The sequence below is a fragment of the Delphinapterus leucas genome, chromosome 14 (genome assembly GCF_059928025.1).
Source record: "Delphinapterus leucas isolate spDelLeu-1000000601 "Yukka" chromosome 14, BTC_Dleu_Yukka2, whole genome shotgun sequence".
Taxonomy (NCBI): Eukaryota; Metazoa; Chordata; class Mammalia; order Artiodactyla; family Monodontidae; genus Delphinapterus; species Delphinapterus leucas.
Genome location: NC_143142.1, coordinates 22,218,468 through 22,420,621, shown reverse-complemented (window position 1 = coordinate 22,420,621; position 202,154 = coordinate 22,218,468). Strand labels below are relative to the sequence as shown.

General features: G+C 51.4%; 6 protein-coding genes and 2 non-coding genes across 23 annotated transcripts; 5 read left to right on the top strand and 3 right to left on the bottom strand.

Moving 5' to 3' along the window:
* The first annotated feature begins 41,734 nt into the window (after positions 1–41,734).
* Positions 41,735–94,949, top strand: AP1B1 (adaptor related protein complex 1 subunit beta 1). 7 transcript variants are annotated; one of them, XM_089894645.1, is made up of 23 exons: positions 41,736–41,877; positions 58,338–58,414; positions 58,882–58,959; positions 61,701–61,763; positions 65,558–65,663; positions 68,190–68,325; positions 69,096–69,341; positions 70,562–70,752; positions 71,788–72,009; positions 74,488–74,608; positions 74,965–75,060; positions 76,062–76,177; positions 76,527–76,692; positions 81,909–82,007; positions 82,479–82,738; positions 83,347–83,548; positions 84,979–85,122; positions 89,657–89,802; positions 91,056–91,185; positions 91,487–91,571; positions 92,204–92,290; positions 92,383–92,537; positions 94,024–94,949. In XM_089894645.1, the coding sequence occupies exons 4-23, from the start codon at positions 61,727–61,729 to the stop codon at positions 94,096–94,098; spliced, it is 2,820 nt and encodes a 939-aa protein (XP_089750771.1). In that variant the 5' UTR covers positions 41,736–41,877; positions 58,338–58,414; positions 58,882–58,959; positions 61,701–61,726; the 3' UTR covers positions 94,099–94,949. The 7 variants fall into 7 exon arrangements, with proteins under 7 accessions (XP_089750772.1, XP_089750771.1, XP_022406431.1 ...); XM_089894646.1 differs by lacking the exons at positions 58,338–58,414; positions 58,882–58,959 and having other exon boundaries at positions 41,735–41,877; positions 83,347–83,470; XM_022550723.3 differs by lacking the exons at positions 58,338–58,414; positions 58,882–58,959.
* On the top strand, positions 90,296–90,392 carry LOC115804135 (small nucleolar RNA SNORD125). Its single transcript, XR_004024985.1, has one exon. It is a non-coding gene; the product is annotated as a small nucleolar RNA SNORD125 (small nucleolar RNA).
* Positions 94,950–103,366: 8,417 nt separating the features above from the next.
* Positions 103,367–106,769, top strand: RASL10A (RAS like family 10 member A). Its single transcript, XM_022551037.3, has 3 exons — positions 103,367–104,099; positions 105,172–105,296; positions 105,580–106,769. The coding sequence occupies exons 1-3, from the start codon at positions 103,881–103,883 to the stop codon at positions 105,845–105,847; spliced, it is 612 nt and encodes a 203-aa protein (XP_022406745.1). The 5' UTR covers positions 103,367–103,880; the 3' UTR covers positions 105,848–106,769.
* GAS2L1 (growth arrest specific 2 like 1) lies at positions 106,372–111,832 on the bottom strand. 3 transcript variants are annotated; one of them, XM_022551029.3, is made up of 6 exons: positions 111,675–111,832; positions 110,052–110,751; positions 108,620–108,727; positions 108,439–108,535; positions 108,189–108,360; positions 106,372–107,659 (listed from the first exon to the last, which is right to left on the bottom strand). In XM_022551029.3, the coding sequence occupies exons 2-6, from the start codon at positions 110,730–110,732 to the stop codon at positions 106,669–106,671; spliced, it is 2,049 nt and encodes a 682-aa protein (XP_022406737.3). In that variant the 5' UTR covers positions 110,733–110,751; positions 111,675–111,832; the 3' UTR covers positions 106,372–106,668. The 3 variants fall into 3 exon arrangements, with proteins under 3 accessions (XP_022406737.3, XP_089750778.1, XP_089750779.1); XM_089894652.1 differs by having other exon boundaries at positions 110,052–111,832; XM_089894653.1 differs by having other exon boundaries at positions 110,082–111,831.
* A 6,205-nt stretch (positions 111,833–118,037) lies between these two features.
* On the bottom strand, positions 118,038–145,415 carry EWSR1 (EWS RNA binding protein 1). 3 transcript variants are annotated; one of them, XM_022551027.3, is made up of 17 exons: positions 145,290–145,415; positions 140,944–140,980; positions 140,755–140,806; positions 139,388–139,511; positions 134,275–134,461; positions 131,867–132,034; positions 129,549–129,760; positions 128,451–128,631; positions 125,662–125,699; positions 125,095–125,127; positions 124,688–124,806; positions 121,413–121,542; positions 120,515–120,637; positions 119,955–120,117; positions 119,488–119,585; positions 118,596–118,848; positions 118,038–118,432 (listed from the first exon to the last, which is right to left on the bottom strand). In XM_022551027.3, exons 1-17 carry the CDS (start codon positions 145,300–145,302, stop codon positions 118,393–118,395), a joined length of 1,971 nt encoding a protein of 656 aa, XP_022406735.1. In that variant the 5' UTR covers positions 145,303–145,415; the 3' UTR covers positions 118,038–118,392. The 3 variants fall into 3 exon arrangements, with proteins under 3 accessions (XP_022406735.1, XP_022406736.1, XP_089750780.1); XM_022551028.3 differs by having other exon boundaries at positions 125,662–125,696; XM_089894654.1 differs by lacking the exons at positions 125,662–125,699; positions 128,451–128,631 and having other exon boundaries at positions 145,290–145,414.
* Positions 145,416–145,646: 231 nt separating this feature from the next.
* On the top strand, positions 145,647–151,046 carry RHBDD3 (rhomboid domain containing 3). 3 transcript variants are annotated; one of them, XM_022551033.3, is made up of 6 exons: positions 145,647–145,893; positions 147,921–148,110; positions 148,783–149,166; positions 150,097–150,259; positions 150,346–150,633; positions 150,721–151,046. In XM_022551033.3, the coding sequence occupies exons 2-6, from the start codon at positions 147,963–147,965 to the stop codon at positions 150,896–150,898; spliced, it is 1,161 nt and encodes a 386-aa protein (XP_022406741.1). In that variant the 5' UTR covers positions 145,647–145,893; positions 147,921–147,962; the 3' UTR covers positions 150,899–151,046. The 3 variants fall into 3 exon arrangements, with proteins under 3 accessions (XP_022406741.1, XP_089750788.1, XP_022406743.1); XM_089894662.1 differs by lacking the exon at positions 145,647–145,893 and adding an exon at positions 145,909–146,223; XM_022551035.2 differs by lacking the exon at positions 145,647–145,893 and adding an exon at positions 145,909–146,676.
* A 1,684-nt stretch (positions 151,047–152,730) lies between these two features.
* EMID1 (EMI domain containing 1) lies at positions 152,731–192,606 on the bottom strand. 4 transcript variants are annotated; one of them, XM_022550699.3, is made up of 16 exons: positions 192,438–192,604; positions 184,754–184,867; positions 184,184–184,287; positions 176,180–176,263; positions 175,093–175,154; positions 173,533–173,653; positions 173,243–173,293; positions 173,070–173,159; positions 172,317–172,454; positions 170,947–171,036; positions 170,762–170,814; positions 170,183–170,245; positions 170,036–170,080; positions 162,556–162,600; positions 157,212–157,296; positions 152,731–152,956 (listed from the first exon to the last, which is right to left on the bottom strand). In XM_022550699.3, the coding sequence occupies exons 1-16, from the start codon at positions 192,536–192,538 to the stop codon at positions 152,832–152,834; spliced, it is 1,371 nt and encodes a 456-aa protein (XP_022406407.1). In that variant the 5' UTR covers positions 192,539–192,604; the 3' UTR covers positions 152,731–152,831. The 4 variants fall into 4 exon arrangements, with proteins under 4 accessions (XP_022406407.1, XP_089750782.1, XP_089750781.1 ...); XM_089894656.1 differs by lacking the exon at positions 157,212–157,296 and adding an exon at positions 156,214–156,304; XM_022550702.2 differs by lacking the exon at positions 152,731–152,956 and adding an exon at positions 156,208–156,304.
* LOC115804139 (U6 spliceosomal RNA) lies at positions 187,131–187,237 on the top strand. The gene has a single exon (XR_004024989.1). It is a non-coding gene; the product is annotated as a U6 spliceosomal RNA (small nuclear RNA).
* Positions 192,607–202,154: the final 9,548 nt, after the last annotated feature.

Below are 202,154 nucleotides of genomic sequence, written 5' to 3'. Positions count from 1 at the left end.
CTCCCCCCCAGAGAAGTGGTGGGATGCTTTCAGGGTACCAGAGTCCTTCACCCCCATAAACCCTAATTCACGTAGAAAAGAGGACCCTGGTATTTGGAGGGCCCTGCAACAGCTGGTGGTTATTTGGCTTTTTCTTGGGTTTGGCTCCTGTCAAGTGCCTTGGGAGTGGGGGCGGCGCTGCGGCTGGTGCTTCAGCACCAGGGACAGGGCCTACTGCTCATTGTTGGGGAGGAAGGGGTTAATTAGCCTCTGCCTTTCCCTTGAGGGATGGGACGGAGGAATGCCATCTCCCCCTGGCCGGATCCCTGTGTTATGCAGATAGGGAGCTGAGGAGGGATGGGTGAATGATCCAGTGGAGAAACACCGGCAGCCAGAGACCCAGCCCCTTGACCTTCTGCTAGGGATCCGGTCCCCTGTTTTCTGTGACGTTCTCCCACGTACACATCTGGGCTGTCTTGCCTCTCCATTGGGAGCTGAAGGGACACCCCTAGATGCCAGATGCCAGGAGGGAACCTTGAGACCTCCTGGGGAGTCAGTGTAGACTCCCCTCCCAGACCTGAGCCTCCCTCAGGCAGTTAACCCAAACCCCACTACATTTCCAGTTTAACATGGTTTTCATTCTGTAGGATCCCCAGGATGGAGACAGAAAAATACCCTAGGAAAGACCTATGCCAGTTCTTTTCTCTTTGCCCTCCACCTCACTCCCAGACCCCTGGTTCTAAGCAGACCCTCAGAGATGGGGAAGTGATGGCGCTGTCCCTTTAACCACGTTTTACAGGGAGGAGAGTGCGCTGGGGAGGAGGAGGGAGGGGGAAGGGAGTTTCTGGTTTTGCATGGAGAAGCAGAACATGATGAAGCATTTTTCCCCTGTTTAAAGATCCAGCCATGCTCCAGTTTACAGGGGGCAGAAGGGCACCTTTGCAGTTGGTGGAGGATGGAGGTGAGTGTCTGGTCTGAGGCTTCTGAGAATGGCATTTGGGGGGCTCAAGAGGACTCCCATGCTCTCACATGGCTCCCCATTACTTGTCATTCTGCTTGGAATCTTGCCATTAGAGCCCTGTTCCTTTGGGTCTTTTCAGTCATCTGCGTAATGCAGATGCATCCTCTGGGTGTGGGGAGGCTGACAAGCAGCTGACAGCAAGGGAGAGTGGTAGCAGAGGCTGGGTAAAAGAGGGGAGGGGCCAAGATGGATTCTGTCAAGGCTGGGGGGCCACAAACATGAGATTCTAAGCAAGAAGTCCCAAGCATGATTCATGTGGCTGGGGAAAATGACATGAGGGTGGGAGTCCTGGGGTCAGTGCCCCCCAAAGGGCCCTTCAGGCTCACCTCCAGGAAGCCATCCGTTTTACCCCTACATGTAGTCAGTTATCCCCTCCATGGTCCCCAGTGCTAATCCACCACATCACACTTACCACTCCGAGTTGTCATTGGGTGAATGAATGGATGGATGAATAAATTCCATCAGTTCTCCAGCCAAACTTGTGGTCTAGAGGGGACTAAAAATGATCCTGCCCTGAGTCCTTGAGTCTCAAATCACTTTCATCTTCCTGCCCTCAATTCTTACCATTTGAAAGTGAGTAGAACAACATATTCATTCATTCATCCATTCATCCATTCTTCACATGTTTACTGAGTGCCTACTATGTGATAGGCACACGCAAAACACGGAGGTTCAGAACCCCATAAACCTCTAAAATTGCCTCCCTGGGACAAGGGTTCTCAAGTCCTTCCCAAATCCCAGGGCAGCATTTCCCAGGGCAACTTCTTGAGGATGGTGATAAGTGTTCCTAAAAAAGGAGAGGAAAAGAAGAATTTCACAGTTAAAGGAGTTAAACAGGGCTCTTGGGGCAACCCTTGGAGCCTGGACGTGGTGATGAGCATCGGGAATCTCCCAGAGGTGCCGACTTCCCCAAACTTATTAGACCACAGGCCCTTCTTGTCCCCAAGTGTCGCCCACATCGGCCCTCACTGCGGAACACACTCAGACATGGGCTTCAGCCCCTGTTCCCCCTGGGCTGCCATCTGGGCTCCTGCGTACCCCCAAGGTTAGTGTTCTTCAGGAACAGGGCTGCAGTGTGAAGGGTAAAGCAGTACAGCCCTCGGTGAATATCAGCCAAGCATTGCTGCCACTTACTTCATTCATTCAGTGTCTACAGGATTAGACCCTGTGGTGAGCAGTGGGGACTCTGAAGAATGAGACCCTAGTGAGGGGGAATCCCCCCATGTGTACAGCAGAGAGAACTCGGCCATCACTTTCTCCTTGGTACCTCCTCAAACTTGGCAAGGATCACTAGGCAAGGATCACTGTCCCTATTATAGATGAGTAAATGAAGGCCAGAGTAAGGTAGTGAGTTGCCCGAGTTGACCCAGTGACAGGGTCTCAAATCATCCAAGTTTAAGCTGGTGCTGTACACAGTGGGTGGAAATCCATTTCTCAGGCACAGTCGGGGCCCAGATGGCCTGAGGTTGGAGGAATGAGAGGCCCCCAGAGAGAGAACAGGCAGCTGGCTGGAATTGGGGTCTGGCCCCTGACAGATTGCCCAGCTGAGAGCCTCTGTGACCTGTGACCCAATGTCAGCACATCCTTTACGTGGGGGCTCACTCCCAGCCTGGGCATCCTGCACCACTGTGTCACCTCTCTGTGACCACTGTTTGGGGGTGCATTTGCTAAACTCATTCTCTTCCTCCTTTCCATAGAACTTGACCTTTTCTAACATGGAAAATTCTACTATCTTGTCTCCTCCCATACAATTTAAGCTTCATAAGGACAGGGACTTTTCCCTGTCTTATTCAGTACAGCTTTCCTCAGCCCTTGGAACAATGGCTGGCAAACAGTAGGTGCTTAACAAGTAGTTGAATACCTGAGCAGTCCTGCCTGAGAAGCTGGTGAGCACCTGGTCATTTCAGCACCAGGAATCTGGACAGCTCCCGGCCGGCTCAGCCCTTGGAGGGTGGCCGCCGCAGGCTTGGAGCCTCCCAGCCAGCCTGAGCTGCGCGCGGTCACCTTTGCTGGGGCTCAAGCCCTGCCCACTGCATTGCTTGCAAACTCACCTCAGTAATACCTTTTCCTTTTTGAGTTCCTCAATTGCTTTTATGTATTTGTGAAGTGCCAAGCATTTCTCTTTCTCCTTATCTCTCTTTGGTGCTCATCATGCCTCACATACTCTCTCTCCTTCCCTTCTCTCTGTTCCTTCTTCTTCTATCACGTTCTTCCATCTCTCCCCCACCCCCAGTTTCTCTGTCCTCCTTATCCCTTTCCTCCTCCCCTCTTCCTCCTCCCGCTCCTTAGAGTTGTCCTATTTTTGCAGGCCTTGATTTATAGTAAAGGGGAGGCAGCCTCCCTCCCCCTACTCCCTTTATGAAACAGACAGCAAAAACTGAACTACGTGCAGTTTTGCATAAGCCTCCCCCTCCTAGTATCCGCCCATAGTTGTAACCACAAGGGGACTGGCCCAAAGCTGATGAAAGCCTGCAGCAGGTCTGCCTGCCCACCCATCTGTCTGCCGCCCTGGGATGACACCGTGTGGGAGGCTGAATTCTGCCACAAAGGTCAGGAGCTGGTGGGTGGATTTACAGATCCGCCCCATCTCTCCCGCTCTGGTTCCCTTTGCGAGCAATTATGGATGAATGATTCTCCGGCTGTGGTTCCCGAGTCTGAGGGTGAGGCGATTCATTCGTTTTCCCTAAGGAAAAAGTTCTAGCAACTGGATGAGGCATTCAGAGTTACACACGCTCTAGGGCTGTTTTATTCTTGTTATCTAGTGCAAGAGGCTAAGCAATAATAGGACTCAAGGCTCTCAGCTAAGGAGGGGAAGAGGTACCTCTGCTTTTTTTTTTGGATGCATTTTATTTGCTTCAGTAATGGAAATCAAATAGTTGTGCTTTAACTAACATGATTTTATAAAAAAAGTAGTATTGCATGGTTTGACATTTTTGCAGGGATAATCAAATATTTTCTTTAAAGCTTTGAACCAGTCGTGTTCATCATTATTTCAAAACATGTTCATCATTATTTCAGTTGAGTATGACACATCAACTGAAATTTTACATACGTGCAAAAATGTCCATCTCATCATAATTTCACTATGCAAGTTTTTCTCTTTTTTTTTGGTTTTGTTTATTTCTTTTTTCTTTTTCTTTTTTATTTATTTTTTTTTTTTGCGGTACGCGGGCCTCTCACTGTTGTGGCCTCTCCCATTGCAGAGCACAGGCTCCGGACGCGCAGGCTCAGCGGCCATGGCTCACGGGCCCAGCCGCTCCGTGGCATGTGGGATCTTCCCGGACCGGGGCATGAACCGGTGTCCCCTGCATCGGCAGGCGGACTCTCAACCACCGCGCCACCAGGAAAGCCCTCTTTTTTTTTTTTTTAAACTTAATTTTTATTGGAGTATAGTTGTGAGGTACCTCTGCTTTTACACCTGGCCTCTTTTACATCTGGCCTCTCTCATTCCAGCAACCCTATGAGATAGAGACGGTTACTATCCCCACTTCATGGTTTGGGAAATGGAGGTTGGGAGAGGTTGGGAAACTTGCCCCAGGTCACAGCTAGTAAGTGGTGAAGCTGGGATTCAAACCCAGGTCTGATGGGCTCCACAGCAAGTATGCTCAACGACAAGACTGTGCTATCACCTCTCACGTTCATAGGAAGGCCCAGCTAGGTTCCCACAGGACCACTGCTTTAGAACTGGACCCAGCACTTTCCTGGTCCCATTACACTGGCTGGAGCTTTGCTCTGGGAGTTCCTTCCAGCATCTTGATGGAAGCAAGGGGGCTTGAGAACTGGCATTGTCTTGGGGAAGGAGGCCCCCAAGGCAGTACAGTCAGGAAGTTGAAATGACAGCTGACAGCTTTCTGGATGGCCTACCCTGAGGAGACAGATAACTAGACAGCAGTCATGGAACCATGATTGATGTTCACAGTGTAGATCTTGAGTCATCAAGAAAACAATTTTGGCAGCCTCTGTGTGGTGAGCACTTGCCTGCTGTGTGCTGGCCCCCTATGTATGTGGTGTCTGCAACAACTGCCCTAGGTCTGCAGGGTCATCCCCCAATACAGAGTAGGACGTCTAAGTCAGAGAAAGTGACCTGCCAAGGTCACTGAGCAAGGTGGTGGTGGGGCTGTGGCTCACAGCTGGGCCACCTGCACTTCCTGGGATCCACAATCGCTCTCAGAAAAAAATATTTCAGTGGTGCTTCATCTCTTTATTCTGGAGGAGAAGGCTGTCCATAGTACATTTGAGAAAGATTCTATGCCAATGAGTTTAAGTTGGGGTGTTGAGGCTTAGGGGGAGAACTATCAGTTGGATAAAAGTTCATTTCTGATGGTCGGTGTTGGCAGGTCAATGAGGCATTACTGGGCCTTAAAAGAGGCCCCTACAAATGGGCACCGCCAGGGCTCTGGGGACATGAAGCTTGCTTTGCTGAGGGGCAGCCACATCCTGGCCCATCCCTTTGAAGTCAGTCTGCATGAGGACACCCAGGGCCTGGCAGCAGCCTGGCACCACCCAAAAGCAGCAAACGCCAGCAGCAAGGAGACATGCCAGGTAGGTTTCTAAAACCTCTTCCTCGGCCCTGAGCCAGGCGCCTGCCACGGATGGGTGGACGGAAGACTGCGGGAGCCCATAGCAGACCTGGACCGGGCACTCGGTCACACACGCCGGTAAAAACTCTGCTGGGCACCTGAACCGCCTTCTGGCTTCTGGGGAGGTTAGTGGTGAAGGAAGGAGGAGACAGAGCTGACCTTGAGGTCTTTGCTCTCTCAGGGGGAGTTAGTGGAGAAAATGTGCTTTTTATTTAAAAATTTAAAACATTCTGCCACAATGCTGGTCACCAAAGCAAATCCCCCGGCCCGCCCATAACCTCTGAGTCAGAATCTCTGGTGGAGGGGCCTGGGGATGTACATCCTGAACCAGTGTCCCTACAGCAGTACTGCCTGTGTTGATCTGGCCTTGACCAACCTTCCAAGTTCACTGATTGAGCCCTGCTGTTAAGTCTTTTACATACCTTATCTCATTTAGGGGTCACATCCACTCTGAGAAGGTTTGGTGAGAAAAATTGAGGCCTGGAGAGGTTAAATCACTTGCCAAGCACAAAACTTGGCTCTAGAACACGGCCACCCGGTCCCACCTCCCTGTCTTTGCTCACAACTGGACCTCTCCTGGGAATGCTGCCCCGCCTCATCTCTTCAGTCCGAGACTTCCTCCTCCTCCATGTCCTTCCTGCTGCCTTGAACCCCATTCATCACCTAGGTGCCTGTCCTGGGACCTAGGTGATGGCATGTGCTGGAGTCCCTGGTGCCTGTGCCTTCACATCCTTCCTAGACCATGAGTCCGTGAGTGCAGGGAGTGGTCCTTGTACTGGGGCACTCAGGATGTGTGCAGTGGGTGAACATATGGTGGGGATATAAACACTTGAGGCACAGAGAGGACACAAGAATGTTTCCTGGCGGTGGCTTTGGAGGGGGCAGGGCTGGATGGAAAGGACAGAGAGAGCTGGTATGCCCTCCCCTGCCCACATCCCTCTCTGCCCAAATCTCTTCTGCCTTCCAGGCCCACCTCCGTGAAATTTTTTTTTTTAATTTAATTAATTAATTAATTAATTTGGCTGCATTGGGTCTTCATTGCTGTGTGCGGGCTTTCTCTAGTTGTGGCAAGCGGGGACTACTCTTGGTTGCAGTGTGCGGACTTCTCATTGTCATGGCTTCTCTTGCTGCGGAGCACGGGCTCTACGTGCAGGGGCTTCAGTAGTTGTGTCACGCGTGCTCAGTAGTTGTGGCTCGTGGGCTCTAGAGCACAGGCTCAGTAGTTGTGGCACACGGGCTTAGTTGCTCCGTGGCATGTGGGATCTTCCTGGAGCAGGGCTGGAACCCGTGTCCCCTGCCTTGGCCGGCGGATTCTTAACCACTGTGCCACCAGGGAAGTCCCTCCATGAAATTCTTGATTCTGCCATAATCTCTTGTACCTGGAGCTTCTTCTCTGACATCCTTTCCCCCATCCCAAATTCACTTCCCCCATTTACATAACTTCTCTTTATGCTTTAGCTATTCCATGTTAACTCTGCCTTCAGGGAGCCTTCCCTACCCCCAACGTGTGGGCTCCCATAGCCCCCTGCCTTTCCCTCATTCTAGCCTAACACTGTATTCTAAAGGGCTATTTGTCTCCTAACTGGACTTTGGGCAAGGGTGACAGGCATCTCTTATTCAATGTTGCTTCCCTAGGACCTGGTACCAGAGTATTACCTCAGTGAAGTTTGTTGAATGAATAAATGCCAGTCCACGGTGACTTCCTATAGACTGTCCTCCACCTTATCCATCTATAATTAGAGCCATCTTGGACTGCGTTTCACAACCCAGAGTTCAAGGAAGCCAGGCTAGAGGGCCTTAAAGGCCATCAGTTGTACAGATGAGGAAACTGAGGCCAAGTGGTCCGTGGCAGTTCTGACTCCCAGCCAGTGCTTTCACTGCGGCTCACAGCTACCTTGCTTCTGGTTCTGAGGCTGAAGGTCCTTGGAAGCAGGAATAGACACGTGGACTTTATTTCCTGTCTTGGCAAGGAGGGTGCTTTGCCCATTATCACAATCATTGCCTTTTACCGGGTGCTTACAAGGTGCCAGATCTTTTACATGTATCTTTCCCACAGTTTGCAATTCTCACAATTTACACAGGGAAGGAAGGTACAATTACCCTTAATTACAATGAACAAACTGAGGCAACTTAAATAGCGTGGATATTTACCAATGTGTCTTCTAGTTTCTCTCAAAAACTTATCGGGGTTCCATTGGAGCCTCACAAGACTTGTCATCAGCCCATTTTCCAGAGGAAGTATGGAGGCTCCAGGGTTACAGCCTGTTTCTGTGCCTGCTTATACGTAGGCCGGCTCTCTGGCCTGACAGACTCGCGCCAGCTGGGACTCCACCTTTGAATTAGGAGCTAAAGGCTGAAAGAAGAAAGGATATACAGAATTTGTCAGGCTCTCTGGCCTGACAGACTCTACAGGCGGAGGCGGGTTCGCCTGCGTTCACGGTCAGCCTCGCCCCTCGGCGCCGGAAATGCCCGAGCGCTCCCTCCGGCTTCCGAAGACTGTCGAGCACTCCTCCGAAGCACGGGCTCGGAGAAGCCGGGAGTGCTCCCTACAACTCGGACCTAACGCCCAAGCAGCCTTGGTCAGAAGTCATCAGGTCAAAAGCATCCCTGGAGGGCTTGGCTTCCCTGGTGGCGCAGTGGTTAAGAATCTGCCTGCCAATGCCAGGGACACAGGTTCGAGCCCTGACCTGGGAAGATCCCACGTGCCGCGGAGCAACTAAGACCATGCGCCACAACTATTGAGCCTGCGCTCTGGAGCCCGCAAGCCACAACTACTGAGCCCACGTGCCACAACTACTGAAGCCTACGCGCCTAGAGCCCGTGCTCCGCAGCAAGAGAAGCCACGACAATGAGAAGCCCGCGCACCGCAACAAAGAGTAGACCCCGCTCACCACAACTAGAGAAAGCCCGCACACAGCAACGAAGACCCAACGCAGCCAATAAATAAATAAATAAAATTTATTTTTAAAAAAAATTATCCCTGGAGACCGCAGAAAGGTGGCGACGGCCTTGGTTGCCATCGCTCCCTTTGTCTTAAATAAAGACGGGACAGAGGCCAAGAGGCCACCGGAAGGGCGGGACGAACAGCCTCGAACGCAGGGGGCGGGGCTCTGGGAGGGGCCCGGCCAGCGCTCTTTGGGGGCGGGGGCTCCTGGGGAAGGGCATCGTCCCTGGGGTGCCACAAGCGAGGACACCGGTGCGTCATGCCACGGGCCTGTGTCCGGGCGTCTGTGCATCTGTGGGCAGCAACCTTCCCCTCCCCAGACCTCAGTTTCTGCACCTGTACAATGGGGGGCTCTTCCAGGACACTTCCACAACTGCAAAAATCGGAATATCGTCCAGCATTTCCAGAATTCCCGTCTCCAGGCAGGCACTGAGAAATTAGAGCTGCGTCCCCGTGGAGGCGCAGAGCTCTGAGATCTCCTTCCCTTGCTGCGTTAGCACTCCTGACACTGGAGAGTTCTGGAGATTGGGGACCAGATCCTTCCTGGTGGAGCAGGCGCCCTGCAGCCAGAGATGTGACAGACATGCGACATGGCCATGAAAGTAAAAAGTAATTGTGGTAGCTCAAATATGTTGAGCACTTACTATATGCCTCGCTTTGCATTAAACCTGTCACGTGTATTATTTCCATCACCCAACAGCCCTGCCTGGTAGGTCCTGTATTTGCCATCCCCAGTTTACTGATGAGACATTTGAAGCCCAGAGTCACAAAGTAGTAACCAGTCCAAAGTCACCCAGCTAACAAGTGGCTGAAGCAGTAGTCCACAGTCTTACCCACTGTACTGTACCGAGAAACGTTTGACCTGGAAGGCAGATGGCAGAGGAGGAAAATGACAAGAGCCTACCAGTGTTAATAAAATATACCGTGAATTGAGCACTTAGTATGTGTTGGGTGCTGGCCTAAGGTCCAGCATCATTTATACTCCTGACAGTGAGCCTATACTATAGGTTTTATTATTGCCACTTCACAGATGAGGCTCTAATAGGTCATCTCATATGTCTGGTCACTGCTAGTACAAAACTGGAACTTTTGGGTCCATTGATGGTGCACCCTGCCTGCCTGTATATCACTCTTAGAAGACCCCACTCTTCTCTGAGTCTCGGTTTCCCCTTCTGTAAAATGAGAGGCTTGGACTGGAAGGCCCTGGACGTTGTTTCCTGAGCTCACATTCTTTGATTTTAGGGAGCATTGACATGACATCTGGAGTCCTGGGTTTGTTCCTAATTACCTGTGACTTGGAAACACCTTGTCCAAGTCGTGTGGATCTCTGGGCCTCAGCTTCCCGCTTCATAAAATGTGGAGACTAGACAATCCCAGTCACCAGGGCATCTTCTGGCTTTAATATTTTATGACTGCAAATTAAGAGACAAGCTGAGGTTCAGCAAACTCTGCATCCTCTGAGAAATGGTAATGAATGTGAATCTACCACCCCACACAGAACATTCCTGGTGCCGGGCTTCCAAGGACAGATGCCTACACAGGTGAAGGGGAACAATCAACAGTAACTAATGGTTCAGAATCCACCCTCGAGGTCGGACCAACCCAAGACTGAATGTCTGCACTCCCTCTGGGATACCTCAGACAAGTGACTCTCCTTTCTGTGGCTTGGTTTCTGCATCTGTAAAACGGAGTGTAACAGGACCAGCTTCATTTGAGATTTGGTGAAAAAACATATGCAAAAAGCCTAACACCATTTCTGGCTTAGAAAACCCTCAATAAACACAACTGTTACCAATTGTGTCTCCCGTACCATTCTGGACACTGGGAGAGTTCCTGAGCCTTGGACCCTGCTGATCCTCTGCCCCTTACAACCAAGATGGTGTTAGGGTCGAGGGAAGAGAGGCAGGGTCCTGCTGAGTTATCGGGGGACCCAGATGTGGCATGCAGGCTTCCCTGCCCCGGAAGCTGAGGGCGTAGGCTGCCAGGCCTGATGGAGGCTTAAATAGCATTAACAAGCATTCCAGCACGTCCCTGGCTGGTGGCAGGCCCTGAGGAGGGACAGTGGGCCATGTGAGTGAGGAGGGAGGAGGTGGAGGAATGGTGTCAGAACTGCTGCATTGTATGCCAGGGGCTGCAGCTCCATACAGGCTTGAGGTCGAGACAGTGCGCTGTGCTTCAGGCTCTGGTGAAGTGTGTTCATGTCAATTGTGTCCCCAGGACAGGGCTGTGTAGCCTGTACAAGGTTCTCAACCTGCAGTACAGAGACTCGACTCCTGGAGGCCTGTGGGTGAGCTCTAGTGGGCCAGGAGCCCTCAAAACTGGGCGCAAGGTTGTGTGGGTGACTCCCCAAGAGGCATAAGACCCACAGATGTAAAGAGTTCTAGATTCAGGAGCCAGAAGAATTGGTGTAAGACCCTGTGATTCTAGTAAAAGGCATCCTGCGATTCTGAGCAGGCGGTTTAACGGCCCACACCACCCTCTCCCGCCCCACCCGCACTCCTCCCTTCCTTCCCTTTTTCCATCATCCATTCAACAAACAATTCCTGAACCTGTTCCAGGCTCAGGACTGCGCTGGGAATACAGCCACAAAGAAGACGGGAATCCCAGCTCCCCTCATCACCAAGTAAGAAGCCGATTTTATGAGGGTTGGTAGAGGGGCAAGTCCAGGAGCCATGGGAGCCACACGCTGGGGCTCCTGACTCAGCGCATCTGGTGGGGGAGGTTGGGGAGTCAGCAGGTGAGTCCTGGCTCAGTGCCTGTGGCCTTGAGCAGATCACTAACTCTACTGAGCCTCAGTTTCCCCCTCTTGCCCGTGGGCCTGATGACACAACTTTCAGGATGGGATAAGGGTGGAGGAGATGAGGGCTTCCTGTTTGGAATAGCCAGGAGGAAGAGCATTGGTGTGGGAGTCAGGAGTGTGGCCCTGCTCCCCGCTCTGCCTTGTCTCACTGGGTGACCCCAGACACCTCCCCAGGGCCTCAATTTCCCAACCACAGAGAGGCAGCCAGGCTGCCCGGTCTTCTGTGGGCAAAGGCACATGGGCAGTGGAGTGCCAAGAAAGTAAGCAGTCAGGGAAAGCTTCTCAGAGGGGGTGGCATAGCTGAGGCCTGAAGGATTGAGAGCAAGGGTCATGAGAGAACTGTGTGTGATTTCTGGGCCTGGGGTTTCCCTGGCAGAAGCCCTGAGTGTGATGGAGGAATTTGGGGGTGGGGCCCTGGATTCAGGTAGAAGGGAGGGGATGAGTGGGGTACTCAGTGAGCTCCCAGGCTCCCTAACTGGGGGAGTTGAGGACAAAGAGCAGGGCCTCTGTAGTCAGGTGGGCCTGGGTTCCAATCCTTCCCATTACTGCTTCATTGAGGCCCTTGGTAAGGTTTTCGCCTGTCCAAGCCTCAGCCACTTTCATCTGGGAAACAGGAGCAATAATAACACTCCATTCAAAAGGTTGCTGGATATTACATGACTCCATTTATATGAAATATCCAGAATAGGCATATCTACAGGGAAGAAAGTAGATTCGTGGTTGCCTGGAGCTGTAGGTATGAGGGGCTTGAGGGCTGATAGTTAAAGAGTACAGGGTTTATTTTGGGGGTGATGAAAATGGTCTAAAATTGATTATGGTGTGGTGATGGTTGCACACTCTGAATATACTAGAAACCATCGACTCATACACCTTAAGTGGGTGAATTGTATGCTATGTGAATTATATCTTAATAAACTGTCACCAAAACCCCAAAATGTTATTGGGAGAATTAGATGAGATGCTACATACCAGGCCCATTGTAAGCGCTCCCTAAACGTTAGCTACCACTGGCATCGTTTATTCCTGGCAGCAAGACGGCCCTCCCTCACAGAGGGCTGATAGGCTCTGGGAGGAGGAGGGGAAGGGGCCTGGCCCACCACTGCTGGCTGGGGCCCTAAGCAAGGTACATAACCTCCCTGAGCCTCAGTTTTCTCATCAGTGATTTGGGGGTGATTTTCCAGGCCTTGGCCACCTCTTGAGACACCATAAGGCTCAGATCAGACCGTGGGTTTTGCCAGACACAAATGCAGGGTTGGACGTGTCTCCACTTACATGGAGAAGTGGGGAAGGGTGGTGGGTGTGCCCTCTCTCTGCCCCCCACGGGGCTGGCTTCCTGCATCCACTTATCTTGTGTACTGAGTGCAGGTTGGGTTGAAGGCTCCGGGTGGAGGAAAGAGCAGGGGCCAAAATAGTCAGAGCCCCACCCGCCCGGAGCTCAGAGTCCAGGAGGAGAGGCCTACAAGGGTCTCTGGGGCGAGGATGGAGCAAGCCAGCTGTGCAGGCCTCAGTTACCTCACCTGTAGAAGGGGGAAAAATAATGCCTCCCTCATAGGGCTGTGCTGAGCCCCACAGTGACTGGCCCAGCACCTGTGCTGAATCATTATTGTCACTATTGCTATGATTAATGTCATTATCCTCATCCATCAAGTGCCTTTTTTCATCCCACCTCAGCTATCTTGTCACACAGTGAATTGTGTCAGGGCTACATCTCCCCTGTCCCTGCCCCAGGCCATCAGTCAGCTCCCTCAGGGCAGGGCCTGGATGCCCCCTTTCAGACCCAGCCCCCAGGCCTGAAGAAGCTTCTCCTCTGCGCAGCCTCAGGCCCCCTTTCTGCCCCCTTTCTTCAGGCCCAGCCACTAAAGCCATGTTGCCCTGGGGCCTGCAAGGCCTGACCAGGCAGGGAATGAAAGCCCAACTCCTGCCCTCTTCTTCCGCCCAGCTGCAGGGTAAGGTCACCAGGCCACCCCCCAGCGGGCCTTTCTGAGCATTCTGCTCTCACTGCGGCTGGAGCTGGAGTGGCAGAGCCCGACTCAGCATCTCCTCCCACGTCCCTCCCTCTGCAGAGCTGCAGGCCAGGCTGGGGACTCAGCCAGGGCCGCAGCAGCCTCTGCAGCATCCCCACTGCTGTGGTGGCAGCAAGCACGGGTCGGGGGCAGGGGGCGCGGGGCGGGGAGTGGCGGCTGCTTCCTCTGTTGGGCACAACTCCCTGCTCCGGACCCTTGGCCACAGTGCCAGTTATAGGGCTCCCCCAAGCCTCTCTCCAGCAAACTGCCTGCAAACCACTCCCTCCTTCCCCTTTTTCCTGGTTCCCATTTGCAGACAGCCAGGTTGTTTCAGGCCCCAGCCTGCGGAGCTTCCCTGAGCACTGGGAGGAAGGAGCAGGTCCCATCCCAGCCCTGCCGTAGGTGGGCTGGGCAGCCTGACGACGTGAATTACGGATTCTCTCTGGGCCTCAGGTTCCCCTTTTGTACAGTGTGAATGATCTTGAAGGTGTCCTCACTGCATCCTGCTTCTGATTCACCCTCACCTCCCCCAACCCTGAATTTCTCACCTTGGAACTGAATCTCCTCTGTGTCTGAACAGGGACCTCGGCAGCCAGGCCAGGCAGACAAGGGAGAGGAAGGACAGGGTGGGTGATGGGGATGGTGGAGAAGCCCAGCCTCGGAGCCCCATGGTCTAGGGCAGGGCTCCCCTCCCTCCAGGCCGGTCCTCACCTCCCTGAGAGTCAGACCTGAGTTATTGGAGGTATATCCCTGTGCCAGACATGGTACTAGCAGGTGACAATAAACAAGGGTCTCCTTCCCCTCTGAGGCCCAGAGCAGCCCCCTCAGCCTGCGGTGGTCAAGCCCAGGCCCCTGTGAACTGTGTCAGAGATGGGGGATGGGCTGGCAGTGGGCATGTTGTGACCAAGGTGGTTCCCAGATGTGGGGGGGTGGGGGGGACATCACTGAGCCTCCAGGCGATCTGTGATCCCTGCTCAGTGGTCAGGAAGTGGAGAAGCCAGGGCAGGCCCCAACCCTGGGTGTGGGCAAGGGGCCATGGGACTGTGCAAGGGTTTGGCAGCCTGTTTGCTCATTTGTTCATCCACTCGGCAAATATTTAAGCAGCATCATCTCCTTGAAGGCCGCTGTGTACCTGGGCCAGCAGAAGACAGCTGAACAGGGCTGTGCGCGAGGTCCTGTCCTAAGCACCTTACATGAATTAACTCACTTTTATCCTCACAGAAACAGTATGGAGTAAGCACTGTTCCCCTCATTTGGCACAGAGAAGTTAAGTAACTTGCCCAAGGTCACACAGCTGATAAGAGGTAGAGCTGGGCTCTGAAACCAGGCAATCCTTTAAGGTCGATGACAAAAGACTTTCCTCTGCTTCCCACTGCCCTCAGCACCAAGCCTCCTTCCTGTTTGTTCTGGAACAACCCATTGGGTCTTCTACCTCCAGCCCTTGCTCTTACTGCTTCTCCTGCCTGCATTTCCTTTTCTGACCCCCTTTCTCCTTTTTAAAAATGTTTAAAAATTTCTTTATTTATTGGCTGCGCCGCACGGCATGCGGGATCTTAGTTCCCTGACCAGGGATCAAACCTGTTTCCCCTGCAGTGGAAGTGCGGAGTCTTAACCAGTGGATCACCAGGGAAGTCCCCCCTTTCTCCTTTAACTGACTGACCAACCCCTGATCATCCTTCAGTGCTCAGGTGTGGCAACACCTCCTCCAGGAAGGCTTCCTTGTTGTCCTTCCCTCCCCGGGCTGGGTTAGGCTCCTTTGCTGGCCTCTCTTAGTTCTCTTTCCCTCATCCACCACGTCTCTCTTTTGTAAGCATCGGTTAATGTATCTGCCTCCCTCCCCCACCAGACTGTGAGCCCTTCACCCTTACCCTGGCACCCTGTGCCGGGCACCATATGCGGTACCGAGATCGCTAGGAAATGTTGAATGACCAATCTTGACTGTTAATAGTCTTGTGGATAGTGGGCAAGTTCTAGTGTCTCTCTTTCACAGAGGAGAAAACAGAGGCACAGAGCAGTGACATAATCTACACAAGTCACAGAGCTAGTGGCAACAGAGCTGGCGTTTGCTGGAATGGCCTCCATATTGAGGATGAGATCCTGGAAGGTGACAGAGGACTGTGGCAGTAGCCCTTGCCTGGGGTCTGTCAGGCAAATGGCTAATAATAATAATAATAATAACAATCCCATTCTAGGAGCTCTTATTGTGTGTCAGGTGTCATGCTTAACTCTTCGCATGCATGCTTTTATTTATGCTTTACCCTTACCCTATGGGGTAAGTGCTATAATTAACACTCTTTTACAGTTGGGGAAATAGAGGCTCAGAGAGGCTAAGTGACTTACTCAGAGTCACACAGTGATTTACCAATCCAGGATTTAAATTTTTTAATTATTTATTAATGGTTCAAGAGTCCAAGGGCCCAAAGGGTAGACAGTGAAAAGTCTGCCTCCTCTGCCTTGATCCACAGCCACCCAGCTCCTCCCCTGGAGGCAACCAGGATGATTCTCAAGTGTCTTTCAGAGCAGGATTGTGTGTTCACAGGCAAACCTGAATGTGTGTTATTCAGAGCCAGGTTTAAACCCAGGTCTGTGAGTGGCTCAGGGCTTGACATAGAATGTCTGTCATGCCCTGGTGGAGACGTGGGGTCACTGAAGGCCTCCATCCCCCCACCGGGGCCCCTCTCCCCGCTGCCGTTGTGCCCACCCCCACACCCCAGCAACTGCCTCTCCTCTTCAGGCTGCAGCAGAGCCTGGGCTCTGGTCCAGGGCCCTGCCCGGCGACTGGGAAGGGCTGCGGCAGGCCTGGGGAGATCTCTTCTGCCCAATCTGAGACCCACTTCATTATCCCTCATGGACGCTGCTCAGTGTGTGGGAATAACCCGTGCAAAGGCTGGGAGGCCAGAGTGAACAGAGGGGGAGTGTCAGGGCAGGCGGGGCAGCCTTGGTCTTTGGCAACCAAACTGAGGTGTGGGTCCCAGCTCCAGCCCTTCCTGCTGTGGAACCAGGTGAGTCCACCTCCCTGAGGAGCCTCTGTTTTCTCATGCATGAGAATTAAGAGACAAAGTACCTCAAACTGGGGAATGTAGTTGGCCCTTGATAAGTGATTAGTTGGGTTGTTTCAATTATGGAAGCCTCTGCTCTGAGCTTTTCCACCACCCCCTTCTTATATCTGACCGCTGAAAAGCACAGACACGAGACCCTCAGAACTCTTCCTTCCTTCCCACATGCAGAAGGAATTGAGTGTGAATAAACATTAGGTGGTATTATTATTGTTTTTGTCGTCATTGTTCTTATTTGGTGCCCAGCTCTATGGTGTCCTTGGGCGTGCAGACCCCAAGAACCCCCACCCCCACCCAACTCTCTGGGATGACACTTTGTGGGGAAGCTCAGTGGCAGGAGTTTACCCCTGATGGGGGGCAGGGCAGCAGGGGGTATGTGCACGGGTTTGGAGAGTGGGGAGGGGGGGAGCTAACAGAAAGCTGGGGGAGCTAAGAGGACAGAGCACAGGGCTTGGAATCGGGTGTCTTGGTCAGTAGCCTTGACCTGCCTGAGCCCCAGTTTCCTCCTCTGTGAAATGGAGGTCATCTTCCCTCTCCCATTAACATCAGGGGCTTTGGGATGCTCAGGTGGGAGAATTCATAAGAGGGTATTTGCCACCTGCAAAGTGAAGGTCACGCAGGCTGATGTAGGCTGCAGACCAGCTTGGTTCAGCCCCAAGGATATTAAAAGGCTTTAATTTACAAATGGATAGTCGTCATGGTTGCCCAACATTGTGAATGTAATTAAAGCCACTGAACTGTACACTTAAAAATGATTAAAATGGGCTTCTCTGGTGGTGCAGTGGTTGAGAGTCCGCCTGCCGCCGATGCAGGGGACACGGGTTTGTGCCTCGGTTCGGGAAGATCCCACATGCCTCGGAGTGGCTAGGCCCGTGAGCCATGGTCGCTGAGCCTGCGCTCCGCAACGGGAGAGGCCACGACAGTGAGAGAAAAAAAAAAAAAAAAAAAAAGATTAAAATGGTAAATTTCATGTCATATTTTTTACCACTTTTTTTTTTTTTTAATGTGGGGGGAAAAAGAGGATTTGAATTAGTTACTGTATCAGTCAGAAAACCAGAGCCCACTTTAAGGGGCTCCATAGGGGCAATTTTGAAAAGCCAAACAGGAAATGGAGGAGTGGTTACTGGAACTCCTGGCCTGGGATCATGGAGAATGGGCTGCAGGCGGGTCAGTGGAGCTTCAGAGGATACCCAGCCACTGCGCAGAGAGGGGGAAATACCCTGGCTTCTTCCCACCCTCCAGTCTCCCTTCAGTGCCTCCCATTGGCTGAACCAAACCAGGGCCAGTTGGCAAAGGAACTTGGGAAATGTAGTTCACAAGGGTCAGCCCCCGGGATGCCAAGCAGAGCTGCGGAAGGGCAGTTTTGAGATCACGTACCAAATGACCAGAACTGTTGTCTACATTTAACAACCAGGTGGGGACTTCCCTGGCGGTCCAGTGGTTAGGGCTCCGCACTTCCACTGCAGGGGGCACAGGTTCAGTCCCTGGTCAGGGAATGAAAATCCCACATGCTGCATGGCACTGCCAAAAAACAAAAACAAAAAAAAACAACCAGGTGATGTAGCATAAAAATCTGAATTTATAGCTTCTCCTAAGACACCCTTGGGCCCGTTTTCCCAGTAATCACCCCAAAGAAGGTGGGTGAAGAAAGGAAGATGGGGGTTGGGGAGTGGTGAGGCCCACCTCTGCCTAGTCGTGCTGGTGCACTGGCCTTGGGGGGCCCTGCTGAGGAGTCCTGAGACGCCCAGGGTCCCTAGTATTCTTACTTGCACTCAGTAAGGCATGAGGGGACCCCAGGCCCACTAGAGTGGGGTAGAGGGGGGGAAGCATGAGGACCCTGAGCCAGGTGGAGTGAACAGGCAGCCAGAGGGGCCTGCGGGGCAGGACTGGCCCCTAGAAAGAGTGCATCGGGTATCTGGGACTGTGGGAACCTTCCTATCGTAGCTCTTGGAGACTGTCTGGGCCCGTGGGGGTTCTGTTTGTCTGTCTGGTTGCTGTTTTAGTTCACTTTCTGAGGCTGTCAGGCCCTGTGTTCAGATCAACTCTTCCAGGAAAGCCCAACATGTAAACGCATGGCAGAGCTATCCTGGAGGAAGAGGTTAGGTGGCCCAGAGTTTTCCTCTGAAAATCCAGAGGCTTTGGGGGATATGGAAGCATTCAGGAAGGGTCTCAGACCTGCCCAAGGTTGCACATGTTGTTTGAAGAGAGGTGTGCTTAGGCCACGGGCCTCTGGTCTCCTAGGAAGCAGAGAGCACCGGCTCCGCAGTCAGTCAGACTTGGGGCAAATCCTGGGTGTAGCCCAGTGACCTCAGACAAGCCCCTTCACATCTCCTTAGAAAGGGCCAGTACCTCCTTCACGGGGTGTGGGGTGGGGTAGAGGGGCTTATGCTTGTCAGGTGCCCACACAATACCCAGCATCAGGGTTGTCCTGGTTACCAAGGGGCTAGTCCCAGGGCTGCCCTCTGACATCCACCCCCCAGTGGGGAGAACTCCCCAGATTCCCTCCTCTGCTCTTCCTGCCCCCTCCCAGGCCATGCAGCCAGCAGGGACTTGTCCTCTGCAGGAATGTGCAGGGAGAAAGTCTCCTTTTTTGATGAAACAGCGATGAGGTGATGTCTGGGTTTTTTATATCCCCATTGCTGAACTGGTGCCAGACACAAAAGAGTCCAGGCCAGATTCCATTAGCCACATTCGTCCTCTGGGCTCCTGGTCTTGTGGGAACCTTCTGGGGGTCCAGCTTGAGACCCAACAGCTGGGAAGAATTTGGGGGGGCAATGAAAATGGTAGCAAGACCTAGTGACTCCTCTGGGGACCCAGGCAGGGTCTTTAAGAGCCTGCCTCATTCAAGAGTCTTTTCTTTAAAAAAAAATTATTAAAAATAAGTAAATAAATTAATTATTTTTCCTTCTTAGCAAAGTAAGAAACCCTTTGAGGCATGAACTGAGGATAAACTCCATTTTGGAAGGTAAACTGAGGCCTAGACAGGTTAATTACCTTGCCCGTAGGAACCCAGTATTAAGTGTCAAGTCATGGTCTTAATCCTGTTGATTCCTTGCTTATCACACTTCAGAAGCCTGAGTCCTCAATACCATCTGGGTCCCTGGTTGACTCGATGTGCTCAACAAAAGAAACAATGGCCTGGTGAACTCGGGGTTGTTGGTGATACTATAATAGGATCATATTTTAAATGGGAATAAGAGAAATCCCTAAAAGCATACAATCGTTACAAAAATATTCAGTTCCAAAAATGTCTGAGGTACACAGTAAAAGCTCCTGAAACCCCACACCCTAGAGACAAGCTCTGGAATAATTTCTTATATAGATTCCTTTAGATTTTCCTATGCATTTACAAGTAAATGCTAATATTTATGTTTTTAAAAAGATGATACGATACATTCTGTTTTGCAGCTTGCTTTTTGAAAATAACAGTAGCTCTGGAGACACAGAGGTTCCTAACCAGGCAGAGTCCAGAGTTGTGGCAGATCTGGTGGAGGAGGTAGCTGGTAATGTTTGATGCAAAATTGTGTGTTGTGTGTGAGCACTTTTTAGGGATAGTGATTATGACTCTCATTAGGATCTTTTTTTAAAAAAATTTTTTATTGGAGTATAGTTGATTTACAATGTTGTGTTAGTTTCAGGTGAGGATCTTTAAAAATGATTCAGACCCAAGCCTCTTGTTTTTCAGATGGAGAAAGTGAGGCTGGAAGAGAGGGAAGGGCGTGGTGAGTGGGGAACCCAGCCCTGTGGGATGGCCTGGAAGGATGAGGGCAAGAAAGCTGCAGTCGCCTGCCCTGGGCATCCTGTCTGGGCCACAGACAGGAGCTGTGCCCTACAGAGCCAGGAGGAGGGCAAGGGAGTCAGCCCTGCCTGAGCTGCCGGGCAGTGCCTCTGCAGTCCCTGTGGGGAGAAGATTTACAGCCACTAGGAGCTGGAGAGGGTACAGAGGAAAAGCCTGGTGCAGCACTTTGGAAGTATGCTGCCTGCAGTGCCTGCAGTGGGCCAGCTTTTGGGCAGGCCTGGCTCCTCCAGGCTCAGAAAAGCCCTCCAAGGGGAAGGCATGGGGGTGGGTGAGGGGGAGGGGTTAAAGGATGCTGTCGGGATCAGAAACACCCCCTCTCCCCCAAACATACACAGAGCTTGTGCTGGGACCCAGACCCTGAGGAAGGTGCTGAGCATGGGGCCTGGCCAGCTCTTGTTACTGATCCGTACAGCCAGCAGGCTCTACAGAGCTTGGGCTGCTCAGGACTCTTCCAGCTGCCGCGGTGGGAAGGGGTGGGGTATGATATCACCAGTAACAATGGGCACCGTCCATCGATCTCATCTCCTATGAGGGCCTGTGTACCCCAGCCTTCAACGCCCACAGCAACCCCCTGGGGTGAGTTCCTGTTATTCTCCCCACTTCACAGTGGCTCAGCAAGGCTAAGAGCCCACCCAAGGCCATGGGGTCAGCAGTGGCACCATGCAGATGTGAGCCTCATATGCCCGGTGCCTGAGCCCCTGTCCTCAACCAGAGCTGCTGTCCTCTGCCCTCCCTGGGTGGAGCGGGGGCAGGGAGCTGCACCCTGGTGCAGGAATAAACTGTACAAGGTGAGGGTGGAGGAGTTATTGTTGTTTTTGAACTTTAAAAAATATATATATATATATATTTATTTATTTATTTATTTATTTATTTATTTATTTATCTGTTTATTTGGCTGTGCTGGGTGTTAGTTGCGGCTTGAGGGATCTTCATTACTGCGTGCGGGATCTTCGTTGCAGCATGCGGGCTCTTAGTTGCAGCATGTGGGATCTAGTTCCCTGACCAGGGATGGAATCCCATGTCCCCTGCATTGGGAGCATGGAGTCTTAACCACTGGACCACCAGGGAAGTCCCTGAACTTTTTTTTTTTTTTTAACCACAAGTACACATCACTTTTGTAGTTAAGGGGAAAAAAATTTTTTTTTTAATCTGTATTTCTTTTTTTTTAATTTTTATTTTATATTGAAGTATAGTTCATTAACAATGTTACATTAGTTTCAGGTGTACAACAAAGTGATTCAGTCATATATATACATGTATTTATTCTTTTTCATATTCTTTTCCCATTTAGGTTATTACAGAATATTGAGCAGAGTTCCCTGTGCTATACAGTAGGTCCGTGTTGGTTTAACCTGTATTTCTGAAATGACTAGCAAATAGCTCAGCTTAGTGCTTTACATGCGGGGCCCAATAAAGGCCCACTGAGGCTGGACACCACAGGCCTCCTGCCCATGGGCGCCCTTCTCAGGCGCCACCTTCCTCAGACCCAGCCTTGGGCCAGGAGAAGCTTCTTCCCCTAAGTTCCTGGCCTCAAAGCAGGGTGGGCTTCCTGGCTGAGGAGGCTTACAGGCTGCTGGGGTTGTGGTGGGGTAGGGGTGGGGTGGGGGGCTTGGGAAGGGTGGACAGCCTAGATAAAGGCTCAGAAATGTGGGCGAGTGTGAGCTGATCTTGGAATAAGATCAGCTCAGGAGAGCTTCTGGAACACTGCCAAGAGCAGAAAATTCTAGGCAACAAGGCCTGCTCACTGTTGGTGAAACCGCTGTGGATAGAGGGCCAGGGTGACACGGGAGGCAGGAGCCATGGTGGGGGCCCAGGCATTTCAGCGAATCCAGACCACCCTAAGCTGCTGCTCAATCACGTCATTTCTTCCTTTAGCCCAACAGACTCTATTTAGCCCCGCTTGGTGCCAGACCGTGCTCCTAGCCACTAAGACAGGAGTATGCAGTGACATGGGAGGGGCAGGCACACACAGCTCAGGGTGGTGGTTAAAAGTCAGGCTTTGAAAGGAGCCTGACAGGGAATTCCTTGGCGGTCCAGTGCTTAGGACTCAACGCTTTCACTGCTGGGGCCCCTATTCCATCCCTGGTCAGGGAACTAAGATCCTGCACACCATACAACACAGCCGAAAGTAAGTAAGTGAGTAAATAAATAAATATAAAAGGAGCCTGCACATCCCTGCAGAGGACAATTCCCTGCTGGCTGCGTGGCCTGGGAGGGGGCAGGAGGAGCAGAGGAGGGAATCTGGGGAGTTCTCCCCACTGGGGGGTGGGTGTCAGAGGGCAGCCCTGGGACTAGCCCCTTGGTAACTAGGACGACCCTGATGCTGGGTATTGTGTGGGCACCTGACAAGCATAAGCCCCTCTACCCCACCCCACACCCCGTGAAGGAGGTACTGGCCTCCCCTTCTAAGGAGATGTGAAGGGGCTTGTCTGAGGTCACTGAGCTCAGCTCAGTGCCTGGCATACACTGAGCCTCAGTAGTTGGTGGTTCTGATTTAGAACCACAAATCTAGTCATTGAGGAAGGTGGAAAGGGCCGTGCTAAGTGGACAAAGGCACAGGGTGGTAGGGGAGCCCAGTGGAGGGGCAGCAAAACTTTCCTGGAAGAGATGCAGCTGAGCTGAGTCTAAGGGAACCTTGGAAGTGTTCTCGAGGACAGAGGGACCAGCACAGGTAGAAGGACATGAGGAATTCAACAGGTGGTCCCTATGGCCAGAGCTCAGAGTGGGAGGGCGGGGGAGGAGAGGGAGAGGCTGCAGAGGTCACAGGGCCAGGTGTCAGGTGGAGAGCTGGACCAGGGAAGGTTCTGAGAAGGGCTCAGGCAGCGGCGGTATTTGAAGGCTCCTTCTGACAGAGGCTGGATCTGGGGGAGCTGGGGATGCGACGGTGGCGGGGAGGCACTGCTGGGTGGCTGTGTGCCACCCTGGGCTGTGTGCAGACAGAGAGGGACCACAGAACAGGCTGGGGGGGCTCACTCTTTGGCTCCCTGCCACGGGTCCCGAAGCCTCCTCACCAAGGCTTCATGCCAGTACCCTTGAGAGCAGCTCAGCATCCCCACTTCACCTCCAAACCCACCTCTAGCTCCCAGGTGGTGGTGCCTAGGTGTCTCAGGAAGGTGGGCATTGGCTGGGGTGGGTAATCGTGATAGCCCCAGGCTGTGTTCGCTTCTCTCCAGTGGCTCCGGGAGGTTGGGACTGTTACTCTCCCTGGTTTACAGAAAAGGAACCTGAGGCTTGGGGAGGTCGAGAACCTTGGCCAAGGTCCCAAGGCCTCTGAGTGGGGGCAGACAGAGCCAGGACCCAAATCCAGGGTCCGAGTTCCACTGAGAGCCCCTAAGTCCCCCAGATCCACAGGCCAAATGCAGCCTTGTATTACTATTCATTAGTTCATTCATTCGTTCATCATTCATTCACTCATCACTCTCATGAGCCCCAGCTGCTCTGCTAAGCACTGGCGAGGCCTCAGGGAGGAACGCAGGCAGCAGACCCTGTACTACCAGGGGGCTGCCCTGACTCTGTGTGCAAAGGATAGCAGCTCCAGCGGCAGCCAGGTGGTGGGGACTGGGGAGACCAGGGACACCGCCAGCCCCACCCCTTGATGGCATCCGCCAGATGCTACTGCTAACGGACACAGTGTAGATGCGAGCAACGTCCTCTTTGAGAACAGTATCTCCTCAGTACCCAGGCAGCTAAGCCACGTTGGGGCAAGGGGACCCGCCAGTTTGGGGGTTACTGGGTGAGGAATCGGGCAGGAGTTTGGGGCTGGGGGGACACTAAAGCTATATCTTCTAAAGGGCAGCTCATGAGAAGTTATGAGGGGTTCCATTATTAGTGGGTTTGGGAAACTGGAAACTGAGGCTCCAGCAGACAAATGCCTTCTCACCTTGGACCCTCAACAAAGAAGTGGTGCCGTGTGCATTCCTGCCCTGGCCCGAATTCAAGTCACTCTGCCACCCTGGTGAGGCCTGGGAGGTGCTCTCCTGCCCTGTTGCCCAAGCCTCTGGAGCATCCACGGTGTGTCCCCCGTGCTGCAGCCCCACGTGCTGTCCCCCCACTGGATCCTATCAGGCCAGAGCTCTGCCACCAGAACTAGTGCCTGTGGGTGGCGCACAGGGAGGCTGAGATTAGGCAGCTGAAGGAATAGGTGAGCATATGGGGGAGGGGGTGGACTTGACAAAGAGGGCCAGCCAGCACGGCCGGGAGCACACTTTTCCCATCTCAGAGCTATTTTCAGTGTCGGGGTCTATGCAGCACGTGGCATTTCACACTTGGGTTTTTGTCCACATCTTCTCATGCAGCAGGTGGGGAGGGTGCTATGATCATCTCCACTGTGCAGATGAGGAAACAGAAACTCAGGGAAGGCAAGTGACTTGCCCCAAATCACACAGCCGGGCCAGGTCATCTGGCTTCTGACATCCTGCTGCACAGTGAGTGGCCCAAGAAAGTGTCCTCTTTTTGGCCCTCCTGCCGTGGCTTGGCAGGAGCTGAGGTGGACGTCATCCCGGTGCTTCACCAGCACCACAGTGGCCACGTTTATCACTGGGGACCCACCGCAGGTGAGGCACTGTGCTGAGGCTCCACATTCATTATAAGGTAAATCCTCCCAGCAACTTCCAAAGGGAAACATTTTGTCCCCATTTTATAGGGGATGGAAAGGAGGCACTAGCAGGGTAAGAAACTCACCCAAGGCCACATGGCTAGGGTCAGCACTGTAGCCCAGGTCGTCTTTCTCCTTTTATAAAATTGAGATATAATTCACATATTATAACATTTACCATTTTTTAAAGTATAAAAGAAGCAATTTTATTAGATGAACTCATTTACTTGGCACATTAAATCAGACAAGGAAAAATATATGCGTTGTGTAAAAAGAATCACATACTCATACTCCTTGAACACTCAGCAATGGTCAAAAATAATGAATGTGGAATGGATCCCAGGATTGAATGCCAAAGACACGCTGTACAGAAAAACATCAGGCTTCTAACTTCACTGAATCCAGTACTAAGCGTCCTCCTTATATTCCTCAGCATCTTCCAAGTCTTTTTCACTCTCTAACAACTGCAGAAGATCGGTAGAGGCAGCTCCCATCCTGCACTGGCAGTCTGGGATCAGCAGCTCTGGAGACCCCCAAGGCTGGGGCAGCTGCTGGGCGTCTGGTCATAGGGCTCTTCCAGGACCTGGTGGAGAAGTGGGATGTGAGCTGGGCCTGGCAGGGGGGCTGAGAGTCTGGTGAGATCCTGGGGGCAGAGGCCGGCTCTGAGACTGCCAGGATGGGATGGCAGAGGCTGCTGCCCAGGTGAGGCAAGAATACCTGTGCAGCCTGGGGGCAGCCACACCTGGCTGGGGAGCTGGGCAGGCAGCTTCCTAGGCGCCCAGCAGGCCTGCTGTGCAGCTGTGGCGACCTGGCTCCTCTAGGGGGCAATCTGAGCCTGTCATGAAATGGGAGTTCTCAACCCAGGCAGCATCTCACCTCCTGCTTCTGCAAGGATTTACCCAGAATGTGGAGAGCCAGGTCTGTGGGATCCAGTGAACTGTGGTTCAACCTCAACCACAGACAGTGATGCATTTAGTCTAGAACAATGGTCGATGTCCACGGTGTGCTCCCTGGGCACCAGGCATTGGGCATGACCTCCTTTGGTCCTCATGGCTGCCCTGTGGAATGGTCATCAGAGGACACAGAGGCACAGAGAGGGCTAGTGATTTGCTCAGAGTCACACAGACAGAAATGGCAGAACCTGGGTCCAAGCCCAGGTCCATGTGATCCTGGGCTAGACTCTTCCCAGCTGTGCTGTCTCCCAGCTCAGCTCCTTTCCAGCTGTGTGAGCCTTTATGTCCTCACCTATGAAATGGGGATGACAACTGTGCCCACCCTATGGGGTCATCATGCAGAGTAAAGGACACAGCCCAATTAAATTACGTTTTTCTTTTTTTTTGGCTGCGCCGCGCGGCATGAGGGATCTTAGTTTCCCGACCAGGATCAAACCCACGCCCCCTGCAGTGGAAGCGTGGAGTCCTAACCACTAGACCACCAGGGAAGTTCCAATTAAATGACTTTTGTGCAGAGTCTGGCACATGATGAATTCTTGGCAAGTGGCACCACCATCACCATCGCCACCATCATCTCTATTATTACTGGTAAGCTGGGAGTCACCTGAATGATCTTCCAATCCACCCACTTATTGTACAGATGGGGAAACTGAGGCCTGAACAGGGGTCGGTAGGTCACATGATCGGTAAGCACTGAAGGAGTAACAGAAATCCTCACGCAGCTGAGGCCTGCCACATCCAGCCTCCCACCCTGCATGGTGATGGCCTCAGACCTTCCAACGAGTGTAGCCCTCCTGGGGGTCCCAGGTGGCACCAACCCAGCTCTGTACTCCAGCTGCCCAAGGTGGAGCAGGTGGAGCCAAAGCACCAAGGGTTCCTACAGATACAGTGGGCATTTGCCCTGCTCAACCTTGGAGACCCCCATTCCTCTACCCTGGATTCTTCCTAGCTCCCAGGCACCCTGACACCCCTAGGGACATCACTGCCATCTGGGCATGGCCTCAGCGCCCCCTGGTGGCCACCCCAAGCCTCAGCTGCAGAGTCTGGCCATCACAGATGTCCAGCTCACCTGTGTCTCTTTACCCAACTGAGTTCCGGAGCAGGGTCCCACCCTGGATGCTGAGGCCCAGCCCTGCTCCTGAGGAGCGGATGACCCCATCCTGGTGGTGGTACCCACCCACGGAGTCACAGCACCAACTTTGTCCCCCGGGTGCCCCAGTTCCAGGATGCCCATTTACCAAAATACCCCCTATGACACAGAGCATCTGATTTTTATGTAAGATTCAGTAGGTAACTGCAGCTTTTTGTTGTCAGCATCAGCTTGGGAAACTCTGTCCTCCTCCTCCACTGATAGCTGCAGGACAGATAGGAAAGCTGGACTCTGAGCAGGCCTGGCGGGAGGACCCTGATGCTGGTGACCCTTGGAGACCCTGAACTCTAAGGGCCCACCTGCTCTGAACCACTGTCTCTCCTCTGATGCAGTTAGGGTTCAAGTGGAAACACCCGGCCACAGAGAGTAAAGGATTTGTCACAAGTGTTTGAACTTAGGGTGACTGTAGGGGCATCTTAAGCTGTCTCTGGAAGGCTGTATCCTTGAGTCTGTTGCTGGAGCTTGAAGCCACAGGGTAGGCTGTCGGAAGGGCAGACGGATGTAAGGTAGCGGGGGAGCAAGAACGTGCTGGAATCCACAGGCACAAGCCCGTGCAGACAGGCTGAAATCCAGGTCAGTGCTTACTTCCAGGCTGCTCCTCACAGAGCCAAACACACACCATCGGCCTAGGAGTTGAAGTTGAAAGGCCCAACCCTGGGAAAGGTGGGCCAGTGGCAGGCATGCAAGGACCTCTTCTGTGACCCACCCAGGGAAGGGAGCTGTGGGAAATGTCACTCAGTCTAGCCAGAGTGACACGTTACACGTCCACCACAGCCTCTGAGGCAGCCATCACAATCCTTCTAGATGCTGATGTGGACCTGTCAGTTCCCTCGTGCCCTCCCTAAATTCCAGTCTCCATCAGGGAGAAGAGGCTGGGCTTGGAGGCCCACAGACCTGAGCTCAAACTCTCCACCTGGATGGGCAAACTGAGCTTTGAGCCTCAGTTTCCCCATGTGTGAAACAGCAGTAATAATAGTACATTGCCTGCAGCAGTAATATGAGGATTGAAGGTAATGCACATAACACACCCAGGATGCTGTGTTCAGGTAACCTAGTTCATATTAACCTAAAGAAAGCATAATGAACAAATTTAATCTGTGGTTAATAAAATCATGATCCCAGGGTAATTTGTTTGGAAAAATGGTTGATTCCAGTGCTGGGGCAGAGAAAATACAAGATGGGTCTGGAAACTTCTTTTTTTTTTCTTTTAACAGAAGAAATGTTTAATATTATCAAAATGTGTAACATTACATTTTGAACAGTTTTTCTTTCATATGGTGGCTGGGTATTTGAGGGGTTTGCCAGGGAAAGGTTGTGACTCTATAATCTCAAAGCTTAATTTGTGGTTGATGGGACGGGACATCATTTCAGATCTTTTTTTTTTGGCCGCGCCACACAGCTTGCAAGGTCTTAGTTCCCCAACCAGTGATTGAACCCCGGGCCCTTGGCAGTAAAGCTCGGAGTCCTAACCACTGGACTGCCAGGGAATTCCCCATTTCAGATTTTTAATCCAAAGTTGTATTGATTTTATTGGAGCACTGGATCTTCCATGAACAAGGACTCCTCTTTTTTTTAACCCTATTTTTTAAGTTGAAGTGTAGTTGCTGTACAATATCATATGTTACAATATAGTGATTCACAATTTTTAAAGGTTATACTCCATTTATAGTTATTGGAAAATACTGGGTATATTCCTTGTGTTGTATAATATATTCTTGTAGCTTATTTTATTTATTTACTTATTTATTTGCGGTACGCGGACCTCTCACTGTTGTGGCGTCTCCCGTTGCGGAGCACAGGCTCCGGACGCACGGGCTCAGCGACCATGGCTCACGGGCCTAGCCGCTCCGCGGCATGTGGGATCTTCCCGGACCGGGGCACGAACCCGTGTCCCCTGCATCGGCAGGCCGACTCTCAACCACCGCGCCACCAGGGAAGCTCTCTTGTAGCTTATTTTATACGTAATGGTTTGTACTTCTTAATCTCCTACCCTGTATTGCCCCTTCCCCTTCTATCTCCCCACTGATAACCACTAGTTTGTTCTCTATATCTGTGAGTCTATTTCTTTTTCGTTATATTCACTAGTTCGTTGTAGTTTTTAGATTCCACATATAAGTGATATCATACAGTATTTGCCTTTCTCTGTCTGCTTATTTCACTTAGCATAATACCCTCCAAGTCCATCCATGTTGTTGCAAATGGCAAAATTTCATTCTTTTTTATGGATGGGTAGTATTCCATTGTGTGTGTGTGTGTGTGTGTGTGTATACCACTTCTTCATTCATCTCTTGATGAAGAACCTGGAAATTTCTTGAGGTACCAGAAAGTAAGGAAGTGCTGAAAAAAAAAGATGAGGGCTATTGACAGGAGCCAACCTTAAGGAATTCCCAAAGGCTGAAGCTGGACAAAATGATCCACAAAATAAATAAGTATAGAATTGGATTATAACTCAGAAAAAATGTTCCTGAGTTCCTAAGGCTAATAATTGGATTTAAATTAAAAAATCGAATATGAATAGAAATAAATAATTGAATAAATAAATTAATGGGGAAGAAAGGGCAGCTCTTCCTTACAGTAGAATTCCAATTAATACATACAGAAGAAATGAGGGAAATAGAAAATCATCATTAGGCAAACACCATAGTGATAACTGTTGCAGTCAAGAACCAGTGAGGGATGCTAAAGTTAGTGGGAAAAAGTGCGATATGAAATAGGATTTTGTATAGTCTCACAGTATTTCCCCACAACATATTTATTAATTACAAAGGAAAAATAGTAACTTTACAGTGGAGATACATGACAGATAAAACCTCAACCAGGTGACAATGGTTGACATCACCAGTAATAAGACCTATGGCAATCGTGTACCATGTATCCCCGATACCATGTACCAAGAAGGGCACATCACTTTTGTGGTATTACCAAAAATGCATGATGCTTAGCGTTGATAAATTAAGGGAAAGACTGAGAAACTGTCACGGACCAGAGGAGTTGAAAGAGACATGATGGTGAAGTACAATGTGGCATCCTGGATCCTGATGCAGAAAAGACATTAGTGGGAAAACTGGTGACATTTGAATAAAGCCTAGCGTTTAGGTACTAGCACCGTATGAACAGTTTTGATGTCTTGGTTTTGATCCTTGTACTACAGTTAAGTAAGATATAAACATTAGAGGAAGCCAGGTGAAGGGTAAATGGGAACACTCTGCTATTTTTGTAACTTCTCTGTAAGTCTAAAAGTATTTCAAAATGAAAAGTTTAAAATAATTTTATAGGTTCAAAAGGAAGTTCAGTGGGAAATCTCCTTCCCTCTGGTGTCCTTCAACTATGCAAGTCCCTTCCCCACAGGGATCAATGTTATCAGTTTCTTTTCCTTCCAGAATAATCTATGTGTCTGCAGCAACTAGTCTAGATCATATCTGTGGGGTTTTTTTTAATTTTTGAATTTTATTTTATTTTTTATACAGCAGGCTCTTATTAGTCATCAATTTTTTTTTTTTTTTTTTTTTTTGCGGTACGCAGGCCTCTCACTGCTGTGGCCTCTCCCGTTGCGGAGCACAGGCTCCAGACGCGCAGGCTCAGCGGCCATGGCTCACGGGCCCAGCCGCTCCGCGGCATGTGGGATCTTCCCAGACCGGGGCACGAACCGGTGTCCCCTGCATCGGCAGGCGGACTCTCAACCACTGCGCCACCAGGGAAGCCCTAGTCATCAATTTTATACACATCAGTGTATACATGTCAATCCCAATCTCCCAATTCATACCACCACCACCACCACCACCACCACTTTCCCCCCTTGGTGTCCATACGTTTGTTTGTTCTCTACCTCTGTGTCTCTATTTTTGCCCTGCAAACTGGTTCATCTGTACCATTTTTCTAGGTTCCACATATATGCATTAATGTACGATATTTGTTTTTCTCTTTCTGACTTACTTCGCTCTGTATGACAGTCTCTAGATCCATCAACATCTCTACAAATGACCCAATTTCGTTCCTTTTTATGGCTGAGTAATATTCCATTGTATATGTGTACCACATCTTCTTTATCCATTCATCTGTCGATGGGCATTTAGGTTGCCTCCATGACCTGGTTATTGTAAATAGTGCTGCAATGAACATTGGGGTGCATGTGTCTTTTTGAATTATGGTTTTCTCTGGGCATATGCCCAGTAGTGGGATTGCTGGGTCGTATGGCAGTTCTATTTTTAGTTTTTTAAGGAACCTCCATACTGTTCTCCATAGCGGCTCTATCAATTTACATTCCCACCAACAGTGCAAGAGGGTTCCCTTTTCTCCACACCCTCACCAGCATTTATTGTTTGTAGATTTTCTGATGATGCCCATTCTAACTGGTGTGAGGTGATACCTCATTGTAGTTTTGATTTGCATTTCTCTAATAATTAGTGATGTTGAGCAGCTTTTCATGTGCTTCTTGGCCATCTGTATGTCTTCTTTGGAGAAATTTAGGTCTATTTAGGTCTTCTGCCCATTTTCTGATTGGATTGTTGGTTTTTCTAATATTGAGCTGCATGAGCTGTTTATATATTTTGGAGATTAATACTTTGTTGATTCATTGGCAAATATTTTCTCCCATTCTGAGGGTTGTCTTTTCGTCTTGTTTGTAGTTTCCTTTGCTTTGCAAAAGCTTTTACGTTTCATTAGGCCCCATTTGTTTATTTTTGTTTTTATTTCCATTACTCTAGGAGGTGGATCAAAAAAATCTTGCTGTGATTTATGCCAAAGAGTGTTCTTCCTATGTTTTCCTCTAAGAGTTTTTTATAGTGTGCGGTCTTACATTTAGGCCTCTAATCCATTTTGAGTTTATTTTTATGTATGGTGTTAGGGAGTGTTCTAGTTTCATTCTTGTACATGTAGCTGTCCAGTTTTCCCAGCACCACTTTTTAAAAATAAGTTTATTTATTTATCTTTGGCTGCACTGGGTCGTAGTTGCTGCACACGGGCTTTGCTCTAGTTGCGGTGAGTGGGGGCTACTCTTCATTGTCATGCACGGGCTTCTCACTGCGGTGGCTTCTCTTGTTGTGGAGCATGGGCTCTAGGCACACAGGCTTCAGTAGTTGTGGCTTGCAGGCTCTAGAGTGCAGCCTCAGTAGTTGTGGCGCACGGGCTTAGTTGCTTCGCAGCATGTGGGATCTTCCCAGACCAGGGCTCGAACCTGTGTCCCTTGCACTGGCAGACGGATTCTCAACCACTGTGCCACCAGGGAAGCCCATCCCAGCAGCACTTACTGAAGAGACTGTCTTTTCTCCATTATATATCCTTGCCTCCTTTGTCATAGATTAGTTGACCATAAGTGCGTGAGTTTATCTCTGGGCTTTCTATCCTGTTCCATTGATCTATATTTCTGTTTTTGTGCCAGTACCATGTTGTCTTGATTACTGTACCTTTGTAGTACAGTCTGAAGTCAGGGAGTATGATTCCTCCACCTCTGTTTTGTTCACTCAAGACTGCTTTGGCTATTCGGGGTCTTTTGTGTCTCCATACAAATGTTAAGATTTCTTTGTTCTAGTTCTGTAAAAAATGCCATGGTAATTTGATAGGGATTGCATTGAATCTGTAGATTGCTTTGGGTAGTATAGTCATTTTCACAACATTGATTCTTCCAATCCAAGAACATGGTATATCTCTCCATCTGTTTGTGTCATCTTTGATTTCTTTCACCAGTGTCTTATAGTTTTCTGAGTACAGGTCTTTTACCTCCTTAGGTAGGTTTATTCCTAGGTATTTTATTCTTTTTGTTGCAGTGGTGAATGGGATTGTTTCTTTAATTTCTCTTTATGATCTTTTGTTGTTAGTGTATAGGAATGCAAGAGATTTCTGTGCATTAATTTTGTATCCTGCAACTTTACCAAATTCACTGACTAGTTCTAGTAGTTGTCTGGTGGCATCTTTAGGATTCTCTATGTATAGTATCATGTCATCTGCAAACAGTGATAGTTTTACTTCTTCTTTTCTAATTTGTATTCCTTTTACCTCTTTTTCTTCTCTGATTGCTGTGGCTAAAACTTCCAAAACTATGTTGAATAATGGTGGTGAGAGTGGACATCCTTGTCTTTTTCCCGATCTTAGAGGAAATGCTTTCAGTTTTTCACTATTGAGGATGCTTGCTGTGGGTTTGTCATATATGGCCTTTATTATATTGAGGTAGGTTCCCTCTATGCCCACTTTCTGTAGAGTTTTTATCATAAATTGGTGTTGAATTTTGTCAAAAGCTTTTTCTGCATCTATTGAGATGATCATATGGTTTTTCTCCTTCAATTTGTTAATATGGTGTATCACATTGATAGATTTGCATATATTGAAAAATCCTTGCATCCCTGGGATAAATCCCACTTGATCATGGTGTATGATCCTTTTAATGTGTTGTTGGATTCTGTTTGCTAGTATTTTGTTGAGGATTTTTGCATCTATATTCATCAGTGATATTCGTCTGTAATTTTCTTTTTTTGTAGTATCTTTGTCTGGTTTTGGTATCAGGGTGATGGTGGCCTCATAGAATGAGTTTGGGAGTGTTCCTTCCTGTGCAATTTTTTGGAAGAGTTTGAGAAGGATGGGTGTTAGCTCTTCTCTAAATGTTTGATAGAATTCACCTGGGAAGCCATCCGGTCCTGGACTTTTGTTTGTTGGAAGATTTTTAATCACAGTTCCAATTTCATTACTTGTGATTGGTCTGTTCATATTTTCTATTTCTTCCAGGTTCAGTCTTGGAAGCTTATACCTTTTTAAGAATTTGTCTGTTTCTTCCAGGTTGTCCATTTTATTGGCATAGAGTTGCTTGTAGTAGTCTCTTAGGGTGCTTTGTATTTCTGCGATGTCTGTTGTAACTTCTCCTTTTTCATTTCTAATTTTATTGATTTGAGTCCTCTCCCTCTTTTTCTTGATGAGTCTGGCTAAAGGTTTATCAATTTTGTTTATCTTCTCAAAGAAACAGCTTTTAGTTTTATTGATCTTTGCTATTGTTTTCTTTGGTTCTATTTCATTTATTTCTGCTCTGATCTTTATGATTTCTTTCCTTCTACTAACTTTGGGTTTTGTTTGTTCTTCTTTCTCTAATTGCTTTAGGTGTAAGGTTAGATTGTTTATTTGAGGTAGGTTTGTTTCTTGAGGTAGGCTTGTATTGCTATAAACTTCCCCCTTAGAACTGCTTTTGCTGCGTCGCATAGGTTTTGGATCATCGTGTTATCATTGTAATTTGTCTCTAGGTATTTTTTGATTTCTTCAGTGATCTCTTGGTTATTTAGTAACGTATTGTTTAGCCTCCATGTGTTTGTGTTCTTTATGTTTTTTTCCCTGTAATTGATTTCTAATCTCATAGCGTTGTGGTCGGAAAAGATGCTCGATATGATTTCAATTTTCTTAAATTTACCGAGGCTTGATTTGTGACCCAAGATGTGATCTATCCTGGAGAATGTTCCAAGCGCACTTGAGAAGAAAGTGTAATCTGCTGTTTTTGGATGGAATGTCCTATAAATATCAATTCAATCTATCTGGTCTATTGTGTCATTTAAAGCTTCTGTTTCCTTATTACTTTTCTGTCTGGATGATCTGTCCATAGGTGTAAGTGAGATGTTAAAGTCCCCCACTATTATTTTATTACTGTCGATTTCCTCTTTTATAGCTGTTAGTAGTTGCCTTATGTATTGAGGTGCACCTATGTTGGGTACATATATATTTGTAATTGTTATATCTTCTTCTTGGATTGATCCCTTGATCATTATGTAGTGTCCTTACTTCTCTCTTGTAACATTATTTTAAAGTCTATTTTATCTGATATGAGTATTGCTACTCCAGCTTTCTTTTGATTTCCATTTGTATGGAATATCTTTTTCCATACCCTTCCTTTCAGTCTGTATGTGTCCCTAGGTCTGAAGTGGGTCTCTTGTAGACAGTATATATATGCGTCTTGTTTTTGTATCCATTCAGCGAGCCTGTGTCTTTTGGTTGGAGCATTTAATCCAGTCACGTTTAAGGTAATTATCAATATGTATGTTCCTATTACCATTTTCTTAATTGTTATGGGTTTGTTTTTGTAGGTCCTTTTCTTCTCCTGTGTTTCCCACTTAGAGAAGTTCCTTTAGCATTTGTTGTAGAGCTGGTTTGGTGGTACTGAATTCTCTTAGCTTTTGCTTGTCTGTAAAGCTTTTGATTTCTCCGTTGAATCTGAACAAGATCCTTGCCGGGTAGAGTAATCTTGGTTGTAGGTTCTTCCCTTTCATCATTTTAAATATATCATGTCACTCCCTTCTGGCTTGTAGAGTTTCTGTTGCGAAATCAGCTGTTAACCTTATGGGAGTTCCCTTGTATGTTATTTGTCATTTTTCCCTTGTTGCTTTCAATAATTTTTCTTTGTCTTTAATTTTTGTCCATTTGATTACTATGTGTCTTGGCGTGTTTCTCCTTGGGTTTTTCCTGCTTGGGACTCTCTGCACTTCCTGGACCTGGATGGCTATTTCCTTTACCATGTTAGGGAAGTTTTCGACTATAATCTCTTCAAATATTTTCTCAGGTCCTTTCTCTCTCTCTTTTCCTTCTGCGACCCCTAAAATGCGAATGTTGTTGCATTTAATGTTGCCCCAGAGGTCTCTTAGGCCGTCTTCATTTCTTTTCATTCTTTTTTCTTTATTCTGTTCCACAGCAGTGAATTCCACCATTCTGTCTTCCAGGTCATGTATCCGTTCTTCTGCTTCAGTTATTCTGCTATTGATTCCTTCTAGTGTATTTTTCATTTCAATTATTGTATAGTTCATCTCTGTTTGTTTGTTCTTTAATTCTTCTAGGTCTTTGTTAAACATTTCTTGCATCTTCTCGATCTTTGCTCCATTCTTTTTCCGAGGTCCTGGATCATCTTCACTATCATTATTCTGAATTCTTTCTCTGGAAGTTTGCCTATTTCCACTTCATTTAGTTGTTTTTCTGGGGTTTTATCTTGTTCCTTCATCTGGTACAAAGTCCTCTGCCTTTTCATTTTGTCTACCTTTCTGTGAATGTGGTTTTCCTTCCACAGGCTGCAGAATTGTAGTTCTTCTTGCTTCTGCTGTCTGCCCTCTGGTGGATGAGTCTATCTAAGAGGCTTGTGCAAGCTTCCTGAAGGGAGGGACTGGTGGTGGGTAGAGCTGGGTGTTGCTCTGGTGGGCAGAGCTCAGTAAAACTTTAATCCTCTTGTCTGCTGATGGGTGGGGCTGGGTTCCCTCCCTACTGGTTGTTTGGCATGAGGTGACCCAGCACTGGAGCCTACGTGGCTCTTTGGTGGGGCTAATGGCGGACTCTGGGAGGGCTCACACCAAGGAGTACTTCCCAGAACTTCCGCTGCCATTGTCCTTGACACCACGGTGAGCCACAGCCACCCACTGCCTCTGCAGAAGATCCTCCAACACTAGCAGATAGGTCTGGTTCAGTCTCCTATGGGGTCACTGCTCTTTGCCCTGGGTCCCAATGCGCACCCTACTTTGTGTGTGCCCTCCAAGAGTGGAGTCTGTTTCCCCCATTGTACACCAATATTTCTATAGCATTATTCACAATAGCCAAAAGGTGGAAGCAACACAACTGTCCACTGATGGATGGATAAATATAATAAAATATGGTCTATCCATACAATGGAATGTTATTCAACCATAAAAAGGAATGAAATTCTGACACATGCCACAACATGGATGAACCTTTAGGACATTATGCTAAGTGAATTAAGCCAGACACAAAAGGACAAACACTATGATTCCACTTACATGAGGTACCTAGAACAGTCAAATTTGTAGATACAGAAAGTAGAATCGTGGTTGCCAGGGGCTAAGGGAAGGGGGAACTGGGGAGTTTAGTGTTTAATGGGTTTAGAGTGTCGGTTTGGAAAGATGAAAAAGCTCTGGAGATGGATGGTGGTGATGGTTGTACAACAATGTGAATCTACTTAATCCCATTAAAGTGTACACTTAAAAATGGTTTAAAAGACAAATTTTGTTTTATCTATAGTTTGTCAAAATTTTAAAGTTCCCTTACTGTTGTTTTAGTAGAATTTCAGAAAGGAGCAGAATCACATGCCCATGTTGAATCCACTACCTGACCCAGAAGTCTCAGGAGTTGTTTAAAATAAAGGGTTTTATTTGCCAGGTGTAGGGGTAGTTTTCTGGTTTTATTTTTAATTTCTAGTTTTGTAGATTGTTATCAAAGAAGGATGTATGAACTCCAGTTCTTCTATATTGGAATTTATTGACATTTTCTCTGTGCCGTAATCTATGGCCTTTAATAAACGTAATCACTATGCTTATTTAGTGCCTGCTAGCTGTTGCTCTAGGAATATTACCTACAACATCTACTGTAATTTTCTTGACATCTGTATAGAGTATTAGTACCACTTTCTAGATAGGGAAGCTGAGGCTCAAAGAAGCTACGTCATGCGCTCACAGACACAGTCAGGAAGTGGCTGAGCTGAACTAATATTAACACAAATAACAGCTGCCTTGAAGGAGGGTTTCTAGGTTGCCAAGCACTCTACAGAAGTTGTACAATTTAATCTCTGTAACAGCTTTGCACGAAGGCTCAATCAGTCCCATTTTCCAAATTGGAAAGTGAGGTCCAGCTGGGGATTTGAACCCAGGTACGTTTCAGAGTCTGGGCCTTTTCGATTGCACCAGTGGAGGGTCATCCAGCCCTCTCAGGGGCACCTGAGAGAGGAGAGCAGAGCCCTTTGAGAAGCAGCCTGCGGTGGCGGAGAAACCTGGAGGGTTGAGCAGCATTTTGTTCCTGGGAAGCCCAGGGATGGTGTAATGCGAACATTTGCAGCAGGGGGAGATGGGGGCAGCGGAGGAGGGGTCCTGGGCAGACTCTAGGCCCCTCTGTCCTGGGAGCTGTGCCAGTCATGGCCTGGGCGGGGGGGGGGGAGATGGAGCTGCCCACCTTCAGCAGGTGGGACACTGGCCTAGTCAGTGAGGCTCGTGGACGGTCACCTCCTGCTTCCTTCCAGAAAGGCTCTGCGGCAACTTTTAGAAATGTGTAAGATAAAAACAACAGAAAAAAAAAGCACACACAAACTGAAGTAGAGGAATAGTAATTACAGGAAGAAGAATCTAGAAAGAAGGTCTAGACGTAGAAAGGCTGACGTGGGGCTGCCCATGCAACAATTCCATTGGAAGGGAAGGGTGGCAATTAATGTCACCCGTGCGCCCTCTAGTGGGCACAGACGGAAAGAATATTTAATTTGTTCAACCTTTATTTATTATGCACCAGTGTGGAGAGAGGGTGGGAAGGGCGTGCTCTGAGCTTCTGTGTGTCACAAAGAGGAAGGAACTTGCTGAAGGTCACACAGCACCAGGTCAATTCTCGACACCACCTTCCTCTGATTGGATGAGACCTCATTGGCAGGTGAGGATGGGACAAGGGGGAAAGCCTGGGCCCTGCAGTCACCAGCCCTGGCCTGGACTCCCAGCTCGGCACATTGTTGCCTTGTGAAGTTGGGAAAGTTCCTCAGCCTCTCAGGGCTTCAGTGTGCTCACCTGTAAAGTGAGGGTTATCGTAGCACCCACCTCTTGAGAACAGTGAGGGTTAAATAAAGTGATGGAGGTCAAGGGTATACAAAGTACTTGGCCCGTGATGGGTTCAGAGTTCTCAGAGTGCAGAAATTGAGGCCCAAAGAGGTGCACAGGCCTGTCCAACATCAGTCAGCTCAGTAGGGCAGGGTAGAAAATGAAAAACGTCCTCCTCCAATCAGGAGGTGACGTTGTTAGTAATGGTGTATTTGTTGGGAGAAGCTGGTTCTCTCTCCAGTTGGGCTTGGCCATCATCGGCTCTGCTCCACCCATCCTGGAGTCTCAGAGGGCCAGGGTGAACCACACGTGCCCCAGGAGCGACTGTTCTAGCCACAGCGGTCAGCGTTTGATGGTGAGTGTGACTCGGCCGTGTGGCCAGCTGGGTTTGGTGGTGGCGGTGGGGAGGGAAGCCCCCAAACGCCCCCTTTCCCTGCTTCCGTCTCCCACCTCTGCAAGCTGTAACTATCCGGCCTTTGGCCTCCTCTTATTAGTAGCATCCTTTTAGCTTTCCTGTCAGGCTGAGCTGTGGGAGAGAAGGCCCAGGCCCACAAGGGAGTCGGGGAGAAATCGGCTCTGCCCACTGGCCTAAGTCTTCTCATCTTTCCTTGGAGACAGTCATGGGATTGAATTGTTGGGAGAGTTCAGTGGGTTAATATGTGAAAAAGCCAAGCACAGTGATTCGTTCACAGTAACTGTTAGTAGGAGGAATATCATCCTTCACAGTTCAGGCTGGATGTCACCTCCTCCAGGAAGCCATCCTGAGTGGTGTTATAATTATTCCTTTGTTTGTCTTTCTCCCACACTCCACCATAGCCCCAAGGAGGGATCGTGCTGCCTTTTGCTCATTGTTGTATTCCCAATATGGCTGGTTTAGTGACAAATATATTTTAGGTGAATGAGTGGGACTTGTGAGAACACATATCCAAGGGCTCTGGGGCCAGTCCCTCAGCGCTGCCACTCACACACTGTTTGGCTTAAGCTCTTGGAGTTGCAACAACCCTCCACCTGGATAAAGTGGGGCTGAAGTGAGAAGGAAATGAGACCCTCTGCACACTGCCTGGCTCACCAGAGGTGCTCCATAAACATTCATTGTTGCTCTGCACTTCCTGCTTTGGACTCCCATAGCCCTCAGCCCATCCCCTACCACAGCACCAATCACACTCGTGTCTGCTGCTCTGTCATCCTCCCCAGACAAACAGTAGGGTCAGCAAGAGCAGGGCCTTTGCCTCAGCCATGCAACTATCCAACACCCAGTCCAGGGCATGATTCAGATCAGGGACTTGGGAACTGCTTTCTGAAGGACCCAGATGTCTGGTTCCCTTGCCTTCCTGCCTCTACACTGTTGTCCCTGAATCACCTTTTCCTTCTGTCTCAGCCTATGCAACTGTGTTCTTATTGGGCAAAGCCTAGCACAAATGTCACTTTCCTCAGGATATCCTTCCTGAGCAAACTGACGCTGTGACTTCTGTCTCCTTGGAAATCTTCCATCTCTGACTGCTTCTACCACTAACTTGTCACTTTCACATAAGCTGTCCAGCTTGGTACCTTTAAGTTCCTTGGTTTGTTTTGTTGGATAATTCTTCTCTTTCCATGTCACATTCCCAGTGAAATTTTGTTTTCCAATGAGGCTGATGGCATTTGCCAACATTTTTCATTAGGGGAATGGTGATTCCTCCAGACAGCTGTATATAGCACATGGAACATGGCATGTACATATAGAATTTTATTTGTTTCCTTTCTACTTCATAAGAGGATTTTAAAAGTGGAGTAAGGTCTGTAATGTAGTTAATGGTATTGTTCCAATGACAATATCCTGGTTTCAATATTATACTACCAATATATAAAATGTCACCATGGAGGGAAGCTGGGTGAGGGGTACATGATACCCTTTGTGTACTATTTTTGCAATTTCCTGTAAGTCTATAATTATTTTAAAAATAACATTTTATAAAAAGTAGTTGAGGAACTTCCCTGGTGGCACAGTGGTTAAGAATTCACCTGCATCGGCAGGGTACACGTGTTCGAGCCCTGGTCTGGGAAGATCCCACATGCCGTGGAGCAACTAAGCCCGTGTGCCACAACTACTGAGCCTGCACTCTAGAGCCTGTGAGCCACACCTACTGAGCCCGTGTGCCACAACTACTGAAGCCCACACACCTAGAGCCCGTGCTCCGCGACAAGAGAAACCACTGCAATGAGAAGCCCGCACACTGCAACGAAGAGTAGTCCCCACTTGCCGCAACTAGAGAACGCCAGCGCGCAGCAGTGAAGACCCAATGCAGCCAAAAATAAATAAATAAAATAAATAAATGTTAAAAAAAGTAGTTGAGGCTGATTAAACATAGAAAACTATATTAAATATTAAAACAGTAATATCTGGATTAGATGGGACATACAGACTTGGCTGTGCATGCTTATTTATCAATATATTTTATAATATTAAAAGTTTGGTGACAACCTAAGTGTTCAGCTGTAGGGGATTGTTTTTTAGAGCAGTGATGCCACCCATACTGTAGAATTCCATGCAGGCATTGGAAAGCACCAAATAGAAATGTATTTATTGTTTTGGGAAAGCTTTACCAATATCTTGGTGAGTTAAAGATACCGCATGATATGTCGAGTCTGGAAGGGTATTCACCAAAATGTTAAAAATGATTGTCTCAGGTCGGTGGGATTGCAGATGATTTTTTATCTCCTTTTTCTTACTAGTATATTTCCATTTCTCTACAATGCAAATATTATTTTAAATATTTTAAAGAGAATGATCAGAAATTATCTAGGAGGAGGAGAAAGTTAATAGTACCAGAGTTGGGAGCGAGATAGCTATAGCAATTGAGGTCCTGGCCGACCCAGCAAAAGGGGAAATGGGACATTATGAAGTTCTCCTTGGAGGGTCTGAGGTTTTCCCGTAAAACGCGGAATTCCCCTAAGGGCTGCACTGAAGGGCTGCAAGCGCTAGACTAGACTTACAGCTCTAGTTTAACTCTTCCCTTCACAAGGTAAGTGCTCTTGAGCAACACCTGCCCCTTTCAGAACCTCAGTTTTCCCGTCTGTAACACAGAAGGGAAACGGACCTCAAAGTCTCTACGAACTTTTCCATCTCCATCACGTTAAATTGCTTAACGGTTAGCTTGCCTAGTTTTTCTCCGCGCTCTACCGAAGACAGCGGCAGAGAAGGACGTGTCGGGGGCGGAGTTAATTCCGGTAGGCCCCGCCCCTTCTGGCCCCACCCCGCGGGCACCAGCCCCCGCCCCAGCCAGTGCACCCTTGACCCCGCCCCCAGCCCGTGCGTCCACCGGAAGTGCCCGCGCGCGGGCAGCTCACTTCCGCCCGGCAGGTGACAGCCGTGGGGCTCGGAGCTGCCGGCGGCACGGACGCACGGGGAGAGCACGGGGACAAGGCCGCAGACTTTTTACTGCCGCGTCGAGCAGCGCCGTGGCTCCGGGAGCCGTTCGGACCTGTGGGTGAGGAAACGGGAAGCCCGACGAGGCCGGAGAAGTGGTGGGGCGGGGAGTCAGGGGTCTGAGGTGAGGGGGTTCTGGGGTCAAAGGTCACGGAGAGGACAGGGAGCTGGAGGGACTAGAGTGGCTTCCCAAGCCAGGACGAGGCAGAAGGGCTGCGGGTTCATTCATTCGCGCCCCCTTGGCCGCCGGCCTGCACCCCAGCCACCCCAAGTCCGCATTCCCTCCCAGGGCGCCCTCCCGGAGAGACTCCTAGATTTAGGCCTGAGGGACCCTGCGCCTAGCCAGACAGGAAACTTCTCTTTGGGTACTGGTTCCCATTGCACAGTCACCCCCGTGGCTATCCTGAGGCCTCCTCGTCGTTCAGGGCCTTATCTCTTTGCCAAGGTTCAAAAAGGAAAAAAAGAAAAACTAAGAAATGGCCCGGCACCGCCTCCTCTGGGGTGGGGTTGGGCTTGGTCTGTCCGTAGGCGCCTCACAGACAAGTTAACTGGGGACACCTGTAATAATACCAAAAGTACTGATGGAAATGCTAGCTACTGGTTACTGAGCTCCTACTGTATACCAAGCCCTGTGCTAGGCACTTATAATGCCGCATTTAAGCTTCCCAGCAACCTTTGTGAGGTAGCTACTGTTGTTATCCCCATTTTATCCACGAGGAAACTGAGGTACAGAGAGGTTAAGTCACACCTGTAAGGTGAATCGGGTAGTATACACAAGAGCCAGGGTTCCCACCCAGGCTCTCACGGACTTGTAAGTGCAGAGACAAAGGAGAGGCTGGAGCAATGTTGGGGTGTAGGGGCTATTTAATATTTTTAGCTACTTTTAAATTTGCACCTATATAAAGATGTAGCCTTCTTGCTTCTCGGCTGATCTTCATAAGGAGTATTTGATTCACTTTCTTCAGGATGAAACAGTCCTGTAGGCTATTGCTATAACTGATTACCTTTCAGGGCAAGAGAGGAAGTTTTTCCTGACTATTGAGAACTGTGAGACATAAAACAGGCTGGCCATGAAATGAATTTAAGAATATCCAGGACTTCCCTGGTGGCGCAGTGGTTGGGAATCCGCCTGCCAATGCAGGGGACACGGGTTTGAGCCCTGGTCCGGGAAGATCCCACATGCCGCAGAGTAACTAAGCCCATGTGCCACAACTACTGAGCCTGCACTCTAGAGCCTGTGAGCCACAGCTACTGAGCCCACACACCACAACTACTGAAGCCTACGCACCTAGAGTTCGTGTTCCACAACAAGAGAAGCCATGATAATGAGAAGCCCGCTCACCTCAACGAAGAGTAGCCCCCACTTGCTGCAACTAGAGAAAGCCTGCGTGCAGCCATGAAGACCCAACACAGCCAAAAAACTAACTAAAGAAATTAATTTTTTTAAACAAAGAAAAAAACAATATCCAGAACCTCTCTTGAGAGTGGTTGAGCTGCATTCTTTTTGGAGTGAAGAGAGGAACCACGTGACCGCTAGGGGATCTTTTGGCCTTGGGTTCTTGAAGAACATTCCCAAGGGAAGAGTCTGTGTCTCTGAGAAAAGTACAGGTCCCATGGCTTCTTGACTGGGGAGCCACATCTTGTCCAGGAGCTGGTAAGGTGGTTTCATGGCCAGAGGATGAGGCTTTGTGAGTCTGAGCCTTATTCCTTTGCAGAGACATTCACTTGCTCCAGTTCTGCCTCAGTTTCCCTGATAGCAGCACAGACCTGCTGATTTCCTACCCACTCCTAGGTATTATAAGGCTTAACGAACCCTTGAGGGTTTCCACATGCTTCTGAAGAAAGCTGTGATATAAATATTACTGTAGTGCCTGTTTTTAAACTCTACGATCTGTTCTCCTAGTTCCATTGAATTCACGGAAACTTAATATTGTCACCTTATCCCCATCCTTCCAAGAGAGGATTTGAGATGAAGTGACTTGTCACAGATGGTAGGAACATGAGCAGAGCTCAGAGCATCTGGCTCCCTGTCCTGAGTTGAGCCTACCAGGCTCCTTCGACCTCTTAGAGCAGCTTCATGAAGAGTGACTTCACTAGTTTACAAAGACTCAGATCCCTTAGAGGTTGTGTAGAGATTATCTGTTGAGTGTGGTTTGAGCAGAGGCTTCACCTGAGCGACGTGAATAGCTTAGAGGTGTGATGGAAAAAGCACTCCTCGACTCCCCATCAGTTAACCCTGGGTTCCAGTCCCAGCTCAGCAGCTTCTTGGTAGTGTGACCTGGAGCCTTCTTTACCTCAGCTCTCAAATAATACCTTCCCCTCCCCACCCCCCCACCACCGAACATTGGCATATGTCGGGGCTGGACAAGGACATTTGTCAGAGCCTGTTGTGGTGGTGGGTGCCTTGACCCTAGGCAGTTGATGCCCACTGGGGGCCTGGTTTTGGGGGTGTTACTTCCATCTGCAGACAGAGACCTTTATGTACACAGGACTTCTCCCATCCTTCTTGTTTCACTTCCTAAAAGTGTTTCAGAAGAAATTCAGTCTGTTGGTCCTGCTGGCTCTGGGCTTGGACTTTCATCTTTTTCTAGTCACCCTTTGAAGCTGTTGCATGTCTTGACTGCTCACTTCCTGAAAACCCCCACGCCTGGCACCAAAGCCTGATGTGCTGATGGTGAGCAAACATTGCTTGGTTATGAGTTTTGCGCTTTGGTGTATTTCTGAAAACTAAAGGGGCATCTGTTGCTTGTAGGTATTTCTTTTTCTGAACAGGTCTTTTTTTTTTTTTTTTTTTTTTTGGTACGTGGGCCTCTCACTGCTGTGGCCTCTCCCATTGCAGAGCACAGGCTCCGGATGCGCAGGCTCAGTGGCCATGGCTCATGGGCCCAGCCGCTCCGCATCATATGGGATCTTCCCGGACCGGGGCACGAACCCGCGTCCCCTGCATCGGCAGGCGGACTCTCAACCACTGTGCCACCAGGGAAGCCCTGAACAGGTCTTTTTGCCTAAGATAGGTCACTGATAAATTATTAGAGCACAGGAATGGTTTTTGTGTTCTTCACTTCACACAGAGAGGAACAAATAACTCCAGAGAGAGAATATTACTTGGGCAAGTGGGGAATCCTTTAAAAAAAAAAATTCTGCTTGAATATCCATCAGTGGATCCTCATTGCTCTCAGGCTGAAACTCACATTCCTTAGCGTGGCGGTCAAAGCCTTTTGAGCTCTGACCTCTGCGGGGTTCTCCTGCCTCATCTCTCCTACTACTCACTTCCAGCATCTCCCCAAGTTCCAGTCAAACTCAACTGCTTGCCACTTCTGCCAGCCCCAGTTGTTTACCTCTGTGTCTTTGCTTTGTGCTGTTCCCACCTCCTGAGCACCAGTTCCTGTCACACACACCCGCTTCTTTGCTAGACCACTACTTGGTGCTTCCCATCTGATCATCTCCCCCACCTTGCAGGCCTGAACTGGTTGTCCTGTGGCATTGATCACAGTGGGTTGTCATTGTCTGTGTACTTGGCTGTCTTCTAAGTAAACAGCTCTTAATCCCTGGAGAGGACTTGTTTTCTGTGTCTCCAGCAGCTAGTGAAATATCTGGCACATAGTAGGTGCTCAGTAAATGTCTGGTGAATGAATGAATGAATATCACATTGAATTTTTAGGATTCTTTGACTCCTAAGGAATTCAGAGCACTTTCCAGATGATGTCCTGTCCATCATCATGTCACCCCAGGGGAGTAGGGAGAAATCTGCCCAATAGTGGGAATAACTACTCTCGAACTACTGCTACCACCCAGCCAGCCATCAGAGTGCTTCAGGGCCTCCAGAGACCTGGGGATTGGGGAGCAGCAGGAGGTGCTGGTGGTAATGGCTCTCCCTGTGTAGTAGTAAAAGTGGCTAACATTTATCAAGCACTTGGTGGGCTGGGTACTGCTGAGGGCTTTGCATGTATTCACTTGTTTTAGCCTCACAAACCCCTCAAGTATGTGACATTGTAATTCTCGTTTTGCAGTTGTGGTATGGTTGTGCCTGTTAGGTTGTGTAGACCCCCTGAGAGCCCATGTTGTACCCTCTGTGGCCACCTTTCCTTTCCCAATCCCTTGTTCTTGAATTGTCTCCTGTTATTTAATGGAGCTGAGGAAGGGCTTGGCTATGGTTCTAGCCTCCCAAGCCTCATGCTTTTTGGGTCTTTGGCCTTGGGCTTGACCTCTGACCTCCATTAAGAGGGTCTCCCTGAAGCTGGGAGGCCTTCTCTAGTTAAGGTAACAGTATGGTTGGTTGACTACAGAATGCCCAGAGGTCATCATCAGCCAGGATGCCTTAGTCATTGATCCATTGTCTCCTCTGTGGACTTGAGCTGCAAGATTTGTAGGTTTGGAAGTCAGGTCTCAAAAGCTTTAAAACTGGGACTTCAATGGCAGTCCAGTGGTTAAGACTCCACGCTTCCACTGCAGGGGGTGCGGGTTCAATCCCTAGTATGGGAAAGAAGATCCCACAAGCTGTGTGGCGTGGCCAGAAAGTTTAAAAAAAAAAAAAAGTTTTAAAACCAGCCCTTCAGTGTTGGTTTTCAGCACTGAAGACATTCGTTACAGCTGAGCTCTATAGAGGACTAGCCTTGGGTGACATACTTTTTTTTTTTTTTTTGCGGTACGCGGGCCTCTCACTGTTGCGGCCTCTCCCGTTGCGGAGCACAGGCTCCGGACGCGCAGCCTCAGTGGCCATGGCTCGCAGGCCCAGCCGCTCCGCGGCATGTGGGACCTTCCCAGACCGGGGCACGAACCCGTGTCCCCTGCATCAGCAGGCGGACTCTCAACCACTGCGCCACCAGGGAAGCCTGGGTGACGTACTTTTTATCACACCCTAATTGCTTTTAGGGTCCTAAACATATTTAGAGTAGAATGACAAAATTTCATTGTAGCAAGCTATTGAGTCTCTTCTGTGGTTTTCACTCTCTGATCTCTAAGGGCTGGGTGGCTGGATGTTGAGACACTGAGGACAGAGCCTTCATATGCCCAACATTCATTTATTCGTTCGTTCCTTCATTCATTCAGTATTTATTGAGCCCTGCTGTGCACCTGGCACTGAGCTAAATGTGGTGACAGGTAAACAGGCCAGACAGTTTCTGCCCTTGGATTGCTTACCACATTCTAGTGGGGGAGAGAGACAAAGAAGAAATAGAAAACAAATGTTATAATTAGAAAAACAGATAAATCATGAGGGAAATGAGGCAGAGCAGCTCACCCCTGTTAAAATGTAAGCCAGATCTCAGGACTCTTGCTTAAAACCCTCCAGTGGCACTCAGCTTATTCAGAGTAAAAGCCAGAGTCCTTACCTTGACCTGTAAGGCCCCCTCCATTCTCTGACCTCATAACCCACTGCCCCCCTCACAGCTCACTCTGTTCAAGCCACATCGCTTCCCTGCTGTTCCTCAAACAGGCCAGGCATACTCCCACCTTTGCACTATTTTTTATGCCTGGAAGGCTCTTCCCCAGGCAGTGTCACCTCTCAAGGAGGCCTTTCGTGGCCACCCTGGTTAAATTTCAACCTCCCACTCGTCCTCCCCCACACTCCCTATCCTCCTTCCCTGCTTTCTTTTTCTCCATAGCATTTATCACTGTCTGAGATACTATATATGTTACTTATTTATCTTGCTTGTAGTTCCTGTCTGCCATTAGGATGTAAGCTCTATGAAGGGAAAGATTTTTGTCTGTTTAATTCACTGCTTCATCCCCAGCATATAAACCTATTTATGGCTCAGTAAATATGTGAATAGGAGTACTGGGCTATGAGGACAGAAAAATACCTACTTAGTGCGTGCAAGGATGGTATCTTTGAAGTGATGTCACCTAAGCTGAGATTTGAAGGATAAATCTAGAAGCTGGAGAGATAATCCAGGCAGAAGGATCAGCAAGTATGAAGGCAGTGAAGAGCTTGTCAACTAGAGGAACACAGAAGGCTGTGGGCCTGGAGGGTTATAGGCGGAAGGAAGGGCTTAGCTGAGCTCACATCATAGCCTGTGTCAGAGCCCCCTCTGCACACCTCCCCCAGTAATTTGTTTCCCCACTTCCTGCAGCTCTGGTCACTCTGAGCTGATGCCCAGGGCTGGGGATAGTGATCTGATGGTGATCTGAAGGAAGTGGCCTGAACATTTCTCCCATTGGAGATGTTGCCACCTGACCTTCTACCCTTTGCCCTTTCTTCTCTCTCTTATCATTTATTTACTTACCTTCCATTTACTGTCTGTAAAATGGGCTAGGGTGTTTGGCATTCTCAATTTCAAAATAGCTTGACAACCAGAACAGATGTAGCTCTGACCCTGGCAAACACCATGAAATCAACATTGGGAAGCTGCTCTCTAGCTGAGGTTGGTTTACAAAACATGAAATTTCCCCAAGAGGAGGATTGAGCACCAGTCATTTGAATATTTACTGAGCCCCTACTACTTGCCAGGTACCAGTCTAGGAGCTAGGAATATGGTAGGGAACAAAATGAACAAAATCCTTGTCCTTATGGAATTTCATTATGGAGGGGAAAAAAATAGATAAGTGTTTTATCCTATGTTGGTGATAAGTACTTAGAGGAAAAAACAAAAAGAGGAAAGAAGGATAGGAAGTGTGGGGGATTTGTTGGGGGCGTGTTCAGTTTTAAATAAAGTGGTCGGAGAAGACCTCAGTGAGAAGGTGACATTTGAGCCAAGACATGAAAGAGGTGAGGGATACATACACTACCAAATGTAAAACAGATAGCTAGTGGGAAGCAACTGTATAGCACAAGGAGATCAGCTCAGTGCTTTGTGACCACCTAGAGGGGTGGGATAGGGAGGGTGGGATAAGGAGGGTGGGAGAGAGATGCAAGAGGGAGGAGATATGGGGATATATGCATATGTGTAGCTGATTCACTTTGTTATAAAGCAGAAACTAACACACCATTGTAAAGCAATTATACTCCAATTAAGATGTTAAAAAAAAAGAGGTGAGGGACTGGGGTTGGGCGGGGAGGAAAGAAATAGGTGCGGGAGATTAAGAGGTACAAACTTCCAGTTACAACATAAATGAGTCACAGGTATGAAATGTACAGCATGGAGAATATAGTCCATAACTATGTAATATCTGTATGGTGACATATCATAACTAGACTTACAGTGGTGATAACTTGGAAATATGTATAAATATCGAACCACTATGTTGTGTAAAAGGAACTAACATAGTGTTGTAGGTCAATTATACTTTAAAAAACAAACTTATAGAGAAAGAGATAAGATTTGTGGTTACCAGAGGTGGGGGTTGGGGGGAGGGGAATTGAATGAAGGCAGTCAAAAGGTACAAGCTCCCAGTTAAAAGATACATAAGTATTAGAAATGTAATGTACAACATGATAAATATAATTAACACTGCTGTATGTTGTGTATGAAAGTTGTTGAGAGTAAACTGTTAGATTTCTCATCACAAGGAAAACATTTTTTTCTGTTTTATTTTGTATTTATATGAGATGATGGATGTTCACTAAACTTATTGTGACAATCATTTCATGATGTATGAAGGTCAAATCATTATGCTGTACACCTTAAACTTTTACAGTGCTGTATGTCAATTATATCTCAATAAAACTGGAGGGGGGAAAAAAGATGAGGAGCTGAGCCATGAGACTTTCTAGAGAAAGAGCCTCCTTGGCAAAGTGAACAGCATGTGCAAAGGCCCTGGGGTTGAAACATGCCTGTTGTGTTCCAGGATCAGCAAAGAGGCCCATATGGCTGGAACTGAGGGAGTGATGGGGAGAACAGTGGAAGAAGAGTTTGAAAGAGATAATGACAGGGAGGGTGTGTGTGTGAGAGACAGAAGTGGGTATGCATCTCATCCAGGGCTTTGTGGGCCATGAGGCCATTGTAGGGACTTTGGCTTTTACTCTGAGTGAGACGGAACCATTGGGGGATTTTGAGCAAAGGGTTGCCATTGTCTGATTTAGACTGTCATAGGACCATTCTGGCTGTTGCTGGGATGGGCTGTCAGGTGCAGTGTGGAAGCAGCTTTGGTAGCAATCTCAGTGGGAGGGGATGATGGCCTGGGGCCAGGTGGTAGTGATAGAGCTGGTGAGAAGCCCCTTCATGGACTTGGAATTCATTTTGAGGTTAGGCCCGACAGGAATTGCTGATGGATTAGATGTGTGATATGAGAGAGAGTGTGTTATCAAGGGTAACTGAGGTTTTGGGCCTGAGAACCTGTCAAAGATGGTTTTGGTAATAACTGGATAATGAAGACTGCAGGATGAGTCAGTTGGGGGATAGGAGGAAGCAAGTGGCAGTTTTTATCATTTTAAGTTTGAGCTGCCTGTTAGCCATATAGACATTCCAGTGATATCAGGCAATTTGAATATATGAGCTGGGAGTTCAGAGGAGAGGTTGGGCCTGGGGATGTAAAGTTGTGAGTTGTCAGCACATAGATGGTACTTAAAGGCATGACACTGGATGAAGCAAGCAGCTGGAGGAGGGAAGAGGGCCTCTGGGAAAGGGCAGAGGAACCAGGCCTGAGCCCTGGGGCACTCCAGGTGTTGAAGGAGAGGGAGAGGAGGAGGAACAAAGAAGACTAGACAGTGGGGTAGAAGGGAAAGTAGAGAGCATGACACCCTGGAATCCAAGGGAAGAAAATGTTTCAAGGAGGATGGAATGATCAGTAGCATCAAATGCTTGTTAGCATGAGACTTGTCATAAGATCACTGCGTCTTCTGCTGGCAGGGTCCAACTCACCCTGGCATCCAAGGCTGTCTTTGAATCTCATCCTTCCCTGACTAACCTCATCTACTCCTTTCCCTGCCACGATCTTGCCTTCAGCCAAGCAGGGGTCTCACAGACTCCTAAATATGTGTGCTTGTTTTGGCCTTGGATATGTCACTCCTCTCTCAGCATCTCTAACTCCTCATTTTTAAATAGGTTACTGGAGAATTAAATGACACAGGGGCTCTAAATTACTTAGCACAGAACCTGTGCCCCAGCCAGTGTTTGTGTTGGTTTAGTTGTTCTCAATTCACTCCCTGTTATGCTGTCATCTTGTGGGTCTTCTCCATGTCACCTTCGCCCCACCCTTTCCAAATCCAACACATATTTTCATGTCCAGCCAAGCCCCTTTTAATCCAAGAGGGCTTCCTTTGATGCTCCACCCATCTCAAAGTCTCCTCCTCAGAGCTTTGGTGGCAGTTATCTGGAGGGCATGATTACTCTGCTGTTCCCCTGAAGTCCTTCACCTGCCCTCTGAATCTGTAGGAGCCATCAGGAAAAGATTGTTCTCTGTCTACTGTGTGTGAGCTCCTGTGTGGGGCACAGTTGCAGGCTTGGAGCTGATGGTGCTCCACACTGTTAAACATGCTATATCCAAAATGTGACAGATTTTCAGAAAGTGTTCCCAATGTATAGGCGGGAAAACTGAGGTCTCAGGAGCCTAGTTCTTTAGTCTTTGGCCTCTGTTTCCTCATCTTCATTGATTTAAGGATTGTTCAGAAGAAGCCCCTATTATTTCGTTTATTTATTTATTTTTGGCTATGTTGGGTCTTCATTGCTGTGCCCAGGCTTTCTCTAGTTGCGGTGAGCGGGGGCTACTCTTCATTGCAGTACGCAGGCTTCTCAATGCAGTGGCTTCTCTTGTTGCAGAGCAGGGCTCTAGGAGTGTGGGCTTCAGTAGTTATGGCTCACGGGCTCCAGAGCGCAGGCTCAGTAGTTGTGGCGCACAGGCATAGTTGCTCTGTGGCATGTGGGATCTTCCCAGACCAGGGTGCGAACCTGTGTCCCTTGCATTGGCAGGCAGATTCTTAACCAATGCACCACCAGGGAAGTCCCTATTATTTCGTTTTTAAGGAACTTTTCCTTGGCAGCAGATCTTTCCATGCATTACTGCTTGTAGATTAGTCGAGAACTGGCCCTTGATGCTAGAATTCAGCCCTAGAGACTCAGTGCTGATAGAAGAACATTTGCATGTACCATTTGCCTGCCTTTAGTTCCTTTTCATTTTGAGACTTTAATTGCTAGTGGGTCTCAGAAGATTGACTTTGACTAATCAGTTTTCCTCCAAATCCCAGGAGATCCATAACTGGGTGATCTCATCCAGACAGGCTTTCACTAGGCACATTACCAAGCTTGACATCCCTGCTGTCCAAACTGGATGGGCTGGCCCTAAAATAACCTGTAATTCAACCTTCGAGGGACTCGGCAGGGATGTGTGGCAACATACTTCACATACCATTTAGCCTAGAGTGTGTGTGTTTCTGCCAGGGTTTCATCAGAGAGGAGGAGCTGCCTCACTGGACACAGTGGGATGTGTGTGACCTCATTATGGGGCAAGAGTAGAGTGTGTCGGCGCTACCATTTTCTAGCTGTGTGACTCCAGACAAATGCCTTGACCTCTCTGGGCTTCGGTTTCCTTATATGGAAACTTGGGATATTATCAATACCTTCTTCACAGATTACTGTAAAGCTGTTTACGTAGTTTCTGGCCCATAGCACATATCCATCTGTCATTGCCACTTCCACCGCCACCTTTGTTTCAATTCTTGTGCCAAGCCCAAAGAAGAATACAGTATTTTCTCATAGTAATTGAACTGGCTTTAAAGAGCCTATCTGAGTTTGGTGACCACATTGTCTCAGAGAGAAAGTCTGAAATCTGGTTTCTCTACTGCTGACTCACCTTTTTTTTTTTTTTTTTCTCACTCTTGTGGCCTCTCCTGTTGCGGAGCACAGGCTCTGGATGCGCAGGCTCAGTGGCCATGGCTCACGGGCCCAGCTGCTCTGTGGCATGTGGGATCTTCCCGGACCGGGGCACGAACCCGTGCCCCCTGCATCAGCAGGCGGACTCTCAACCACTGCGCCACCAGGGAAGCCCCTGACTCACCTTTTAATCTTCAAGGTGGCCTTACCTGTTTACCTGTCTGTAATGTGAACTTTAGTACTGACTTGCGAGGACCTTTTCCTTTTTTTTTTTTTTTTTTCAATTTATTTATTTTATTTTTCTCTGTGTTGGGTCTTCATTGCTGTGCACGGGCTTTCTCTAGTTGTGGCGAGTGGGGGCTACTCTTCATTGTGGTGTGCAGGCTTCTCATTGAGGTCTTCTTGTTGTGGAGCACAGGCTCTAGGCACATGGGCTTCAGTAGTTGCAGCACGCGGTCTCAGTTGTTGTGGCTCGTGGGCTCTAGAGCGCAGGCTCAGTAGTTGTGGCACATGGGCTTAGTTGCTCCACAGCATGTGGGATCTTCCTGGACCAGGGCTCGAACCCATGTCCCCTGCATTGGCAGGTGGATTCTTAACCACTGCGCCACCAGGGAAGTCCCTCTAGCTTAGTCTTGACTGTCCTTGAGCAGGTTTCTGAAAGCTATTCATCAGGCAAGGGTTTAACAGTGAAATTCAGCATTGAAGTTGGAAGCCACCAACACAGACTTTTAAGGATCAGTTTTCCCTGCCCGGATATCCTTGAATTCAGAGATGGGTCTTGGGAGCTGGATCAGACCTTGTCAGATGTCTTTCTCCCCGTTTCGTTTCCTCAACTTCTCTGGCTGGTTTCACTACACCGATAGTCTCCCTGGTTCCATCACTGGATGCCGATGGCGTGCAGTCCACTGTGCTGGTGCTGCCAACTTCATGCTTCTTGTCCGACTGCAGAGTATGGGCTGCTCTGACATGAACCACTGCCCTGAGACTAGAAAAGTCCTCCCCTGGCCATTGGCTGGCCATTTGGGGAATTGCTTGGCTTGTTACTGTTTTCCCTTCTACTGAAGACCTAATGAGGTTTGCTGGCCCTGGCTGCATTCTGAATTTGTTTTCTTTTTTGTCCCCTTGGAAACGTTTTCTGTCATGCTCTGTGAATGATCATGCTCCATTTTCTCTTGTTTGATACCCAGGAAGAACACTCTGGTGAGGAAGTGGATTCCACCTCTAGCAAGGAATCATAGAACATGAGATGCAGGAGGGATCTTGTCCTTTAAACTTTGTCTTCAAACTTTGTTCTGTGGAACTGTGGGGTGTCTGAAGGGCCCCCGGTGAGGAGGGGGAAAAGTGGACATAGTGAAATGAGTCAGGCTCTGGGCCCTCACCGTTACTTCAATCAGAGCAGTTCCACTTTTATTTTAAACAATTTAGAAATGGGGTGATGGGGGGTGGGGCTTGAAAAGCCATTGATCTGGTTGAATTCTCTTGTTTGACAGTTGGAGAAAGGAAGGCCCAGAGATGGGGGGGTATTTGCCCAGGGTCACACAGCTGTTGGTAGCAAAGCTAGAATTCCTGGCAGCCATCTTGGCATTGGATCAGCCGTGCCATGTTTGTGGAAAGTTAGCTGCAAAGCCTCATGTTCCCGGTTTGCCCAGTTTTCGCTGTCTGGCACTCATCAGCGAGTCCTATTATTTTGATCTATTATGGGCCCTTGGTTTTCTAGCTTCTCTGGGAACCTGTCCTTTCATTTTGTCAGCAAACATTTGGTGAACTCCTGGAATATGTCAGACATTGTGCCAGTCACTGGGTTGACAGCATTAAACAGGAAAAATCCTAAATTAGAGTTGTGAGGAGGGCTATGGAGAAGTCCACAGTATGATTGACTCAAATGTCGAGGAGGCTTCTGCCCCTCTGGGTCTGGAGAGGGGTCCTCTGGGGCAATGGTGTTTGAGCAGAGACTGAAGGAGGAGCCCGGGGGTGGGGATAGTGTTTTGAATTAGATGCACCATTGTTTTCTAAACTGCATTATGTTTAAAAGAGATGATACATGCATAGGATATAAAATTCCCAAGATAGACAAAGGTAAACGATGAAGGGTCAGTCTCTTACCCCAACCATTGGTAATCCAGCTTCCTTTCTTGAGGCAACCACTGTCCACTTTTCTTATTTACCCTTTCAAGGATAGTCCATGCATTTGCAAACACTTGGTATTTATGTTTTATTAATATTTTAATTTTTAATAGAAATGGTAGTATACTACATATAGTTTTTCATCTTGCTTTTTTTCACTTAACATCTTAGAGAGTGTTACATACAAGTACATGTAGAACTGCCTCATTCTTTTTCATGATTGCACAGTATTCCCCATGTCTGTATGTAGTGCCGTAATTTTTTGTTTTTTTAACATCTTTATTGGGGTATAATTGCTTTACAATGGTGTGTTAGTTTCTGCTTTATAACAAAGTGAATCAGTTATACATATGTTCCCATATCTCTTCCCTCTTGCATCTCCCTCCCTCCCACCCTCCCTATCCCACCCCTCCAGGCGGTCACAAAGCACTGAGCTGATCTCCCTGTGCTATGCGGCTGCTTCCCACTAGCTATCTACCTTACGTTTGTTAGTGTATATATGTCCATGCCTCTCTCTCGCCTTGTCAGAGCTCACCCTTCCCCCTCCCCATATCCTCAAGTCCGTTCTCCAGTAGGTCTGTGTCTTTATTCCTGTCTTACCCCTAGGTTCTTCATGACATTTTTTTTTTCTTAAATTCCATATATATGTGTTAGCATACGGTATTTGTCTTTCTCTTTCTGACTTACTTCACTCTGTATGACAGACTCTAGGTCTATCCCACCTCATTACAAATAGCTCAATTTCGTTTCTGTTTTAAACCAGTCAGTCCTCTGTGGGAGGACATTTAAGGTGTTTACAGTGTTTTGCTATTATAAAGGATGCTACATGAGTAACTGTATCTACATAGTTTTATACATATAGAAGAAACTCCTGGAAGGAGAATTGGTAGGTCAGTGGGTAAGTACCTTTGCAATTTTGGTAGCTGCTGTTGCCAAATTACTATAGAGGTTGTAGCAATTTAGACTCTCACTAGCATCGTATGAGGGTATCTATTTCCCCACATCAACACCAACAAGGAGTGTTAGCAGACTTCTGGGCCTTTACCAATCCAATAGCTGATGGATGGTATTTCATTGTAATTTTAATTTCCATTTCTCTTACAAGTAAGCCTAAATCGTTGTATTTCATTTTCTATGAATGGGTCACATCCTTCGCCATTCTTCTCTTCGTAGTCACTTTTTATGTATTAAGGAAAATAAGCTTTTGTGATGTGATGCAACTTTTTTTTGGTGTGTGTTTCTTTTGTTTTGTATGCCATTTGGTTTTTATTGGTTTTGGCCATGCAGGAAAACTTGATTTTTATATAATTGAATTCATAGATCTTTTAAGACTTCTTGATTTTATGTCATACTCAGAAAGGCTTTATTTCCGTTGGATTATACAGTGCTCTATTTTTCTTCTCCAGCATTGGGTTCTACTTTGTTATTTTTTTTTTAAAAATTAATGTTTGTTTAATTTACACCAAGTGAAATGCTCAGCTCTTACGTGTACAGTTTGGCCAGTATCTGCATCAAAATACAGATCATTTCCGTCACCCCTAGAGTTCTTTCACCCACGCATAAATCAGTCCTTCCCACCTAGAAGCATCCACTGATCAGACTTCTGTCACTATAGGTTAATTTTGCCTCTTCTGCTTATTCTAGAATTTCATATTTACGATGTTTATGTTTGCAGTTGTCAGTGTCTTTCATTCTCACATTATCCCGTCAGTGGTAAATTCCCCATTTTTTTTTAATTTATTTTTTTATTTATCTTTGGCTGCTTTGGGTCTTCGTTGCTGTGCACGGGCTTTCTCTAGTTGTGGCGGGCGGGGGCTACTCTTCATTGCGGTGCGCGGGTTTCTCATTGCAGTGACTTCTCTTGTGGAGCACGGACTCTAGGCGCACGGGCTTCAGTATTTGCGGCTCGCGGGCTCTAGAGTGCAGGCTCAGTAGTTGTGGCGCACGGGCTTAGTTGCTCCGCGGCATGTGGGATCTTCCTGGACCAGGGCTCAAACCCGTGCCCCCTGCGTTGGCAGGTGGATTCTTAACCACTGCGCCACCAGGGAAGTCCCTGAGTTCCCCATTTTTAAGAGATGAAGTTGAATTGTAGAGACGAAGTAAACTGTAACCTCAGCTCAGTATTCTTCAGTTAATTATTATTAGCAAGTTTGAGACCTTGGAGAAAAGTTGAAATATATTCAATATTTTCTTTTTTAAAAAATTTATTTATTTATTTATTGATCTTGGTTGCGTTGGGTCTTCGTTGCTGCGTGCGGGCTTTCTCCAGTTGCGGCAAGCAAGGGCCACTCCTCGTTGCTGTGCACAGGCTTCTCACTGCGGTGGCCTCTCCCACTGCAGAGCACGGGCTCCAGGCACACGGGCCTCAGTAGTTGTGGCATGTGGGCTCAGTAGTTGTGGTGCACGGGCTCTAGAGCGCCAGCTCAGTTTCTGGCGCACAGGCTCAGTTTCTCTGCGGCATGTGGGATCCTCCTGGACCAGGGATCGAACCCATGTCCCCTTCATTGGCAGGCATATTCCTAACCACTGCGCCACCAGGGAAGCCCCTCAATATTTTCTCAAAAAAAAATTTTTTTTTTTTTTTTGTGGCGCTATGCGGCATGTGGGATCCTAGTTCCCCAGCCAGGGATCTAACCCATGCCTCCTGCACTGGGAGCATGGAGTCTTAACCACTGGACCACCAGGGAAGTCCCATAATGTGTTTTTTAATAGATTTAAATTCATTTTGTTAGCTTAAAACACAGAAAGATACTTTTAATCTCCTGGTCATAAAATTACATTTAGATTTGTGATGACTCAAAAATTTTTAAAGTGTTGAGGACTTTTTTTCTTAAACCCAACCCTAACTCCAGTTGCTAAAGTTCAGTCTTTAGCTGACAATATTTTTTGTGAGTTTTTTTCCTTTCCTTTTCTTCCTAGGGCCTCATTTTTCCACTCTTAAATTACATCTTTGTCCCTGGCCAGTACGTCAGTGATTCTCACCAAGGACTTCTTTATAATTCTAGAAAACGTAGGAGAAAACTACCCTGTTTCAGGCCTTATTACTCAGTTCATTTCTTTACACCTAGTGACAAGGGAAGCAGCCCTTGTCAATAGGATTTAAAACCAAGAAAAAAGTGAGATTAACAGGAACTGGCCCTGGGATTGTGGCATCAGAGTCATCTACTGAGAATGGATGTGGGGAGGGAGGACAGAGGTGGGGACAGCAGCAGTGTCTCCTCCAAAGACAAACTGGTCCCAGGTGTGACCCAGGTGTGCCCCACTTTGAATTTGGACAGTGCCATCCCCTTCAGGCATTCCTTGGCCTGTAAATACTGAAACTGAGGGGTATCCCAGCATAGAATGCTGTATCCTTAGCAGAAGTGACTCATCACATTGGCCAGAGCAGCTTCTGAAACAAAAATTCCCTCCAATTATTGCTTTTTTTAATGCGCTCTTCCACTTCCAAAGATGGAATCCAAACCCTAAGCTTTTTCTTGCCTAAATTGGCTGCTTGCTTTCAATTGTGGCTCATGTACATGGTCAGAGTCTTGGCCCCTGTGGCCTCCATTAGCAGGGATACAATGCATAGCAACGGCTGAGAGCAGGGCCAAGAAAAGCACCAGTCTTTCCTGTGGCATCTGCAAGTCTGAGCTCAAAGTCTGACTGAACTGTAGGGTTTTTTCCATTCCTGCAGAGAGAATGAAAAATCTCTCTTGCGCTGATACCCTAGGCAACTGCGGTGAAAGAACATGCGGAGATAGCCACCCTCAGTAGATCCACATGGTGCTGGTGATCTTTCATGGTGAGGTGAGGTTTTTTAATCGGTGCTCTGGGGTGGCTTTGCAAAAGCATTTTCATTTCTCTCCATCTTCTCCTTCCTCCTCTACCTTAATTTCCTGTATGTGAAACAACTTCAGAGGGATACAATTTCTGCATCAGCAGTCCCACTGGGCCCTCTGCAGAGGGATATGCGAAATAGATACTGTGGAGGAAAGAGGCCGCCAGCGCCAGCCGTCGCATGGGGTGGCGGTTTAAGTTTGTGAGTAGTTGCTTAGCACCTGTAAAAGGAAGAGTGTCATCAAAAGCTCCAGCTGTAGGGGCATCAGCAGCTGTGGTGGCTTCACTAGCTGACCTTGCAGCTCTCTTGCTTTTTTTAATCCCCCAAAGAGAAATTTTCCCACCCTTTCCTCCATCTGGGTGGTTGCATCCAACACAGATCTGCCAGGCTGTGTTCTGGGAATTCAGGGCCCTTGGATGTTGTGTTGTGCCTGCAGATGAGGGGAACGCCTGTGACACCCTCCTCTACCAGAGAAGGAAGAATTTCTGGGCAGCGCTGAAGTTGGACATCTAAGGTAGTTTTTGCTTTGTTCACTTTGATTTCCTTCTAGATTTAACGTTGGAGGGGTTTGTACGTTACTTTCTGTGATTTTTGGCCTGTGATTTTTAGCCCCTCTTGCCTTCATTGATCCCTCTTCTTCAACTAAATTTAACCTTGGGAAACCCAAGGTACTCTCCTATTCTGGATACCTCTGGTTATGCTCTCAGGCCTGTGACTTCTGAAGCCATACAGCCTTTTATTGTGTGACAGACGTGCCATTGCCTTCTTTACCTGCTCATTCTCAGAGCTCCACAAAGAACCTCTAGGTTGGTGAGGTTTCTCTGAGAAAATGGCTTTCTCTGTGCTCAAAATGAAATTATTTTTAATGTATGTAAACTCCGGTAGGAAACAAATGCTTAGTTACCTCACAGCTGTCGGAGAGCAGGCTGAGGGTTCCTGGGCTTTTCAGTGGCTACTTTTCATTTCTTTCAACAACTATTGACTGAACCCTGGCCACGCTTGTGTGGAGGATGGATGCAGCTGTGGACCAGGCCGACTTGGGTCCTTGCCTTTGTGGATCTGTTTGCAGCCCTGACTCCCGCTGCCGAGACTGGCAGTTAGTGGCCCCGCAGTGGCACTGGCATCAGCAGACACAGGGGTCTCTTCTGCTCTTTCCCATAGGTCCCACAGAAAAGTGCCATCATCCCTTTTCAACCTGACAAAGCAAAAGGAATGTGGAATTGTGTCTTTTTCTTTATACTTTTGTCAGTGAAGCCTTTATTCCTTTATCCTAATGGGATCCACAAAGGCTTTAAGGCAGCCCTGAGGCAGTACTTATTGGTTCCCTGTTGGTTACTGAAACAAAACCTATGGGCAGGTGTCTCAGTTGGGAAACAGCCCTGTTGCCATCCTGCCATAAATACAGGCTTAAACTGGAGAAATACAGTTGGACTGCAGGGGAGCTGTGTTGCCATTGTTTCCAGAGATTTTTTATAAAATAAATTTATTTATTTTATTTATTTATTTTTGGCTGTGTTGGGTCTTCGTTGCTGCGTATGGGCTTTCTCTAGTTGCAGAGAGCAGGGGCAACTCTTTGTTGCAGTGCATGGGCTTCTCATTGCGGTGGCTTTTCTTGTTGTGGAGCATGGGCTCTACGCGCACGGGCTTCATTAGTTGTGGCTCATGGGCTCTATAGCTCAGGCTCAGTAGTAGTGGTGCACTGGCTTAGTTGCTCCGCGGCATGTGGGATCTTCCCGGATCAGGGTTTGAACCCATGTCCCCTGTGTTGGCAGGTGGATTCTTAACCACTGTGCCACCAGGGAAGTCCCTCCAGAGACTTTTGAGATGTTCCTTGACTCCTCACATCCATCCCAAGAGTAACCTTAATCTCCCCCCACCGATAGCAATGAATTGGAAGAAGATATTAATGGTTTACATGTTTGAGTCTCTTCTATAGAGGCAACAGAAGGGACCAAGTGAGTGAGTTTTCTCCATGCAAATGTCTGTTCTTTGGGTTGTGTGGTTTTATGTACCATGTGAAACTATAGGTAGGACTGGAAGTTGAAAGTCTCATGGCTTTTTGGACTGAGTCCTTAAGCCACTCTCAGGGTTCTGTCTTTTCTCTCAGATGGGGAAGCAGAATTCCCTCCTCTCTAGAGCACAGGTCCTGAGCTCAGATGGACTTGAAATTGTCTCCCAGTCCAGCCACTTACAGGCCATGTGACCTTGGGCAAGTTACTTAACATCCCTGAGCCTCAGTTTCCTCATCTAAAAAGGGGGTAAAAGCAATTACTTTATTGGTAGAATTAAATGAGATAATGTTTGTAAAGCTTTAATAGGGGTTCAGTAAATGATAGCTTCTTAATAAATGTTAGAACAACCCCTGAAGCCTCTACCATGCATCCAGGGTACTTGGCTCCTGTGTAGCTTCTTATATCTCTCATCTGTTGACCAAGAAAAACTATTGAAGTTACATAGTAAATGCTCAGCAAATTGTTGAATGAATGAGAGGGCCTTGGTACATTCTTTGCCCTGTTGCCTTAGACCAGTACTTCACAGTGTGAGTTTTACCCTAGGAGGTGTCCTGAGAGATGCTTTGAGAAAACTGACCAGTCAGATTTGGGGAGTGCTGTAGAGTCTGCAGTGTGTAGTTTCTAGCCCTCTCTAGAGATGAATAGTGCCTATCACTGTTTAGAGAAGCTTGGGAAAGTTGGGTAGAGAAGAAATCTCTCTAGCTTTTTAACCTTGGCGTTTTCCAAGCTCCTTTGACTATATAGGCAATGATAGCGATAGTACTTCCATGAGGCTGTGATGAGGCTTCAGTGAGCTCACATGTGAGAAGCACTTAGTACTGGGCAGAGTGAGCACCACAGAGGGTCTGCTGTAACCATGATTGTTCAGTGCTTTTTAATCTGTGGACTCTTCCAAAGTATTGAGCCATTCCCTACCGATGGACATTTAAGTTATTTCCAGTGGCATATTGTTATGGACAGTGCTGCAGGATATAAAACCCTTTTATCCTGTGCAGATATTTCTGTGGGAGAGATTCCTAGAAGTAAAATCGCTGGGTCAAAGAATATGCACATTTTAAAATTTGATAGATCCTTCGGAATTACCCTCCAAAATCTAATCAGCCATTATCTAACAGTTCATTTGCCCAGTAAAGAGATGAGAAGCTATCTCCCCTCATCAGGCATGCACTGGATCCCTCTCCCCTCCTGTGAAATGAAAATGGAATGGAACACAAGGGCAAGTTACCTCTTTTCTGTCTTGCAGAGTCTGGCCACAGATAAGGGACCAAAATGACGGACTCAAAATATTTCACCACAACCAAGAAAGGTACTGTTTGTTTCATTGTGGGGTCTTTTCTTTTCTTTTTTTTTTTTTGGCTGCCTTTGGTCTTCGTTGCTGCACACGGGCTTTCTCTAGTTGCAGCAGATGGGGGCTACTTTTCATTGCAGTGCACGGGCTTCTCATTGCAGTGGCTTCTCTTGTTGCAGAGCACGGGCTCTAGGCGTGTGGGCTCAGTAGTTGTGGCTCACCGGCTCTAGAACGCAGGCTCAGTAGTTGTGGTGCACAGGCTTAGCTGCTCTGTGGCATGTGGGATCTTCCCGGACCAGGGCTCAAACCCGTGTCCCCTGCATTGGCAGGCGGATTCTTAACCACTGCGCCAGCAGGGACATCCCCATTGTGGGGTCTTATCCTCTTCTTTCCTTGCCCGACCCTTCTGCTTGCTCCCTGTGGTAGTGGGGGGTGAGGGCGTGTGGAGGCCTGGAAGCAAGTGGCAAGAATCCCTGAGAGCATTTTGAACCTTGTGGATCCAGAAATTTGAACTGTGGATGGTGTAAGAAGTATGACTACTTCTTTCAGAATTCCAGAAGGAAAAAGCATTAGCTCCACATATAGAAAAAAGTCCTCTTTTGTTCCCCATGGCTTTAAATTGTTAAAAATGATGCCCCACTGCCCAGAGGAAAGAAAGCACACAATCCTGTCAGCAACTGCACAGTGGTATCTGTGCATGTTTGGTCCTTATCGTTGGGCACATGTTTTACGTGGTTGAAGTCAGAGTTTATATCCTGTTTTTCATCTGGCATTATCATAAACGTTTCCCCACAGTTCTGAAGACTCAGTCTGTTGAGTTGCTGCATCAAAATTTGCTAAGCTAGTCTTGTATTGTTTGGGTATTACACTTGATTTTGCTTTTCGGGAAATGGAGTTGGTTGTAGTGGCTGACAAATGTGCTTTAACCCTGTAAGCAATCTTTCTGGCTGGCCCTTCCTTCCTCCTTCCTTCCCTCCAAGTGAGATTAACACTCGCCTGCTGACCAGATGAGGAGAGTTTGTTGTTGGGTCAGCTGAGCCAGGACCTGCAGTCCCCTCATCAGGTGGTTCATTTCTCAGTCCAGCCAGTTTTCCTGTGTCTCTTCCATGTGCAGTGGAGGAGACAAACGGAGTCTCTGACCTGGCTTTGCTTGCCCTTGGGCAGAGACGACAGTTTATTTATTTATTTATTTTAATTTTTAAAAATTTTTATTTTATTTATTTATTTTTGGCTGTGTTGGGTCTTCGTTGCTGCACGCGGGCTTTCTCTAGTTGTGGCGAGCAGGGACTCCTCTTCGTTGTGTTGTGCGGGCTTCTCATTGTGGTGGTTTCTCTTGTTGTGGAGCACGGGCTCTAGGCGCATGGGCTTCAGTAGTTGTGACGAGCGGGCTCTAGAGCGCAGGCTCAGTAGTTGTGGCGCACGGGCTTAGTTGTTCCGCGGCCTGTGGGATCTTCCTGGACCAGGGATCAACCTGTGTCCCCTGCATTGGCAGGCAGATTCTTATCCAGTGCGCCACCAGGGAAGCCTGAGAGGACAGTTTATTAAGTAGTGATCACTCTAAAGGGCAGTGGGTGCTGTGATAAGGGAGGGGTGGGGCCCGTGGGAGGGTTGGGGTGGAGCTAGACAGATAAAGTGGGGTGGAGTGAGTGCTGTCCCAGGTCCATCAGGGAAAGGAAAGCCTAGGCACAAGTTACTGAAGAGTGTGATGGAAGAAAGGTTGGAGAGGTTTGTGGTGCCTGGTGAGCCAGGTCAGAGTGGGTGAACAGTGCCGAGTAAACTGAGGTGTCAGTAGTGGGTTTTTTTTTATGGGTTTTCTTTTGAGGAGAATATCTAGAGAAATATCTGGGACCAAATTTGACATCATTGATGGTTTTAGGCAGGTGGAGGTCAGAGGCAGATTCTAATCAAGGATCGAAGTGGGTGAGGCTGTGGGGAGGCAGGGAGATCAGAACCACAGTTCTCATGAGAGATGATGCTGCCTGAGCTGGGGAGGAAGGCGGGGGTGTTGGGGATAGAATTGGATGCCTCGTATGTGATTGAGGAGGTAGGCTTGGTAACTGGTTGGATTTGGGGCACATTATAGGAAGGAGGCATTGCTGAAGCAGGCAGATCCCCGGATCACCTCACTAGCCTTCTTGCGGCCAAGGTGACTCGGGCCTAGATCCATCAATTGACTGCCAGTTGTACTGAATCTGGCCAAACACCTCAAACAAAGCAGGGGCAGCCCAGCAGCAAGGGCCAGGGTCAGTCACATGGTCTGTTGGATCCCATAGCAGGGACACAGCCCCCTTAGTCCCTTGGAGGAGAAGGGCGTGTGTTCCTTCAGCTCTCCAGAGCCTTGGATTTGAACTGCAAGGTCTGCAGATTCCTTCTGGCTCTGTTGAGCAATATCCTCAATGTGGCCTTGCCCGGGCTGTGCTGCACGATTGTTCTTAATTAACCTGCTTACTGTCTCTCATCTCAAGTCTTTGCTGAACACCACATTGTTCAGTCATTAAAAAAATTTTTTAAAAAAGAACAAAACAAAAAACAACAACAACAAAAAAGAACAAAACAAAAAAACCCTGTTAGTTTTCTTTTTTTCACTGTAAATCCATCTAGAACTTCTTCTAGCACTTCCCCCCACATGATAGTTTCTGCTTCACCCCCAACCCAAGTAACTTGAGAGGGAAGCCCGGGACTCTCCTACAAAAGAGGGAGCCAAGACAGAGGTTCACGTGGTAAATTAGTAATAATAGTGACCACCTTTAATGCAGGCCACTGAGTGCCAGGCACTGAGCTGAGCGTTTTGCATCTGTTACATGAGAAGAGTCAAGGCCCCAGGCAAGGCAGAGAGTACAGACAAGGAAATGGTTTCAGAGAAGCAGGGTGAATGTCCTGGGTCGGCCAGAGCACATGGGCTTTGGAGCTGGCAGACCTGGTTTTGAATCTTAGCCTTCCTCCTCATGGCTGTGTCCTTGGGCAAGTTCCTGAACCTCTTCTGGCCTCCATTTGCTCATCTGCAAAATGTGGGCCAGTGTGGAGTTGTTGTGAGGATGCAATGAGAAAAGGTGTGGGAAGAAGTTAGGGAGGTGCCTGGCTTAGAGAAAGGCTCAGGAAAGGCTGGCTGCAGCTGGTTTAAGGGCAGGAGGTCTGTCTCACTCCAGCATCTGCCCTCTTAACCTGTTATTGGGGTTATCAGGCCCCTGACTACCTCTCCATGGCAGGGCCCTGAACAGTCCTACTTCCTCGTTTGCTTTTTCCAGATCATCAATTTCTTAAGAACAGTTTATTAAATGCTAGAGCCCTCGTGGGACAGCTGAATTCCCATTTTCAGAGCCGAGCAACCACTTGTGGATCAGGAAGTGAAACCCTGAGTGAGCTCTTTTAACTCTAAGCTCTAGGAAAACAGGAAAAGCCTATGTGTTGAAACTGAGCAAATCCTGCCCTTTTCCCTCAAACCTTAAGTCCCCAGGTTCCATCCCACGCTGCTTTGAGGGCTTTGGGTACGGGTGGCTGAGGAGAGCTTTGCTTCCCTCGGCATGTTTTTAGCCATCTGGCTGAGCAGGACCTGGCAGCAAATTTTTTGTCTCCCTCAGAACCTCTGTAGCTTCCATGGCTCCTCTCCCCTAGATCCGACGTGATCTCCAACCTTCCTTCCTGATAATTCAGAGTTGTTTCTGCCTGCCCCCCAGGGCCAGGGCCTGAAGCTGCCTTCAGCGGGCAGCACAGCATGTCTTCCCTGCCTCCCTCCCATTCTTTTGGAAGCTGGGGACTGGGAATCGCCCCTTGGCAGAGTGGAAATGGATCACTCATGCTGCCTCCTTTTTTAGGGGAGATCTTCGAGCTGAAGGCAGAGCTGAACAGTGACAAGAAGGAGAAGAAGAAGGAGGCAGTGAAGAAAGTGATTGCGTCCATGACCGTGGGCAAAGATGTCAGGTGTGCAGGGGTAGGCTGGCTGGCAGCTGGAGGCAGCTGACAGAGGGAAGCTTTTGAGCTTGGGTCCAGTTCGATCCCTCCTTTAAGATATCCCTAGGGACCCATGTCTCCCCTGGTGTAGCTCCCTTCGCAGATCTTTCCAAATAGAAGGTTTTGTTTGCAGAGGGGTCATGTGCTCAGATGTTGATGGGGCCGGGCAGTAATGGAGCAAGTGAAGTGGGCTGGGTCGAAAAGGCAACAGGCAATGCAGTGGATGTGCTGTGAGCCCTGTCAGGAACTCCAGAGGATGCTGCCTGCTGGGGAAAATGACCCCAGTGGGACCAGGTCTTTTGGTTTTTAAAAAGAACAGGGAATCTGGATTTTTCATTTTAAATCTCCTTGTTTTAGATTGCCAGATGAGGGAATTCCCTGGCAGTCCAATGGCTAAGACTTGGCGCTTTCACTGCTGTGGCCCCAGGTTCAATCCCTGGTCAGGGAACTAAGATCCCACAAGCCATGTGGTGCGGCAAAAAAAAAAAAAAAAAAAAAATTGCCAGATAATACTAAACAAACAAATAAACACTATGCAAGTAAAACACACCTGCATGTTGGGCTTGTTAAATTTGTTGTCAGTTTGCATCCCCTGGTGTGCATCTGTTGCCAGAGCACATCACATGTAGAATTGTGGCCACTCCTTTGCTCATGCATCTCCCCAGCCTGGAACGTCCCTTCCCCTTGTCCATTTACACTGCTGCCTCCCTCATCATGCCAGCTGACTACCCTGAACACACAGCATTTGCTGTGTTCCTGTCGCCTGGCACTAATTGTAGACTGTCCTCTTCTTATGTATACTTGTGCTTACCTGCCCACCACATTGTTGAGTCCCCAAGGACAGGAGCTGGGTTCTGTGACAACTTAGCACTTGCACAGTGTTTGAGAGTCAGCAAAACACGTTTAAATGTTTTCCTAGCAATTCCCATACTGTAGGTAAGGATATTTTTCCTGCCAAAGAAACCAGAAACAATGACTGCCCCATGGTCACGTGGTTAATGGAGGACCTGGACTCATGCTCAGCCCTTCTGAAATCCAGACCCAGGGTGCTTTCCCCCATTCCCTCTCCTTTGGGCCCCTTTGGTGCCCAGTCCTGTGCCTTATAGGCCTGGGTGCTGACGTGGAGCAGCTCCCCATCTGGATCCCTCAGCAGGAACCCACAGCTCCGGACTTCTCCATGGATTTCCCTGTCCCATTGCCATGGTCATCGAGGGGCCTCCTGACAGCGCACAGTAGAAACAGTTCTGCATAGAACCCTGCTGAGGACACAGTGGCAAAGGAATCAGGCGTCTGCTGGAAAACTGGGCCTCCTTCCAAGACAGATTCTTCCCAGGACAAAGCTGCTTTCCTTCAACTAGAACACCCATGTCACAGAGGAGGCACCCCTGTCATCTCAAATGAGCTTGTTTTGCTGATGGGACGGGCCCAAAAGAGCAAGTCAGGCCTCTCAGCTCCCCCCTTTCCTGGTTCGTCATCTTCCAAGGTGATGCATCAGCTTCAGCACTGACTGGACTCTCCTGCCTGTCGGGGCTCAGGAAATTCACTTTGACCTCTTAAGTCTGTGTTACTGGGTCCTCGCCCATAAAATCACGAAAATTGAGAAGGGGGGTGATAGATAATTCCAGAGACAGAAAATTGACCACTAACCATATTTCACATGTCAAGGGGCCTGTGACTCTGGGACTGTGGGGTACCATGTTGGGAAGGGTTCTGCCCAGTATAACAGTGGTCCTGAGCATGGGCTGTGACTCAGACCTGGTGCCTTAGGCAGTTGTTTGATATTTGTGAACCTCAGTATTGTCTTCTGTAAAGTGGGGATAATCCACTGACTTCTCAGGGCTCTTAAACGAGATCATCATGTAAAGCCCCTAGCACCAAGCCTGGTGTGTAGCGCGTGCTCTGTACACATGGGCTGATTCTTAGTGGGTGCCTTGTAGTGACTGCAGCCCAGCCTACCCCTGCTCTCCTAAGCCCTCTGCAACCAGCAGCCCAATATAAGTGGCCATGTCAAGTATCAGAGAAGGAAAAACAATCGTTTTCATTTCTGTAGCAACTCCTAGATGTCAAGGACTAGATACCTTAAGTATGTTGTCTCTTTCAGTTATCACAAGGGCCCTGTGAAATGGGGTTTTGTTACATCTTTCTTGCAAATGAGGAAACTGAAACTGGGGATAAAAGAATTTTCCCAACTTGATTCAGCCAGCAAGAGGCAGAGCTGGGTTTGAGCCAGGTCAGATGGGCTCTAGAGCTCATGTTTGAACCCTGTGTAAAGAACAGAGGACTTCTTTGCTTTTAAAATCACCCTTTGGAATTCCATTTCAACCAACAGATGTTCACGTTAATGGAGCTGTTGCCCTGCCTTTTACTAAGAAGTCCTGTTATGTTTTCCTTCCCTCCTTCCCACTCACCCTCCTCCCCAGCTCCCATTAGCTGCCTGAAAAGTCTTCCTCTTCTTTTTTTCACCTTTCCCACATTGACGCTACTTTGACCTGCCAGTGCCCTCTTCCCCGACGTGGTGAACTGTATGCAGACGGACAACCTGGAGCTGAAAAAGCTGGTGTACCTGTACTTGATGAACTATGCCAAGAGTCAGCCCGACATGGCCATCATGGCCGTCAACACCTTTGTGAAGGTAAGTAGAAGCTTGGTGTGGGGCTGGGTGCTCACTGCTCCATCTCCCCTCAGTCTCCCGGGGTGGGGCGCTACAGCCCTGGGTAGAAACACGGAGGATCCTTTCCAGGCCGTCTGACTTCCAGCCTGGGGGCCTCTTCCTCCAGCAGAGGGCTCCCGTTGTCTCCAGAAAATCTGATGCTACAGACCCTGCTAACTCATTCCATGTGAGGTCGCCCCAGGCCTTTCGATCCCCGTGTGCCCTGGGGTGAGCCATGGCCCTGTGTCATTTGCCAGCTGAGGATGCAGCATGTGTCTGAGGGCTTCCGTATTGCCCTTCTAGACTTCGCTCCTTTCTGCATGTTCTGTCCTCCAGATTGAGGAGAAACAGGGACTTGCGTTGTCAGCTCTGTGCACCTTTAAAACCTTAGCTCCCCAGCCCTGTCGATGCTTAGATGTGGCCGAATGAGGGTTCTGTGGCCCAGTGGGAACATTGAGGGTTGTGGTGCTGGGTGGACGCGGCTTGAAATGTGGCTCTGCTCTGTGACCGGGTGAGCTCCTGACCTTCCTGAGGGCCTTAGCTCCCTCACCTGTGAAATGGGAACAGTATTGTGTGTCTGCTGTGAGGATCAGAGGGAACAGTACAAAGCCTGGTATCTGACAGATGCTACGTGCTAAACACACGGCACTTACTTTTGGTGCTGTTGGCCGCAGTCGGTGGGAGATCCCACAGCAGCTGTCTAATGTTGCTCAGCTCGCCCCTGTCCTCGGCCAATGGCTGGTTTCCCTCAGGACTGTGAGGACCCCAACCCCCTGATCCGGGCCCTGGCTGTGCGGACCATGGGCTGCATCCGCGTTGACAAGATCACAGAGTACCTATGCGAGCCACTCCGGAAGTGCCTGAAGGACGAGGACCCATATGTGCGCAAGACGGCGGCCGTGTGCGTGGCCAAGCTCCACGACATCAATGCCCAGCTGGTAGAGGACCAGGGCTTCCTGGATACCCTTAAAGACCTCATCTCTGACTCTAACCCCATGGTAAGTCTCTGCCACCCACCCTGCCACCTCCACCACCTCCAGGGTTGCTTGGGAAGACCTCTGCTTGACCCTCCACCAGGCAGCCCCAGTTCTTGGAAGTCAGAGCCCTGCGGAGTGGGCTAGCTGTTTTCCTACCCGCAGTGGTTTGGGCGCCATCTTTGGAGTGAGCTAGACCTGGATTCCCTTCTCTGCACAGCCCTCTCTAAGGAGCTGTGTGACCTCAGGCATCCTACCTAACCTTCCAGAGTCCTCTTTTCTTCATTAGTAAGATGGATCTAATTCTGCATGACTGCCGGGGGTGTTGGGAGGCTTAAGCCGTTAAGGTAATGTGCCTGGCATAGCCTGACACAGCCTGGCACACAGTGGGTGTGCACCCAAGACTAGTACCCTCCTTCCCCTTCCAGTCACTGTCATTGTCACCGTCCTCTCACCAAGACTGTCAGAGAGCTCTGAATGTGAGGTACTTCTCCCTTTCCTCACTTCTTTGCAGGGTTGTAGAGAATCACCCTTGAAGTAGTGTAGCCTGGAGGACAGGGCACCAGAAAGCAGCTGGGAGGGGAGCTGGTCTCCTCACGGCTGGTGATGGCAGCAGTTTGGAGAACAGTTCGGTAGGGCCATGTTTAAAATGAAGTATACAACCCACCCGGCCCAGACGTCTCATTCTGTGTCCCTCTGAAACACTGATCACATGCGGGTGCCGAGTGACCAGTACGACGATGGCCGTGGGAGCATTGCTTGATTACGGGAAAGTTGAAAACCACACAGAAAACACATAAAAACAGCTGCTCTGGTGGAAATGGGTTGCAGCCCCAGAGCTTCACCTGGCAACCCCTCTGTGCTCCAGCCCCTGAGGGGCTCTGCAGGAGGAACCTTCTAGCTCTGAGAAGCACAGTTGTCAGCGCCCACAGTGAGCTGCTGTAGCTGGTAGAGCGGGACTGCGTGTTAGGTAGCAGGGAGCACTATCTGTTGCAGGAACCTGGATCTAGATCTTTCTTGTTTTGTGTTTTTCTTTATTGTCAGGTGCACTGACTTTAGTATCAGCTTACAGAGGAGTCAGTAGGGTGCATGCTTGGAGTGGGTCTCGGTGCTCCAGACCCTGCCCTTCAGGTCATATTCCTTTCAGGATGTTTGAGCTCTGACTGGCCAACATCATTAGCCTCACTACCTCCCTGGCCTGAGAGCAGCATCCCAGCCTCTGTCCCTTCTACCCTCTCAACCAGGTGGTGGCAAACGCAGTGGCTGCCCTCTCGGAGATCGCCGAATCTCACCCCAGCAGCAACCTGCTCGATCTGAACCCGCAGTCCATTAACAAGCTGCTGACAGCCCTGAACGAGTGCACCGAGTGGGGCCAGATCTTCATCCTGGACTGCCTGGCCAACTACACACCCAAGGACGACCGGGAGGCCCAGAGGTAGGAGGCTACCCTTGCTTGCCAGCCTCTCCAGGCCCTGGGGTGGGAGGCTCCAACCATGAGCTGGCCCCAGGCCTCCGGGGGGCTTCTTTCCAGGCCTTGCCCCACAGACCATCCTCAGACACAGAGCCAGCAGGTTGACAGTGGTGTTGCTTCAGGCAGTCAGCTCACTGCTCACTGAGGGCACAGAACAGAAGCCAGGGCCTGACCTGGGAGCTGACAGAGAGATCTTGGTCACTGCGGGCTGAGGAAAGAGGTGGACAGCATGAGAGCCACCACTCGTTGAATTCTTACTGGGTGCCTGGGGCTCTGCTGGGTGCTTCCTACGCGTTAGATAATCTTTAAAGAAACTCTGTGAAGGCAGCCCCATCACTGTCCCCGTTTTACAGGTAGGGAAACTCTGACTTAGGGAGGTGGAAGAAATCACCTAGGTCACCCAGCTGGGTCTCCCCTGACTCTTGGTCCTAACCAACATGGTATCCTGCCCCTTTTTTTTTGTTTTTGTTTCTTGCGGTACGCGGGCCTCTCACTGTTGTGGCCTACTCCCGTTGCGGAGCACAGGCTCCGGACGCGCAGGCTCAGCGGCCGTGGCTCACGGGCCCTGCCGCTCCGCGGCACACGGGATCCTCCCAGACCGGGACACGAACCCATGTCCCCTGCATCGGCAGGCGGACTCTCAACCGCTGCGCCACCAGGGAAGCCCTCCTGCCCCTTTTGAATGCCCTCACAACAGAAGGGCGTGAGTTGACATTCATCCAGTGTTTACTGACTGCCAGGCACTGTGCTCAGTGCTGTACATGCATTGTCTCATTTAAGCCACCAGCGACCGTGTGAAGTTGGCATCATCATCTCCATTTTTTTAGATGAGGAAACTTGAGGCTCAGAGTGGTTTTAAGCTGCTTGGGGTCAGTTAGCAGGAAACAGAACCAGGAGCTAGGTCTTCCTCCTACAGAAGACAAGCTATCTTGATAACTAAAAACAGGGTGTTTCCCCTTGCTTGTCTCTCCTATTTGTCCCCCTCGGAATGGACTGCAGCATCTGTGAGCGGGTCACCCCCAGGCTCTCCCACGCCAACTCCGCTGTAGTGTTGTCTGCTGTGAAGGTGCTGATGAAGTTCATGGAGATGTTGTCCAAGGACCTGGACTACTATGGCACGCTGCTCAAGAAGCTGGCCCCGCCCCTGGTCACACTGCTGTCGGCCGAACCGGAGCTGCAGTACGTGGCCCTGCGAAACATCAACCTCATCGTGCAGAAAAGGTACTGGGACCACCACATATGGGTAGTGTGTGCCCTGGCGCGGGTGGGGGGGGGATCTCCTGCTGGGAACAGGGGCTCTGAAGGGAAAGTGACCTGTCACCGTGCAGGATGTCTCAACAGCTTAACCCAGGGGTTCTGAGCCATCGGCATCTTTGTCCCACAGGGGACATTTGACAATGTCTGGAGACATTTTTGGTTGTCACACTGGGGGCTGCTACTGTCGTCTAGTGGGTGGAAGCCAGGGATGCTGCTCAACATCCTACAGTACACAGGACAGCTCTGCCCCCCCATAGAACTATCCACACCAAAAAGTCTGTAGTGCTGAGTTTGGGAAACCTCGGCTTAGCCTAACCAGGTAGCATGCCGGATAAAAGCTAGCGTGCGCTTCTTAACCTTGGAGAGTGGATGGTCCACAGTCCACACAGCCTTCCTGAAACAGGCTGTAAGATCGTGTATGTGTGCGCACACTCATTTTTCCTGGGAAAGAGTCCATAGCTCTAGAGGCTGGAGGACTCCAAGATGAGGCACCATGGATTTTGCATGCGCCTCAGGGCCACTCAGAATGCTGAGCAGCCAGTTTCAGTCCACCGAGTAGGAATGACCACAGTAGTGAGCCACTGCTTAAGGGAAGGTACCTGACACCGGGGTGGGTTGGGCTAAGAAACAAGGACCAATCCAGTAAGGGTGCCAGGCAGCTCCGTGGAGTGGGGCCAGACTCTGCAGTTCTACTTCCAGCCTCTTTGGTCAAATGGCTGGATCAGCAACTAACTCAAAAGCAGAACAAGGGCCTCTTGTGGACAGGGAGCATGTGTGGAAGACCACACATGCTCCCTGTCTTTATAGCTTCAGTCTGGTTCTTAGTACACACATGGGGGCCCAGAAAAATCAGTGGAATTCAGACATTTGCGAAGGTTTGGGAGGTAAATTGTGGCAAGCTTCCTGAGTGCCTGAACAAAGGGATGAGACTAGGGATTCACAGTTGCAGTGTGGGGTTTAGTGAGGTGTCGTGACCTATGGATCCCAATCAGCAGGAGGGGCTCCCTGTGCTATATTTAACAAGGCAAACCTCCTAAGAAGTTGACCCTGTTGCTGAGGCACTACCAGGCCCAGACCCAACATGCTGTTGGGTAGCTTGTGCCGAGTCCTGATGGCAGAAATCACAACTTCTGCCGCCCAGCTCAGGATCCTGCCTCGCTTTGCCAGGACCTCCCCGCAGCCTGCTCAGCAGCACTGAGGACCACCCTGGGCAGGGTCCCTCCTTTCTCTTTGCTGGGTCTTCTCGCCTCTTCACCATCTGTCCTCATTCCTTTTTGTTCCTGCTCTCTTTTCTGGGAAGGGTGCGGGAGTAGGAGTCAGGTAGGGGAGGTGACTCTCATCTTGCTCCCACCCTTATTAGCACTAGATGTGTGACCTAGGGCAGGCCCCTCCCCCCTCAGGTTTCCTCAGCTAAGAAAAATGAGGTGGGTGGTGCCGGTGAGGGAGGAGCAATGACACTGGTGACAGTTCCTGCCTAGCAAGTGCCTTCTCTGAGGCAGATACGGATCATGCTAGATGCTTTGCATCTACCTCTCACAACAGCCCTGTTATGTAGGTCTCTGTGCCGGGATCCCCAGGACCACCCCCACACACACACACACACTTAGAGATTCACTAGAAGGACTCACAGGAGACAGCATATCATTGTTTTCATAGCTGAGGTTTATCATCGACCTCGTAGGGCTGCACAGCTGGATCATGAGGGAGAAAGACAGGTGAGTCTGGAGGAATCCTCGTGCAGGCTTCCCATGGGGGGTCACACAGAGCATGTTCCTCCCCCAGCGACAGTGCAGCAGCATGTGTGTAATGTTTCTGCCCAGGGATGCCTGTTTGAGACTTAGCACCCTGGGGTTTTTTTTGGGGGGACGAGTCATAAAGGCACCCTCTGCCTGACACCTTCCAAAATTCCAGGCTCCTAGAAGGAAAGCAGGTGTTCAGCAAAAACCATGTTGTTTATACAAACAGTCAAGGCACAGTTAACCACCTTTATCATTTAGGGAATGGTGAGAGCACTCCCAAAAGCTGAATTCCCAGATGCCAGGCCTTTCTAAGACTGGCAACTCGGGCCTGCAAAGGTAATGCTTCTGACACAGAACGCTTCCTATTTCGTGAGTGAGGAAATGGGCCTGAGGTCACCAGCTAGGATTGGAACTGAGGCCTGACTCCCAAGCCTGTTGCCTGATGCCTGTGGCCTCTTGAATGTGAACTGTTTCTTGCTCATATTCCCTCTCCCCTTCCTGGAATGTGGTTGGACACACAGGGGCCAGTCAGAACCTTGGTTGGCAGGTCCTGTGCCCAGGAGCGTGCAGCCATGGGGGCGACTACTTTCATGGATGTCAGCTTCCATGTCCGACCCCAGAAATGTCCCAGCAAACGTGGAAGGGTTTTCTCACAGGGCCTGTGACTTGCTCTTTGCTCTTCGGGCAACTTGCCCACCACCAGGCCTGAGATCCTGAAGCACGAGATGAAGGTGTTCTTTGTGAAGTACAATGACCCCATCTACGTGAAGCTGGAGAAGCTGGACATCATGATCCGCCTGGCCTCCCAGGCCAACATCGCCCAGGTCAGCAGGGGTGGTGCCCAGTGCACCAGGCTCTGTGAGCAAGCTCTCCACAAATGTTAACTGATATTTTTGTGATTAAAGAGTTTGTTCTCTCTGTTATTACTTCACATCCATTGAAGTGGTAGTTAGGTGGATATGTTAGCTAGATCAACCAAACTAAGGATTGTCCATCCCTGCCAACTAGTCCTTCCTGTTTTCCTCTTGGGGCACCTGACAGTTATCTCCCTCCCTTGGAACTTCCACTTCGAACAGGAGGCAGAATCCCACCCTTCTAGGGGTGTGTACATACCCACAGCCCAGGGGTGTTCCAGGAGGTTGCCCTGCCAGATCCCCCCAACTGCATCTTTGGGCCACAGGTGTTGGCGGAGTTAAAAGAGTACGCGACAGAGGTGGATGTGGACTTTGTACGGAAGGCTGTGCGAGCCATTGGCCGTTGCGCCATCAAGGTGGAGGTGAGGCTCTGAGACTCTGTCCTTGGCGGGGGGAAGGAGGAAAGGAAAGGAAGCTGAAACCAGTCTGATTCCAGCAGAATCTGCCAGCTGCTCATGGTCCAGGAAGGCCTGAGGGTCACAACTGGAGCCCCCAAGGTACCCACGGTACAGATTTGGTTGGGCTCCTTCTCATCTGTAATCTCCCTTGGGCCTCTGAGTTGCTGCAGGTGAAATTAGCCCGTCATCGTCAGGGGTCTCCAGCAGCATTAGCTAAGACAGTGTGGCAGCCCAAGCTGGTGGTGGCCCTGGTAGACTTAGCTCTCACTTTGTGGATCTTTGGGGCAGGGGCTCTGCCTATTGGACGTTTTGGCAGATATCATGATTCAGCTGTCCATGTGCCCTTATCTTCAAATTCCCAAGGGTCATTCAGACCCCTGTGTCCTGGCACTTCGTCCCTCCCATTCTTTGCCTCTGGAGAGGTTCCTTGATCACTGATCTGACTCTCCTTAAATGGGTCTCCTGGAGACTAGGGGATCTGGGACAGCTGGTCACTTCAGCCCAGCCCCTTGAGACGTTTTCCATTTGGCACCCGTGATGGCAGTCTGAGAAATCTCTCCCATAGAGCCTAGTGCAGCGTGTTGGAGTAGAGGGGTGTGGGGAGGGCTGGTCCAAGCAGAGACCTCCTAAATGCTTCTGGTCACGGGAGCCCATTTTGTGGAACAAGTAGAAGTGAAACCCTGCTCTCAGGGCTTGGCCTAGAAGAGCTCCAAAGACCCTCCCTGCTCTCAAAAGCTCTACTGGCCTTCTCCTCAGTCTAATTCTATCTCCCTGTGTCCCTGCCATCCCAGGACCATCATTTTGTACTCATTCTCCCGTTACCTGCAGAGAGGGTTCTCCTGTTTTCCTGCTGTGAAAAGGAAGGTGGGCAAGGTGTGACTGAGCCCTTGACCAAGGCATGTTGGTCAGAGGTTCTGCTGGAAGTGGGTGCAAGGCCTTGCCCACACTCTCCTCTTGCCACACAGCAATCTGCCGAGCGCTGCGTGAGCACGCTGCTCGATCTCATCCAGACCAAGGTCAACTACGTGGTCCAGGAAGCCATCGTGGTCATCAAGGACATCTTCCGCAAGTACCCCAACAAGTATGTGGCTGCCCCCCCGCCCCATGAGGGTGTTGTGGCTCTGCCGGGGACGGACTGGTGGGGAGGAAAAGCAAGGAGGAGCCTCTCCCTCTTCCTTATTTTTCTGCCGTAAACAGCATTCTCAAGAGAAACCGTTTATTTTTTTCTTATTTCTCCTGAGCCGCCCCTGCTCTGCTCCCCAGGCCCAAATAAGAACTGAAATGTAAAGGATAAAACTCAAATCCTGTTACTTGCCAGCCTCTCGGGCTCTTGTGGGACAGCTGCCCATCTCTGTCGGCCCCTCCCGGGCCTCCCCTGGGTGGCCCGGGCTCCCTCAGTGCTCACGTGCCGGCCGTGCCCTGGTCTCCAGGTATGAGAGCGTGATCGCCACGCTGTGCGAGAACCTGGATTCCCTGGACGAGCCTGAGGCCCGGGCCGCCATGATCTGGATAGTGGGCGAGTACGCCGAGCGGATAGACAACGCAGATGAGCTGCTTGAGAGCTTCCTAGAGGGCTTCCATGACGAGAGCACCCAGGTGAGATGTTGGGTGGCCGACTTGGGCATGGCCGGCAGCTCAGCACCTGCGGTCCCTGCTGCCCTGAAACCCTCCTCTCAGCCAGGAGGCCTCAGGGCCCTGCCCCTCCTAAAACTGCACTGACGGTGTGGACAGACACAGGAGTGCCGTATGGGTGACAGGTGTGGCCCCTTGCCTCCCACACTGCGGTACCTAAGGGGGACATGTGAGGACACTCTGTGGTGGTGGATATTAAAGACTGCAAAAGTTTCTGGTTTTGTTTTAATTTTGTATTTATGTTTGGATAGGTAGTACATTGACTTAGTTCAAAATAGAAAAGACACAAAAGGATATATAGTGAAAATTCTGTTTCCTACCACTTTCCTGGTCACAAGTTCTCCTGGAGAACACCATGTTATTTATTGGTTTCTGGCGGGTACTTCCAGAGAGAGAGTTTAGGAACACACCAGCCAGTTCCTCTACAGAGACATGAATAGTCAATTTTCATCGTTTGTGGTACTTATATTACATAAAGTCAAACACTGATTTAGTAAGTGCTAAACCATTGCTTCCAGGAGAAGTATAGAGTTGGGTTCCTACAAACCCGTCACAGCATTTTTATCAGCTGGTCAAGGTAAACCTTGTTTTATGTGTGTCTCTGTTTCGAGACACCTTATTTATTAATATATTACTGTTGATTCATTAGCATTGAACTCATAGCCAGCAGCACTGTAACTCACGCCTGAACAAAGCTCATCTAACACATGTATGTTCTCTAAAAGGCACATCACAGCCTTCTTGCGCTTAGGAACACCAGATAGCGCTTTAGCACTACACTGGGGGTGGGGTGAGGGCATTTTAAACAGCAAAATCACCAACAAAAAGCGGCAAAATGTGAAAGACATGGCACTAAGTAGACTGTGAAGAAGTCACTTGTTTACAATATGAGAGTTGAGACAGACGGCAGGGCACCGCCTCACTCGACCTCAGCTGGGAATGTGTACTTCAGGCAACTCGAATTTTTCACTGCTGTGCATGTTTGTGAATGACCGTGAAAACGCCACAAGCACTGATTTCAGGGTCACCAGTAAATTTTAGCAAGCAGACAAATTTGCAGATGTGTCCTCTGTGAATAATGAGGATCAACTATATATATATATATCCTTCTCACTTTTTTAAAAAATTTCTTTATCTTTGGCTGTGTTGGGTCTTCACTGCTGTGCATGGGCTTTCTCTAGTTGTGGCGAGCAGGGGCTACTATTCGTTGCAGCGCGCAGGCTTCTCATTGCAGTGGCTTCTCTTGTTGCAGAGCACGGGCTCTAGGCACACGGGCTTCAGTAGTTGTGCTACACAGGCTCAGTAGTTGTGGCTTGCGGGCTCTAGAGCGCAGGCTCAGTAGTTGTGGCACACGGGCTTAGTTGCTCTGTGGCATGTGGGATCTTCCCAGACCAGGGCTCAAACCCGTGTCCCCTGCATTGGCAGGCGGATTCTTAACCACTGCGCCACCAGGCAAGTCCCCTCACTTATTTTTAAATACTGATAGTAAACTATACAAATTGAAACTGATCAGTACCTTTCATTTTTCCCTTAAAAATACATTGGAAGGCCATGCCATTATTAATTTTTGCCATTATTAATTTACAGTTTCAGAGGAGTCCTTCATGCAGAAGGACGATGTTTGTTTAACCAGCCTCCCCTGACAGATATTTAGGTGTCCAACCTTCTGCTCTTTTAAACAGTACTGCTGTGAATAACCTGTGGAAAGCACACCTGCATGTGCAGCTGGAGGGTGAATTCTTAGAAGCATGATGCTAGGTAGAAGGACCCGTGCATCGCAGGTTCAGGTTGCTGTAGCAGATTTCCCTTGGTGTGGAGATTGTTCTGGTTTACACTCCTGTCTCAGAGGTGGGAGAGTCCTCTCCTTACCTCCTTTGCCAGCCTAGTGCATGCTCAGACTTTATTTTTGCCTATCTGATTGATAACAAATGGTACCTTGGTATAGTTTTGTTTGCATTTCTGTTTTGAGTGGGGTTGAACATCTGTACATTTGTATTCCCTCTTACGTGAACTGTGCTCATGCATGTGGGGCCTTTAAAATGTCTGTGAGCACAGAAATCTTAGCTGCCCAGCTGGCGCAGTGGAACCCAGTGGATCAGACTTTGGACCTTGAATCGGAGATACCAGAGTCCAAACCCCTCTTCTGCCCCTTCCTGGCTTGCTGCCTTTATGCTAACCCTTTACCTGTCTGAGCCTCAGTTTCCTCATTTACAAAATGAGAATCATAAGACTTTCCCTCATCCTGTGCTGTGAAAGTTAAATGGGATGCTTTGTGTAATGTCCCTAACACGTGCACAGCCCCTAAATTAGAAGCACTCATTAATGGTGATGTCAGTGTTGGTCGGAATTGGTTTAAAAGCACACTTGTCCAGGCAGAAAAGGGGACCTATAGGTTCCTGTAGCTGAGTCCAAGGAGCGTTCTCTCTTCTGCACCCCTGGGTGAAGGTGCGTGGGTGGTGGCAGTGGGGCTGTCTCTGCCTTCCTTGGGTGGCATTGCCCTTGGGCAGGCTCCCCACCAGTGAAGCTTGCGAGGTGTCAGTGCTTCCAGGCTATGTCCTTCTCACTTAGCAACCCCGTAACTGCCTTCCCCTCAGTGGTTCCAGCAACAGTTCAGGCCTGTTTGCATTACCCTGAGCCAGTCCCTGTCTCTGTGGATTGAGAGGGCCAGAGAGAAGGACAGTCCTCTGAGGGAAAGCCAGCGTTTCAAAGCCAGAAGATCGAATGGATGCTGGGTGGGAAAAACAACAGGTGTCTGTCACAAAATAATAATAGTAATTCTCACCGACTCCCACTGCCACCTGCCACATCCAGCTGGCAGCCTGCCCCAGGGCTGCCTCCACTTCCACCGCACTAGCCTCCCTCCCTTGTCAGAGAAGCAAAGCCCGGTCTGGGCTGGTTTCTGCTCCTGTAGTCAGGTCCTGCTGGGATGACTGCAGAGGATGCCCTGTGGGGGTGTTTCTGCCTGTGGCTCCTCCCCCATTGTAGGGTCTGGAGCGTTCAACCCGCCAAGCCCATTTCCTCATCTCTAGCACAGGGTTCCTGCAAAGCTTATTGGATGTTGTGTGTAAACTGTCCGCTCCAGTGCTCAGCAAACAGTAGTTGGGTGGTGGTGGTGTTTTAATTAGGTGGCCTGTTTCCTTTGCTCCTGGGTTCACAGCACAGTTCAGAGCTTTTATAAGAATACTTAATGCTTTGCAGTTTGGGAACTTATTTATTTAGTTTTGGCTGCATTGGGTCTTCATTGCTGCGCGGGCTTTCTCTAAGTTGCAGCGAGCAGGGGCTTCTTATTACGGTGGCTTCTCTTGTTGCAGACCGCGGGCTCAGTAGTTGTGGCGCACGGGCTTAGTTGCTCTGCGGCATGTAGGATCTTCCCAGACCAGGGCTCAAACCTGTGTCCCCTGCATTGGCAGGCAGATTCTTAACCACTGCGTCACCAGGGAAGTCCTAGGAACTTACTTTAGATTGTCTCTTTGAGCCCCCTCATCCTGGCTCCTAAGCCTCTCCAGCCGTGGACAGGGAGTGCTGCGTCTGGCCTGTCTGAGGGCAGGGGCAGCGGCATCTTGGCAGGGGGACTGCCCGGACCTGCAGGCTAACGGGAGCCTCAGTGTGTGTGGGGGGAGACAAGGTAGGGAGCTGAGGCGGCCCTGTTCCCAGGCAGCACTGCAGACCCGACAGTGATGAATGAGCGCTGGCAGCCAGCTGCCTGGGATTGGGGAGAACTTGGTAAAGAGTCCCTGTGTGGCAGTTGTGGTGACGTTGACGATGATGACAGCTGTTGTGCATTGAGCAGAGGACACAGTTCTTTCCGTTTGTTGTCTCATTGACTCTTCCCATCAACTCTGTGAGGTGTTGCCTCCATTTTATAGATGAGGAAACAGACTCAGAAGTTAAATGGCTCGTCCAGGGTCACCAGCTGGGAAGTGGTAGAATCAGAGTTCAAATGAGGTGTGATCTAACTCTGGCTCCAAGTGAGCTGCCATAGATTGGTCTTCAGAGCTCACAAGAACCCCCTGAGGTAGGCCACACATCTCCCTCAACGACTGAGGGTAAGTGGCTTTCTCTAGGCTACCCAGCCAGCGACTCGAGCCAGGTCTGGAAGCCAGTCCCCGAGCCGCCTCCTGCCTTGGACACAGCTAGCCTGCTCCTCTGCCATTGGCCCATGTGTCACCAAATTGCAGGGACTCTGGATGCTTAGTCCCAGAAACAGACTGCATCCCCTCAATCCTGCATACCAGGGCAGCTAAGCCATTTGTTTTTGTAAGTGCCCTCCTACCGGACAGGCCCAGGAGGTGCAGCCAGCCCCGTTGCCACCCTTCTGCCGCAGGCCTGTCCCTAGCACAGTCTGGGGAGCCTCAGGCTGTCCTCTTGTCCCAGGACTGACAAAATGCGATGGGGCTAAGGAAGGTCTATGCACAGAATTGTTCTTTCAGAGGTATGTTTTTAGTCAGCAGGTTTTTCTTAAGTGCCCGTTGCACACCAGGCACTAGAATGAACAATAGCCAGGGATGCAGCAGTGACAGACACGATCCCTGACCTCAAGGGGATCTCTCTATAGGGCGGCCCAGTGGCTTGAAAGCATCTCCAGTACTGTGGGGTGGTGCCAGTGAGGGGGACAGGAGGCTACAGAAGTGGGGAGGGGGCACAGGAGGTACGTTCAGGTGAAGACAGTGGCAGGTGAGAGGTGGGGCTGGTGGGGGCGGGGCAGGAATGGTTCCCGCCCTCTGGTGGAAGCACAGTTCCTTACAGCAGGCTGACTGTGTGGGCCCTGCTGCCCCAGTCTGCTGGGCATCCCTGGCACCTGTTCCACTTGTTGGCAGATGGTCTTTAATAAGCATACCAGGCACATGTGTTGCCTCTGTAAGCTGCGAGCTCCTGAAGGCTGTGAGGCCTGGAGCCCTGATGGGTTTCTGGGACCCTAGCACTGGGCAGCAGCCCCCACCTGCCTGGGGTTGCCAGATAGCACCGTGGCCAGCTCCTTCCTGAGCGGTCGGGCGGAGGTCCAGGCTTCTCAGCACTACCTCTCCCCTGCTGGGCTTGGCCTGTTTGTGTGGCCAACCCCAAACCCCAGAAAGCTGTTCTCAGCCTTTGAACATCGTTTTACCTCTCTGAGGTCCTCACCTGGTTTTCTACCGTCCCCACAAGAAGCTTACACTCCTTCCTCGCCTCCTGTCTTCCTGCAGGTCCAGCTGCAGCTGCTGACAGCCATCGTGAAACTCTTTCTGAAGAAGCCGACAGAGACTCAGGAGCTGGTGCAGCAGGTCCTCAGCTTGGCCACTCAGGTGGGTGCGCAGCCTCCCTGCTGTGCCCAGCACAGCCCTTGTTCCACGGAGGGAGCTTCAGTCCAAGGAGCCAGACCTGGGTGGTCCTGCCCCTAAAACTGGCACCACTGGGATTTGGTCCCAGAGCATTCCAGGATCCCTGCTCAGGGAGCTCAGTCACAATCAAATAGAGGTGGGGCAGGGGCAGGTGGTGACTTTGAGCCAGACCATACATGAGAGAGGAGAGGGAAGTCCCTGAGAACTGGGAGGGCAGACGGTGGAGGAGGCAGGGAACGGAGGCAGGAGTGGGCTGGGGGGAAACCGGGGGGCTGGGCCACATCTATTCAGGCAGTTTACGGGTGTGCTCCCGCCAGCGCTCAGGTTGCCATCAGTCGCCCTGTGATCCCACCCATGTCATGGGACTACGGATGGGGCTCCGCCTTCCCCTCACCTGGTTGCTCCGAGTTTCACTGGCTTCTCATCACCTCCCAGGACTCAGACAACCCGGACCTGCGAGACCGCGGCTACATCTACTGGCGCCTGCTCTCCACGGACCCCGTGGCTGCCAAGGAGGTGGTGCTGGCGGAGAAGCCGCTCATCTCGGAGGAGACAGACCTCATCGAGCCCACGCTGCTGGACGAGCTCATCTGCTACATCGGCACCCTGGCCTCCGTATACCACAAGCCGCCCAGTGCCTTTGTGGAGGGGGGCCGGGGCGTCGTGCACAAGAGCCTGCCGCCCCGCACCACCTCGTGAGTACCAGGGGCCACTCGCTGGCCTGAGCCTCCCCATCTGCTTCCTCGGTTCAGTAGCACAAGCACTTGGGCCTGAGTCTGAGCAAAATTACGATTCTAGCAACTTTTTAGTGAATGCTTACTACATACCAGGTATTGACTCGGTGACAACAGCTCTGAGAGATGTCCCCTCTTAAGAGATGGGGACAAGAGGCATAGAGAGCTTGAGTGCCTGGTGCAGCATCCCAGGCAGCAGAGCTGGGCTCAGACTCGATTCTGCCTGACTCCAGAGCCCCGTTCCTCTCGCCTTCCTGCTCTGCGGCTCCCAGGGTTGTTGGCCTGGTTGTCCAGTCCTCTGGGGACCAGCACCCGCTCTTCTCTTTAGAGTGGGCTGAGTGAGGGGAATACAGATGGCCCTCCCTTCCCTCAGCCCATGAAGCTGGATGTCTCGGAGAGCCAACATGATGGATCAGGCGTCGGAGGGGGGAGGAAGAGGGGATATAGACAGGCTTCTGGGATAGTGAGGAGACCCAGGTGCCTCTCCTGAGGGTGGAGACTGGGGGCTCTGACCTCCCTGAGATAGCCTGACCCCCCACCCTGCTGAGTCTCTTTCCCTGTCCTGACAGGAGTGAGAGCACAGAGAGCCCGGAGACGGCCCCTGCCGGAGCGCCGCCTGGCGAGCAGCTGGATGTCATCCCCACCCAGGGCGACCTGCTGGGCGACCTCCTCAACCTGGACCTCGGCCCTCCGGTGAGTGGCCCACCCCTGGCCACCTCCTCGGTGCAGATGGGAGCTGTGGACCTTCTTGGCAGCGGCCTCGACAGCCTGGTATGTCCTAGGGCCCCCTCTGGATAAGGTTGATAGTGATCTTTGGAGGACCGATCGTTGAACGCCCTCTCTGCCAGACGCCAACCAAGGGCTTCAGGCACATTTGCCTGCAAAGGTGATCATGTAGCTCCTTACACATCGGTGAGAGACTGAGGCTTAAAGAGGTCAGGTGACCTTCCTTCCAAAGAGAACACAGCTGCTAAGTGGCAGACACAGGATTTAGCCCCTTGCCGGGCTGCTGAACCCCAAGAGACCTGGAGCAGTGTAGGGCCTGTCCTAACCCCTTCCCCTGAGTCTGGCACCTCGGCCCTGTAAGGCTGGAGGAGCCATACCTGCATGCACTTACCCCACATGCTGCACTGGTTGGGGGTAGCAGCCCAGCAGGCCTGAGAGAGGTCAGGGACATGAGAGGTCAGGGACAGTCCCTCTTCCCCTGTGAAAGGGGGTGGTAAGACTGGCCTGGGTGTTTCCCTTGGATTTCTTCAGGCAGCTGGTAGAGCCGGGTGAAGGGGGCAGTGGCGCCCTTGTCACTTGGCTATGCCTGGCTCAGGTCCCCAAGGCCACAGCATTGGAAAGGGTAGGAAGGACGAGGGTGGTCAAGTGAGGCCAGTGGGTCATGCCCTTCATAGAGACAATGTGGGCCCCTCATAGGCCCGGCACAGCTTCACACCAGGCCCCTTTTGGGTGGAGCAGCAATGACTAATTTTCTCCCTCTTTCCCTCTCTTTCTTATCTCTCTGTGTCTTCTTTCCTGGCTTTTCTCTCTGCATGTGGCTGCCTGTTCTCTTCACCCTGCCTGCTTCTGCTTGGAGATGGGGGATGAGCCTGAAGGGGTATGGTTCAACCCTTGTGCCACCAACCCTGCTGCTCCTAGATCGCCCCCCCAGCATCCCAAGGGTCGGATGATGTCAAAGCAGTCCCTCCCTGCTAGCACTGGCCTCTGTCCAGTGTCCTGGCAGCCTCCGCATTGACTGCCCAGCATCCAGCTGCCCTTGGGCCCCCATGTCCATTAATTCCTCAGCCCATCCTCACTGCCCTACAATGAAGTTGCCTTGTCATCCTGAGGCCCGCCGGCCCTCTCAGTCCCCACAACCCCTCTCTGACATCCTGGGGTGCGTGCTTTCATCTGCTGAGCACAGCCCCCTCACAGTATTGTGTCTCAAGTACCCCTTTATCCATGGGCTGTTAGTTTGTGAGTGTCCCCAGCCCTTTCCCTCAGGGCCTGCGGAGCACGGGAGGGCTCGGCCTCTCCTCTCCACCCACCTCGCTCTGTCTTGTTTCTGCAACTTAGAGTTGATGTGATGGCAGCCCTGCAATACCCCCTCCTGGCCTGCCCCCGTTTTCTAAAGGGCCAGGTGGCCACACTCATCCTGGGGCCCTGATGTCCCTGCCTTTGATGCCCGCCTTTGACCCGTTTCCCTTCCTTTCTAGATCGGGGCCTCCAACTTCGTGTCACCCCCAGCAGCAGCAGTACCAGCCAACCTAGGAGCACCCATGGGCAGTGGCCTGAGTGACCTCTTTGACCTGACCAGTGGTGTGGGCACCTTATCAGGATCATATGTGGCTCCCAAAGCAGTAAGTGCCATGGCTTCTCTTGTGGCAGGACGTGTGGCTCCTTAAGTGGCCCACTGTGTGGGATTGGCCCTGGCCGGCCAGGATGGGCTCCTGGAGCAGCAGTTGGCCAGCACGATGCTGAGGGCAGCAGGGAGCACAGGGAAGGGATGCTAAGTCAGGCGTGGAGGCCTGGGGAAGGGTTCGCAGAGGGTGGTGTTGCTGGAGCTCAGGCCTTCGGATCAAGTCAGAATTAGCAAGGCAAAAATGGGGAGCGGGCTCCAGGCCCAGAGTTGAGGGAAAGCCCACACCTTCCAGAAAACTGGCAAAAGTCCCATCTAGTTGTGTCAGTGGTTCTCAGTGCTGTCCTACCCAATGCTCCTAATTGATAACAGGGGTTTTATAATGCCCTCTCCTTTCATAATAAATGAGATCTGTGGACTGTACATCCTACCTATACATATAATTTCAAAAATGGTAAGATGTTGTCATCGCATAAAAGAGACTTAAGGGCTTCCCTGGTGGCGCAGTGGTTGAGAGTCCGCCTGCCGATGCAGGGGACACAGGTTCGTGCCCCGGTCCGGGAAGATCCCACATACCGCGGAGCGGCTGGGCCCATGAGCCATGGCCGCTGAGCCTGCGCATCCGGAGCCTGTGCTCTGCAACGGGAGAGGCCACAACAGTGAGAGGCCCGTGTACAGCAAAAGAAAAAAAAAAGAGAGACTTAAAAGGAAGAGAGTAAAATGATGTATTTCAGTGTTGTGGAGGCTTGGGCATGCCCGCCCCAGATCTGATCGCATTGTTGGGTGCTGGCAGCAGTGCAGAGTCACAGTGACACCACAGCTATAGAGAGTGTTTGTAGCTCACGTGCCATGAGTGATGTGGCCAGAGGTGCCATTAGTTTCTGAAATGGTGACTGACTTCCAGTTAAGTTCCAAACAAAACAAGAAACAGGCTTCCCTTGATTTTCACCATCATTAGTTTCCTGGAAATTGCAGGGCATGTTGAAACCATGCAGAAAATAGTCAAGGGCTGCAGGACAGTAGCTCATTGTGAAGACCGTTGTCCTCAAGGTAGCATCCCTGACCCCAGCCCACTAAACACAGTGTGTCCCCCCCCCACACCATTGCCTGCCTGGCGGTGCCTCACAATGCCCACTGGGCCACCCAGGGCAGTACCCCTGCCCCCAGACTCCCGCCTAGACCAGAGTTGAGGAGGGAGGAAGCTGGCAAGGTCGGCTGCACCAGCTTTGAGCCTTTGTTCTTGATCCTGGTGCAGCAGGAGACATTGGAAGGTTTTAAGCAGGGATGAAGCAGATTTGCACTTGATAGCGATCCTCTGGCCACCATGTGGAGGCCGGACTGGAAAGGCTAGAGCAGAAGCAAGGAGCCGGTGGGGAGACTGGCAGGAGTTGGCTGATGGCTGCCGGACAGCAAGGCACTTGTAGGGGTGGAAAGGAGGCTGGACTGGAGGCAGGCATGGCAGGACGTGGCAGGACATGGGGCTGGTGGGGAGGGGGATTCCAGCTGGAACAGTGGGCAAGGGGCAGGGTGAGGGAAGGAGAGCTGAGTTCGGGGTGTGAGAACATGTGGGCCTGGCACTAAGGAGAGCACAGTGTGGGCCAGGCTTTTAGCCTCAAGGAAGCTGCCAGAGGGGACAGACGTGGCCTGATCCCTCACAACACTCAGGTCACACATCATGTCTGCCGCTTCATTCCCAGCCAGAGCCGCTCTCTATTCCAAGGTCCCCTCGCCAAAGCAGGACACAGCAGGGCTTCAGGGGCACAGGGACATCTCCCTCATGACTGGGGAGCTATGAGCCAGCACCTGCCCTGCCCTGCCCACTATACCACAGTGGTGGTGGCCAGAGTCCCCAGCCAGGATTCCTGGCAGGATCTGGGCCTGAGGGGCCCCCAGCAGACGGCAAGTCTAGTGCTAGCAACCACACACTTCCGTGCTGGGTACTGCATGAACATGGCATGGCCGCCATCCCACTAAGTCCTCCCAGCAGCCTTATGATGCTGTTATTCCCATTTTTGCAATTGAGAAATCTGAGTGCTTTTTCCTAAGGTCACATAGCTGGTAAGTGACAGAGTCTGGAACTAAATGTAGGGCTGTGGCACCAAAGCCTCTGCCCCCAACCCTTATGCGATCTTTTTGTTTTTCTTTAAAGATTTAATTTCATTTATTTTTGGCTGCATTGGGTCTTCATTGCTGTGCACAGGCTTTCTCTAGTTGTGGTGAGCGGGGGCTACTCTTCGTTGTGGTGTGAGGGCTTCTTTTTGCAGTGGCTTCTCTTGTTGCACAGCACGGGCTCTAGGTGCGCGGGCTTCAGTAGTTGTGGTTTGCGGGCTCTAGAGCCAGGCTCAGTAGTTGTGGTTCACGGGCTTAGTTGCTCCGCAGCATGTGGGATCTTCTCGGACCAGGGCTCGAACCCGTGTCCCCTGCATTGGCAGGCGGATTCTTAACCACTGCGCCACCAGGGAGGTCCCCCTTATGTGATCTTAAAGTGTTTAAGAACCTCAGTGTGCCTATCTTAATGTCAGGGGTTGTCAGAATCAGCTGGCCCTCGAGGAGCTTGCCCTCTACATTGGGTTCATTTTAACAGGTATTATCACTGCTTTGTCTTAGTGGAGGGCCAGATGAGTGTACCAACTGGAAGGAGAGGTGAGGGGATCCCAGGTTAGGAGTAATCAGGGCAGGCTGCCTGGAGGAGGAGTCCTTGCAACATGGGCAGGACTTTCTCCCTCCCGCTACCGTAGTCACAGGCGGGTTCTGGGATGTGGGTGTGCTCTCCCTCCAGAAGCAGTGGCTGTGCGGGCTACATTTTCCTGACAGCGCTGTGACTACCTCGAATAGTTTGTCCTGTGTGCATTCCCCGCTCCTCCTGGTCAAGGGGAATGAGGCTCTCTGTACAAGAACTTGGAGTTCCTCAAGCACTTGGGCCAGTGGATGCTGACAGTTCTAGACTCCATGAACCTACAATGACCAAGAGAGATGAGGTCCCCACCCTCGGCAGTCAGGATGGTGACAGTGCCAGAAAGAGCCAGTTCTGCAAGAACCTGGGAAAGGAAGCCAGGTTCCTTGGAGGGGCAGGGAGCAGGGAAGTCACCGTGGGAGCCCTCTGAATGCTGTGTGCCAAATCACAGCTCATGGCTAAAGCCATGAGATTCTGCCCTCATAGATTTGTCTGGGGGAAGCAAAGCATGATCAGAGTTAGCAATTAGGACGGGGTTAGCGTGGGGCATGCTTTCCAAGCAGAGGGAACAGTGTGTGTGTGAGGACCAGAGCCCAGGGAGAGCAGGGCACCAGGCCTCGGAGGCCGTGGGCAGTGGAAGCATTGCAGGATTGAGGGGGTTCAAGGGTGCTGTGATCTGATTTGCATTTTAAAAGATGGCTTTGGCTGCTGTGGAAATTGGGGATAGAAGAATTGGGCAGCTATGCGGGTGGCTGCCATCTTACCTGGGGAACTCTGATGGTGGCTCAGACGCAAGCAGTGCCTGTGGAGAGGGGAGAGCAGAGAACGTGGTGGCAGATGGGAGGAGGTGGTGTTGACAGGACCTGAGCTGCATGACCATGGGGGTCATGGGTGGGCTGAGGGCTGGTGCCCAGATGCTCTGGTTCCTGGCATTGGCGACTTGAGAGACAGTGGGGCGTTCACTGACACAGGGCACCTGGAGAAGCTGGCCTGGGGCGGGGCTGTGAGCTGTCCTGGTGAGAATGGCAACTTGAGAGGCATTTGCGCGTCCACAGGATGGCCCCCACTGGTGTCCCTCATGGGCAGAGCTTTTAATTCATGCTGTTCGCTTAGCAAACGTTCCTTGCATACCAATCTCACACCAGGCTCCGAGCCAAGGATGCAAAGACAGAAAAGCAGAGCCCTCCCCTCGAAGAGCTGTCTGGGGACCGAGAAGACAGTTTATTTGCTAAAACGTCACTGCAGCGGGAGCCTGGAGAAGGAACCTGGGGGCAGGCTTCCAGGAGGAGGTGGGCTTGAGCTGAGACTCGGATGACAAGGGCAGCCAAGCAAGCAGCAGAAGACCTGCCAGGCGAGGGGTGCTCTTAGTACTGTCCTTGGTCAGGCCAGTTTGTACAATTAAAGGCCAGCCCTGCCTTCTGTGAGATAGGGCAGGCTGTGACAGCCAGGGAGGCCTCAGGCTCTGGCTGAGGCCCAGAGTGCCCTTGGCTCTCGACTCTCCTTGGCTCGTCAGGAGGCTGGCAGGGCCCTCTTGTCTCATCGCTTTCCTCAGCCCTGCTTCTGAGTCATCCTTCTCTGACCTCCGGAGACTCAGCTCAGCTTTGGGCACACCAGGTTCCTCCCTGCCCTGCGCTGCTCCAGCACGTGGCCACACGGCTCGGGGGTCCTGGGCAGGCTGTGCAGGAGCCTTCCTCCCATCCCATGGTTCACATGGTCGTCCCCTGATGGTAAAGGCAGGTGTGATCAATCTGAGAGGCCCCTTTAGGTGTGAGGGAAGGGGGGTGGGGGAAGGACCCTCACGTGGGCTATGGAGTTGGGGACATGGTGAACACCAGCCCCCTTCCCATCGTCTTCCCTGCAGGTCTGGCTCCCAGCTATGAAGGCCAAAGGATTGGAGATCTCAGGCACCTTCACCCGCCAGGTGGGGTCCATCTCCATGGACCTGCAGCTGACCAACAAGGCCTTGCAGGTCATGACCGACTTCGCCATCCAGTTCAACCGCAACAGGTGAGCTCCCTGAGGCCAGCCTGCTGAGAGCCCATGCTGGTGACTGCAGGCAGGCGCTGAGGGCTGTGGGCCTGGAGCCTCTTTCTGGTGAAGGAGGATATTCCTCACAACCACAGCTCAGGCCAAAACTCTCTAAAGCGGTGATTTTTCCCCACAGTAACCTCTTTATGTGGACACCAAAGTATGAGGTGGAGGGGCAGCGCACCTCCCTTTATTTTTGCCTTCCCCCACTGCCCCGGGGGCATTTTACTGACATAATCTCCAGATCTGAGCAGCTCCCGTCTCAGGAGTCTCTAAGAAGGTGGATGGGGAGTGGGCCTGCCCGCCAGCCTCCCCCGTGTGGCAGGATTAAACCACCAGACAGGGCCTCTGTGAATGGTGGCTGCTCCAGGCTCCTAACCCCTACCAGGTCCCCTGTCAGCAGGGAAGTTCTCCTGTCTGGCACCATCAGGGTCTTCATGGACCAGGCCAGGTAGGCCAGGGCTCTCTGGGGGACCCCAGCAGCCTCTCCTGATGATCCTTCTTCCTGAGCGGCTCTAGTGATGAGCAAACTGAGCCTCTAAGAAGTTGACTGAAGGGGCTGTTTCCTCAGGGAGAGCCTGTGGGCCAGTGGTTTCCGACCCTCTGTCAGACCAGGGAGACCCTAGAGGCCACAGAAACACTCCAGTGTCTCTTACGCTCTTGGGCATCCTCCTGATTTGCTCACATGCTGCTATACCAAGAAGCAGGGCTTTTCTGAATCTCTGTGGCCATCTTATGATCTAGCCAGTTCTGGCCCAGACAGTAAAACCCAGTGTCTCGTTTGGGATGGTCACATCCCTCCTGGGAGATGGAGGTTGGTCACTGAGAGTTGGGCAGTCACAGAGTTTTCAAATTAAAAGAAGCTTAAAGGCTCCCTGGTTTGTTTTGTTTTGTTTTTTCCCCTGGTTTTAAATGGAGCTCCTTGAGGGCAGGGCAGGGGCACTCTTACCTGGGCCTGCCCAGCGCCTCACCCAGAGGAGAAAGAGGAACAGAGATGGGCTTCAGGCCTTCAGCTGTCCCAGATTTCTCTTCCTGTTCCTGTGGCCATTGAGGGGTGGGGAGTGGGGGTCAGGAGCTTGTCCTTCAGGCCTGGGTCTGGGCCTGGGATGAGGCCGGCTCACTGGAGAGGCTTCTCGCCAGCTGCTGCCCAGGCTCCGGAGCCCCAGGAGCCTACCTGTCCTGTGTCAGCACCTGTTCCCCCGCCACCCCCACGGGGGCTTGTCTCTCCCCAGCTTTGGCCTGGCCCCCGCCGCCCCCCTCCAGGTCCATGCGCCACTCAGCCCCAACCAGACTGTGGAGATCTCCCTGCCTCTCAACACGGTGGGCTCAGTCATGAAGATGGAGCCTCTGAACAACCTCCAGGTGTGTTCCAGGCAGGGCTTGGCACCCCAGTCCTTACCCACCTGCCCCGGGGAGGAGCCTGGGGGAACCATCTGGGGCCTGGCTGGTGCTGGCAAAGGGCTGTCTGTGGAATCTTGCTCTTGGACACAGACTGGGGGCAGGGATGGGGAGTGGGGGAGGCCGGTGGGAGGGGGTGTTGGGCATGGCTACCGGGGAAGTCATGAGAGGGAACCTGCTCAGGTGGGCTCACAGGGAGCAGGCACTTCCTGGGGCCTTAGGGTGTCGAGCATCAGGGACTAATCGGGGACCCCCTTGTTCCTAGGTGGCCGTAAAGAACAACATTGACGTCTTCTACTTCAGCACCTTGTACCCGCTGCACATCCTCTTTGTGGAGGATGGGAAGATGGGTGAGTCATGAGGGTGCCCCTGGGATCCCTAGAACAGATGGATTGGCTTTGCCCCACGATAGAGTCCATGAGTCACCGGCTCCCCTGCAGAGTCTGGAGTGAGGGTCACAACTTCACCGGGGCCCCCAGGGTCTTATCTGGCCAGCTCTGCCCCTCAGTCTTGCCTGCAGCCTCTAGACAGTCGTCGCATGGGCCCCCCAAGGCAGGGAGCCTCGGCCATGTGTCACACCTGATGCCCATCCCCTGTGCCCCAGCTGGAACCCCTGGGAAGACTCATCCCAGCACCCAGAGGGCATGGAGCACTTTGCCCACGACACCTCTGTCACATCAGAAGCTCTGTAACACCGCTGTGACTAATGAGCAGGGTGCTCGGCTCCAGAGCAGCAGGAGGTCGGATGTGGGTGGTAGTGGGGAGAGCTTCGAGGCCCAGAGGCAGGAACCCTGGGTCTTTTGGGAACAGCACAAGTGGCCACCCTCACAGAGCTCAGGGTTTGCTCAGGGAAGCAGGAGGGGCTGTGGCAGAGCCAGTCCTGTCCTCAGCTGCAAGGTGGCACTGCCCCCCGACCCACTTCCTGCTGAGGGTTACTGAGCGGGACCAAAGGTGTATCAGGATCCCACCTCTACCCCTTCAGACCGGCAGATGTTCCTGGCCACGTGGAAGGACATTCCCAATGAGAACGAAGCCCAGTTCCAGATCAGAGACTGCCCCCTGAATGCGGGTAGGACTCCTGAGCCCCGCCCCCACTCCATGCTGCCCCTCGCCTGTGCCCCAGGCCTCCCCATCTCTGACTGGGGGCCTTCTGACCCCCAGAGGCCGTGAGCAGTAGGCTGCAGAGCAGCAACATCTTCACCATCGCCAAGAGGAACGTGGAGGGCCAGGACATGCTTTACCAGTCCCTCAAGCTGACCAATGGCATCTGGGTGCTGGCGGAGCTGCGCATCCAGCCCGGCAACCCCAGCTTCATGGTGAGGGCCCCCGCTCCTGCCTGCTTGCCATGGGGCCTCTGCCTTCCTATCTGGGCAGGCTCTCCCGTTCCCCTCCTTCCCGGGCCAGGGGTCGGCCCTGATCGGGGGGCACTCTAGCCCAGCTGAGCTGGGATCCCTTTGAGCCTGGCATTGGAGGATCATCAGAATTCTGACCTTAGAAAGCTTTCAACTCAGTCCCATCTAGTTTCTCAGATAAGACACCAAATTGGGTCTCAGAACAGTGAGTTGAACCAGAAGATTCTGTAAAATTGGGCCCTGTGAGGTGGCCCAGTTGGCCCAAGTCCCGTCTGACTGAGAAGTGGCTCCGCTGGGCGCCGGCCCTGGCCCTCCGGCTCTTCCCCACCTGAGGGTCCTCCTGGGAGGACGTAGATTCTGAGCAACTCATCCTTCCTGACCTTTGAGTCAGACCTCAGTCAGGACGTGCCTTCCCAGAGGCCAAGCCGCTGTTCCAGGCCCCAGAGAGTCCAGACTTTGCTTCTCCCTGCACCCAAGTCTCGGGCAGGCATGACCCTCCAGAGACTGCTCCCTGGGCTCCGCTGGTGGTGTGGGCGCAGAGGTCGGGTGGGGCCTCGGCGGTGGCTTCGGTGGTGGTAATTTCCGTCTCCCTGTGTTCGGTTGCTGCATGTCCACCTTCCCTGCTGGTGCCCGTGGTGCAGGACTTGGAGGTTAGCGGATTGCTTTTCTCTTCCTCTTCCCCTCCATCCTCCCAGCTGTACCTCGCACACCCCATCTCTTGGCCCGGCTCTCCCGAGTTGGCCTCACCCCGCTGCTCCCCAAAGCCGGGCAGACACGCATGCAGGCTGCAGGCAGGAGGATTGGCTGCCCTGTGCTCCCCAGCCTGGTGCCTTCACTTCCCACAGTCAGTGTGCACAGAGCCCTTCAGAGGAGACTGGGACCCTGACTGCTAGAGCGCCACGTGCCCCTCCCCCTTCCCAACGGCCCCCTTCAGAGCAGTGATGTTGGCAGGAGGGGTGGCTGCACTTGTCTCCGCTGCCAGGGCTCTCCAGGCTCTTCCCACAGTTAGAGCCGAGCCAAGTCTGATGTGCCTGCTTCCTGTGCAAGAAACCAGAAAGACCACCCAGCGTCCCCATGGCCTCCCTCCTGGCCCCAAACCTCCTCTGCCCTCCATGGGCTGTGGGGGGCCTGGCAGCTCTGCAGGGTGCGGCCAGCACTGCCTGGCAGCCTCGGGCTCGTGATTCACGCTGCAGAGGGCCATGGTGGTGGGCGGACAGCAGGCATGTGGGCTGCGAGTAAATTTGGTCCCCACCCGGCTGGCTGCAGTGGCCGCCCCCTCACCTAAACCACACAGCTGCCCCAGCCGCTGCTGCCACCAGGCCACGTGTGCGCACCACCCTCTCCCATCTGGTTCCCTCCTTCTCTGCCTTCCCCGCCTGTTCCTTCCCAGCCCTGGAGAGGAGCTCCGGGAATGAGCGCTCCCTGTCCCCCGACCCCTCTCTCCCTGCAGCTATCCCTGAAGTGCCGAGCACCGGAGGTGTCCCAGCACGTGTACCAGGCCTATGAGACCATCCTCAAGAACTGAGGCCCCGTCCAGCATCCGCTCCAGCCTTCCACCCTTCCACCAGCCGTGTCAAGGAGCCCCCTGGGAGGTGGCAGCACCTCCTTCTCCCGGGAGGGGCCGGGCGAGGCTACTGGCACCCACGGGCTTCCCTGGTTCTGACAGTAGGGCCTGCCTGGGTCCTCGGGATACTCACGTGCTTGAGACCCCCCTCTTTCCATTGCTGCTGACGTTTAGCATCAGGTGAGGAGGGGACCAAAGGAGCCAGTGCGGCACAAGAGCTGGACGGGGAGATCCAGGGTTCTTCTCTTGCTTTTCCCAGCACCTGAGGGCGAGCACGCAGTTCCCTCCTCGGCTCCCAGCCCAGGAAGCCCCCTACCCCAGTCTCTCTTGGGGTGGTGTTAGTCTCTCTTGGTGGTGCCCTCCTCACCGCCCCTCTCTTGGGATGGACCCTGGCAGGCATCCTGGCGTGTGTGGAGGGTCCACTGGGTACCAGGAGAGCTGCTCTGTCAGGGCCTGGGGGCTTCCAGGGCCTACAACCCCACCCTCCCAAGCACTGAGCCGCTCGGGGAAGACCATGCAGAAGCTCCCAGAGCCCCTCCTGGGCTCCTGCTCCCCCGGCAGACACACCCGCCCGCTCCCCCTCTTGCCCGCGAGGAGCTCTGCCTCTGATACATTCCTCGATGTGTCCAGGGTTCCTGGAGCGGAGACACGGCTGAGAGGTGGGGCATGTGGGCGAGCGTGGTGCATCCTGTCTGGGGTTTCTCCTTAGCATCTGCTGCCCCCCTCCTGGCCTCCTTCAGTTGTGTCTGACAGAGCATTAGGTTTTCCTGTTACTGCTGTTTAATAATAAAGAAAGATTCTGCTTTTGGCAATCACGGACACTTTTTTCCTCTTCCACCAAATGTCAGAATTAAAAACTGCTTCCAAGTGGTTGAGGATGGTTTTCTTGAGCCCTGCAGTAACGATGTCTAATATATATAAATAGAGACTATATATTGTATGTTTACTCTTATTTTCAGAAAGAGAAAGTGAATAAAAATGATGACATCAAGTGTGTCCCTGGCCAGTGTGTCAGGTCCTGAGGCTCTTCTGGGCAGGGTCCTGGATCTCCTGGGGTCCAGGGTCAAGGGCTTGAGCTGTGTCAGCCCCTGCCTAGCCCTGCTGACAGTACCTTTCCCTCTCTTGTCCTTGGAAACTGCCTGCTGAGGCCTGCTGGTCTCCCAGCACCTCTCCCACCCTTGATCCCAGCTCCACCTGAGCCCACGCCGTCTTGCCTTTAGATGCTGGGAGGGCCGAGCCCATCTTGGTTTTCCTCAGCTCCTGGGAGCGGCAGGGAGGCCCAGCACCAGGCCTGTCTGGGCGGGCTGTTCCCCGCCCTGCATCTGCAGCGGCCTCCCCAGCCACCACCAGGGACACCTCATGTGGCCCCAGTTCTGGCACTGGCCTGGCTCCCGGGGTGGGGAAGGAGGTGGGGGGACTCTGGGCAGGGCTCTGTGGGCAGAGCTGCCAGTGGGTTCTCAGTGCCTCGTGGCTGGTGGGCCCTCAGCCCCTTCTTGCCATGGCCACTCCCTGCACCCTGCCCATGCTGGACACACTGCTGTAGGCATTGTTAGGGGCGCCTGGCCTTCCACTGCCCCACCTCTGACCCCTGGGGTGTCACCATACTGCCCTGGGACCCCAGAGTCTAGAACCAACCAAGGCCCCTGACCGCACAACCCCAGTTCTCGCCTCACCTGAAAGTCCCCAGCTCAGAAGGCCACACACAAACGCAGCTGGAGCCCCCTCCGTCTGTGGACTCACTGCAGCCTGCCCTGTCGCCTGCCATCCTGACCTGCTGAGGCCCAACGCCCACCCAGCCTTGTGAGTGCACTGCTGTCCCCAGTGGGGCGATGATGAGGCCCAGGACCAAGCCCCTGAGGTGAGGGGGAAGTGCCAGTGAGGAACGCTGTCCTGGCCAGACAGAGGCCCTTGGACCGTCATCGGACACCTTGGGTTCGTGTGCTCAGGCCTCAGGCGGTCGTGGGAGGAAACTTCCCATGATTTTGTCCCTCGCCAGCTTTCCTGTCCCTCCCTCACCCCAGTGACACCCGTCACAGTGCTCTCCACAGTCCCGGTGTGCTCAGGTGTCCTTATTCTCAGCTCTCTATGCTTCTCAGGGGCCTTGGCATCTTGCAGAAGATTCTCCAGGGTCCTGACCCTCCCAGCCAGTCGGGGAATTCAACACAGCAACCAGTTATTTGAGAGGGTCCAACAAACACCCAGGGGCCTGATGGGTTCCCTGTGTGCCAGACACCCTGCCAAGGCCTGCGGCGTGACCTCATTGTACGTTTTTTTTATCTTCAACTAGTGGTTTGTTTTATGGAGCGAGTGATTCTGGACCACGGTGAGATCAGTCACACAAAGGATAAAGTTTTCCCTTCCACACTTCCTCAGTTCTTATTTTCCTCCCTAGAGGCAAAGTTCGTTGCTACATTTTGGTTCTCCAGGAATAATTCTGTGCCTGTATAAAGCAAATCCAGGGACGTGTTTACTAAATAAATAGCACACCCTAGACGCTACCAGCACTTTGCTTTATTTACCTATCAGTACAAATAGAGCCACCTTGGAATTTCTTGTGCAGTTGGGCTGGTGTCTGCAGACGGACATTCTGGCTGTTTCCATCTTCTGGAGTCCAAGCAAAGGTGCAGTGAATATCTTTCTAGACATCCTTGCTCGTAGACACAAATGCAGCTATAGGATCTAGCCCCAGAATTGCTGGACCAGAGGGTATAAGCATTTCACATTTTAAATTTTAGTTCTTGTTTTGAAAAGGTAATGCATTCACATGGTTCAAAATCCAAAAGGCAAAACAAACGTAGAAGTGAAATAATCCTTCTCATTCCTCTCCCTAAAGGAACCAGTGTTACCTTCCAAAGAGACTCAATGACGTCTAATACGATTTTTTCCCTTTTTATACACAAAGAGTAGCATGGAATACACCCCGATCTGCATCGTACTTGTATCTTGGAGACTTTTCCATTATTAGCCCATTATAGAGAGCGGCCTCATGCCTTTATATAACAGCCGTGTGGTTTTCCATTGAATGGAGGCACCATGATGAACCAGTCCTCGCCGTGATGTCCTCTTAATTGTGTCTTTGGTGGTGTTGGTGCAACTGATACTGCAAAGAACATTCATTTTCATGTCAGTAAATTCCTCAGAGTGAAATTGCTGGTTCGAAGGTAGGTGCGTTCATCATTTTGATAGCTACTGCTAAAACTTCTCTAGTTTACAGCCCCACCAACCAGAAATGCGAAGCCTGTTTCCCCACACCCTCACACACTCAGCATATCGCGGTGTGTTTAAGTGACGGGCAAAAAACTGTACCTTACTGTGTTTTAAACATGCCTCCATTCGTGTGTTTTTGAGCCATTTGTGTGTCCTTTTCTGTGAGCCGTTTTCATATTTGTTGCCCTTTTTTGACATGGTTATTGGTCCTTTTCTTCCCGATTTGTCGTTATTTCTCCCCATTTTGTTAGTTTTTACTTTTCCATGCTGAAATTGTGTTGGGCATTGTCTTCTTTTAATCTCTTCTTCCTTTTTTTTTTTTAAATTTATTTATTTATTTTTGGCTGTGTTGGGTCTTCGTTGCTGTGCGCGGGCTTTCTCTAGTTGCGGCAGGCGGGGGCTACTCTTCGTTGCGGTGCGCGGGCTTCTCGTGGCAGTGGCTTCTCTTGTTGTGGAGCACGGGCTCTAGGCGTGTGGGCTTCAGTAGTTGTGGCACGTGGGCTCAGTAGTTGTGGCTCGCGGGCTCTAGAGCTCAGGCTCAGTAGTTGTGGCGCACGGGCTTAGTTGCTCTGCAGTATGTGGCATCTTCCTGGACCAGGGCTTGAACCCGTGTACCCTGCTTTGGCAGGTGGACTCTTAACCACTGCACCACCAGGGAAGTCCTAATCTCTTCTTTCTTTCCAGTGCTTGTCTCATCTCAGTTTTTGCATTTTGAGCCTGTTCCATGTGGGCTTTATGTTAGGAACGAGAGGGATTCAACTTTCTTTTCCCAGATGGTTATGTAGTTGTTTCCACACCATTTACTGTATAATTCATCTTTTCCCCACAGATCTGAAATATCATTTGTATCATATACTAAATTTCCACATATATATCAGTGCTTTTCTGGATTCTGTTCAGTACCAGAGAATTTGTCTATTCATCGGTCATTGCATTTGTTTCTGTTTGGTTTTGTTTTTGTTTGGCTGTATCGTGTGGCTTGTGGGATCTTCCCCAACCAGATATTGAACCCAGGCCATGGCAGTGAAAGTCCAGAATCCTAACCACTAGGCCACCAGAGAACTCCCCACCACTGAGTTTTTTAAAAAGTATTGTACCTTTATATTTTCATAATTTATAGTACCCTCTTATTCACCCTTTTGGTCCCATTTGAACTTTAGAACTAAGTTTCTTTTTTTTTAATGATGGTATTATTTTTGTTTGGATCACATCAAGTGTTTATATTAATTTATGGAGAATTGACATCCTCAAAACGATGTGAGGATAATAATATTAATCTGGACTTCCCTAGTGGCACAGTGGTTAAGAATCTGCCTGCCAACGCAAGGGACACGGGTTCGAGCCCTGGTCTGGGAAGATCCCACATGCCGTGGAACAACAAACAAATAAACAAAATAAATTTTTTAAAAATCCCAAAACAAATAATAATAATAATATTAATCTGTACATCCAAATATAGGAGTAGATGCCTTTCCATTGGTTCATGCTTTCTTTTACGTCTCTATAACCTTTTTTTTATATATATAAATTTATTTATTTATTTTTGGCTGCGTTGGGTCTTTGTTGCTGCGCGTGGGTTTTCTCTAGTTGTGGCGAGCAGGGGCTGCTCTTCATTGTGTGCATGGGCTTCTCATTGCGGTGGCTTCTTTTGTTGTGGAGCACAGGCTCTAGAGCACAGGCTCAGTAGTTGTGGCTCGCGAGCTCTAGAGCGCAGGCTCAGTAGTTGTGGTGCACGGGCTTAGTTGCTCCGTGGCATGTGGGGTCTTCCTGGACCAGGGATTGAACCCGTGTCTCCTGCATTGGCAGGTGGATTCTTAACCACTGCTCCACCAGGGAAGTCCTCTATAACCTTTTAAGTTTTCTTCATTTAAAAGTTCTTGCATGCGGAATTCCCTGGCAGTCCAGTGGTTAGGACTCGGCGCTTTCACTGCCAGGGCCCGGGTTTGATCCCTGCAAGCTGTGGTGTGCCAGAAAAAAAAAAATTCTTGCATGCACATTTATTCTTCATAGATACATGAGTTTTTTCTATTTTTTTGTTCCTTTTGTAAATGGGATCTTTTCTGTTCTTTTCTATATATATATAATGTTTATGATGTAAATGTTTATTAATATATAATACAAAAGAATAAGAATAATATATATTTATAATATAAAATAAATAACAAATTATATAACATATAATTTTAAAACTAAACTCCAGACTTTATTCAGTTTTCACTAGTTTTCCCACTCATGTCCTCGTTCTGTTCCCGGATCCCACGTTCCATGTGGTTGTCATGTTTCCTGAGTCTCCTTAGGTCTGTGATAGTTTCTGAGACTTTGTTTGTCATGACCTTAACCATTCCAAGGAGTGCTGGTCAGGTATTTTGTAGACTGTCCCTCAACTTGGGTCTGTCTGATGTTTTTCTCACAGTTAGACTGGGGTTACAGGTTTTTAGGAAGGAGACAAGGGAGGCGCCCTTCTCGTCCCATCGTATCAGGGGTCCACGCTATCGACGTGAGTTATCGCCGTCACATCAGCCTGGATCACTTGGCCGAGGTAGTGTTTCCAGTGGTCTCCACTGTGAAGTTACTTTCTCCCCTTTCCACACACTGTTCTTCAGAAGCAAGTCACGAAGTGCAGCCTACACTCGGGAAAGAGCGTGGGGGCAGGGAGCAGCTACATAAAATGTTTGGAATTCTTCTGTAAGGAAAATTTGTTTCTTCTCCTGCATTTATGTATTAATTCAATCATTTTATATCAGTTTGGACTCATGGATATTTATTTTATAATTTGGGTTTAATCCAAAAGTGCATTATTTATTTTGTTGCTTAAATTTTTTAAGCTTTGGCTATTGGGAGCTCTTTCAAGTAGGCTCTGTGTCTCTTTGACATGCCCCCATCCTTTGGCTTCTTTTGAGCACTTCCTTACTTTCCAGTACTATAAGATGCTCCAGGCTCATCTTTTATTCATCCTGCTCCAACCCTAGCATCAGCCATTTTCCAGGAAGCCGGAGAACAGAATTAGAAACCAAGATCTGGGTGCTGGGTGTGTGTGTTGCTCTTGGGGTGGCACTTCTAGGCCCTTTCAGCAGACAGAACTAGGAAATATCTGTCTACGTACTTACCTCTGTGTACACACATATGCCTCCGTTATAGTTGGTAAACTAGCATATAAAATGAAATTATTTTATATGTACAAACTTAGTCCCCCCACCAGCCTTACTAAATTGTCTTGTTTTCCTCTTTGTATCATCTCATTTCATCCCACAACAACTATATGAAGTCAAGACCATTATTATCCCCTTTAGAGAAGGAAACTGAGGTTCAGAGAGTTTAAATAACTTGTGCAGATGACACCCCTCCAGGAAGGAGGTTTCAAACCCTAGAGGTCTCACTCCAGAGGCCTGGAAGCCCTGCCCTGTGCTGCCTCCTTGTGTCCTGACGGTTACAAAAACCCATGGCATTCAAGGGGCTGACCGGGTACAATCAATGGGCAGTCTTACGATGGCCACCAAGGACCCACCGTGCATGAGGCATCCAAATGGTAAGGGTTTCCCCCATCAGGACTCTGGGGGAGTGAGTTAAGCTGGGACAAGTGATTAACAGGCAGGACAGACTATGATTAATGGTCAGTGGACTGACGCAGATGGCTGGGTGAGAGGAGTCCAGAGCAAATACCCCTGGGAGCTGGACGTGGTCCACGGTGCTCAACCCCAGAGAAGGTCTGGAATCAGGCCGGATGGGAAGAAACCTTTTGGGCAAATGTCAGGCAGCGGCCAACAGGCAGCCCAAGTTCTCTGGCTAGCTAGTCTTTGGGAAGCCTGGCCCTGGGTGGCCCACTTCTGTCTCAGCTCAGCTCCCACAGTGACAGGGGCTTCCTCAGAGTCCCTCCCTACAGGGCCCTAGGCTCCAGCTGACCTCCTCCTGAAGCCCTTCTGGTCTCTGAGCCCCAATGAAGTTGGGCTTCTCAGAAAGTCAGCTTCAGTGGCCTAAGGTCCTGGGTTCTGGTCCCTGTGCTGCCACTTTCCTGCTCATCCCTTTGGGCCTCAATGAGCATAGCTACAGTCAAGGCTTGGCACATCACAGGTACTTTTTTTTTTTTGGCTGCACCTTGTGGCTTGTGGGATCTTACTTCCCCGACCAGGGATCGAACCCATGCTCCCTGCAGTGGAAGTTTGGAGTCCTAACCACTGGACCACCAGGGAATTCCCCACAGGTCCTTGATACATGGGAATGGCTGCTAGCGATACTGATGGGAGACTTCCCTTGGGAATGTGTCACCCCTGTGGAGTGTGGACGACTTTGTGGGAGCTTTTGGACGTACTCTGTCCAGAGTGTCTTCCGTCACTCCAAAAACCACACGCAGGGGCCCTGAGATGCCTCACACACAGCCCTGTCTGTGGTTCCCAAAGAAGCCCTACCCAAGAAAAGGGCTCTCTGTCAGAAAGTGAAGCAAGGAAGGTTTCCAGGACACCCAGAGCTGGCTCCCACGTGTGGGAGGGAGGGTGCTCCAGGCAGGGGTTGGTGGTCCCGAGTGCCCCAAGGAAGACCATAATGATGTCAGCCCCACACCCTGCTGAGTGTCAACAGGGAAAGTGGTGCCTAGTTTATTTACTCCCTGCCTTGTTCCCCATAGGAACTGAGGCGGCTCACAAAACCCAGATGCCTGAAAAGTTAAAAAGTCAGAGGCGAAATCGGGTGAAGGGAAAAATCACAGCAGAAAGTAAAATAAAGCCAAGGGTCCCCACTCACTGGGCCTGAAGACCTGGAACACCTGTCAGATGTAGCCACAACTCTGGCTCTGCTCTCCCTAGTGGCTGAGAAGAAGAGTGAAAGCAGACCCATATCCCTGATCCAGGTACCATCACCTGCTCCCAGGAGGATGAACCCCACTCTCCACTTCAAGACTCAGCTCCTTCTCCCTCTCCCACTTCTCCCAGGCTAGGGTGGGCACGTTGTCTGTGCTCTTACAATTCCTGCATCCCATCCCTAGAACGTTCTCTCTTAAGGCAGGACTTTTTAAAAAACCTATCTCAGCATCCTGGCAAGCAGTAAGATTGGAGATGTTTGTTGAAGAGACAGATAAGAAAAACCCTTGTTCAGTGCAGAAACAGACATGCCTGTGCATTTCCCCCAGTACCTGGGCATCAGAGATGTGGGAGCCCCCCACTGTAGGGGGTAGGCAAGCAGAGGCAGAGGATGGGGCTGGTAAACCCAGACTTCCCAAGCCCTGATGGGGAAGGAGCTTCCAGCCAGCTCCAGGGAGGGATTTGGGCTCTGAGAATCTGGCGTGGAGGCTGCAGGGTTTGAGGGAAGCTACAGTGGAGACTTAGGCAGAAAATTTGGCCTTAGCTATGACGAAGGTGGTGGTGTCGACCAATTTCTGGATCTTTCAGCATTGTTGGGACAGGGATTTGGGGCTGAGCTGCTGGGACCTGGTGCATGCCGGGTTCAGCACCCTCTGTCCCACGCCCCCCTCCATGATGCCATTTGACATGTTACTTAGTGCTGGCCATTTACCCCTGTGGGCAGGAGGGAGGTGGGAGAGCTCCTCAGAAGAGACCGCAGGGCGGCGGGTCAGGGGCCACCCACTGCCCCCCAACCTCGGAGAGTCCCCTCTCCAGCCTTAGTTTTCTTTTCCTCTCTCAGAGACACCAGGTTGAGGCTTTGATTCAAGGATCACATATCTTAGTATAGGGCTTGGCACGTAGTAGGTTCTCAAGAAACGGTGTCTGCATTTGATGGATGTGGAGCAGAGCCGGCGCAGTGCGGCAACTCGTCCAAGGTCACACAGCTGGGCTGGATCCGACCCGGGCGCCCTGACTCCAGCGGGCCGGATTTGTGAGGAGCCAGCTTGGGGGAGCGGTGTTTGGAGGAGGGGACAAGGATGTGGGCGGGAAGGGACTTCTATTTTGGAGCGGGTGACAGGAGTGCGGAACGCAGAGGGGGCTGGGTCCCTCCCCGGGCTCCCCGAGTCCCAGTCACCTTCCCGCGACCCTTCCCGGGAGGGGCGTCCCGGGCGGGTAGGGGGGAGGTGGGAGGGGCGGGCGGGCAGGCGGTTACCTCATCGCCGCCTCCGGGAGGCTCCACTCGCTCGCTTTCTCGCGCCGCCGGCTGGGGCGGCGACTCCGGGCGCCGGAGCTAGAGAAGGACAGAGGGACGGAGGCGCCGAGAGGCAGTGCCGCCCCCAGCGCCCCTCTCCGCCGCGGGACCCAAGCAGGAGGTCCGACCTCGGTGCCCCGCGCTGCGGGCGGCGCCTCCAGTCGCGCTGCGAGAGGAGGCCGTGTCTGTGCGCGGCGCGCTCGGTCTGTTCTCTTCCGAGCTTGGCACCCGCCGGAGCTGCTCTCACGTCTTCCGTCGGCCTGCTCGGCTGTCTGTCTGCCCGCCCACCGCCAGTTGCGTCCTCCGGCCTGGCCTCCCTGGGCCCCGGGTCCTCCGAGGGGCGATGAGGAGCGCGGCGGGGCCGGGGCGTACCGGGCAGGGCGCGCGGCGCGCGCCGAGCGGCGTCGGCCCATGAGGCTTCTCAGCGCGGGGCGCGGCAGCACGCGCGGGCCATGGGGGGCAGCCTGCGGGTGGCGGTGCTGGGCGCCCCGGGCGTGGGCAAGACAGCCATCATCCGCCAGTTCCTGTTCGGTGACTACCCCGAGCGCCACCGGCCCACGGACGGGCCGCGCCTCTACCGGCCCGCGGTGCTGCTCGACGGCGCCGTCTATGACCTGAGCATCCGCGACGGCGACGGTGCTGGCCCCGGTCAGAGCCCCGGGGGGCTAGAGGTAGCAGCTCGAGGAGTGGGCAGGGGCGTGTGACAGCATGTGTGTGGGTGCTCGGTACACACGTGCGAGTCCGCGTGGACGGCCCAGGGGTGCCCGACTGTGTTCATGGGCCGAAGAATGAATGTGTGTCCTGGCGTTTGTGTGTCTCATCCCTTCTGCTGGCCTGAAGTTGCCCAAAATCAGGCCCGAGACCCGGCGAGTTTGCAAGGTGGCTTTTTCTAGCTCGCTTAAGTGCCTTTCTATTTGCCTGCCTCCGCTGGTGGGTGGGGATCCGTGCGTGGGGGAGCATGGTCCTGCCTCCCTGAGGGTGAGCGTTGTGGGTCTGGGGCCTTGAGCAGAGCCGCACTGGGAGAGGTTGAAGCCAGACATAGTGGTGTACTTTCTAGGGGGATCATTCTCTGCTCCCTCATTCCTGTGACCTGCAGCAAAGACTCGTCTAGTAATTTTGCAAAGTCCAGGACAGCCTTTTGAATCCTTGGAGCTGATGCCTTCGAGAGGTGAAGAGGAAAGAGCAGGCAGGATTAAGCAGGGCTTCCTGGAGGGGGTGGCATTTGGGCTAAACCTGGAAGGATGAGTGAACTTTTGATGAAAAGAAGTAGTGGCAGCATTCCAGGTGGAAAGAGCAGCATGTGCTTAGGCCAAAGGCCTAAACGTGTACAGCTGCCGCTAATTAGTGGTCTCTGCGGGCTGGGGGAACACCGGCCAAGGGCTTTGGAATTAGGCTGAGGCATAACTACCAAGGAGGGGGTCTGGGGAGGGGCGGGGTTTGTCCCGAGTTGAACTGTGGGAAACTGGAGGAGGAGGAAGAAGATAGGAGTGAGGGGAGAGGAGACCCAGAGTGAAGGAGGGCTGAGGGCTGACCGGCTTCAGGCACGGTTTTAAAATTCATACCCCAGCGTCCGTAAGGACAGTAGGGCCCAGGGAGCTTGGGAGAGAGGGCGCACCGACGAGGATGAAGTTGGCCAAGGCCTGAGCATGAACTGTGGGTTTAGCGTCAAGGCCCCTGCTGGAGGCCTGGGCATGGGAGAGTGGGAAGGGGGGGCTCCGGCAAATTCTGGCCTCCCGCCCCCAGGAGTGGCCGGACCCTAAAGACTGGAGCTTGCAGGACACGGACGCCTTCGTGCTCGTCTATGATATCTGCAGCCCAGACAGCTTTGACTATGTGAAGGCGCTGCGGCAGCGCATCGCGGAGACCAGGTAGGTGAGCGGCGGGGCGGAGGGGAGTGTTTGCGGGTCTGGCCAGGCCTTTGCCTGAGGTGAGTGAGGGGGTTCTTCCGCCATCTTGGGCCTGGTCTCAGGCCTTCCGGGCCTGGCCTCTAGCCCTATGCGGTCTTTAGGCCTGGGTCTTTGTGTCTTTGTGGTTCTGGTAATTTGCTGGAGGGTCTCTGGCCGCAAGAGGGGAATGTATATACCCACTTGGGGGGATTCTCCGGCCATGGGGTCCGTGGCACCGCGACCCTCTTCCCCATTTGGCCCCCAGGCCGGCGGGCGCACCCGAGGCGCCCATCCTTGTGGTGGGCAACAAGCGGGACCGGCAGCGGCTGCGGTTCGGGCCTCGGCGCGCACTGGCTGCGCTAGTGCGCAGGGGCTGGCGCTGTGGATACCTCGAGTGCTCGGCCAAGTACAATTGGCACGTGTTGCGTCTCTTCCGCGAGCTGCTGCGCTGCGCTTTGGTGCGCGCACGCCCTGCGCATCCGGCTCTGCGCCTGCAGGGGGCGCTGCATCCGGCGCGCTGCAGCCTCATGTGATTGAATTGGACGACACGACCGATGGCGGGGAGGGGTCCTCCATTTGACTGGAACAACTGGGGACCCGGATTGGACGAGATTGCCCAACTTCTCTCGGATTGGACAGGACAGCCTCCTCTCTGATTGGCTGAGGAACACTCCCACCCAGTCTCCTGGGCGACAGGCTTCTCTTTGAATCTCATTGGACCCGGCTAGGCCCCATTGGACAGTCCTTTCTGGGACCTCATTGGGTCACGATCCCATTGGATGGAAGGGACGTGGTTATGCATCTGATTGGAAGCTCTCAGACTGCTCTTGGAGTTTCATTGGACAAACAGTTAAATCCCGCCTCTCAGGAGAAAATAAAGGGGGAAACAACTCAAGTGCACCTGGCACTTCTGGGATGGCAGGATAACCTTAAGCCTGAAGGTCAGAGCTGCCAGGCGTTGCCCCCTGGCAATTAACTCCAGAATCCCAACGTGTAATGAGGGCCCCCAAATGGGTGTGCTGGCCCCAAGGCAGAGTCCCCAAGAAGCAGACACAAGTATCTGGAACAAAACTTTACTGTCAGGCTCTGCAGGGCCACAGGACCGCAGGAAGGGTCCTTATTGGGCTGGCCCAACCCCCTCTAAGGCATTCAATAATATTAGTAATTAAATAGCAATGCTCATCCCCCAACCGAAATGTACAACAGAGGTCCCATTGTGCCATGTGGTCCCAAGGGGTCTGGTCCCATGAGGTCTGGTCCCCAAGAGGCAGGGGGGACTCCCTGATGCAGAGGGGTTAAGGCCACAAAGGAAAAGGAGAAGGAATGGGGGACTGGGGGCAGCTGGGCTGGTCCATCACATCCAGGAATCTGGCTCAGCCCTTGGGCTGACTGACTGCAGGGCATGCCAGGCCCTGGACTCCGTGGGTCCAGATGGGCGGCGGGGGCCCCTCGGGGTGGGGATGCGTGAGGGTTTTCGGTCTGGCTGTGTGTCCATCCGGCCTCGTGCCCAGGTCCTCAGGGGCTCTGGGCCGGCCATGGGGCTCCCAGGTGCATCTGGTGGGCCCCCTACACCGGGGCAGGGGTTGCCTTCATCGGAAGAGCTAGACAGAGCTGGGCCTCGGGGCCCGGGCAGCCCATTGGCCATCCTGCCAGAGTCTGCGGTTTGGCCACACTTGCCACCCGGGACGCTGAGGGACGAAGAGGAGGAGCTGGAGGAACAGTAGGCTGAGTCAGGAGCTGGAGGGTCTGGGGCCGTCGGGGTCCCGCCAGCAGCAGCCTTAAGCGCTCGGGCATTGGCCAGGAACTCCTCTTCCAGGCGCTGGAATAGTTGCTGCTCCTCCTTTGGGTCAAGCTGCAAGGGTGTGCGGAAGACACTGGCCGGGGTGGTGCTCAACTCTGGACTGGGGCTGGGGACCCGGGGAGGCCGGGGGGCTGTGGGGCTGTGGGCACGGGGAGTCTGGGGGCTGCTCCTGCCCCGTGGTATCCACGAGTGCTGCCCATCTCGGTCCCGACGCACCAGCAGCACAGCCTGCTCTTCACGGCTCTGGCTCCGGGCCCGCCGGGCAGGGCTGGGGCCCAACAGCTGGCCTCCTCTGCCTCCTGGGGCCCCACGCGGCCGCCCCCGATCCAGCCGGTCTCGGGACTGGCTGCGCGGGGCGGGGGGTCGTCTCGGGGAGGCCGGAGTGCCTGTGGTCACCCGACGGCTGGGCCGTTCCCGTCGGGGGCCAGTGCCTGAGTCTTCACTGCGGGCACCAAGGGGGCCGCTCTGGGCTGAAGAGGCTGAGGAATCGCTGTCCCCGGAGTAGCGGCGGGAGCGGGGATGGGGGGGCAGCTGGTCCCGGGCCCTGGGGCAGGGGAGCAAGAGAGAGAGCTGGGGCAACGCGGAGGGGACTGGCGTGCAGAAAGGGCAGGAAGAGTAAGGAACCAGCAGCCGCGTGGTTGCGGGGGGTGGGGGGGTGGGAGAGGCACCTGTGGTGTGGTGATGGGAGTGCCAAGGGTGTCTGTTGCCCTGGGGACTTCCAGGGAGAAGTGAGAGGCTCTGCCACAGCTTCCTGCAGCCACGGCCACCCCCGCCGCCCCAAGGCAGCAGAAGAAGTAAGGCCCTAAGCTCCCCCTCCCCGGGCCTCCAGTTTCCTGGGCAGGCCTTCGGGAAGCAGGGTTGGACTGGCCGCCACCCAGCCCCCAAGGCCCGCCCAGCTGTGTTGTTCGTTTGGTTGGGTTGCCATGGAGACGGGAAGCCGGGCCTGCCGCCACCTCCCCACCCCCGGGAACTTTTCCCAGGGTGTGAGTCACGGAGCACAGTCATCCAGGCCAGGGCGGGCGCCCCCACCCCCACCCCCTGGACCCCTCACCCCGCGTCCTCCTGCTTCTCACCTGAGCGGGGTCTCGGGCCCCTCCTTCGAGCTGCGTAAGCTAATGGGTGTCACCTCCGGGCGGGAGCCCCTGCGCTCACCCCCGGAGGCTGGGCTACCAGCTCGGGGGCTTCGGGTGGGCGACACCCGCTGTGGGGAGAAGGTGCGGGCCCTCGTCTGGGGTGGGCGGTGGGCTGCAGGGAGAGAGGACGGGTGGCGCATGAGAGGTGGGGCCACAGAGGTGCCCCCCCGCCCCCGCCGTGGGCACTGACCCGTGGAGGAGCAGCGGCAGGGGTCGTGCTTGTCCAGGTAGTGCTCCAGCGTGTCCCAGCCGCCGCCCACGCGCACCATCACGTGGCTTCTCAGCACCTGTGGCAGCCCAGCGTGGGCAGGTCACGGCCTGCCCCCCCACCTCCCAGGCTGCCACCTGCTCAGGTAGCCCCTGGCTCTCACCCGCACAAAGATGAGCAGACTGGAGTCTCCCACGCGGTACTTCCCCTCTGAGACTTTGATCATGGGAAACTGGTCTGGGCAGGTGCAGCGCCCCAAGATCTCTCTCACCTGAAGCCAGAGAGAGGCTGGAGGTCAGGGGTCAGGTCACTCCTCCCCTGGCCCAATGTCAGCAACTCCAGGGTCAGAAGGAAGTAAGTCCTTCTGGAAGCTCTCCTTCCCCTTTGGCTACCAGGGGTCAGGGAGCTGACTAGGAAAAGATGGAGGGACTGTGGTTGGGCCAGGGCCTGGGACCGCAACAAGGCACATTCTTGAAGTCCCTGAGCCCTGGGGGAGTCCTCACTCCCCCTCGCCCACTTCACAGACATGAATGTTGAGACCCACAGAGAGGCCAGGTTTGGGGTGGAGGCAGGACCCACACCCCATGGAGGCAGGAGTGCCACAGACATATGGGGCACACGCATACACCAACGTGCACACCAGGCCACCCGCCCAGCTAGCACACATCTGCCCACATGCTCCCCCAGGCTGGGAGCTGCCAGGCTGGCTGTGTGGGCGGCCCGCCTGCCTCCTTGCCCACAGCGGAGCTGCTGAGAAAATGAGCAGGTGGAGGCTCTGGTGACCCTGGTGCAGGATGGGGTGGGGTGGCAACCTCTGCCCACAGCAATCCGGCTACCCGCCTCCAGGAAGGGGACATCATGTTCTAACCTCCTGATAAGAAGGAAACTCTTGGCCCGGCTGTGGGGGTGTTAGGGACACCTAGGTCCCGGGAAGAGGAGGAGGGAGCTGGGGTCATGGTCTGGCACCTCCTATGCTCAGGGTAGAACTAATCCTGCAGCTCCTGAAAGGACTTTAGCCCCCAGTAGCAGCAGCTACTCCAGGCTTGGGTTCCCAGATAAGTGATGTGTGCAGGGCCCTGGAGAGAAGGAGGGACCTGCAGAGCCCCTGGGAGCTTCCCTAGGCACTCACTGAGCACCTACTGTGTGCCAAGCGCCTTGCCCAGGACCAAACAACACAGGCACCCATTCAACCTCGAGCTCAGTGATGGTGTGAATGCAAATGTCTAGCAGCTGAGCGCAGGGAGGGCATACAGGAGGGGCTCAAATCACACGGCCCCCAGAATGAAGGAACACCTAGCACTTATCTGGTGCATGGTTACAACAGAAAGGAAGCAGGGAGATCGTGCAATGGAACCCGAGTTTTCTCCCAGGCCGTGCTGGGCCCTGTGACCTCACCCAGCACCTCTCCCTCTCTGGGCCTGCTCAACTCCTTGGGGCCAGGTATCCACTTGGTGCTCAACATAAGCACTCTTTCCATGGGGCAGGCTGTCCTGCAGATACGAGGATAGGCCCCTGGAGGTTGCAGGCACCACCCTGCTGTCTGGTCCCTGGGGAGAGTAAGCCAGGCCACCGGGCATACGCACTCGGGGACTCACCAGCTCGTCAAGGTTGCACTGGGGACTCACCAGCTCGTCAAGGTTGCGCAGGTCGCTGGGTGTCATGCGGGGCCCGCGGGAGGGAGCCCCCGGGGTGGTGGCGATCTCAGCAGCAGCAGCAGCGGTGGCAGCGTCCTCCCCGGCACTGGGGGCGTTGGGGGCCGGGGGCGCGGCGCGCAACTCCTGCTCAATTTCCTGTTCGAACTGCACGAGGCGAGGGGCCAGCAGGCCGAGGCGGGCCCCGCGCCGCGCCACCTCCAGCAGGCACAGCACCACGCTTTTCTCGTTCTTTCGCAGCACCAAATCCTCGGTCTCGAACATGAGCACTTCGGGCACACCTAGCTCTGCGCGGCACCAGCCGATGAAGGTGGCCACATTGTCTCGGGCCACGAAGGAGCCGGGTGCCACGCTGTGTGCCTGGAAGGCCACCCCACGGGCTGGGCGGGCGGCGGCCATCGCGTGGGCGGCCTCGGTGACGGCATTGGCATGCTGGCACAGGGTGGTGCCCGTGGCCAGCCCCGTCAGGAAGCCATCGCCACCGCTGGGCAGACCCAGGCCGTACAAGGCGTTGAGCCACTCGGCCAGGTCCTCCTTCATGGCCTCCACGTAGGCCTCACTTGAGCGGAACGGCCGCACGCTCTTGGCTGCCGAGCCCGCGATGCCCACCACGGGGTCTGCCATGCCCAGGCCAGCCGAGTCACTGTGGGCAGGGACACGGGTCAGGATGGCTGTGAGGACCCAGCAGGCGCTCAGTACAGGCTATGCCGCTGACCACCTGCACCCGCCTGTCGTTTCAGACCAAATGCCTGGGTTTGAGCCCTGGCTGTGAGAAACTCTTCGCCTTAATTTTCCCATCTGCAAAATGGATGCAATAATAGTACCTTTCTCATAGGAACTAATGGGATGATTTTTATAAATGACTTAGTGTCCATAAGTGTTTGCTGCTTGGTTCTTTGGGGGAGGGGGGATTGAAAGACTTGGCAGAGTCCTCCTGACCAGGCAGGGAGGCACCCATCCTTACTGCCCCTGTGATAGGTAAAGAGATGAGCCCTAGAGAGATGTAGCCCACGGCCCTGGACTCACAGTAGGAACCCCGGTCCCGACCTCAGAGAGGGGTTAGGTCGACTGCTTAGAACTGGTGGCGATACCACTTCCTCCGGAAAGATCCCAGGTCCTCCCTCAGCCTCCCTTCCGTAAGGACTGTGTCATTCTAACGACAGAACAGCAGCAGTAGTAAAGTAATCGCAGTGACCTTGGCCAGGTCTGAGCGTGCAGTGATATTATCTCCATTTTACAGATGAGGAAACTGAGGCGCAGAGCTCGCTCAAGGTCACAGAGCAGTGGGTGGCGGAGCCGGGGCCGACCTGCCCGCGTTGCTGATCCGGCAGCCGGCTGGCCCGCCCGCCTCCTCCAAGGAGCCTCGCTAGCGCCCCAGGCTGGTGCCTGTGAGCCGGGACTCAGAAGGGCCTTCGCCAGTCCTGGCTGTCCTCTGGGCTTCGGCCCAGAGAGGGTGCGGGGCTGCCCAAGGTCACACAGCCCTGGGGAACAGAGGCCCGCGGCTGCCGCCGCCAGGTCCCCTTCAGTGTGCGCCGGGTAGTGGGTGCTGGGGGTCCCCGCGCTCACCTGGCTCATCCCGCGGCCTCGGGGAGCATCGCCCCGGCGGGGCCGGAGCCGGGCCGGGCCGCCGCAGGGAGGCGCCGCCCGAGCTACAGCGGATCCCTGTCCCACCACCGCGTCCTCATCAGCGCCTGCAGTCTCCGCCCCGCCTCTCTGGAATTCGGATCCGGCCGGAGGGGGTGGGCGGGGCCGCGCTCTCTTAAAGGGGACGCGCTGTTCCCCGGCCTGGGGAGGGGCTGGAGTCTCCAGATGCGGGGCGGGCCAGGGACTCGGCCCAGCCCTGAGCGGAGGCGGGACCACGGCCCCCAGGCGACCCTTCCAGCCCAGAAGTCCCATCCCCAGCCAGGCTAGTCCCCACGGTCCCTTCCACCCTCCTTGGTCTCCTGGGGAGGGGTTTGGGTGTTTCTAGTTGCTCTGCCTCCCCAGATAGTGGCCTCCCCGGGTGAGCACAAACGGGCAGTTCCCAAGACGAACTCAGGAAGCGATAGGGGCCCGGGGATGCAAGTCATCTCCGGCCGGAGTGGACCTCCTTAGCTCAGATAAATGAGGCCGTCCAGCCTTGGGTGGCGGGCTTCCTATCAGCAACACCGGCCTGGGGGAGGGGGAGGATGGCTCCGTTTTACCCCCACTTAACCACTGGCTCCTTATCGAATGCTCTTTGTTAACCCTCAGGTTAGGGGAATCCGTTTCTCAGATGAGGACACTGAGGCTGGGGGTGGGTAGGTGGGTGGCTGAGGCCCACGTTTCTGACGCTGCGGCCCATACACTGCAGTGGGGACAGGCCAGTCCTGGACCACCTCTGGCTATCGGGGTGGGCCATGGAATAAACGGCAGAGGCTAGGCGGCAGCCTGGCTCTGGAGAGTTAAGACCCGCTTGTTTCTTTTCAAACTGCACAGGAGAGACCTGGCTGGGACCAGCGGGAAATCCTGCCCCTGCAGCCGCTGGGCGGGGACACCAGGCCTGGCTGGGCAGCAGCCTCACTGGCCAGGCGGGGCTGCTGCGGGGAAGCACCACCACCAACCGCCCGATGCTCAGAGCTTTAATAAAGCTCCTACTGTGTGCCAGGCCAGCTGTGTGCCCTTGACCTGAAGGAAACGATGAGTCACCTCTATGAGGGACACTCATGCCCAAACTTGGGCTGAGTCAGGAGAGTAGCTGGTGGCGCAGGGATTTGAACAATGACTATTATGGGAATACCTTCATTCAAGGATCGGGGCATTTGTTACCCACTGTGTGCCTGACCTCCTGGTGGCAGACTGCTCACATCATCTCACTGAGTCCTCGTGACCTTTCAAAAGGTGGACTCTTACCCCAATACCCAGGTCGTGCAGGTCCCACTCTACCCTCTCCACAGCCCACTCCATCCACTGTAGAGTGAGGAAGGCCCGTGTCTAGAAGTAGTAACTAGCGGCTGACATTGACATGGAGCCTACTGGGTGCTGTGGCTTTTGGCACTGCAAACCAAGAGCAAAAAGCAGGGAACAAAACAGAGCCAGCTCCCAGGCTCACAGTCTAGAGGTGGCTCCTGGGCTGCAACAGGGACAAGGCACTGGGGAGAAGGGAGTGGGGAGCAGGAGTGGGGGTGGGATGGGCCTGCAATTTTTTTTCTTAATTTATTTATTTCGTATTTATTTTTGGCTGCGTTGGGTCTTCGTTGCTGTGCGAGGGCTTTCTCTAGTTGCTGCGCACGGGGGCTACTCTTCATTGTGGTGCGAGGGCTTCTCATTGCAGTGGCTTCTCTTATTGCAGAGCATGGGCTCTAGGTGCGCGGGCTTCAGTAGTTGTGGCTCACAGGCTCTAGAGCACAGACTAGGTAGTTGTGGTGCATGGGCTTAGTTGCTCCACGGCATGTCGGACCTTCCGAGATTAGGGATTGAACCCCTGTCCCCTGCATTGGCAGGCGGATTCTTAACCACTGTGCTACCAGGGAAGTCCCTGTTTGTTTTTTTAAAAATATTTATTTATTTGTCTGCGCTGGGTCTTAGTTGTGGCAGGAGGGATCTTTGTTGCAGCATGCGGAATCTTTAGTTGCGGCATGTGGGATCTAGTTCCCTGACCAGGGATTGAACCCGGGCCACCTGTATTGGGAGAATGGAGTCTTAGCCACTGGACCACCAGGGAAGTCCCAGGCCTGTAATTTTTGATCAGTGAACAGTAAAGGTGAGGGAGGGAGCTGTGTGGATATCTGGAAGGAGAGTGTTTCAGGCTCAGGGAATAGCCAGGGCAAAGGTCAAGGTAGGCGGGTGCCTGGTGTGTTCAAGAAAGAGGGAGGGGGCCTGTGAGGCTGGGTGGAGGCAGATGGAGGTGGGGCTGAGGGGGCCACACCTCTTTTGAGGGACCTTGGAGCCAGGGAGGGAATTAGAGCAGGGGAGGGGTGACCTGACTTAGGTCATAACAGGTTCCCTGTGGTACTGTGGTGGGCAGGGCAGGGGCCCTGGAGGAAACCAGGTGGTGCCAGTGTTGAGAGGAGTTGGATTCTGGCTGTATTTTGAGGGGAAAGCGGATAGAATATGCTGGTGAATCGGGTGTGAAGGTGAGGACAGAGTTACAGGTTTGGGGCCGCTGATACCTGGGGAGGACAGGATTGCTGCAGATGGGGCAGGGGAAGATCAGGGTATGGAAACTAAGTAATTAAATTCTCAATGCTTTTTTGTGTTCTCCTTTTACAATTTTGGGAAACTGAGGCCCAGAGAGGGCAAGGGATGTGTGTGGTCAGCAGCTGTGCAGGAATTTGACCCCTGCTCATATCTACCTCGTGTCTGTGCAGGGCCCTGGACACAGGAGAGGTCAGACTGAACCTAGGCCCTTCTGTTGGTCATTGGGTGAGATGGTTAAGCTCCCTGAGTCAGTTGCACTGTTTGTAAAATGGGACAACAGCAGTCACACCACAGAGTTGTGAAAATGTTATTACTCAGCCGAGTGCAGCCAGGGCATACATCCACTGCTCCTCTGAGGAGGAGGAGCCGAGGGGGGATTGTTCCTATCTCCAGTCCCCTGAGCTGTGGCCTGCCATCACAGAGGCCCACTGCAGACCAGAGGCTCCAATATTCTGACTCTAGGACACATGGCAGGTGTGGCCCCCACTGGTGTGGCCAGACCCACGGCCCAGGCCATGGAGGGCCTTGGCTTTGATCCCCTGTATCGTAAGGCGTCCTCTCCTCTTCCTGGCAGGACCAAGGGAAGCATGGACACCGCTGGTGGGACGAGAGGTTTGGGCTGTGGTTGTCCTGAGCCCATCCCCACAGACCCCACAGGCCACCTTTGAGTACAGAATGCTGTGGCTCCAGTGCAGGCTCGGGCTGGCCCTTGGGCAATGGGCACATGGCTGGATTTCCAGCCTCAGCTGCTGGGTGCTAGGGTGCAGCCTGCTGGCCTTGGTTGCAGCCGGAGGTTGGACGATGGGCTTGCCGGCAGGCCCCAGCCCTGGCACTGGGCAGCTCAGGTCCTGGCTGGTTCCATCCGATGCCCTCTGGGCTAGACTGACCTGTGAGCATGGCCCAGGATGAGTTGGTGACCCGCCGGGGGCTTCAGGATGCTTTGTCCAGATGTGGGTCCAACCATGACGACTGCTCCTGCCCCGGCTGGGGGGTGAGTGACCCCAAGCTCCCCTGAGCTGCCTCCTGTGCCCCGGAGAAGCAGGACCAGAAAGCCTGGAAGGCCCGCTTTCCCACCAGCCTCCGTCTCTGTGCTCATGCTCACTCTGCGCCCGGCAGCTCTCTGTCAGGAGCGGAGCAGGATGGGGCGTTCCAGGGCCCGTGGTTGGGCCTAGGGGAGGCCCTGTCACTGCACTGTCCTCGGCTCCAATTTCCTCCCTTGGAGGCGAGCCACTCCCTGTGAGCCTTTGTCCACGTGTAGGGGCAGAGATCGGTCTCCCACTGACCCCTGAACCTTGGCCTGGGTCTGCGGGGTGTGGCCTTGTGGGACCACGAGGGTGTGTGGAAAATTTTTATTCTAAGTGTGACTGACCAGGAGCTCTTGAGAATTGGGAGCGGCGTGAGGAGCCCGGTTTCCACTCCCCACCCCATCCCCAGGCTTCAGCCAGCTCTGCGCAGCCCTTTGAGACAGGGCTTGGAACCCACGCCTCCTGAGGGCATCTGAGGTCAGTGCAGTCCAGACGTTTCTTTTGGCTGAGAGGACCTGGCCTGCCTGACATAAGCACCTCCACCCTGGGCCTAGGCGCCAGGGATGCGAGGCTGCCCCCGCAGGGGGCCTCAAGCTCTGGGCCGGAGTTAGGCAACGCCTGTCACACCCCGTGGCTGTCTCTGCAGCAGCCGCTGGGAGGGCTGCTCGTGATCCCCTAGCTTGGGCTGCAGGCCGGGCACCCAGCCCTTTAGAAATAGGATGCCTGTGGGCGGCAGGTCAGGAGGGGGAGAGCGCAGGCTCTGAGGAGCCCCCTCGGGCCTGAAGGCAAGTCCCATCTCCTCACCTGAGCCACGGGGTGCTCACACTGCCTCAGGGGCTGATGTGCACTTGGCACGATGCAGCCCGGTGATGTCGTGGGTGCGTTTGGGCCTCAGGAGTGTGAACTCTGGCTCTGACACCTGCCAAGACTGAGGTGGGAGCGTCCTTGGCTCCTTGCGAGAATAGCACTGGCCTGTGTGGCGGGGCTGCGGAGAGGAAGGCAGAGAGGGCAGCTCGGGTCATGGGGGCCTGAAGGAGGCCAGATCTCATGGGTCATGGCCAGCGTGGCAGGAGCCTCCGGAGGGTTTTGAGAATGGTGAGGTCGGTCAGCCTCCATGGGGTAAGGGCTAGAGGGGTGGAGGGAAGCTGGGAGCCCTGCGAGAGGGCCATGGGAGGCATGGGTGTTTTTGGTGCTGCGTCTTGGAGAGCCTGATGGTTTGCTTTGGGGTCTGAGAGAACAGGAGTCAATGAGGAACTCCAAGGTTCAAGATGAGGGAACAAACTCTTCCACTTGCTGAGAATGGGGTGGAGGGAGGTGCGGGGCAGGATCCAGCCCTTTCAGCCCATCAGATCCCGGGAAGAGCTGGCACTTGGGAGAAGGGTGGGCGGTCAGCCAAGCAGTGAGGGGTCAGAGGAGCCCTATCACAGCCTGGGAGCCCCTGTGAGGTCAGGCAGTGAAGGAGGGCAGCAGAGGCTGGGAAGGCACCACCAGTGATTTGGTGACATGGAGGTTGCTACTGTCTCCGCAGAGGCAAGACCGGTTGGAAGTGGTTTCTAGAAAGGGAGAGGAGGTGGATGCCAAGGAAACAGTAAAATGGCTTGGTGGCTGGAGGGGGATTAACGAGGGGTAAGGGAGCGTTTTCCAAAGGTGCAAGCGCAATGCGTATTCATTTGGGAAATGGGCTGGTAATGCAGAAAAAGAGGAAACGGGAAACCACAGAGTTGTATGTAAAGTACGTCCAGGTGGGCTGGGGAGAGAGAAGACCCGGGGTGAATGGTCAGACCGTGGGGCCAGTAGGGTGCTGTGAGCAGTGTACCCACTTCCCCAGGCCCTGCTCTCACTGGGCAGGGGATGGTAGGGAAAATTCACTCCAAACCCTTGCCCCTTCCCCTGGTTGAAGGTGACAATCTCTCCTTGAGCCTTAGGACACTAGCTGTCTTTGACTGGGTGGGTGTGTTAAGGCCAAAGTTTGTTTCTTGAGCATCTGCCCGGGGACATATTTATGGACTAAGTTACAATTGCTTACCTGGAAAATGGCTTTTCCCAGATGGACGTGTTAAGAGCCTTGGATCTTTGAATGACTGAAACCTACTGGCCTGCTTTGGATACTTATCTTCATGCGGCTCCAAGAAGAGACCAGACTGACCACAAGGCCAACAGGTGATGGGTCTGGGGCTCTTCACATCTCCTCCCCGACAACAGAAATGTGCTGACCCCACACAAGGCAACCAAGGTAGTCTTAACCAAGGCCTCCATTTTAGTTTTAGGCTGTTTAACTTTAAAACTCTAACCCCATAACATCAAGGAAGCACAATAACCACTACCACTTAAGTAGGAAATATAAAAACGGTTCCCCTCCTTAGCTGTCACTAAGGCAGACCTGCGTCCTGAAGTGTGTGGAGGCTCAGAGGCCCACCAACTCCGCCACTGCTGGGAGGGGCGTTCAGAGGGCCCTGTGACCCAAAGCTCCCTCAGAGGGCTCCCAGCCATGGATCCCCAACACAGTGCCCCCCCCCACTGCAAATCGACAGACCTGGGCTATGACGTTCCCTTGAGACACGGCTCAGGGTCAAAGTGACACTCGAACCCCCTTTCCTTGCCAGCAGCACCGTGACCAACACTGCACTGTCACATCTTGACCATTCAGATTTCCTCACACATGACGCTTGAATGAGCTGTGATCTGGGGGGCTGGGGACATGCTCCAAGTAGATGTGCAGTGGCTGCAGAACAGAGGCCGAGAAGGATGACGGTTTATAAACATTTGGAATTTTATTTAAAAAAAAATCACAACCATGAACATTGTTACAGTTAGAGAGGCCCTCTTGGTTCTCCACAATGATACTGAGCATGCTCACAAGGGATTCCCATTGTTTAGTCTTAGTTAAACAACCATCTTTAAAAGAAGGAAAAAAAAACTCGGCACACTACCATTTAACTTGTTTTAATGTTTCTTCACAAATGGTGAAAAATACTAAAGTACAGACAGGAATAATCATAATGTTGTGGCCAACATTATAAATATGGAATTATAAATTTAAAACATTTTCTGGTTTAAAAAATAAATCTGGTAGTCAATGCAGCTCTGCGGGGTCTCTGCGTCTAGTAGGGCCGGTCTCTGCGTTCCTGACGGTGCTCGCCTCTGCAGGGCAAAAAGGAAAAAGGGGCAATGTGTTAAAAATGGGGAGAGGAAAGGAAGCCCTTCCACAGCCCTGAGCTGAGCTGCTTGCCTCATTCCCACAGAACAGGTGAGACCTGCCGCCCAATGGGCCCTGTGCTCCACAGCTGTTTCTACCACCACATACTTATCCATTTTTCCAGGTCCTCCACGCCCGCCTCTTCTTCCTCCCATCTGTTCCATCAAAGGTCCAGGGGGTCCCCCAGGGCCACCTCGTCTTCCTCCACCAAAGCCACCACGGTCCATGCCCCGGGTGCCACGGAAGCCACCTCTGTCTCCACCACGGCCACCTCTGAACATTCCACCAGGACCACCTCGATCCATGAGGCCACCTCTTCCTCCCCGCATGCCACCAGGGCCACCTCTGCCACGGTCACCACCTAAGGTAAGGGAAAGTACAGGAGAGGACAGAGAGAATGGGTGAACGCAGAGGTCCCCTCAGGATCTGCTGTCTTCCCCCCGCAGAAACGGATACTTTACCCCAAACACCTGGGTCACAGTTTAGAACTGATGGAACTACAGGTGACCCTTGAACAACGGCAACAGGTTTGAGGTGCATGGGTCCACTTATACATCGATTTTTTCCCACTAAATATAAAAACTACAGTTCTAATCTGAGGTTGGTAGAATCTGAGGATGTGGAGGGCGGGCCGAAAGTGGATTTTTTGGGTTTTTTTTGCTGTACGCGGGCCTGTCACTGCTGTGGCCTCTCCCGCTGCAGAGCACAGGCTCCGGACGCGCAGGCTCAGCGGCCAGGGCTCACGGGCCCAGCTGCTCCGCGGCATGTGGGATCTTCCTGACTGGGGCACGAACCCGTGTCCCCTGCATTGGCAGGCGGACTCCCAACCACTGCACCAGCAGGGAAGCCCCTAAGTGGATTTTCTTTGACTGCACAGAGGCCCAGCGCCCCAACCCCCGCATTGTTCAAGGGTCAACCGTGTAACTTAAAGAGCCCGTGTCCAGGGCTGCCAACCTGGTCTGGGCAACACAAGAGGTTAGTGCCAATTGAGGGTACCTACCGGGGGGTGGGAAAGGTGGTGGGAGGAAGCCTTCAGGCTTTGGGGCCTTACACTGGTTGCACTCTGTTCTCCACGCAAAGTTCTGGTTTCCACACCCCCTGCATGAAGTTACATCACAACAGTATCACTTAAGTGAACAAGTAAAGGCACCACCTGAGCAGAAACCACCATAATTACTGAGTCCACAGAAAATGGCTTTTGAGCCTCAGGCAGCAACACACATAGCACCAGAGTTTGATCCAGCAAAGTCAACCATGTGGGCCTGAGTCCAGTGGACTGTGACCGTCTCCCGAAGGCTCCAAAACAGCCAGTAAAGGACCGACTACCACCACCACCCCCAGCAGAGCCATCATGATCATCATTACGCTCCTGCGGATGAAAAGAATCCAGCAGGCCTCCCCAGAATGGAAATGGGGCAAGATGTAGGGAGACTGCACTAGTAGGCTATCAGTGTGCCCCGTACATACGGATTGGGGCACTGCCAGTCTCCAGCTCGGTGCTGGACGTTTCCTCCTCCAGACGGGTTCCCTCGGGAACCGCGGGGCCCTCTTGGTGGGAAGCCTCCTCTGTCTCCTCCACGGCCTCCCATGCGACCCATGGGTCCTCCAGGACCTCCTGGGCCTCCTGGACCTGCAATAAGCATAAACCGCCTCTTTGCAGCCCCAGATTTGCTACAGGCATACGTCTCATGAAGGGAAACAGAAACAGAGATCACAGCTGTCGCTGCCCCATCACCTGGCCCATACTTTCCCACAGGCCCAAGGGCTAGTCACTATCATCACTGCAGTTAGCTCCACAACAACTTGAGGAGGGGAGGGCAGATGAAGAGAACAGCCCAGGGCTAAACCCCAGGCAGTGCGGTTCCCAATAGTCTAATATCGATCTACCTTTTCAGTATTGCTAATGGGCTTGCCTTCACTCTAGAAACCAAGTTCCTCAAAGACAAGTGTACTAAAAACTTCCAAAGCAACACAGAAAGAGCCCAAAGCAACACAGAAAGAGCCCAGAGACAGCATCCAGTAAATACCTCCTCGGAGCGGCGGCGGCATCCCTCTGCCCTCACGGGGGGGCATTCCTCCCCGCATGCTGTTCATTGGAGGCTTCTTCCGAGCAAGAGAAACTTTAAGTTTGCTCCCTTGAAAATCTTTCCCTGAAACAAGATAACAGAACACCAATTACTCCCAACCTTCCAACTCTTAGTCCCCTTGAGGGACCAGGCAAGGTTAGATGACTCCTTTCACCAACCCCGCCCCCTATATCAAACCAACCATTCCTGCTTCATCAAGGGTGCCCACCCATGATGTTCCCTAAGATTTTTACAGGCAAGGCCAGAAAAGCCTTTAAAAGAAACAAACAGAAAACAAAAAAATAGGAGAGGCAGAACTTTCTGACACTTTTGTGCGAAGTGAATTTCCAGGATCAATGTCAAAGCCACATATATATGTAAACGCAAATGTAAACGGCTGAGGTGTCTGTGGGACTTTCTGCACCTCTGACATCCTTAGAGAAGAATTACAACTTTAGCATGAGGCTTTGAACAACAATGACTGAAAGTAAGGGATCTCTTAACCCATGGTCAGCGCCCAGGCCCTCACGTGGCTGAGGGGAGCGTGACAAGCACTTCCCAGCAGCCATCCAGTGCTCCTCCAGGAGCAGACAGAGGATCTTCTTGCTCCTCTGGCTCTTGAGGTCCTCCTTCCTGCCATGTCCTATAGCCACACAGAGGGAGAACCTATCTGTCCCCGGTCCCTAGAACCACTTTAAGAGAACAACATTTAACAGCCAGAATTAATACATTAGAGCAAGACCCTTTCTTTACCCACAAGTTGACACAGGCAACACTTGCTACCAGACCTTCTGTGTGCCCCAGAGGAGGCAGAGCTAAGAAGGCTAGGAGCACACCCTTGTTGACCTAGGGTTCCTACCATCAAACCACTCGACGGCAGTTTTGGCAGTTGGCGGGTCTTCATAGGATACAGTAGCATCGCCTTTGGGCTTTCCTGTTTCCTTGTCCAAATAGATATGGATCATGGGTTGTCCAGTCCTCTTGTTTATCTAGGCATAAAATAGCATAATGAAGCTGTGACCAGAATATAGTTTTCAGGGGAAAATCCATGTGAAATTCTTCTTTTTCTTTTCCATCCAAGTTCTTTACCGTCAAAAACCAGTAAATTTTCCAGACACACATTCAGAAGGATGTTGTTATAGTTTATCTGAGTGGTGGAATTATGGGACTTATTTCCTAAATAGCTACCACAAATCTGTACTTAGAAGACTTTCCCTCTTAGATGTTTTATCATAAAACCAAAATAGGTTTTATCATAAAACCAAAGTTCCAAATTGTGTAAATGAACTTTACAGGTCCCGTTCCTTCCCCAGCCACCTTTTCCTGTGTCCCTGCACCTGCCCCAACACCCTGTAGGTCACACTAACAGGCACCCAGTGAGCAGCCACCTCTTAGGACTCAGGCAGGCTTTGATGCCATCATATAAGACACACCTCACATAAAGTAAAAATTATAATCATTAAGTATGACATACAGGGCTGTGAGTGTTCTAAAAGGATCTTGGTTATCTCAAGTTGAGTGTTCTAAAAGGATCTTGGTTATCTCAAGTTCAACACAGCCAGTTTTTCGAGACAGAACAGATGACTAGTTTTTCAGCTCAACACCAGATGCAAGTGGCTTGAATTCAAGAGCCACACTGCACAAGAATATGGCTTTATGTGTTTTTTGCATATGATCAAACTCTTATCTGCATTTATAGATAAATTACGATACATATGTTATATATAATATATATATATGCTGATACGTATGTTTTTATAAAGGACATACATATAAACACTGAAAGGAAATGTGGCGAAATGGTACGAATGATGGGGTATGTCAGTTTAAAATCTGTAATTTTACAAAACTTTGATAGTAAACACTTAACTACGCATAAACCCCACATACCCAAATAAACATATTCACAAGTAGAGAGAAATCTCCTTATATGATTTAAGATTTACCAAAATCGCTGGATCAGAAAATGCCATTCAAAATAGACCATTAACTAAAAAATAAATCTAAAAAGATCTGCAAAACTTTTAAGGAGATTGGCTTTACCAAAGACCTAATAAATGGAGAAATACAATGTTAATGGGTCAAATTCTTATAGATTCAGTGACTTCCCTGCAGTGGTTAAGAATCCGCCTGCCAATGCAGGGGACACAGGTTCGATCCCTGCTCTGGGAAGACATGCCATGGAGCAACTAACCCCGTGTGCCACAACTGCTGAGCCCTCACATGCAGCAACGAAGACCCGATGCAGCCAAAATAAATAAAATTCTTACAGGTTCAGTAAACATCCAATAGGTTTTTGTGGGTTTTTTTGCCGCTCTGCACAGCATATGGGATCTCAGTTCCCTGACTAGGGATCAAACGAGTGCCCCCTGCAGTGGAAGTGTGGAGTCCTAACCACTGGACCGCCAGGGAATTCCTCCAATTGGGGTTTTTAAAGGAACTTCATAAACTGGTTCTAAAATGTATATATATATAAAATGTATAGAGCAAGGAGTAAACAACAAAACATTTCTGAAGAAAAAGAATAAAACAGAAGAATTTGCCTTACTAGGTATCAATATCAAGCATAGAGTAATTAGCAGTGCTACTAGCATAGGATCATGCAAATTAACCAAGTATACAAAACAGCCAAGAAACAGCTCCAGGTAGAGGTGTACTTTCTATGTGAAAGCATTATACACCACCAGGGAGAAGATGGCTCTTTCAAAAGATGTTGCGGAATAAAAGGTCTTGCAAATGGAAGAAAATAAAGACACAAACCAGTAAGGTAATGACCTCTAAGTTCAACCACAGTAAAATTAAGAACTTCTACTCATCAAAAAAAAAATGAATAAGTGGGCCACAGGGAATTCCCTGGCGGTCCAACGCTTAGGACTCTGCCCTTTCACTGCTGAGGGCACAGGTTCAATCCCTGGTCGGGGAACTAGGATCCCGCAAGCTGTGTGGCACGGCCAAAAAAAGAAAAAAGTGAGCCACAAACTGGGAGACCTGTATTTGCAACAAAGGACAAACAACCCAATGAAAAATGCGTACAAAACACAAACAGGTATTTCAAAGAAGATAGCGTGCCGTTATAACATTATTAATGATCAGGGAAAAAGCAAATTAAATTACATTTCTTCTACCAGATTAGTGAAAGTTAAAAAAAAAGGCGATTCCCGGTGAGGCTGTGGCAGGTGTGCAGTCAGAGTGCCAGTGGGAGTCTAAGCTGGTCAGCCAGACAGTTATTTTGAGGTTAAACACTGTACACATCTTAAGAACCAGCAGTTCTACACCTGGACATAGTGGGTTCTCATTATCCATGGATTCAAATTTGCAAATCTGCCTACTCATCAGTATTTTGCCTACCAAAATCAACACTTGTGGCACTTTTTGTGGTTACTTGCAGACCCCACCACCATTACAGCAGCTCAGACCAAACCATTCTAGCCACACTAGCTTCTTTGAGCTTACCAGGCAAGCTCCTGCCTCACTATTCCCTCCACTATTCTGAAATTATTTCCCTGCTCCTAGTGGCTCTGTTCCTCATTTTATCCCTGTTCTATCTTGCTGTATTTATTTTCCTCCCTAACAATCACGATCACTGAACATAGTACAACTATATTCCTTTTTACAATATGTTCCCCACTATATGTAAACTCCAAGGGTTCTTATCTGTTTGTTTCCCAGTATACTGCCTTACAATAGTGTTTAATACTCTTCAAAAATTATGTAAAACAAAATATTACTGAGGACACATCTATAAAGTAAAGAAAGGGAATGATAAATTTCAGGATGGGAGTTGAGAGAAGGGGTAAAACTGGGAAGACATATACCAGGTACTTCAAAGGTACTCATATAAAGCCATACTTCCTAGTCTGGGGATATGGATACGTAAGTGTTATTTTTAAAACTATGTCATATTCTGTATTTCACAATAAGTAATGTTCGTGTTAAGTATTCTTACAATTAACATGATAATTATAAAAATGACCCTGAGTTATCAAGTATCCTTAAATCATGTTTAGCATTTCTTTTCTATAAAAAATTTTTGTTTTTTGCTTTTTGTATTTTAAGGAGCAAACCACAATATGGACAGTCCAGAAGGAAGTGGTTGAAAGATCTGCCAGATCACATGGTCACGCTTTTACTTACCTTGACAACTCCACACTGCTTAAAGAAGTCTGCCAGATCATCTAGAGTCACACTGTCACTTAATCCTTGCACATAAATTGCACTGTTGTCACAGTCTTCATCTGGATCTACAGGTGGGCCTTCCAGAGAAAAGTAGACAAAGGGAGTTATTGTCATGTATCCATTAGAGCTTATTAACCAATGGTCACTACTGCCCACTGGTATTCATCACAAAGCTAAGAGAACTACCAACCTTACTAATAAGAATGACATGGAACTCTTGGTTTACTTTGATAAAGGAAGCCCCAAACTGCTCTTGACAGCAAGAGTATCCCATTGATTTACCAGGCTGTTGAACCCCAACACGCACTTGCTTCTGTGCTATTCATTTATAAAGCACAATATAAAAATCAGGAACTTGGAGTTACCTAAATCAAGATCTGGTCCTTCGTCCATGGGTCCTGCCAACCAGGAAAGATCATATAAAATACTGTTAGTGCACGTCTTGCAAGCTACAAACCTTACAAACACACATAGCTATCTACTACACCACCATGTGATGGGGCTTCATTAAATTCAAAATGACCCGCACTGCTAAAATGGAGCAGTGCCCCTTTAACATCTGTGAAAGGTTTGCTAGGGTTTGCTTTTTCTTTGCTGGTTTGCTTTTAAACCATTAACCAAATACACTCTCAATGCTTATGTGCCAAATTAGTGTTAAATTTAAGTCAAATTTTTTCCTCCAAATAAACCAAACTTTAAAACTGTATTCTCCCCCATATTACAGAAGCAGTTGCTCAATACTTCAAGTTACCCTTTGTTTTGTAACCATAGGTTAACCTTATTACCCCTAAGACAATGCCGGCAGTACCCATTAGTCTCTTTTGTATAGATCATTTTTAAACCGCTTATGAAACTAATATAAAATTATAGTTTTCTAAATACTGACTGTATTTTTTTTTAAACACTATCCATGGTAATACTCAAAAACTTACCACCAGGCTTATTGAAGCCACCTCGCTCTCCAGCGCTGCTGGGGGGATAAACGAAGAAATGAAGGCCTTTCCCTTTAAAAGCCAGTACCGCTCTGAGCCTTGTGGGGGCTCGTGGGGAAGAAGGGCACTGGCTAAACACATCTCCAAACAATGCATCTCTCTCATCTTGTCACTATGCCTTTCTTCAGGGCAGCTCGCTCAAATTTCCTTTATATACAACCTTGCTTGTCTGATTGTACACACCACTGTGGTTGGTTCCTTTCATTTCGGGGGGCTGGTATTAATAGTGCAATACTTGGCAAATTGGGGAAAAAATACATCCCAAACACCCACCCCGTCAGCTGAAAAACAGGGAGAGCTTGGTGTGGAGAGAAGTAGCAAGCTGGGGTAACTGAATCTTTTCATGTTCATAAAGGTGCACCCTCAACCTCTCCCAGGGGAGAGCCAAGTGAGGCCCTGGGCTTCCTAACAAGTCACAGTATAATAAAGCAGGAGACACCGAAGTAAAGGCCTACAACACACACCAGAGGACGCATCCAGCCGATCTTCAGCATAAAGCCATACATTTCAGGGCACTAATGGGTTTAACAATCGCTGTGAAAGGAGAATTTACAACAAATACCAAGGCTCCACGGAATGGGGGTGCAACTTTATAGACATACCAGTTGAAAACAATGACAATGGCAGTATAAAATCACCGCCTTATGTATTAAAGGGAGAAGAAATATGAATTGGGCCTGTTTCTTTTTTAAAAAATTAAATAAAGGCAGCTCCTCAGTGGGAGGCCCTGAGCTTTTTCTAACCAGTATTGCACCTTTAATACCTGAATATACAATTTCAAGCTGTTGCATGCAGCTTTGTTTCCTTTTTAAAAGTACACACCATAAAATGTTCTCTCTCTTTAAACACAAAAGTTTACACTTTAATGTTACACAATTCTAGAGTATTATACCTCCTCTGGTTCATTACCAAACAACAAGTATGCAGTTACCAAAGTTACAGAAGGATTCCATTTATACAATGAATACATTTTGTTAAAAATATTCTATGTATATTTGTCCTCTCCATATGGACACCGTGTCTAGTCCCACTTTTCATTATGCTGCCGGCTGAGTACTGAGTACGGGTACTTTTTAAGTATTGAAGTGTATACAAGGCTCTCACTTTGTAACCTGTAGCATATAAATGCGACAAAGCATGTTAAAAAGTTTCCACGTTTAACAGCCAACGAAAATATCAAAATACTGAGGCAATGAAAAAGGGCATGTTAACAACATTGAGTGCCTTACCTGCAGAAGACACTGAAAACCATCACCACACCACAATAAAAAAGAGGGGAGAGGGGAAAGCCCTTGTCCTGTCCCCAAAGGATCCAACCGACTGCTTCACAGTCTGTTGAAAAACCTATGAGGAAAGCCATGATGTTTTCTATGGCTTCAGGAGAGACTTCTCACCCAGAAAGAGGGAACCCCTCTACTAGCAAAGTCTAGCAAAATTAGTAGAATTATTACTTCTGGAGAATTAAAATGAATAAACTTGAAATTGGTTTTGCAATCAAAAAATACTAGGATTCTAGGTGATTGGAAACGTGATGATAGTGATTTCAAGTGTCTACATCTATTTAAAACATCCATAAAGAAGGTGAAACCTTTATAATGGAATGACATTCTTCAAATCAGAATATTAATTTTACTTTATACCAAATTATTCGTAAGTTTTTGCATCTTGTAAAATGACTTTCTTCCAATAAAGATTTCACCGAAGACTTTTTAAGTTATGCAGAATATGCAAAACAGTATTTTAAACCAGTATTGTTCAATAGTAAACAGATTGCTAATGTAAAAAATAAAGACCAACTTTTTAATCTTGAAGTACATTTCTAAAGAAATTCTGTTCAGTTTTTCCTTGAACCTATAGTGGCACCAAATCCAATTTATACCTACATTAACATTCTGCATAACTTTTTTACTATTTATATAGGGACAGAACACACACAGAACTAAGCCTTCTGGATTATGTTAACCAACATTATACCTCACCTTCATCAAAGTACAGACACCAGAAAGGGGAGAGGGTATGGGAGAAGGGAGGGGAAGGGTAGGCACAGGTAGCAGGGTTATGTTACTGATCTAAACAAAGTTTTCTAAACCAGATTGTGCCATCAATTAAAATGGTCAAACCGATTTAGACTTCTCAAAATCTCCAATGGGAAGAGTGATCCCATAATTATATACATTACTCTTCAAAAAGCTATTGGACTTCTTGTGTACCAGGTGCACCTCAGGCCATAGTTCAAGGGTTATGGAACCAAGATCTTCATCGTTATGTTCAACAGTTCCGAGTACAAACAGAAGTTGGGGACAAACATTGTGGAAGACAGCTGCATTCCTTTTTTGCAGTATATATACCAGGTATTTCAAGACAACCATTCAGAAGCAATTAGTTAAATACCTAGGGTTGTTTTAAGAGTTGTGTGTGTTCCATCCCAAGTCTTATTACCCACAGAGGCTTTGGACCTCTGGAAACCATGAAGGGAACTGAAAGCTCTAATTTCAAAACCATTCTTTGTTCTCCCCATCCCAACCAAGTAGATTGGCACTGAAAAAAGCAAACTGCCTCTAGATATGCCACAGAGATGACATTTCCATGTTTTGGAAGATGGCTTGGGCTCATCAGATTATCCATGGAAATGCAGAAATAAATTTCTTATGTCTTTCAGTCCCTTCTTTCCATTGAAAATCCTATGGATGAAACAAAATTAGGTAAAAGGAGAAAAGGTTTGCTCTTACCCCATTCCACCGCGTCCTCCTCCCCGCCCACCTCTGCTCATGCCTCCACGATCAAATCCCCCTCTTCCCCTGCCCCGGTTATCAGGGCCACTCATGCTCCGGTTCTCTCCTGGTCCGGAAAATCCTCCAGACTCCTGCCCATAAACACCCATGCTACTGGGGTGGTCCTGTCGGAATGAACCTGAGGAAAGAGTCACATCTGTAAGCCGTGGACCAGCATTTACACCACTGCCTGTTGTACTTTCTCCTGGAATCACAGAATTCTCAATTGCAAGGCACAAACCAAGGTACCATCTTCTTTACACCTGATTAAGCACCCCTGATCTTTTTAAAGTTCAACAAGAACAACTGGCTCATTAAGGCTGAAGTAACCTCATATAGTTCATCTAGAATAAACCACTCCCAAACAAAAAAAGGACTCTGGTCAACAGTTTACAGGGTTCTGTATCCTAAGATGTCTTTAAAAAGTTGCTTCTTTAAACCACACTCAAGAAACAAAAATGGAGCCAGGTTTCTTGGGGGTTGCTAAGGGGTAGTCTCCATCAAGTAGCACTGCTCATCTCATTGTCATAATGAGACATACTCAGGATGGAATTTAGTTAAAAGACAACAACAATCCAGGTAAGAGATTAAACTGTGAAGACAGTTTCTTGAGTTTTTGGTTGCTTTCCCACATAAAACTGTAAGCATTCTGTGAAACTTTTTTTGGTTTGTTTTATGAATGTAAATAAAAACAAAACAGCATTTTGTTAACTATCAAAATTGCAGTAGTCTTCAATAGCTACCTGCTCACTCTCTCTTAATAAGCTGGGGTGGGCAGGCCATAAGAAATGCTGGCTTCACTCACTGTATATAACCTCCCCAAAGAGAGCAGGGCTGGCAGTCTACAACATTTTCTCTGGTCAGTTACAAACTCTCTTTTCTTGTAAGGCATACTAATAACAATTAAATTGGAGAAAAGCCAGGATATTAGCCAGGATATGATACCTTCAAGATGCATCCTGGAGTTCAAAAGTACACAATAGTAAAGAGCATTTCCCCATTTCAGAAACTCCAAACATAACCATTCTTATTTGGTTTTCTCTCTTAGCAACTCACTCTGCTGCCCGTAGCTGCTGCTCTGTTGGCTATATTGACTTGGAGCCTGGCTGTAGGATCCAGTTTGGGGGGGGTAACTAGTGGGCGGCTGCTGCCCATAGCTGCTTTGTTGACCATAGCTACTCTGTTGTCCATAGCTGCTCGGCTGCCCATAGGTGTTCTGCTGGGAGTAACTGCTCTGATCATAACTAGTCGGCTGTGTAGAAGAATAGCTGAAAGTAAAAAAAAAAAAAGAGCTTGTTAGGAAGGAGAGACTTATTATTTTTTCTAGTCCCCTAAACATGAGACATAAATAGTACATGACATAGAAATCCTTAAAAATGCAGTTACTTTCTACATATTAACATACAATGAATTTAAAATAAGCAAATATTTTTGTATTCAGAATAAAACTCTGAATGGAAGGGAGGGGATATTATTAAAAACAACCCATTTATAAAATGTACAACCCTAGAGCCTCTCCTTTACCCCCACCCTCATGAAAACAATAGTTATTCTCAACCAAATTCAAGGCAAACTGGGGAGTTTAGGTGCTTCCTGTATTAAGGGAAGAATATGCAGATGTGCTGCCAGGGAAGGTTGCCCCAGCAAAAAAGGCACTGAGAAAAATGAGGCAGTTAAGTGCGGTATTCAGTCCTAAGGCTGCCTCCAATAATTCCCTTGAGTGATGACAATTTTTCTGAAGCTAAAAGGCCACTTGGTGTGTGTTTGGCCACTTTTCTCTTGAGGATAAGTCTAAGTTTCAAACTGCTTTGGTATGTATACTGTTTCAAACTTTCAGACATGCCTGATCATCTACGAAATCCAGGCATTAATAAAGAAAAGATGGACAAGGAAACGTCAGTATCAAGGCATTGTATGAAAGATGAATATTACACTGATATTCATCTTCACACATGTCAACTACAGAGCAGGGAAACTAAACAAAGATACATTCTTACACAGAAATAAAGCTTGAAAGAACTGGTATTAAACTCTGGATGAACCATAATGAAAAACCAAAAAGACAACACATTTTACAATTTTAATTCTAAGAACAACAATTTTAAGTATCACCACCTCCCTCACCACAGCTGTAAGGATTCAAAGGCCTCTCTTCACACTAAGTGCACCTATTCCACTAGCCAGATTAAGTGCTCTCAGCATGACAGCTGTGGGTGGGCCCTGTGGAAGAACTGCTAGAGCCCTGCCCACTGCTGCTCCAAGCTGAACAGAGACACTTACCAGTCAGCTGTATTGGCTCATAAGCCTGCTCATGTCTGCTGTACTTTAATGTATAAACCAATGAAATGAGTACAAAAAGGGGAACTGTTAATTCTACCAAAACTAAGTTAACACTTTAGGACACAATTCAGACAATTCATTTGAAAACTTGCATCAAATTAAATGTGAGAACTTGCAGTTCTTCCTCTACTTTAAAGAAACCAAAACTGGACATTGTAGCTGCTGGTGTGGTTAATGTAAGACAAAATACAGAACAAGTAAACTCTTAGTCAAAAGGAAGGGCCTTGGCCTAACCGTTAAAAGGCTGGTGCATGGACTTCCCTGGTGGCCCAGTGGTTAGGAGTCCGCCTGCCAATGCAGGGGGCACAGGTTTGATCCCTGGTCTGGGAAGATCCCACATGCCGTGGAGCAACTAAGCCCGTGCTCCACAACTACTGAGCCTGCGCTCTAGAGCCCACGAGCCACAACTACTGAGGCCTGCATGCCTTGAGCCCGTGCTCCACAGCAATAGAAACCACCGCAATGAGAAGCCCACGCACTGCAGCCAGGAGTGGCCCTCACTCGCTGCAACCAGAGAAAGCCCGCACACAGCGACGACCCAATGCGGCCAAAAATAAATAACTAAATAAATTTATTTTAAAAAAAGCCTGCTGCATGAATGGACCTTTAAATATAAAATGATTAAGGTGAACTTTCTTTTTTTCGAAAAAATAATGCCCTGCACTTTACCCAGCTCAAATGCATCGGAGAATGTGGCTTCTGTGGTTCTGTTTACCTGCTTTCATTGTTTCTCATCTGAATAAACTAAAAGAAAAAAATTCAAAGAAAAAACCTAGAGTGATAAAAACGTATTTAGAGAGAAGAGTTTTTGACTGTCAGGCACTGCTATCAGAACTTAGGACCTGAGGTGTTTGTTTTTTTTTTTTTTTTTTTTTAGGACTGAGGTTTTAATGTATAATATGTGGTCAGGCTTATCACTGGGAGAGTCAGATAACATAGCCCACCTGAGGAAGCAGAAGCAAGCTGGTCAGCCTGAAAAAAAATCTGTTTTGTTATTCTACTAGCTCACTGGACACAAGAATGAGAAGACTGACCTGGTAGGAGGATAGGATGGTGGTGCTGTGACTGGCTGCATGGGGTAGCTCCCAGGTACCTGGGGATAACTGTAGTTACTCTGTCCATATCCTAGGCTGGGCTGGTTGTAACCCCCTGTGCTAGATTGAGGTTGACTAGTCTCAGCGGGTTTGTTACCATCCTGCGGTCTAAAAGGAGAAATAAAAAAGTGAGACTTTTTTCTCAACCACAAAATTCTTGGGTAAGAACTCTACAATCTATGAGCAATAAGCAATGTTAGTATTGAGCTTGGAAATATATACAATTGCAAAGCGAACTACATCAAAACCCAATGTCGGTCCAACTGTTTCTGCTGGAAGACAACACTAAAGATGGGGGAGACTTAATCTCATCCACAGAAGAGACATCAACATGCTCCATTCATTCCATATCAGCAGCTACAAAAGACAGTTACGGGCTTCCCTGGTGGCGCAGTGGTTGAGAGTCTGCCTGCCGATGCAGGGGACACGGGTTCGTGCCCCGGTCTGGGAAGATCCCACATGCCGCGGAGCGGCTGGGCCCATGAGCCATGGCCACTGAGCCTGCGTGCCCGGAGCCTGTGCTCCGCAACGGGAGAGACCACAACAGTGAGAGGCCCGCGTACCGCAAAAAAAAAAAAAAAAAAAAAGGCAGTTACAATGCTTTGTGCTGCCCATTTTAAGAGATGTGGGAGGGGAGGTGGTTTGTTCGGCAAGAAAATGCCTTTTCTCAAAAAGGACCATTAAAGACAAACAAGAAACTTTAACAATAATGCAAATTCTGGGTCAGAGTAACATTTACAAAAGTCCATGGCATTTATAAGTTTGGACAATCTGTGGGTTTATGTCTCTTTTTATGTTTCTCATCTATTAAGAACAGACCTGAAAAAAACATTTCCTAACTTGAACTGCCATAAATTAATCTAACCCTGCCTCAGTCTCCATAATGGAAATACCAGAGTAGGGCAGGGACACACACAGGGATGGAGACAGACAAACACACACACTCCTCTCACGCTCAGGTGAACTGGAAAATATCCTTGTTAAATGACGAAAACCAATCTTAATCCCAAGGAAAAAAAAAAGGTTTCTATTATCCCTTTACCTTAACAGTTTATAACAGGGTTGTAGCAAAGTGAGCATATGCTATTTTAAGCAAAGCCCAAGAATCAGCAGGCAGACCAGGGAGGATGTGGAAGCACTGGTTTCTCCAAAGAGCTGAAACAGGTCACAAGCCCCCTCTTTCTAGGGGAAAAGGGAGTAGCTATCACTGATCACAAGACAGCTGTTATAAAGTGTTAAGGATCGAAAAATTAAAAGGAACCAAAAAGGATGATTTATTCAAAGACCAATTAGTATATACCCCCGCCCCCCAGCTATGGCTTGGATATACTGTTGCAATGGAGCATCAAATGGGACTTCAAACATCTGAGAACACTCTAGGTCAACTGAATTGGGACCCTACAGGAATCAGCTTAACACTAACCACTGCACAGGCTGTCTAGAAGAGGTAAATTACCAAGTAGCTCTGATTACTCACTGTGCATTTTAGAAGTAATCTCATGAGTGTTTGCCAGAGCTAATTTCTTACCTCTACAGCAGACAAAAAGTCTAGGTTACAAGTTGATCTCTTGTTTACTCCCTAAAAAGTCTTCTTTCAAACCAGAATTCAATGTTCCTTCAAGACTGTATGCAGAAGCCACCTAAGTGCATTGCCTAAAGCAAAGACCTGAAATCTTCTGTTAAGTAATAATTAATACTGTTTACTTGCTAATCAGTCACGGAGTATGAACTCTGCTCAAATATTCACCCTATAGCAGAGCACCCAGTTAAGAATTTATACTTGCCTGGGATAGTTAGATTACCAACCCAATACATAATACAGAGAAAATCATGTCACCGACGTTTGACTTCTGGATATGGATATACCCTTTACTGACAACTGGATCGTGTGACTATTTCTTGAACCACATGATTCTACCCCCATCCCAACTGTGAACTAGTGTTCTTCCCAAAGAGAAAGGTGTTACCCATTTACAGGGTCAATAAAACCAAAGGTAAAAGCATCAAAGTACAATTCTATCAGTTGTTGTGAGGAAACCACACTCAATTTTCTTCTGGGTTTAGCAAAGTAAATAACCAGCTTCCTCCTACCGAAAAGTCCACTCTTCTGAAACTAGACAACCCACTCAGTGACATTCCTCATTTTGGCCCCTGGATGGCACCATTTCTCTACTAAATGAAGAGTACTGTTTGTGGTGTGACTGTAGCGGGTGAAGAACAATTAATTAACACCTAAGTATGTGAGTAAGCATTACAAAGGAACCAAGTCATACATTCTCTAAGTGAGGCTTGCTCTCTTTTCTGAAAGCCTGAGGATGCTGTGTTAGGAGTAGGTGAGGGGGCCTTACCTTGCAGGCGCGGTGGCTGCTGGCTGCTGCCCATAGGCTGGATAAGCAGGCTGAGTGCCGTATGCAGACTGAGCTGCATAGGAGGCCTGGGTGGTAGTGACTGTAGCAGTGGTGGTATCATAAGCACCAGTGCCGTACCCCTGGACAGGCTGACTGTATGCCTGGGGGGCAGTTGGAGTAGAATATCCTGGAATAAAGGAGAGCTACGTCAGATTTCTGGCTCCTCAGAGACCTGCCTAGACACTCATTAACAGGACAATCTGTAAACCACCTACTTTCAACCATCATGATATTTAGCTCCTTTAAATATTTCCCCTTCAGTAAAAATAGCAACAAACCAATATTTAAAGCCTAAGTTCTCTGAAAATACTCAGTTTTCAGCAAAGCACTGTCTCTTTTGCTCTAAACCACACCTAAAAGAAAGGAGGAGAGAGAGTAGGCCACAGAAAGTGCTGGTATAGAAAAAAGGGCTCCCTTTGCCCCCACCTCGAAAGCATTCAATAGGGGACAAGTCTGCTTTCACTAATTCTATAATCCAACAGGAATAAAATGTCACAGAAAGGGAGGTAAAAGGCAAATGACACAACATCTTTAAGTAGCTATAAAATAATGATCCAGGTACAAGTTTTAGCATTAAAACCTATCATTTGGAACTATCTGCTTTCAGCCCCAAGCATCATGGGCAGTTCATGTTTAAGGAAACTGGAAATTGCAGAGAACATGTGTTTAATTTTCAGTGAGATGTTAACAATTGATTAAACACTCTAAGAACTGCTAATTTTGTTTCAGGTAACAAACAACTAAGAAAATGCTTGTTACCGGCACTAAGATTTGAAATGGCACATTAGTAATAAAGACATACTACAAATTATATTTGCTTATGTACATGACCAACAAAGGCTTTCCCTATTTAACTTTTCTGATAAATTATTTTAAATTAAAGTTAACATTCCCAAAATAAACAATGAAAAGGTAAATGTTTTTCACATAATAAAACCATTTGAGATTCTAAGCCGGTCATCAAATTACCCACCCCATTTCTCTTATTTACCCACCGCAAGCAAATGAGTCTTTTTCCTGCTCAGCAATACTGGAGAAGGACTCTGCAGCCCCCTTGCTATTTCCCTAACCAAATGTTACAGACCTATTGTCACAGGTGTGCAGAGCCCAAGCTAGGCTCTTTCCCTAGTTCCTGCCTCTGCCAAACCAGGCAGGATCCATGCCCTTTTCTTTTTTTGCCATACTGCTCGGCTTGCAAGATCTTAGTTCCCTGACCAGGGACTGAACCCAGACCCTGGAGTCCTAACCACTGGACTGCCAGGGAATTCCTGGGATCCATGCCCTTTCATCTGGAACTTGGGCTTGGAATGTGACAACTCCCACCCCTGGACCTGCAGCTCCTAACTTGCGTCCCTTTCCTACAAGAAGTATTATAACCTTTCCTGGTGCTTGGCTTCCCTCCCTCCTACTCCTCCCTCACGGTCAACGAGCACAAGTAAGCCATGCAATAAAAAGTTGGGTCTAGCTGTCAGCATTTATGTCCATCAAAGAAAAACCCAAATCTCACTAAAGTAAAAATGTTTCAGTACTTAAACTTCAGTTAGAATAAAGTGTCCTCACTATATACACAAAAATAAATACAAATACCAACTTAGCCAAATACCAACAAATAGCCAAAAACAAATACCAACTTCCCTTTGTACAATCTAAAGTGTCATCTTTTGTAGCACAGAGTATACTACTTTCTTCTCCATCCCAAACATTTTAGGGAAATTCTGAAATTAATTATACACATATTTCCTTCTCAAACAGGGAGCCCCAAGCACTGGAAGTTTTTCAAGTTGGCATATTATTCATCTGAACTGTTTATTTAAAAGTTCTTTGCAGAATCCTAATGTCAACTACATAAAGCACTCATTTATTTACTGGAATCTAATTCCACCTACCCTATTACTCCTACACAGATTTTTTTTTTCCCCTACATGACAGGCCATCTATAAGATTTACAAGAAGAGGACTTCCCTGGTGGTGCAGTGGTTAAGAATCCGCCTGCCAATGCAGGGGACACGGGTTCGAGCCCTGGTCCAGGAAGATCCTACATGCTGCAGAGCAACGAAGCCGTGCACCACAACTATTGAGCCTGTGCTCTACAGCCCGCGAGCCACAACTACTGAAGCCCGTGCTCTGCAACAAAAGAAGCCACCGCAATGAGAAGCCCACGCACCGGAACGAAGAGTAGCCCCCGCCTGCGGCAACTAGAGAAAGCCCGCAGGCAGCAACAAAGACCCAATGCAGCCAAAAATAAATAAATACAGTTAAAAAAAAAATTTATAAGAAGAACAATTAAAAAACAACAACAAAAAGTGACAAGGGCAGTAACTCGTGTCATAGAAGTATCCAGCAAGAGCCTTGCAGTGCTAAAGATTACACAAATAGACACTGATTAATCATCTTTTTAAAAAATTAATAATCTTTTAATTAATTGTAGTACCCGCACAAGCAGCCAATCAAAATGAGCAAAAATTAACAGAGCAAAATGATTTAATGACAATAAAAAAGACCAATAGCAAAAAGACAACATATCTACTATGTGTTGATAAATTTAAGGAAAAGGGTAGTAAGAAACATCACACAAACCAGAATTTTTGTTCAACCTCAACGGTAAAAACTAAAGTCTAAGATTTCTATTCCAATTAAGAGTTGAGATTTATATAGCTCCCTCTCATGAAGCTTAATTTTAAAATATTCTGTAAGTGTCTTTTTATATATTTCTTCTAATAATTATCCAATGACTCTTTTAAAAATAAATTTATTTATTAGTTTTGGCTGTGTTGGGTCTTCGTTGCTGTGTGCGGGCTTTCTCTAGTTGCAGCGAGCAGGGGCTGCTCTTTGTTGTGGTGCGCGGACTTCTCACTGTGGTGGCTTCTCTTGTTGCAGGGCACGGGCTCTAGAGCGCGGCAGGCTTTAGATGCAGCGCGTGGGCTCAGTAGTTGTGGCTCATGGGCTCTAGAGAGCAGGCTCAGTAGTTGCAGCGCACGGGCTTCATTGCTCCACGGCATGAGGGATCTTCCCGGACCAGGGCTCGAACCCACGTCCTCTGCATTGGCAGGCAGATTCTTAACCACTGCGCCACCAGGGAAGCCCTATCCAGTGACTTTTATGTGTAAAGACAGTAAGAGGTAAGGAAAAAAGCATTAAGTGTTCCTGAACCTACTTACTACTGTCAGGGTCCTGCTTGGTTTGGTTCAGCCTCAATCTGCTCACTAGGTTTAATTTTAGTTCCTACAGTCCAAAAGCTGATGGAAGAATTTGGGGAGATATGAAGGGTCTTCCATAAACTACAAAGTGAAAACATGGCTCCACAGAATCTAGAAGACTACTGTATTTCCTATAAATGACTTTATCATGTTCTTATAAAATGATCCAAAGGCTCCAAAGGCTAGATCTAAGCTGTATTACTTCAGATGATACTTATTTTTAAAATAAGTTAAGGTCAAAAAGATACAAAACATCTAGCTATAATAAATCAGTCATGGGGATGTAATGTGCAGCATGATGACTACAGTTAGCAATACTGTATTGTATATTTGAAAGTTGCTAAGACAGATGATCCTAAAAGTTCTCATCAAAAGGATGTGTGGTAATTCATGTTAACTAGACTTACTGTGGTGATTTCACAACATACACAAATATTGAATCATGTTGTATACCTGAAACTAATGTTATATGTCAATTACATCTCATTAAAAACATAATAGCTTGAAAATGTAAAGTTCATCTCACAATTTCAAAATTCTGTGCTCAAAATACAAACTGCAGAGTCTCAGTTCCAGCTCTTCCTACAGTTGCCAACACCCACAGAAAGTTTAAACATTTCCCATCCTATTCAATGATATGCATTAATGAGACAGATCAGGAAATACTTCCCATCAAATCCAGGACATTGTCACGAAGTGAGATAAATTACAGGTGGGTTTCTCCCTACTAATGACTCTGATAGACCATATATAACTTGGGATTAAAGATAGTTTGAAAAATCAAAGTTTTTACATCTTAAAGGTAGGGATCCTGAAATGTCACACAGCACCAAACATAAAAAGTTATTGTAAAATTTTCACAGGCTCCATTTCAACCCCAGTATTAGGATACAATTTATTCTAATTCTTAAAATAATTTTTTTTTTGCTCCCTGGAATGCTGTTACATATATATTTAAGGCATACTATGGATTAAAATAATTCATTAACATTTAAACAGAAAATAAAACGTGTCTGGACCGGAAGCCAACCAACAGACAAACATAATACATGCAAGGTGGCAATCTGTTCCTCTGAATAAATCTAATCATGCAATCTATCCTTCAGGGAATAGGGGGAAATCAGCTGGGGAGTAGTCACCTGAAATACCTTTGAGAAGGTGAACAACTATTATTAAGGCTTGACACAAAATAATGTAAAATAAAACAAAGCGAAACCTTTCCCAAAATCACATAAAGAAAAGGGACATGAATCTGCGAATGGCACCTGAAGCAGTTTTCCATTAGCACCTTATTGTGTGTGATGTTAGAAAGTTTGAGGGTTAAACAAATGAAAACACCTAAAGGGTTAACATTACAGGGTTAGACAAGATGGAAAGCAATTCCCATGCAAGAATGAGCAGGATAGTCAAACCTGTACTGGTCCCTTCTACTGTGGAAAGCACAAAACAAAAAGTAGAGGGCACACTATCAGATGAAGCAAACAGATGTGAAAATCAGTTTGATTTTTAAGCAGCTCAGTTTAAGAAGGCTCATTCTTTCCCAGTATTAGCATTAGCACAATCTCTTATATATTCTCTATTTTGTCGTGAGATTACTCAATACACTGTATAAAATAGCTAGCATGAAAAGTTCTTTTTTCCCTTGGAATTTATCCCACCCACATTCTATCAGAGATCCCTCAAGGAGAATATAATGAAAAGGAAAAAAACAAAACAAAAACCCCCAGCTCCTCCTAAGAATAAAGGATTCCCAAACGCCAAGGTATCAACCAGAATATACACCCAAGAGCACAAGTAACAAGCTTCTTAGCAAACACCCTAGCTAATGTAACCCCAAAGTCTCTCTAGAGTCTTACCAGTGGGAGGCTGTCCATAAGAAGTTGCATAGGCGGTCTGCCCATAGGTTGCAGTGGTCTGAGCCTGGGTATAGCTGACATCAGTGGGCTGTCCATAGGTTCCGTAACTTTGTTGCCCATATGCCTGCTCAAAGAAAATGGATTTAAGAACTTCATATATGAATCTTGCATTTTAGCAATAAAATGGACTGACTTCTAAGTTCCTAAATTGGAAAACCAAAGTCAAAAATATGCTTTCTAATAAAAAGGTTAAAAAAAAAACAGACAAGTGATCGCAGTATCATGAATGCTTGTTTCTCCTTATCTAATCCACTCATATTTTCATAAACTACAAAAAAGTTCCTGAGATAATCAGGCAAAACCACAGTTTAACGATACAGGAGATTAACAAGATGCCCTCAAATGATTAACAATGAGGGAACAGGTGTGTAATTGCCAGCACTTAGTGTAGCAGTTTTAGCAAACGGAAACAAATGCTAGGAATATAAAATGAACAATGAAAATGAAAATGGGACTAAAATCTGTCAGACAATCTTGAAAACTATATTTTCACCTTGAGACAAAATTTTAAAAATTATCATACCACTTCAAAGAAAATGAACAAGAACGCTGCATGTCTTAAGACAGCAAGACTGCTGTCTTTTGAACCTGGACATCAGTAATACTTAAAACCTGGCAAGGAATGAACTGTTTTTTCAGATATTAGCAAGATCACATTCTAGATGTGAATGACCAGTTATGTAAGATCAGCCAGAGACATCACATTCTGCCTGTCCTATAATGTTTCCATGGCAGAGCTACTGTATCCATTTTATGCCACAGACCATTTCAGAACTTGAGATGATATTGAGAACACTAGGTGGCTAATTTCTAGTATCTGCTAGCCTAGACTTTAGAATAGACTCACGTACTAGAAAGAGCTCAAAAGCCCTATAGTTAGGCACCCATAAGAGTTAACCCATCACTTAATGTGTGACCAGTGGCGAATGGTGTAGTATCTATGCACTGCAATTTTTCATCTGCAAAATGTCATAATATCACCTTCCTCTGCAGAACTGCTGTATGATTAAGTTAAATAAATTTAAACACAAAATATGTAGAAGGAACAAGCATGGAGCAAAACACCTAACTTGAGAAACCATACTAGGGAGGAAAGGAGAGCTAGCAACTCCCAGTTTGAGGATGGTTTCATTACAATGGCACTCCCACTGTGAAAGTTTAAACACCTGTGTATTTTATGATTACAAGCACATTATACTCTTCTACTACCTAATTTCTGAAGAAGATTTGTGCTAGCTATTGTTTCAATGGCTGATGGAAATATTTAACTTGGGGATGCAGCCACAAATAATTATCTTAAAGATTACCTGGGTGGTCTGTGCATATCCTTGAGTGGGCTGGGCGGTGTAAGCACTGTAGCTGTAAGAGAAATTAAATGCAAGAACTGAATATAGAAATCCAGATTCCATTACTAAATCCTCTACCATTAAAGGAGGCTCTGTACTCTAAAAAACAACGAATCACACCCAAGGTACTGCTGTAAAAGTTTGACTTACCCCTGCTGGGCTGCAGCTTGGCTGTAGGTACTGTAATCTAGAGAAAACAAGGAGAGAAAATAGTGTGAAGCCAACGTTTACAAGGAGAAAGGAAAAAAGGGAGGAAGGAATTCAGGTGGCAGGAAGATGAATTTTAAAAACTGTATTGAGGGACTTCCCTGGTGGCACAGTGGTTAAGAATCCGCCTGCCAATGCAGGGGACACAGGTTCGAGCCCTGGTCTGGGAAGATCCCACATGCCATGGAGCAACTAAGCCCGTGTGCCACAATTACTGAGGCCCGTGTGCCTAGAGCCCGTGCTCCACAACAAGAGAAGCCCCCGCTCACCATAACTAGAGAAAGCCCACACACAGCAATGAAGACCCAACACAGCCAAAAATAAATAAATAAAATAAATATATTAAAAAAAAAATACCACAGTATTGAGAGGACCTACAGGACAACACAGCTCCAAATGAGTACCTCTTATCTTTCAACACCAAAGTAAAAAAATCTGAGCCAGTTAAACAGAAAATTTGAACAAAGTGCCAGCTAATGAGGTCAAGATCATCTGATTTGGCAAAGATACTTTGCATGTTCCCATGACTACAAACTTCCCTTAACTGTAGGCTGTCATTTCAAATATATGATCATCATCCTAAAACTAACAGGAGAACAAGATAAACTCAAGAGGATCGGAAGTTTTACCTTCATATAAAAAGGAGGCATGCAACAATATAACAATGTTTAACACCAGAATGGTTATACCAGTAGCTACATCTCCTCAAAAACTAGTTAAAAAAAAAAAAAATCACTCCCTCACTTTAGCAAGTTAGACCAACCATAATTCCCTAGGAGGACTGTGAAATGAAATGGCAGAAAACAAGAGGACAATCATCTCAATCCAGTGTTCTAAAGGGTTTGCTGACTATATGAGGGCTACATCTGTAGAATAATTAAAAAACTAGACACATTGTAAGTACAAGTGAAGCAGTCAAGGCAGAATCATGATAACTGGCAGAGGAGAAAGCATTTAATCTTTGGGGGAATAACTTGGTTTTAGGTAACATCATCTTTTTAAACTCAAGTGATTTCAACTTAAAAAAAAAAAACAACTTATCTTCCCCTCTCCTCTCTAAGTAAAGCTTCCTACAACTTTCCTTTTCATAAGAAATTTACAACACGCACAAAAAAGGACTAAAAGTGAAAACAAAAAAACCCCTCTGGTCCACTGAGGCGTCTGCAAGTAGTGAAAACAGAAAACAAAATGGTTAAGAGGTTTTCATGGCACTACTGAATCAAACATATATTTTTAAAGAAGTTAAAGTAATTATTTTTTTAAAATCCTGCCCAATTCTTTTTTTTTTTTCTGCCCAATTCTTTGCTCTCCACAAGAACTATGTATCTTATTCTATAAGGCAACACTGTCATTAAGGCAGACCAAAGGGTCCTTTCTTCTCCAATCAGAAAATAGTCCCTCACCTGAAAGCAACAGTTGACAGCTCTTTGTGGAGGGGTTTCTAATCCCACTCCATTCAAAGCCTGCTTCACAGTTCACCTGGCCTGCCCCCAGAGCATTTTGCTGAATCCATCTCTTTAACTTAGCTCATTTTTCATCTCTCTACACTTCACTTGACCACTTTCCTTCCTCTGTACACCCTTAACTCAGAACCCTGAATCATCAACATTATCAGATCAACGGCCAAAGGCTATGTATAATGAACAAACTGATTTGTTCAAGACAATCTTAGCTCTGTATGTGACATATAAAAAACTAAATGCAAATCACTTCTTCCATGTTGTAGTTACAAAATAAACATACCAATGAAGCATCAAAAATCAAATATTTCAAACTACCTTCTGCAGAGGCTTCTGTATGAGAAATGATTCTAAATAGCTGACATGTAAGCTCAATGTCTGCAAGAGGACTGCTACACAAGAACAGTTATGTAAAACATCAAAGTGGCGAAGCTGACATGAACAAGGAATGATCTCAGGTCCATGGGAAACCAGCTGATTTAGCCCCATATTGGTGGGCTACAGGAAGTAGCAAATGTGCTTCATGAGAACTTATGTTATCTACCTACAGCATACAAACATTATATGGCCTCAAAAATCTACAGTTACACATTTGTCAGATTTTTTAGCAGTTATTTGTTTTGTTTTGTTTTTTTAACTACCCAATCTGCAGCTGAAGACTACACTAAAAATACAGGACAGGTTGAGAAGAGAAGGGGCTGTGACTGGGGTGGGGGTGGGGGACTTCCAGAGTGCTGACAATGTTCTATTTCTTGGTCTGAATGGTGGTTACCTGGGAGTTCGCGTTGTAATTCTTCGTTAAAGTGGACATATACTCTAGGTACTTTTCTATATATGCTACACATGAGGAGAAAAAACAACTAACATTACCCAAGGTGGTGGCTTTTAGATACTTTAAGGCAGTCACGATCAAGAAACTGCAGAGATTTAGAGTTTCAGACTAACATCATGAGTTAAAGTCACTATGGGACAACTTTGTGGGAGCCAAAATACTTTGCTGTAAGGTCAGAAGCTAAAGGCTGAAAAAGCTCTTAAAAGGTCTAGCCTAACCCCTTCATTTGGACTGAAAGGAAACCAAAGTCCAGATAAGTTAGTGACCCCCCCCCGCAAAGGGCCCCCAGCCAGGCCTACTACTGTGTGTCTACATAATCCATAATTGTAATTCTAATATAGGATGTGGTGGTTACCAGTAAAAAGAGGTTGAGCAAAGTAGAACGAAAAAGGGGCAAGTCCAGCCACACACAAATTTGAACACACATATTTACTCCCCAAACGTTAACAGGGAAGGGAGGGTAGCACTCCTCCTTACAAAATCCTAACACTGCAGGGAAGAGGAAGGTGGAAAGGGCTTTGAGGAAACCATTTCCCACCAAGATGTGTGTAAGACTGTGGTTATTTCAGAGTTCTTTCTTCTAGGGGCACTCTGTACCCTGGCACTAACAGCCAGCATCTACCTGCTTGTTTACTGACCACATACTTGCGGAGAGTTCTTAAACTGTCATTCCGTTGCTGGATTCTGGACCCTTTTCAAATTAAAACTCTGAAGGACTCAGAGCTTTTCCCATCTTCCATCTTCTCCAACTGCTTCTTAAGGCCTGGAGTCAGGCTGCCTAAGAACACCCCCGGAGGCAAAAATGCCCCACTCAACCAATAACCACAAGTTAGTGCAGGAACAGGCTGCAAACCGCAGGTCACGTTTAGGCTACTCTCTTACACACTCCGGGCGTCAAGGACCACCCCAGACATCATATTCCAGCTCCCACCCCGGGCTTTCAAAGTCCAGTCCGCGCCTCCTTCCGCTCTCTTCTATCAGTCCACGAAATAAACAAGCCTCTCGGCTTAACCTAAACGAATAAACGTGCGAAACGATTACTTAAGTATAATTCAAACGCTGACTGGGGCCTTTTGTTTCCCCTAAGTCAAAGAGGCCAGAAATTTCTTTCGGTGGGGATTTCTGGCCACACGATCCGGGTTGGCCTTATACAAAAAATCTCCCTCGGCGTTTGCTGAAAAATGGCTCTGGGAATTGCCTTTTGGGGCGGTAAGGAGAATTAATAATGGTAAAAACCGAATCCCGAAGAGGCAGCCGATTGGGGGGCTGTAAAGGAGCGGGGGAGGGCACTCCATCTAAACCCCAGTTCGGGCAGAAGTTCGGCTTGGGGGTTGGAGCCCGCCTTAGACGCAGCTCTGCGGCCCCGGACGCCCCAGCCGACCCGGCCTTAAGAATGACGGGGCTCCCGCTCATAGGTCGGCGCCCCTCGGCTCACAAATCCGCGAAACCTTTTTTATTTGCTTTTTTCCCTCGTCTTCTCGGTGAGGCAGAGGAAGCGCTCGGGCTTGGACTGCCGCCCTGGAAATGGGGTTGGGGTGGGGAGAGTCAGAGGGTCAGCGGGCCTGCGGCTTCTCGGGCCGCCGCCGGCCACCCCCACCTCCGGTTTCGGGGTGCCGGGCCCGAAGCCTAGCCGAACCCTCCCCCCACCCCCACGCGGGGGCCCAGAGGCCACAGGCCCCGCCCACGTGGCGGGCTGCCCAGGGCGCGGGGCCCGACGGCCATCACACAATGGAGACCAAAGCAGGCCCCGCGCGTACCCGCCGCCTCGAGCCCCCGCGCGCGGGGGGCGCCGGAAGGTTCCAGAACCGGCCTGCCCAGTTGGGGGAGGGGAGGGAGCGGAGGGGGACGCCGGCCGTCGAGCTTCTCGAGCCGCGACGGGTACCTCACGCCCTTCTTGGCAGGTCCACTCAGTCGTCCCGGCCACCCCGAGAAACGAGCGGCCCCCAATTTGGGCATCCCGGCCGTCGCCGGAGCGACCGCAGTTCCACCACACTCACCCGTGGACGCCATTTTCTCTCTCCTTCCTTCTCGTTCTCTCAACGTCCGTCTCCCTCTCGCTTTCCCTCTAGGCACCGCACTGCGCAGGCGCGAAACCCGCAACCTCGGGCGCTACCATCGGGCCAGGCCACGGGGGTGGGAGAGGGAGGGACGAACCACAGCTTTCGCGCCCGCAAACCTAGTCCTAATCCTCTCTAAAGAGCACCGGATGTGACGTGTGGGCCAAAATAGCACCGCAGGGGCGGGCGCGGCTGGCGAGCGGATCTTGGTAACAAGTCGGAGTGATTCTCCGGTTGATGCTAGGTTGTTTGGAATGGTTACTCCCGCTGGCTCTAGGGACCGTCTCTGAAGAGTCGGCCTTGGAGGGAAACGGAGGCCGGCGGGAGGGCTGGGGGAAGGGACCGGGGCCTAGAACAACTGCTGACTAATCGGCGGGCGGCGGCGGCGGAGGAGGGGGTGGCCTGCCTACCGGTCGGCCCGGGTCACGCGCCCGAGGGCGAGCAGAATGGGCTCGGGGTGCTCGGGTGTCGGCGGGAAGCTAGAGTACCGACTCCCAGCCAAGGGCTCCACTCAGCCTTCTGGGGGCGGGGGGCGCGCTGCGCTGTGAGTACCCCAGACACGTGGCCCGGTCCGCGGGGGAGGGGGCCAAGGGCGGTGGGCTGGATGGGAGGCCCCGAACGTAGCGCCCGGCCCGAGAGCCCCCCAGTAACGGTCGAGGTTGAGAAGACCCTTTAATCACCTCTCATCCAACATCCTTGTTTTTACAGAAGGGGAAACTGAGGCCCAGGGACTTGGGGTACTTTTCCTAAAGTCACAAAGCTGAGCCCCACCCACAGCCTGGGACACCCCCCCCCACACACACACACTCTCCATCACCCGGAAGAATTGTCCCCGTCCTGTCTTCACATTCTGTCCTCCCGCCTTCCCAGTAAGGTAGGCAGGGCCTGATGCTGCACAGCCCCGTTTTATAGATAAAGAGACTGAGACCTGGGGCGTTCAGATCCCAGTTCTGCTGGTCCATGGGCAAGTCTCTCACTCTTGCCAAAGTACACGGGGTGGGGGGGCGGGATGGTTGTGAAGGTGCAGGAGAAGGCTGGCAGTGGGAGCCTTGGCTCCCCGCAAGGCTTGCACCTGCCTGACTTCTTGGATTCAACCCAGTCTCCCTAGGCAGATGCCCAGGCCCAGCGAAGGGCAGGGCTCACCAAATCCTTCAGCGGGACCTGGAGCAAAGCTAGTGTCTTTCTTTCAGTGAAGACACATAAAGCACGAGCTGTGTGCTAGGAGCACCCTGGGGAACTTGACCATGAGTAGGAGGAGCACCCCTCCTCCCACAGTTCAGACCACCTGCCTAGAGAAAAACAGGCCAAGCGGTGCTCACTGGATAGGGTAGGCTCCAAGATGTGGAGGGACCAGAGGAGGGGAAGGGAACCTTTGAGCTGGGCTTCAGTGGGTGAATAGGAGTTTGCTGTTAGAGAGATGAAGGGAAGGACGTCACAGGCAGAGGAGTTTCCTATATTTTTCCTGCAGGAAACTGCCGGGTGGGTTTTGATGCCAAGGATGCCCATGACAAGGGAACAGATGAAGCAGCCTTCTTGTCTCTGGGATTTTGCTTCCTGCCCTATAAAATCAGCTCAGTGGGAGTCCTGAGACAGACTAGGGTACAGGAGTGAGAGGATTCCAGCAGGGCCTAGAGGACAGGCTGGATGTGAGGAGGGAGAATGGGAGAGAAAGCCTTGCCTCATGGGCAGGAAATTGGCACGTTTGAGGGCTGGAGCAGCTGCTTCCATGTTCAGGCTTCCCCTTGTTGGGGACAGCCAGGATGGCTACAGTTTATCCAGCAGGAGCTGTGGGACTGCCTGAGTCCATTCCTTTTTCTCATTCTATGAGGAATGGATTTTCTTAATCCCCAATTTACAGATGAGGAAGGAGAAGCTCCAGATTTGCCCAGGGAGCGATAACAGCAGGAAGAAGTGGAGTGGATACTGAAACCTTTCTGTGAAAGGGAGGGTAGGGTCAGAGGGGCTGCGGTCGGTTGGGGCTCGAGGAAGGGGACGTCTCTGTCCAGTGTCACTGTGTGCACTCAGGGTGTGAGACTCCTGTTGCCTCTCCTCCAACCCTTCTGCTCCACCCCCTCCCTAATCTTCCTGCCCTTTGGCTGGCCTTACCCCCTCTGTCAAGGGCAGCTCAGGCCACCTGGAGCTCTAAGTCAGTGGAGGGGAGGAGGGAGGGAGGAAGGTAGCTGGTCTGTAGCCTGAGGGAAGAGGGAGGCAGAGGAAAGCTGGAGATGGCCCTGAATTTGCCCTGGGGGGCTGCACAAATCCAAAAAATTTTGCGAGTCCAGGGCTCCCGTTCAACTTCCCATTCCCTGTGCTTCCCACTCCAGGCCCCTTTCCAGGGCCCATCAGGGCTCAGGGACCTTTTGGCCTGGCCTCTTCCCATCCTCACACATCAGTGGGATGGCAAGATGGCTAAACACATGGTTAGGCTCTGAGGTCCTCTATGGCCAAGTTGCTGCACCCGCCTCTCCAGCCTCAGTTATTTCTGTAAAATGGTACTGTTGGTATGGTAGCCGAAAGGAAGTCAGATAAAAGCTGCAATAATAACTTGTTATTGTTTTCCTTTACCCCTAGCACACAGCCCCAAGACCACCTTTGATCACCTTCAGACAAGCTATGCATGCCAGAGGTCCCCCTGGCCTACTGACCCCGGCGCTGCCTCTCGCCTCCTCTGTCCTGATGCTGCTCATGAGCGGCCTGTGGCTGCTGGGAGCTGGCCCCAGCCTTGTCCTGGCCCCAGAGCTGCTGCTGGACCCTTGGCAGGGTGAGGGCCGGCCACGTGGGCCTTGGAGGAGGCAGGAGACTTGCTGTAGGGCCTGAGACCAGTTGGCAAGAGCAGCATGCATCCTGCAGTTGTCAGGCAAGGACAGGACCCAGGGCCCCGGGGAAGGTCAGCCTTGGACGGGAGCATGCCCAGCTCAACTACAGCCAAGAAGGGAGGGCTAAGGACCTGGGCAGAGGGGCCAGCACAGGGGTGGGAGCCTGTAAGTAGGAATTCTTTTCAGACCGCTCCCCTTTTGGGTGGCTTTCCCTTAAAATAAACTAAGACTTTCAGCTAAGCCCAAGCACAGGAAGGAGGTACTAGGGGTTTGAAGAGTGACCCCAGCTGAACACCTGTTTCCCAAGAATGACAGCTTCCATTTACATTTGAGGAACCCAAATGATGCTCACAGAAGTGAAGTGACTTATCCATGGTTGGTTGTTCTTAAGAAGACCTGAGTGTTGGGTCTGGCTTGTTCTACTTAAAGCAGCAGGGGGCCGGTCACAGTGTTTGGAAGCCCTTGGTCCCCACCACCAGTGATTAAACTACTGGCAGTGGGCAGACTTTGGCTCCCGGGGAGGGGGTGCTGGCTTAGTGGGCGGCCCTGGCGGAGGGTGTTTCCCCATCGGGCGTTAGGGCCACTAACCTGGCACATAAGCCCATTCTCTCTCCCAGCGCACCGGCTGCTGACACATGCCCTGGGCCACAAGGCCCTCCCAGGGCTGCTGCTGAGCCTGCTGCTCCTGCCCACCCTGGGCTGGCGGCAGGAGTGCCACCTGGGCACACTGCGGTTCCTGCATGCCTCCACCCTCCTTGCCCTGGCCTCCGGGCTGATGGCTGTGCTGCTGGCAGGCCTCGGGGTGTCCAGTGCAGCCGGGGGCTGTGGATACATGCCTGTCCACCTGGCCATGCTGGCGGGGCAGGGTTACAACCCTAGACGGCCCCGTGGGGCACTGCCACCATGGCTCCTGCCGTGGCTGCTGCTCGCCCTGACACCACTGCTCAGCTCCGAGCCGCCCTTCCTGCAGCTCTTCTGTGGCCTCCTGGCTGGCCTGGCCTGTATCCTTTGCCTGGGCCCAGGGCTCATGTGGACGTGTGGATTCTGTGGCTGGGCCCCCAGGGTGCCTGGGAAGGAATTGGCACAAGGGGTCGGGCCCCCACATTCACACACATCCCAGGAGCGTCTCCAAGTCCTCCTCTCGCCTGGCTCTGGGCTGGGAACTGGGGGCTTGTGGCCATGTAGAGGTACCAATTACAATTTAAAGGAGAGCCTGGGAGCTGAGGGGCCCAAGGAGGCACTTAATCTGGACGTCCCAGTGGAGGTGGGTCTACGCCGAGACCATGCAGAAGGAGGGGTTCAGGTGACGAGAAGTGGAAAAGGAGAGCACGGGCCTGGCAGACAGTACAGAGAGTGTTAAGGACCAGGGTGAGCGTGAGCCTGCGGCTCTCCTGGCATCAAAAGGGGGAACGACCTGCGGCCGGTGGTGCAGGTGTGTTAAACAGGCTTTTGCTCCAAAGGTGCTTAATGCCTGTCGGGGACAACAGTGCAGTCAGAGGGAACAGTGGGTGCAGGCTGACCCAGGAGTCGTTTAGGATTGGGGACACCCGGCTGAATCCTGGAGAGGGGAGCATGTCGCCCTGGCTGGGGCAGGGCCCAGGGGTGGGCCTGGTGTCACAGGCCTGAGCAGGCCAGCAACAGGCCTCAGGGGACAGCGGGCAGGGGGCAGCTGAATGGGGATGAGACAGGTTTTGGGATGAGGCACATCTGGCTCTGCCTCTCATTGGCTGGGTAGCTTCAGGCAGGGGCCCTTTTCCCTCTCTGAGCCTCCACTGCTGACGAGGGTGATGACACCTCCCTGGCAGGGCCACAGTGAGGAGACAGGAGGGAATTCCCATCACACACTTGGCACGGGGCCTGGCATGTGGCGCAGGCTCACCCCTGGCTGAATGTGGTTTTCCTTGACCCGCCGCCCTGCCCTGGGCAGACAGACGCGGCTGGGGCCTTCCGGTGGCTGGAGATCTCTGAGCAGCGGCTGCAGGCACTGCAGGAGGGTGTCCTGTGCAGGGCCCTGGCGGGGTGCTGGCCGCTCCAGCTCCTTCCCACCCCAGGCAGCCTGGCTGAGCTGCCTGTCACCCATCCTGCCGGAGTGAGGTGAGGGTGATGCCGAGGACACTGGCCCTGGTGGTGGAAGCCATGCCGGTGGCTGGCAGTCAGGCCTTCTGCTTCTGCCCCTCCAGGCCGCCCACCCCTGGACCTCCTTACATGGCCTCCCCTAGCCTCTGGCCCCTCAGCGAAGGCTCAGCCCCGCTCCCGCCAGGCCTGGGGCCTATGCAACCGCTCTGGGAGGGCTCCTCAGAGGTGGGACTGGCCTGGTCTGGGCCCAGCTTCCCCCCAGGGACCCCGCTGTGGGCAGCCCTAGACGAGCAGATGCTGCAGAAGGGGATCCAGGCCTCGCTCCTTGAGGGGCCAGTCCAGGGTCCCGAGAGCCCACTCCGGCTGTCTAAGTCCTCCGTCTCCTCCCTGCGGTAAGGTGGGGTAAGTAGGGGTGGGGTCCCCTGGTGTGGGGGCTGGAGGCGGCCCTGACACTCCCTCCCTGTCCCCCCTTCCCATAGGCTGCAGCAACTGGAGCGCATGGGCTTCCCCACGGAGCAGGCGGTGGTGGCCCTGGCAGCCACAGGCCGTGTGGAGGGTGCCGTGTCACTGCTGGTCGGCGGGGAGGTGGGCACCGAGGCGCTGGTGACTCAGGGGAGGGGTGGGCCCACCCACCCTGAGGGTCCTGGGCCCCCCTAGCACAGGCAGGCTCTCAGGTGAGAAGCCTGGCCTGTGGGTGGGAAGTCAGAGCCCAGCCCTGTCTGCTGAGAGTCAGGGTGGGTTCAGAGGCGGCCCCCCAGCATCCTGCCCTGGTACTGTTTAGAATAAAAACCAGTTCACTTTTCAACCTGGACCTCCTTGGAGGCAGCAGTTGTGTCTGACTCTTCTACGTTAGCATCAGGGGGATGAATGAATGAATGAAAGAATGAACGAGCAGTGAATGAACAGCCGACTGCAGGAGAGCAGCTCCCTGATGTCCAGAGACACAGTGTTACCGAGCTTCCGCCTCAGGGTCTTTGTTGGGCTGGACCCTCTGCCAAGGAGCATTTATCATCTGTTTCCCAGCTAATTTCTACCCATCCTCAGGTCTTGGCCTACACGGAGACCTTCCTCCAGGAAGCCTTCCCTGATTCGCCAGGAACAGCATCCCGTCACTGCCCACAGCCCCCTGTGTCCCTGCTGGACAAGGGCCAGTTCAGTGCGACAAGGGCCAGAGCCCCAGGGCAGGCTCTGAGGCCGGTGGCTGGGCCCTGCGGTGATGGGGGGGGGGGTGCCGGGGGCAGGAAGCAATGTGGGCGTGCTGTGGGGGAGAAGCTTCCTCAGCTCTGTAGAAGCAGCTCCTCCCTCCTGGTCCCTCTCAGTCTTTGCCCCCTCCCAGGGAGGGGAGGTGTAGCCAAAGCCTAGAGGACAGAGGGTGGGGCATCGGTGTGAGTCACCGATGGGAACTCTGCAAGGCAGAGGGGCCGGGAAGCTGGACTTTGAGGGGCAGTACAGGGGGCTGTAGGCCCCGGATTGACCTGTGCTCTGGTCACCCGTGAGGCTGTACCCCAGGCCAGGGCCAGAGTGGAGGGGCCACAGAGACCGACCCTGCCGTTGGTCACCAGCCAGGGGCCAGAAACAGACTGGGAAACCTGAGGACTACACCATCAGTCTCATTTTACAGGTGAGGAAAGAGGCTCAGAGAAGGGAAGCTGCCCTGAGGTCTGGTAGCTCCTGCGGGACACCTGGCCAGGGGGTGGGGATGGCCTGATCCTCTGTTCTGCTCACCTACCCCCATTCCCCAGCTGCCCAGGTGATGGCCAGGGGAGCCCTGGCCTCACAGTCGTGCTTTGCAGGTGGACAGTGAAGGCCACTGAGAAGAGAGGCTGCTGGCCCTGCCCGGCTGCCCCTCATCTAAGCACACACTGAGACCAGGCCGGTGGGCAGTGAGGCTGGGGGCCTTTATTGGCCGATACACATCTACCTCCTGGTGTCTGTCACAAGCCGTTGTGGGAGCAGGTGGCCCCTCCCTCTCCATGCCCCCTCCGCCTGGGACATGAGAAGGACTGAGGGTTCAGGGGTCAGAACTGAGACAAGGAGCCCTGAATGTCCAGTCAGATCAGGTAGCTTGACCTCAGGGCCAGGAGCCCAGCACCAGAAAACAAGGAGACGAGGGGTACAGGTGGGCCCCCCAGGTTTGGCTGGGGAGTGGGGAGGTGAGACTGCCCGCCCACATCATCCCTGGGCGTGCTGAGGGCCGGGCAGAGCCCCAGCTTCCAACTCCCTCAGTTGCTTGGGGCCTGGATGGCCGGGCGGTTGATGAGAAGACAGAAGCTCCAAACCTGCCGCCCCTCCCCACAGGCCTGCATCACCCCATTTCACAGAGGGAAACTGAGGCCCACGGCCCTGAGCAAAGCCTCACCTCTTGCCTGGACCACACCTCCCTCTCAGGCTCCAGTCCCGGCTCAGCCTCATAGGAGGCAGATGCGCACGGGCTGCCAGGACCAAGACATGCCCACCCCAAAGGCCTAGGTGGCAGAAGGGACCCTGAGGATATTAATAAATACGGATGGCGGACCTTGGAGGCAGCTGGCCAAGTCCAGGCTGGGAAGGGAAGCCTGGCCTGGCCCTCGCCAAGGGGCCACCACCACACTCAGTCTCTCTCATTTTGGCTCTTGGGGGCCACGATCCGGTAGCTGGTGGCGTGTCCTCCCCTCTTGCCCCGCAGGAGGCTGGGGGTGCCCATGCCGGCAGGGTCTGCCCCTGACCCCTCTGGTTCTGCGGGAGGGAAGGAAAGAGGCCGGGTTAGTGACGTCTGTGTGAGGTGCCCACCTTCCCTTGGCCCTCTGAGGGGGTGGGGGGTGGGGCTTTCTGCCCAAGTCTGAGAGGCAGAGGTGTGGGAAAGAAGGGGGTCTGCAAAGCTGGTTAGTGCCCCTCCCCCCAGGAGTTATTAGCCCCTAACCCAACTAGAACACTCAGGGCCTCTATTTGATTTTCTCTGTCAAGTGGGGATCAATGAACCCACCATGTTTCTGAAATGCCTAGCATGTAGTAGATGCTCCATAAACAGTATAGCTCTTTTTTTCGTTAACATATCTTGGAGCAGAGGTGTGCCCTGAATCATTCCCATTTCAGAGCTGGGTAAACTAAGGCCAGGCATCAGCCTCACTCTTCCTCTCTTTTCAGGTTAGGCCACCTGTAGTGGGGAAGGGTTTAGGAAGGCCAGGCTCTGCCACTGACCTACTGTGTGGCTTTGGACCTCTGTCAGGGCCTCAGTTGTCTCATCTCTAAAACCAGGGGGACAGTTCCAGATACAGAGGCCCTGGCCAACTCCAGTAATTACTGAAGTTAGTTTCGATTTAGCTATGGTGAGATATGCCCCAACCTGCAAATAAGCTGGCCCCCAAGAGTAAAACCGGATAATTGGCATTCTTCCCACCTGGAAAACTACTCAACCTTTAAAACGCAGATCAGGACCTACCTCTTCCAGGAAGCCTTACGTAACTATCACCTCAGTCCCTCTCAAAGTTAAATGAGGGGTTAGGCAGCTCGGAAGGATGGGTTGTTTTTCCAGGGGGAGGGCCCCAGGATGGAGGACTTGGCTGAGCCTTCGAAACACTGTTCACAGGAGAGACACTGACTCTGGTGAGCACCAGCTTCCCACTGAAGGCAATGCCAGGGAGGGAGCTATACCCTCATACTCATAACTGTCTAGCACTCTGACCCTGGGTCTCATGCACCTCTGGGCTGAGATTTGGCGCCCTTGGGGCAGACAGGTATTTGCAGTCACAGTCAAGGAACATTTCATGCCCTAAAACAGGGAGCATAGGAGGAGGGTAGCGCAAAGCTCAGGTTCCAACATCAGCTCAGGCCAAGTCCTGGCCCTACCATGTCCCGGTTATGTGGCCTTGGGCAAGTCCCAGAACCTTTAAGCCTCATCTGGAATGTGGGGATGACACTCCTGTTGTCACACCCTTGCAGAGTGTTCAATGTGACCAAGAGTGGAAAGTGGTTTTCACAGTAAATGTTGGATTATTATGGTCACTAGGTTGGTGTGTTTTCGACCCAGGGCTCCTGCAGGTCTGGTCACTGTGAATCAGTCATGAGATGCTGTTCTGACATGATCAAATTCAGGGCTTTGGTTTCCCCCGGGCCCCACTCAGTGCCTAGCAAAGCAGAGGGGTCAGGGAACCTTTGCCGATGGAGCCCAAAGAGCTGGCGCTTTAGAGGCCTGACCTAGGGCGGACCCCTGGCCTCACCACTACTATCCCTATGTCCCGGGGGAGTCACACGAGCCCTCTGAACCTGTGTTTCTTCATCTGTGAAGTGGGCACAGTGTCGCCCACCTAGAAAGCTTGTTGCAAGGACTGGAGATGATGGATGTAAATTTCCCGGCCCAGGTGGACTGGATGTGTGACAGCTGTTACTATTATCATCATTATTGATTATAATCTAAACATGAGCCCCCTCTGGGTCTTTTGTTAGCACCTGCTGTGTATGATGGGCCAATGGGGAAGGCTCCATCTCCTCTACTCCCCTCCTCCTGGCCACACTGCCAGGTGCCTGGCACTTCCTCCCTGGGCTGCTGGAGACAGAGCCAGCTGAGGGGGGCGGAGCACAGATCCAAGGCCACAATGTGTCCCTTCTGGCTCCCCTCCCAATCCTCCTGAGAGGGGAGTCGGGGGACACCTGACAAGGAGCTGAGCGCCTGGGATTTGGTCCTTGGTCCTTCCTCTGGGAGAGGGGAGGAGGTCTGGGAGATGGTCTGAGTTTTCACAAGTTGGGGAAGCCCTGTGGCATGGCGAGAGCAGCTTTGGAAGCAGAACCCACACACCTTTCCACTTCTAGGCCTTTGTCCCCACGGGGGCTGCCCTCCCACCACTTCCTCCTGGCACACTCGTAGGGACCTTCCATGACTAACGCAAGGGTCCCATCTTCCAGGAAGGCTTCTCCTCACACACATCCTTTGGTGCTCCTGTACCCCATGGCCCTCATCTCTATAGATGCTGAGGATTGCCCACCACCCAATGGGCAGCTCCCCAAGGCGGGTACCCTGAGATCTGCCTCAGACCCAGCCTGCAGTAGGTGTGCCCTACAGTTTTGCCAAATGAAGGAGTGCCCTACAGTTTTGCCAAATGGCTCTAACCTTGGCTCTCCTTCCTGCTGGGGGCCTCAATTTCCCCATCTGTAAAATAGATGGGAGGTTGGACATTATGTCTGAGGCTGTGTGCACTGATGTGCTAGGACTGGGCTGAGAGATGGGGCAGCTGGGAGAAGGGCTGGGGCCTCTTCACGGGTAGGTGAGGAACGGGGTGGCCGATCCATGACTCTCTCCAGGGCCAGCCACAGGCTCCAGTTTAACATGGAGAGACCTCCTTAGGCCCACTGTGACAGCCAGGTGGTGTCTAACCTCCTTCCATGCCTCCCTGACCTACCTTCGAGGACCTTCTCAAATGGGGCCCTACCAGATCTTCTAGCCTCTGTTCCCACCCTCAGCAACCTCATGGAACTGTCCCTCTAGGTTCTCTCTGGTCTCCTGGCTTTTGTCCATGCTGTTCCTCTGCCTGTTCACTTGCCCCCGATCCTTGCCTTTCAGGTCTCCACTTAGATGCCTCCTCCTCCAGGAAGCCCTCCTGAGATGCCCTCTACCACCCCCCAGCCTGCATCAGGAGCACTTGTGGGCTTTGGTGGCCACCTGTATTCACTCCACTGTGGTATTCCTCACCCTAGGTTTAACGCCCAGTTCCAGGGCTTCCCCCCAGCACCCTAAGCTCCATGAGAGCAGGACCCTGTCTGTCTTATCTGTTGGAGCCTGTGCCAGCGAGGTACCTGGCACAAAGCAGGTGCTCATTCACACAAGAACTAGTTACCAGAACCTCCTCTGTGCCAGACACCGTCTGCTGGCCGGATGGAAGGGCTGAAGAGTGGCTGTCTGCTAGTCTGGATCCAGTATTGGGAGGCGCCTTCTGTGTCCCCAGGCCCTTCCCAGGCCCTTCCTGGCAGGGGCTGCCCCTGCCTGCCCACCCTGCCGTTACCTGGCCAGATGATGGCTTCCAGCAGGGTGACCCGTCTGGCCAGGAGCTCCAGCTGAGCCTGCTGCTGCAGGAAGCTCTGTAAGCTAGGAGCCTGATGGGAGATCGAGAAGAGCAGACGGTGCATGTCCGGCCTCCAGGGGCTGGGCTGGGCACCGAGGGTGGGGGGCGGGGCCAGTTCCTTCTGGCTTCCGGGCAGGAGCCTGGGCGTGAGTCTCTGTTGGGACCTTGGCTGCTCCTTCTAAGTGGGGATGGGGCTCACTTGTCTCCTCAAGTGACCAGATGGGTGGAGAACTGGTGGGTGAATGCCTGGGGGAGGGTCTCTCAGGCCACTAAAGGGGGACCCTGGGGCCAGGATGGCCTGCCCAGTGAGAGCCTCTGGGGTCAGAACTGGTGGGTGGTACATTACCCAGAGTACCCTGGGACCTGAGCCTGGCTCTGTCACCCACAGTCCCCTGCACTTCTGGAGTCTAGCCCCATGACCTGTTGTCCTGTGGGCCTGCAGACTGGCTCTGTTCCCCACAATTTCTCTTGAGCTGAGGCCTGACTGGGGTCTGGATTCATTACCCATAATCCTCCTGGGGGCCTGGGCTCTGACGTTATTACCCACAACCCCCTGCACTGTTACAGTCTGGCTCTGTTACCCACAATCCCCTGCAGTTCTGGAGTTTGGCTCCATTGCCCATAATTCCTTTCAGACTCGAAATCTGTCACCTCTGGTTCCCCTGCAGGCCTGGAAACCACATTACCCACAATGTCTGGAGCCCCAGGTCTTACCACAGGGGTGGGGGCCTGGGTTTCTAGGGCCCCCCCCTTCACCCGTGGACAAGGGACCAGTCGTTGAGAGATGGGTGGTCTTGACCTTTCAGGTCCCCACCTGGAGAAGGGCAGGTACCTTATCCAGCCTCTTGACTGGACCCAGGCAGCTCCACCCTGGAGGGCCTGGGGAAGCCTGGCAGGTGGGGGCTGGGCTGTCTGTCCGTCTGTCTGTCTCTACTCACCATAGAGCCCAATCATTGTTTCCAAGATTAAAACCCTCTCAGCTAAAATCTTCAAAGCCTCGCGTAGTTGGTGCAACCCCTCCCCCTGTGGAGGAAAGAGACAGATGCAGCCGTGAAGGGGGCAGGGGAGGGGGCCCTGCAAAGCTTGTTGGAGGCCCATGCCCCACCCTGGACATGCACCTGCAGCTCCACACCACCTGCCACAGCCCAGGGCCCACGGACAGCAGGGACAAGACCAGGAGAGGATGGGAGGGGGACAAGGCAGGCAGAAGCAACCTCCTCAGTAGGATCCCACCCAGCTGGCTGCTCTTCCCTCACACCCCTGCAAATCCTGCTGCACTGAGGGCGGGCGGAGGCCAGTCTGCAGGGGCGGCACTGCTGTCCCAGAGCCTGCCACAGAGCCTGCCCAGACGTTGCCGCAGAGCCCCAGCCCCTCCTCCATCTCTGTTGCCTGAAACCAGTTGGTCTCACATCTTCTGCATGATTCCTGCCACATCCCTGGGCCACTTGTACTCTTCTTTACTTAACACTCTTTAAACTGACTCAATTTTGCCTTAAATACTGTATTTGTCTCACCCTAATTAACTCCACTGGTGGGATCAGGCTACTTACCGATATCCTTCCCACTCATGTCCAAATGAACATGTAAGAGTAAAATCAGAAAATGTTTGTGTGGCATCGCTGTTGGGAAGCCAGGCTTAAAATGCCGGCAAAGCTGAAGTTCAGGCCCAGGTGCCCCTGCCCCAGCCCTTTTGAGCCCATCCCTCCCTGGGCTCTGACTACTCCAGGTCCATATGCTGCACATCCCGGAGCCCAGCCCTCAGCCCCTCCCTCTCTTCTCAGCTGAGTCTCCAGCACCCAGGCCCGGGGATGCGGCAGTGGCCCTCAGACCCCTCCCCGCTCTGCGGTCTCCTGTCTCAAGTGGTGCCGGTGCTGGCCAGGGACCGCCAGCTGGCCCTCACCTTCACTTCTTCCCAGTGTCTGTCTGTCTGTCCTTTCCTCCCCCAGCATAGGGTCCACGGTCTTGCCAAAACTCCACACTCCCTCACTCCTTCCTCTTTCCGAGTCCAGACTAAAGCTATTTCTGGAATGTAGATATCTTAATTCTGACAGAGCACCAGGATAGCAATAGAACTATTCCCGCCCTGACACATCTGGGAGTCTCTCAGAGTGCTTCACTTAGTACAGATTAAATGAAGGGATGAGGTATAATATGCATCCTGGTACAATTACTACCTTCAAGGAAGCTGTTCCCACAAAAACATCTAACAATCAAGAGTCCTCCCAACATGTCTGTTCTGAGCGAGCCCACTGTGGCCATGCTGAGACTGTCCCTTATGATCTGGCTGTCCTGTCCACATCACATGGATGGGGCCACTGACTGGCCATTGGGCCTGGGGGTCACCGGGTCACACTAAAGTAATCTCTCTTCAAGTATTACACCCATCTAAACATGGATGACCTTCAAAAATTACATTAAGCCACTGCCAGCATCGACAATGGGACAAGCTAATGTCATAAGCCTCCTGATGAGATGCAGTAAGAGGGCACCACATCCCCAGTTAGTGCACCTGCCAAGGGTATTTAACCTGCATCTCATCACGAGGGAACAGTCAGACAAATCTAGACAGTGGGACAGTCACAAAATGACAAAATCAAGAGAAAGAAGAAAAGGGCAGGGGGCCTATTTTACATGAAAAGAACCTAGAGGGCTTCCCTGGTGGCGCAGTGATTGAGAGTCCGCCTGCCAATGCAGGGGACACGGGTTTGTACCCCGGTCCGGGAAGATCCCACATGCCGTGGAGAGGCTGGGCCCGTGAGCCATGGCTGCTGAGCCTGCGCGTCCGGAGCCTGTGCTCCGCAACGGGAGAGGCCACAACAGTGAGAGGCCCGCGTACCGCAAAAAAAAAAAAAAAAAAGAACCTAGAGACGTGACAACAAAATGCAACACATGAATCTTGATTGATCTTGTTTTTTTTTTTAAACTAGCTACAAAAGGCATTGGGGACAATGGGTAAAATTTATATATAAGCTGTATATTAAGTGGCATCATTTCACTGAATTAATGTCAGCTTTCTCAGGTGTGACAGTGTTACTGTGGCTCTTTGGGAGAATGTCCATATTCTTTCAAGACACATGCTGATGTGTTAGGGGAGATGTGGATGAGGTCTGCAACTTACTTTCAAATGGATTAGAAAAAAAAGATCTATAGATATATAAAGAGCAAAAGAACAAAGGCAGCAAAATACTAATAATTGGTCAGTCTAGAAGAAGGGTACAAGGATAGTCATTGTAGCAAATTTTCTATATATTTGAAAGTTTTCAAAGTAAAAATATGGGGGAAAATGCCAAAAAAATATTCTGGGTGGGTGGCCTGCTGCTTGCACCAATGACGTCCCAGTGCTCTCCAATCCTGGCCTGAGTGTCCAGGGCCTGTTGGACACCCCCACTCGGCTGTCATGTAGACATTCCCCGTTCTCCATGGAGAAAACTCAGCAGGCCAGCTTCTCCTGGCTCTCTTCTCTCTTTTACTATTGTAAACATCTCCCTTAACTTCTCGCTCCCCCCTCCATAGCCAGACAAGCACCCACGTGTCTCTCAGCTCCATTGACATCTGTCCCTCTTCACTGTCCCCCTTCCAGTTCCGGCCCCCACAGCCTCTTGCCAGGGTGACCAGGACAGCCTCCTGTCTAGTCTCTCTTTCTGCTCCCTTCTCCCATCCTTTCTCCACATGGCAATCAGAGGGATCTTTTGCAAACAAAAATCTGACCATGTCACTTCCCTACTTATAAATATTTCAATGACTCCCCACTGCCCATAGAACAAAGTTCTAATTCCTCAGCATGGCCTCTTAAGTCCTAAAAGCCTCTATGACTTCTGTCTCACTCCTTACCTGTCACACTCTGTCACTCAAAGTATTTGCAGCTCCTCAAACACCCTGGGCCCACTCTTGCCCCAGGGCCTTTGCATGTGATGTTTCTTCTCCTCTGCGTGAACACCCTTTGCCAGGCTTCGGCCTGGGTCTCCTTATCCAAGAAGATGCTAAATCTACCCTCCACAATCATAGCTGAGCTCCCCCTGTCCTGTCACTGCTGGTTATGGTCTGTTTCCCCCCACCCCACTGTGACCACCCTGAGGATGGGGACTGTGTCCAAATCACATCTATGTCCACAGTGCCCAGCCTGGGGCCTGGCACCCACCAAGGAGGCGCTTGGGGAAAGTTAGCTGGCTCCCCCAGTCCTGGGAGCTGAAAAGCCTGGGCTTCAGTTCAAGCTCTGCCAACAATTCACTCTGTGGAGTTGGGCCTCAGTTTTTCCTGTCTGAATAAGGGGTATGAGCTTTGGTCTAGATGGGCCAGCTGAGCCCCGTCACTCCCAGGCAGTGCCTGCAGTGCATCCTCATGACCACTGGGTGTCAATGCTGAGCCACAGCCAGGTCAGTGGCTCCAAAAGCTTCACTAAGTGGGGGTTGGTAGGTGGAGTGTGTATAGGAGCCCTCAGGCCTCTTCCCCACACAGACCTCATCCCCACCTGCCCCCAACAGAGCTGTTCCCCCAGCCCCCAAAGCCTCATGCAGCCCCCAGCCCAGCGGGTCCCCTCCCAGGCAGGCGGCAAGCAGGGGCAGAAGTGCAGGTGGGTGAGGGGAAAGCAGGTGGATGGGCAGGGGCCCTGCTACCTCTTGTGGGGGCCCCTCCCACAGGTGGTCCTGAGTTTGAAGTCTGTTCTGGGAGAGTTCAGGCATCTGTTCTCCTGTTGGGACCCCCATATAGGGATGGGGCTGCCCAGCCTAATTCAGCCTTCATCCCACCTCTCCCACCTCCTCTGGGCGGGGTGAAAAATGTGTTTCCAAACGAAAGGTCTCTGGGAGAGGCCAGTGAAGGGGCCTAGAGGCGGCAGAGGGCTGGGATCACATGGGTCTAGCTGATCCCCAGCCCAGCTCATGCCTAAGCAGGCAGTATGCTTAAGAGGCTCTGGAGCCACTAGTGGGTAGAGGGTGGGTAAGGGAGTGGGGTGGCAGTGAGGGGCTGGGAGAGGCTTGCCTGAGAGGTAGCAGGACCCCAGAAGTCATGGAAAGACATGGGGGAGGGCTTGTGCAGGGTGGGGGGCTCCCACGGCTGTATCCATCACTGACCCCACAATCAGGAGCAGAGAGGGCAGGGCAGGCGCTGGGTGCTTCCCATGTCTTCATTAACTAATGCCTGCCAGGAAGTAGGGCGTCCCAGCCAGACTGCACCAGGGAGAGGGGTGGACGAGGGAGGGAGGCACAATACCAGCCTCCAAAAGAACTCCCCAGTTGCCTCTCCTGTCTGCCCCCATCCCATCCAGTTTTCCAAATGTGTCCTATATCAGTGATGATTTCCAGGTCCCTGCACCGTGGGGCTTTTAGTCCTCCCCCCATGTCTCCTGGGTGGGTGATTTCTAGGCCCTGAAATTCATTCACTGCAAGTCTCTCTCGTGATGTGAAGGTTCTAGGATCCCACATGTGGTTTCTAGGTCCCCTTTCCCATTTATTCTATGTCTGCTGTGTATGTGACAGTTTCTAGACCTCCCTTCCCAGTCTTCATGGGCTTCCTTTGTGTACAGTGGTTTCCAGATCCCCCATCTCATTTTCCATGGTTTTCTGGTGCGTATGGCAGTTTCTAGGCCTCTCCTCCCACTCCTCATGGGTCTCCTGTGTATGTGATGGTGTCTGGGACCTCATGTTAATTATAGGTCTTTTGGGTACAATGGATCTAGGTCCCCTGACCTCATTTACCATGTACAACGTGTCCATGGTGGTTTCCAAGTCTCCTTTCCTGTGATTCACGGATTCCTATGTGTATGGTGGTGTCTAGTGCCCTGTCCCTTTTACCGAAGTGCTCCTGTGTACCTCAGCGTTTCTACACCTCCCTTCCTCTGCTCCATGGCTCTCCTAAGGCCTCCTGTCCCGTTCTTCTGTGTGGATATTGTTTTCATGCTTCCCTTTCTTTTGCAGACAGGGGAGCAGAAGCCAAAGCCCTTGCTGGGAGGGGGCTATGGAGGCAGGGGATGCAGTCTGGACTGGGTCAGCCCAAACTGCCCAGGAGAACTGGCAGGGTCACCCTGGCCTGGAAAGGCCACAGAAGGAAGGCAGAGATAGGGATAAAGACAGAGACAAAGAATGTAGGGTCTGCTGATAAGGCTGGCCCTGCCCACTGGGGAGGGACAGGGTAGGGGAGGACGCTGGGGCTGAGAACTGGCAAGCCTCCCCACTTGGAGACCAGGTTGCAAAGGGGATCTGGATGGGGTGCCCCCACCCCCAAATAATCTCCTGAGTGTCCAGGGCGGGGAGGCAGCGGGAGGGCAGTGCTGGGCTAGTGGCTTACCCAGTGGCTCTTCTCACCAGGGTCTCCTTTGGGGCCAGGTTCTCCCTGCAAGGAGAGAGAGGTAGGAACAGTGAGAGAGGCGAGGACAGATAGAGGAAGAGAGGCTGAGCAAGGGTGAGACAGAGAGTAGCTCGTTTGGGCGAGATAAAAATGCAAAAAACAACTGTTTGAAGGCAATGGAAAGTGATAAAGAGCAGCCAGTAACTGAAGGATATCTGACCTTAGAAAGAAGGGAACTGCACTGGGTAGCATCAGTATAGTTACGGCTTTTCCTCTGAGGGCTCATCCCAACCCCCTCTGCCTGGCAAACAGCTCAAGCAGCAAGCTTTAGTCTTATTGGCCTGAGGAATCAGAGGTCGGGGTCAAGGCTGACAAAGAAGGAGGAAACTGAGGGGAAATGCTGGAAAGCAGAGAGCCACAGTAGGGGAGCAAAATCTGTATAAATACTCCACTCTAATCCTTGGATGGTCCATGAAATGCCCATGCTAAAGTCACAGAGCTGAGTTGGAGCCACACCATAGAGCAAAACTCAACACTCTTCAGAGGAAGACTGTCTTCACTATATTGTCTATATTGTCCAAGATGCAATACAAAATTATTAGACATGTGAAGAAATGGAAAAATGTGACCCATATGCAAGAGAAAAATCAGTTAGTAGAAACAGATCCATAGCCAACCCAGGTACTGGGATTACCAGACAAGGAGATTAAAATATCTGTGACAACTATGTTAAAGGATATAGTGGAGGGACTTCCCTGGTGGTCCAGTGGTAAAGAAGCCACCTTTCAATGCAGGGGATGTGGGGCAACTAAGCCTGCACGCCACAACTACTGAGCTCGTGCGCCTCAACTAGAGAGCCTGCATGCCACAAACTACAGAACCCATGCACCCCAGAGGCAGCATGCCACAACTAGAGAAGAGAAAACCCGCATGCCACAAATAGAGAAGAGAAAACCTGCACACCAGAACTAGAGAGAATTGCGCGCACTGCAGTGAAAAGCCCACGTGCCACAACAAAAGATCCCACGTGCCTCAGTGAAGATCCCGCCTGCCACAACTAAGACCCAACGGAGCCAAAAATAAAAAATTGAATCTAGTGGAATTGATACAATGGGTGATGAGATGGGGAATTTCAGGAGGGATGTGAAAATTATGAAAAGAGAATCAAATGGAAATCCTGGAAATAAAAATGATAATACTTGAAATAAAAAATTAATTAGCTGGGATTAATTGAAGATGTGCCATAACAGAAGAAAGAATCAACTAACTTGACAGGTCAATGCAATAATTCTAAGTGAAGCCCAGAGAGAAGAAAGATTATTTAAAAAATTAACAGAGCCTCAGACTTCCCTGGTGGCGCAGTGGTTAAGAATCCGCCTGCCAATGCAGGGGACATGGGTTCGAGCCCTGGTCCGGGGAGATCCCACATGCCGCGGAGCAACTAAGCCCGTGCACCACAACTACTGAGCCCGCACTCTAGAGCCTACGAGCCACAACTACTGAGCCTGCGTGCCACAACTACTGAAGCCCACGCACCTAGAGCCCGTCCTCCGCAACAAGAGAAGCCACGGCAATGAGAAGCCTGCGCACTGCAACAAATAGTAGCTCCCGCTCGCTGCATCTAGAGAAAAGCCTGCATGGAGCAACAAAGACCCAAATGCAACCAAAAATAAAATAAATAAATTTTTTAACAAAAGTGGGAGTAGCTATATTAATTTCAGACAGAGCACACTTCAGAGCAAGGAAAGTTATCACGGATATAGAGGGGTCAGCATTCCATGAAGGCATAACAATCCTTAATGTATATGCACTTTACAACAGAGCATCAAAATATGTGAGGCCAAATCCGATAGAACTGCAAAACAAATATATGAATCCGCCAATGCCATTAATCAACCAGATAAAATTGACATCTATAGACCACTTTATCCAACAACAGCAGATTACACATTCTTCTGAAGCTCACATGGAACATTCACCAAGATAGACCACATTCTGGCCCATAAAATATAACTCAACAAATTAAAAAGAATAGAAATCATACAATGTATGCTCTTAGACTACAATGGAATTAAATTAGAAATCCCTAACAAAAAGATAACTGGAGGGAATTCCCTGGCGGTCCAGTGGTTAGGACTCCAAGCTTCCATTGCAGGGGGCATGGGTTCGATCCCAGGTAGGGGAATTAAGATCCCACAAGCTGCGAGGCACAGCTCCCCTCACAAAAAAAGATAACTGGAAACTCCCCCAATACTTGGAGATTAAACAAAAGACTTCTAAATAACAGGTGGACCAAAGAACAAATCTCAAGAGAAATTTTAAAATACTTTGAACTACATGAAAATAAAAATGCAACTTAGCAAAATTTGTAGGAGATAGTGAAAGCAGTGCTTAGAGGGAGCTTAGTATAAATCTACACTAGTCAAGACAGTGTGGTATTGGCTAAAGAACAGTCAAACAGATTAATGGAACAGAACAGAGAGCCCAGAAATAGACCCACATAAATATAGTTGACTGATCTTTGACAAAGGAGCAAAGGCAATACAATGGAGCAAAGGTAGTCTTTTCCACAAATGATGCTGGAACAACTGGACATCTAAATGCAAAAACATGAATCTAGACACAGACTTCATACTCTTCACAAAAATTAACTCAAAATATATCACAGACCTAAATGTAAAATGCAAAACTATAAAATTTGTAGAAGATAACATAGGAGAAAACCTTGATGACCTTGGGTTTAATGATGACTTTTTAGGTACAACGCCAGAAGCACAATCCATGAAAGAAATCATTGATAAGCTGGACTTCATTAAAATTACAAACTTCTGCTCTGCAAAAGTGAATGTCAAGAGAATTAGAAGACAAGTTATAGACTCGGAGAAAATATTTGCAAAAGATACATCTGATAAAGGTGTACAAAGGTGTATCTCTGTATATGCAAAATATACAAAGAACTCTTAAACTTCAACAAGAAGAAAACAAACAACCCAATTTAAAAAGCTTTTGCACAGGAAAGGAAACCATCAACAAAATGAAAAGGCGACCTATGAAATCGTAAAAGATATTTGCAAGCCACATGTCCAATAAGGAGTTAATATCCAAAATATATAAGGAACTTAAACAACTCAATAGCAAAACCCCCAAATAAGCCAATTAAAAAATGGGCTAAGGACCTGAATAGACATTTTTGCAAAGAAGATATACAAATGGCCAATAGGTATGTGAAAAGATGCTCAACATCACTAGTCATCAGGAATATGCAAATCAAAACCACAACTTGAGCTATCACTTCATACCTGTTAGGATGTCTGTTATCAAAAAGATGAGAGATAACAAATGGTGGTGAGAATGTGGAAAAAGGGGAACACTTGTATACTGCTGGTGGAAATGTAAACTGGTACAGCCATTATGGAAAACAGTATGGAGATTCCTCAAGAAATTAAACATAGAACTACTGTATGATCCAGCAATCCCACTTCTGGTTATCTATCCACAGGAAAGGAAATCACTGTCTTGAAGAGGTATGTTCATTGCAGCATTATTCATGATAGCCAAGATATGGAAAGAACCTGTGTCCATTGATTGATGAACACATAAATACTATGTGGGTTATGCACACACACACAGGAATATTATTCAGCCTTAAAAAAGAAGGAAATCCTGCCATTTGTGACCACATGGATGAATCTGGAGGGCATTATGCTAAGTGAAATAAGCCAGACAGAGAAAGACAACTACCGTGTGGTATCACTTATATGTGGAATGCGGAAAAAAAAAAAGAAAGAAAAGAAAAGTTGAACTCAGAGAAACAGTAGAACGGTGGTTGCCAGGGACTGGGTTGTGGGGAGGGAAGGAATGGAGAAAGGTTGGTAAAAGGGTACAAACTTTCAGTTATAAGATGACTAAGTTCTTTTTTTTTCTTTTGGCTGCATCGTGCAGCTTGAGGGATCTTAGTTCCCCGACCAGGGACTGAACCCATGGCAGTGAAAGTGCCAAGTCCTAACCACTAGACTGCCAGTGAACTCCCAGATGACTAAGTTCTAATCTAAGGATCTAAGATATAGTATGGTGACCACAGTTTCTTACAAAAACTTACAAAAAAGTTTATAAAACTAAACATACTCTTACCATATGATCCAGCAATTGCACTCATTGGCATTTAACCAAATTAATTGAAAAGTTATGTCCACACAAAGACCTACACTTGGATGTCTATAGCAGCTTTATTCACTATTGCCAAAACTTGGAAGCAACCAAGATGTCCTTCAGTAGGTGAATGGATAAATGAACTGTGGTACATACAATGGAATATTATTCAAAAAAAAAAAAGGGCTATCAAGCCATGAAGAGACACGCTAGAACCTTAAATGTGTATTACTAAGTGAAAAAAGCCAATCTGAAAAGGCTACATACTGTATTATTCCAGCTATATGACATTCTGGAAAAAGCAAAAATGTGGAGACAGTTAAAAGATCAGGGGTTAGAAGAGAGAGAGGGATGAATAAGCAGAGCACAGAGGATTTTTAGGGCAGTGAAATATTCTACATGATACTACAATGGCGTATACATGTCATTATACATCTATTAATACCCATAGAACGTACAACACCAAGAATGAATCCTAATGTAAACTATGGACTTTGGGGGATAATGACATGACAATGTGGATTCATCAATTGTATCAAATGCACCACTGTGATGTGAGATGTCGATGGTGGGGTAGGCTATCCACGTGTGGGGACAGGGAGTATGTGAGAATTCTCTGTACTTTCTACTCAATTTTGCTGTAAACTCAAAAAATGCTGTAAAAAAGAATTTTATTCATTAAACAAAACAATCAACGAAAAACACAACCCAGCAACCTTACAGATCCGGGAATCTCAGCCAACCCAAAGCAGGATAAACACAAAGAAAATCACAGCCATCCACATCATGATCAATCTGATGAAAACCAAGGGTAAAGAGAAAGTCTTAAATGCCAAAGGAAAAAAAGACATATTATGTACAGGGGAAAAACAATAAGAATGACAGTCAGTTTCTCATGAGAAATTGTAATTGTCTACGTAAGCCAGAGGACCACAGAACAACATCTTTAAAGTAATGAAGGGGGATAAAACTGCCAACCTATCATTTTATATCCAGTGAAAATATCTTTCAAAAATTAAGGTTAAATACAGTTTTAGATAACAAAAGCAGTGAGGATTTGTTGCCAGCAGACCCACACTACAAAAAAGGCTAAAGGATGTTCTTTAGGCTCAAGAGAGATGATACTATATGAAAATCTGGATCTACAGGAAGGTAAAAAGAGTATAGAAATGATAAATACATCATGAGATGTAAAAGACTATTTTTCTTTGTTTTTTAAACTTCTTTAAAAGTCAACTGTTTAAAGCAATAACAACAATGTATTGAGGATTTATAACAAATACAGAAGTAAAATATATGATGGCAATAGCACAAGGACAGAAGGGAGTGGATTATACAGTTGTAACGTTCTTATGTATACATGAAGAGGTATAATACTAATTCAAGTAAAAGGATGCATATTGTTATCCTTAGAGCAACCATGAAAAAAGTAACACAAAGAGGTATAGTGAACAAGTCATTAGTAGAGACAACACAGAACAATTCTCAATCCAAAAGAAGGCAGGGGATCTAAAAAAAAAGGTACAAATGAACTTATTTACAAAGCAGAAATAGAGTCACAGATGTAGAAAACAAACTTATGGTTAACAGGGAGGAAAGGGGGGAGGAGGGATAAATTGGGAGATTGGGATTGACATATACACACTACAGTATATAAAATAGATAACTAATAAGAACCTACTGTATAGCACAGGGAACTCTACTCAATACTCTGTAATGACCTATATGGGAAAAGAATCTTAAAAAGAGCAGGTATTTGTATATGTATAACTGATTCACTTTGCTGCACACCTGAAACACAACATTGTAAATCAACTATACTCCAATAAAATTTTTTTAAAAATCTAAAATAAAAAAAAGAAGGCAGGAAAAGAAGGGGAGAACAAGAAATAAAGGAGAGATTGGGGTAAACAGAACACAAATAGCCAGATAGTTGACTTAAACAGAACCATATCAATAATAATATACAGCACTAAATGTAAATGGAGGGACTTCCCTGGTGGCACAGTGGTTAAGATTCCATGCTCCCTTGGGCTTCCCTGGTGGCACAGTGGTTGAGAGTCCGCCTGCTGATGCAGGGGACACAGGTTCGTGCCCTGGTCCGGGAAGATCCCACATGCCGCGGAGCGGCTGGGCCCGTGAGCCATGGCCGCTGAGCCTGTGTGTCCGGAGCCTGTGCTCCGCAACGGGAGAGGCCACAGCAGTGAGAGGCCCGCGTACCGCAAAAAACAAAAAAAAGACTCCATGCTCCCAATGCAGGGGGCCCGGGTTCGATCCTTGCTCAGGGAACTAGATCCCACATGCATGCTGCAACTAAGAGTTCACATGCTACAACTAAGGAGACCACAAACTGCAACTAAGGAGCCTGCGAGCTGCAACTAAGGAGCCTGCCTGCTGCAACTAAGACCCAGTGCAACCAAATAAATAAATAAATGTAAATGGGGAATTCCCTGGTGGTCCAGTGGTTAGGACTCCATGCTTTCACTGCCGAGGTCGCAGGTTCAATCCCTTGTTGGGGAGTTAAGATCCTGCAAGCTGGGCAGTGTGGCCAAAACAAACAAAAAAAAGTAAATGAACTCAATAGTTAGGCTGTTTAAAAAAAAAAAAGCAAGACTCAAGTATGTCTTTTTTCTTTTTTTGGCTGCACCACGCAGAATGCAGGATCCCAGTTCCCTGACCAGGGCTCGAACCCATGTCTCCTGCATTGGCAGGTGGATTCTTAACCACTGCACCACCAGGGAAGCCCAAGACGCACTTTTAATAGAAAGACAAACAAGTTGAAAGTAAAAGGATTGGAAAAGATATATCATGCAAACACCAAGCATAAGAAAGCTGGTGTGGCTATTTTAATATCAAACAAAATAGAATTCAAGACAAGAAGTATTACCAGAGAGAAAGATATTCATTTCATACAGATAAAAGGACCAAGAAGTCATTAAAATCTTGAATGTGTATGCACCTAATAACAAAGCTTCAAAATACATGGAGCAAAAACTGACCAAACTAGAGCGAGAAATAGACAAATCTACAGTCATAGTTGGAGAGATGGAGAAAGAGAGAAATACAAAGAGTCAGAGAGATGGAGACACAGAGGGAAGATAGAGAAAGACAAACAGGTACAGAGACACAGAGCAAGAGCGAGGGAGATGGAGGCAGACTGATCCTAAGAGGCTGATGGAACCCTGAGACAGGGGGTGAGAAAGGAGACGGAGCTTGCTCTGGACCAGACAGGGAGGGACAGGGGCTCTGGCCATAGGAGATGGAGCCATAGCAGGGGTCTGGGCCTGTGGGATCCTGGAGGGGGTGCTGCAGGGTGGGCAGCATCACTTACCTGCTGCCCCATGGAGCCCTGGGGGCCAGGCTCCCCACGCAGTCCCTGTAGGAGGGAGGAGAAGAATGGAGTGCGCTGTCAGAGGGTCTGACCCAGGGTGCCCAGGACTCCCCAGAATCCTCCACCCAGGGCCACCTCAATACTCACTCTCTCGCCCTTCTCTCCTGGGTGGCCGGAGATTCCTTTGGGTCCAGTGGGGCCTGGGGGTCCCTGAGCAACAAGACAGGGCCTCAGCCTTGTGCTGGGGCAGGGTAGAGGGGGCAGGGACTTAGGGGGCAGAGGGGTAGGGAAGGGCACCCCAGCTTGCCCTGGGCTTCTGGGCCCTTCTCCACACATCCAATGCCTAGCACACAACAGGAAGTGCATACAGCTCAGTGTTCAGAGCGATGGCCCTGGAGTCAGACAGTCCCTGCATTGATCTGGAAGCTGCCATGTGCTGGCCACAGCCCTAGGGCAAGAATCTCCACCTTTCTTGGCCTTAGGTGATAACAATACTTGCTTCTTGTTACATGGACTGAATAAGAAGATTTATGGAAAGTATCTTGCACATTAAGTGCTTCATAAATGCTTGAATGAATGAATGAAAGGATGGATGAATGGATGATGGATGGATGGGTGGTTGAGTGGGTGGGTGGGTGGATAGGTGAGTGGATGGATGGGTTGGGTGCGGGGGTGGGTGGGTGGATGGACGGACAGAAGAGTGGGAGTACTTGGAGAAATACTCACTATATGTCCAGGATTCCCAGGGATGCCCATGGGACCAGGAGGTCCAGGAGGACCTGGAATAAGACATGATGCCCTCAACAGTACAATGCCAGGAAGTCCATCATCAGCTCCCTCCTGATAGCCAGCCCTAGTCTCTCTGCCATCCCTCAACCCTGCCCCTTACCCTAGACCTGGACTCAACTTACCCATGGGTCCTGGGGGGCCTGGGGGCCCAGTCGGTCCCTGGGGCCAGTAGCTGCTGGTCTCAGTGAAGGTGTTGGACAGAAATGGGTCCCCTGGGGGAGGAAAGATGAGTGAGCAGGGCTGGGCTGGGCGGGGCAGAGTGGGGCAGTCAGTTTTTTTGTTTTGTTTGTTTGTTTGTTTCCAGTACGCGGGTCTCTCACTGCTGCGGCCTCTCCCGTGGAGCACAGGCTCCAGACGCACAGGCTCAGCGGCCATTGTCTCATGGGCCTAGCCGCTCCGCAGCATGTGGGATCTTCCCGGACTGGGGCACGAACCTGTGTCCCCTGCATCGGCAGGCGGACTCTCAACCACTCCACCACCAGGGGAGCCCGGGCAGTCAGTTTTAACCTGTCACTTCTGCCAAGCCAGCTTTGACTGCCCTGTGGGACAGCCTACAGCATGGCTGGGGCCACGAGGCACCCACTCCAAGGGTGGGGAGTCAGGAGACTGTTGGCCATGCAGGACCAGGAAGCAGGGAGACACTGCCAGAGTCTAGCCAGTGTCATCCAGCAAGTGTCTACCCTGCTGAGCCTGTACTGTCACGTGCCTAATGGGAATAATAATAAAAGTTACCATTTTTGACACTTACTTTGTGCCAAGCTTCTGTGCATGGGTGTCATACAGATAAGGAAACTGAGGCTCTGAGATGGAGAATGTTTTGTTGTTGTTGTTGTTTTTTGGCAACACCCCGCCACACGTGGGATCTTGGTTCCCTGAGCAGGGATCGAACCCATGCCCCCTGCATTGGAAGGGCAGAGTCTTAACCACTGAACCGCCAGGGAAGTCCCTTGGAGAGGGAGAATGAATGAATGGTGCCTGGTCACGCACCAAAGGTATGATGCAGATGGGGTTGAACCTGGCACTCCAAGCGCTGACCCCTGGCAGCGCGCATGCAAGTCAGGCTTTGGAGAAGGTGAAGGATGCGCGTCAGGGCCCAGCTGGGCGGAGGGGGCAGGGCCTCTCTGAGCACAGAGGCAGGGCTGTGGCCTTGGGAGTTCAGGGCTCACGTCCTGCTGCTAGGCCTTGAGCTTCCCAGTGCTCTGAGGGCTGGATCCCGGACAGCTCCAAGGCTTGGTGGGAGGGCCTGATGCTGGTGGTTCCCAGCACAGGCTCTGGAGGGTTCGTGGATCTGAAGCCGGCCCCCCTGTGCCCTGGCTGTGTGATCTCCCCTCTCTGGCCCTCAGTTTTCCTCATCAGTGACAACAGCGCCCACTGGAGGATCAGGTGACTTATGGCCCAAGGCCAAGCCTGGTATACAGAAGGTGCCTGGCAGATGGTCATGCCAGCCTCACCCCACCACCACCTGGACCTGCTGTGACCCCAAGGGACTCACCATGCTGGGAGATCCGGGCGTAGGGTGGTCCAAGTGGGGCTGGGGGGCCAGGAGGCCCTGGCGGGCCTGGAGGTCCCCTCTCTCCAGGGGTGCCCACAGCTCCAGCCTGGCCAGGGCTCCCTGGGGGGCCCTGCGGACCTGCAATGGAACCAGGGGGTTTGGTGGGTGTGCAAGAGGCAGGGAGGCCCAGGGTGGCCCAGGGATGAGGCAGCCAAGGGCAGCAGGTACGAGATGGCTCCAGAGGCCACAGGCCAGACTCCCTCCCTGGCTGTCTATGAGGGGGATGAACACAGCCCTCCCCTGGGGCTTCAGGACAGTGGACACTTGGTACACAACAGGTGCCTAGCAGACGCTGATTTCCAGAATGTTCTCTCCTCTCTCTTCTAGGCTTTTGCACGAGCTGCTCCCTCTATCAGTCCTCCCTTAGCGCTGCCTGGTGTGCACTTCTGGTCATTCTGAGGCCTAACCTAAGGTGTAGCTCCCACTGGGAAGCCCTCCCCGTCCCCCACTCCATCCAGGCTGGGTCTGGACTTCCTTCCTTAGGGCTCCCTTAGCTGCAACATCCCCCATAAGAACCCTGGTCACATGGGGTGGGCACTGCTATTTCTCCCCTGCCTACTAGGCCCACCCCCACTAGCCTTCATGGTCTGGGAGCTCCAGGAGGGCAGGGTCTGGTAAGGAAGGCCCCAGCCTGGGCTCACCTGAGCAGGGCTGGCCAGGGGAGCTGGAAGGGCCGGTGTTGTGGGCACTCACCTGGCAGGCCTCTCATCCCCATTGGGCCCCGGCTGCCAGGGTCTCCCTTGGGGCCAGAGGGCCCAGGAAGCCCCCGGGCACCAACTCGATCTGGGGGAGAAAGTTCATCAGCTCCACAGCTCCAGCCTTGCGCTTGGCCTGCCCCCGGCCCTGCCCGCCCCGCTAGCACCTACCATCTCGGGGGAGCAGAGGGGCCCTCACATTTTCTCTGGTTCCTGGTAGCCCTGGGGTGGAGAGGTAGGCAGGGGTCAGTGGTGTCTAGAGTTCCTACCCCTGCTCCACCAGCTGCTGGGCCTCCCAGGACTCCAGTGCTCAGGGGCCCCTGGAGACCATCCCCTCAGGCCCAAGGGAAAACTAGGAAGACTGAGGCCCACAAGGGGGTCAAGCTGGGAGTCAGCAGCAGGGAGGGGGCTGGATCCAACTCATTGCCACACGGGAGCATGTTCGCCACTGACGCACTCACCTTGGAGGCCTCCATCCCCGGGGCTGCCCTGCGCAGCTGGGGAACCCCAGAGCGGGGCAGGGTCCTCAGGGGCAGCTGGGGTCGGGGGCACTGCCTGCTCAGTGACAGTCAGCACCGCCACCTATGGAGGAAGAGGACAATAGGGATGGGGTGGGTACCAGGGTCTCGCCAGGGTCAGGCCAGCTCGGGGCCCTGGTGTTGGGGGGCAGGAGGCCACGTGGCTGGCGGAACCCAGCCTGGAGTGGAGACCCGGACTCACAGGGGCCCCGAACTTCATCAGAAGTGACCATGGTTTTCAAAATGCACAATTCATCACATTCATTGTAGAAAAGTCATCACACACCATCACAGTCACCCACTTTGAGTTCTGAGACTGTCCTCGTGTTTGCTGGGCTGTGCGGTTTTTTCCTATGCTTACCTGCATGTTAATAAGTGTATTTATATACATTTAGATGCATACATATTAAACTTCTCTTGGTCTGTTAAAGCACCACAGGCTGCACGGATTTTTACTAAATTTGAAGGGAAATTTGGGAGGGTCTGGCATGAAACAGAGGTGCCGAGATGTGTACAAAACCACTTTTGGACCCAGTGGAGGGGAGAGCCTGAAGGGTCAGCGGTGTCCCCTGAGCCACTTACTGAGGATTAAGAGAGGCCAGAACGTCCGCAGACCAGGAAGTGGGGGGCCGTGTAGACGTGCCCAGAGAGAAGCTGACCCGGAACTGAGACCCAGCCCCCAGATCTGAGCTGAGCTGCCCCTCATGCCGGCTTCCCCTGGGAGGGAGCTTGGGGAGCAGGGTGGGGTTCCTGGGGTGCTCACACCTCATAACGGGGGTTTTAACCCATGCTGTTTAGAAGCTTGGTTTTTCCACTTGATAGATCAGGGGCATCTTTTCGTGTTGGAAAATGGAGGCATTGTTAATGGCTGTCCAGTATTCCACTGAGCCACACTTGCTCATTATACAACCACCCCTTCTGTTGTTTGGTTTTCAAATTTCCCTCTTAATTAACACTTGGATGAACATCTTTGCAACTAATCTTCCTAAGATAAATTCCCAGAGGAGGGAATGGATATGGAGATTAATGTAAATGCATCTATGTGTGTTTAGAAAATCTGGAAGAAAAGATGCTTAAATGTTGGTAATCGCTCTCTCTGGGGGCACAGGCGACAGAGGCCAATGGTTTTTCATGGTGCTGAGTTTTTCATGTTTCTAAATTTAGAATGCCTTACTTTTTAATGGTTAAAACCTTTTTATCTTGAGATAATTTGAGACACGCAATAGATGTTTTTCTTTCTGGAACTGGGAAGATGGTATTATGGGTGGGTGGGATAAAGGATGAAGGTGACAGGGCAATAAGAGGACCCAGCCATGAGCTCTGGGGGGGTGTCTAGGAGTCTCTGGGTGGGATGGGGATAGGAGAACCTCATGGATCTCCTGGAAGGAGAGCAGGCCAGGCTGCCTGACTGTGCGCAGGCTTCCCGGGGTGGGCGCTGGAAGGGAGGCTGAGAAAGCTGAATGGGAGGGTGGTGCCTGCCTGGCCCGGAAGCTGTTCACCCACCTTGGCTTCTAGAACCTTCAGCCTCTCCGTCAGCTCTGACACTTTGCTGCAGTTGAGACAACCTGCAGGGAGGAAGCAGGCTGGGCCAGGGCTCCCAGGTTCCCCTTGGAGCCCCTCAGCCCCTGGGGGCAGGATGGAGGGAGGGGACAGATACCTGATGACCCTAACCCATGAGGTAGCCCATCACAGGGAAGGAGCTAAAGAGTCACAGCCTGTCCAAGGTGAGCCATGCCCTGTGGGTGTCCTTTGGCTCCAGAGCCTCCAAGGGGACTGTTTCTCTCAGAGCAGGACCAGGGATCTGACTCCTCATCCAAAACGACTGCATCCCACGTGGGCGGGGCTGGCCTCGGCTTGAAGCTTTGGGGACCCACACATTACAGTCCAGACTGGGATGGCCTTAGGTGTCACGCTCTGACCCTTCTTCCAGAACCACTGTCCAGCTCCCTGGCCTCCTCATTGATACCCCAACGTCATTCATAACAGTGCCGGGCAGCCACCGAGCACGATACAAGCTCGCCTCTCCGGTCCTCACCACGATCCTGCGTGCTAGGACAAGTGTCACCCCGTTCACACCTGGGAAGGCTGAGCTCAGAGCAAGGGTGGCGTGAGTGTGTAACAGGCAAAAACCCTGGGTCGAGGCCCAGCGCTGCCCCTTCCTGGTTGCGGGGCCCCCGGCAGGGCACGTCCCCTCTCTGACCCTCAGCCTCCTCTTTAAAGTGGCAACAATGATGCCTTCCTGGGGTGAGGTCTACACAAAGTTGATTATGGAAAGCTCCTGGCACAGTGCCCCGCATCCTACAGACACTCAGAAAAGTGTCGTTTCAATAAAAAAAGGAAAGTGGGGGCTTGGACCCATGTCTGCAAGACTCTGGGGGTCCTGGGTCTCAGGTGCCTGGGCCCAGGTCAGACTCCCCTTGGGGGCCTTTCCTCTACCTTCCAGTTTTCTTTCCAGCCTGCAGTGGACAAGCGCAGGGTGCTATCCCTGACCCTCCACTGCTGGGCCCAGCTGGTTTTTAGGACAGTCACCACCAGCCCCTCCAGCCTCCCCTAGCCCAGGGGGACCCCAAACAGCTGCCCCAGGACCCACCTGACAGGGCTGTGGGCCGAAGTGCCATCCGCCACATGGCGTTGCCCGACCACCTGGGCTCCACGAAGCCAGAGGAGCCTACAACTGAGGGACAGTGAGGGTGAGAGCCCTGCTGGCTGTGACATTTTGTTCTGTCCCCCTCCCCACCCGCCGACCTGCCACTGCAGCCACAGAGGGATCCCTACTCCCCTTAGTGCAAAGGGAGAGAGGCCCAGAGAGGTGGGGCAGTTTGCCTGGGTCACACAGCATGAACTGGGCTGAGCTGGGACAAGGCTATCAACCTGACGGGGCTGGGGAGGGGGGCTGGCAATGGGTGGGGGCCATGGGTGAGGCTGGGGGCTTCTCCAACAACCCCAGCAAGCTGCATGGGTTAACAGCTTAGAGTCAACAGATGCAAGGTCAGGTCCCAGCCCTGCTAATTGCTGACCTATGTGACTTGTCCTCCCTGGACCTGCTGATTTTCCCATCTGTAAAATGGGATCATAAGGTCTCTACACCTCCCGGGCTGGCGTGAGGCCTGAGGATGGACATGCATGCAAAGGGCTTAATAAGCACACACAGGGCCTGGTATGCAGTAGGTGCTCAATAAACACAGCAACGTCACCATCCACCCTCTCCCTGCCCCACTTGGTAAGAAGACACTGAAGTGGATACAGCTCTGGTTTTAAATGAAAACCAGAGGGAGGCTGGCTGCCTGGGAGGGCACGGGGGGCCTGTTCCAGGAGGCCACCCCTGCAGCCACCCCTATGAGAAGCAGGCCATCCTGGCTGGTCTGGCTTTGGGGACCAGGTTCTCTCCATAGCTGGAGGGTTGGGCTGGCCAAGCCAGGGGCGGGGTTGCAGCTGGAGGGGCTCTGAAGCCAGCAGTGGCAACTGCCCCACCCCCCAGCCCGGGCCTGCCTTTTAAGGCAGCAAAGCGTTGCCTGGGGGGAGACAAGACCCAAATAAGGCACGGGCCTGGCAGCTCAGAGCCAGGGTGTGGGTTGGTGCAGGGAGTGAGAGGCGCTGGGAATTCAAACCAGACGGGTCCCTCTGGCCAACCCCCAGCAGGGTGGCTGCCAGACCCTCTCCAGGTCCCACCACGGGGCCTTCGCTCCGTGGGGGCCTGCGACTTGCCCTCTCACAGGGGGTAAATCTCACCTGGGATAGAGGAAGGGGGTTGGCAGCCCAAGACTGGGGCAGGGGTTAGGGGCTCTGTGGGCAGAACAACAGCAGTGGGGGGGTGATAATGCCACCATGAGCCACGCCCGGTGCTAAGCCCAGCTCGATCCTGCAAGGTAGGTAATAATAATAACAGCCAATGCTTGTGCAGCACTTATGCTGGGCCCGGCACATTCTAAGCACTTCTCATAAACAGTCTTAACTCACTGTCCTCACGAAGCCCTGTGAGTGGGTGCTAGTAACCCCTCTGCTTTACAGATGGGGAAATGGGCACAGAGTAGCTTGGTATTATCACTCCTCTGCCCCCCGACCCCATGCTCAGATAAATGGATGAGTGAATATGAATATTTCCCTTTGGGGGGAAACAAGGCAGAGAGGTAAAGAGACTGGTCACCCAGCTGAAGGCTGGAGCCTGGACTGGAACCCAGGTTAGTCTAACTCCAGGGCCCGTCCTCTCTCCTGGGCCACCTGGCACTGCAAGTCCCCCAGGTTCCCCTTGGCAGAGGCAGGGAGGCCCGGCGCCCGTCAAGAATGCTGGTTCCTTAGAAGAACGACCTCGGTAAGTCCTCCGCATCTCCTTTGCTCCCAGGTGAAGATGTAAAAGGCCACTGGATGACTGCTTCCAGGAAGTCAACCAAAAGAAGAGGCCATCCCTCCAACCCCATGGAAGTTTGGGTTTTCTCTGGGATGAAGTTGGGCAGAGCGTCCGCCCTGCCCATCCTCCGCACCACCCTGCTATCGTCTTCCATTTTTTCCATGGCACTTTCCACCCTCTAACATGTTATCTGCTTGCCAGTTCCCCGGTCTGATCTTCCGCCCTCCTAGGCTGGAACGTGAACTCCACCAGGCAGGGACCTCATCCGTCTTGCGAGTGGCTGGGGAAAGTGCCCGGTGCGCAGTAGGGCCTCAGGGCTTCACTAAACCTCTTGTTGAGGAATGCATGAATCACTGGCTGAAAATGAATTTAAAGCAAGCAAACAAAATAAAAGGCAAAATAATGTGGACGGCAGACATGACTGTCTTGAAAATGAACATAAGGGTTCTAATGTCACGCCAGGGGGTCCCCAAGTTTTTAATCTGTGAACACATGGTTGGAAATTATTTTTCAACCCACTTGCTTTGGGACATTTCACTGGGAGCCAGAGAGAAATAGAAAAACTAATGAAAACACGGTCTGACCAGCAGTGCAGACATAACTGGCTCAAAGAAATTGTGAGTTAAAATTAAAAAAAAAAAAAGAAAGTTTAAATAACAAAAACTGTCAAAAAGACCAGAAAATATTGGTTCTGGATTCAAAATTCACAAAAAATGGCCTCCCAAGCTCTCCCTAAATTCTAAGAAACGGACAGAAATACTTTAAGGGATGAACCAGGTTGTAAATGGCCCTACACCACACAAAATTCCAGTACGTAAAAAGTCTAGGGCTGGGGGAGGTCTCCTGTAGGATAAAAATGTCACATCCCTCCCACTGGTGTTGAGCCAGGGCCCCTGGAGCGGGCCCCAGTGGGCTGAGAGCCCCCCTCACCCCAGCCTGGTGGTCCACCCTGAAGGGCCCCTCCCCAGCCCCAACCTCGCCCCCCAAGGAGCTCCCCGCTAGTCCCAGGACCACAAACCCTGGCTCCACCCTGGGACCCTGACTGTGGGCCACTTCCCACCATCTGGGAGGTCCCAGCCAGCCCTACACACACACACACACACACACACACACACACACACACATGAGCGCACTGCCTCCTCATCCCCACAGCCACTGCCCCCATGTCACCTCCTCCAAAAAGCCTTCCTGCACAGACCAGGGAACCCACCAAAGCCCCCCACCAACAAGCTCTCATCACTCCATCTTGACCTCCACAAGGCCAGTGCCATCTGCAGTTTCTAGTCCTGTGCCCCCCTAAGCAGCCGCCCTTCCCTCTGCCCAGTGTCTCATGTTCCTTCTCAACAGATCCTCATGAGAACACTGAGGCCCAGAGAGAAGAGGCTGCCCGTCCACACAGCAGGACCAGGGCAGGAGAAGAGGGGAGCAGAGCATGGTGTTTAAATCCCACCCTCAGCTGGGAACAGGGGTGTGAGACGTTGGCGGTGTCCCTGGGCTCCAGTTCTGACTTTCTCTCTGAGGGGCTTATTCCTTCATAACCCTCCCCCCAGGTCTGCTGGGTCCAGTGACCACAGACCACATGAGCGCAGCCTCCCCTGCCCCAGCCCAGCTCCCCTCCCTGGAATTTACTTTGCAAATGTAAATATTTGCTACTGTTGGCCTGAGCCAGGGTTTGGGGTCAGGGCTGGGGCTGGGAGCTCCAAGAACTCTCCAGCAGCCCTCTGGGAAGCCCTGATCTGTGTCTGTCCTGGTCCCTCTGCGGGTAAAATGAGGTTCCCACTCATTTCCCATGCACCCGCTTAACGCCAGACCCGTTCCAGGAACCAGAGAGACAGGATTAATGACGAAAGGGTGGGGATCCTCGGAGCCAGGTGGGAGCGCCAAGAAGGTTACAGGCAGAGAGGACAGCCACTGCCCAGGCTCTGGGGTGGGAGAGAAAGCCATAGTGGGCCCCGGGCAAAACGGAGGGAGGGCAAAGCTGGGGCACCTCGCTGGGGCAGCTGGGAGGGCAGAGGGGGAGCCTCCCAGCTGGGGGTGGAGAATACACTGGTGGGAGTCGGAGGTGGGGGCCACTAAGCCTCCCAGACAGGAGTGGAGTAGACGGGTGGCAGATATGGGCAAATTCCAACAGCATTTAACCTGCAGGATTCTGAATCCGCAGAGTAAGGCACAGGCTTGGCACTGCACCTGGCATTTGGTTAGAGCACAAGAGCCATGTTTGGAAAGGGCCAAGCCCTGGACGGTGGAGAGGCCGAGGGGCCCAGAAAGTGCTGGGCTGGAATCTCCGTCTGCTTTTAAGCTTTTTTACTATGTGACCCTGGGCAAACTTCTTCCCTTGCTGTTCCCCACCACAGAAGACAAGGGCTGTGGGGGTCCACGGATGGGGAAGGGACAGGTGTGAGGGACAGATGGGGACAGTGAGGGGGTAAGTGGAGGCAGCCCGGCTCTGGGGGAGCCCATGGGGAGGGAAGGTGAGGGAGTCCCCTCTCCTCTATCTTTCTATCTGGGAGGAGCTGGGGCTGAGGCTGGCTTCCGTCAGTCACAGCTGTCTGAACACGTGCCCCACGAAGTCCTTGGCCAGCGCTGCTGCAGAGGAAAGACCTCGGCTCTGGTCAGACTGAAGGGCTTTGAATCCAGCTGTAACCCAGAGCAAGGCACTCCTCTCTCCCAGCCTCAGTTTCCACAGTTGGACCTTCTGTACCATGACATGGTGGCACGATGCAGGTGAGTACAAATCATGGTGCCCAGCACAGAGGACAGTGGCAGCTTTCCTCCCCATTTATGTCAGTGGCAGTCATAAAGTCTACATCATTATGACTGCAGGAGGGTCTGAGGCAGGGCGACATCGTAGACCTCAGGTCAGAGTCCTTGGGAGAATCCCAGCCATGATGTTTACTTGCTGTGTGACCTTGTGTGAGACCTATACCCTCTCTGAGCCTCACTTTCATCATCTGGACAATGGGGTTGTTGGGTGAGAGATCGGTCTGTGGGGAGCCCCTAGAGGCAGGGTGATCACTACAGCCCTACCCTCAACAGAGCCCAACAGCCCAGGCCACTCAGGGGATCAGGACCAGCCCACATGATACATTCTGGCCTTGGCCATTCCTTGCCCATTGTTTCTGGTGGTAGCAGGCAGCCAGGTGAGAGCCTGGGCCAGTCTCCTCCCTGCCATCCAGCCCCAAGGCCTGGAGGCACTGGCAGATGGACGCTTGGTCAGGCTGGTCCCAGTCCCGGCTCTCATATACTGAGTGACCCCAGGCCAACCCCCTCACCTCTCTGAGCCTCAGTTTCTCCATTTGTAAAAAGGGGCCCATTCTAGCCCCTTCCTCACGGTTGTCAAGAACATCAGAGAAACCATCCTCACTCATTATCACGGAGTGAACACTCCCACTGTACAGATGGGAAAACCAGAACTAAAAGTCATGAAGTCTGCTCGCCTCACAAACATCCAGTCCAGAGAGTAGAGGCCTGTTTGCTGAGCAGCTGACTGAGAAATGGGGTCTCAGAGCTGGGAGGCAGGGCAGACTCCCCAGCACAGGGGGCCAAAGGGGAAAGGAAGACATTTATTCAGTAGCTATGTTGGAGGCATGTCTCTGGTCCTCATAATAAGGTGTGAGGCAGGCACTTCTCCATCTGAGGTGACTTTCAGATAGAGACGGGGTTCAGAGAGGTGAAGTGACTTGCCCCAGGTCACACAGCAGAGCACAGCTGATCCAAGGCTGGATTCTGGAATGATAGGTGTTTCCCTTCCCTCTTCAGCTCACTCTGGGCCCTGTTGCCCCTAGTGACGGAGCTCTTTGACCTCAGGTCATGTCACAACACCAGACAGACTGCGAGGGCAGTCACCAGCAGGGAAAACAGCTGGGGGAGCCCAGCCTGAAGCTGGCTGTCATAGGAAGGGCAGGGCCCGGCGTGGGTCAGCAATGTCCTCATGCTTCCCCGTCCCCATTCCCAGGGCCCCAGCAAAGCAGTTTTCTAGAATATCCAGGCCTTGGCATCCCTTTACTTGGCTCCAACCTCATGGGTGTGGAGAGGCCCTTCCTTTCCTGTCCCACTGGGCATCACGCCACGTGCTGCCCTCCATGGGCTGTGGCGCCACCTGCTTCATTTCACCCTTGCAACATCCCTGGGAGGCCGACTGTATGATCCTGCCCATTTCACAGGTGAGGACACTGAGGCCCAGGGCAGGAGAGCCCCAGGTGTTGCAAGAGCACAAGGCAGCTTGGTGCCCTTTAGAGAAGGTGCCCCTCCCTCTGAGAGGGCACGAGACAAGTGCCGCCTGAACTGCAGCCTCCCCGCCCCCCGGCCCGATACCCCTGCACAACTACTCGCACGGTGCACGGGGAGTACCCGGCCCAAGGCCACACAGCTGGTGTGTGGCAGAGCTGTCCCGTCCCCAGGCTGGAACCCCAAGGCCCTGCCAAGGGAGACATCAGGGTTGGCCCGGCCCCAGTCCTTGTCTCGCACTCCCACCTCACCCCCGCGGCAGAGCCACAGCCCTTGGCTTGGTCGTGGATGCACAGCCTACAGCTGCTGCACTCAAGGGCATGGTCGCTGCCGCCACCTGCTCCACGATGGCCCCATAGACCTGGGAAGGTTTGCCCTTGGGAGGGGAGCCAGGGACAGAGTGGCCTATGTATGGGCAGGTGCTCTGCACCCAGGGGACCCCCGTACCCTGGGGACTCGCCCCCTCCTTACCACCAGCTCCTCTGTGGCCTCCTTGGCAACAGTCCCTCCTGGCTGGCTCCCCTCCTGCCCCTGGGGCCCTTCTGCCTGCCCCTCTCCTCCCAGCATGCAGGGGAGGGCGCTGTTCCTGGCCCCCTTCCTTCCCTCCCTGTCTGCCCCTCCCAGCCTCCCACATCTGCCTTGGTGAGAGTCTCAGCCAGTCTCCTTCCCTGCCATCCAGTCCCAAGGCCTGGAGGCACTGACACATGGATGCTTGGTCAGGCTGGTCCCAGTCCCAGCTCTCACATACTGCGTGACCGCAGGTCAACCCCCTCACCTCTCTGAGCCTCAGTTTCTCCAACCGTAAAAAGGGCTGCCTCTCTGTACCGGACCCCTGCTGGACCTCGAGCAGCTCCCCCCTCCCTCTGGCCGCCCTGCTCCTCCCCCGCTGTGCTGGGGGCTCTCCCACCCCACATGGAAACCACCAGGCTCCCTCCCTGCCCCACTCCATGGGGAGTCTGCCCCCACCCCGTGTGACTTCACCTCTCTGGGCCTGCGTTGCCCCATCTGTGAACTGGGGCTGCTGTGGGGTCCCAGGGAGGTGAAGTGTGTAAATCTCTCAAGAAACACCTATGAATGGCGCTATAAGCATCACCTTCCCTTGATTCGGAGGCTGTGTTTCACACATCGGTGTTTCTGGAATCAGAATGCATCTTTCGACCGACAGTCACGTTAATGTGCTACTTGGGGGCCCCGAATGCCTCTTTCTATTGAGGGGCCTATGGGCCTGGTTCTCAGGCTGGCTCTAGGCCAGTCCATCCTCTTTCTGGTCATTCTTCGGAGCACACTGGGTTCAGCCAGGCAGTGAGGGTGGATGCAGCCTGGACCCCTCAGCAGAGGTAGGTGCCCTCGAGGAGACAGCACTGCCAGTAGCTGTGTGGCCAGGGGAGGGGCGGGCTGCCTCCTCTGCGCCCCTGCTGGGCGCTTGGCCCCAAACCACCAAGCTGCATGCAGAGGAGGTGGGCGGAGAGAGGGGGGCCTCTGCCTGGGACACACTCTGCACACAGGGTGCCCAGCTGAGTCCTCCCATCCCTGAGGGCCTGGGGGAAGCCAGGCAGACCTGGGTTTGAATCCTGTCACTTAGGAGCTGTGTGCCCATCACACGCCCTTGTGTGCCCATCACACAGCCTTGTTCTCCTCACCTGCAGACTGGGTGTAGCCATCCCGGCCTTGCTGACCCACTGCACTAAATGGTGCTTTGCTTCCCTGCACCATTACCACCTCCCATGGAAATGTCCCCAAGTTTGGAGGAAAGGCTTGGGATGTGTGACCTAAGACGTGAGCTACCAAGCATGTATGAAATTCCTCCAGGGGTCCTGACAGTGTCCCAAGAGGCAGGTGGTCAACACCCATGGGAGAGCAGATACCCACTGTGGCCCAGCTGCGTCTGGCCGGCAGCTCTGTGCAGCAGCCCCGGTAAGTGTGGCGCTGCGCCCTTGAGCACCTACCAACTCAGCTACGGTTTACAGCTCCCTCCCACACACCTGAGGGGAGGCACCTGGTCTGCGCCTGGGGCAGTCCTACCTTCCTCGCAGCTCGACCCCGAGCGCCCAGGGCAGCACTTCCACTCGCGCGCTGTCACCGTCTTGTACATCACCTTGTATGTGGGTCTCACCACGGTTCTGTAGCTGAAAGAGCGCCCAGGTGGCCCGGTTCAGATGGGCCTTCCGCCACCCCTCCCACCATCCATGGGGACAAGCCCAGAGCCTCCAGGGTCCTCTGCCACCTCCAGGTCCCTCTGGAGCCTCTTTCCTCATGCATTCTGGGCCTCAGCCCTTCCATTCCCTCCCCAGCCCCCAGCCGGGGGGATCTAGAAACCAACTGGACAGGAAGCCCCTGCGAGCTGGGCTAGACTGTCCCCAGCGGTGAACGCTCACTGAGCTAAGGCGTGCAGGTGAATGCTGGAATCCCTCCCCCAGGAAGGCCCAAGAGCCAAGGGGAGGCGCTGGGAATGGACAATGGTCCCTTTGTCCGCCCACCCTTGGGGTCCCAGGCATCTCCTGCACGGGGTCCCAGCCCCAGCCCCAGCTCTTCCACCAGGCCGTGCCCACCGTGGGAACGCCAGCAGCTCCTACTCCACACGGTCTCACTCACCTGTTCCCAGGGCAGCTCATGGGCCAGGGGCAATTCTGCAGCACGCGCTGCAGGTAGGTGCCATTCTGCACGTGGCACGAGATGGTGCGGGTCACCACGTATGAGCACCAGTTCCTGAAACAGACCAGCAGAGAGGAAGCTCAGGTGCCACGCGCAGCCCATGTTCTCTCTGGGAGCCCCGAGTCTCCAGGCAGGGAGACCCCTAAGCTCTCCAAGTTCTTTGGGCCCTGGTGGGAGTCTCTGAGCTGAAGTGGCTGAGCAGTGAATTCCAGAACCCTGGAGGGGACAGATGTGCTGGGTGCTCTCAGAGGTCTTGGGGAATGAGCTGCAGGGGCCCAGATGGGAGCAGGGCATCTTGACTGGGGCTCTTCCTCCTCAGCATCTCCTTTCCAACCCTGACCCCTCCAGGCCACCACTGCCTCCCACCTCCCACCTGGACAAGGGCAGTGAGTGAGTGTCTTTCCCCTCACTCTCTCCCCGGAGGGAGGGTCAGACAATGGAAACCTGGCGGTGTCCCTTGCCTAGCCCTACCCTCAGCCCTCCAAGTCTCCTGCTCCCACTCCTGCTGTGGATCCCTCACGTCCAGGCCTTTGCTCATGCTGGACCTGATGCCTGCAGCACCCTTCCCCCATTTCTCTTCCTGACACCTCCTACCTTCAAAGCCCCGCTGTGCTGTTGCCTCTTCCCTTGTGATCTTCCACCTCCACCCCCATCTGAGTAGAAGCGATGGTTCCCTGCCGGGGATCCTAAGCACTCTGTATCCCTGCCATGCTGAATTAAGCTGGTGATTCATGTCTGCCCTCTCCCTCCCTGAGGCATGTGAGAAAGAGGCTCTGTCTCACTTATCCTCAGGTCCCCTCTGTGTGACAGCTGGGATGCGCAATCAATATCCCAAGCATGGAGGACTGACTTTTTCAGATGCCAACAAATAATCACCTTGCACTGCACATACTGAGCACCTACTGTATGCTAAAGGTATTTACATCATCTTCCCACAGGGAACCAGGAAAACCCCCCCCATTTAACAGAGGGGTAAACTGAGGCTCAGGGAGGGGAAGACAATTGTTCATGTTAAAGAGCTGGTGCATGGCGGATCTGGATTTGAACCCAGGAATGTGGACGGCTCAGCCTGGCCCCTACCTCCATCCCAGAGGCCCCGTCAGCTCCCGTCTCCTCCCCACCTCCTGAGCCACAGTCTGTGGCTCTGTGAAAGCCTCAGCCTGGGAACCTGCTGACCCTGGGCTCCAGGCCACAAAGGAAAGTCTGGTGGGGTGGGGGCTCAAGCTGAGAAGGGTCACCTGAAACGGTCACTCCTTTCCCAGCACCAGCAAAAGAACGCAGGCCCGTGACCCCGTGCAGAGCTGAGGGCCGGTGAGCACCTGGAATGTTCCAGCCATCACAGAGGTGCCTGCCACCTCCGAAACCCAGCCCTGCAGCTGCGGGCCCACCCCCACCCAGCCCACCTGAAGGAGAAAGTCTTTGGCTGGGACCAGTTGACAAACTCACTATGGGACTCTGCAGAAGTCCCTTCACCATTCTGTGTCACGCTGAAATCAGTCCAGGAGGAGGAAACACCCTGGCCGACTGCATGGAGGTGGGAAAGCCAGAGAAGGGTGGCTCTGATCAGCCCAGTGATGGGGCAGGAGCTCAAAAGAGCCCTCGGCCAGGGAACCCACAGCAGAGGTGCCAGGCGCTTGTTACAGCACTGTCAGGAATGGCGCAAAACTGGAACAGCGTAAGTGGGACCCCTAGACACAGAGAACCAGGTGCTGTGACAGAGTCCGAGGTCTCCATGTGCCTGCTTAAGGGGGAAAAAGTATGTGTGGACCAAGAGAATGACATTTCTATTAATACATGAAAAGCAGAGAAAGCCAAAAGACTGTAAATGTATGTACATATAAAGCTATGTGTGTATTTTTTTAAAATTTTATTTGGCCACGCTATGCAGCTTGTGGGACCTTAGTTCCCCAACCAGGGATTGAACCCCGGCCCTTGGCAGTGAAAGCACGGAGTCCTAACCGCTGGACGCCAGGGAATTCCCTATGTGTGTATTAAGTGAGGAAAAATCACATGCCTAGATGAGTTCCATCCACTCAGTCCCCTGTGCTCACAGCAGCCTCCGTTTACCATGCCAGGAGCTGTGCCCAGGGCCTTCCACACACCTAATTATAAGTGCCACTTTACAGATGGGAAGACTGAGGCTCTGGGGTCTGGGATGTGCCCCAGGCACCCACGATGAGTGACACAGTCACGGTTGGAACTCAGCTTCTTCTAACCCCAGGGCTTGTGCTCTTAACCACAGGCTGGAAATGTTTCTCCTAATGAGCAAGTGGGGATTTTATAAGCTTAAAAAGATGCATTTCAAAAAGGCCCCCCAGTGCTCGCTTCGGCAGCACATATACTAAAATTGGAACGATACAGAGAAGATTAACATGGCCCCTGCGCAAGGATGACACGCAAATTCGTGAAGCATTCCATATTTAAAAAACAAAAAAATGGTTCTGAAGAACCTAGGGGCAGGACAGGAATAAAGACACAGACGTAGAGAATGGACTTGAGGACACGGGGAGTGGGAAAGGTAAGCTGGGACGAAGTGAGAGAGTTGGCATGGCCATATATACACTACCAAATGTAAAATAGATAGCTAGTGGGAAGCAGCCGCATAGCACAGGGAGATCAGCTCCGTGCTTTGTGACCACCTAGAGGGGTGGGATAGGGAGGGTGGGAGGGAGACACGCAAGACGGAGGAGATATGGGGATATATGTATATATATAGCTGATTCACTTTGTTATAAAGCAGAAACTAACACACCACTGTAAAGCAATTATACTCCAATAAAGATGTTAAAAAAAAAAAAAGGTCCCCCACCTGTTAGAGCCTGTGGGTCCCCAGAGCTGTGGTTTAAAACCCACTGGGATCTTGTTTGGGGGGACATAAGCCCCTTTGGAGACTGATGTGAGTTGTCGCTCCTCCCCCCCAAAATGCATAAAACGTGGGGTACAAGTTCAGGGGGACTCAGGGGCTCCCTGAGCCTGTGTGATGTCCCCCAGGCTAGCCCAGGGGCTCTGTGAGTGGAGGAAGGAGGGAGGGAGGGAGCAACCTGGGCAGAGGATGGCCAGAGCATGGGACACAGGAGGGCCCTGGCACGGACTGAAGACTCCATGCCAGTGTACAGACTCACACACATGCATACACATCAATATGCACACACACATGCAGACATGAAAGCACACAGACACGCTCACATATACAACTTCCAGACACACGTGTCCTACATAAGTGTGTGCATGCACACACACACTACAGCACGCAATCAGACCAAGGTCAATCTAGCAGGACACATAACCACAGAAATGACTGTCCAACTTGCACTCGGGCCAAAACCTGCAGACACAGAGCCGTGCACCCTCACACACAAGTGTGCACACACACCCCATGCCCAGCCCCTGGACTGGACTGGGGGAGGCGGGCCTGTGACTGCCCACAATTGCCCTAGCAATTCTTTTGACCACGGAGGAGCCAGAGAAAACAGTTTTTTTCTTCTTTCTTACTTAAAATCTCCCCCATGTGAGTTGCTGCCTGGTTCCCTGCTTATTTCCCACCAGCTGGAGTTTGCTTGAATCCCCTGCTTAGGAGACACGGAGCTGATGGCCGGCTAGCAGACATTTTAGACAGGAGGGGACACTCTGGCCAGGTGGGGTTCAAGGTCAGCCCCTCGTGCCCTCCACCTGGGGGGTCACCAATAATTATGCGCTGCCCCTCCCTGGCCTTGAAGACCCAGCCCCACTGCTGCCAGGATAAGCCCGAGCTCCTCTGCAGGATCATAGCCTGGCTCCACCACCCGCCCACCCCTCCGTCCACTTTCCAGGGGCACTGCTGGCCTGAAGTCCACAGCCCACCACGCTGCCCGTCGCCCTGACCGCTGGGTCCTGCACACTTGCGCTGCTGCTCTCCCTCCTTCCTGCCCTCCCTCCCATGCGCATCTTCTCCCCAGCTCAGATCTTTGCATAGATTTCCTCTGCCTGGAAAGCCCTCTCCCTGCTCCAGCAAACTCCTATTCATCCTCTGGGTCTCAGTCCTGAGGCTCTGGGCACAGTTGGGCACCTGCAGGGGCCCCCCTCAGCCACTCACAGCAGCCCTGAGCTTTTTCTTCCCCCGATGGCGCTGGGGGAGGGCGCTGGCGGGGACCAAGCCAGTATGGGGCTCAGCCCGGGGGCGCTCAGGGAGGTTTGCTGAATGACTGAGAACAGACAGTGGCCCTGGGCAGAGGAGCCGGGACCCAGGTTCCCAGAGATGGGCGCAGTCCTTGGAGGCCCCGCCCCCATCCTGCTGCCCTTGGGAGCTTCTTTTCTGGGACGTGGTTGGTGATAAGCCGCCCAGGAACCCGATGACGCTGGGTTACCTCCTGTGGGATGGGACAATGGCAGGGGCTGGGAGGAGGCAGCACTTCTCTCCTGGGCCTGCCACTTCTGCCCACTCAGCACCTCCTGGGCCTCCAGAGGCTGCCGGGAGGAGAGAAAACAGGCCAGACCAGCTCGGCCTGGCACTGGCCGCCCCCACGAGGGCCCCCCCCCATCTGCCCTCCACCCCCTGCCACGAGGAGCTCAGGGGACTTTGTCTCCACGGGGCCCAGGGCTGTGATCCGGAACAGTGATAGGGGCTAATTGCAGGAGGCAGCCAAGCGGGCTGGGGGCCAAGGGCCGCTATGAAAAGGAGAGGAAAGAAAGAAGACCCACAGGGTGGGGGTGGGGTGAACAGAGCCAGAACCCCACACCAGAGGCGAACCCCACACACTGGCTCTGCTGCTTCCTAAGTTGGTGACCTTGGACAAGGCCCTGACCCGCTCGGGGCCTCATTTTGTCCATCTGCAAATGGGGACAGCAGACACTCCTCCTGTAAGGGAGGTTTCACGTAAAGCCCTTAGCGCAGCGCTGACGGCTTTTGGTAGCTCTTGTTCCTGGACCATGACATAGGGCCCACACCAGGCAGCTGTGGTCCAGGGGCTTCCCTGAGGGACACCAGCACTGTACCTTCCGCACAAGGTCCTCCCCTTGACTTTGGGATAGGGATTGTCAGGCTCTGCATTTTACCAAGTGGAAACTGAGGCCCCAAGAGAAGTCACCTACCCAGGTCACCCCTGTGGGTATAGCGCTGGGATCTGAGCTCCCAACGGAGGGGGTGGGGAAGAAAATTCTCCACTCTCCTTGATTCTTAGATTTGCCCAAAGGAAGCCAGTACTGCAGGGAAAGAAGCCTGGACCAGGACACCAGTGACGGCTTCAACTCTAGAGCCACAGCGTTGAGACACTGAGATGGGTCATTAAAGGCTGGAAGGGCCCTCAGAGGGGCAGGAAGCACCCCCAGCAGGGACTGGGGGGGCAGACAGGGGCAAGGGCGAGACAAGGCAGCTCTGCACAGCCCTGGACACCCTGGTTCCGGGGGTCTCAAAGTCTTGCCACATTCTTGGGCCTGGGGGCGGCCCCTTGGATGCCTTCCCGGGCCTCCCCCTCCCCAGGCACAAAGCCTCTTTTCTCCCTCTGGTCTCTCGGCTGCCAAGGGGTGCCTGGGGCACCGGGATAGGGGTGGAGGGAGGGCTGACGGGGAGCAACATCCCCATCCGTCTCCAATGATGCTGGGACAGGGCCACAAGGGGAGGTCCCCGCAGCCAAGAACCAGATTCCTCCGGCTAGGGGTCCCTCCCCTCACTTAATGTTGGTCATAGCAGGAACCACTGTACATCAGGCCCTGCACTGGTTCCTCCCGTGGGGGACTGTCCTCAGAACAGGCCTCTGTGCAGGGGATGAGGGGAGGGAAGAGGGGAACTGAGACCTGGGGCCCTGAAGAGACCTGCCTGAGGTCACACATTGAGTGGGTGACAGAGCCAGGAATAAAACGCTGCTCTATCTGAGGCCAGAGCCCCTAATTCCTAACCATGACCTGCAAACCTTTCTCAGCTCCCCAAGCTGACAAAAGCTCGCCCTCCTCCAGGAGAGCTGCTGGAGTGAAAAGTACACTGGATCTGGAAACTGACTGACTTAGATTGAGGTGTCTTTTCCTCTCTAAGCCTTGGCTTTCTTTTTTTTTTGGCCTTGGTTTTCTTATCTGTAAAATGGGAGCAACAGCATTGCCTACAGAGCTTTTGTGATGCTCAGGCCACTGTGAGCCTTCTATGACCAGATGGGGTGACAGTCCCCAGTGACCACCAGATACCTGCCCACAGACACCATCCTGCTCCCACATAGCATGTCCTGGGGGGCCAAGAAGCCCAGGCCGGGAGGCAGTGGACTGGCTAAAGGGCAGTCCAAGCCTTATGCCTTCTCAACCATCATCCTGAGCTTGACACTGGGGACCCTGGGGGTTCACATCCTTGCCCTAGGCAGCTCATGTCCCCTCTCTGAGCCTCACCTTCCTCCTCTATGAAATGAGGACCATAAAAATGTGTGCCTCCCATGGCAGTTGGGAAGATTCTGGAGGGTATAGGTACAGGTGAAATGCCAGCCCAGGTCAGCATGCATGGTGGTGGCTGTGACATCTGCCAGCCGTCAGCCCCTGTCTCAAAACAACTGCTCCTCTGGCCTCTGATGCCACGGCCACCTCTGCCCTCCAGCCCTGCCCATGTCACCTGCTCTTGCTAGCCCAGCGGGGGCACGCTGGCCCCTGACCACTGGGAAAAGGGAATTTCTGAAAAGAATTAAAGAATTGAGCCTGTAGGGGGTGGGGGCCGGGCAGGCCTTTGAATGGGATGAAAAGGCCTGGAGAGGCCTGGCTACTCCGTATTGTCTGCCTCAGACAACAGCGGCGGCTGGCCCTCGAAACAGGACCCCAGCAGGGGCAGGGGCAGGGGCTACAGCCAGGACAGGGGCCTGGGTAGGTCCAAACAGTGTCACCAAGGCCAGAAAGACACAGATTTGAATCCCAGTTCTTCTATTAATGGTCAATGAGCCTAGAAGATTATGTTAATTCTCTGGGGCCTCAGTTTGCTCATCTGCTAAATGGGGACAAGTGTTCCCTACCTCATTCAATCCTTGAACACTGCACATAAAGGGCCCCCTCACTGGTATTGGGAGATGCTCCATAAACACCACCAGATAGAATGCTCCCTGCTCCTGAGAGAGCAGCAGGAAGACAGAGCACTTGCTCCCAGCGCAGTCCAAAATGCCAGGTCCCTGGGAGCCGACACTGACCCTCGGTCTGTGAAACTCCACCCCAGTCTTCTTCCTTTGAGAGAAATAAATAGCTGGGATACTAAAAAAAAGCCAGGAGCAGAGTAAAGCGAGGAGGGTCCCCCAAGTGGCAGCTAGAGGGTGTCCTGGGCTTCTCCTATGTGCAGGAAGGGGGCCCTAGGCAGAGGGTGGGGGAAGTCTTGGTGGTTTCCTCCCTCGGGGGAAACCACCCCCTGGGGCTCTGGAGGTGAAGTGGTGGGGGGTGGAGAAGGCTGTCGGGGGACTGCCGGCTCTGTATACGTGAAGTAGGTGACCGCCGCAGGGCCTGGAGCTTCTGCCAGATAGCGGGGAGGCCCAGGGTTCCTGCCCCAACCCGGGCTGGCAATGAGGTGGGGAACCGGGTCCCTTTCCCAATCCCGGGCTTGCACGGAGTTTGTGGGGGGGCGGTGCCTGGAGTCCCTGTCCCCAACCCCGGGCTGGCAGGGCACAGAGGTGGTGCGGGGGGTAGGGGCAGCCCTTACCTGCGTGCAGAGAACGGGGCTCCCCCAACGCTCCACGCGGCGCTGCCTCCCGGGAGCAGGAGCCCGAAGCAAAGCAGCGCCCAGGCCCGCGGGCCGCCCATGTTGCGCCCGGCGCCCTCCGCGCGCGGACCCTCGCCGTCGCCTCCAGCCTGGCGTCCCCACCCGCGCAGCCAGCCGCCCAGGACGCGCGGATCCCGGTTCCCAGCGCAGCGGCGGGAGGGCGGGCGGGAGGCGGGCGCGGGGCGGCCCGGCCCCTCCGCGCGGCCCCCCGCCCCTTGCGCCGCCGCTGCCAACCCGGAAGAAGCCCCGGGGGTCGGGCGCCCCCGCCAGGAAGGCCACCAGGTGCCCACCTGAGCCTGGCGCCCTAAGCCGCGTGGCCCTTTTGGGGGCGCAGTGCCAGTTTCGAGGTGCCCTGCCACGTGTTGCAAAGTGGGGAGCTGAAGCCGGGCCATGGTCTCCGACGCAGCCAGGACCCAAACCCAACAAGCCTGGGTTAATGATGCGGGGGCCTCATCCCCTCTCGACATTTTTGAGGGTTCCAGTTCCCGAGCCACGAGGGACGGTCCATCCATGCAACAAAGGCTTCCTGAGCAGTGAACGCCACTGTGTGCAGGGCACCTCACCTCCGCTTCACATCCTCTCTCGGTTTAATCTTCAAACCACTCTGGGTGAAGTGGGCACAATTATCCCCATTTTACAGAGAGAAAAAAGGAGGCCCAGGCACTCGTAGTCCCCCTGGGAGAAGACCTGGGCTGACCCCATAAAGTCAGTGTCCACTTTTATCACCATTTTACAGATGGAGAAACTGAGGCAGAGAGGAGATGTCATCTGCCTAAAGCACCCCATCAGTGGTTGGAAGAGCTAGGATTCAAATCCAGGTCTCCTGACTTCAGAGGGGGTGTCAGCTCTTTAGCACAATTAAGGAAGAGTGCAGACATCAGTTGCTCTGCGCCTGGGTTTCCCCATCAGTGACAAGGAAAGGACTGGCTTACAGTGGAGTTACTTCATCTGGGGTACATGGAGTTACTTCATCTGGGGTACATGTGAATTCCACCAAAGAGTATGAAAGTATGGTATGTGTGTGTGATACATATGTGTGCAGGTGTGATGGGGGCATGTGAAATGTGTGATGCCTGTATGCATGTGTGTGATGTATGTGTCTGTGACAGGAGTGTATGTTTATGTTCTCATCAGAGGGCACCCAGACCCTCCCCAAACTCCAGGACAGTCTCTGACCTCCCCCCCACCCCCTTCTGCCAGAACTGATGGGCAGCAGGCCGTCCCAGGCTGGTGAAGCCCCTACCACCCCGGCAGTGCACCGGTGACCTGTCCTACGGGATCCTGCTGTGGCTTGTCCAGATCTAGGATCTCTGCTAAAAACACTCCAGCAAGAAGGGCATGCTGGCCCTGACCTCTGATTCCTGGGACTACCTCTCCTAGACTCACCAGAGCAGCACAGGGCCCTGGGCTGAGTCAGAGGGGGGAGGGTGTGCCAGTGGAGAGAGCCGACTCCTGTCCCCCGAGGGGGCAGGCAGTGAGAGCTGGGTTCAAACCCTCCCTCTGCCCCCTCTGCCCGTGTTAGCTTGGGCAAGGCCTGCCCCTCTCTGAGCCTCAGTTTCTCTTTGTAAGGAGAACAGTTGCACGTTCCTTATGGGGTGTGTGCAGGAATGAGATATGCCTTGACCCCCACAGTCCCCTGCTTCACGTGGTTCCCCCAAGGGCTCCTCACATCCTCCAACAACATCATCACATCATCATGGTGCCAACTTTGCCCCCCTAGGGGAGCTGCCTCCCTCCCTTCCATCTGTGATTTTTGGGCACCTCTATATGCCATCTGTCTGACCCCCAAGAAAAGCAGCTTTGCACCTCTTTGGTTAGCTCTTATTTTTGACACAACTAGATCAGTTACTTAATCCTCTAGATAACTTGTCACTCTCAAGGGGCCATCTCATGAGATGGTCCCAGGCCCATCTGAGGCCTGGTCAGGTGGCCACGATCAAAACCCAACACCCCAAAGGACACTTTGGAGGGTATGCAGCTCTTTAGGAAGGGGAAGTGCTGGGCAGTGGCTTCTGTCCTAAGGCTCAGGAGGGCCACAGAATGAGGAGGCACTACCACATCTTTTTGCAACGTGTCTGAGATGCTCCTGTGATGAATGGCATACATGTTCCTTTATCACCAAACTCGTGGGCGCTCCAGGCCACTGCAAATTTCTCCAGCAATGGATGCTCCCAGGAAAAGCTGTTATCAACATTTGGACATCAGAAAGGGTCCTATCCTTAATGAGGCTGGGGTCCCTTGGTCCAGGGTATTTATTTAAAACTACAGCTAGACCCCCATGCCAGTGCAGCCTGGTGGTTACCACATAGGCTCAGCACCCCATAGGCCTAGGTGTCAATTCCAGAGCAACCACTGGACACTGTGTGACCCGGGACAAGTCACCTCCCCTCTCGGAGCCTCATTTCCTTGCCTGAAAAAACAAGGCAGTTTTAAGACATGGAAGCAACCTAAGTGTCCATCGACAGATGAATGGATAAAGAAGATGTGGCACATATACACCATGGAATATTACTCAACCATAAAAAAGAATGAAATATTGCCATTTACAGAAACATGGATGGACCTAGAGATTATCATACTAAGAGAAGTAAGAGAGAGAAAGGCAAATACCATATGATATCACTTACCTGTAGATTCTAAAAAAATGGTACAAATGAACTTATTTACAAAACAGAAACAGACTCACAGACATAGAAAACAAATCTATGGTTACCAAAGGGGAAAGCGGGGGAGGGATAAATTAGGAGTTTGGGATTAACAGATACACACTACTTTATATAAGATAGATAAACAACAAGGTCCTACTGTATAGCATAGGGAACTATATTCAATATCTTGTAATAAGCTATAATGGAAAATAATCTGAATATATATATATAACTGAATCACTTGCCTGTACACCAGAAACTAACACAACATTGTAAATCAACTATACTTCAATCAAACAAACAAAAAACAAGGCAGTTTTTAAAGCTTTGGGTCTCTGCGCGGTGGTCCTGGGGCACAGTATGAAGCCCCTTTTTGAGGACGCACTCTCCTGGTGGATATCAGCTTATTTTCTGGTCCTCTTTCCCCACTGAGCAGGAAGGGCAGGAAATGCTGCAGGGACCTGGGTTTGGTCATTTGAGGTTTCAGTGTTTGCTGAGATGGGGAGGAGAGGGGCCCGCTGGCTCAAGGCCCCTGTGGGTGGGGCCTCTTCCCTGGGGGGCTGATCTTCTCAGCTGCCAAGACGGAACCACAACCGCCAGTAACAACAGCAGCTTCCGGTCCGGTCTGAGCGCTGACCGTGTGCCAGGCGCTGTGCTAAGCATTTTGCTTGCATTGTCGCCTGCCCTCTTCTCCCACACCCGGGAGGCCTCCATATTATCCCCAGGTGCGGGGCCCACGGCTGGTGAGTGATGGGTGCCGGCCTCTGCACTTACCCATTAGGCCACACTGCTGCCCTCTGACCCTGCAAGGGTGTTTCTTTGGGCAAAAAGAGAACTCAGCTCAGATTTAGACTCCCGTGAGAGGGAGCACATGCATACACACACACACACACACACACACACACACACACACACACACACACACACCACCGGGAGCAGGCCATGGGGTCTGGGAAACACAGCCCTTCTGGTGTGTATTCACTGACACATCCAGCCGGCCTAATCCAAACAGGAAATGCTGTTCTTCTAACAGCAAACAAACCTGGGTCGCAGCCTCCCTTCCCTGTGAACTGCCCCTGGAGCCTGTGCTAAGGACCTCTTCCCTCTGCCTATGTCCCAAGGACAGTCTCCCCAGCTCGGGGTGGGGGTGGGGGCATAAATTTAGCCCTGCTTGCACACCAGCTTGTGTGAGTCCAGGTGCCCCAGTTGATCTGTACCCATGTCGTGCACATTCTACAGGGGAGGGAGCAGCCCAAGAGGCCTGGGGGTACCGGAGCCTGTGGCAGCAGCCCCCAGGGGCCCAGTCAGCGCCAGCGCCATCGAAGCCTCTGCCCAAACAAAGGGCAGGGCCAGTGGGCCGGCCTTCCAGGTTAGGGAACAATGCCCGCTTTCTGTGCCTTTGATCTGGAGGCCTGGCCCTGCGGCCCCTCGCTGGGCCAGGGTGGGGATGCTGGGGGACCCGGAGAGCCTGCAGCTGCCCAGCCAAGTTAATTATGCTCCATGGAGCTGCCCTTCTCACCCAGTTCATTCCTTCCTCATGAAGCTGGGACTGGAGCTAGAAGGAGTGATGGGAGGAAGGAAGCTGTCGGAAAATCATAAATTAGGGCTCCGAGAGAGGGCTTTCCTGCCCTCCTCAGGAATCCTCAGGGGAAGAGACCGGCACCTTGGGTCAGGGGAGGACGACAGGGTGGCAGCCAGGGCACCTGTATTTGGAGTTAGGACACCTGGATGTCTGCATGATCTACAGTGAGTCCCTTCTCTCTGGGCCCAGTGCCCCCATCTGGACACCGGGGGAGGGAGGGATACAAGACTTGGGGACTTTCCTGTGACTGTGCTTTGTTGACTGTGAAGAAATGGACAGATAAGAGGCCTTCTCCTTAACCATGTTTGTCCCACTTCCCTTCCTCTGGTTCCTTGCCCACAAATCCCCTCCTTTCTGCCCCCCACCTTTGCCCTATTTCCCTTCTTTGGGTATCCCTGGCTCTGCTTCTTTTTCCACATCTCTCCTCCTGCAAAAACAGACTAATGAGGTCTCCTTAGGCAACATCCACCTAGCTGGGGGGGGGGGGTAGAGGTTGGCTCATTTACACTAGAGTGTTAATGACGGATATATTGAGTGTTGTTAAATGTTGGGGCCCAGTTAACAGGGATTCTTCCTCATTTAAACCCTAAATCACTAGTAGTGGGCTAGTAATCACTTCTAGGCTAGTAAGGGGGATGCTTGGTGACCAAGGATCTAAGAACAAGGTCTGCCAAGTGAAAGGGCCTTCTGTGTGGGAAAATGTCCTTTTCCCGGCCACAGTGAGGTGAAACCCACCCCCTGCTGGACGCATCTGGAGTGGTGGCCACAAGTCCATGTGGTTTGGATGGACCTGGCAGGCACGAAGGACAGGCAAGAGGAGCCACTTAGAGCGGAGACCCTGGAGCTGCCTGCCAGCCCTGCCAGTCCCAGGAGGTGCCTGCTGGGCCAGGAGCATGTGGGCCTGCCCCACCTGACACCCCCAGGATGAATGGGTTCCACTCTGAGGAAGTGATTCTGAGGAGGAAGAGGAGAGGGAGAAAGAGCCAGAGAGAGATATAGAGATATAGAGAGATAGAAAGGGAGAAAGAGAGCCAGCAAGCTGGAGACAGAGGGGGAGATGTCAGTCAGAGAGATGTAGAGAGAGGCAGATGGAAAGACAGAGAGACAGAAAAAGAGATAGACAGACACAGAGAGAAGAGCACTTGGGGAAGAGGACCCCAGGTTGTCAGTCTCAGCTCCTGTGGGGACCAGGCAGAGGGGGCAGGACCAGGGTGCCAGCCCAGCACCATCTTCTGCACGACAGGCTCTGCCTCCCTCAGACCCACACTCCCAAACCCCTAAGGGTCAGGAGCTGGTCCTTCTGCCATCTGCTGCCCTTGCCTGGCACTGGCTGACCAATGGGCTCTGGGCTGCCTGCATTGGTATAAATTGTGCCTGGGAAGCCCTGTTAGGCAGATGGAGCTGCTGGACCCAGAAGAGATGGATTTCTAGCCTGTGGCTTGGCCCAGGGAGTCATAAGTGGATGGACAGCATATGGGGGATGTGCACCCCTGGAGCACCTGGACTCCAGGCTCTCCCTGCCCTGCCCTCCTGTCCAGCCCTGCGGTGCCAAGCCTGGATCCTCTCCATCTGCCCACTCCTCGGCTCTGTCCCTTCCAGCCTCCCCACCCTCTATGGGATTTGGTCTCAGTTTCCTTGGTGGCTTCTCACCTCCTCTCTGACCCTTCCAGTCTTTTGGGATCTTCCCAAAGGTGACTGGAGGTATTTCCCTGTGAGGGAAACCTTCAGTGTCCCTGCTGCCCTCAGGGTGGGAACTGAATGTGGCCTGGCCTGCCCATCCTCCCTGTGTCCCAGACCCTGGGACACCAAAGCGAGTCTCCATCCTCCCAGCCAACCCTGTGCTCTCCAGCTGGACTGCAGGGCTTTCCCATCCCATCCCATCCCCTCTGCCTACCAATGCCCACTCCCGCTTCTGTCACAGCTCAGACATCACCCCCTCCCTGCCTCTGGGAAGGTGTCCCATACCAAGACTGGATCCAAGACTGGATCACATGTCCACTGGGCTTCTCCACTCACAGCGTTCTATGCAGGAGCCATCTGTTGATTTGTCTGATTCCCCTAATGGATCATAAATAGATGCTGGGCCCTTTCCGTAATCTTTCTAAGAGTACTAAGAAAACTACATACCCCAGAAGCCATAAAGGATACACTGGGTACATAAAAATTTCTGCATTAAAAAGAATAATATGATTAACTGTGGAAAAAAATTTCAACATATCAATCAGAAAAAAAGACTATTTTCCTCCACATATAACGAGCTCTTACAAATCAATAACATCAATCAATGACCCAATAGAGAAATAGACAAAAGTTATGAACAGACAACTCAGAATGAAAAGGCATTCAATTTCACTCAAAAGAAAAAATTGCAGATGAAAACCACAATGAGATAGCACCTTCCAAAACTGATGGTAAGGACTTAAAATCTTTGATAAAATGAGTTGGCAAGGATGTGGAGAAATTGTCACTTCACATGTGCCCTCTTTGGAGCACAGTTGGTAATATGTAATAGAAGGTAAAACGTGTCTTCCTTTGACCTAGTAATTCCACAGTGAGGAAGTTTCTTACATGTATATTTGCAAAGAACAGAAGGAAATTAACTGCAGTACTATACGTAGTATCAAAAGGCTGGAAACAACCTAAATGCCCCTTGCAGGAGACTAGTATATTAAGGTACACCCATCAGTGGAATGCTGTATTGCGAGTAAAAAGAACAGAGATAAGTGAAATGTGGCATACATATACAGTGGAATATTAGTCAGCCATTGAAAGGAACACAGTACTGATACATGCTCCAGCACGGATGAACCTTGAAAACATCATGCTGAGTGAAAGAAGCCAGACACAAAAGGCTACATATTGTATTTATATGAAATGTCTAGAATAGGCAAATCCCTAGAGACAAAAAATAGATTAGTGGTTGCCAGGGGCTGGGGGCAGGGGATGGGGAGTGACTGCTAGTGGGTATGGGGTTTCTTTTTAGGGTGATGAAAATGTTCTAAAATTAGTGGCGATGGTTACACAACTCTGAATATACTAAAAAACACTGAATTGTTCATACTAAAGAATGAGTTTTGTGGCATGTGAATTATATATACATATACATATAAAGATGAGGCTTATATATATATTTATATATGTAAAGATGAGGGAGATTATGGAACGTTTTTTTTTTTGGCTGCGTTGGGTCTTCGTTGCTGTGCACGGGCTTTTCTCTAGTTGCAGCGAGCGGGGGCTACTTTTCTTTGTGGTGGTTTCTCTTGTTGCAGAGCACAGACTATAGGCACGCGGGCTTCAGTAGCTGTGGCACGCAGGCCCAGTAGTTGTGGCTCGCGGGCTCTAGAGCTCAGGCTCAGTAGTTGTGGCGCACGGGCTTAGTTGCTCTGTGGCATGTGGGATCTTCCTGGACCAGGGCTCGAATGCATGTCCCCTGCATTGGCAGGTGGATTCTTAACCACTGTGCCACCAGGGAAGTCCCTAGATTATGGGGCTTCTAAGATCAGTTGTTAAGTGAAAAAAGTAAGTGCAGCTGTGTGTAAAGGATGCTGCCATTGGGGGGAAATTGCAGGAATATCTACCCGTAAGTACTCAGATCATGCACTTACTTTCTCTAGAAGAATTCACAAGAAACTGCTAACTGGCTGCCTTTGGGAAGGTGAACTGAGGGACTGAGGGTGTTAGTTTTCACTGTGAATCCTTTTGCATGGTTTGAAAAAAATTAATACCAAAAAGTATACATATTATATTCACCCTCTGCCCTAAGAATTAAATTCATGTGTGTGTGCGCCCACTCATGCACACGTATGAAATGGCAACTCTTACAATTCCAGCTCTGGAAGCTGCTATTGCCTTCATCCTGGGAGGGTCCCTGGGTGCTGGGGTGAAGTTTCAACATGGATCTCCACCTCTGGGCAGGCAGAGGATCCACAAGGGCCAGGGCTGGATCAGGAGCTGCGCCTCTGAACCAGCTGTACCCTGGGAGGCGGCACCTCCCTCCCCTCCCGGGAAGGACCCTGTGCCCCTGTCCTCAGCAGGCCTGGCCCAGGGATTCTGGTTACTCATGACACACCTGAGTGGAGGCTGTTCAGGGAGGTGATGGGGAGGTGGGGGCCCTGTCCAGAGGGAAGGACCTGACAGAGAGCCGGGGCTGCCCCCCATGTCTGCCTGCTGAAGCCACGAGAAGCTGAAGTTGACTGTGTCCTCCCCTGGTCCCAGGGAGGGAAGAAGAGGAAGAGAAGAGGAGGGAAGACAGAGATAGAGAAGAGGAGGGTGAGAGAGAGAGAAAGAGAATGTTAGAGACAGAGATAAACACACAGAGACAGAGAGACTGAGCCCTGCGGTCAGCAGGGAGGAGCCGGGCCTGACATGGAAAGAGGTGGGGCTCAGAGTAGCCACACAGGCAGACAGCGATGTGGAGAGAGCAGAGAGACAGCAGGAGGACAGGATGGCGGACAGGAGCAGGGGGAGTGGGGTGGGCAGAAATGACCTGTCTTCTACTGAGTCAGCCCTGAGCCTGTATCTATGTGCCTGCAGACGGCATGCATTATCACAGCTGCCCATGCAGAGGTGTTCTGCCCAGGAAAGGGAGGCCAGGGAGGCTGATAAACTGCACAGCGAGTGACCACAGAGGGCGACTCAATGTCTTGCTGCAGAACCTTGGAGCAGGTGGTCGGGACAGTCCAGGTCCGAAATTGGCCCTGGGAGCCTGCACTGTGCCCAGCCCCCTCCTGACGGGGCCCATTGGCCCATCTGGGCTGCCTGTGCCCTGCCCCAGTGGTACGTTCCCAGGAGCACAGCTGACCTGCTTAGACTCCTCCAGCAAGAAGGGCAGCCTGCTGTCAGGAAGGGGCTGACATTGTGGGGTCTGCAGCCCCAGCTTGGCCAGGAGGACGTTTCAATCCTGCCTGTATCTTCCTCACTGTGTGACATTGGCCAAGTTGCTTCCCCTCTCTGAGCCTCAGTGTATTTGCCTGGAAAATGGGGATAGCAGCATTTGTCTCAGGGTAGGCTGCTAAGAGGAGAATTCAGATGAGCTCCTTATGCAGGGCCTGGCATATTCTGCTCAGGAAAAAGTACCCATGTGACTCTGAGGCATGGTGTATGTAGTTTGCAGAATGAGAAATCTGGGCAGCTTGGGAACCTGACAGACAGAAGAGTCAGTCTTTGGCAAAGAGAATATTGGGGAAGAATTTGGTGTTTTCTAAAGGCCATTTGTTGCTACTAGTTGTTGCCTGACATTCTTCTATTGGCCAATCTCTTGGGCTAAAGCAAGGAAAACCCATGTTGAAATACAAAACTTTTCTCTAGGAGGGCTACTGTATTTGCTCAAGACTAGACTGAATAGTTTATTTACTGTCATCGTGACTGGCTTTGCTGGCCCAGGGATCCGGTTCTTTCTAAAACTGGGGATAGTTTGTTGTACTCTGC

Coding starts and splice junctions, on each gene's coding strand:
- GAS2L1 (XM_089894652.1), bottom strand. CDS start 110,732: ATGGCAGACCCCGTGGTGGGCATCGCGGGCTCGGCAGCCAAGAGCGTG. Junction 108,728..110,051: donor AGTGCAACCTTGACGAGCTG/GTGAGTCCCCGA, acceptor CTCTGGCTTCAG/GTGAGAGAGATCTTGGGGCG. Junction 108,361..108,438: donor CTGCCGCTGCTCCTCCACGG/GTCAGTGCCCAC, acceptor CTCTCCCTGCAG/CCCACCGCCCACCCCAGACG.
- RHBDD3 (XM_022551033.3), top strand. CDS start 147,963: ATGCATGCCAGAGGTCCCCCTGGCCTACTGACCCCGGCGCTGCCTCTC. Junction 148,111..148,782: donor GCTGCTGGACCCTTGGCAGG/GTGAGGGCCGGC, acceptor TCTCTCTCCCAG/CGCACCGGCTGCTGACACAT. Junction 150,260..150,345: donor ACCCATCCTGCCGGAGTGAG/GTGAGGGTGATG, acceptor CTGCCCCTCCAG/GCCGCCCACCCCTGGACCTC.
- RASL10A (XM_022551037.3), top strand. CDS start 103,881: ATGGGGGGCAGCCTGCGGGTGGCGGTGCTGGGCGCCCCGGGCGTGGGC. Junction 104,100..105,171: donor AGAGCCCCGGGGGGCTAGAG/GTAGCAGCTCGA, acceptor TCCCGCCCCCAG/GAGTGGCCGGACCCTAAAGA. Junction 105,297..105,579: donor CAGCGCATCGCGGAGACCAG/GTAGGTGAGCGG, acceptor TTTGGCCCCCAG/GCCGGCGGGCGCACCCGAGG.
- AP1B1 (XM_022550723.3), top strand. CDS start 61,727: ATGACGGACTCAAAATATTTCACCACAACCAAGAAAG. Junction 89,803..91,055: donor ATCCAGTTCAACCGCAACAG/GTGAGCTCCCTG, acceptor GTCTCTCCCCAG/CTTTGGCCTGGCCCCCGCCG. Junction 92,291..92,382: donor AGACTGCCCCCTGAATGCGG/GTAGGACTCCTG, acceptor TCTGACCCCCAG/AGGCCGTGAGCAGTAGGCTG.
- EWSR1 (XM_022551027.3), bottom strand. Junction 139,512..140,754: donor GATATGCACAGACCACCCAG/GTAATCTTTAAG, acceptor TTCTTTGAGCAG/GCATATGGGCAACAAAGTTA. Junction 124,807..125,094: donor AGGACCAGATCTTGATTTAG/GTAACTCCAAGT, acceptor TTTCTCTGGAAG/GCCCACCTGTAGATCCAGAT.
- EMID1 (XM_089894655.1), bottom strand. CDS start 192,538: ATGGGCGGCCCGCGGGCCTGGGCGCTGCTTTGCTTCGGGCTCCTGCTC. Junction 176,264..184,183: donor GGGGTCGAGCTGCGAGGAAG/GTAGGACTGCCC, acceptor ACTGTCCCTCAG/TTGTAGGCTCCTCTGGCTTC. Junction 175,155..176,179: donor TCGGCCCACAGCCCTGTCAG/GTGGGTCCTGGG, acceptor TCCTCCCTGCAG/GTTGTCTCAACTGCAGCAAA.